Source organism: Crotalus tigris, unplaced genomic scaffold, assembly GCF_016545835.1.
Source record: "Crotalus tigris isolate CLP2741 ecotype Arizona unplaced genomic scaffold, ASM1654583v1 scf7180000018151.1857312, whole genome shotgun sequence".
NCBI classification, from domain to species: domain Eukaryota; kingdom Metazoa; phylum Chordata; class Lepidosauria; order Squamata; family Viperidae; genus Crotalus; species Crotalus tigris.
This window is the reverse complement of record NW_024096849.1, coordinates 842501-1059265: the sequence shown is the minus strand read 5'-3', so window position 1 is coordinate 1059265 and position 216765 is coordinate 842501. Positions and strand designations below refer to the sequence as shown.

The 216765-nt window shown below is 38.4% G+C and overlaps 2 protein-coding genes across 21 annotated transcripts; one reads left to right on the top strand and one right to left on the bottom strand.

Annotated features, from left to right (window-relative positions):
* The first annotated feature begins 440 nt into the window (after nucleotides 1–440).
* GALNT11 (polypeptide N-acetylgalactosaminyltransferase 11) lies at nucleotides 441–31723 on the top strand. Of its 8 annotated transcripts, none has more exons than XM_039348390.1 (12): nucleotides 462–1315; nucleotides 7454–7786; nucleotides 9058–9181; nucleotides 9303–9469; nucleotides 10415–10540; nucleotides 11996–12245; nucleotides 14246–14363; nucleotides 16145–16297; nucleotides 17549–17767; nucleotides 21623–21727; nucleotides 22410–22507; nucleotides 28031–28168. In XM_039348390.1, exons 2-12 carry the CDS (start codon nucleotides 7492–7494, stop codon nucleotides 28059–28061), a joined length of 1686 nt encoding a protein of 561 aa, XP_039204324.1. In that variant the 5' UTR covers nucleotides 462–1315; nucleotides 7454–7491; the 3' UTR covers nucleotides 28062–28168. The 8 variants fall into 8 exon arrangements, with proteins under 8 accessions (XP_039204326.1, XP_039204325.1, XP_039204324.1 ...); XM_039348384.1 differs by lacking the exon at nucleotides 22410–22507 and adding an exon at nucleotides 29968–31723 and having other exon boundaries at nucleotides 501–1315; XM_039348389.1 differs by lacking the exons at nucleotides 462–1315; nucleotides 22410–22507 and adding exons at nucleotides 1374–1391; nucleotides 29968–31723.
* A 732-nt stretch (nucleotides 31724–32455) lies between these two features.
* Nucleotides 32456–204697, bottom strand: KMT2C (lysine methyltransferase 2C). 13 transcript variants are annotated; one of them, XM_039348377.1, is made up of 60 exons: nucleotides 203811–204697; nucleotides 157895–157983; nucleotides 147916–148057; nucleotides 146554–146763; nucleotides 135842–135978; nucleotides 133907–134016; nucleotides 112163–112325; nucleotides 110984–111155; nucleotides 109697–109811; nucleotides 109080–109252; nucleotides 108395–108555; nucleotides 107869–108003; nucleotides 104834–105540; nucleotides 99883–100002; nucleotides 96884–97000; nucleotides 96298–96399; nucleotides 95062–95166; nucleotides 92998–93179; nucleotides 92075–92239; nucleotides 91032–91141; nucleotides 90158–90223; nucleotides 89365–89577; nucleotides 84519–84647; nucleotides 83134–83253; nucleotides 82038–82168; nucleotides 81090–81276; nucleotides 80761–80859; nucleotides 79663–79710; nucleotides 73752–73892; nucleotides 73562–73594; nucleotides 73322–73438; nucleotides 71626–71764; nucleotides 71000–71214; nucleotides 70752–70825; nucleotides 69403–69585; nucleotides 66689–68512; nucleotides 65473–65774; nucleotides 62501–64254; nucleotides 60435–60546; nucleotides 59875–59953; nucleotides 59465–59528; nucleotides 58266–58498; nucleotides 56368–58077; nucleotides 54734–54940; nucleotides 53379–53543; nucleotides 50513–50654; nucleotides 49290–49428; nucleotides 47579–47757; nucleotides 47240–47376; nucleotides 45928–46180; nucleotides 44974–45113; nucleotides 43413–43520; nucleotides 41356–42469; nucleotides 40306–40442; nucleotides 39497–39627; nucleotides 39049–39217; nucleotides 38126–38242; nucleotides 37392–37465; nucleotides 35774–35882; nucleotides 32456–34182 (listed from the first exon to the last, which is right to left on the bottom strand). In XM_039348377.1, the coding sequence occupies exons 1-60, from the start codon at nucleotides 203951–203953 to the stop codon at nucleotides 34090–34092; spliced, it is 14745 nt and encodes a 4914-aa protein (XP_039204311.1). In that variant the 5' UTR covers nucleotides 203954–204697; the 3' UTR covers nucleotides 32456–34089. The 13 variants fall into 13 exon arrangements, with proteins under 13 accessions (XP_039204311.1, XP_039204312.1, XP_039204310.1 ...); XM_039348378.1 differs by having other exon boundaries at nucleotides 39485–39627; nucleotides 53412–53543; nucleotides 203811–204696; XM_039348376.1 differs by having other exon boundaries at nucleotides 39485–39627; nucleotides 65473–65768; nucleotides 203811–204696.
* Between the last annotated feature and the right edge of the window lie 12068 nt (nucleotides 204698–216765).

The window sequence follows — 216765 nt, the reverse complement described above, 5'->3', positions numbered from 1 at the left end:
AAGTGCAGTTGTTAAGTGAATCATACGGTCATTAAGTGTATCTGGTTTTCCCCATCGATTTCACTTGTTGGAAGCTGGCTAGAAAGGTTGCAAATGATGATCTTGGGACAATGCAACTGTCATAAATACATGCCAGTTGCCAAACACCCAAATTTTGATCATGTGATCATGGGGATGTTGCAAGTCCACTCGTAAATCACTGTTTTCAATGCCATTGTAATTTTGAACGGTCGCTAAAAAAATGGTTGTAAGTCAAGGATTATCTATATTTTGACACCAAAAAATCTTAATGCAATTTCATTTTTTAAGAAAGATCCACTACTGCAAACAATGAAATACAGTAGAAACAAACTAGCTAAACCACGAAACATAGAGTAAGTGGTTGTAACCTCACAGTTTGAGGAACTATTTTTCTTGTTCCGATTTCAAACTATTGATTCAAGGTGGACTTTAGAGAGCGACTTTTCATAAAGGTGTGTGTGTGTCCAGTTGAGAAAACCTCCCCAATTGTATTGTGTTGATTCCAATGGAAAAAGTAGGTTTGCCCAGGTATCAATTAATTCTCAGTCCAACCCATCTCAGAGGACTGTTGCTGTGGGGAAAATGGAAGCAGGAGAATTAGGCATGTTCACTACTTTGAATTATATATAAAAAGGTGGATAAAAAAATCTAATAATACTGCATATTGACAAAATTTCCACCCATTAGTTACAAAAGACCACATTGCTTGCATCTACACATACTAGGCCAACGATTTTATCAGGATAACAACATTCTGAACTGTTGTACATTGTCCAATAATCTTCCGTGAAATAGGTAGCCATATAATTTTGATTAATAAATCAGTCCTAAGTTCTTGAGAAGATCTCAATGCATAAGAAAGCCAACATCAGTTAAAGTACTGTCAGTTGCGATTTCACATTGTTGTAGACATAATATCTATTTTAAGGTCTTTTTTTTTTTTAGCCCAAGGGGAATCAAAAGGCAATTGCCATAGGTTGCAACCCATAACTGGAAGGATTTTTTCCCTGGTTTTCTTTTCCACAAAAAAAGGTCCACACTTATTTAACCACACAGCATGATCTGGTCAACTAGGTAGAGTTAGTTTGACCCATTCGAAGATGGGTAGACTTCAACCCCCAGAATTCCTCAGGCCTCCGCACAAGCCACGCCCCCTGGCTCGCTGATTGTTTTTGGCTCACGCTCCCCCCTCCGTAGCAGCGAGGGGTCGTCGCGGCGCCGTGAGAGGCGCTCAGGATGCTTCTCGAGGCGCGCCGCCGCCTCCGCCGCCTTCCGCACCGACGTGGCCACACGGGTGAGTGCGAAGCAGAGACGGAGAAAGAGGAGTCGCGGCGTTCTCTCCGGAGACGGCGGCTCGGGGAAAAGCGGCGGTGAGGGCTGCGGAACCAGCTCGGGCCTGGGAGGGGGGAGGTGAAACAAATCCCCGCAGCGCCTCTTATTGGTGGGAGGACGAAACGACCTCCGCGGGTCACTTGGCCCAACGGCAGGGCCGGGCGAGGCTCGGAGGGGCTACTGGGGCCGGCCCGGACGGCTTCCCCTCTCCCTTGCCACGCCGCCTCTGCTCCTCCTCCTCCTCCGGAGGGAAGGGGGGAGGGAGGGAGAGAGGGCGCCGAGCCCCCCCCCGTCCTTGCCCCAGGTGAGCAGCTGATCTGCCTGGCCCTCCTCTCCCTCCCCGCACGGCAGACGGCCCGAGGGTCTCGGAGGCGGACGGCTGCTGGGCTCCCGGATCAGCAGGCCGTTCGGGTCTGGTCAGGCCAAAGGGGGGGAAACGGGTGGGCCGTGTCGGGGGAGGGGAGGGGGAACTCCTGGGAAACTTAGCAAAAGAGAGCTGCATTTCAAAAACCTGGTTTGTTTGTGGTGTGCATGCATGTGTGTGTGCATGCATGCATGCATGTGTGTGTCTGTGACTCAAAGTGTACTTCAAGAGACTATCCGGACTTACTATCTGTGTCCTTTTCATCATCTTCCTGCATACCGTCCGCGTGGATTGATTTAAGTGTGTGCCATCAAATCGGGGTTGACTTTGAGCAACCACATAAGTAGGTTTTTACCAGGAAGATTCGCCCCTAACCTGGTCTTTCAGGTCTTCTACTAATGCATCCATCGCTGCTGCAACTGAGTCCATTCAAATCCCTGATGGTCACTCCTTTCTGTTGGGCTCCCACCTTTCCCAGCATCAGAGCCTTTTCCAAAGAGCCGGGTCTTCTCATAATGCTTCTGAAAGAGAGGGACAAATTGCAGGCTTTTGGAAGCAGTCAGGGTTCTGTTTGCATTTGCACTTTGATATACAGAGCTGCGTTTCTGTTTAAACTGGAAAGAAGATGCCTTAGTCCTGTTTAAATGAAAATACCTGAAATGATTAGCCTTGCAAATGATTAGTTGACTAAATTTGTTTTGGAGGTAGGACTTGCGAGAGGATTTAAGAGTCTTAGGCGATCATCCGGTGAAATGTTATGAAAGAGTGATGCAGTGACTCAAAAAGCCAGTGCAGTATTTATTACAAGGCATTGGCAGAAGAATTGCATCCAGATCAGTGGAGGTAATGGTTTCATTATGCTCTGCGTTGGTTTCAGCTCAGGGCATATTGTTCGGGCATTGCTCTTTGAAAGGAACTGTTTCAGAGCACCCAGAGAGTTAAGGAGGCTGGAAGCCAGATTGTGTGAGGAATGGGTCAAGGATCTGAGTATGTTTCTGTTGCAGAAGAAAAGCCTCAGGGGAGAGATGTCTACAAAGATCTAAAAGGCTGGTGCCTGCAGAGTGCTTAAGTGAATGTGTTCTCTATTGAGACCGAAGAAAGGAGGAGAACTACTGGTAGCTGAAATTAAAAGAAAGATTGACAGCTGAATATTAGGCAGAAGTTGCTGTCGGTAAGAGCAGAACAGCCTTCTTTAAGTAATGCTGTTCTTTTTGCTGGAGATATTTAAATGGGGATTGAATGAGTAACCTGTTGTGGAACATGATGGATATATTATAAAATGAATACAACCAGTCAGGGACTGAATTGCTTTGAAGCTATTACCTGATTTTAGATATATTTTCTTTCCATTTGATTCATAACAAATTGATGTTTCGAAATCATGTTCCTCAAACAGCCATAAAAATTTCAAGTTTGTGAAATTGGTCGAAGTTGCATGAATGTGATAACAAGTTTAAAACTGTGGGATTAAATAACTTGTAGAATGGAAAATCCAGTCTTGGTGTGCTTGTCAGAACCAGCTTTAAGTTGGTTTACAAATATTTGACATAATTTTTTCCTTGAGTGAATGATATCGGTCTAGTTCCAGGAAAATAAGTCAAGTTAACAGCATAATAGAAAAATACAAGGTGATAGATTCATATGTCTTCATGGGAATATAAACTCGAGACTCATGTTCTTAGGTATATACATGCACTAAAGAATGTGCTGATATTATCAATAAACTACTTTTGATGGTTTTATCATACAGTAATTTCTTTGCAGTCTTCCATGAAATACACAAGAATTAATGCTTAAATGATCTTTGAGGAATAGCAAATCAATTCAAATTATTTCTGTTGTGGAGATTACAAATAAAAAGAATATGGAATGGTTAGGTTCCACAAAGGAAATACGTGTTAAATACAAGTCATAATCTATATACACTAAAACACTCCTTGTAGTCCTGTTTGTAATCTTCAATTGGGTGAGAATCAATGTATCTGTAATGGGCTAACAACTTACAGAATTCATCTGAATTTTGGAATCCATTATTATCATTATCCATTATTCCCGTGGGATTAAAATTTGGTGAAGTTATGGCCACTTGAGTGCTGCTACTTTCAATGTTCTCTGCTAGCTTCCCATAAGGAAAGTCAATGGAGAAGCTGGAAGTTACTCCTGCTTTTTTTCCCCTGTCAGTGTTATTCTGTGTTTTTGTTTAGGTAAGGAAATTCCTCTGAAACAATGACCCAGCAGGAACTGGTTAATAAATATATGTATGAATATGGTTTGAGTAGAGTAGGAACAGCTTAGCTATTTATTTGAGATTTTGATTAAAAAGACATTACTGAGAAATGTTGGCAGCTAAAGTAAGAGTCTAAGGTGCTAAAGGGTCAGCTGCTTAAACGCTGCTGAGTTGGGTTGATGTCTGGTGATTGTGTGGGAAGATATCTGATATTGGGACCCAACTTCAGAACAAAATCTGTAACTTTTCCAAGTGTATACTAGTGAGCTCCCTGATTCCATCCATCCAATCTATTGTCTTCCCCTGGTGCTGTTTCCTTCAAAAATGCCAAGCAAAATTGGCAAACTATATATCAAATGCCCAAGCTATGTGAGTTTCTTTATGCTGATTGTCATTTCAAAGATTAGAGGAGGGTAGGAGTTAAATATCCCACGGGATTTTTTTCCCCTGGAGCAGAAAGCTTTGCTGCCTCCTGTGGTTTCTGTGCTTTAGTAATTTCCACATTCTGTCTGAGCATTGACCTTTTTTCCTGTTGAAGTTCACTTAGAGAATGACAAAGCTTCATTAGATCATCTTCATCTCCTTTTGTGGCCTGACATTAGAATAGCATAGAATAACAGTGTTGGAAGGGATCTTGGAGGTCATCCAGTCCAACTCCCTGCTCGAGCAGACCTTAATACCATTTCAGACAAGTGGCTGTCCAGTCTCTTCTTGGAAGCCTCCAGCGATGGAGCACCCACAACCTCTGAAGGCAAGCTGTTCCACTGGTTGATTGTTCTCACTGTCAGGAAATGCCTCCTTAGTTCTAGGTTGTTTCTCTCCTTGAATAGTTTCCATCCATTGTTTCTTGTCCTGCCTTCAGGTGCTTCGTAAAATAGCTTTGCTTCCTCATCTTTGTAACAGTCCTTCAACATGGCAAACATGGCAACATGATATTGAGGTATGATAACTGGTTTGTTCCTCCAGGGAGGCTGGAGCCGATGGAAGAGCTACCAAATGCAGCTGGGCCCAGATCTGTCTGTCTGTCTATCATCTACCTACCTACCTACCTACCTACCTACCTACCTACCTACCTACCTACCTACCTAAAATAAAAAATAAAGAATGATTTGTGATTCCTAAATAGATTTGAGGAATGCGAACCATGAGACATCTTGTTTATAAAAGAGGGGTAAGATTAAGATATGTGAGAGAAGAAATCTAGCTACATAGCATTTTGAAAATGTGGGACCTCATTGGGAATTTGAACTTATTAATAAGTCAAATGGTCCAGGTACTTCCTCTGCAACTAAGGATTTTGCCAAACATGCAGATAATCAGGGTTTCTTCTGTATGAAGGAATAATATAAGCCTTTTTTATGGATCAGATTAAATGGGGATTCTTACAATTTTGAGAAATTTCACCATCCATTAATTGATGATTACTCTGCTGTAAATGACTTTTCTAGCTCGCTCCAAACAATATTAAAGTTTATGCCTTCTCACACAGAGATTGTTAAAGTTTTAGAACAGTAGGGCACCACAAATATAGTTGTGCACATTTTAAAATTGATTTGGAAGAAATACTCCAGAACATAAATAGGTGGTGCTTGACTGCATTGTAAAATTGAATGCGACTGACTTAAGAACGTAACAATGAAAATTCTGATCTCTATTGTGGTTATAAAAGTTGAAGACTACCTGCAAAAGCTTAGCAACAGAGTTGTGGCCAGCTGTGGTGCGTGAAGACTACCTGTGCTAAACAACACGTGAATTGTCTTGTGTTAGCACCAGCTTACTACATTGGTTCCAACTGCACTCAATAAGTGACACATCCATAGTTATTAGGCACAACATCATGTGACTGATTATGATTTCCCCATTTATTTATTTATTTGACTTATATACCGCTTTAAGTGCAAGCACTCTCTAAGCGGTGTACACCAGTAAACAATGTATATATATATATATTTACATTGCCCCCAACAATCTGGGTCCTCATTTTACCTACCCCGGAAGGATGGAAGGCTGAGTCAACCTTGAGCCGGTGAGATTTGAACCGCTGACCTGCTGAACACAGTCAGCTAAAGTGGCCTGCAGTACTGCACTCTAACTGCTGCGCCACCTCGCCACCCCATTGACTTTGATTTAGGAGTTGCATTAATTTTTGAAACTTTAAAGAGCTACATTTTTTAAGACTAACATGGAACGCTGAATAAAAGATCGGTGCTTCGGTGAATAGGAGCAAAGAGTTATACCAGCTGAGAACTATTTTTTCCAATATTTTTTAGAATGTTCCAGATCCTGCAGAGAAATGCTTCATAAGTTCTCTTCTCCCTGTCCTATGTTACAAGACCATTGAGTTCATTTTACATGAATCACAGATATTTAAGATTAGGAAAATGCATAATAATCTTTGAAGTATTCAGGGATTTTATATAGGCAAAGGTATTATTCAAGAACTGGGTCATATGACTGATTCAAAGAGGCTATTTTTGTGTATTTAAATATTCCCCCTGTGGGTTTGTTGTGTTTGATGCAGGACTAGTTATAGAAACTTTTAATGTAAAATGAATACTGATTGTGTGCTTTGAGTTTGAGAGAGAAAGTATTGTGAATTTCAAAAGAATAACTCACATGTATATAATTGCTAATGTTAGTAGAGATCTATAAACCGGTAAGAAAGAGGACATTGAATATAAATTATGTCAAGAGTTTAGAAAATTTTTGTTTGCAGTTTTAACCACTCTATAGATTATATAGATTTCACTCAAGTTTAATCTGATTTTTGAGACCCCTTTTCCCCACCTACAGTATTCTCCTACTGTATTTTGAGGACTTATTCCTATATTAGAATCTCATAATACACACTATGTGTATCTCAGGTTTTTATAAAGGAGAAGATAGAACTAACACTGTTGGTTTTAAGCTTTTGCTAAAAATATCTTTTCTGTTAAAAATTAGTTGTTACTTGACCTAAGTGACAAATACTTCAAGCAGTAAATCTTTAAACCTTCTAGTTATATTGGTTTTTAATATATTATGAATTAAACTTCCAGTAATCAATCATTTAAAAATACGGCGAATTATAGTCCAGCACAGTCTTGGAGTTGAAAAATGGGGGAAAAAATTAGATGAGAGCTTTTGATAAAATATGAGAATTCCTAATCTTTTAATTTACATCCTGCAATTTGCAGGGAAACATCATGAGTCTACGAGACCAAATGGAGATATTTACATACTTGATAAATTGAAAATGTAATCTTTATAGAATTCTACTTAACTCTAGATCATATTAAATGCCTCCCTTAGTGCCATATTAGTGTTATAGATTTTAAAGATATTATATAATTTACAATGTTTGCTGCTGGGGTTTTTTGGTTACATTTATGTGAAAAGAAAATGCAGCCTCACTTTGAGGTAATTATAATGTAAAATTAATCTGGAATTGTCTCAGAAAGGCCAACTGTTAATATACAATAGTAAAGAATCTCTGTACTTACTTTTTGTTCCTTTCGATTTTCTTCTAGGGGATTGAAAATGTGCCAACAACAATGCTAGGATTACAATGGGAAGTGTCACACTTCGCTATTTTTGCTATGGCTGTCTCTTTACGTCCGTAACCTGGACAGTTCTGCTGTTTGTTTATTTTAATTTCAGCGAAGAGACCCAGTCTTTTAAAAATGTGCCCATCAAGGGGCTTGAACCCCAGAAGCCCTTCTCCAGAAGATTCCATCCCCAGCTTGTGAATGGACCAGGACAAATGCAGGAATCTAAGCCCAGATATGGCAAGATCAGGAATCCCTTAGGAAATGCTGCTCAGGATCTCCTCAAGAGCGATGCAGAGTTTTCCCCTGAAATGGGTACGTTGGAGGGATAGAACGCTAAATAACTACATGTTATTTCCATATGGGGGAAGACCAGGCAGTTGAGTTTTGAATAGTTTGAAAGCCTGACAGAGGCCATTGGAGAGATGTTGACTGCCTAAATCAGGGGTGTCAAACTCAATTTCATTGACGGCCGCATCAGCATTGCGGTTGCCCTTGGGGCCGGGTGGGTGTGGCCAAGTTAGGTGCGTCCTATTGGGTGGACGTGGATGGAGTGGGTGTGCCCTACTGGGTGGGCATGGCCAGCTCTACATCGTTCGCGTCAAGGGTGCCTGTGGGGGCCTGGGCAGGAGTGGGGTAGATCTGACGGTCTCTGGCAGGAGGGGATTGGACCAGGGCAAGTGCCAAGGCATAGTCCACCGGAAGAGCCTCACTATTCTTCTCAGGCCATGCAGGGGGGTGGGGCTTATGGAACTAAGACTGAATTCTGTCCATTTGGTCCCAGCTGGCCTGGGCCAGGGCCCAGGCAGAGGGGGCTGTTCCCTCACTGTTTTCAGGATGGCTTTGCGGGCCACATGAAACCACTTTGTGGGTCGCATCCGGCCCCCGAGCCTTGTGTTTGACATGTCTGGGCTAAATGGTTCCTATGGATTCAGATATTGTAAGAGGAAGAATTTGGTTTAAGCTAATTTGATGAATTAGCAGCCATTTTAACACATTGGCACGAGAGCCAGTTTGATCTAATTAAGGCACCAGGCTAGAAAGCAAGAGACGGTGAGTTCAAGTTTTGCCATAGCCATGAAAGCCAGTAGGGTGACCTTGGGCCAGTCCCTCTTTCTCAGCTAACTCACCTCATGGGGTTCTGGTTGTGAGGACAATAGGAGGAGGAAGGTGTGTTGGATATGTTTGCAGTCACGAGTCATTTGTAAAAATAATGAAGATGGGCAATCAATCAATCCAATGATATATAAGTGGTAGGGTTCACACTTCGCATTAAGCCAGACCAAATTAAAGACAGACACATTACGGCTTTTAATGCAAAGAGTGAAAAATAGAGCTACAATATCATAATATTGTTACAGATATTATAGCATGATTGCTCATGCCAGGAATTTATGATGACCTCTGTGTGTTTACATATTTTACCTGCCGATTTTCTTGAGTTTCAAGACAGATTACCAAAACCATTGTAGGAAGAGTAGCTTGTTTGGGGAAACATCCTTAGTGGAATTTTTGAGATTAAGGGGATATTTTAGAAAATGATTATTGGCAGTATATTAACAGAATCAGTGGCTCCTCTGTTTCAGGTATGATTTTCAATGAACAGGATCAGGAAGTGAGAGATTTGGGCTATCAGAAGCATGCTTTCAATGTGCTCATCAGCAACCGATTGGGATATCACAGAGACGTGCCAGATACGAGGGACAGAAAGTAAGCTGTCCTAGATTCATCAAAAATTAAACATTTTGTTCCAAGAGCCAAATGACTTTATGGCGGATAGGGAAAGTGAAGTGAAAATAATACGATAATATAGGCCTTTTTCCTTCTCCAGGTGCAAAGAAAAAATATATCCTCATGACCTGCCCTCTGCTAGTATTATAATTTGCTTCTATAATGAAGCTTTCTCTGCCTTGCTTCGGACCGTTCATAGTGTTCTGGATCGAACACCATCGCATCTTCTCCATGAAATTATTTTGGTGGATGATAGAAGTGAATTAGGTAAGAGATTCTTAGATTTTGGGGTAGGGGTTTTTGGTTTGTGGCCCACATCATCTGAGTGTGGTCCCAAAAAGAAATATATTTTCCCAACCCACAAAACAGAGGGCTATCCACCTCCTTAGATAGTCATTTTGATGATGGCTTCACCATTCTTGGTGTATATGGCATGACCTCTATGCACAAGAAGATTGCCAATTCAGCTCTAGGACCAATTGGATTAAAATATGATTCTGCTGTAGGTTTTATTGCCTCAATCTCAGCTCTCTGGAATAAGTACCATGAGAACAATACTATTAAGTATTTCAAATTTTGAGCAGTGATTTGGTATTTGAAACAGGTTGTTCCAGCATTATTGGAAACATTTTGACAGGGTTCCAGCTATTATGGAAGTATTTTGAGCCCAGTAGATCTCTTTGAAACAGGTGTATTGAACACACAAGAGAAGCATTTTAAGTTCAAAACACTTGTGGAACGTTCACGGCAGCTGTTCCATTATGAACAGAGCATTTCAAACTTGACACAGCTTTTCAAGTGCAAAATGTCTCAAATGTTTTGCACACCACCCTATACTAGAGAATTCTTTTGCAGAGAAGGCCTTAAGGATACACACAGCATGGGTGACACAAGCTGCTTCCAGAAATGGAATTCTGTCCATTAAATGGTAGTCTGATTGATTCTCTGTTCCCTTGCATTTCTAATTATGCCCTGGATACCGACATACCCTTCTAAATTCCAGTCTTTATTAGAGAAGAGACGTGTCACTAGGATTAGTCGGCGATCCCATTTCCTTCCACAAGGAAGAACACTTAACAATTGCCACAGCTGTTGGGTTTCGTTTCAAGTTTGTTTTGCCAGCCTTTTAAAATAGAAGAAATGTGAGAAGTAGCTGGAAAGGTTTAGGATGACTAAAATATTTTTTAAAAACCTTTCCTTCTCCTGTTGTAGCTGATTTAAAAGAAGACTTGGACATATATTTAACAAAAGATCTTCCAAATAAGGTGAAACTAGTAAGAAATGAAAATCGCGAAGGGCTAATTCGAGGGAGAATGGTTGGAGCTTCCCATGCTACAGGTAACATCCAGCACTAATGCAGACAATGCACCAACCTTGTGGCTTTAAGGAGTAGTGTTATATCCTTGTGGTATGTATTTCAGCCCTTCCTAAATTGAATTATTGAGAATAGTGAGGTTTATCAATGCAGTAAATTGATGGTTGTTTACATAAACCTGTAGAAATATCATACAGGTAGTCCTTGATTTAGAACCACAATTGAGCCCAAAATTTCTGTGGCTAGTTGAAACACATAAGAGATTTTTGCCCCATATTATGACCTTTCTTGCCACAGTTGTTAAGTGAATCACTTCAGTTGTTAAGTCAGCAGCATTGTTCTTAAGTGAATCTTGTTTCCCCATTGGCTTGGCTTCTCAGAAGGTCACAAAAGGGGATCCTATGACCCTGGGGCACTGCGGCCGTCATTTAAATACTGTATGTTGAAATCACAGCAGTGATGTTAGTTTGGATCTAATAATTTCCACAAAAAGTAAAATATTTAGAAACACAGGCATACCTTGTTGTATTGGACTCACTGATAATGCATTTTTTATAAGACCTCCATCAACAAAAAGACTACTGAAGCTCAAATTTAGTTTTTAGCAATAAAGTATTTTTTAATTAAGCTATGTACCTTATTTTAGACATAATGATATTGCACACAATAAACTATAGTATAATATAAATACAACTTTTATATGCACTGGGAAACCCCAACCTCACTTTATTGCAGTATTCTGGAACCATACCCACAAGATCTCTTGTGTATGCTTTTCTACCTTTGAAAAACAAAACAAGTTCACTCAATACTTTCCAGTTAAATTTCCCATTAATTTTGAGGGGTTTTTTTCCTCCCGCTGTTCCTTTTCCTGTTAGTTACTCTCTGTGTTAATTCCCAATTTCTCTTACACTGAAACGTGCAGGTTATAAATGTCATAATGTAAATGAAGATTCTTGAGATAATGGTGTTCTTAGGAGAGCTTTGGGTTAGTCTCTTGTCTTCTTGTCTCTTGTTGAACAAGAAGCAAGGATGGAAACTCATCAAGGAGAGAGATAACCTAGAACTAAGGAGGAAGTCCCTATCAGAACAATTCAGCGGAACGACTTGCCTCCAGAAGTAGTGGGTGCTCCAACATTGGAATTTTTTAAGAAGAGATTGGACAACCACTTGTCTGGAATGGCATAGCTCAGGGGTAGGCAACCTTGGCCCTTTTATGACTCGTGGACTTTAACTCCCAGAATTTCTGAGCCAGCCATGCTGAGGGGAAAGGGAGAGGTTTCCAAGCTGAGCCATGCTGGCTCAGGAATTCTGGGAGTTGAAGTCCACGAGTCATAAAAGAGCCAAGGTGGTCTACCCCTGGTATAGGGTCTCCTGCTTGGGGTGGAGTTGGACTAGAAGACCTCCAAGGTCCCTTCCAACTTTTGTTATTCTGTTATTCTGTATCTCCTATGTCTCTTCTGCTTTCACTTTCTCAGGAAAAGTGCTTGTGTTTCTGGACAGCCATTGTGAAGTGAATGAGATGTGGTTGCAGCCCTTGCTGACACCCATCCAGGAATCCCGCAGGACAGTTGTGTGTCCCGTGATTGATATCATCAGCGCAGACACCCTGACTTACAGCTCTTCTCCCGTTGTCCGCGGAGGGTTCAACTGGGGCCTTCACTTTAAGTGGGATCTCGTTCCTTTGTTGGAGATGGAAGGACCCGAACAAGCCACTGCTCCCATCAAGTGAGACATCCCGGTTTCAAACGCCGCCCTCTAAAGGGGTGAACGGCTTCACTTAAAACCTGAAAAGGGGTTTTAGGGCTTCCTTCAACCAAAGGGGTTAGATTAAAAATACCGTAACTGTGTCATGCCAAACTGGAGACATTTAATCCTATATGGAATTTTAAAATGGAGTCTGGAGGGAAGACAAAGCCAGTACATTCAATATTTATTCATAAATACATATTCATTATTAATATCCACTTATAGCAGACATGTCAAACACAAGCCTGGGGCCGGATGCGGCCTGTGAAGTGGTTTCATGTGGCCCGCGAAGCTATCCTGGAAACAGTGAGGAAACGGCCCCCACTGCCTTGGCCCTGGCTCAGGCCGGCCAGGAGCCAATGTACAATTTTGTGGTGGCCATCTATGCTGAAACGCATTCAGTCTTAGCTCCATAAGCCCCCCACCCCCCGCATGGCCTGAGAGGAACAGTGAGGCTCTTCCAGTGGACCATGCCTTGGCACTTGCCCTGGTCCCACCCCCTTCTGCCAAAGACCCTCAGATCTGTCCCACTCCTGCCCGGGCCCCCACAGGCACCCTGGACGCGAATGATGTAGAGCTGGCCACACCCACCCAGTAGGCCACACCTACTCCATGCCCACCCAGTAGGCCACATCTACCTTGGCCACACCCACGCAGCTCCCTGAGGGCAACTGCAATGCTGATGCGGCCCTCAATGAAATTGAGTTTGACACCCCTGACTTATAGTACATTCTTAGGGAAACTGTTTCAGTTTAACTAAAGAGTTGAAGCCAGAGCTCTGGAATAATCCCTTAACGTGTTAAAGAACGGTCTTGTTCAGTAAATAATAGTTACGATAAACTTTGTTCTCTCTTGATTTGATTACAATCAACTGCTCCTTTCATTTCACCTGTTAGGTTTATAGGGCAACAAGACCTTGATCTCTGTTGCCATCCTAGAGGTAGCATTTAGAAGCGGGGGGGGGGGATTTTCCCACATGAGAATGGGACTGTCTTAGAGGGCCAAATCAATGGCTCCTGGCTGCGCTCTATCCATTCATCTGCAAAGCCGTGCTTGACTAAGTTCACCCTGGATGGCTGAGCCTGACCCCTTCATACAATGAACACAACTACCTCCTCAGGCTGCTCCAGGCAAGGGGCAAGTGCTGTGCAGAGGCAGAAAGTGTCTTTCCATGCCCTCCCACGACCGTTGGCCATCTGAAGGAGCACACACGGTGGCTGCGCAGAGCCAGACCCGACTTGGTTTCTTCTCCTGTCCCCTGCTGCATGCTTATTTACATTTCATTTTTAATTCCCTATTGGTCTCAAATGGGCTGGACAGGCACAACCAAAGGGCTGGATGTCCAGGGGCCATTAAATGTTCAGGTCCAATTGGGAGTGCAGGCAAAGTATGGGAGAACGCTGCTTTTCTTACTTGGTTAGATTTAAATATCTTCCCTTCCAATTCTTTATTATTATTATTAAAAGTTTTACAAGTTTATTACAATATAACCCGCCCACCCCTCAACCCTTCCCTCCCTCCACCACTTTCCAGAGCTGATTACAAGGTAACAAATAAACAAACATAATCTAATTAACATAAACCAACTATACTATCAATCAAAACCATAACACACTTTAACTCCTCAAATCAAATATTAACTAATTAAAACAAAAATAATAATATAATTAAAACTATTAATAATTATCTAAAATCTACTCAAAAGCAAGGTAGTACTTTTCAGTTTCATATTTCTTTTGAATATAATCAGTCCATCTTCTCCAAACCATAATGTATCTTTCTTGTGAATGGTCCTTCAAGTAGGCAGAGATTTTCGCCATTTCTGCTAAATTAGACACCTTAAGTATCCATTCTTCCAAAGTAGGCATTGAGTTTTTCTTCCAATATTGCCTTCCAATTCTTGTAGGTCTGTGTTTCCCCTTCGTTACTTCCACTTCTGTCAGGGCTTGCCTTTGATAAAGATTTCATTTTCATCTTAGGTCTCCCACAATGGCAGGAGGCTTGTTTGCGATGGACAGAGAATATTTCAATGCACTTGGACAGTATGACAGTGGCATGGACATCTGGGGAGGGGAAAATCTGGAAATATCATTTCGGGTATGTTCGTTTTGTGATTTACTAGTGGGCATTCTTTTTCGTTCTTGGAAGGTTGATTCAGGCCACTTCAGAATCAGGAGGTGTTTGCACATTATTGTTGGGTGGTCACTTTCTGCAGCTTTGAAGACAACAGCAATGTGAACTTGCTTATTTTAAATAGAAAGGATTCTGACAAGATGAAATTAGCTTCCCCCCCAAAAAAAATGCCCTCCAAAAAGGGCATTTATGCCCTCCTAATTCTAGAGTAGTAGTTTCTCTGAGATTACTTTATATGAAGTAAACATAGCAAAAAATTTGTCTAGCATACGTGAAATTATTGTAATTGAAATTGTTTAGCTCAAAGCAGGAAGAACTGTTATAAGCGATAACCCCCCTGTCTCTTGCTATCTTGCTATTTAGTTATCTAACTAGCTACCATCTGTTTTATGTATACTGCATATAAGATAAGATATAAATATATCTTATATTTAAAACAGTTATATATAACGGTTATAAAGAACTGGGAGACATATAGTTTGTGGGGGTTTTGTTACAAAAAGACAGGGCTTGAATTTAGATATTTAACATATTTGTGGAGTGAAAACAATTGGATGATGAATTCAGAAAACTTTGATTGCTTGCCGTGTTCCCAGACATATTGTGGATTATGTTACCCAGTGAAATTGAGCTGAAAAATAATTTGTAAAATCGTTATATAAAGCCTATTCTTAAATAAAATCAATTAGTGGGAAATAAGCAAATGTTGGGAGAACGTGCTACTCTAAAAAGAGATCCACCTGTCCTCTTGGTAATTTATTGTGGGATTTATTTATTTATTAAATTTATATGCCGCCCAACTGATGGTTTGAGGTGTCTCTGAACCGCTCACAACGTAATAAAACATACAGATATAAAAACAATTATAAATATAAAAAGAGATTAAAATTACAAAAGTTTAAAAGAAGCTGAAAACCATGGGAACGACGCAGGGCGGCGGTGTTGCCTTCTCTCTCTTAGTGCACAAACCACCTCCAGCCAATAGCTTCTCTTGTGAGGCGTCATGCCAGCTGGCATAACCAGGTTTTAAGGCTTTTCCTGAAGGCTAAAGGGGGGGGGCAGATCTTACCCCCTTTAGTAAGATGTTCCTTGGCTGATGGGGTTCACAGTAGGGCCCTTCTGCCAGCACGAGTGGGGCAGGCTAACCCAATTGGAGAAAGACGGCTCCTGAGACATCTTGGACCCATGCCATAGAGGGCTTTAACAATACAAGTAGTCCTTGACTTATGACCACAATTGAGCCCAAGATTTCTGTTGTTAAGTGAGATGTTTGTTAAGTGACTTTTGCCCCATTTTACAACCTTTTTTTTTGCCTCACTGCATTTCATAAGTTAGTAACCCGGTTGGTAAGTGACTGTGGCTTTCCCATTGACTTCGTTTGTCAGAAGGTTGCAAAAAGTCATGATCACACGACACAGCAACGGTTATAAATAATGAACCAGTTGTCAAGTGCCCAAATTTAGAGCACATGATCAAGGGGATGCTACAAATGTTGTAAGTCGAGGACTGTCTGTATAAGAGTGCTCAAAAACACCTTGCTTTCATTCTGTGTTATTGGAGGAGTTTGAGGCTGAACATTAAGCTTTTAAGACAGTTGTCATCCTGAATGAGATCATTCAGCTATTAATAAGGTCCAGGTGTACAGTTAATGCAAATAAGCAGACCTTTTTAGAAACTAGGTTTTGTGTCTAATATCACCTGCCTTCAATAAAAACATTTTACTAAGTCATTTTATTTCTGAACAGATTTGGATGTGTGGAGGCAAACTTGTCATCATCCCTTGCTCCAGAGTTGGGCACATCTTTCGCAAAAGGCGCCCTTATGGGTCTCCAGGCGGGCAGGACACAATGGCACACAATTCTCTACGCCTCGCACATGTGTGGATGGATGAATACAAGGCAAGGCTGCCACAACTATATATTACTGGGTGATGTGGGGGGGGGGAATATATCTCAGTGCGCCTGTGAAGGGGGCAAAAGAAGAATGCAGAAATAGTTCCCACCTTCCTGAAAAATTTGTTGATGTTATGCTGTTGGAGGAAATAAGCAATGTTGTATCTTCCATTTCCAGGATATTTGTGCTTTTGATTATTAGACTGTCTGGAAATTTGGATACATGTCACATGGGAAGGGCACAGAGGCATAATGTTGGAAACACAATATAAAGCTTAATTTTGTAATTTTTAGCTGGGGAAGAATTTGAATGTATAGCTCAGAGAAGTCGGTCGTCCCTGTCCCCCTCCCCCTCACACACTAATGCTATTGTTAACCGGTAGTCCTCATTTAATGACCACTCATTCAGCAACTGTTTGAAGTTACAACAGGGCTGAATGAGGAGACTTAAAACTGATCCTCTTATTTGTGGCCCCTGTAGCCTCCCCACAATCATAGAATCACGATTCAGGTGCTTGGCCATCAGTTTGCTGTTATAGTAATAATAATAATAATAGAATTGGAAGGGACCTTGGAGGTCATCTAGTCCAACCCCCTGCTCAGGCAGGAAACCCTATATCATTTTGGACAAATGGCTATCCAGTTTCTTCTTAAAAACTTCCAGTGTTGGAGCATTCACCGCTTTGGGGGGCAGGCTGTTCCACTGGTTAATTGTTCTAACTGTCAGGAAGTTTCTCCTTAGTTCTAGGTTGTTTCTCTCCTTGATTAGTTTCCCTCCGTTGCTTCTTGTCCTGCCTTCAGGCACTTTGGAGAACAGCTTGACTCCCTCTTCTTTGTGGCAGCCCCCTTAGATATCAGAACACTGCTATCATGTCCCCCCTCGTTCTTCTCTTCGTTAAACTAGACATACCCAATTGCATCAACCTTTCCTTATATGCTTTAGCCTCCAGTCCCTAAGTATTTGCAACGTCCAGCAGTCACACAATAAGCCTCTGCAACCTTCACTGCTGGCTTCTGACAAACAAAGTCAGTGAAAAGATACAAGAGGTTGCAAAGGGCAAGCACATAACACCAGAGACCATGCAGGATTCGCTTAAACTGAATTGCCGCGTAAGTTGCTGCGGTCACATGACATCAAACTTTACAACCACTTACTGAGCAACAGTGTTCAGTGAGGACTACCTGTCCTTAGACCTTAGTTTCACATAACAGGAATAATAATTCCTCTCTTTGCGATTTTTAATCCTTTTCAAACAGGAACAATATTTTGCCTTACGTCCAGAGCTACGAACAAGGAACTATGGAAATATTACTGACCGTGTGGAATTAAGAAAAAAATTAAACTGCAAATCATTTAAATGGTATTTAGACAATGTGTATCCAGAGATGCAGATCTCTGGGCCCAATGCCAAGGTACAGCCTCCAATCTTTTTCAATAAAGGACAGAAAAGACCAAAATTACTGCAACAAGGAAGGGTAAGATGCTGTTCTTCAGATTTGCTTAAATCCAAGCTCTTAAAAATGTGGACATTTAAAAGTGGCATTTGAAGAGAAAGGAAGTATATTAGAACAGTGCAGCAATTTAGCTCTGAAATAAGTAATACACCACAGTAATTGGAATAAAGATGTCTGTTGTGTAATTTAGTTTCTGTTTGGGCAAATAGTATTTAATCTTTCTGAATGTCTTCTATAGCTTGTACTAAAAACAGCAAGGGAGAAGTCCTACATCAGGGGTCTTCAAACTTGGCCCTTTTATGACTTGTGGACTTCAATTCCCAGAATTCCTCAGCCAGGCACGCTTTGAATCCAGGTTGTAAATAGACCCTAGTAGGTCTGTCATAACTTTGAATGGTTGCTAAACGACCAGTCGTAAGTGGATGACTACCTGTAACATCAGCCCAATGATATTGCTGACATAGAGAATTTTCTGACCTTATTCCATTAAAATTAGGCCCATGTATTTATTTTAATAACTACTTTCTTTTGTGTTTATTTGATTTAGATCTCAACTTTATTCCAAGGAGATAATGAAGACTTCCTTATAATTTCTGCGTATACAATACACACACACACAGACACACACACACACACACAGAGAGAGAGAAAGAGAGAGAGAGAATGTACACTTCTCACTCATTGATTGAACACAGTCATGTGACACATGTTTAACAGAAGTTGCAACAAGATCCTTTAACAAATAATCTCCATTAAACACTGATAACAGAAGACATTTATCGATTCATTTGATTTTTATCCCACCTTTATAAATGACTCGGGGGGGGGGGAACATTCACAATACTCCTTCTTCCTCTTCCTTTTTTTTAACATCAGGGGTCTTCAAACTTGGCCTTTTATGACTTGTGGACTTCAACTGCTGAGGAATTCTGGGAATTGAAGTCCACAAGTCATAAAAGGGCCAAATATGAAGACCCCTGCCCTACATCATAACTGGATGGTCAATGGTGATATTTTTTTTTAAATCTGGTTTTCACAGCGCGCGCGCGCACACATGCATACACACACACATAAAGGAGCTATGTAGAAATCAACAGAAATCAAAGTGGTTTATTTCTAGCAACATCTGGGCTCTAAAAGAGATGATTTTTTAATCTAAATTCTAGGCAGAGTATATTATGAAGTCCAGGAGCCTCCATCTTATTTTTAAAATGCCCATTTGTGGATTTCTGAAAATTATAGCCCTTCCTGTTTTCTTGTCTACTATCCATTCATATTTAGAAGCAGAGTTTCAAAATACAATAGTTGTATTTATGCAGCTATCCTAGCAGTCCTATGCCTGCCCTCCCTAAGCTTATTAAGTATCCATTTTAAATCAGTCAAGCTAATGGCTGTCATCTTGTAGGGAATTCTATATTATTAACGTGCCAAGTCTTTCAGGTAAAAGAATCTAAAAGTGTTTTCTAAATACCAGCTAATAGAAATCAAGCAAACAAAAATTATGCAAACAGAAAAGAGTAGCCCTTTTTCAGACTAGCAAATGTTATTGTAAGACATAACCTCTTTTGAACTGTGGTTCTGTTCATCAGAGGCACAAAAAGGTTAAGCTGAAGTAGGATTTATATTGGGATGAAGCAATAGTGGTTGGGGAGGTAGCAGGTTGTATGTGCAAGAGGTACCCCATCAGTTAGTAACTAACATGTTACAGACTCTAGTTGGTTAAGACCTTTTCAGATAGCCTGAAATCTTTTGTGCATGTGAATTCTGCAGTTCTCAACCTCCACAGAATAATTGTAACTGTACCTGTAAATAAGAATCCTGCACACAAGTTTGACCTCTGAATGAAGGACAAAATTATAGGAAAAACATTTTAACCACCAAGCACTTGATTATAAATAAAATTTGTTCGCGCCACCAGACTTTAGTTTTTGACTACCATTAGCTAACAAGGCTCTTTTCTTATCCTGCATGGCGCATTGAATCCCTTAGTCCTCTCGCTGATGGATGAGTTGGAACACAAAGGGTTTTTTTCTGTTTCCTTATTTAGGCTGAATTTGAATCAAAGTGGCCTTTTTTTCTGGACAAGGGAAAAAAGGGAAGGAAATCAAATTCCCTGTGACTGCTCATGGTTATCTCTAATTGAGTTCCTTATGTTTTTGGGAAAGCAAGAAACTTTGAAAGAGGATTGTTTTTCCTTAGTTTTGAATCTACTGTTCATAAAATAAATTGGATGGCTAATTCATGTTTAGCATAAAAATCAGATTTTTATGTATAATAATTCCTGTTTCATAGACTGTGTAAGACAATTTTTTGGCCTCATTAGCAAAGTCTTTAAAATGGCTTTAGGCTAAGAAGACATCATTAAATCATTTTGTGTTCTTGCTACACTGAGGTGGAAAAGCAGACGTGCTGTTGAGGAAGAAATCTCCAAGCATATACAGTAGTCCTTGACCACAATTGAGCCCTAAATTTCTGTTGTTAAGTGAGTTTTGCCCTATTTTACGATCCTTCTTGCCACAGTTAAGTGAATAAATGCAGCTGAGTTCGTAACACGGTTGCTAAATGAGCTTAGCTTCATATTTGATTTTGCTTGTCAGGTCACAAAAGATGGATCACATGACCCTGGGACACTGCAACTGTCATAAATACATGCCAATCACGTGGCCGGGTTATTGGAATGATTCTCAGTCACTTTTTTCAGTGCCATAATTTTGAATGGGCACTAAAGAAATGGTTGTAAGCTGAGGACTACTTGTAGTATATTAGGGGTCCCCAACCCCCGGTCCGTGGACCGGCATTGGGCCACGGCATGCCAGGAACTGGTCCGCACAAACAAGCAATGCCCCATCCGTGGGATGCAGGCAACACACGAAACCATGCACTCCCCGGTTCGTGGAAAATCCTTTCTCCATAGAACCGGTCCCTGGTGCCCAAAAGGTTGGGGACCTCTGGTCTAAGTTGATTCAGATCAGGTAATGTTGTTCCTCAGAAAAGGAATCCACCTGTTGATTAACTTCAATATTTGAAATGATGGAAGAAAATGCTGAATGCAAGAGTTGGATAAATAATAAAAATGGAGTTTCGGTTTTACTTTTTCGTAAACAAGTTGTACTGTATCAGAATCAGTTTTGGGTACTTAGCCCTATAAAAATGATGTTTGTATCAAGTCCCCATATATGTTTGTACTTTTTTTGTCAACAGATGTCTGTGTGCTGCTGATTATCCATCCCTGCATCCAAACAATCCTTTGGGATTGTGTAGCTTGTGTATAATTAACCATTTCATCCCATCTCCCTTCTTAATACTACTGATGATTTGTTATGTGGTTGTGTTAAATTTAATCCTATCTGTGCTGCACTATGACCGCTATACTTTCACTATAAAGTCCTTCTATAGAAATTGGCTTCTAGTACTTAATTTTTTAAAAAATGTCATTGTGCCAGTTAGTTTTGAAGCCACCCAATAGTAATATTTCTCGTAAGTTACACTGTCTCCACTTCTAGAAGTAATGTTTTTCATGGTGAAAGTTATGCAGTTGTAGCCACACAAGGTGGTTGGATAGCTTTTAGGGAGATATATCCCTGCATATCTTGTATAATTTTTACCAAGTTGATTCTTGGCACAGCAGGATAGTGGCAAATATAAATGATAGAATGATACAAATACTTCACAGTGATATATCACAGTGAAATAAAGCTGAAAATGTTGGATGATAATTTATTTTTGAAAAATCCCTACTCCTTCCTTGTAGTTAGTTACTCACTCTTTTGTTCTTAGAGAATATAATAGGAATCTAAGGAAGGGTGGTTGAGAATTTGACCTCTGTTCACATCGTATGTTCTCTTCTCAGTGTGTTTGTGTTTCTTTTCCTTGCAGTTGTATCACCTTCAAACTAATAAATGTCTGGTGGCGCAAAGCAACCCCAGTCAAAAAGGAGGACTTGTGGTGGTCAAAGAATGTGACTACAGTGATAAAAATCAGGCAAGTTCCCTCAGCCCTCTATTGTTTTGCTGATTTTGATCTCTCTGACATGTAGTGTTCCTATTTTCCCAGAGGGCTGCGTTACTTTAATCCACCGTTATCCAATCTTTTGGGCTGCATTGAATAAAGGGGAATTGTCTTGGGCTGCATATAAAATATATAATACAGTTAATGTATATAAATACCAACCTTCTTTGTTTTTTAAATATTTTTATTATCTTGTGGGACCACATTACTTGCTGCCCAGGGCTGCATGTGGCCTATAGGCCATGGGTTGGGCTTGCCTGCTTTAATCATTCACAGCAGAACTGTAGAAAAAACAAAAGATATGTCCTAGGATACCATGCCATAATTATTTGTTCATTTAATTTTTATATTTGACATATTTACCTGCCCATGCAATTTTTAAAGATGATCCCAAGTACAAGTAGCCCTTTACTTAACGGCCATAATTGGGACAAGAATTTCCATTGCTGAGCAGGGCAGTTAGTGGGAGAGCTGCACCCAATTTTGTGACATTTTTTTCCCATGGTTGTTAAACAAATCACTACAGTTCAATGCATCATGCAGTCATTAAGCGAATCTGACTTCCCCCATTGATTTTGCTTGAAGAATTTGGCTAGGAAAATCGCAAATTGGGATTACATGACCCTCAACTTACATAACCATTTATTTAGTGCAGATTTACAGTGTCATTGAAAAAAGTGACTTTTGGCTGTTCCGCCATTGCACCATCCCTGTGGTCATACAATCAAAATGGAGACGCTGGGCAACTGTCATGTATGTATGACAGCTTCGCTGTTTCTGGGAGTGGTGGTGATGAGGGGGTTCATGCGATCACAGTTTGTAACTTTCCCAAACAGCTTCTGACAAACAAAGACAGCAGAGCAAACCAAATTCCCTTAATGTCTACATTAACTTAACTGCTTAACAACCAAGGCAAAAAAATGTAATAAAATCTGATGGGACTCACTTAACAACTGCCTTGCTTAGCCATGGAAATTCTTGTCCCAATTAGGTCTGTAAGTTGAGGACATGCCAGGTGCCAAGCACCCAAATTTTTATCACATGACTAGAGATGCTGCAACTATTGCACGTATGAGATGAAGTTTAAGCCAGTTTTTTCAGTGCTGTTGTAACTTTGAACAGTTGCACAACGAATGGCTGTAAGTCAAGGACTATCCGTGTAGCCTGTTGCAAAAGTCTGTTTCTGACCCCCATTTGCTGATCAGTGATAGCTGTGGATCTAGCTGTGGATCCACAATCTGCTTCCCTTTCAGTTTTATTGCTGCAGTTCCGTCCTGAGTGCAGGCACCTTCCTCTGATTAGTTGTGTTCACTTTTTGTCTTCCCACTCTCATCGCTCCATTGCCTTTTCTGTTGCCTATATGTTCTGGAACCCCTCAGGAGTCCAGAGAAGCCACTGGGAATGGTATTCTCACCAGAGATGTTTCAAACCATGTGAGGCATGTGAGAACTGCCTGCCAGATTCCTGGGAATTCCTCAAGTATATCCTGAAAACCAGCTGCATCCACTCCACACTTGGGCTGAACCGTTCTGATTGGTCTTCTACCCTTGCTGACCATCCTAACTGAGTGATCTGGCTGTGGCAAAAGGGATGGGGTTCATTCTCCTCTGTGTTTGGATTGGATGCTGCCTCCTCCAAGGTCCAGCTGTTGAGTTCATTGGGGAGAGGACAGTGGAGACCCTGAACTCCTGAGGGAAGCTTTGGTTCCATCGATGGTTCTTGACTTATAGCCAGAATTGAGCCAGTCATAAATTGTGCCCTTTATTAACGGGCTCATCAAATGACTATGACTGATCTTTTTTTACAGTGGTTGTTAAGTGAACATGGGGGTTGTAAAATGAATGCCACCGTCATTAAACAAACCCATTGTTTTCAGTCGCCATTTTCACTGGGAACCAGAAGTAAATGCTGGTTTCTGGCAAAAAATGTAAATTGTATTGATTTTTGTGGGGTGCTGCAATTGGCCATAAACGTGGTATGGTTGTTGAGTTCCTGAAATGTGATCACATGACTCCGGGGTGGTGGTGGTTATACAGATTATAAGTACCTTATCGTAGTCCGTCTTAACTTCAGGTAGCTGCTAAATGACCAATCATAAATCAAGGACGACCTGTACTTAGATTCAATAAGCATATTCTTTCTTTAGCAGCTTTTGCAAATCTTTATTATCACTTTGACTTCTGCTTCAGAATTACCGATTAGAAGAGGCTTGATATATACCAGGCACATCTACTACAACAGTGGTTCTTAACCTTTTTGAACGAATCGCCCCCTTGAGCCAATAAGGAAGTTGTTATGGCCCCCCTCCCCCACATAACCTCTCAATCACAACATAGGAAATAATTCTTCAATTTATGCAAATACTTTTTTTGTTTTCTTTAAAATTGTCATCAGGACATATTGATGCAAATAATTTATTTCCAGTCTTTTTCCCATTATCTCAACTGTGTGAAAAATTTTGGTGCTACCCATCACTTTATTCCCAAACTTCATGATACATGTATTTCATTATTATCTTATTTATTCAAAACACTTAAATGTAATGACCACTGAAAACAAAATTCAATCCACTAATAGCGAGAGATCTGATGTTTTTGTACGACAGATATACAGCGATTCACTGTACGAAAAAGTCTCAAAAGTGTCCCCAAAACTTCTCGCTCCACCGCCCCCATATCGCTCCCTTTTTGTTCCTTCGCGCCCAAATCACCCCTTTTCGTTCCATCCCCCCTGAAAAATGAAATCGCCCCCTGGGGGGCAATATCGCCCAGGTTAAGAACCACTGTACTACAATGTCTTGAGGACTTGGTATTTTCTTAGATGTAAAGTTAACTTTAATTAGGTGGTAATTTCTCCCAACAACATAAAAAAGAGAGGATAAAAAGTCAGCGGTTCCCCCTTTCTACTACCCCTTTGTTCTGGGACAAGAAGTGTTGATATATGTGGCTTTCACAATTGTCAACAATTGTCAACAAAAAATAGTTTGTGAAGGAAAACCATGAGATTTGTATTAGAACTGCCCAGTAGTTACTGAGGAGAAGGTTGAAGGTCACCGCAGTCTCCACGCAGAAAACGGGAGCCACATTGACTAAGCCTTTCAGGATTAGCCTCTCAAGTTCTCCTAACTCCTGCTCAGAACAGCCCTGAATTCCCTCGAAAGGGAGATCCTATGAGTGAGCCATTCTTCCCCTCCGTCCTCTGCAAATACAGCTCAGAGCTTGGCCTTGTCCAGTAGGCGAAAGGCACTCAGACGTTTATCACACAAGCTTAAATTTGCATTTGAACATCATTCACCTCAAAATGCTGATGACTAGCTGATTTTATCTTGCCTTTAAAACTACTCCTAAATTGAAGGCTGCACCTAAGATTTGGTAGCAGAACCGCAATCTAAGAGCATGTTCTCTGACTGAGGTAACCAATTTAGATGCTGAATATCAATGTTCTAGGACGGGGGTAGGCAGCTTTGGCTCTTTTATGACTCGTGGACTTCAACTCCCACAATTCCTAACCCAGCCACACTGAGGGGAAAGGGAGAGGTTTCCAAGCTGAGCCATGCTGGCTCAGGAATTCTGGGAGTAGAAGTTCACGTGTCATAAAAGAGCTGAGGTTGCCTACCCCTGCTCTAGGATAAGCCTTATCCAGCTTGGATGTCTCTAGGCATGCTGGGCTGTAAATTCCACAATCCTCCAATAACAAAAGATAACAGAAGCCTGTTGGTCTAGGACAGAGGTAGGCAACCTTGGCTCTTTTATGACTCGTGGACTTCAACTCCCAGAATTCCTGAGCCAGCCATGCTGAGGGGAAAGGGAGAGGTTTCTAAGCTGAGCCATGCTGGCTCAGGAATTCTGGGAGTTGAAGTCCACCAGTCATAAAGCGGCCTAGGCCTAGGCCAGAGGTAGGCCACCTTGGCTCTTTTATGACTGATGGACTTCAACTCCCAGAATTCCTGAGCCAGCCATGCTGAGGGGAAAGGGAGAGGTTTCCAAGCTGAGCCATGCTGGCTCAGGAATTCTGGGAGTTGAAGTCCACGAGTCATAAAAGAGCCAAGGTTGCCTACCCCTGGTCTAGGAGCTATTTGTGTTATAATCTGGATTTTGTAGCTTTTCTAGAGGCATCAGGTGGGAAAAAATTATTCTGAATACTTTAGGGCCTTCTTAGGTCAAGTTCTTAGGACTTGCTGCTATTTGGATCAGCAATGTCTCTGAAAATTATACCTCAAAACAACAACATCTCTTCCCAGGGTTTGTGCATTAACTGTTACCACAGCTCAGCAAATTTCAGAAAAGTATCTGCAGCTTAAGCAGATTTCACCCCTTTGTTCACTGAATGCAGGCCATGTCTCTCCCCCTTCCTCCCCTTCACACATACACATGGATAAAATCGACCATCTATATTACATGCCATACGCTAAATAAATAAATACATCTAGAGTACAGTTTTGTATGAAAAAAACCTGTAATTTAGATTTATTACAGAAAAGTGCCAGCTTAGTAAACTAGCAAACCATGGTTAAAACTTGAAAATAATAATAATAATAAAAAAACGGACAGGAATGTTTCTAGTCAACTAATAGCTTCTCCTTTTGTCACTTTGAAATTAGAAGCTGAAGCTGGTAGGGAATTTTTCTGTGCTTTTTATGCTGTTAAAAATAATCTGGTGGGAAAAGAGGTGAGTCACAGTAAATAAGACCTATTGATTTTTTTTTCCAAGTGTTGAAATTATGTTTTTAGGTTGTAATTCACTATTCATCCGTGGACTATTGGTTAAGTGCAAATGTTTATTGCTGTTTATTGCTACAGCCAAACTTTCAAACTAGTCCCCAAAGTGCATTTTCAGAAGGCAAGTGGAATTTGTTTTTCCTTTCGCTTCTCATTCAAGAAGCTTCTTCAGTTCTGATTGAAGGGTGGATGATGGAAGGCTTTATCTTCCTTGTAGTCTGGTCTGGTTGTTAGCCCCCTTTCTGACTGTTGAGGCCATTTGGAAATTTATCTGTGCCGTCTGGGTCACCTGAATAATGCAAAAGGGGGTGGAACCTTCTTGGAACAGCCGAAAGGACTGATGGGTAATGTATCCCTCCCCTTTTGTTGAGAGAGGGCTGTTAATGTAGATGGCCTCTTTGTCCCCTCTTTCAAATCAGTGGGTCCTCTCTGTCCAGAATGTGGACTTTGCTGTCTTCAGAACAGTGACCATTGTCTTTCAAATGCAGCTGGAGTGCTGAATATACCGTATATGCCGGTGTATTAGGCGACCCGGCGTATAAGACGACCCCCGTCTTTGTCGCCGAGCCGCATTCCTAGAACATCATCTTATACGCCGGAAACTACCAGTATTTCCGGCGTTTAAGACGACTCGGCATATAAGACGACCCCCGTCTTTGGCGCCGAGTTTAGCGCTTCCGGAAGTCGTCTTATACGCCGGCATATATGGTATGTCCTGATGGGTTTGTTCTATGTTGTGCAATGCATTTATGAAGTGGTTGTTTACAACAGCAGTTCCAAGAAGGTTCCACACCCATCTGAACTATTCAGATGACACTGAAGGCACAGATGAATCTCCAAGTGGCCTCAATGACTTTCAGAAAGAGGGCTAACTACTAGATGACCGCAAGGCATATCCATCCTTCCATCCCCCACCATCCAGTCAGAACTGAAGAAGCTTCTTGGATGAGAAGCGAAACATCTTCAAGGAAAAGGAAGTCCAGTTGCCTTTTGAAAAAGCACCTTTGGGACAACCATGACCTGGATGACTGAGAATCTCCATAGACACTTACAAATTAGTTGACATTACTGGAAGACGAATTAAAAAAATCATAATCTATAGATTGATTTACATTTATGCCTAAACTGAACTACTCTATGGCAAGCGAGGAAATAAATAACATTAATTCATTTTTTTCTGAAATCTTTTCAATAGTTTTAGAAATCAGCCACTGTTTATTAAATATGGAGAGATGCCTTGGTTAAAATTGTTCTGCATGGTATCATGTTTCCAGATTGTTTTATTAGTTGCCTTTCAGATGTCCCAAAGATGCTTTTTTCATAAGGCAAGTCGACTTTCTTGTCTTCTTTGAAGACATTTGCTTCTCGTTCAAGAAGCTTCTTCACTTCTGACTGGTTGGTAGGGAATGGCGGAGCTGAAGAAGCTTCTTGGGTAAGAAACAAGCGTGAGATGAAAATGTGGTGAATTTATTGTCACCATGAAAGAGAAGCGTATATAGTTTTCTCAGCTTCGTGATTAAATTATCCTAGTGATCCTAAAATATTTGTAATTTCATAGATATGGATGTATAATGAGGATCACGAATTAATCTTAAATAACCTCCTGTGTTTGGATGTATCTGAAACACGCACATCCGATCCACCACGCCTTATGAAATGCCACGGCTCAGGAGGATCTCAGCAGTGGCTACTTGGGGTAAGTGAATTTGGACAGGATAAATTTCAGTGTAGTGTAAAGATTGTTAAAAGTTTATATAAGCTTGAGAATTGGTTCTCTTTGTGCATGGATGAGTTTCTGTTTACCCAGATTATTGTGAAAACTAGATATACCATCAAACATCCACATCTGCCTATCCCAGGTCCTGGGTAAGGACTTGATAGGTAGACAAAATGCCAAATCCAGTCTGAACATCTGGCTGATTGTGCGATGATCCATACTACTACTACTACTACTACTACTACTACTACTACTAATAATAATAATAATAATAATAATATGATGATGATGATGATGATGATGATGATGATGATGAAGTTGGAGAGGGACCTTGGAGGTCATCGAGTCCAACCCCCTGCTCAGGCAGGAAACCCTACACCATTTCGGACAAATGGCTGTCCAGTCTCTTCTTAAAAACTTCCAGTGTTGGAGCATTCACCACTTTGGGAGGCAGGTTGTTCCACTGGTTAATTGTTCTAACTATCAGGAAGTTTCTCCTTAGTTCTAGGTTGTTTCTCTCCTTGATTAGTTTCCATCCGTTGCTTCTTGTCCTGCCTTCAGGCACTTTGGAGAATAGCTTGACTCCCTCTTCTTTGTGGCAGCCCCTGAGATATTGGAAGGCTGCTATCATGTCCCCCCTCGTCCTTCTCTTCATTAAACTAGACACACCCAATTCTAGCAACCGTTCCTTATATGTTTTAGCCTCCAGTCCCCTAATCATCTTTGTTGCTTTTCTCTGTACTCTTTCATGAGAATGCTTAGCTTAAACTTACTGGCCGTGGATCTTTCACAAGGCAAGGCCCCCAATTAGGAACATGCCACATGGATAAAAAAGATTTTGTCTAGTTTGATGTTTTTGAAAGCTTAAATCCTTGCCTTTCAGCATGATATATTTGATTTTTATCCCACCTTTATTACTTTACAAGTAATTAATGGTGAATATCCCTAATACTTTTTTCTCCTTCTGTTTTCCCCACACAAATATCCTGTGAGGTGAGTTGGGCTGAGAAAGGATCTGGACCAAAATCAGCCAGCTGTCTTTCATGCCTAAGATGGGACTAGACCTCACCGTCTCCTGGTGTTTAGTCTGGTGCCCATTAATATCTATTAGGAGCAGAACAATGCCAAAATACCTAGCCTTCATTCACTAATAGAAGTGGTCATGGTCTACATCTGGAAATTGTGAAGTGGCAATTATCACATGGTATTTTAATTTTATTAGTAACTAATAAACTTATAGAAACAAAAATCTAGTTGAAGAATGAAAGTACTGTTAATCAAAACTGGCCTTTCAAGACCAAATGGGTAGGTTTACATGGGCATAGGGAAAAGCATGGAATATATGTCTCAGATAGTTTTTTTATGCTGACAGGATTATTTCAAAGTAATCTTTTTGATGAGCAGGTTATAGTTTATTAAGACTAATATGTGAAATTTATAGAGCCCTGGTAGTGCAGTGATTAGAATGCGGTATTGCAGGCTAACTCTGCCCGCAGCATAGTGTTGTATCCTGTGGGATTCAAGATTGACTCAGCTTCCATCCTAGATTGTTGGGGGCAATATTCAAATAACACATACATTGTAAGCTGTCCAGAGAGTGCTGTAAAGCACAATGGTGCAGTACATAAATCTAAGTTATTGCTGTTATTATTGCTATTAAAGGCAGAGCTGGCACAGGAGCCCCCCAAGTAACCCTATCAACTTGCCAAAAGGAATAACTTAGCTGCAAAAATAAGTTTGGAACCGTTTTATCTCACCTGCTTTGTTTCTCTCTGCAGAAAAACAATCGGCTGTATCAGGTATCTGTTGGGCAGTGCATGAAGGTGGTTGATCCACTTAATCTCAAAGGCTACGTCACCATGGCCATTTGCGATGGCTCTTCCCTTCAGCAGTGGCGCTTGGAGAACTGAGTGCTGCCTCAAGGAATGCCCACTTGCACAGGGACTCTTAGCTTAGTACACTATTTTCTAAGGCTGGCAATCCTTGCTGCTATTTCTAACCCTGAACACTTACAGGAAATTATTTTAATGGTTAAAATCACAATGGACGGCAATCTTTCAAGTGTGGAACAGAAGCGGGTGCATTTCTTGCCCCTTCTTTCTGCAGGAGTAGAAGTGCAATGACATTACTTGGAGTTCAACAGTATATGGAAGTACTCTGTGTCATAATTAGGACAATGTAATTTAATTAGTGGATGCATCTAATGAAGCTGGCCTAAATGGTCTGTCAGAAACCTACCGTGTTTTGCCAGTATTTCTTGCAGAATATTATGGTACTTTTTTCATTTGCATTTATGGCTGGAATTCTGGAAAAAAAAGTATGTTTTAGCTCTGCTTTTCTTGTAAATAATTTTATTAATTTTAGCCTACTTAAATGTCTCGTTTGTCATGTCCTGTAATATTTGAACCCGTTCAGGATGCCGTTTTGATGACTCCGAAGACCAAGTAGCACTTGCCTGCTTCAATGCAGCCCCCACCAAGGCTCCCATGTGTGCCAGGAAGCCCATAGGGTGACTGTGGGAGTTGTCTCAGAATTCCTCAGCTGGCATGTTGACGGGAATTCTGGGAGTTGAAGCGTAGACATCTTAAACTTGTTAAGGTTGAGAAATTCTGCATGAGAGGAGGAGGGGCAAAGGGCGGGTGGCATGACTTTTCTGTTCTTGTAAAGCAGTTTGGAATTACACAGTATAAAACAGCATTTTTAAAAAGTTTACAGATGGTCCTTGACGTGTGACTATAATAGAGACTGCCCATTATGGTTGTTACGTCGTAATAGTTGTAAAGCAATTTTATAACTTTTTTGCGGCAGTTGGTAAGCAAACCAGTGGTTCTCTACAGACACATTTTTGCTGAAAATTGGATGTAAATGTCAGTTTTTGGCAAAACCATCATAAAACATGGTCAATGATTGTGGGATGCTGCAGATGGCGGTAAATGGAGCCTTGTTGAAAAGTGCCCAAATTTTGGTGATGTGACTCTGGAGGAACCTCCATCAAAATTTGGAATCCAGGTCTTAAGTCCCCTTTTGGATCAGTTGTAACTTCAGATGGTTGATAAGTGGTGATTCTATGTTTAGGACTTACCTGTACATTGCTTGAGTTTTTACTATACTCAGTTCTACCCCCACTTGTTTGTGAAGAGGTAAAAAAAAAAACCAGATCTTTTTACATTTTAGAAGATATTGACACCCATAAGTATTTGTGAGAAGCTTGAATTTGATACTGTACTGAAAACTTTCATCGGGAATCCTGATCCTTAATTTATGGAGTGAAGGTTTAAGGCCCATATTAAAGATTGCAAATGGTAGTAGATTCTAGTTAAGGTTTTAGTATTCCTTTTTAAAACCAGGCAGCATATGAAGTATAGCTTAGAAAAATGTTTATGATTTATCTTTGCATTATCGTGGGGAGAGAACAAATATCCATTTTTATGTATGTTGTATTGCATTTTTATTATTAACACTAGGTGTTATTGACACTCATATTAGCAACTGTCCCTTTGGTCTCTAGTGTACATTAAATGCTTGAGAACCTTATGCCATTTATGATTTAACTTTTGTAACAGCACCTTTTATTTTAATTTAATGAAACCAGCCAGTCTGTGATAGAAAGCTCTTCCTAGTCCTCTGTTCATCAGGTTACCTAATTAAGTATGCAGAATCAGCTGTGCTCTATTCATATGACATAATCAAAGGCTTTGGGGGGGAGAGGGCTACGATCATCTTAAATAGGCTTTTAAAATTTTTAAATAAAGCAGGTTCTATAGCCAGTAAGGATGTCCAAAATGGGGGGGACTTAATTAGAACTACTAACATAACATATTAAATAATGTAAGTTTTGCTATGCATAAGACATACTCTGCGCAATTATGTTTTCTATACCTTTTTGTATATGCATCTGTTTTTGTAGAATTGGGATTTGGGTCATAGCATCGAGCTATATAAGGTATCATCCTGATGGCAAAAACAGCCTTTTCGGTGTGTCCCTGGAAATAACATTCAGGATGTGCTGCATCCTGACATAAAGGAAAATATTAAAGTATTTATAGATGTAAAATATTTTATTTGTAAATGCCGATTTTTCTAAATTTGTTTCCACAAATTTCAAAGCCCATAACACTCTGTATACTTCAAAAATTCATTTTTGCCAACATTAGATAACTATTATACAGAACAGAATAAAAACTTGTAAGACAAATACTGGTAGGATGTTGGAATATCGTACAAGAGAAGAAAAATATTCAAGAAACAAATTTCATACAGCTATTATCAAGAGAAAAATATATACAGTGATTTATTCTGTAAGATAAAAATACATCATGCCATGTACATTACAAGTTCAGAGCTGTATCACTGAATATACTACCAGTTTTACAGTCCACTTTAGCTGTGCACACAAAAAACTTCATTTTTTTAATATTTAGACTGTGAAGTGTCAGTACCAGAATTGAAAGTACAAAATAAAAAAGCTAACCTGGTTCAAAATGTTGATTAGGGTTCTACAAGCAAACACAAACAGTGTTTATTTTTTTTAAAGAAATGTAAACAAAAACAATTCATACAAACACATTTTAAATTACTTTTTTTCAAAATCCTATTGGCAGAGTCCTGCAGCTGAAAGCACAATTCCTATAATTTTTTTTCCTTGATTTTACTTTTCAAGAAGGCAGCTATTGACTTAAACTACACATTCCTAGTTTCATTACATAATTTTAGTGTAAGCTGAACAATTCATATAATCTCCACTATTTCTGTTGGAAAGAAAATCAGTGTTCAGCATCTAGTTTGGGTGGTTTTAGCAGTTATTCACAGTTATCACAAATTCTACACACAAAAAAAACCTGATTTAAGAAATAGGGATGTAACAATATAATACAAATAAAATAGATTAATCTAAATTTCCTCAAACATCTACAAAAAACACTGCTGTAATTTACATGCTCTCTAATCACTCTGAAGGGCTGTTTTAAAAAGTCAATACAGCATAACTGAGCCTGCTTTAAAGATTAAAAAAATAAAGTAAAATCTCTCTTAAAATGAGATTTTGGTTACCCACAACAATTGTAATGACATGTTTAATACATGAAATCATATTGTAACATCCCTATTAAGTTTAATAAGCACCCGAACTGCTGCAAGATCTGGTAGCATTTGGTCAACTCCTATTTTTTATACTGTACTTTTATACTCAAAATATTTACATTTTTGTACAAAGTAACAGGGTTTGTTAGTTCTGCAGGTAACAGCAGCAGCTTGGCTTCTAACTTTTCCTTTTAAAAATAGCTTCATTCACTTATTCAATAATAAATACAAAAAGTTTCTCTTATTTTACAGAAATCAAAACTACAATAAACTGACTCATGGAATCAAGTATTTTAAATGTATTTTAGTGCAAGTTATTTTTCCCTTAGCTCTATCCCTAAGGAAGTCATTTCAGTACATTCCTTGTTCAGTGGTGTCTACGTTTTTAATTTTTTTTTCCTGTTTTTAGAGGGCCTGCCCCTTTAATAAGTAAGGCGGTGGCCAGCACTTTGGATATCTCCCTTACCGCTGGTGATTTCAGTCTACATTCATTAGTGCCCCACTGCCCTTCAGCAGGTCAGCCACAGCTTCTCTGCCCGAATCTGATTTCTCTTTAGTGAAAAGAGATTTCTCTTTTAATGAAATCAAAAGTGCTGGACTGGTCTGGAGATAAGTTTCCTTTTTGGGTACCTGGAAGCCAGGCCTAACTCCATATTCTGCCAGCTGGCTTCTGGTGCTCACTTTACACTGGAGTAGAAGAGATAACTTGAGAGAAGTGATTGTTTTCATACACAAAACACATCCCCACCCTGCAAATGAACAGCATCAAAAATCACTTCTTCCTTGGGACACGCAGCCCTCAGAGGGAATAAGGAATGCATCTAGTTCATCCATTTTCGGCAGTTTACAGCCCCACAGTGACATGCAATCTTGTGCTGATCATCTTCAAAATCAAACTTGTAGTCGTAACACAGCTGAAATGAAAACGGCCAATTAGCTTTAATTATTATTTCAGAATTAAAAGAAGTGTGCATTTTCAACATTCTTATTGAACATCTGTATAAAAAATTAAAAGTACAAACCAGCTATTTTTATCCTGCCTTTTTATAAATATCCCATATTTAGCATATGGGATATCTAATAATCCTTTCTCTTTATTTTTCCAGAATAACAACCTTACGAGGTGGGCTGGGCTGAGAGATGGGGATTGTAATAGTGGCAAATATCTGTAGCTCAGGTGTCTTTTGAGGGTGAAGGTTCGTTCTCCAAGTTTGTGGGTTGGTTTCCAAACATTTTATTACCAGACTTAGGTAACCTCTTCAGCAGAGTTTAGGGGATGTCAGTGTCAGTGTTCTGTTTATAAGGTTTGGTGTGGTCAGTAGGTCTTCTAGGTCACTGACCACGCTACCACTCACCATGCTCATGAGTTCTTTGAAGCCTGGCACTCCACAACATTGACCTACAACCAGCCTACAAACCCCTCAGAATCTAAATTAACCGCACAGCCAACCAGAGACAGCACCGACCCTCAACCAACCCACGCAAGCCCCTCCAACCTGCACTTCACCTTCCAATGATCCTTGATGTAGCCTCATCACAAGACTCCCACTGATCACTCGTACCTGCCCATCACAAGACTCCCACTGATCACTCGTACCTGCCCATCACAAGACTCCCACTGATCACTCGTACCTGACCCATCATAAAACCCCCACCTGACACACCCACACCTGACCCATCATCACAAGACCTCCTGACCACACAAAGCCCTTATAAACAGAAGAACACTGACATCCCCTGAACTCTGCTGAAGAGGTTACCTAGTCTGGTAACGAAACATTCAGAAACCAATCCACAAGCTCGGAGAACGAATCTTCACCCTCATCAGAGAGGGACTAGCCCAAAGTCTCCCAGTTGGCTTTTATGCCTAAGGCAGGATTAGAACTCACCACATTTTTAGTCTGGAGTCTTAACCACTGGACCAAGCTGGTCTATAGACAGCACAGCCCTATAAGGGGCATCTTAACAACTCTCTTAAAAGACAAGAAGTCTCAAGGTAACCCTAGAATGTTGCTTTTAGGTCTGGAACTATTGGATATAATTCAGGTCCTTCCTTATTAATTCCTGGACAAAGTTTGCTTCTGAATTGTTTTTATCATATTATTTTATTAATATGTTATTTCAATCTCAGTTCATTGCCATAAAAGGGACATTCCCCCCCCCCCCAACAATACCTTTGGTCTGCATTTTAGCAAAGGGCAAATTGCTCCAGCTGCTAAAGGGTCTTATGCCAAAAAAAAATTCCCTCCAGATACTAAACATGCCAGCCTTCAATAGGGTGCATCCCAGGAAAAACAAAAAGGCATTTCTCATCTGTCAGATGGGAAACTGTTTCCCCTTAGATAGCATACTCTAAGGTTCTTACAGATCTTTACCTTTAGCCTAAAGAGCAGGACTCTTGTCTACCAGCCATCAATACCAAATATTTTATACTTTGCAAAAAGAAGCAGCAGAATATTCAGTATATGAATATATGTGTAGTGCCAAAAACCATATAAATCGTACCTCTTCCCCTTTCTGGATTCTCCGGCTAGAGCTAATTATGATTTTATGTCCCCGTTCAAAGGTTACCACCTCAGCCACACAGTTGGGTGCACAGGAATGGTTAATGTACCTATAAGGTAGGGGAGGGAAGAGAAGTGTAGATATTTTTATATATTGTAAAATAATTTTACTACATGATACTTTAAGCAACCAAAGATAAAATTATGTATTTAAAGTTAGGAAATGTGACAATAAGGCTGCAATAAAGTAGGAAGGTACTACTGGCGATAAAGACAATACCAAATAAGGCTGCTACTGGAAGAAGGTTTCAAGTAAAGGGTTTTTTTCAGAAGTACAAAGATCCTGGATGTCTTTTGCCCTTTTTGTCAGGAACCCAGGGTAGCATATACAGCACTCCTTCCTCCAATCTTTCCCACAATTTTCCCATGCAGATAATTGGCTGAGAGAATGCCTGACACAAAGGCACCCAGTGAGCTTCCAAGGTTGAATTTGACCCATTCTAATCTAACACTGGCTCATGATGGCTAAACCGTTAAAGACGCTGAGCTTGCCAGCTGGAGAACTGACAACCCGAGTTCAAGACCTGAGTTCAAGTGCAACAGGTTGAGTTCCCCTTTCTGCCCACCTAGCAGTTCGAAGGCATACAAATAAATGCGAGCAGATTAATTGGTACCACTTCGGTGGGAAGGTAACAGTGTTCCTGTTCTGACCCGGCTCCCCAAACACAACACACGCACCAATAAATCTCCAACATTCCTTTTATTCAGGAATGCCAGCAGTTTCACACAGCCGACGGTTAAAGTCTTTAGTTGCCTCCAAACAACGAAGCTCATTCACTTTTCCCCTGCAATGGTCTCCCAAAACCCAGAGTTAATCTTAATCTCTCACCATGTTTGTAGCAAGAGTCCTTCAGGCAAGCTGGCTCTTTTCTAACATAAGACACATGTACATGCTCAGAAGGCACTCTCACTCCCAGCACCACAGGATCTGAGGAAAACTCCAGCAAGTCAGGAGTTCCAACTAGAAGTGGCTGACCGGCAGGAAGACGAATAGTTGTCTGCCATACCTATTCATCCCCGCCCCTGCCTTTTATCCACAGCTGAGGGTGGGGCTCTGTTAGCAGCGGTGACTCTTCCACCCCGAAGACCAGCCCATAGCCTCTTGCTGTTCTCCCCAGCCTCCGTTGTGCCCATGCATCAATCCGTGGCCCCATGTGATTCTCCTCTCCAGAATCACTTGCCTCAAGGCATGGAGGTCTCAGTCTTTCCATCTGGGGACTGGCAGACAGCCCAGGCTCCGCCTCTGTCCCTGGCTGCGACAGCTCCATTCCTTTGTCCCCAATGGAGCTTTCAACTGGCCCTGATGCTAGGCCCGACACCCACTCCTATGCCTCCTCCTCTGAGACGGCTGCGGAGTCTCCGGCAGCAGACAGGCCACAACAGTTCCATGTGCCTTTGGCTTATAGCCATGCTGGCCACATGACCACAGAAAATGTCTTTGGACAATGCTCCCTTGCCCAAGAAATGGGGATGACCTTTACCCCCTAGAATCAGACATGACTGGACAGGGGAAACCTTTATCTTTAATCCAGCACTAGTTTCCTATAAGAACTACCCACCTTGCAGGACCTCCAGTCAATGTAGCATCAATGACATGATCGTTATCAATGCGGAACATGTATACTCCACGATTCTGCGGGGAGGAAATCAGAAAGGAGAAAAAAAAGGACTGAGCCAGTGTAACAATTATCAATATTCAAAGACATGATATGTAGCCATTCCTGAATTGTAGTTACAATCCAAAGACTATTAAAGCATCAGAAACTCTAATGTCTTTTCCCAAAACAGTAGCACTCTTGTTAGAATTTTGAGAATACAAACACCAAAAATGAAACTCCAAGGAAGGCTCAAACATAACTTAAGCATGGTCACACGTAGTCTCTACAACTGAAAGAATCAAATGTTGCTATGGTTGGTTCATAACAAATTTCCTTTATCTGAACACTTAAATACACACGCACACACATATACATACATACTCCACTGCTTCAAGTAATAGGTACAGAAACCATGATAGATAGATACAGACAGACAGATTGTGAGAGATATAGACTGACGGATGGATGGACGGACAGACGGAGAAGAGAGGGGGAGAGGGAGGGGGCACTTAGGATGATGTTATCAATAAAAATACAAATACTATTAAAATCTATATGAAAACCTGTATTTAAAATCCTGTAAAGTTGCAATTAGTGCCAAAGGCCTTAATGAAACCCATGGAGCTCTTATCCTCATTAGACCCTCCACGTCCCACAAAGCTTGAAACACAAATGCTTCTTGTCTTACGGAATACCTGAGATTCATAAAGCTTCTCCTTCCTGTTGGCTACTTCATTGCGGATGATGGTTCCAATATATTCAATTACCATAGTGTGCTTTTCAATGTCTCTAGCAGCATATAAACCCAGGCCCTGAAAAGACAGGAATGATTTGGTAACAAAGCACATCACTGGGCTCTTCTGCTGATTTAAATGGATCTCCAAATCTCAGCATGGCCACTTAAGATACTTTTAACAATCCTACAATTCTTTTCAAGTAGTGCTACAATGATTACAGGTAGTCCTTGACTTACGACAGTAATTGAACCTGGAATTATGGTTATACGTTGTGGCAGGTCACCACACAACTGTGCCAATTTTATGACATTTTGTGGCTGTCATTAAAAGAATGCCAAAGTCATAAGTGAGTGCCACAGCAAACCCATTGCACTCAAGGGGTGGGGTTTTTTCGCAGAAACAAGAAGTAAATGGTGGCTTATGAGAAAATAAATTAAACAGTGCTCCCTATTGACAGTGGGATGGTGCAAATGGCTGTCAATACCAAGGGCATGAAACGTGATCATGAGGGAGGGGGAACACAAGCCATCAGAACTTTGGAACCAGGACATAAATAGCTACAGGAAGGTCCTTCATAAATTCAAGTGGTTTGCTAAATGACCGGTCCTAAGTGGAGGACTACCGGTACTGAGAGAAAAGTCCCACTATGTTCAGTGGAGATTAATCAATGGAGCTGTTCAAGTAGGCAGCACACAGAGGCTAGTAATAAATAAACATAAACAAAGAGTGGGATTCAATGAAGGATAAATTAGCATGAATATGTAAATGAAATGAATATATAATAAATATAACATATGCTTATTAAATAAGTGTTATTTTTAAATACATCTAGTTATTTTCAACACAAAAATATAGTTAATACTTTCCTGGTCCAAACTGACCTGAATACGCGACCGTGCCAAATAGACATTGGACTTCCATTCGGTCTTCATTTTCCGATACTGAGAAGACTTCGAATGGACAAACTGTTTACTGTAAGGTGCATTTAGTTCTCCTGTAACTGTGCTCTGAAATGACTTTGAAGTGCTGGTGCTATTCAAGGTATGAGGCCTGTACCAAAGGGTCACAGAACAGAAGAAACAGAGAAGGAAAACTGAAGATCTCTCTGAAAGTTGTAACGTTTTGAATAATAAAAGAGCTCCTAGGTAAACAGACATTCAAAGCCACCTAGCAGAGACACTAAAGCAGCAGCCCCAACTTGGACAGGCCACATACACAGCCAAAGACAGCAGGGTTTGTAAGCAGCACACAGAAGCACAGGTATCCTACGTAGCCTATAAACCCTGGGCTGTACTATGTGAATTTAAAAGAAAATACCTTAACACAAACCTCTTGACATGGCTGCTCATTTTGGGCTCAGAACGAGCGCAGCCAGTGGGGTTGATGGCGAGAGGCAGCTCCATGAGGGGGTTTCGGCCATAACGGAAGGTGTAACGCTCACAGGCCTCAACCCCAGGGAGCTGAAACACAAAGAAATCCAGGTCAGTGAAACTGCAGAAGAGCCAAAGGAACAACTCTTGATACAAGAAAACAATCTTCTTCACAGTGATGAAAGAAGTACAAAGTGTGCTTTAAACCGATTCCTGTTTTTCTTGTATTTTCTTTAAGAATATAGAAGCACAAACAGGTAGCACCAAAACCAATTCTGATTTTTCTTCACCGGTTTACAGATTTCAGCTATAATGCAGAAGGAAGGAGTTTACTTCAGGTTAAAATGTTCCCGGGATGAGAAATATTTTAGGGCCGGTACATTCGGTGCTACTGGAGATTGTGAGAAGTATTATTTGTTTATTAAATATATATGCCATCATTGCTGAGCAACTCTGGCAGTTGGAAACTACACAGTTGGATTTATTTACATTCCCACTGCCACCACACCACCAACCAGGGAAAGCTCTGATTTATTTCCACGGGATAGAAAGAAAGAGTGTGTGTGTGTGTATATGTCTGTGTATCTTGTCTCTCTACATTTATTTGTTCTAAGAATGAATTTCAGCTCTCGTTAAATTCTGCTGTTCCAACTATAGCACTCTTCTCTAATGCATCCTATAAAAAAATTGCCACAAATGCCAAATTCTGATTATTACTAAGCAGGAATTGATGAAAATTTAGTCTGGCACCACTGTTCAAAGACTCACTGATTCAGCTATTCTAGCCACTGCAGAGACAGTCAGGCCAAAAAGATCTTCGCCCTTTAGATATGCAGGGAATAGCTGGAGCATTTCGGAGGTTTTCCGTATAGATGCGACAGGCTCTAGGATTTTATCCCAAACATCTGTATAGGGAAAAATACAATAAGCAATGGAAACAGAGAAAGAGAGCTTAATGCTCTGCTCAATTTATTACCCTATTAGGACATTGTTTACAGTTAGGGTAGGAAATCTATTATTAGAATTAGAGGTTCACCAAACTAGATTTTATATCTGCTTTGGACATAATTCTGGAATAGTGTAAAATACAGATGATTATATGCCTCCCCAAGCAGGTTTTAAAAGTGTGGTTATTTCCGCAAGAAAGGCTATATTCATTGTATTATTTATTTTGGTCAGATGTTCCAAATTAGAATGCGATCACAAGTGACAATGATAATTAACATTTTTCTAAAGCTATCATAGGAAATAGCCTTACATATTATTGGGATGAATTCTTCAATAATCTTACTTTCCAGGTTTAGGTACATTCCTAAGCTAGTATTAAATCAAGATCAGAATTCTCAAGCAAGCAATCTTCTCCTGGCTAGGTGGACAGTTCATGTTTTCTTAAAGGATCGAATGGGAACATTCCAAAGCAAAATAATCAAACCCTGGTGATGTGATTTCAGGCTGGTCTTGCTATCAGCTTCCAAAGTAAAACAGAAAATGCCACATGACTACAAACAGGTATAGTAATGTGAAAAAGAAAACACACCCATTTTGAGTTCTATGGTTTTATGCATCAGGACATTTTAAAAAATTATCTGGTCCTTAGCTATTCTTAAAATTAGGTAAATACAACCTCAGAGGAACAACAGCACATGACATATGACACCTTGTTTTGGCTTTCTTTTTGTAAAATAAAAAGATAGTCTAGAAAGACTATCTCAGAAATAGGCGAGCTGCTTTTCTCTGGGCATTATAGACATCAACGCCCATCAATTCAACCAGGTCACCCTGGCATAGCTCAGCAAGGATTCCCAGGTTTTAGTTTACCTTCTGGAGTCAGGCCAGTCAGAACCATGTCTTCATGTCCTTGCTCAATCACCCTGATCACAAACAAGGGGAAGCCATCCTTCTCTTCAATGGAACACAGGTAGCGGCAGCGGCGGTTGGTGTATCGTATGCTCCAATACAACCGGCTGGCCTCAAACCCCACTGGGTAGAGCACCTTTGAAGAGTGAAAGGCAACCATCTGGTGGGGCAGCAACTGACCGATGCTGTGGAAGATCAGGCTCCCTACCCGGAAGGTGTGCTCACGGTCTCCCCTCTGTACAATGCTAGCAATCTGTCGGACTTCGTCCCGCTGAACGTAGACTCGCCTGAAGACTGCAAAATAATTGAGTTCTTGCTCATGAGCACCCTTCGGTTTGTGCATTGGGCAAAGCATAGTTTTGTCTTTGAAAAACATGCATTGTGCTTTAATGGCACAGGTGAAGTGATAAATATTGGTGCATCTTAACCTGTGGCAGCCACTGGTAGCACCCATTTTGTGGCAGAACATGCATTTCATTTGCAAGCCTCTTCGCAGAGCTAGCTCGACATTGATTAAGGCACCAGCTTGTGTCTCATAGACCTCAGTAGACCAAAGAGCACAGTTCAAATGAACCCAGAGGTCTAAATCCAGATTCAGAAGCCTGGCTGGTCCATCAGTTAGCCCATCTCCCTCTTCATGGCACAAGCAGCATTTTCGGTAGTCTTTCAGGACAGGATCAGGTTTAAGGGTTGTGCCCAGTTTCTTGAAAAGGTCATCTATCTCCTCTTCACAAGGTTTGAACATTCCTTTAGGAATCACAATCTGTATATTCCATTTTTTCCATTTCATTCCTTTCCATCTCTTGTTTACTGGTCGACAGTCATCAAGGCTATTGGGAACGGTTCTTAAGCGGGGTTTCAATTTCACAGTTACCTTAAGTTCTTCTGGTTTGAGCTCCACTTTGGCTGCTTCGAAGGCAGGAGGAAAAGTAATAAGGGGTGATGAGGGGGGAGAATTTTTTTCCTGCAGTTGAGGGAGGCAGTGAACGTCAAATGTAGAGATGTTTGTACTGTACTGATGGAAACCTTTTGGAGGTTCTTTCATTGGAAATTGCATTTCAGGAGGGACGGATTCCTGAGAAATAATCAAAGCAGCAGATGAAGAGAGATTCACAGCAAAAGTTATGTGCATGCATTATTGGAACTAGATCACAGTCTTGTATCAAGTAACAATAGTTTGCATGGTTTTAATAATCACTTTGCAAGGCTGGCTGATTTTAAAAATTCAGAGCTGAGAGTATTAAAATAATGTTTGTAAATAGCTTCTTAATCAAAAGGATCTCGGTTTTGAAATTACACATAAAATCGTGATATAAAACATAAGCTTGTACCCCTATTTATCATTGTAAATTGGGATTTCAATTTATCCTGGACCAGGTTCAGAAAATGCAAAAGATATATGGATGGTTATGTATCACATTATATTCTTTCTTTGCCATGTACAGTCCAATCTACTGAAGATGTGAACTACTATTAGCATCAGCAGCATCTATTTTATTCGTAGAGGCAAATCTGAGTGTTCTTATTAAACACTGTGTGTGAGGTGGTAATCTGAAGTAATTTAATTTATTTATAATTTTAAACCCACTTTTATTGTTTAAATGAAATTCCGGTGTACCAGTTATATTTTCCCATTAGTGTGATAGATCCCAACATCAACTGAAAAATCTTGTAAGGTATAAGTGAGGAGCTCTGAGATTTACAGGTAAGTGTTTGAAGAGTTTTACTTTATATAAAATCTAGAATATAGTTAAAATAATTATATCCTAAAGAGTCCACATTTTCCCTTCAAAATTGATTTATATATAATTTGTTTTCACATTTAAGACACCTTAAAACATATATACAGGTACTATGTGAAAAAAGGTGAATTTTCATTGCAGATTAAAGCAAAAAGTGGAAAACCAATTAAATATATTTGTTGTTAAACAAACTGCATTGCTCTTGAACTTCTAAATAATTTTTATTAAAATGTTATATTAAAGCAGTGTCATTTCAAGTATGTGGTAAGTATTTACCTTGCTTTCTGAAATTTTTGCTTGCATGGATGCTGAATAAAGAACTAAGCAATTGTTACTACAGAAGACAATGTCTTTGTCCATTCTCTCAGACTTTTCTTTGGAATCCTAAAACAAAATAAAATGAGAGAAACATCAAGCTCTTCGTTATCTGTAGGAAGCTTATATTAAGAGATGGTTTTATTTGAGAAATTTCTTTTATGTTGGACTAGACAAATATTCAGCACTATTATTCTTAAGGATTTCGCTAATAACATACATTTATAACAAATAAACTTTGCTCTCCAACATACAGAATAATTAAATGTATTAATAAAAAAGAAATAAAATGTTGCTTTATGATTACATGCTTAACTGGTTGTTAACTAATGGTAAACATAATCTCAGGCCAAATAAAAATTAATAGTAAGAAACTGAAGACATGCCAATTATTTTGGAATATTCTGGTATTTATACTGAGAATACATAAAAATATTTCTATTTTTATGCCACTTAAATGGCAGAAACATAATCCAGATTAAAGGAAAATAAATAACAGTGCTGTATAATTCATTCCTGTACTATCTGAGACCATTTACTAGTAAAGGAACAAATTTTTACATTAAATAAAGTAAAACAGGCAGCAACAGTCATTTTCTCAATCTTGGCATTTTAAGATGCTTGGACTTTCACTCCCTGAATTCCCCATCCAGCATGTCTGAAAAAGAGTTCTAACACTTCAGGTGTGCAAAACTTTCTGAGCTCAAAATAGACATTCTCATCATTCTGTACTTGATCAAAAGGACGGCATTATCTTGAACAATCTGAAAAGTATTTTGAGCCCTGAAACATTCTTTTGTTTCATGGATTGTGACTGAGCTGTTTTTTCCCCCTTCCCCTTCCAAAATAAGTACTAATAAATGTAGCTGTGCCTCATCATGTTTTTATTGCTACTGCCTTAAAACAGGTAAAGTAACACTGTGTTAGAACCCTGGTTATAGCAATACTTTTATTAAAAGTGCATAATTTCAATTAGAGGTCACGTTGATGGACTACGTAGTGCCTTATTTTGCAAATGTATAGCTTATAATACAGACAGAAGAAGGTGGGTACACAAAAAACAACAAGACTTTCTTCCTATAAGTTCTTGAAATTTTTTTTGAAAATAATCCTCTTAGTCAATATCAACGCAAATTGGTCAGTGGGTAGTAATTAGCATAGCCTCCCCCTGCACCTGGTTTTATGGCCTTGGATTAAAAAACAAGGAGCTTGCTTTGACTATATATATATATATATATACATTGCTTACTGGTGTACACCGCTTAGAGAGTGCTTGCACTTAAAGCGGTATATAAGTCTCATAAATAAATAAATAAATAAATATTTTTTGTGCTGTATCCCTGGAATATTTAATACATTTCAAGTTTTATTCAGGTAGAATAGGCAGCATTCAACTGATTTCAAATTTTATCCACTGAACATACACAGCAAGTCAACAAGAAATGGAATACTCCCAACCCTCTTGTACCTTTAATACAATAAGGAAAAACACCATTAAAAATGGAGATCATTACAGATATACCTGTTTCAGGAAATGCAGTTCTTTGAAAGGTTTTCGTACTCCACTGCCCAGTACTACCACTTTACAATGAGAACACCACTGTGACCTTAATGTCGAGCCATCGGTAATAATTGGACTTTGTGCTTTATATCCTGCCAAAACTGAAGGTGGGAAGAATACAGATTCTTTTAACGTGTGCATCAATCTATTTTAAGTATTCTTATCCCTACACATGCCTGCTCCATTACCACTAATTAATTTAATTTATATGCTACCCATCTCACTATCAAGAGACTCTGGGCAACTCAAAATGTTATAAATAATTATATAAAACAGTTAAAACATCAAAAGATTAAAACATTGGACAGCAAAGTTAAAACATTAAGTTAACACAAAGTAAATAAAGCAACCAATGCACATACGGGGTGGAGGTGGGATCCTCCATTGGTCTACTAACCAGGTCCTAAATGAGATGCTTTATCAGGTGAGATGCCCTATCAGGGTGCCGAGCTAGTGGACAGAACTAGGTCTTCAGACCCTTTTAGAAGGCTAAAGGGGAGGGGGGCACATTTCACCTCAAGAGGAATAATGTTCCAAAGGGCAGGCACCATGGGAGAAAGTGGTCAGAGGCCACTCTTTTCAGTGATGTTGTAACTTCTAAGCAAAAGTTGTAAGTTGAGGACTACTTACCTATGCATTGTCCTTCTTGGTGTTCATTTTTTTCAGTACCTTCTGTAACAGTTTGGAACTAATCATGATTAATGACTGATATCAGATTAGTTGCCTTGGAAGCAGAATAACAACCAATCCTGCAAATCTTTTATCAGAATTCAATTTATATTACTGACAAAAATAAAGAAATATAATAAAGGGAACTTATTTACTCTTTATCTTGAAATCCTTTTTTTAAAATCTTCAATGCTGGGTTTAACTTTATTTATTAATAAAATATTAACAGGTCACAGACTGACTCACCATTTCCGCTTGATAAAAATGGGGCATTGTGTGGCTTGAGTCCATAAGGCCCTGTTAATCCAGGAGGGCCGACAGTTCCTGACTGAGGACCATGAAATAGTACATGTTGCCTGTACTCAAATGCTGGATTTGTTCTGTGTGGATTCATTATTCCGATAGATGACGGAACATCAGAGGCAGTGCTAATTTCATAGCTGTTTGGAATTCTGACATGTAGAAGATTGGAAAATGCAGCCACTACACTACCAATATTCTAGAGTGGAGAAAAATAAGTGTATGGTTTCTTTGTTGTTAATAAGATACGCATAGTCCTCACTTATCACCTGTAATTGGGACTAGGAACTTCATCCCTTAGCAAGGTGGTCATAAGGCGCACTGTCACATGACCACCCCAGCTTACAAAGGACATTCTGGCAGTCCTAATTACCACTGTTGCGTTGCAACATCCCATGATCACCATTTGCAACATCCTGTGGTTTCCTTCTTGACTTTATCAGAAGGTGTCAATGAAGGTCATAAATAATCGTGTGACTGTGGGGACTCTACAGCTGCCATAACAATAATTTGTCGTAAATTGGATAGAATTAAAAAAAATCCTCCCACAATTCCAAATTAAAGAATTGTGAGCAAACTCAGCTGAAAGGCAACAGAAGAATCAGCACTCCCATATACTGACAAGTGATTAAGAATCAGAAAAAAGATTAGGAATAAATGGGCAGTTTTAACACATAACATATACAAAAAGCTTTTCAAGACATCAGAGTTAGGGCTGGGGCTTTTCAATTTGGTTATAAATGATCAGGGGTTTAGCTAAGTAATAAGCAGCCATCTTTGCTGATCATACCAAATTGTTGAGAGCAGTAAAATCAAACTGGTTACATAGGTAACAAATTGGCAAATGCAATTAAAGGACAAGAATGTATAAAATAATAGATTTTAGTCCACAAAATCCTAACTTTAAATTAATGGGATCTGAACTGATCAGTTGACTATATGAAGAAAGGGATTTTAAAGTGCCAGTGGATAGCTTGAATTAAAACCCAATAAAAGAAACGAATTACAAAATTGGAATTATTAGGAATTGGAAATCGAATGGCCAATAGAATAATGTTCTTATCCAGCATATAGCAAAACTATTGAGTTAAGCCTTTATGACCCTGTTATATACAATTCACTGAAACCATACTGAAATTGCATAGTAGCGTTTACTACAACAATTGGCTGCAGTAGAAATAAAAATAACAACCAAGATATCAGTAGCATACTGAGGACTGCACCCAACATTGTCCACCTAGAGGTGTGGTATCTTTACCTCTGCAGCTGTAGGATGCAAAGTAATGGCAATGGACACAAGCCCGGATTCTGTGTTATTTGGGGCAAGTCCAAGCTGAGAACTGAAGAAAGTTGAACAAGGCTCCATTTTGATGAAATTTTGCTTTGCTTCTGAACCTTAGAGAAAAAATTAAAGTCACATTGGAATGTCGTTAGACTGCACTGTTTCCTAACCTCAGCAACTTTTAAGATGTGTGGACTTCAACTCCCAGAATCCCTCAGACAGCCATGCTAGCTAGAGAATTCTGAAGTCTACTCATCTCACCACTGGGTTAGAGAATATCAATACATATTTGTTCAGAATAAATGTTGGCTTTACCCTTTCCAGTACTGGATGGTAGAATTGGAATGACAGGAGATGGAACGGACTGTGGCATCTCTTCTTTTACTGCTGACAGATCTGGATACCTACTTATTTCCATGCCCATGACACTCTCAGGAGAAGAAGAAGGAACAAAGCTATCTGGAGATTCCCTATCATCACAAGGATCCTGAATCCTAAGACACACACAGCAAAACCAGGACATTTGTCAGAATGGTTCACATATATGAAGAGCAAACATGTGATTCAGGAACGTGACAGCAAAGGGAAGGCGCTTTCCATTTTTTTCAAAATCAAATTTGTTAGGTCTTTTTTTACAGCCAAAGTATGCTAACCGTGTAAAGAAGTGTGATGTAAAAAAACCCCTACAATAAATGTACCTATTGATAAGCACACTCAATTTCTTCAGCTGTTCGTTCCATTTTTTAATTCTCCAAAGATTCTACAATCCTGTGCTTACAAGTAATTTATGTGGAAAATAAAATAAAGAGCATTTCAAGAATAAGATCTCACTCTCTTCCTACACAAGCTATTATCTCCCTGATATTTATTTATTAAGAAATATTTTTAACTCTCAGACTCAGTTACTTGACTAGACCAGGAGTCTCCAACCCCCAGGCCACAGACCACTACCGGACTGCGGCCTGTTCGAAACTGGGCTGCAGGAGTCATTAGCAAGCGCATGTGCATGAAACTCCACTCGTGTGAGTGGAAGACACGTGTGCTTGTGCATGAAGCCCCACTGGCATGAGCAGAGGGCGCTTTTGCTCATATGCAAAGCTTCATTTATGCAAATGGAGCTTCATGTACTATAATAATAATAATAATAATAATAATAATAATAATAATAATAATAATAATAATAATAATAATAAAGTTGGAAGGGACCTTGGAGGTCATCAAGTCCAACTCCCTGCTCAGGCAGGAAATCCTATACCATTTTGGACAAATGTGCTAGTGCCCTCCACTCACATGAATGAAGTGTCACCCATGAGCACAAGCGCCCTCCACTCAAGTGTTCTCCACTCACGTGCGAGTTCAAGTGCCTGCCACTTCCGCAAATGGAGCTCAGCACATTAGCACTCTCCACTTGCAAGTGTGGAAAGCCTGCATGTGAGCAGAAGCACCCGCCACTCAAATGCCTTCTGCTCGTATGAATGGAGCTTTGCACACAAGCACAAATGCCTGCTATTTGCGAGAGTTGACCTCCGTGTGCGAGAATAGCGCCCTCCACTTGCACCTGAAGCTGCATGCACCCACCACTCTCATAATTAGAGCAGTTTGTTTGCCTGCGCCTGCCACTCACGTCCCCCACTGGACCAGGCTGCCAACCTAGAAATTTGCATTTTTCTTTTTCAGCAAATAAAGTTTGTTCAGTGACAGAAAAGAGTTCTAACTTTCATTTTTATGGGAGAAACAGATCACAACTGAAAACCAATTTGAAAGCTGGAAACTACATTACATGGACAAACTATAAAATAATAGGCTGAAGTAGACCAAAGCCCTTGAAAATTCCTAGCTTGTGTTGTAGATGGGGTAGCTTGCTGAGACATAAATTACAGATATTCCTTTGATTTATACATCAAAGAACTTAATAGCAAAAACATCATTATGGGAGAGCAAATTCTGCTCAGTATCAAAACACATGAGCAATAGTAAGCATAATATAATGTAAGCATACTATAATGCTTTAAAAAAAAACACCTACCTGAGCTCTTCATGATTGTTATGAGGCGGGGTTGGAAGAGAAGCAGGGACATCCACACTCTTAGGACCCTGCATTATGGCCCTGGCTAACAAATCGTCCTGTGGCCTGAAAGGCAGCTGAAACTGCGTTGGACCTAAAGCTTTGGCAACAGAAAGGATGCACAGATTAAACAAATGATTTTAAACATTTATCTGATTGGACTGGATTAATGAATGCTTACATGCATCTCTGAAGAGCCAGATAATGTTTTGCTAACATTTAGTAACATCCAGCATATTCTATGTGTAGGCCATTCCAGACTCAATTTGGAATAGGTCATACTTGGACCAAAATATGTTTCTTTTGCCTGAATTTGAACATGTGTTTGGAACAGGCATAGGGGTTCCATAGAGGTAGAAAACAGGAGGGAAAAAGTAAAGACAGCAATGATGGTGAAAGGTGAAGCAAGGAAGATGCTCGAGGCAACTGAGGGGAAGGGCAAGCAAGTCTGGGCCAGTTTGGATTATTTATATTTATTTCTTTAATATCCACTTTTTATTATTTTTATAAACAATTCAAGGCAGTGCACACACCTAATACTCCCTCCTCCTTCTATTTTCCCCACAACAAAAACCTTGTGAGGTGGATTGGGCTGAGAGAGAGTGACTGGCTCAAAATCATCCAGTCGGCTTTCATGCCTAAAGCGGGACTAGCACTCAGTCTCCTGATTTCTAGCCTGGACTGTGCTGGGTCCGAATTTAATTAGGGATATTGCACTAAAGGAAAGGGAAGTGAAGCTGATCAGTGGGAGCCTGGAGCAGAGGAAAAGGGCAGAGAAGAATGAGATACATCGTCCTATTTGACTTGCAAGACCCATGAAGAATCTTGCTTGGTTGAAACCTACAAGAATCAAAATAAGAACATCTTGGGGAAAAATAGCTCATAGTTTCCTCATTTTCCCTTAACCATAGTTTGCCCAGGAAATAAGAAAACCAAAGCTGGGAGATTTTCCATGATTGAGTCCATATTTATGAAATAGCTTTCCCCCTTGGAAGACAGATTAGCCCTGACTTTTTTGGCTTCCAAGGTGGAGGTCTTCCATTTTTTTAATTAGTTGAGAGAATTTAACAGCTATATTATTATACATCTCCGATTTTATTGATTATTGTCATTAAGTCATTATTGACCTTTAGCAACCACATAGGCAGACTTTCTACGTAGTGATGTGACAGCAAACATCTTACCATCAGGTCCTCCCATTATTCCAGCTTTGGTAGCAAGTTCTTCAGTTGTTGCAAATCCATTTACAATTTTTTGGCAAGTCACAGGTGGAGGTGTAGGAGGAAGGGATGCTGGAGGTGTGGGTGGGTTACTGAGATTATTTTGCTGCATGAGAGAAGATATTTTCAATTAATTTTCCAAAGGATTGTTGGGTAAACAAACATATTTAATAATAAAACTAACTACGAAGTAGCAATCAAAATGCATACATATTAACATAGTTCAGGCTGAACACCAAGCTATAGTTTCAGTACTATGATATGCAAATAAGGTAACAGGGCTTTCATGTTCTTATTTCCACTCTGTAACTAGTAACTATTAATAGTTATTAGAATAGTAAAGTAATTATTTTTTGAGTTTTCTATTACACCAAAGTTTACAATTACTTGCCAAACATATAAATTATGACTAGCACTAGTTGTAGGACAAATACAAATCATAATTTCCATGTTCTGTTTGCCATTCTGCATCAGGTAATCAAGAGCATATATCAAGAAAGGAAAGAAATTGATCATACTGTTTTTGTTTGAGAACTGGCTCCCCAGTTCTTACTGAGAATGAGGGATGAAAGCATCTTGTTCAAGAGCAGATTTTAAGGTAATCTTTTGCTAACAGTGGGGCACTGGTGAAAGTGAAGCTTTGTGCCAGTGAGTTAATAGGCATATATCAAAAACCACTATTTTAAAAACTAACCTAGAACTAGAATGGGAGATATTGAGTTGCTTAAAGTTTTCTCATTTGCCTTTTAGTACAATTCTATTTTGCTGGTTTTTACCCCCTCTGTTGATGTGGCTTTTTTTTTGTTAGTTTTCCCAGAAAAGATGTATTTAATGAACAAAACACCTATATTTAAATGTGGGTTTAAAGTAACACTCCCTCACATTGGTTGATTCTTATATTAATGGCATAAACTCTACAGAAAAGCATGCAAAAGCAAAGTAAAAGCCTCCTTAGAACAAGGAGTGTATTCTATCTGCAATAGTCAATTCTGTTCCCAGCAGGAGACGTTCAGGCAATGCTGCCATCTTTATTTTTTAGTTATGGATTTCATATCCTATCATTGAGTTAAATGGCTTTGACATCTCTAAAAGCAATATGTAAATTAACCAGTAACAAATAGAAGAATAAAAATAACAGTTGTCAAGGGAACAAGAGTAACATCAACTTCAGATATTTCAAAAAACTCCTTGAAGACTAGAGTGGCTTCGCTGGTTTCTGAAAGGGGCACGACAATAGATTCTGGGAAAAATCTCCTGGTCACCAATTACCACTTGCTGACCTCCAAAAGGAGACACTGTTACGGAAGGGCCTCTTGATGGCCTCTTAAATCTGCGCCAAACAGTCCTTTATTTTATTTATTTAGAAAATTTATATTGCTGCCTACTAAAGGCAGCTTACACAGATATAAAAACACCATATAAAAGGAATAAAAATAAGAAAAATAATAAAATAACCCACACACACACACATACACTGTCGACAACACACATTCAAACTAGCCATTAAATGGGCTCCATCCCGCTCTGGGTTCTGTCTGCTTCAACGCCTTCTGAAAGAGTCTTGAGTGGTGGGGGCAGTGTAATCTCTGTGGGGTTGATGTTCCAGAGAGAGGGAACCACCATGGAGAAGGCCATTTTTCTGGGTCTCACCAGATGTACCTCCTTGGGGGATGGGACCAGCAACATTCCTTGCCTCCCTGGTCTAGTGGGTCAGGTAGATGTGACCGGCAAGAGAGGGTCCCTCAGATAACCTGGTCCCAAGCCATGAAGGGATTTAAAGGTGGCAACCAGCTCCTTGAATTGTACCCGGAAGCAAACTGGCAACCAATGCAGCTCCCACAGGAGAGATGACACATGTGCTGCTACATTTTGCACATACTGGAGCTTCTGGATGCTCTTCAGGGGCAGCCCCATATAGAGCTCATTGCAATAGTCAAGACAGGAGGTGACTAAGGCATGAATGACCGTGAGTAGGGATTGTTGGTCCAGGAAAGGGCGTAACTGGCGCACAGCCTGCAGTTGTGCAAAAGCCCTCCTGGCCACAACTGTCACCAGCACTTTGAGCAGGAGTCACGAATCCAGTAGACCGCCCCAGATTACACACAGGGTCTGTTTGGGGCAGTGCCACTCCATCCAAGACCAAAGGTGACAATTCTCCATTGGCCAAAGAACCCCAACCCAGAGCCACTCTGTCTTGTCAGGGTTCAGTTTCAACACATTGCTCCTCATCCAGTTGCTAACAGCCTCCAGGCACAGCAAGAGGGCGGTAGAAGTCACAGCATCGCTTAACTCACCATTTTGTAGTTTTTTGCTTTCCTTTGACAGTAATCCAAAGTGGGTTTGTTAATATATGGAAAGTAGGATTATAACTTTAATATGTTTTTGAAACATATTAATAGATTATTGTTAAATATAGGCTTTATTTTTTTGCTTTTTCCTAATGTTTTCCTGCAGGTGCAGGGCACACTTTTTCTGGATCAATCAAGTATTGATGCAAAACTGACCAAACAGCTTGTTGTTGGACCCTGACATTGTAGGCTGAGAGAAAATGAGTGGCTCAAACTCACAGATGGCATTTATGTCTAAAAATGGGACTAGAACTCACAGTCTCCTGGTGGGTGATTGATCTAAAGTCACCCAGCCAGCTTTCATGCCTAAAATAGGACTAGCATTCATAATCTCTTGATTTCTAGCCTGGTGCTTTAACTACTAGAGCAAACTGGCCATAATTTTTCAGTTAGGGTCTCAAGAAATCCTGAAGTATATAAAATAATGAATCCCACTTTTATTTCTTATAAAATTTTGAGAATTGCATAGAAAAATAATACACCTTGTAGATTAGCTGAGAATAGTAATCAGATACCCCATCAAGCGTAGCACTACCGAAAGCTCCCACAAGCCGACTTTCACTACTCTGATGGCTGCTACCATACGGAAGAAAGTGGGTGAAGCTCACTCCAATCATTGGCTCCATTAAAGGCAGCAAGGAGAGTTGCTGGAGGAAAGATGCATAATTATGATTATTGTTCTTGTAAGCTGATCACAATTGATAAAATTACACTAAGAAGATTGCTACTTTTAAAAGCTTAAGCAATCCAGATACAAGCATTTCAAAATTTCCTTACACTAAGCAAAATCTACCAATATTGCACATCCTAACTTTTATACATTGTTCTTAAAAAATAAATAATTTTGCCAGGCATAAGGACTCCCAAGTGCAGCAACTGTTGGAGAAGCTTTAGTCTTAAAACTGTATTTTCAAGATACAAAAAATTGTTCACAATGAAAATGCATCTAATAAAAATTCTTTCATCATCATCATCATCATAATACTCATACTCATCATCATCATCATCATATCAAGACTGATCTCCAGATTGCAGTTTTGTTCTAAACTGTCAAGAGTTTCATAGCTGCTAATTTAAAAAAAAATTAAGCAATAACAAAATGTTGTTTTTAATCTTTTCTCCCAACAAACGTTTCCTTCACCAATATAGCCTTTATTCCATTCCTTCTTTGTGTCATATCTCTCAGCAGCAAGGACTTTTATTACAACAGTGATAGAGTGCACCACTTGGAAAAAATGATGGGCCAGGATAGGAGCAGATCATCCTGAAGAAGTTCTATTTCTATGTCGATGGAGATTCTCGGTCATCCAGGTCATGGTTGTCGCAAAGGTGCTTTTTCAAGAGGCAACCGGACTTTCTTTGTTTTTACCTGAAGACATTTCATTTCTCATCCAAGAAACATCACTGGTTCAGAACTGAAGAAGTTTCTTGGATGAGAAATGAAAAGTCTTCAAGGAAAACAAAGAAAGTCCAGTTGCCTCTTGAGAAAGCACCTTTGGTTTTCCATCTCTGTGGTCATTAAGAGTCAACATCAACTTGATTACGTGATGGCATGTAATCCATCAATCAATCCAATAAAAAGTGATCTATTAGAAGGGTAATCAAGAAAAAAATTATCTTCTAGAATATTTTATAATAAATGCAAGAAGCGGGTAAGCATCAAATGAAATCTAGGAATGCTCAAGCCTGTATTTCCACATATGTAATAGCTTTGAACAAGGAAACATGGTAAAAACAGAACACAGATACCTATACAACCAAATATAAGATGAAATTTTCAATGGCTTTCTACTTCTTCCAAAACTTTTCATAATGGATTGTTCTTTTCAGTGCTCACCTGTTTCAACTGCATGAAAGTTTCTGTGTTGGGAAAAACAGTGTGTTTTTCTTCCTCCTTTTTTTTCCTTTTAGGCCGAGATGTTGCTTTTTCACCTGTCCTCTGAGTTCGTTTGTTCCTCTGTTTCTTTATTTCATGTCCTAAATCTCCTCTCTGAACTTGGCTGTTACTACAACTAAATGAGCCTTGTAACAGATTCCCCAATGGCTGGTTAAGGAAAAAGCAAATATATCATATTACTTTAATAGAAATCCTAAATGTTCAAAACTCAGACCCTATAAACTGAACACTAAATTTGATAGACTATCTACCTCCCTACTTCCTGCCCAGGTCACCTAATGATTATCACAAAGATAAATATTGATGAACATACAGTTTACCCGCATCCTCATTTCCCTTAACCAAGTTCAAAATCAGATGTAAAAATTGAAAGAAGGAGAACCAACTACCTTCAATTTCCCAAAGGAATCAGAGTTGGATTGAGACTGAGCCTCAGAGGTCACAATAAATAGCACAAATCTTTCCCCATTACTATCATGATTGAAAGATGTTTTCCCATTGGCCAGAGACATTGGAATGTTGGGGAGGAAAGCACCTGTTTTGTTAAATGCAATAGTCCTCACTTAGTAACCCCAATTGAGACTTAAACTCAAGACATTGAGCAACATGGTTACTAAAGGAGACATCATACAACCAAGATGGATTTATGATATTACTTTCCATTTGACTGTTAAGCAAGTCATCCTGTGACCATGACCGATTTTACTGCTGGCTTCCCCACTGACTCTGCTTGCTGGAAGCCAATTGTGAAGCGTAGAAATGTTATATGACTATGAGATGCTATAAGGATTGTTCATAAAATGTGAGAATTGTTCATAAAATTTCTTTTCAGTGCTGTTGTAACTTCAAATGGTCATTAAACAGAGCAGACATTAAGCAAGTACTACCTCTACACACTGTTGAAAATAATCACTAAAGACCTGTTAATCCAGTGTTTCTCAACCTTGACAATTTTAAGGCATGTGGACTTCAACTCCCAGAATTCCACAGCCAGCATGGCTGGCTGTGGAATTCTGGAAGTTGAAGTCCACATGCCTTAAAATTGTCAAGGTTGAGAAACACTGTGTTAATCAAAGATGAAAGTTTTGTCTTCCATGTCTAAGCTAGGAGAGGAGTGGAATGTGGACAAAGGGAGGGTGATGGGAATTTAAAATCATGCCTCTGCATAACAAACCATGTTTTATAATGATATCTGAAATAGCTTAATAATCAAGAGAAAGTAAGATATCTGATGTAGCTTAATAACTAAGAAAAAGTAAAAAGTCCAAAGGAACAGTTGTATTCTCCTTCTACATTGTTGTAAATCTCATTAAATGATACCTTATTCAAAGGAAACTGTATAGCATTTAATTACTTTAGTAGTTTTTTAAAAAAATGTACTCAATTTTTGCAATCATGTTATATATGAAATTATAGATAGCAAAAATGGCAAAGCTGTGGTAAAAATCTGAATTGCTAAGAAAAATATATCTGTTATACCCAGCAACAAATGGTTGTGGACACCAACAAAGTACTTCCTACCATATATTTTCCAATATCCTAAAAGTCAAGCTGTTATTATAAAAAATGTTTACCATGCTGCTTTCAGCCAAGTCCTGTTTTTCAATTAACTTGTTCTCCTCGGCATTCTCTGGAAGGTGGAAGCTGCTATCTGGTTTCTGATTGATGTGACGGGTGGCTGTTTTGTTCTTAAGCAGGTGTTTGAGGAGTTCATTCCCTGACTCCACTTTTGCAGGTGGTGTGTTGACAGGTGATGCCAGCTTCTGGGTAGGAGGGGAATTCTGAATGGCAGCTTTATCATCTTCCATGTCAACATCCCTTTCCGTCTTTGTCTTAGACTCAGTTTGACTGGAGCACTGATCATCATCTGCCTTTTCTGGTCTGGTTTCCTGAAGGCTTGCAGAAATATCGGTCTTGATATCGGTTTCTGGGTTTAGACTTGATGGTTCAAGGAGTTGGTTTTGTGACAAATTGCTTTCAACAAGTTGACCTTTCGGTTCTAAGGAAGACTGACTCTCTGTAGCATTTGGTGTTGCTGCATCTGGCAGTTCTTCTTTTTCCGTTTCTCCCGAGTTGCGTGCAAGCTCACCAGAAGTGCTAAGAGTTGGGGTGGACACAGCATCCACAACCACTGGAGTTGGAGGAGCAGTTATATCCGAATGAGGTGTGGATGGTGTATTCACAGAGTCAGTGTCATCCTCTTTTTTCTTCTTTCTTGTTCTTTTCTTTTTGCCCTTCTCCTCAGGAATGATATCAGAATATAGCTGAATCAGAGATGGATTTGTCCCAGCAAAGTTTGTTTCAGGTGGCAGGCTCGAGTCCTGACCACAGACTGGACCACTGCTTGTTCCTGGAGAAACTGCAGGCACACCAGTGGCAAACTGAGGCCTAGGCAGGGACTGGGTAAAACTGACTCCAGAAATACTTCCATGGGACTGCTTAGCAGAATGGTAAGCAGAGCTTCCACCTGGAACTGGGACTGAATCAGATGCAAAAGGGGAAGATCCACTCTGCTGCTGCTCACTGCACGGTGGAAAAGGGGCCGTGGGAGGAGAGCTTAAGGGTCCTGATTGCAAAATTGATCCTATCTGCTGCTGCTGCTGTGATGGTGATGGTGGTGGTGGTTGCTGTGTAGACTGCTGAAGGGGCTGTGGTGGCCTCATAAAATCACCAGGTTGATCTGAACCGAGGTAAGATATTTGAGGGAAGGATGTTCTAGCATTTAATTCAGAGCCCACTGTGCCATGCTGTTCCATTTCTATCCTCTGTTGCAGTGCTCTCTGTCGATCCACTTCCTGCATAAGCTGGATTCGTTGCCTTTCCTGCTGCTCCCGCAAACGCTCTTTTCTCTCTCGTTCCTGGAAGCTTTCGCTAAATGGATTATTGTCCTCAAATTCCACACGAGGTGGGGGACCTGACTGCACAGTGGGGCTGGGGGCTAACACAGAAGCAGGTGTCCCAGGATTAACTGGCAGTTGGGGGATTGGAGGTGGCATTCTAGGCGCATTATGGGAGAAAAATACTGGAGTGTTTGGAGGTTGCCAGCCAGGCAAGCCTGGGATTCTAGATGGATTGGGTTGGCCAACAGTGTGCTGTGGATGCTGAAGCTGCTGGGATATCATTGGGAAATTCTGCTGACCCATGGCTGGTGAAGACCCTCCAGGGACCATGGGGGGCTGTGAAGCAAGGCCTGGCATCCCTGAATGGGGTCCCATTCCACACTGCTGCTGTTTGATCCGGTATTCTTCAATCAGCTCTGTGTGCTCCTTTTGTTGCTTTCGTATCTGCAAAATTCAATTCTTATTTAATTCTAGTATAATTTTTAATTATCTTTACCCTGCCTTTATTATTTTTATAAGTAACTCAAGGAAATAAACATACATAATACTCCTTCCTTCGCCTATTTTCCCTATAGCAAGGCTCACTATTGCAAGTTTCTTTTATGAATCACATAGAACCTAAGAGCTCTTACCTGTTCAAGCTGTTTTTGAACCATGCTCTGCTGCTCAGTGACATGTTTCAGCTGCTCTGCATCCTCCTCTGGGAACTCACGTCCAGCTTTCTTTGCTGTGCGCTGTTTTGCAGAGAGGGCTTTCTTTGATTTTCGGTGTGCTCCAATTTGCTCTTCAAGATACTTCTGCTGCATTTGAAGAAGCTGCTGGGTTTCCTGTAGCCATTCTTCATATTGCTTTCTATATGAATCATCTGGGGTTAAAAGATAACAAATCCCATGTTCCTTCTAAAGATTCAAGTGTTAAAGGGAGATCTTTATTTTTCAAGTGTGTGGTTGCTTTGGGTCATGTTGTTATTACGAAGAATTCTTCCACTGACCATCAGGCTATTACTAGCATCCATAAAACATGTTTTCAAGCAAGTTACAGAAAAGGGATCTGCACTTGCGATCTCCCAAGATATTTTATGTTCACCATACTATAGGTAGTTTCTACCATAATTGATCCTGGAATCATGGTCATAAACTGAGCAGGCCCTCAACACGTGATCATGTGACTGACCCGATGTTATTATTTTTTTTGCAATAGTTAAAAGAATGTGGAAGTTGTAAAGTGAATGCTGCAGCCAATAAGCAAACCCGTTGTTTGCAATTGGGAGTTTTTGATGGAAACCAGAAGTAAACCAATTTCCAGCCCAAAATATTATAAGTTGTGATACATGTGACCACGGGATCCTGCAAATAGCTTAAATGCTAGCTAACTGCCAAGTGTCCAAAATGCAATCATGTGACCACAGGTTGAGAGCAGCCATCAGAATTTCAATCACTAAGTGACTGGCCAATAAGAAGGACCATCTGTATTAACACTTAGTCTGAAACATATTTTCTTTTCAAAGTACGTTTTAAACAATGGAAAAAATATAAAATATTTTAAAGAAATGCCAAAGTAGCTTTTATAAAGCAGAAAAGGGTCATGTTTATCTTGACCTAACCAATGGTTCATTACTTTTTTTAAAATCAGTGATAAGGCTGAATACACAATATTAAGTCTGTAAAAAATTAAGCACATGAATGAATATCTAACTACTGATTAATAATCAAAGTTACTGGGATAAATTTCAGTAATTTATTGTATTTTAGATGTTGTATTATTCTTCAATTATGGCTGAGTTTAGAAACCAAGCCCCAAGAACATAGCGCATGAACAGAGTTATACTTACTTACAAATCCAGGACCAAAATTTGGAGGATTTGGTCTAGACATCTGAGGTGTTATGCTACCATCCTTAAAGGAGAGAGAAAAAGTTAAGAAAACTTCTTGAGATGATCTGAGCAACGACATGTGGAGTTTTGCAGCGCAGAAGCAGCCTCCATGCACAATGATGAATCAGCTATCTCTCTCCATTTCTAACCCTTCCCCCAATAAATAAAGCCACTATCACTGCAATCAGAAGCAACAATCACCTACAAGACAGGGAAAGGCAGTATTTCAGATTCAGCCAAACCCATCTATAAAGTCCTGTACAAGAACAGCTGGGGATTTGGTTCCTACTTTAACAACTAAACACACTGCCCTTAATAATTATTATTTTGAATGGCTTCACTACAGATCTCAGGAAATATTTTATTACCTGTGTAACAGCTTGTGGTATTAGATGCTGGCCTTCATTGCTCTGGGCTCCAGGTCCTGCCTGACCCATAAAGGCAAATCTAGTAATAGGTAAAGGAAAATAACCATTTGGTTTATTTGTTATTCAACTTGTATTAATGAAGAGATCATAATCTCAAACAATTCCATCATAATATATAAATCAGATGATATTTCTTCATCTGTACCTATCATTATTTTAAGTTTTCACAATCAAGATTGTTTCCTTTTCTGTCTTATAGTTCATCATTACCAGTCATTGTGTGCCTGCCTGCCTGCCTACCTGCCTGCCTACCTGCCTACCTGCTGCCTGCCTACCTGCCTGTCTGCCTGCCTACCTGCCTGCCTGCCTGCCTATCTATCTATCGTGCAGAACAGAAATAAGAAGGAAATAACATTCAATGATAGAATTTTATAAATTCATTAATATCTCCACAAGCAAGATCTGAACATATAATTAAGGAGAAAATCTGCACTTTCATATTGGTATCTAAAGAAAACAATACTGTATCATTTTAGGCAAAAGTATCATTTTTCACCAACCTGTTCATGACCAATGGTGGCATCCCCATATTGTTCTGTGCCATAACCTTATTGATCCCTTTCAAAGCTACCATTTTTGCCTTCATTATAGGATCAGTAATTGCATCAAAATCTAAGAAAACAGAATGTTAGAATATATTATGTTTACAAAATAATTCAAATCATGTTAATTACAATTCTGTTGAACTATAGTCTTTTCATATTTATATCTGCTAATCAATTCAGTGTTATTTTTGTTTTAAGAAAAAAGTTGTGAATTTGAAAAACTGTTTCCATGGATATATTGAATTTGTTTCAGACCACAAACTGAATCATTTTACACTCAAAGTTTACATGACCTTAGACTAAAATTGGATAGCCAACTGGTGATTCAGATAAATATTTTGGCAGAAGCAGAAACACTAAATTGTCAATTTTTCCCTTAATGTCTACACTGAATTACTGCCAGGAATTAAATGTAATTTGTTTTCAGAACGGAAGGGATGTAATCGTGTGTGTGTGTGTGTGTGTGTGTGTGTGTATGTATGTATGTGTGTGTGTATACATACATACATACATACATACATACAGTCAATATGAATACTCCCAAGAGTCGCATTTTTGTTTTTATTTCTTATCATACATACATACATATATATTTGCTCCTTGAAGTACGAAGCTGAAAACACCAGCCTGAAGATGACGAATGGGACTTCGTCGAAACATCGCCAAGACACTTCCAATTTTACGCGGGAGAAAACCCGAACAACCAAAGACCTACATACAAACACCTGCGAAAACCTCAGAAAACATGTGTGTGTGTGTGTGTGTGTGTGTGTGTGTGTGTGTGTGTGTGTGTGTGTGTTTTCTGAGGTTTTCGCGGGTGTTTGTATGTAGGTCTTTGGTTATTCGGGTTTTCTCCCACGTAAAATTGGAAATGTCTTGGCGACATTTTGACGAAGTCCCATTTGTCATCTTCAGGCTGGTGTTTTCGGCTTCGTGCTTCTAGGCTTCGTGCTCCTAGAAGCACAAAGCTGAAAACACCAGCTTGAAGATGACGAATGGGACTTCGTCGAAACGTCGCCAAGACACTTCCAATTTTACGTGGGAGAAAACCCGAATAACCAAAGACCTATGTATGTATGTATGTATGTATGTATGTATGTATATATGTATGTATGTATGTTTATATTTGCATTAGGGCAATTCTCAAAAGTTCCAACAAGTACATACAGTAAATCAAAGAACAAAAGCAACCAACTCTTTGCATAATCTTTACAATTTTTTTAGAAAGACTATTAAAAATTAATACAGGTAATCCTCACCTTACAACCATTTGTTTCCAAACCATTCAAAGTTACAACAGCATTGAAAAACATGGAATTATGATTGTTTTTCACATTTAGACAGTTGCAGTATCTCCATGGTCATATGATCAAAATTTGGACCCTTGACAACTGGCATGCATTTAAGACTGTTGCAGTGTCATGGAGCCATGTGATCGTCTTTTGCAGCCTTCTGATAAGGGCAAGCCAAGTTCACTTAACAATCATGTTAGTAACTTAACTGCAATGATTCACTTAACAACCATGGCAAGGAAGGTTATAAAATGGCCAAAATTCATTTAACAACTGTCTTGTTTATGGAAATTCTGAGCTCAATTATGGTCATAAAGCAAGGTCTACCTGCATCCAAATTTCGTCTTTATATTCAGCTTTTTGAAAGGCAACAAAAAACTGTGTTGTTGTATTTCTGGGGACTGAAATTGCTGGCTTACTCTTAGTTTTTCATTTTCGTGGTAATGGTTTTAATGTTTGCTTTAATTATTTTATTGTTTTTTGGTAATTATACCTAGAAACTAATGAACTGCAGGAAATAAAATCGGTGCCGTCAATCAACAACATGAATACATATCCTCAGAAATGCAAACTGTTTAACGATCATAAGTGCCTTAATTCATCTACACATCCCCAGAAATGGAGAGGTGTTAACATTCATGACAACTAGGAATGAGGTTTATTTGCTCATCTAGTTTGTATGCATACCCAGCCAACATTACCATGGTTGGAAAAGTAACAAAAACATACCGATGTTGGGGAAAAATGGCTCAGACCGCTGGCGAATCATGGCTTGCATCTGTCGTTGCTGCTGCTGCTCTTGCCTTTCTTGATCCAAAAGATCTTGCAGCAACAGAGGCTGCTCTTCCAAAAGCAGAGGTCTCTCCCGATTCTGCTGTTGGACCAATGTCTGAGGAAGTACCAGCTGCTGAGAACCAGGAATACTGCTAGGAGCAGACCTATTTCCAACAGGCCCTGTTTGACTTCCAGGCTGCCCTACCCCCAAACTGGGATTGAGGGGCTGGCCAGAGATAAAGGCTGAATTTACCGCAGTCCCTTGTGAAAAACTATGGCTTACTGCTGGAACCATGTTCACATCAGGTAACACATTTTCCATGTTTTGACTGGTGGATGTAATCAAAGTTACAGGATTTGTTTGGGCTGTCCGGAAGGAGTGAGAAGGAGAATCTAATAACCTCGTATCAGGGTTTTCTGAATTGCCATGAGTGAGTAAGCTGGTAAGAACTGGAGTAGATCCAGGGGTATTACAAGAATTTGTTGTATTTTGAATAGGCAACTGAACTGCATCTGGACTGGACACTGTGGTTTCCGCATTCATATCTGCTTTATCAGTTGCTTCCACATTACAAGACAAAACAGATTTAGTTTCTCTATCATGCTGAGCACTAGAAACTGCGACATTTTTGTCAATTTTTTCATGATTACATTTAGCTTCTTCAATTGCAGAAAGCACTTCTGTTTTAATCTCACTGTTCTCAGTAGCTTTTTTCTGAGGCGGAACAGACCCTTCAGGAACAGAAGTTTTATCATCTGGTTGTTTCTGCAGACTGTCTTCTCCCTTGCCATGTATATCATCTATGGGGACATTAAGATCCAGCTCTTCATTAAACATACCCTTTTTGTCACCCAAGTCATGGTCTGGATCAGTATATGCAATTATGTCAAATTCTCCTGATCTCAGAAGATCGTCAAGATGACGGTCATTAGTTTCAAGATTATCTAATGTGTCCAGTTCATCACCTTTATCTTCTGCATCTAAATTTAAATTTTCAAGATCTTCATCAACCAAATCCTTAACCTCAACACCATCAAGGTCTTTAACATCTAAATCTTTCACAGAGGGATCATCAGGATCGAGTTTTTCTTCTAAGATAGCAGTAGGCTGACTGGACATTTGCAAGCCGCTTGTTTCATCAGCAGGTCTTGTGATTGGCAAAGAGTCTCCTCGAAATGCATTATTTATTGATGGATGATTTAAGGAACACATGACTAGTGCAGGTGGATGACTTGGATTCATTTTATCCTGCTGGGATGGTGATAAATGCTCCAAACCTGTTGAAATCTGCAATGGATTATCTGAATTTTGAGAATTACATCTTGTGGGTTCTAGGTGTCTTGGCCCCTGACGATCCTGTCTAGGTAGAAGTTCAGTTTGTTGTTGATGCTCAGGAGCAGTGTTCATAACAGTAGTTGATGAAGAATTAAAAGGCACTCTTGGTCTGACTTCAGGTGCTCTATGACAAAGCTCAATAAATGCCTGCCCCATTATATTGTGCTGTTGAACCTGGATACCTTGCGGTGGGAAATGCTGTGACAAACCAATGGGATTATTCATTGGTGGTTTGTTAGGTAGTCTAGGCAAATCTATAGGCATAGATCTTCTAAACTGTGGTGGGACACCAGTATGTTGCATCTGTTGTGGTGGACCAAGAAAATGATCTTGACAAGGTAGAGGTCCATGGCCACCACTGGGAAAGCCAAATCTGAGAAAGAGAAAAACAAGCTTTTATTGAATTGAATTGAATGACCCACAGAATATTCCCTACATAATGAATAAATACAATAACTGTGTAGCTAATTTTCACATAAATAAAATTGATGACATCTCTGAGCTGATTTTCACATTATCCATTTACTACTAAAAATAGATGATCACTCTGTATATAATCCACTAAAAACCTTTTATGCATATTTTGAAGAACTACAGAATTAGTGTAAAAATATAGTTAAAAAGGCAACATATTGTGCTTTAAACCTTGATTAAATTGCCAGAGAAAAGATATAAATTAAGGCAAATTAATAAAATTATAATGAATTCTCAGGCTAATTAATATAATTAATATAAGGGCAGAAAGAAAATTCCTACACTCCAAAATACCTAGACATATATAGCAGCAAAGACAGTATTTTCCAGACATAATCATATTTATACATGACATGGAAAGTAAACATTTACGTACCTTAATTTACAGATTATAAAATTATAATTTAAACAAAAATAGTATATTCTAACATGCCAGAATGTTTTGGCCTCAAAAGTATTTTTGTGCTTAGTTCATTATTTTACAAAATAAAAAGAATATTTAATAAAATATGAATTCAAGTTTAAGTGACTGCATGTAATTTTTAATATGTTGGCTTGTATTACATTCAAGTACTATTATAAACCACATGCTATTTAAGGAGATTGTTAAAAGTAATGAAGGTTTGTTTTTAAACAGTTGTTCCTATTCCTAAACTCAACATATAACAGTAATGCCACCAACGGAAAAGTGGAAGAGAGGAAGTTATATCTGTTAGTCAATACGTGTTAATCACTACCTCATCACATTTTTTATGTTAAATTACTGTTGCAGAGTTGCATTTATTCTCCACTCTGTTTTATCTTTATTCCAAACCTATAGACCTTTTCTCGTTTACACATTCCAAATAATACTTGCTTTGCCAAGAGCCAAGCTTATTAGCAAATACCCTTTTAGGCCCATCAACAACTCCTATGAGATGCACTTTAGAGAAAATGGCCAAGCCCTCACTCAAGCTACTTTTTGCCTTTCCCATAAGCTCAGTCATATCATATCTATAGCACAATTTCTGCATTAAAATGAACATGCAATTTTTTCTTGGTCATTCTGAATGACAAACATGCTTGTATTTCTTTATAACTAGTCCAAATTTAGTAGAGTGATAAAATGTTTCTATACCTAATTCCATGAGGCCTCATCCCCATGCCACCAGCATCTCCTGGAAACTGAGGTCTATTCAGTTGCCCATCAACAGGAAAACCTGCCAGCCTTAGTCCACCTGGAGAAATGGTAGATGATCTAATGTTGCCTGGATACGGGGGTGGTGGTCGACTAAAAATCTGATTCAGATTTTCTTGCTGCCATGGTTGAATAAGTGCTGTTGGAGTTGCTGCAGCAGGCTCTAGTGGGGCTTTTTCTTGACGGATTGCGTTTTTCTTTTGTTGCTGCTGCTGAAGAATAATTTCACGTAACTTCTGGCGCTGACAAGAAACAAAAAAAAGTTATAATCTAATGTTAACTTAGAAACATTTTGCTTCTTTTAATAAAACATTGTTCCTTGTAATAGATCGCATCCCTATAGGCCACATATCTTTTTTATAAGCATTTGCTCAACTTTATTCATCCATCACACTTTAGATGGACTTAAAAAACATCTTACAAAATCTTAAAACATTAATCCTCTGGCTTAATATCAGTCTTTTGGCATTTGGTTTTGAATCTCTCTCTCTCTCCCTTCTTCTCTCTATCTCTGTCACATTTCTACATTGCCCATTTCATTTCAGTAACTCTGGGAAGTTTACAATAAAATCCTGCAGTTAAGAAAGGATGTGCTGAAATACAGTGCCCTCAATCCCCAAGTCCAGAATATTATTATGATAAAACAAAAGAGTGTTTACACAATTCTAAATTCTTTATAGAATCCTTTATTCACTAGACTAAGATAGGCTTGAAATTAGATTGAAATGGCTCTATGCAAAAGGTCTCAATTAATTTAGCTTTGAATTACACACAAGCATACTGCCCAATGCAAGAGTCTTAAGCATTAAATAATATTTTTTACAAATCTTGGAACAGCAGTTAACATAGATAAGTAAGTGCTTCTTGATTCTAACTATATAAGGTGGGGGAAATATATACCGATTTTAAAGCTCATTTCTACCTTCAGTTCTGGTTAAGAAAAGATGCTGGATAATATTCACGCAATAAATATTTAATAAAGATAGGTCAATGTTAGTCAGAAGTTAGTCAGTTGAACATTTGTATCCTTTAGCTTAGTAAAAGCAATGATTTATTGAGACTGGCAATCTCTTATGTTTCTAAAAGCTATTCTTATATCCTTTCAACTATGTCACCTCAATATGAATCAGCATAACATCAAACAAGATAAATTCACCTGTCTTAGTTTCTCTGCATCTGTATGAGACATTGTGCTGTTCTGTATTAATCCTGCACTTGGGCCTGGGACAGAACCTTGTGTAGTCTGTGAAAATAGTTTTCCTTGCAAATTCATGGGTGAGTTTACAGAAGAATTGAAATTTCCTTCTGACCCACTTCTAGATTGGACTTCTTGGGGGTGCTGAGCTGTTCCAAAGGTTTCTGGTTGAGATCTTGGTGTCACTGGAGGCTGATCAAAGGGATCACGTGAGGGATCATGGCTAAAAGAATCTGTCACCGTAGGCCCTGATAGCTTTGAAGACTGAGAAGGATCTGATGGCTTGACAAAAGTCCCAGATAAAGTCCTGCTCTGTGATGCTTGTAGATAAGGATCCCGATTTGACATGGGAATTGGTCTACTGAAAGTTTCCAAAATTCCAGACCTTTGAGTTGCTGGTGACTGAGAATATGGATCATTAGTAACTGGCATTGGTGTACCTGGAGGCTGGGCATACAGATCAGAATGTCTCTGATTACCTGAAACCTGAGCAAATAAGTCTGCAGTCTGTGGAGGTCTTGGTGTGAGTGGCTGATGCATATATGGGTCAACTGGAACAGGTCGAGCAGAGCCAGAGGGCTGGGCATAAGGATCTGAAGCAGGTCGAGGGGTACCAGGGGGCTGGGCATAAGGATCTGTGACGGGGCGAGGAGTGCTTGGGGGCTGGGCATATGGATCCTGAGCAATTGTTCTTGAAAGAGCTCCAGAATAATCACCCTGATTTCGCAATACTCTTTGTGGATGGGCAAAAGTATCCTTTATTGCTGAATGGGAAGCCAACTGAGACTGGCTGTAAGAATCATTAGATGGATTGTGTGCAAAACTATCTACAGGCTTTGGTGTCAGAAGAGGCCTTTCATAAGGATCCACAACTACTCTCCTTGAAGGAGGTGGCATTTTTGTGTAAGAATCTTGCGAAGATGGATTTGGGCATGCTGGTGTTTTAAACGGGCTGGAATGCCCTTCAATAACAGATGTTGAAGTCAATGAAGGCCGTGAACATGAATCAGTAGAAGAGATCCGGGGTCTCTGAAAAGTATCACCGCCTGTTCTTGGAGGTAGCTTAGCAAATTGGTCACTGCTTGCCGGTTGTTCTGATATTAAAGGTGATCTTGACATCCCCAAAGGTTTAGAGAACTGTTCTGTTCCAATTACAGGTCTTGGTGTATCTGGAGGTTTTGCATAAGGATCACTGGTGCCTGGAGACAAGGAACACGAATCTCTGGCTGGTGATGGCCTCCTTCCCATTGATTCAGAAACTTGAGTTGGCCTAGATATTGAAGGCAGTGGACAGATCTCTGCTGGCGTAGCAGAATTTCTCCTGACAAATTTTTGATTTTGGTTAACAGGTGGTGGCCTGGGAGTTCCCACCATCTTTGCATATGGGTCAATCGGAGAAGGTGGCTGAGAAGAGGGGGAAGAAGAGAATGTTTGTTGTGATGGAGTCTGACAATGACCATCTTGAGCAGGCATTCGATTAGCCGTCACAGGTGGAGGTGGGGCTTGGGGTTTTAGGAAAACATCAGAAGGAGCAGATGTGGAAGGACCAGGCAACGGTTTTGCATATAATCCTTGCTGTGCAGGAGACATATTTCCATTGCTGGCCTGAGGGGTTAAAGGACTTTGCATCCCATTGCTAGGGGTATCTGAGCCTGGCTGGTTTACAAGCTGCTGCGATCCTAGTTGTTGCTGCTGCAACTGCTGCTGCTGCTGCTCATTTTTCACTTGCTCAAGTTTCTGAGTTGCTTCAATTTTAGCTTGCTGTTTACTCTTTTGACGCATTTGCTGTTTTAGAAAATGAAAAAGTTAAAATTAAATAAAAACAAAGTAGTAAACCCACAGGTACATTTTAGTATTATTTTTACACATATACAGACATACCCAAAGCACAGACACCAATGGCAAAGTTTTAATTATTTTTTTTTCATAAAGTCTCAACTGAAGTTACTAAAAGTACATATCTTTGAAAACCAGAAGATTATATTAAAAGTGAGCATGACAGTTAAATGCTATTAAAAAATGTTTTCAAAAGCCCTATCTAAAGTTTCACCCAAGCCACCCAACACTTTCTGGAGATTTCCCATTCAAATCTTGCTTTATGTGCAATTTTTTTTTTTAAAAAAGGTGGATGCAAACATGACTGCAGGCATGCAACACTCCCTGACACCCCCAAAAAGATAAGTTCAGCTTCATCTGATTATTGTGAAGTTTGAACTCAATACTGTAAAACAAAATCAAACCCTCCCCTGAAGAGTTGCATCCTGTAAACCTCCCAATGGACTAGAAATTCTGCAATATGCAATTATAACAATATGGAAATAAACAATTCAGACAGCTTCTATTAACCTCTAAACTAGCCTGTGTTGTCAGCATCTGCCATATTCCTCTAACGCCTATCAAGTATAAAAACATTACATATTTCATTACTTCCTTCTGCAACTATAATGAATCTTTACTGAAGACAGATATATGAATTCTGAGTTACTCAACCTTACATGATATGGGATTTCTGTTTGGAAACATGAACTTGTTTCAATTTATTTAAAGTTCTATTTATGATACAAAAGCACATCACATTTAGGCAGCCCATACCTACTAAATGGGAGCATAAAAATAAAATTCTATACCCTGCAGCTCCTAGACAAGCAGGAGATCAAGCAGCAAATGCAACATACCTGCCTAAATTTCCATTCTTGCTCATGTTCGGATTCTCTCTGTTTTAATGGATCCTTGAAGAGTTCAGTTTCAATACGAGATCCAGGATCAATATTATCCTGCTGTTGCTGCCTCTTCATTGAATCATTGGACATCTGTACTTTGTTAATCCGTAAAGCAGCCCTATTATCTCTGGCTTTTTGCTATTTAAAAAACAAAAACAGAATTTACTTGGATACTGATTTATAAATAATTCATTTATTTATTAATCATTATCTCACAAATACTTAAACTGTATTTATCTGATTTAAAAATGTGTGCATGATTTAGTAAGTAACAAGGGAAATATTTATTTCACTAGACAAATACATAGTAGTTATATTTATGCAGACCCAGATGGAGGACAAAGTTGCCATCAACAAGAACAAATCAATAAATACTGAAATACTAAAGGAGTATTTTTAATCAAGCCACATTTGAAACAGAAAATGAAATTCAGGAAATGTGGCCCTGCTGCATTCTAAGCCACAAGCAGGTTTTTAATAATTTCCAAAAGTTTTAAGCACTTATTTCTGATTAAGATTATTCTAACTGCATCTCCAGATGATCAAATCAATCAGGCTGTTACCAAAAATTTATTTGTATATAAATTCCATATTAAATTATTTTATAAAATGTTGCACAAAGCATTCACAAAATATGAACAACAACAACAAACCTTGAATGGCCTAAAAAATAGGTTTGGGAAATCAAAAAGCAGTGAGTATTGAGGAAAGCAAGAAACCTTAGCTGTCACTGATTTATGTCCTTGAGGAATGAAAGAAGACAATGCTTATTCTTAGAATGTTTCTTCAAATTAATCTATCAACTTGGCACTTCCAAAGTTGGGAACATGTAATGGAGAGTGAGATTTGAATAAAAAGGGTCTTCAAGGGTTCAGGCACTTATGTGTTTCTTGTTCTGCCTCTTGGGCAATCAAAGGGTCTAAGAAGTATGGGTTATTCATGTATCAAATCTTATTGTTGTTAGTCACACGCCACTTTAAAGAAATCTAGACAGACTCATAAAGAAAGCCTTGCTCTCAGTCTGATCCAGTTGGACCTCTTGGATGGGAATGGATCAGAAAGAGAGAAAAAGCCTAAACAAAAAGAAAAAAAATCCATAAAATCAATTTAAATTCAGTGAATTATCATGGATCGTTGTGTAATCCACAGAGAAGTCTCAAAAAATGCCTATTGAATAAGTTGGTTTTGCTGCAGAAACAATATGCTTTTTAGCAATTCACAGTTTAAACTAATTTTTAGACTAATTAACAGAAGCTGTAAGTAATGGGAAAATGTGTTTTCATCAAAATGGAAAGGTTCATTACCACATATGGAGCTCTTTCTTGAGAGCTTGCTTTTCTCCAAAGCTTGGCAATCTGCTTGACTCTGGTTGTCCAATCTGAGAACATGGAGAAGAGAAAGGAGACAGATACATTCATTGGTACTAGATGTTTTAGTGACACATTTTGGAATATTATCTGAGTCATACGATATGTTAAAAAAATTAGAATACTCTGAAACAAAGAAAAGAGCCAACAGCCCTGCAAAAATTAAGTTCAAGTTAATAGTTTACCTGGAAACTCTTCTTTTAGGGTTGGAAAATTAATATTTGTGTATAAAACAGGTGCTACTGTTGCCATTTCACCAAGTGCTTCCTCTTTTTCCCATTTCAGAGTGCTCCTCTGTGCATTAGACATGGTATCATTTTCTCCTTCCAAAGGAGTTGCAGATGCAACCCAAGGATTGGTAGGATCATTTAACACTGCATTAAATACGGTGTTTTTATCTCTAAAATCATCACACAAAAACAAAGCATAGATATAAATTTTTGCATACAGACCTATACTGTCCCAAACCTTGTATTTTTTAAAATTACTAACAGTACTGGCACCCCTATGTTCTGGTTTCAGGGAGAAATTAAGGAGCCCAACTTTTTAATTTAATTCCATATTAATGTAACTTCTTGCTGGTTGTGATTTAAAAAAACGTATTTTACCCTGTCATTATTATTTTTATAAATAGTTCAGGGCAGTGAACATACATAATGCCCCTTCCTCCTCTTGTTTTCCCCACAACAGTCACCATGTGAAGTGGGTTGGGCTGAAAGAGAGGAACTAGTTCAAAGTCACCCAGGTAGCTTTCATACCTAAGGCTGGACCAGATTTTTTAAAAAATACCTGATCTTTTAAATTTACTAACCTAGTTTCAGCATAGGGTGCCTGTGTTATACTAGAGAAAGTTCCTAATCCACCTCCAGGCACTAAGGGTGTATGAGAGAGATGGGGAGTTTGTCCAATCAGGCCATTCATAAGTGGAACCCTTGAAAATGCATTCTCCCCTTGGAAGAAAAAAGTGGAAAAATAAAATTAATAACTACTTCAGGACCAATCTGTTGCTGGCAAGAAAACACAATTTAAGATATAATTACACCATTTAGCTATATTTCCTGTTTTAGAATATTTCACATCCATTAGGCTAGTAAACCTCTGGTTCATGATTTCATAGAATTAGACTAAAGATTTAAAGGAACTATATATCTATCTAAGGCATAGTAGCAACTACTTCTTCTTCTTCTTGTGCCATATCCGTTATCGGATGTTGGCGATCATGTTGGCGATCCTGCTTTTATCAGCAGCCGCATGAAAAAGTGCTGGTGAGTTTTGTCCAGACCAGTCCCTTAGATTTTGAAGCCATAATGTTCTTCTTCTGCCTGGACCTCGTTTGCCTTCAATCTTTCCCTGGAGGATTAAATGGAGTATGCCGTATTTTTCTGGGTATCACATCACATGTCCGAAATATTCTAACTTTCGTTTTTTAATTGTTTTGATGATTTCTCTTGGCTTTCCCAGGCGGCTTATCACCTCCTCATTTCTGATCTTAAAATATACAGTTTCAATTCTATTGTGAACAGTTTACAAAGATATATTCAGGGCCTGTGTTAACTAATGTTATCTTTAATAAAACACTATTTGTATAGGTAAGGGAACATGTAAAAGAACTCTTGTGAGACTGATTTGCACGCAGGTTTCAAGTAATCTCAACAATGTAATTAAAAACCAAATGAATTAAAAATGAATTAAAGGTCCTTACATCCCCTCTCAAAAGAGGAACTTTTACAAATTATAGTGAGCACACTATACATTAAAAGGTACATTAAAAATCCTTTAAAAAAACTTTTCCCGTATAGGTTGCCCTTGATTTAAGACCACCATAGGGATGGGAACCTCTGTTGCTAAGCAAGACAGTCATTGACTTAGGCCCAATTTTATAACCTTTTTTGCTATGGTCGTTAAGAAATCACTATGGTAATTAAGTGGTGGTTAAATGAATTTGGCTTCCTCCATTGACTTTGCTTTTATGAAGCCAGCTGATAAGGCTGCAAATGGTGATCACATGATGCCAAGACAGCATCAGGTTCATCGTGCCAAATGCCCAAAATTTGATCACGTGACTACAGGTCACGGTGACCATTGCAAGTGTGAGGAGTGGACATCAGTCATTTTTTGTAGTGAAACTACAGGCTGAAGGAGAGGGAGACCTTTTAGAAGGAGTAAAAACAACTTCCAACCTGCAGTCGATTCTTTCCTCAGGGAAGGAAACATCTGAGGTCAGGTTCTTAGGTCTAAATCTGATGTTTCCCATGTGTGGCAAGATTCTCGTAATATAGGTGGTTAGCAATAAAGTATCTGCTTGAGCCTATTCGCAGAGATGTTTTGGTTACTGGCACCTGACATTTTTTTCAGCACCATTGTAACTTCAAATGATGGTTAAATGAATATTTTAAGTTGAAGACTATATCTATGACCATGTATAAGGCACTGGCTATTGTTGAACTGCTCTCAATTGCCATATTGTTTGTTTAGGGTGAAACACTTTAAATTGATAAAAAGCAAACCTTGATTGTGCAAGTGCAGTAATTGTGGTGGTGGAGGTTGTGGCAAAGGAGCTGACTGAGTGGCTGCAGGACTCAGTACAGCAGTAAACAAGTCTTCCACATCCTTTCCTCCCAGTTCTATAAAACACAACAAGGGTGCATTAGAGCAGAAGCAGATAGATATAGATGTGGATGCACATATGTCTATAATATGTGTGTGAAATAAACTTTGCAGAAAGATATTAAAAATAGGTCACTTACCTGGAATCTTATATAATTTACCAAGAATTGCACCTGCATAAAGTAAAAGCAATGAATATTACCAATCACCAATCATGGCATTCAGATAATTGCAACACATTAATTTCAAGAATTTCTAGCATGACGTCAAAATATGTGGTAATATGTCAAAACAACAACAAGCTGGCTTGTTGTAAATATAACCATTTACCATCTGTGACCATCTTATCCAGTTCTGGACTCAAAATCCCCTCTAACTGTTCTTCACTCAGTGGCCGGGCACTCTGGCTGACATTCTGTAGAGGCAGCGAAGTGGAGGGATCATCAGAGATAGGCCCAATATCTAGTCCAGCTGAAGGAAAGAAAAGTATAATTTTGAATAACATTAATTGGCTTAAATGGTAGGAAAAAATCCTATAGTGCATAGACCTAAATGTAATAAACAGTATTTATTTTCATTTGAGCAGTTTAAGAAGTCAAGATTTTATTTTAGAAAATACCAGAAAAACAAACCCGATTATATATTGTGGCAAATTTTTTATTAGTGAAATGGTTCCTCTGCAATTGCAAACTTTCAGGTTTTCAAAATAATGACATATTACTTACTAACTTCTATCCCCTCAACCTGTTTCATAACCATCTCGTCTAATGAAGCCTATCAGTTACCGGTATTTTGTAAATTTTCAGTTAACCTAATGAAAGCATTGTCTCCATATGGATTTGAATCATGAAGCACAGATTAAAATCTTGATAACAATAAACCTACTGTAATATTTGACATATAATGCTCCAACACTGGAAGTTTTTAAGAGACTGGAAGCCATTTGTCCGAAATGGTGTAGGATTTCCTGCCTGAGGGGGGGGGGGTTGGACTCGATGACCTCCAAGGTCCCTTCCAACTTTATTATTATTATTGATCGAGTCCTTACCCAGGACCTGGGATAGGCAGATGTGGATGTTTGATGGTATTACAGATATCGTCGCAGGATGGAAGCAGTTCCTAATAAGGCCGCCTTTTGCAATTGACTAATAGCGAATTTGTCAATGCCAATGGTGTTCAAGTGGTGCTCCAGTTGTTTTGGGATTGCACCTAAAGAGCCTATGACTATTGGTACTACCCTTGCTTGCTTTTGCCACAGTCTTTCTATTTCTATTTGTAGGTCTTTGTATTTTGTTATCTTCTCCAGTTCTTTCTCTTCTATTCTGCTGTCTCCAGGCACTGCCACGTCCACTATCCAGACTTTTTTGTCTTTCTTATCGACAATTGTTAAGTCTGGGGTGTTATGTTGCAGGTGCTTGTCTGTTTGAATTCTGAAGTCCCAGAGCAGTTTAATTTTATCATTTTCTATGACTTTCTCTATTTTATGATCCCACCAGTTTTTGCTTACAGGCAAATGATATTTTTTGCAGATCTTCAAATGCACCATTGTTGCTACTTTGTCATGCCGCTGCTTGTAATCAGTCTGTGCAATCTTCTTGCAACAGCTTACCAAGTGGTCCACTGTTTCTTCAGCTTCTTTGCATAGGCGGCACTTACTGTCTGTTGCTGTCTTCTCAATTTTGACTTTGTATGCATTTGTCCTTAAGGCTTGGTCTTGTGCAGCCAGAATTAGTCCCTCGGTCTCTTTCTTCAATTTTCCTGCTCTTAGCCATTGCCAGGTTTTATTATTATCTGCTTTCCCAGCTATTTTTTTCATGTATTGGCCATGTAGTGCTTTGTCTTCCCATGCCTCTATTCTGTTCTTCATTTGGTCTTTCTTGTAGGCCAGTTTGGTCTCTCCAGTAGTTAGTAAGCCTTCCTGATATACTAATTTCAGTGCATCTTCATCATTGTTCTTCAGATATTCTTCCAAAGCCATTTTTTCTTCTTCAACCATCTGATGTACTTGTAGCATTCCACGCCCACCTATTTGCCTTGGTAGATAAAGTCTATCAATGTCACTGCGTGGATGAAGGGCATGATTCATTGTCATTATTTTTCTGGTCTGCCTATCCATTGCTTTTAGTTCTGCTTGAGTCCAGTCCACTATTCCAGCTGTGTACCTAATGACTGGAATTGCCCAGGTATTGATTGCCTTTATGGTATTTCCTCCATTGAGTTTGGACTTTGAGATTTTCTTCACTCTCTTGATGTATTCACCTCTAATCTTTTTCTTGACTTCAGTGTGCTTGATGTTGTCAGTTTGCAGGATACCCAAGTATTTATAGTACTCTTCCTCATCCAGACTCTGTTATTTTCGTGGGGCATCTTGATTCCTTCAGTTTTCACTATTTTTTTTTTTTATTATTATTATGGATCATTGCACAGTCAGCCAGATGTTCAGACTGGATTTGGCATTTTGTCTACCTATCGAATTCTTACCCAGGACCTGGGATAGGCAGATGTGGATGTTTGATGGTATTACAGGTATCATCGCAGGATGGAAGCAGTTCCTAGTAAGGCTGCTTTATTATTATTATTATTATTATTATTATTATTATTATTATTATTATTATTATTATTATTATTAAATAGATAAGGGTGTTTTACACTTAAGGGGATGTTTTTTCAAATAAATAAATCAACAAATGGAAACTGAGTTATGGACGCTGTGAAACCATGTCTGAAGTACTCAAAAGATTAAAAAAGGTCAGTATATTTAAATATGATTTAGACACAAATAGTGCATACAGTTTGATCAAAGGTGTTAGACCACAACTATGGACTATTGTTTATAACAAAATAACAGTTTATGTTTTTGAACAGATATGTATAGCATTAGTTCAAATTATTTACAGTAGTAGGCTAAGGAATGAATGTTTCCACTACCATTAGGAAGATTATAAACAGTTTACCTCTCTTCCAATTTACAGGTGTTGCAAAAGTCAGACATGAGGCAGTGGGATCTGTCATGATTTCTGCTTAGAAGCCACATTTTGGTGAAAAAAAAAACTTTTTACCTTGATCCCAAGTTTGGCTTACTACATTAATTTACTGCTCAGGCAAGCTTTTGTTCAGCTTGGCCTTTTGTCTGATAAAATTGCTAATTATTTCAAATACCAAACCACATGCTGGCTTAGATTGCTCCTGATTCTAGCTCATTGTGTATCTCATCCTGATTTTTTTCTGCCAATTTGTTTTTCCTTCCCTTTGCAGAAGGCTGTTTTACATTAGAATATTTCTGGCATCATTTATTCTGTAACTGACCTAATCCAGGTCTCCTCAAGCCTATGTGGCAATCATGTGTTTACTACCTCCCATTTAATTGATAACCAAAACAGACTTCTTTCTGTCAGCATTGGCACTGAATGGAACTCTCTTTTTTGTTAAATTGCCGAGTCAATGCTGGCAAATTGAAATTCCGTATGGTTCACTGTTTGAAACTATTTGGCTGAATTTTATTCAGCTGTCCTTGCAGCAGCCTACATAATATTGTATTTTATTTTTTTGTGTGTGTGTGTCTGTCTGTGTGTGTGTGTGTGTGTGTGTAGAAAGAGAGAAAACAGGCATGCCAGTGTTGAAAAAGAAATGCAACGTTAGGTAAATACAGGTAGTCTTCAATTTACAACCAGTCACTTAGCAACCATTCAAAGTGATGACAGATTCCACCCAAAAGGTCAATGCAGATTCTCAATCATCGAGGTACAGTTGTCCGAAGGTTGGCAGGAATAGCCAACACTCCAGAAGATAGGCTTGAGATATAAAAGGATCTTGACAGTCTTGAACATTGGGCGCTATCTAACAAAATGAAATTCAATGGTGAAAAAAGTAAGGTTCTACATTTAGGCAAGAAAAACCAAATGTACAGGTATAGTATAGGGGGTACCTTGCTCAATAGTAGTAACTGTGAGAGGGTTCTCAGAGTCCTAGTGGACAATCACTTAAATATAAGGCAGCAGTGTGCTGCAGCTGCCTAAAAAGCCAACACAGTGCTAGGCTACATTAACAGAGGGATATAATCAAGATCATGTGAAATAATTAATACAATTTTATAATGTCTTGGTAAGGCCACACTTGGAATACTGCATCCAGTTTTGTAAAAAAAAAAGATGTTAAGACTCTAGAAAGAGTACAGAGAAAAGCAACAAAGATGATCAGGAGACTGGAGGCTAAAACATATAAAGAACAATTGCTGGAATTGGGTATGTCTAGTTTAATGAAAAGAACAATTGGGGGTGACATGATAGCAGTGTTCCAGTATCTCAGGGGCTGCCACAAAGAAGAGGGAGTCAAGCTATTTTCCAAAGCACCTGAAGGCAGGACAAGAAGCAACGGGTGGAAACTGATCAAGGAGAGAAACAACCTAGAACTAAGGAGAAACTTCCAGACATTTAGAACAATTAACCAGTGGAACAACCTGCCTCCAGAAGCAGTGAATGCGCCAACACTGGAAGTTTTTAAGAAGAAACTGGACAGCCATTTGTCCGAAATGGTATAGGGTTTCCTGCCTGAGCAGGGGGTTGGATTAGAAGACCTCCAAGATCCCTTCCAACATTATTATTGTTGTTGTTGTTGTTTTCTAAAGGTTGACACATCGCAACTGGACTAAATTTTGTTGTTAGTTTGAGAGACGTTTCACTGCCCATCCAGGCAGCTTGCTCAGTCAAAACAAAGCAGTTAGGCAGAGAGTCGTTGGAATGTACCAACTCCTGCCTCACCAATCTCAGGGGTTTCTTCCCCGAAGTGCGTTGAAACTTCTCTCAAACTAACAAAAAAAAAAAATCAGTCCAGTTGCAATGATTCACCCTTCAGAAAACTTCAAACAACCTTCAGACAATTCTACCCGGATGATTGAGAATCTTCATCAACCTTTTGCAATACACTTTGGGGAAGAAACCCCTGAGGTTGGTGTGGCAGGAGATGGCACATTCCAACGACTCTCTTCCTAACTGCCTTACTCTGACTGAAGAAGCTGCTTAGATGGGCAGTGAAATGTCTCTCAAACTAACAACAATAAAATTAGTCCAGTTGTGATGATTCAGTCTGCAGATAACTTCAGACAACTTTCAGATATTTACAACCCAATTCCAAAGTTCTGACAATTGCCCACCACCTATGGCCACATGAATGTATTTCGGATGTTCAGCAACCATCCTGCATTTATGGCTGTTTGCGCCATCTGCAGTCATATGACTGTGATTTACAATATTTTTGCTGAATACCAGCATTTATTTCTGGTTTTCAGCAAAAATGACATGTAGCAAACAAAGAGTTTACTTAACAACTGTGGTGTTCATTTAATGACTGAGACATTCACTTAGCAACCATGGATTCACTTTACGATCATTCTGATTAACTTAACAACCACCACCACAAAAAAAAAAAGGATGTGAAATTGGGTCAGTCACATGATGACCCGCTGTACAACCATAACAACTTGCAAGCCCAGTGGGTAGGTTCCATTATGGTTATAAGTCAAAAACTATTTATATCCCCTTAACTCTGAGCTCTGGGAAGGAAAGGGGGATGAGAAAGAAACTCAAGATAATCCTGACATGATTGTCCTTATATAACAGGGAACACAGAGACAGAGACTTTCAAAATTCCAATGAAGTGTTTTTGTACTTTGTGCAGTACATGTTTTCCTGAGCTGGCCTATCTCAAAGGACTGACTTTTTATGTTTAAAAGCAGAACACTTACCAGAAATGAAAGTACTGTAGAATTTTAGAGCTCTTATAATACATTTTTTTCAAAAGTCACTCTTTTCTAAATATGAACTTTAGGTGTTATGTATGATATTACTTATATTTGCAATAACATTCCAAAACCAAATTAAAACATGGGATTTCCTCCCCCCCCATGTTTTTATATTCATTGAAGTAAATAAAAAGTCCACTACTCTGAACAGAAACAGGAAATACTTTAAGTTCAAGAGAAATGTGTTACTTGATATTGTGAAATGCACACATAGACAATTCTGTAGTTATTCACATTCTTTAAATAAAAAAATCAAGTTCTTCTAAGTGCACTACAAAGACAGGCATTTTACACTGTGAAGACCGCACAAAGGTAGTGAAAAATGAAAGAAAGTGAGGCAACAGAAAAGTTATTACACCATGCATGCATAAAAAAAAAATAGCTGAAACCACTAGGAAACAGAACTACTTCTAAACACTGATCATCCACTAAATATTTCCTTACCAAAAGGGAAAGAGGAGTTCTCAACCTGGAAAGTGCATAAATCAAGACCTACAGGATCCAAACCAGATAAAATGGATGATTATAACAAAAAAATAAAATAAAATAAAATAAAATGAAGCAAGCAAGCAAGAACAAATCAAAAGTATATAGCTGCATGCTGAAATAGTTCATGGATATGAGAAACACTGAAAGCTATCCCCAGAGTAATAAAGGACAATAACAAAAACAAAGGATAGATGTATTAAGCAAAGCAAGAGATAATAGCTTCGGCTAATAGAAGCATGTTTAAAAATTATGCGTATATACAAATATATAGTGCTTTTTTTGTAAAAAAAAAAAAGGGGGGGGGGGTCGGAACTCACACACGTCATACAACCTGCCTTGCCTACTCTATAAGGTTCCATCCAAAAAAGGTGCCGGAACTCCATTCTGGGTGTTCTATGACAAAAAAAAGCCCTGCAAATACATGTACAGATAGTCCTGAACTTACAGCACTTTGCTTAGTGAATGTTTGAAGTTATAATGGCACTGAAAAAAGTGGCTTCTAAAGTGGCATTTACAACTGTTGCAGCAGCTCTATGGTCACATGATTAAAATCTGGAGGCTTGACAATCGGCATGTTATTTAGAACAGTTGCAGCATCCCGAGGTCAGATGATCACCATTTGCAAGCTTCTAACAAGCAAAGTCATTGGGGGGAGCTGAATTTGCTTAATGATAATGTGATTTACTTAACACCTGTAGCATAAAAGATTGTAAAATCGGGCACAACGTGCTTAACAACCACCTTACATAGCAATGAAAATTATGATCCCAATTGTGGCCCTAAGCCCAGGACCACTCATACACGTTGAGGAGCTCTTAAGGCAGAAATACAAAAGTTCAAAAGCAAAATGATTTGCTTTTTGGCTTCTCAGACACCATGATGTGAATCAAAAAGAGCCCTAAGTGAATGTTTCAAGTGCTGAAGAAGCTTCTTGGATGAGAAGAGAAAGAAAAACAAGGAAGTCCAGTTGCCTCTTGAAAAAGCATCTCTGGGTTTCAAGTATAAGTAGCCAGTAATCATGAACTTCACAAAGAACAATTTTTCCAATCATACCTGAATGATCCCCAGGTTTCACTAAATCGTCTGAAAGAATTCCAAGGATGTCATCCTCAGTGTTCAGCACGAGAGCAGCTAATGGGTCATCCAGAGTACCTTTAGAAAATAGACAGCTCAGACGCAAACATAATAAAGATGGCACCAAGAATGGAACATTCAAAACTTAGTAAATAAAACGTTTCAGTTACCCAGGGTAGCAGATCAGTTAAAGAGTAACTGCAACATTAAAACAGGTGTTCCTTTTTACTAAAAGGCTCTTCTAACAAGGCCTCTTCTGCTCTGTGCCCAGGGCCACCCTGTGCCAAAATATCTTCAGATTTATGTACCTTGCGCACCAGATTTTGAGGGAGTGGAAGTGGAAGCTGAACTCAGAAGTGGATCTGAGGATGGGTCTAAGAAATTGGTGTTCAAACTTGCTTTGCAGGAAATGCTGAGGCTTTCACTGCATAAATTATCCAAACTTGGCTTTTTCTGCCTACTAGTGTCTAAAAGTTCTCTTCCAAAGAAAGCTTCCTAGAATTAAAACAAACGACAAACAATGAAAGCAAGCATTTAATTAAAATGTCTTTATAAGCCACAGGATTCCTATATTTGAATATGAATCTGAACAGAAACAGATTCAAATACTTATTGGTTAAGATCATAGTTAATAAATGTAGCTGCTCTTGTCATAAAACATACTCATATTTAACCGAATTATGATTCTATATGTAAAATTGCTGATGTTGTTCACTTCTGATTTAAAAGCAATCAAAATATTCAGTTTTATGTGATTTGTTTCTCTATCCTTTTCTGCTCTGTTTAGGGGGGCAACACCTACTCTCCAGAAAGGTATTTATCAGACAGGTTCCTCAGTCTATGACATTCCCTCCATTTATTTATCATAAAATTCAAGCAATTAATTTAGTTTCTTTAAATACTATATAAGGAAAATTTAAATAACCTTATTGCTTCTTGGCTAATTCAGTAACATGTACAAAAGTATGTTCATTCTAGAAACAGGACATTCTTTCAGCTAATTAGACTATAGTCAACTATTGATATATTAATATGTCTATATTAATGGATTTAAAACATAATGTATTATGTTTATATTAAAATAAATATTTTACTTTTCAGAAATACAATAAAATAATATCATTCACAGAACTAGGAAATTAACACTAGTGTTAACTGATTACAAATTATAAAGCAATTTCTTAAATTACAAATAGATTATCTACTACATGCAAATAATGCTCTTAGGGAAAATATTTTGCGTGCTGTGAGTGTACCTGCAAATATGCTGGGAAAATTTCTTCAAGCTTATTTTTCTTTTTCTTATAACGTTTTTTCATTTTGTCCATATTTTCAGAAACAGACATAGTTTCATCAACAAGTGTATCAGGCAGTTGTTCATTCCAACCTAGAAATATCAAACATGTACAATGTTACAATCCTATTTCAGTCTAGACTAGACTAGCTGAAATACAGGAGGAGGGTTACTGATTAATTCTTTTTCTGATTTAAAAATAGCATTAATTGAAATTGAAAATCTGATAAAAGTGATGTAAAGGCAATATGTGGCACTGGTATGCAAGACTCTAAAAACGTGGCACCATATTCTAAAGGAAGAGTCTTTAATGTCATCTGCAATCCTCTTGGAGAGCTAGCTTTCAGACTGACGGTTCAAAAAGTGCAGACCTTTTTAGAAATATACTCACATACAATGCTAAAATATTTTAGGTATATTTTAAAGGTATTATTTTATGATGGTCTTCCTTTGCCATTAGCTCTCTTTAGAATTTCAGCCACTGGTGTAATGGTTAAGGAATCAGGCTAGATCACAAATTCTAATCTTGCTTTAGTTACAAAGCCAGCTGAGTGGCCTTGGGCCAGTCACTTTCTTTCAGTCCCAGGAAGGAGGCAGTGGCAAACCACTTCTGAAAAATCTTGCCAAGAAAACTGTAGGAGCCTATCCAGGCAGTCACTAAGAGTCAAAATTACTTGCTTTTCCATTTATCATCTGTTTACTAAATTATGCATCTGTTCATAATATATTAGCTTTGCATAAATGAACTGCCACAAGGATGCTTTTTACCAGAAAGGTTGTTTCTAGTAAGAATGGTTAAGAAAGTTATAGAACTATGCTTTTATGTTCAGAGTAAATCTGACAGAATTTAATTTAAACTAGAAAATTGTCTCAAACTATAATACATAAATTTATACAAGGATGCAATCATGTAGTATCTTCAGGAATGACAATGAATTAAGCTTTGGGGGGAAAAACTGGGGTTAAAAAAAGTAACTAACTAATTAAAATATAATTATCTTGTGTTACAGGACATGGCAGTAACACAGAAGTATGAGAATAAATTGCTAGTTGCCTACTTTCATCTCTGTTGGGTATTTGTTCAGATACAGAACCAGAAGAATCTTTTCTAGAGAGAGATCTTTTCATTTTTCCTTGTCCTGTACGACTCCGCTGGCGTACCATGAATCCACCAATGCCTATAAAAAGTATGTTCACAGTATTTATTAAGCAAATTTAGATAGCCATTCCACACAGGCGACTATGTTACTTAAATTATATTGTAATTATTTAAATAAAGAGGAACATCCTGGAATGTGGATATTCTGTAAATAGCCATTTCTACATAATACATGTCATTCAAATATAATAATAAGCCACTAAAGGCAATTCTAGATATTAAAATATATTTAATTTTTGTAGTTGTTTTATTTCCACAAACACACACCTCCTTCCCTCTCACCAGTATCACTACACCAGCTGTCTCTCAGCACAACTTTTATAGTCTACATTGCTGTGCTGGCTGGGGAGAGGCTTAAAGAAGCAGGACAACAACAGCACAGGTGCTGGCCCTTTTCTACACCGCCTGCCTTCCTACAAAGACAATTCTTTCCTAGATTAAGCTAATAGGGAATCAACAAAAACTGAGTATCTATAATTTCTGCCTGATGATATAGCTCCCATCTATAAGAATTCAATATAATGCGTAAGAAATCCACCAGTTGCCCATATTAATCCAACAATGACCTTTATATTAATAGAAATATCAGCTGAAAAAACACTCACTTCTCTCTTGAACATCTCTTTGATGTTCTCTGTTAAACATCAAAATTTGCGATCACCAAACTGTGCTAAGTTTATACCTCTTTTACATGGAAGCTATCAAGATGTATCTATTTAATAATAATAATTCATAAAAAGTTACTCTGTTGTTTGGTAACTTGATATAGAGGCAGTATAGATAGTCCTTGACTTACGACCACAACTGAATCCAAAATTTCCATATTAAGCCAGGCAATTGTCAAGTGAGTTGCAACTCATTTTATGACCTTTCATGCCACAGTTGTTAACTGAATCTGGCTTTCCCCACTGACTTTTCTTGTCAGAAGCCAATTGGATAGGTAACAAATGGTGAACACATGACCATGGTGCCTGTTGCCAAGGGCCTGACATTTGATCCTGTGACCATGGGGATGTTGCAACAATTGTAAGTGTGAAAGCTGATCATAAATTCTTTTTTCAGTGATGTTGTAACTTTGAATTGTCACTAAATGAATGGTTGTAAGTCAAGGACTACCTGTATTTGAAAATGAAAACTACTGCCTGAAACTGCAGTATACACCAGATAGGGTAATTCTCAACAACACTTAACTAATCTCATTTCTAAATAAAATATTATGTATAAATACATAGTCAATACATATAAACCTAATAAATATGAAAACATCTGGATTATGTACTCTACCAGGTCTATATGGCTTTCTCTTTCTTTTTTTGATCCCTTCAGTTGCTTCCATTCCCTTAGGATCATCATCAATAGGTTCTCGTTCAGGACTTGTATCTGATTTTCCTTCACAATCCATAAGGTCTCCTTCTGAATTAAAACAAGTTAAAAGGTGAGGGAGAAAAATATTGGAGTTATTTATACACTTTTATTTAACTGCCCACATAAAAAACTCATCAGTTAACTAAAAACCATTGAAAATAGTCATAACAAAATCCCATTAAAATTGAATACTAATAACACTAAAACAGACAAAAATACTGTTACTAGGATTATTAAAAGGTAGAAAAGATTAAATGCTGTTATGTAGCATGTTTACCAATAGTAAAAGAGAGGGAACCCTATCACAGGGACATAAGTTAAAGAAGTCTTATTCTATACTCCATATTCTATTTGTGAGGCATCATGGTGTAGTGGTTAAGATACTGAACTGGGACCTGGGAAACTCAGGATTAAATTTATAACTCTCAGTTATAGAAGCCCCCTAAGTTATTTAAGGCCAGTAACTTTCTCTCAGCCCAACCTATCTCACAGGATTGCCACTGTACAAAGGCTGGCACATATGTAAAAATATTACTACCTCATTACATCCCAGAAAAGCCTTCAGAGATCCTAATGGATTAAATTAAAGCAAACTTAAATCAAGACCAAACTGATGTTCAAGTTAATTAGGGCTCTAAAGTCCCAAAACAGCATTGTTACTTGGCTCAAGATAATAACTAACACAGCTCTTTAAGTATTGGCTTGGCTTTTTCTCAAATGTATGTATGTATGTATGTATGTATGTATGTATGTATGTATGAATGATGTATGTATATGTATATACACCAGATTTTAATTTTGCTGCTTCATCTAAACCCAGTGAAATTTCCATCCAGTATTTAAAGACAGTTCCATATCAAATGTGCTCCAATAAAGTATGGAAGCTTGTTTGTTAAAGATAACTGAAGCCAACTTCCTGAAGAAGCATCGGAATGAATTCAGCAGGGGCAGCTGATAAACAAAGGCTGTAAGATACAACTGGGCATTGTAATATACTGGTTGTACAGGTATTAATAGGTATTTAAAATATTTAGGCACTATACTGATGAATGACAAATTAACAATATTCTTATATTAATGACTCTATAGGTCTTGCTGTGCCAGCTGATCTTTGCCATCTTCCTGTCTCACTGACGAGACGTAATCAAACTGGGTCTAAGCAAGACAGATTTATTTATTTATTTATAAAATTTATATAGCTGCCTACTTGCTCACAGCAACTATAGGCAGCTTACAAACAATAAAAACACAATCTAGAAAAAAATAAATAACCCCCAACAACCTTCTCCCGGCAACAGCACACCATTAAATAAGCCATTTGATGGGCTCGATCACACTATGGGTTCTCCAGGCCCACTGGCAAACTGTTTCTTCAGGGCCTTCCAAAAGACTGTCAAAGTGGGGCCCGTCTAATTACTACAGGGATGATGTTCCAAAGGGTGGAAGTCACCACAGAGAAGACCCTTTTTCTAGGTCCCACCAGATGTACCTTCTCAGGGGACGGGATCCACAACATTCCTTATCTCCCCACTCTAGTGAGTCGGGTGGATGCTGACTAGGCCAAGACTTCTTCCCAAGGATACTCCTGCCATTGCCCATTCTTACCAAACTTCACATGACTTTTGAAACTTTGCCTTCATTATCCAAATCATGTGCGCCATTCTTGTAAGGCTTCAAAAAGCCTTCAGAAACCTTCTGGAGACTCTGATGTATAGCGAAAATGGCACGTACACTGTTTGAAGAACAGTGTGAGTGGCTTCCAGAAAACATGGCACGACCAGCAGTTGGCACACGGCCACACCAAGGGCATCTTGTCAGCAGTGGAAAGATAACAAAGGTCAGATAGGTGTGACAGGATCTGAGGAATGCAGAGTGGCTGGGGCTTTGCATTGTGGCATTGGGTGGATGGCCAAGGTGCAGGCTTGAGGTGCCACTCCCCACTCTGGTCGATGGGCAGCAGAACTAAAGTAGTAGCTGCGGATGATGACAACTGGCTGGGACTACTGAAGGTCTTGGACCTCTATCTCAGTCTCAGTGCTGCTGCCATGGAGTGCCACTGTGCAGAGTGCCAAAAGGGCAGAGATGGACATAGGTGGGAGGGAGTTGAAATCCTGTTGTGTAGATGACCACCAAGCGCCTCAATGACTGTGAGGGTGTTGCATTAGCTGTAACTTCAGAGATCTTGAATAAACTACAAGTCATTCAGCACCACCTGGTGAATGGTTGCTGAATGAGTGGTTATTAAGTAAGGACTACATATACTTAATATTCAATGTCTACTATTATAATATTTATTAATGTATTACATGGGGAGTTATTCCTGATTATTTACCCCTAGACTTGCAAGTCTTCAGGGGATCTCACGTCTCTTTCTATTATATGATGTCACCACATAGAAATTCTGAAGTCATTCTGCACTAAGCAGACTGGAAATCCAAAAAGAGCTGAAATTTCTATTTCTAGACTGAAGGAAACACTAGTCCAGTGGTGGCGAACCTATGGCACGGGTGCCAGAGGTGGCACTCAGAGCCCTTTCTGTGGGCACACATGCCATTGTCCCAGTCCTAGACCTTCAGCTGGGTTTTATAAAACCTTTTCGCTTTAGGCCCCTGCTGCCGTGTGCAAAAAAAAAAAAAAAAAAAGTTCAATCAGTCAATTTCAACTTCTCGCGGAGAAAAAAAAGATCTTGCAAAGTTGGAATTGATTGATTGAACTTTTTAGTCCCACCCAGTCTGCCATCACTATTGCAGCCATGCCCATCCAATGGGCCACACCCAGCCAATGGGCCACACCCACCTGGCACCCAACGATGCATAAGTGGGTTTTGGGTTGCAGTTTGGGCACTCAGTCTCTAAAAAGTTTGCCATTACTGCACTAGTCAATGACTGAGAATACTATCTAACAGTGACAAGATATTGTTCTCACTGTCTTCCCATTCAGCTATGCTCACCATACCAATATTGCAATATTATGCTTTTCTATATTGTTTTATCATCTGATCTTGGATTAAAGTAAGATTCTGTTGGATAGACAATGCTTGGAATTGTACATGAGACCAAAGAACAAGGCATGCTGTGGTAACTATGTTTGTTTAAAACCTCATATAACATTTTGCTACCTCTATCACTTAACAATTTCATATTATAGCATGTTTGTTTAATGCTACAGAATGCATTATTTTTTTTAAAAAGTAAATTAATCTGTCATGAGAAAGTTAGCTCTTTGTAAACCAATAATTAGCATGCTTACTTTAAGATATGATATTAAATCAGCCATTTTTCTGATTTAGATTTATGGTAACATTAATAACTTACATACACTTAAACACATCATTGCACATTTGTAAACAAAATTTTTCTTTTCATTAAATGATATAGGATAGTAAAAAAATTATTTGCTGTGTAATACTGCTCAACTCATATATTTCAAAAAAGAATAATAATAAACACCAATGTATAAAATTGATCTACTGATATTATGAGGTTTAAATACTTGGGGTTTTTCAATGCATTCAATGTCATAAGTAGCTATCATGAGAAACTGGGACTTCCAACCTCCTGCTGGTTTTCCCATTGACTCTGCTTCTGGGAAACCAACTAGGAATATCAGAAATTACAGTTATGTGACTATGGCTTGCTGTGATGTCATAATGGCAAGCCAGGCACCCAAATCACAATCATCAAGTAGGGACACTACGACAGCCAGAATTCCAAGGACCCATCCTAAGTATCCCTAGTTTAGGGCTGTTGCAATTTGGAATGGTTGTTGAATGAGGGGTGGAAATCCTATATTCAGCCAAATAAAAATTATACAGTGACACTTACTGCTTCTCAGATCCACTGCCAACATAAGCACCATTTTGATCAAGTATATAGTCCAGTGGTTCTCAACCTGTGGGTCGGGACCCCATTTGGGGTCGAACGATCATTTCACAGGGGTCGCCAAACAAGGCTGTCTGCCATTTTTTTCCCCTTTTCTTTGGCCACGCCCCTGGCACCCAGTGATTGGGGGTCACCACAACATGGGGAACTGTATTATGGGGTCGCGGCATTAGAAAGGTTGAGAACCACTGATATAGTCTAAGTAGATAGTCTTTTCCTTCCTTTGGTCATGGTTCTGACAGATGAAACTCTTCAAAAGAACTTCAAGGCATTGTTTACGTAAAGAATCTTTTATTCAAGAAACAATGTTTCGGCACTACATAGTCAAAACCAAAAACTGATTTCCCCTCCCCTGGATACAAAGTAACAAAGCACAATTCCCTTCTCCAATAAACAGTCATAAATCACATTCCCCAATTAGCTTGAAGCCCGGGCTTTCTCCCCAGCTCTCTAGCCCTCCAAAACTCTTATCAATTTTGGGCTCAATGACCTTGGATTCCCACAGCTGAGTTATTATTGTTATAACTAGCTGGACTCTCATCCACATTCCCCCTCCCAGCATCAACTAACTCTAGAAGCAATAGAGAAAAATGGCTGCATTTCCATCTGTTGTCAAAGCAAGAACATCCGATGTTAGCAGTGTTGACACCTTTCCTCTCTTGGGCATTTGTTCATTTACCACCCTGATTTTTGGATGCTTCAACAAATCTTGAACTTTTCCCAGGTCAACTAATACAATTTTAAAGCCAGCTTTTGTTCCTGTTAGCAATTCCTTCTGCTTTGTGCTTTGGATTTGTTCCATGAATTCCTCCCTCTTCCACAGTGCATCATGAGACCCTCTAACAAATAGTTTAATAAAATGGAAGAGAGCATATAATAATTACCTCTACTGTCATCCATCTCACCATCTCTTGAATGTTCTGACTGGACATCAGGTGGTGTTTGAAGTACAGCAACACTATTCTGGTTTATAATTTTCAACTTAAGCTTTGGCTTTGCCCTTTTTCTTCTTGGTACAACAGCACTGAGGCTCTGTAACTGAGACATCCCTGTTTCGGTCAAACAGACACCATCCTGAGTGTACGTCTTCGGTGGGTCTATAAAATTGGCATGAACCACAACAGGAATTTACACTTTTAATAATTTTGTTTATAATCACAATATTTAAAAATATTGCAATTAATATACCATGGAAGACTATTTGTTCTAATATTAAGAGAGAAGACAGCAAAATTATTTCAAAGGAAAACAAACATTATAATTATAATATTTTACGAAGAGTCTATTCCATACATTATTTAACTCAACATATGTAAATGAAGTTACACAGATAATAATAAGTTCCACCATAAATAGATTGGGGAAAGATAAAGACTGAATAAATCACTCCAATTTTTCTCAAATTATGCATCTGCCTTTCAAAGAACATATCTAAAAGGGCAAGCAGAGAAAGGTCTGCCTTCATCTATTTGGGTAAAATCTTTTGCTCACTTAAGCAATTTAACTTCCATTAAGGAGGACTTGAACATTTATTCATGAAAGGTATCAGCTGGGTTTAAAAATGAACAAGGGAATAGCTAACAAAAACCATAATTTTAAGGCATAATTCTAGTTTCAACAGTGAATTATGAGTAGAAACAAAATTAGATGGAGAGAATGAAGAATTTTAATGGTTACCAAGTTCCTTTGCTTTTGATGGAATTTGAGCTGCAATAGATGATTCACAGAATTCAAAGGAAGGCACTAGAAAAAGAAAAAATAAATAGTGAAAATTATCATTTAATTAATGATAATTATGCAGTTGTCAATAGCATTATTTTAATACTGAAATCCTCATTAATCTATAGTTTTCACATGTCTGTTACTCCAAACAATTTATTTTTTACTTTATTTTTATTAACATTTTATTACAATTTTCACCTAATCCCTTTATCTTTAAGAAAACTGACAATCTAAAGGAACAGCAGATTTTTAATGTCATTTTTTATTACTGATCATACAGCATTAAGAAAATATCTAGACAAAAGAAAACACTGTCTCTTTTGTTAACTCAACATCTGTCAGAGAGAAGCTTTACAACAAATCCTACTGTACTTTTATTAGAATAGAATAGAGCTGGAAGGGACCTTGGAGGCCTTCTAGTCCAGCCCCCTGCTCAAGCAGGAGAACTTATACCATCTCAAACAAGTGACTGTTTAGCCTCTTTTTAAAAATCTCCAATGATGGAGCACCCACAATTTCTGGGGGCAAGCTATTCCACTGGTTAACTGTCCTCACTGTCAGGAATTTTCTCCTTAATTCCAGGTTGCTTCTCTCTTTGATCTCTGCTTCTCTTTCCAACCATTGTTTCTTGTCCTGCCCTCTGTTGCTTTGGTGAACAGCCTGACCCCCTCTTCTTTGTGGCAGCCCCTCAAATACTGGAACACTGCTGTCATGTTTCCCCTATTTCTTCTTTCTTTAGACTAGCCAAACCCAAGTCCTGCAGCCGTTCTTCATATGTTTTAGTCTCCAGACCTTTGATTATCATTAGATAAACAGCAGGTGAATTTACCATTTGTTGATGGTATATACGGTCTACACATGGTGCAGTCAAAACCATTATCTGCTGTGTTTTCCACTTCTTCCTCCGTGTTTAAATTTTGACAGACAGTGTGCATCCATCTGAAAGTTAAAGTATAGATGGCAAAGGAGTTGATTGAAATGAATGCAATTTTATTGTGCAATACAAATATTGTCCCTGAAGAGAAAAACCCAGAAGATGCTTATTAAAATTAGTTATTAAAATTCCTTTTGGGCCAGTTAGTTGAGCTGGGGATTGCTATAAAATTCCAGCATTCTCAAATATGTTTGAAAATGTATTTCAACCAAACTGTTTTGATAAGACAAACTTCTTTAGTTCAGGATCCAGTGGTGGATGATTTATATCAGGAAGCTTTTTTGAAACTTAATCTGAAGGAGCCAGTAGAGCTCAATTTTTGAGATTTAGTAGATGTACTGACATCCATGATTGCTTTGATAACAAGAGATTGAGGTCCCTGGGATTGGAATGAGGTCATTTAGTTCCATTTCTTGTCTACGTTGATAAGTTAGGAAGATTATGAAGAATGTTGCACATAAAAAAGATGAATCTAAGGGGGTCTTGCTAATTTTATAATTACTTCCTGAGTTATGGAAATATTTTAAATTAGTTGATTTCTTTGTTCAAGGGATTGCTGTTTATTCCATACATACTGCACCATTGGAAGACCTGAAGGACTAGATTTATGACACATCATGAACAAATCTATTTATGTGGCTGTGAAGAATCAATCAATAATTAATGGTTACTTAAACAATATTCTTCAAAATACCTTCAGGCTACCCAAGAATTTATAGAATATGCTCCTGTCATTGCTATAACCCCCATAATGTGACTCAGAAAGAAAACACTTTGATAAAAACTGAACTACTTTTTATAGATTAGGCAACAAAAACCAATATTAAGAATCATTTTGATTTTTAAAAAATCAAAATTCATCCCACAAATATAAGGGAATACAGTATGACCAAGCAAGTAAAAAAAATATTTGTTCCAAATGTAAAAGAAATTTTAACCTGTCACACTGCCTGCACTGCACGATAAGCTCTTCTTCTCTGTAACTGCAACAGCAGACTGGACAGGTAGATAAACTTGCACAAGGAGCACACTGTGTGTAATTATTTTGCCATTCACATCTTAAACCAGGAGAAGTAGCTCCACAGTGTCTGCACCACACACACCTTCAAAACACAAACACATGAATAACATTTAGTTTGCATTTGCTTACATTTCCATACTATCCAATGAACAAAACATTAATCCTTTCATTTAATAGTTAAAATTATGCAAAATGTCACCAACTAAAGAGATTCTATTTAAATTAATTTTAGAATATGATGTTCAATCTATAAGGAGTCCTTGGTGTTCTCTGATTTTCTTGCAAATTTTTCATTAATCTTTAGTGCATCTTCAGCGAAGATATTCCCTAAGTAATGAAAAGTCTCCAAGAAAATAACCAAACTCAAAGATTACCAAAGACTCTACAGTTGAATACTGAGCTACAAATATACTCTTTTATTAATGTACTATGCGGCTGCAAATGTGTGTGGTTGTCATAGCCAGCATGATATTCTAAGTCACCCCAGTTCCACTGGCCCAAATATATATGTTAAAAGGCAGGATACATCATCCTAGTCTTTAAGTTCCCTAATTCCAAAGCATTTGCAAATTAATTCCCAATTTAAGCTCCTAGTAACTCTGCTTGGGATTCTCAATTACTGGAGGGCATGTATGATTGTCCCACTGGTGTTATTTGAACGTTAATTAAAATATGATCATACTTTATGTACTACTATTAGGCATCCCCAATAGTTCACTGAAATGCATGTTTAAATTTCAGGCATAAACCATTCATGAATAAGCTGGTCTATAACCATGATAAAAGATTTGGTTTGAACCCATACAATATGCAGAATTAAAAAAAAATAGAGAAACACACCATTTGCACTTCCAACCTCCTTTGGGAACTGTCTGTAGTGGTGGATCCAGGCAGTAAGTGTGGTAGCTGATATCACAGTCATCACAAAGAAGTAGCCTTCCTGGATCCGTAGCTTTTCCGCAGGCTTCACAAACAGTGCACTCCAGACATCTCCAACCCTTGTGGAGTACCACTTTTGTAATCTATATAGGAAAAGGCAGCATACAATTAAAATTAATAAAACTTCAATTTGTCAGTTCAAACTGGTCAGTCCTAGAAGAGATCAAACCCGACTGCTCTTTAGAAGGCCAGATCCTGAGGTTGAAACTCAAGTACTTTGGCCACCTAATGAGAAGGAAGGATTCACTGGAGAAGAGCCTAATGCTGGGAAAGATTGAGGGCAATAGAAGAAGGGGACGACAGAGAATGAGATGGCTGGATGGAGTCACTGAAGCAGTAGGCGTGAATTTAAATGGACTCCAGAAGATGGTAGAGGACAGGAAGACCTGGAGGAACGTTGTCCATGGGGTCGCGATGGGTCGGACACGACTTCGCAATTAACAACAACAAAGGGATGTCAAATGTGTCCCAAATAGTTTTCCAAATAGACAGATTTTTTTTTAAAAAAAAGCCTAAAACTTGTTCAAATGTAATGGAGAAAGGGAATGCATTTACTTTTATCACCATTCATTGGATGATGATATCCTAGCATCCATCAGCATCATTCAAATAACATTATTTTTCTGAGGCAACTGGATGTTCACGGTGATATGCTAGTTGGGAATTCTGGGAATTGGAAGTCTACACATCTTTAAGTAACCAAGATTGAGAAACACTGGAGACAAAAGGTTTCCATGCTTACTATGTTGCCTATATTCAGGGACAGGAATCCCTTGTTTTATATAAAATTGCAAAATTTTAAAGTGCTTTAATCACTTCCTAACCTGACAATCAAGGACATTTTAAATGTTGAAAGCTTTCATGCTTAGCCAAATTATTTAGGTTAAAAAATTTTTTTTCAAAATATTTGTCATTACATTTGTTGAAATGTGTTTAAATCATTTTAACATGAATCATTCATGTTAGTTAATTGGGCTTTTCTGTTAGTTATTTGGGATTTTGCTTTCCAAAATCAATTAGAATATCTTTTACTGGCATTCCTTTACAAAGTGTTTCAAATTTATATTATTATAAAAAGGCAAATTCTTTTCACAAAATCTATGCAGATTTTAAGTTAAATGCTTGTTTATATGGAAAACTATTACTGTGAAAATAATACATTTGAAAAAAACAGCTTATAGCTTATACAATAGAAAATAACATATTATTTCTGCATAAATCTTTAATAATCTAGATTTAATTTCATAAATGTAAAACACTAAATAAATAAACCACTTACTGTTAATCCCAGCAAAAGGCTATTATGTACATTATATTTAACGTATAACATTGTGTAGCAAGATAATTATTAGAATTTATAGCTGCAAAATCACTTTTATAGTATGTATACAAAGTCACTAAAATATTTTGCAATACTTCTTTATGGAATATCATGCCCTAAGATAGATTTGCCTCCCCTCCCGTTGCTTTTTCAAAAGGTCATAAAAACATGGTTTTGTCAGCATGTTTAATCAGCACGATTTGATTAAGTGGTAGATTGGCTTGTATTGTGGCTACTATGGGTGGTGAGTAGTTGATTTTTAATGGGTTTTTATTATATGGTATATTTTTTAAATACTATAAGCTGCCTGGAATTACCTATGTGTAAGTTGGGTGACTATATAAATTCATTAAATAAATAAATTAATCAAGTTAAAATCTCAAAATTAAAAGTGAATTTATCTGGCTAATTATTAAAACAAGCTTATCAGGGAGTGATGTTTCTGGGGGGGGGGGGAAGCATTTCTCAGTTCAGCTAGCTGTGCATTCCAGAGACCTGGAGAAGCTACAAAAAGGGCTCAGTTCTAAATCACAGTGAAATGACTTCAATCAGGTAGGGTAGAATTATATAAAAGGGAATGTTCTCCCACACAGGGCTTTTAAGGATAAATAGGTAGACAAGCATGGGTATTTTAATACACTCACCTTAATACCTACACAGAATGGATGATAACACTGACCACACTGTGAGCAGGCAAGTAATTGGCCTTCTGCACCTTGTCCAAAACTCCCACAAACTACACACATATCCTGGAATATAAAATAGTTATCTTCACACAAGAGACAGCATTAGGCATACCAACCTCACCCATCCCCAAGAGCATCTGATTGCTATATACCCATATCTATCCTTTTTAAAATGTTCCTTATGTCCTTACAGAAATTCAGATGTACAGTGTTCACGTATTATCATAATCTATATATACATTACATACTCAATAGTAATATTGTAAAATTTTCACACTTTTGTGAAGGAAGCTGATTTTAGACCCAAGAAAATAACATTAAGACACTAAAGCCCCTTTCAATCTAATTATTTTCTTTAATATATAAAAGAACAATTGTTTAAATAGAAAGGCATATTGCCCCACTTGTTCCAAGGCCACTTTCGGCTGAGCCACATTACTTTCGTCAATGGTCTACCCACTCTCCCTTCCCCAGCCTCCAGCACTTCGCCTACCACTTTGGTGACTCTGTAGGCAGAACTGCAAAGTGAGGGGGGAACCTGCCCCACTTGTTCTGCAGTTTTCAGCTGAGCCGCATTGCTCTTGCCAATGGTATGGCCATGAGGCCGCGGAACAAGCCGGGTGGCGGTAGGGAACTGGTATAATGGCACGTGGCTCAGAACATGGGAGGATCCGCTAGGCCTCATGGCAGCACCATTGGGTGCAACATGCTAGGCAGCAAATGGCTGCGGCCAGCGGCAAACGGCCATGTCACGCCAAAAACCGCCATTTGCTGCCTCCTGCCCAAAGCCACTGCCATGAGGCTGCGGAACAAGCCGGGTGGCGGTAAGGATCCTTCCTTCCCCATCAGCTTCACCTTATCACAGGAAGGCCATCCCTGCAGGCCCTTAAGTAGGACTTACTTTTGGGAGGAGGGCTTATATTAGGCCCACCCCCCAAAAATCAGCTGGGGCTTACTTTTGGAGAAACATGGTAGATAGGTAGATAGATATATAGAGATAGATAGATAGATAGATAGATAGATAGATAGATAGATAGATAGATAGATAGATAGATAGATAGATAGATAGATAGATAGATAGATAGATAGATAGATAGACAGACCGACAGACAGATAGATGGACGGACGGACGGACAGACAGACAGACAGACAGATTTCCACAGAAAGTAACAAAGTACATCTAAGTATTCCAACCTGATGTAAAGTAAATTTGTCACTGCTAGAGAACAGGACAACAGTATTATGCATGGAGTTTTCTTCTTCCTCTTTGCTGGATGAGTTATCCACATCTGTGACCTGCAAAATGGAACAGAAGAATTAAAAGAATTAATTTAGTAACCATTTTTAACTGTTACACAATAGACCATAAATTATTTGAAATGTATACAAATAAGCCATGAGCATTTGAAATATTGCATCCTTCTTTCACTGAAGAAAACGAAATACTATATGCAGCCCTTCCACAATTTTATATACTAGACAGTTTATGGCCCGTGGCTTATCCTTCCAGAGATACTTCTTTCTTCTTCCTCAGTGCTTTCAACAATGATAGAGCTTTTAATGTACTGGTCTCAGTGGAAAAGTTGGGATACATTCAGAGATGTATCTGCCTTGAAAACAGCCCATGTTGAATTGCATAGCACAGTCAACCATCAGCACAGGAAATATTTTTATGACATTTTGTATTATGTCAAAAACTATTTTATGAAAAGTCAGCAATGACTTTTAGCACTCTTTGTTTGGGCTAATTAACTTAAGACGCTGTGTCATAGATTCTTACCCCTGGCGCAAGAATTGATCCAATTCCATTCTTCAATTTTGATCTCCCACGCCCACCTCTTCCAGAAAGTCCTGTGCCTCGTGGTCTCCGCTTCCCAGGAAATCCTGATCCACGACCCTATTTAAATATAGAACCACTGAATTAGTCCTTACAAATTAACATCTACCGTAATATACAGCTGATAGGCAGTAGTAATAATAATAATAATAATAATAATAATAATAGTAAAGTTGGAAGGGACCTTGGAGGTCATCTAGTCCAACCCCCTGCTCGGGCAGGAAACCCTACACCATTTCGGACAAATGGCTGTCCAGTCTCTTCTTAAAAACTTCCAGTGTTGGAGCATTTACTGCTTCTGGAGGCAAGCTGTTCCACTGATTAATTGTTCTCACTGTCAGGAAGTTTCTCCTTAGTTCTAGGTTGCTTCTCTCCTTGATTAGTTTCCACCCGTTGCTTCTTGTCCTGCCTTCAGGTGCTTTGGAAAATAGCTTAATTCCCTCTTCTTTATGGCAGCCCCTGAGATATTGGAATACTGCTATCATGTCCCCCCTTGTCCTTCTCTTCGTTAAACTAGACATACCCAATTCTCGCAACCGTTCCTTATATGTTTTAGCCTCCAGTCCCCTAATCATCTTTGTTGCTCTTCTCTGTACTCTTTCTAGAGTCTCAACATCTTTTTTACATCGTGGTGACCAAAACTGGATGCAGTATTCCAAGTGTGGCCTTACCAAGGCATTGAAGAGTGGTATTAATACTTCGCGTGATCTTGATTCTATCCCTCTGTTAATGCAGCCTAGTACTGTGTTGGCCTTTTTGGCAGCTGCCGCACACTGCTGGCTCATATTTAACTGATTGTCTACTAGGACTCCGAGGTCCCTCTCACAGTTACTACTATTGAGCATGGTGCCACCTATGCTGTACTTGTGCATTTGGTTTTTCTTGCCTAAATGTAGAACCTTGCTTTTTTCACCATTGAATTTCATTTTGTTAGTTAGTGCCCAGTGTTCAAGTCTGTCCAGATCCTTCTGTATCTGAAGCCTGTCTTCTGGAGTGTTGGCTATTCCTGCCAGCTTGGTGTCGTCTGCAAATTTGATGAGTTCCCCATCTATCCCTTCATCCAAATCGTTGATGAAGATGTTGAAGAGTACTGGGCCCAGAACAGAGCCCTGGGGCACCCCACTACACACTTCCCTCCATATAGATGCAGTTCCATTGAGGACCACTCGCTGAGTACGGCCGGTCAGCCAGCTACGGATCCATCTGGTGGTGGTTCTGTCTACCCCACATTTTTCTATCTTGTCAAGTAGTAGGTTGTGATCTACTTTATCAAATGCCTTACTGAAGTCCAAGTAAATTATGTCCACAGCATTCCTCTGATCCACTAATTTTGTCACTTGGTCAAAGAATGCAATAAGATTTGTCTGGCATGATCTATTTTTGACAAACCCATGTTGGCTTTTAGTAATGACTTTGTTTGCCTCTAGGTGTTCGTTGATTCGTTGTTTGATTATCTTTTCCAGGATCTTCCCAGGTATTGAGGTCAGGCTGATAGGTCTGTAATTTCCTGGATCCATTTTTTTTCCTTTTTTGAGGATGGGAACTACATCAGCTCTTTTCCAGTCCTCTGGTAGTTCCCCTGTGTTCCAGGATCTTTGAAAAATATAGTTCAGTGGCTCCGATATCACATCTGCCAGTTCCTTGAGAACTCTGGGGTGTAATCCATCTGGTCCTGGCGATTTGAACTCATCTAGGCTGGACAGGTGCTCCTAACCATTTTCTTGCCTATCTTAACTTGTGTTTCTGTTTTGTTTTTTATGGCACTATTTTTGATAGGTAGGTCTGTTTTTTCCCTTTGTGTAAAGACAGATGCAAAAAATGAGTTAAATAGTTCTGCTTTCTCCCTGTTGCTTGTCACCTTCTTGCCACTTCCACCCACTAATGGACCAATCATTTCCTTCACTTTTTTCTTGTTTTTTACATGTTGAAAGAAGCTTTTTTTGTTATTTTTGACTTTGGTCGCAAGCCTTAGTTCATTTTGAGCCTTGGCTTTCTTCACTTCATCTTTGCAGGCTCGGGCTATTTGCTGATATTCTGACTTAGTTATGTTCCCCTCTTTCCACTTTCTATACTTGTCCTTTTTATCTTTCAATTTGTCAGAGAGTTCTTTATGCAGCCATGCTGGTTTCTTTTGAGAGCTGTTATTTTTCCTCTTTGTTGGTATTGTGCTAGACTGTGCTTTTATTATCTCATTTTTCAAAATTTCCCAAGCTTCTTGAGTTGTTTTCCCCTTGAGGATTCTCATCCATGGAATCCTTCCCAAGCCCTCTCTAAGTTTATTGAAATTAGCTCTCTTGAAGTCCAAGACTCTAGTTTGACTGTGTTCTATTGGTTGTGCTTCTATAATGTTGAATTCTAATATTGCATGATCACTTCCTCCCAGGGTTCCTATGGCTTCAACACCGTCTATCATTTCATCTCTGTTAGTGAGAATTAGATCCAAAATGGCTAATCCCCTAGTTCCCTTCTCTACTTTTTGGGAGACAAAGTTGTCTGCTAGGTTTGCCAGGAACCTGTTTGATCTTCCACTTGGTGCGGAGTTTGTCTCCCAGTTGATGTCAGGGTAGTTAAAGTCCCCCATTACTATTGTGGTGTGCTTCCTACATACCTTAGTTAGCTGACTAGCAAAAAGTTCATCTATGACTAGCAAAAAGTTCATCTAGTTCACTACATGTAACTCAAACATTGACTTTGCTTGTCAGAAGTTCACAAAAAAGGTAATCACATGTCCTTAGGACACTGCAACTGTCAGAAATATATGTCAGTTGCCAAGCATTCAAATTTTGATCATCTACATGACCATGGGGATGCGGCCACAGTTTTATAAGTCACTTTTTTTCAGTGCCACTGTAACTCTGAACAGTCACTAAACAAATTGTTGTAAGTGAAGGACTACCTATTCTGGTGAATGACTGCAATAAAGTTAAGTGAAGATTAATTACCACTTTGATGGTCCAAATAGCACTTCCTGGTAGTTGTCTAGATTTAAATGTTTCTCGACCTTCTGAAATGTCGGGGGACCAAGAAGGTGGGCTTGCTGTATTATGGCTATTCCAAATACCCTAAATATGTAAGAGGAGAAAATAAATGTATACAGCATTTACATCTATAAATGAAGATCATGTTGCAATGAAGATAGAAATGTGGTTGAAGATAAAAATATAAAAACATTGATAGGAAAATAAAAAGCTATTGGACAATAAAAAGATGCAATTTATCTTTAGTTATAACTTTGATTTTTACAAGATGTTACAGTTTGGGGATATTTTGCCAATTGTTATATAAAGATCTTTAATATTCTTAAAATCAGACTGCAAATTGGAGACAGTAGATTAGATCACTTGAAACAAAATTATTAATCAGAAATATTAAGTACAACAGACAAAACAGCATTTAAAATAAAAGCTGCAATATGAACATAAAAGACAACAGATCAGTTTAGGTATCTCTGAGCAGTATGTGGTCTAAGCACTATTTTTAATATTATGTAACTAAGTTTATATATCAAATAAAATCGATAATCATATCTACTTTCTTACATATCTTAAAAGTAAGCAATATATTTTGTTACACACCACTCATAAATAAGGATTGCATTCACATATTTTCAAAACATTCATTCAATATCAATGTTTCTTGTACTCTATATAACTTTCATATGCAAGAATCCATCCTTCATATTAAGCTAGAAAGCCAAATTCAGAGTTGTCACAAGGAACACACAAACGTATTATCCCCTAACTCCAACTTTGGCAGAAATCTTCTTTAAAATAATTGTTTCTTACAAAAATTTATGAGACTTAATACAAGTTTGTGTGTGTGGAAGTAAACAGCAGCCAGCAGCCAGAAAGGGATGGTTTTCTCTTGCAGCACTCACAAGGAGGAGTAACAATAGCAGCTGTGGAGAAAAGTGGTGAGTAGTAAGTAACAGTTTGTGAGTATGTGAGTACTTGCATGTGTTGTCTAGGGTAGAGGTCCCCAACCTTTTGGGCACCAGGGACCGATTGCGTGGAGAGAGGTTTTTCCGTAGACTGGAGAGGGCGTGGTTTTGTGTGCTGCCTGCATCTCGTGAATGGGGCTTTGCTTGTTTGTGCAGACCGGTTGCTGGCATGCAACCCCTGGCCTAGGGACCTGTGTGGTTGTTGGCTTTTTTGCCCTCCTAGCCTATTTTTCTTCTCTGTTTCCCTCCAAAGCCGCTCTTCTTCGTCTTTTTTAATTAATCAAAGATTAATTACTGTTACTGTTGCTTCAATATTTCTATAATAATACTGGCCCAAGTACCCAAGCTTAGCTCCTTTTCTGGCTGTCTACCTTCTTCTTTGGCTTAGATACAAGCACAGGGTGGATACCTGTCTCTAGAATATAGCAATCTCTTCTATGTCTAAGGGAGAGCTGCCCCTTCCACCATTTCCATCATTGTTTGTTTGGTGTTGGCACTAGTGAGAGGTCTGGTTTCTGCAGCCAGGATGTTGGCTATTGCTGCAAAATCTGAGCTCTCTGAGGGAAAACTCCCTTTCTTTTGCAGCTAAGGTTTGCTTTCATTTCATATAGAAAATTTAATATGTTCCTTGATTCTGTGCTTTATACATAGCCAACACTATTATTCGGGCCTGATCAGGAGACGGATTCCACTCAGCCTTTAAGATTTTCAGAAAAGAGGACTTCCAGTTCCAGTTCGCGGCGTCGCTGGTTGTGCAGAGAGACTTCTCTCCTCGCCGGCTAGTTTTCCCTCCGTTGGTGGACCCTTATACAGGTCCAAAGTCGCCCTGGAGGGTGCGACTTTCCATCGAGGAGGCTGCTGTCCGGCTACGGAGGAGCGGAGGCTCCTCCAGCTGTCTGGATGAATCTCCGAGGGCCGACGGAGAAGAAGATCAGCCATTAAAATGGCCAAACGCCCTGCTGCTTCAGACCGTAAGTCAGAGAACATCTAAGTTGTGAGTGCCCCCATGGTGAGCCCGGGTGGGAACTTTATTTTCAACTCTCTCTTTTCTATTTTTCTTTTTTTTTCTGAGACCTGTAAGAGCTTTTGAAATTATTTCCCTGGCTTGGAAAGGCGGCTTCTGCATTTTTTGGGAAGAAAGGCGTTTTGTAAACATAGAAATAGACTATATTTTACTTTTATATTTTTCCCCCCTTTGGATACAAAAGAAAGAAAAAAGATGGAAAAGATCTTCTTTCTTCCCTCTTTGCATGAACTGTATTATTATTATTATTATTGTTGTTGTTGTTGTTGTTGTATATTATTATACTTTAAAAGACAGAAAAAAGGAATGGATTGTTGGAAACGACCTTATCTAATTCATTGAGGACATCTACTGGCAAATGTTTGATACTACAAGTTTGACTATTCTATTAAAGATTTTCAAAACACTGTGGAGGGAAAGATAAGATGTGCAGCTGTGGAAGGTGTGGAGGTGGATGTTGTTTGTACTAAATATAGCCTCCACAAAAAGAAAATGAGATCTTCTTTTAAGCATTAGTATCTAAAATGGAGACTCAGCTACAATTGAACTATGCACTTACATTGGAAAAGATCTATGAGGCCTCTGATGAAATATGTGCTACAATTAAAAACTGTACTTTAGAACCAAGATCTAGAGATTCTACTACATCTGTTCAAAGTGATCCCCAGGCTACATCTGATTATGGTATAAATCAAAATATACCAGAATCTCTAGAGATAGTAGAGGAACTTATTTTACTTGACAACTCCTTCTTCTGCAACTTAGAGAATCAGAAGAAGCAAAGACTAAGACTTCAAACTATAAAGCAGTGGTTCTCAACCTTTTTAATGCCGCGACCCCCAACCGATCGTAAGTCGAGGACTACTCAACCGGTCGTAAGTCGAGGACTGCTCAACTGATGCAGCACCATTTGCAGAATGGGACTTTTGGTGGGCTCAGCAGGGCAGAGACAGCCTGGACAATTCTTATTGGCTTTTGAAAGCCAATAGAATTAGACTCTATTCAAGAGAGTCTATTCTATTGGCTTTCAAAAGCCAATAGAATAAAAGGGAGTAGCACAGCTAAGGAAAAGGGGGGGAAATGGCGGACTACATTGTTTGGCGACCCCCGTGAAATGGTCGTTCGACCCCAAATGGGGTCCCGACCCACAGGTTGAGAACCACTGTTCTATAGTCTGATGAAATACCACCAAAATGAAAGAAGCAAGATTTTAATGTGGTAAATATTCTAAGCTTTATTTGGTACAATAATCTTGCTTGATAGACAATTCAGATATGTGTCTATATTAGGATAGTATCTGGCCTGGCATGGGATAAAAAGGAATTAAACTGCAATTCATAGACACTACAATAGACATATCTTAACGTTAAGAAATAATGAAGTAGTAACTTCTTTATAAAGTATAAGTAGGAAAAAACAGATAAGTATAGTTGAAGCATTATGTTATAACATATTTATAGTCATTTAGTTTAATTCCTGGAGCTCACTGACATCAAATTATAAAAATAACAAAATAAAATTTAGTAGAATGTAAAAGTATGAATAAATTCACCAAATTACTAGTGAAGTAATTTATCTTCACAAGCAAGGTGATGGATTTAAAGAAGCGAGTTAAATAAGATGTATTACATATCTTTGTGATCATAGCTCTCTACTATCTGCAAGAAATAAAGGTTTGCTCCATATACTGAAACAGCCTAAACAACAACAACAAAAAAAAATACTGAAAAATATGCTTTCTGTTGGGAAAAAAACCCATGCAAAAAAACCAATATAAAAAGCTTTTAGCAAAACCAGTAAATAATAATTATCCCTAATACACTAAGAGAAATAGCATTAGAAAAAAACGATGTGATTCATCTACTGTGTTTTCAGATCTGAATTAAAAGCAGTTTTTAATTTTGGTGATTAGACTTTTTCAAAATGCTATTAGCTTAGAGATTTTTTCCATTTGTTATTATAAATATTCCTTGATAATTATTGGTACAGTAACATACTCAAATGCCACAATCCCTCTTTCAAAGATAACCAACATCAATAATATCAATTTATTTTATTTTTATTCTTAAATTTATTTGCCGTCCATCCCTCCACAAGGCAAATGTGGGTGACTTGCAAAATTAAAAGCAATAAACAAAACAGAAATATATAGCAATGAAATTATAAGTCATAGTAAAAAGTTTGGGAGGCATAGTCAAAATAATGATTATTATAGGTCAGTGATGGCGAACCTTTTAGAGACCGAGTGCCCCAAAACTACCACCCCCACCCCCATTCCTGCTCCGCCCTGCCCGATGGGCCACCCACCATCTCCATGGCCTGCCACAGATCACACAGGCAACCCAGCAGTGCCATGGTGGCCATGCCCTCCACCGTGCCCTGCAGCATCATCTGCATGCAATGGGGCACAGGGATGGAGTTTTGTTCCCGCTGCCCGGTTACCATGTACTTGGCTACGCTGCTTTGCATGGGCCACGCCTGGGGCAACTCTCCTCTGAGGGCTGCTGGGGAGGAGGGGGCCATGGAAGGAGGTGGGGCTGGGACGACGGGTGCGTGTGCCCACAGAGAGGGCTCCGAGTGCTGCCTCTGGCATGTGTGCCATAGGTTCGCCACCACTGTTATAGGTAGTCCCTGACTTACGGTCACAATTGAGCCTTATTAAGTGAGTTTTGCTCTATTCTAACTTTGCTTGTTAGATCACAAAAGGTAATCACTTGACTCCAAGATACAGCAACCATCATAAATATGAACAAATTATCAAGTTTGAATTTTGATCACATGACTGCGGGGATACTGCAATAGCTGTAAATGTGAAAAACAGTCATAAGACATTTTTTTTCAGTACCGCTGTAACTTCGAACAGTCACTAAACGAAGTCAAGGACTACCTGTATTAGTTTTATGCAATGAGTTTTAGCAAACATGCTTACCTGTCTTGACCTTGGTCTGCCAGGAGAAAACTTTCTTTTGGTGATAGCAGGTTTCCCCATTCCAATTTTTGGAGTGAGTGATACAAATGTGGATGGAAGAACCGCAGCAGATTCTAATGATGACATATGACATCGCAACATCTCCTGGGATGCACTTGGCTCTAGCGAAGATGTTGGCAAAGAAGATACATCAATAGATTTGCTTATTTTAACAGATGATGGACATGGGGAAAATATCTCAGGTGATGATTCTGAAGATTTGCCTGCCAACTGGCAACTCTCAGTTGCACAACTTTCACTTTGAGGAAGAGATGACACTTCAGGAGAGTCTCTTCCATTTGTACTTTCTAGAACGACCACTGCTTCAGACTGTTCTTCCTTTGGACTGGAGATTGGTTCTTTACTGACCAAAATTAAAGTTTCAGGTATCTTGGATATATTCTCTGGTTCCATCTGAAGAAGCTGACATTCCTCTTGGGGCACTTCCACCAACTCAGTGCTTGCCTGTGATGGTTTTGTTTCTTCAGCTTGTTTATCCAATTCTTGCTGTGTTATTTCTGGAATATTTTCTGAAGTTTCCCTCTTTTTATCAGAGAGATTACTATCAGGTGCAGGAGTATTTTTAACAGATGTTTCCCCTTCTTCTGTATCAAAATGACTGGAAACCTGTGTCTCCAGTTCACATTTCTTTTCATCTAATGAGAGGCCTGATCAAATGAGGATATTGTATTTTAGTCTTATACAATGGTACTGCTATAGAAAGCAACATCGTTTCAAAAATACTTCCCCCCCTTTAAATCTTGAAAGTGCAAGCAGCTAAATGTCTACAGACTGTTTTTTAATTCTGAATTTTAGTTCTGTAACACAGTACAAAAAAATGGTCCCAGTTAGCATCCTGCTGCTAATTATTGATAAACCTATCCTTTCATATATTTATCTAACCCAACTAGAAATTAGCTTATTGCAACTTGAAATTAAAAATCCACAATCTAGATACCACATAAGAAATATCTTTTATTTTTAGGTACCAAATATATGTCCAATCAGTTAAACAGTCCAGAGTTTTACTATTATAAAAGGGGGAACATTTTCTATCGCATAAAATAATTATATATATTTATATCATGTCCACACCTTACTTATAAAGGTAGTTCTTGACTTACAATCACAGTTGAGCCCAAAATTCCTGTTGTAAACAAGACAGATGTTAAATGAGTTTTATACCATTTCATAACTTTGCCACAAGTATTAAGTAAATCACTGCAGGGGTTAAGTTGTAACATGGTTGTTAAATGAATCTGGCTTTGCCTATTAGAAGGTTGCAAAAGGGGATCATATGACCCTGGGACTCTGCAATCATCATAATTATGAGTCAGTTGTCAAGCATATGAACTTTGATCATGTAACCATGGAGATGTTGCAACAGTCATAACTGTTAAAACTGTCACCAGTCATTTTATAACTTCAAATAGTAATTAAATGAATGGCTGTAAGTCGAGAACTACCTGTATAAGAATATATGAATATATAAATAGAATAGAATAGAATAATAATAATAGAACAGAATAGAATAGAATAATATATGTCTTTGAGTTATTGCTGACTTGTAGTTTTCTTGGCAGGATTTCAGAAGTGGTTTTCCATTGCCTGCTTTTTAGGACTGATTGGTCCAAGTCACCCAGCTCGCTTTGTGCACAAGCTGGAATTAAAATCAAAATATCCTGGTTTCTAACCAGTGCCTTAACTGCTACAGCAAACTGGATCTCATAATATAAATATTATATTTTTATTCTTATTGGTCCAGAACACTTATAAAGTTAATATCAAATTTAGCAAAGTAGAAATTATATTTTTAAGAATATTTCATCTATGATTAGATAAATAGACAAGTGTTTTTTGTTTAAATTGTCACACTTGTATTAAGTCTGATGGATTTTTAAATTATCATGGTTTACAAAATAATTTATATATCATGACGAACAATTACCTGACATCCAAGGGGAGCCCTGGTAGTGCAGTGGTTAATGTGAAGTACTGCAGGCAAACTGTGCCCACAGCCAGGAGTTTGATCATGAAAAGACTAAAAACTGAGTCAGTCTTCCATTCTTTCAAGGTGGGTAAAATGAGGACCCAGATTGTTGGACCCCATATGCAAATAATGCTATACTGTAAACTGCCCAGAGAGGATTGTAAAATGCTATGGGCCAGTTAATAATTTAGCCACTAAATGCTATTGCTATTGCTATTGTTACTCAAGTGATCTTACAGAGTTTATAAGCTGAAACTCATACTTATAAAGTATTTATTTCAGTATTAGTTTATTTATTTATTAATTAATCTACCTTGCTCAGAAACAGATTTGGGCAAGAACCTATTTGTTTATTCGGACAGTTTTAACTAAATTGTGACCTTTCGGATTTGTATTACATAAACTGACATAATTTAAGAAATGCGAGTTTCTTAAAGGTCCTACTGAATTTTCTCTGTCTATAAAAATATTCTCACTTTTTAAAAGTTCTGCTTTAATTCTAATACTGAATAATTATTTTACAAAATTATGCAATGCTATTCATTCACATATACATATATCATTATTACAAAATCATTAAAATGATAATGTAAGATATTTTTAAATTATTCAACCAACCAAAAAATGAATAGTTTAGAAAACTACCATGTCCCCTAGATAATGAGTCTCTTATACAGTGAGAACGACAAACAGAAAAAATTCAATCTGAAGAAAAGAAGACCAGAAATAAGTTACTAACTCCACTGACTAAAAGCTGTCTGTTTTTCTGTTTTGTATTTCTTTCAGTTATACATTTTATCTTGGTCTTAGTAATAAAGAATTGTTGTTTTATTATATATTTCATCAGAAGATTGCAGGGTGAATATCTATACAGAACAGTTCTATAATCTTTAGGAATTATCTATTCTAAAACCCTTATTATTGTAAACACAAAATGCACTGCTCAAATGCATTTTGTTACATTTTCTAAATATTTTAGAGTACTGATTGCATTTTATATACATACATATATGATCTGCTGTCAAACAAAGGGCGTCCTTATCATTTGTAGAAGACTCAACCATCAATTCTTGATCAAGGCCACCTTCAGATACTAGCGGTTTCTTGTTTCCTATGTCTCCTGAACCTATATTTTCCATTTCTATTTCATGTGCATAGATATAAAAAAAGCAAAGACATTATCAAGCTTGTACATTTAATTATTTTTCTCATTCAACTCATAGGGAAAACCTTGGGTAACAAATACCATTCTACTTTGAATAGTATTTCTATATTAGGTTTGTACATTGTAAAGAGTTAGGAATGGTTCTTATTTGAGTTAAACGGCGGGAAGGAAAATGAAATACGAGATGCAGTCACACTAAAATTTGGAGGTCTTTCTGGAAAATTGTATCAAGCCATTTCAGCAATATAGATTTTAAAAAATAACTGTGCTTTATTGCAAGAATAATCTGGAAAAGGAAGAAATCGGCAGACTTCAGGTGAAGAAACAACAAGAGGCACAAAGAGATAAAAAAAGAGGTGGCCAGTACCTGTGTCAACTTCAGGCAAAAGTTGTTCAGTCTCCATCATGTCACACATTTGTGTATGTTCTTGATCTACGTCTGCATGTTTGCAAAGACTGCAGATATATTCTTTAAAATGAATATCCAATTCATTGTCAGGAGGCTTATCACATCCTATGTGTATCCATCTGCAGGGAATAATAGGTTTAGAATTCAGATTAACATGTTAATTTCTTCCACTAATATACATTTCCAGTGGGACAAAAAGGTCTTTTCAACATTTTGGACCATTTCAAGTTGGGCCTTTTAATATTTATTGTTTTACTTGGATAACTAGTGTAATATGCCATGCTCACTAATGAAGAAAAAAAGAGTATTGTGTACGCTTACATATAATTTCTTAACAAGAAATAAGTTCCATTATAAATGGTAACAAGCCGAACACACTTCTTAGTCAAACCTTTATAGGACATGATATATGATTCTACAGAAGTTGGTGAGAGAGTTTGAGAATTCAGTCTCAATTAGCCTCAATTCTTGTGCATATTACTATTCTGTGAGAAATTAAGCTAAATTTTCAGAAAGATCAGTAGTGGATACAACAGTTAAGTACCAAAGAAAAGTAATATTGATATATTCTTCTTGAAATGATTTGGAAACCATTAACAAGTAGAGGATTAAATTAAGGTAGAATAAAAAAAACACTTCTCACCTTTTACACATATGACAGTGCAACCTTTCTTTTTGCAAGTTTGGATAAGGGGATTTTTCACAGAAAGGACAAGGCAGGTTATCTTGTTGACGATAACAATTGTCACACATAAGGCAGTTGTAATGCCATTGGCTACTGATCCGTGTGCCACATTCTGCACATACCCTGCAATTCTGGAAGTCCAAAAAAATTGAGTTTTTTTTTTTAGCCACATTATTTTATGGTATCAAAACATCAGTTAACTCAGAAACTTCAATCAACTAACAATGCAGCTTATATAGAACAATTTTAAATTGCCCCCTGGTCAGCAATTTATATCTTTTAAATGATATCTTTATATTATTAAAGTTTATTTATACAACTAAGTACAGTATCTGCTACCTGCTCAAAAGATGCCTGGGCAGTTTGCAATACAATATAATGGTAGTAATAACAGCCAATAATTAAAAATGTAAATAAAATCCCATTCTGTCATTTGAGCAGCAGCAGTTCTCCAAAAAAAAAGGCCCTAAAGAAGAACATCACTCCTAACAGCCTTCTTGAATATTACTCTTAAAATCAACTTACACTTCAATTTCACACTAACTCTAAATTTAGGAAATTGAATTTAAACTTACTTTGCATTTCCACCCATTTGTTGGTACAGAATCCATAACTGGTTGTAAACAAAAAGTATGATACCCTTTGTCACATGTATCGCATACAAGCATTTTGTTGTCTTCTCCAGACTGCCTAAGGGATAGATCCATAATTTAAGTTAGATTGGATCAAAAGATAAAATTCTTTAAAGTCTGAAGCAAGACAGATGAATATAACAGCAAGAGCAGGCAAGTAGGTTAATGAAATGCTAAAGTCTCGCTGAAACACAATGTCTGTGATTAATGTCACAGTATCAACCCTTTTCTAATGGATATACCATTTCATCTTTAAGTATAAGAAACAGTGCACATCCCTAAAGCATATTATATTCATGATGCATGTGTATATGTGGCCTCACAAATATTAAGCAATTTTATGTTATCAGGTCTCCTTAGAACATAATAATATGAAACAAGATTTAAAAAGTAATAAAATCAACATGGTTAAAGAAATTGTGGAGTATTATATAGATTTGCCTTGATTCTGAAACTGACATGGACACAGTGAGTAGCAAACACAGTGTAAAAAGTTGGGGATGCATTTTGTTTTATATTATGTTCAGCATTTTATCTAAAACTACACTAGGGATTTCTAATTATTGAAAAACATGCCCAAAAGATTATTTTCTCCATTCTTCATAGGTCATAGACCTCATCTAGGGAAGATTGTTTTAGAAGAGACATCATCACAGGCAAGCAAAAATGGCGGAAGAATCAAAATTTCTAGGAGCAAACCTATTTAGGTTATGTAGTAAAGCAAATACAGTAAAGCAAGCGTCATTTGTTGACAATGTCATATCCACAACAAACTATCTTCTAATGAACCCAACAGAAAAAAAATTCATAGGTTTTACTTCATCTTTTCATAACACTACAGGCAAACCTCGCTTACCAACTGCCTTATTTAGTAATGGTTTGACGTTACAAGGGTGTAAAAAAATATGATCCTCACAACTTCCCATAATCACAAATGATTAGCATTTGTGTGCTTTCTAATTGATTAGCACTAATCAGAGTTCATGGAGAACACGGAAGTAAAATTGTAAGTCATGATCGTGTGGTATTCCACTTAATGATATAGTGATTCACTTAATGATAAAGCAGAAGTGATGAGGCTATCATGATCACAGTTTTCCACTTAGTGACTGCAGGACTTAGTTGAAGAGTTTCTAGTCCCAACTGTGGTCACTAAGAAGGACTACTTACACACAATAATTTAAAATGAGGTACCAGTGCTTTAGCACTTTATATTCTAGTTTTGCTTACTTGCAGTTCTGGCACACTTTACAATCAGGACACTGCCAACCTGCCCGTTTGATAGGGGTCACTTGTATATCCAGGCACATTCCATGATAATGCTGGCCACAGGTTGTACAAAAAAGTTGATCTAACAGGTCTCCAGGGCTGTCGCACACTGCACAGTTAGCTTCTTCCTTGGCTAAAAATTAATAGAAGAATTCTGTGTTATTTTATAGGGGAAATAACTTTCAAAAGATGAAACAGCTAGATATATTTTTTTTAATTCTATACATTTTATTCAAGTGTTAAATAAGGGTTATGCACGCAACATTATGAAAAAATGGACCCAGAAAATAAAGCATTTAATGTCCATATGAGTCTGTTATGATATACAGATTATAGTTTTTAAAATTAAAACAGGTGCTAGTGAGATTATTGCCATTACTAAAAAAGAAGAGTGCAGCAGGAACAGCCATTTATATTTCAAAAAAGATGTTGCAAGATGAGAGAGCAGACCAAATTAATCTCAAATTAGCTGATAATAAGGCAATCTGATTTCTGTTGTTTCTCAACATTTAATTTGAACTGCTACTAGATAGTAGAGAAGAAAAAATAATTTTGCGCCATCTCCTTGCCTATAATCCTTCATATTGGGCAGATTTATCTACTCCAATTCCTTTTATTTTTTAATTTATTCCTTTGATTTGTATAGCTGCCCATCGTGCAACCAATTACAACATTTTTTAAAAAAAAAAAATCAGTGATGGGAAAACAACAGCCAGGGAGCCAAACCAATCTGCACAAATAATATCCAATCAAATCCATAGAGATTTGAAATAACTAAATAAACATCTGATTAGGAAGTTCTTTTATAATAGTTTACTTCAGTGGTGAGATTCAGCCAGTTCGCACCACTTTGGCAGAACCGGTAGCTACCATATATGCCGGCGTATTAGGCGACCCTTTATCTTTATCGCCGAGTCGCCTTCCTAGAACGTCGTCTTATACGCCGGAAACTACCAGTATTTCTGGCGTATAAGACGACCCCCGTCTTTGGCGCCGAGTTTAGTGCTTCCGGAAGTCGTCTTATACACCGGCATATACGGTAATTTTTTGTTGCCCAGGCCCAGAATGGACATCCGGAAGTAGCATTCGCACAGGGAACCGGTTGTTCACATATTTGAATCCCACCACAGGGTTACTTACATCTTCGTGGAGCCTGGTCAATATGATCTGGACAAAGAAGGGAAAAGTTATTAAAGTCCTGAAATGCGCCTGCTCCAGCAGCACACGGGTAATGATATATGTGGGTGCATTCCTCTTCACAGCATTTGATAGTGGCTCCAAGGTGCTTGCAGTACGCACATCGCTGAAACACAAAAAACAGGGCCACCTCAGCACTGCTTCTCAGAATTTTAATACTTTGCTTTCTCCCCTAAATTAATTCCTTCTTTGAAATGACTGAAGACATAGAAATTTGTCTCAGATCTATCTAAAATTTATAGCTGGCTATCAGAATTTGGATTGCCTATTTTCAAATTCACTACTTATTATAGCAACTGGAATACACACTTTGTTCATATCATAAATTAGCCACCTAACAGGTACAAAAATAAACAAGTGAATGCCATATTCTAAAATTGTAATTATTTCAGTAAATGGATTGAATTCAACCTGTACACTAAATAAATAGAATATTCTTTTCCCCTTTTAATATCCTTCCTGTACCTTCAAATGTTTTCTATTTTGAAATTAAAATGTATGTTTTTCTCCCACTTAGAAACAACAAATGCTGATCCATCAATTAAACCATTGCAACACACTATTATTATCAGGCTTACAGCTCATTTCATTAACTAAATTTATTCTTACTGCCTTAGATCTAATCGCAGAGTAGATTTTCTGTGTATGTAGTTATATAATCATGTAAAAGAAAATACAGGAGTAGAATTTTTGTTGTGCCCTGACTAGTGCCAGGAAATTCTCTGTTGCAAGAATAATTTGATATTTTCCATTATGCTTTTTAAGTCATATGACAAGCCCTATACTTTGACTCTTAACAAAGAAAACTTTTAAAAATACATAAATAAAATGGGACTTCACTCATCTTAAAATTGCCAAGGTTGGAAGCACTAACGTCAAGCCATAGAGTACATTGGTATTTCAAAGCAAAGCATGGTAGTGCAGTGGTTAAAGTGCAGAATTGAAGGCAAACTCTGTCCACAGCCTGAAGTTTGATCCCAACAGGTCTTAAGGCTGACTCAGATTTCCATCCTTCCAAAGTCGGTAAAATGAGGACCCAGATTGTTGAGGGCAATATGCAAATAATGCTTCTATGTTGTAAACTGTGCCCAGAGAGTGCTATAATGCATCATGGGACAGTATATAAGCCTAAATGCTATTGCTATGCTATTGAAACCAGGTAATGACATCAGAACTAATGATGTAGGATAGATAAGAAATGGGGAGCTTGGGTTCAATTCCTCCTCTCACTACAGAAGCCTTTGGACCGATTAATCTCTTTTAGCTCCCGGACAAATTCCAGTTCCCCTCAGTCATGGAAGTTCCCTGGGGGAGTTTGGGGCAGTCCCTCTTAGCTCAAGAGCAAGTAAGTATAGTGGTTAAGGGGCTGGGTAAAGAATAGGAAGACTCATGTTCAGGTTCACCTCACAGCTTCAGTTGTTTACCGAGTGAGTTAAATATTAACTGAGTTAAATATTCATTCTCCTGTCCCATCTTTCTTGGAGGCATTTGATTAGCCGTGGTTGATTCTCTATTATCTGATCTACTAGAGCAGGGCTTTTCAACCAGTGGTACAGGTACCACCTGTGATACATTGGCACCTGGCAGGTGGTACGCAACCATCCTAGAAAAGTGGTAGCGGAGGAGGGGAATGAGCTGAACCAATGGCAGCACTGCACAAGCCTGAGCGAGAGATGGCTGGAGCTGCAGGGCTGTCAGGACTTATCAGTGCCGCTTTCCAGCCGATCAGCACTTCTTTAGGACTGTGAGGGCTCAGTGGAAGCGCCAGGATCAGCGCCAGGCTCCAGCTGGAGCTCGGCACTAATCCTGGTGCTTCTGCTGAGCCCTGAAGAAGCACCACTCAGCTGGAATGTTGCCTTATCTCCAGGGTCTTGTGATTTACATTCAGATGTGTGGCAACTGATTCATATTTATGACGGTTACAGAGTCCCAGGGTCATGTGAAGTGACCAAAACCTGTTGCAACCACCCAGCAGATGGGGGGAATAAAAACCAAACAGCCCCCACCCCCGCTGCCAATCCTCAACAGAAATATTTACAACAATGGAAACCTCAGACAGGAGGAAGAGCGCCACCAGGTAGGCAGGCAGGTGTCTTGCTCGGCTATGGCTTGGGGGGCATTTTTTTCAGTGCCATTGTAACTTCGAACAGTCACTAAGCGAACTGTTGTAAGTCAAGGATTACCTGTACTTCATCACTTTTTTCCTTTTGGGGGGGGGGTCATCAAGTTTTTGACACCTTGCTAGGCGACTGGTGATAACTCGGATATTGCCGTATCCGAAAAGTGGTACAATAGGTGAAAAGGTTGAAAAGCCCTGGACTAGAATTCCTCTTATAGTGCAAATATTTCAACATAGGTTTCAGTGCATTCTTATCAAATGATGAGCAAGCCTAATATTAAGAAGATAAAATCCTGACACAGTATGATTAAAGAAACCACAACAAATATGATAGAAAAATTAGGATATTGATGCTATTTTGACTTGTATTTTTCTTGCGTGTCAACCTTACCATTTTTCTGAGTTATTCATGATCTGGAATTTCAATCACTCCAATTACTCCAAACAAAAACAAAGTGGAGAATGGAGTAAAAAGCAGAGATGTTCACCCCGCTCTTTCTCCCCAAGCCTCAACCTTCATTCCCATCTAGCTATAAAGGTTGCTAGGAGATAACAGACTCCTTTCAGTAGACAAAACTCACTCATTTCCTAGAGTGGAAAGTCATATTGAGCAGAGCAGCATGATTATGTTTTAATTACTAAACGTGCTTCTGACACTGTAGCCACACATTATGATTTAAGCTCTCTATGTGGAACAGTCTAACCAGGGAAAATTTTCTTTGTCCTTCCACGATAACTTTCTTTCCTCGCTACTGAATTGTTCATTTGTGTGACTTTACCAATTTTCTCAGAACTTTAACATTCTACCTTTAAATAAGATTCCCCAGATGAATCATAGACTTTTATTGCTAAGCTATTTATACAGAACTAATTTTGTAGAAAATTAATAGTTGATGAAAAAGCAGTAGCTTAATTTCTACACCAACAAAAGCTGTATTAATATAACCTGTTGTTTCCTTTTGGATTGCTCAATTCGACTACATTAGTTGAATAATTTTTACGTTTTTCACAATATATTATTTCACAAGCATTTACTAAATGAGTTTAGAAGAAAAAATGTTTTCTTTCTTTCTCCATAACCACTTTCCACTATCTTTTAGTTCTACTGATTTCCTTTATTTGGCTATATAAAAATTTAAATATTTCAATTGGTCTCTGTGATTTGAACAATCAATAAAACTATCCTTACGGAACTATTTGGCAAAATGTTTTACAAAAATCCTGCAGAACATTATGTGAAGTTGTAATAATTAAATAAATTAAGTATTGTTATAGTTTGCCTTATATTATCCTTAACCCAGAAAAAAGCAAACTATAACAATGTTTACCACCTGTTTCTTAATTTTGCATTCAATTAATTTTACATTCCAAACTAATAGTTGTTTCTCTTGTAATACAGATTGTTCAATGGTAGTAATCATAGATGATCAATTTTAAGTGGTTTATATATAGAATGCTGCTCAGTTATGTTGCTACATCTACCAAATGGTTGTTCTTTTCCAAGAATCTTATCCTTTAACAGGGACAAATTCATACTTTTTGTTATTTATCATTTTTACTACCAATACCAGGTGATATCCACTAATGGTTCAAAAGAAATTTTGAGATTTCTTTAAGGCACTTTAATATAAATGCTCCTCCAATAAACTTTCAGTGTATTAAGTACATTTAATACATTATGATGTGTAATTTGCTTTGCTTCTATATATTTCAATTTTTGAAGTGAAAAAGAATAAACTACATTAAGAATATTCCATCCATCTATTCTGTGCACATCTAGTTTTTAAATTAAAAAAAAAAACCCTATACGTAGTCTTCATTTAATGAATGGTAATTTAGCAATTATTAAAAGTTACAACAGACCCAAAAGAAAGTACTTATGACTAATGATGTGAAGTTCATGACACCTACTCCCCTATTCCATGGTCATGTTTTGGCACTTTAGTGCTCAGCAACTGGTCCACATTTACGGCCATTTGCAGCAGTCTATCATCATGTGAACATCATTTTTGAAATTTTTGCCAGAAACCAATGCTTAATGGGCAAAAAACACCTATTGCAAACAATGGATTCATTTCACAACTGCAGTGGTTCATTTAAACAACTGCAGCATTCACTTTTCAACCACCGCATTCACTCAAAGACTGCTGCTGCAAAAAAAAATTGTCATACAATTAGGTTTTTCATGTAATGACGTATTTAACAAGCCCCATGACTTGTGGGCTTAATTGGAATCATAAGTTGAGTTTTTATAAAAATATTTTCTGTTATATGCACATCATTAAACAGTATATTGTACTAGGTAAGTGTAAAATTGTAAACAGCAGAAGATTCAGAGGGAGGGAGGTAAATGGTTAGGTACCGTAAGTCTTGGTTAATATAAGTTTTTAAATAGACATCTAATTTATAATGTGGATAGCTGTCAAAATGAAAATAAGGATGAAGCCGTCAGTACAGAACAATAACACGGGCATAATCAAATGAAAATAGACAATCTAATAGCATTTTTAAGTTTTAATGTTCATAACATATATTTTTTATTGAGCTTTGGAACAAAAAGATAAGCAGCACAATTCTTTCAACATGATGACATACAATATTAGACCATATAACCGGTAACTGTATTAACAAACCAGTGGACAAATTGGGGATATTTAGTACAATGGAACAGGTCAACAATCTAAAGTGTTTTATTATTGTAACAAGGCTAACTGTGGTGAAATCAAGCCCAAACAGGAACATTTGCAGCAAAGAAGCAAACTGTACTGGGGAATGGATTCTACTTAAAAATTCGTCTATTGAACCGGAAGGAAAAAAATAACTGAAGCTCTACATTCAAAATGAACAAAACAACTTGGAGTGGGGTGATTCAAGGGATGGAAATCAATTGGAAAATCCCTGTTCTGCCATTTTCAGTGATTAAGAAAATTAAGTACAATGTTTCTTTACTTAATGACAGATAAACTCTGAAATTTGGTGCATGGAGGTGGGATGATGACCACCAATTGAAATGATTTTAAAAGAGAATTACTGTAGAAGATTCACAGAGGACTGGGATATCCAGCAAGTGTCTTCTTATGTTCTTATAAAATTCAGGTCATTTTATCAAATGCTAATTTTTTATTTAAAAAATCTAGGCTTCATGATGCCAATAGCATGAGAGATGAAAGATGAATCATAAAAACTAAAGGAATAAAACATATAGTAATAAAGCAAAAGCAAAAGCAGAATACATAACACCTGTCATACTTGCATTATGGTTCTTAATTCTCAAAATTAAAACTAAAAAAAATTAATGCCTAGAAAAGAATGGTGTTTTCCTGGGACTAAAAAGATACAAATGTTCATGTCAGGAAATCTTTTTTGTAGAATATATTCTATACGCAGGAGTTAATTTACTGAATTTTGTGGGACATCTGGGCAAAGACCTTTAAGAAGACATATAGATCTCTTGAGGAAATACGTAAAAAAGTGAGTCCTGTTGTGTAAATCTTGAATATCAAATGGAGGGAATCTTTGACACTATAACTAAATTTAAAAACCAAGAAAAAGAAGTATTAGTTAGTAATTCATTATTAAATAGCTGTTTTTCCTATATTTTGAAAGACCAAAAAGGACAGAAACTTTGAACACTGCGATGAAATAAATTCCATCTAAAAGGTATTTGATAAAGTATTCAAGTTAAAGCACCCATGGTTATTTCCATGGCAAAGACTGAGAGGAGCACAACAGTTTGCCTCTTAAGGCTATTTTCCTTAATTATTTTAGACATAGAATACCAGATTCCATATACAATACCTATAACAGTAGCCGGCAATTTAATCCTACAGCCTATGATGAAAAGAGAAAGCGTTATTACATCTCTGAATTGTCCAATTAAAAACATGAACAAAGTAGATTGAATTACCACACCGAATTCAAGAAGTTTGACATTTTTGTAGCAGATAAAATAAATGAGCTGCCAATGTTAATTGCAGATCCAAATAAAATAAAAAAGTGGGATTTTGACCACCTTATGATGAAATGCAGAACCTGGTTTCCATCTCAATTTCATCTGCCTCTCAAGCATTTTATTCTTTTTGCTTTTCATGTAATAACTCTCAGACCTCATTATTATTATATTATATTATTATAAATATCAAACAGTAAAGAACAGTGATATTTTTAAGAATAGAAGAAATAATTTTTTCTTTGATGAAAGTGTCTTTGAAAATAGTAAATGTAATTAGACTAACAGATCAGACTCTGTGGGAAGGTGGACTGTTTTATATATAAAGACAATAGCTGTGGATTTTACAAAACAAGAGGCTGCAATAATATGGGTTAGACAATCTGATTGTGACCAAAGAGAGCCAAATTGGGACTAAAGAAGCCTGCCTTTTATTCTGACATAGTAACTGACATATTTTCACATTCTCACCATAGCAACCACAAGAAAAATTGCCAAGCTGGTAAAAACATGATTGCAACAGCTAAGAAGTGGAAGAAGTATTTGCAGAGATAAAAAAAATATCAAAAAGCAGTTAAGAAAATTTGGAGGATCTGTAGAACAAGAGGCTGCAGACTTACAACAAATTACAAAGTTTTGGAAAGTAAAACAGAAATTATAAATAGGGAGATATAGAAGGATTTGAACAATTTGGTATTATTGGAACTTGGAAGAAAAGAATTTTGTTTAAAATTTAGAGAAATTCCACAAGAACATGGAGAAGACGTTAAAGAAAAGTTGGTTAAGTCTCTGCCTGGATTTTTGAAATTGGGAGGAAGATTATATTGAGACAGACTGATACACCTATAGAATCAATGCAGGTTTTGTAAAATTAAAGAACATTCCAATGGATGTCTTTGTATACTTAAGTAACAAGACAAGTAATCAGATGAAGGAAATGACCAGGCTGAGCCTGAGGCAGAAGTCATCAATCTCAAGTCTCTTTGTGCCCACAAGAGATCTAGGTCCAGCCCACCTTGAATTCCATTGACTCTTATCTACCATCTATTTGCTTTGGTAGTTCAGGTTCTTATAAAGAGCATGAGCTTACAATAAATCTTTATGTTCATTTGAACTTCCTGGACTTCCCGATTTTCCTATGTTTGTCATCAAGTTCTATAACAGCATTTTAACACTATCTGAGGGGTTGCCACAAAGAAGAGGGAGTCAAGCTATTCTCCAAAATACCTGAGGGCAGGATAGGATTTGTATTATACTAATGGATGGAAACTAATCAAGGAGAGAAGCAACCTAGAACTAAGGAGAAATTCCCTGACAGTGAGAACAATTAATCAGTGAGAACAATTAATTTGCCTCCAGAAGTTGTGAATGCAACACTGGAAGTTTTTAGGAAGAGCCTAGACAACCATTTGTATGTAATGGTATAGGCTCTCCTGCCTGAGCAGCGGATTGGACTAGAAAACCTCCAAGGTCCCTTCCAACTTCTACTCTACTCTATACTCTACTCTACTCTACTCTACTCTACTCTGATAATACAGATGTAATTGTACCCAAAAAAATCCCAATTACAATATTACATAAAAGAGTACTTTTTTCTGACAAATTTAAATGAAAGAAATTTCATTAGGTAGAATAAGGGGTGATTTTTATTTTCAAATAACAGATTTAGGTTGAACTCTCTGTAGAAAGCAAGATTTTTTAAAAAAAACATAAAAAATTGGAGGAGACACAAAGAGAAGTGACAACGACAGGTAAGACTATGCAAATACCATGCAAGATGCAAGATCTTGAAGAAGATTCCATGATGGGAACAGAATCAGAAGTGGGAACCAATTGAAACTGGAAATATCAAATTAGAATTTTTACATAGTGATAAGTAAATGTTTAATTCAAGTGATAGATATGACAGAATAAAGTGGTAACAATACTAAAAAATAACATTGCTAAGTATTTGCTTGGCTATAAACCATCTATTATAATGACTAAATATTCAATAAGTATCAATTTTATGCAAGTATATATAAACCTACAAATTCATAATATAGGAAGATGTTGAGGAATTCTCTGACAAACTGCAGAAAGTGCTAGATGCAATGTCCAGAAACATAATCAGGGATAGTTAGAATGCAAAATCTAGGGGGGGGGAGCAGAATCACAGGAAGATATGGATTAGATGAATACAATAATTCAGGATACAAGATTAATAAGAGTTTTATGAATTCACTTCTTTCTTTACTGGCAACAGCTGTTTCAAGCAACATAACAGTATATTCTTCACATGGAGATTACTAATTGAACAATGTTGAAATTAACTAAGTTATATTCAACAATAACCATAGAACAGATTTAACGGTGACAAATGAAGTCAAAGAAAAATAGAAATACTGTACAGAAACCTTTTGCAAACTGAATTTAAAATGACAAGAAACATCTTGAGAGAGAGAATATATTCAGGAACTGACTGCACTACAAAGTGAAGTATGACAGGTGCTGGTGAAGTAGGTTACAAAAGAAGCAGCAGTTCTTAAGATTGCTTTATGTATTAAGATTGTATAGTCTAGAGACAGCAAAAATCATGTATATGTGGAAGAACGCAGGCATAAGAGAATCAGCAAATGACTGAACTACTGCACTAATTCTTCCATATTTTATTTAGAGTCATATATGAAAGAAAAACAGAATTCTACATGAAGAAAGAAATGCCAAATGAACAAGCGGGTTTTAAAAAAATTGGAAACACCAGATCAGATATCAAAATAAAAGAAGAGGATTTACCTTTGCTTTGCTGACTATTACCTCACTACTTTACTTCACTTGGTAGTGGATATTATATCTGAATGTTTAACACATAAAACGCTAATGAGTATACCAGAATACTGATTATTCCATCTGAGGAACTTTTGCAAGGAATAAGAAGCTACTGAAAGAAGACATTTGGAGAATCAACTTCATTCCAAAGAGGAAAGGTGTGAAATAGGGATGCATATTGTCCCTAAATGCGTTTTACTTCTTCAGCAAATACTATTTGCTGAAACAGGATTAAAAGTAATGAAGATTTGGATGCTGAAATATTAACAATTGAGATATGCAAACATCACTTTATTATCAGAATATTAAGATAACTCAGAAGAGCTCATTGTAAATTAAAATGAAAAATCCTGGTTATAGTTAAATATTAAGAAGGCAGAGATAACGTCAGCCAGCATGTGAGTGAACTTACAGCTGATGGTGAGGAAGTGAAGATGGTAGGCAGTTTTGTTTTCTTAGGTTTAATAAATAAAAATGGATGATAAAGAGAATAATCTTAGGAAGGCAATAATAAATTTAGACAAGATCATAAAGGATAAGGATATTTCCATCACAACAAAGATAAGAATAATGAAAGCAATATTCTAATGGTAATGTATAGCTTTTAAAGTTGGACACTGAGATAGAATAGAAAAATGATTTTGAATTATAAATTTGAAGATTGCTCTAAGTATTATATTGCAGTAAGAACCAATTAGCAGTCCAACCTCAACAAGACAGCAATCATATCTCTAGTAACCAAAAACTACATATTCTAGACAGATGATAAGAATAATTGATGGACTAGAAAATGCTCATTTTTGGTAAACTTGGGGAAGCAGAAAGGAAAAACATTGCCTGGAGCAATAGGATCAAAGAGATTACTAAACATATTTTGAAAGAGATATTAAGTATCATTAAAATTTGTTCATATAGTCACAAAAGTTGAACCCAACTCAATTTACACTTAACTAATTATAGTTGCTTCTGTACAGGTAATCTAATTTATTTTAGGCAAAATTGCAAAATAGAATTTCCTAATGAATTTTGGACAGAAAATGCTGGGGAAAAGTTTATTACCATTGACTAATCTATTCACAATTCAAATTTAAAACCCTGCTGTATCTTTCACACATTGTTTTCTCATTTTCTTGAAAAGTCATTTTTCAGAACAAGGATTCCATAAAGAAATATGTTTAAAAACTTCTGCCAACAATTTATTACATAAGTTCTTTATAACAATTATAACACTGAAATAAGGTTATTACTTAAAAACAATAATGAAACTAAGGCTATTTCTATTTCTCTTGCATATTATTAATCAATTGGCTATAATACTATGTGTATGTGTATATAAAGTGATAAAATTAGGATTTCATTTTGTTTTTAATTGTTTGCAAACATTCAAGTAAACTTTCTACTTCAAGCTATTTTACCCATTATTGTTGTATTTATATTAAAAACTATTTGTAACTAAGTAATTAAAGAAAATTAACTTCCCTCATACATGCTTCAGTATAAAGTGCATCTTTGTAGCTGATTTTATTGCTTATAACCCTCTGCAGTTGTTAATTCACATTTGCAAATTAATAAAACGAATTGTAATATATGTCACTCTCTGCATAATATCAGCAGGCAAAATAGATACATCCTTGACATTCTTTAAATATTTGTTTTTAAAATCCAAATTGCACCATTTACTATTTAAATTACTTGGGCACATCTTAATTTACAATTTGTAAATGAAGCAAGACATGCATTTATATGAAATCAATTATTTAAAATGACCTACCGTTACTAAGTCCATCTCAAAACTGCCCACAAAGTCTCATCTAAACAACAAATATATAGCCCTGCAGCTACCGGAGCTTCTTTTAAAGGAAAGCAAGAAAGATGTGATTGGTTGCTGTGGTGATGGATGTGACACAACTGTCTTAGTTCATCTTCTTGCCTGAATATATCCAGAGAAGAGAGCTCACCAATTTCTTCTATAATTGGTTCCACTGTCACTAATCACTCTTATTGTTAGGAAATGTTTCTAGCATTCAGCTGGAATCTGCATTCTTATAACTTAAGGTCATTATTTTGTTGGGTGCAGTTTAAAATTATAAAGAAGAGATCTTATTATCATCTTCTGAGTGACAGTCTTTCAAGCTTTAATGAAGTCCAATCATAGCCTAGCTGAATAGTTTTAAGGGAAAACACACCTAGTATTTTCAGTCTTTCCAGGTAAGATTTAGTTTCCAATTCCTCCTCAACCTTATTGCTTTTCCTTGCCCCAGTTTTAGTTTCTCTTAATTCTCATTAAATTGAAGTGCCTTGAATTTGACACTTTATTTAAGATAATGTCTCAGTAACACAAAATAAAATAAAATGCCCTCTTACCATTATTTGGAAAATATCCTTTTATATTGATGTATTTGAAAACTGCAGATTTAGCATTCACATCACGGTATTGACTTATATTTAGGTTGTGATTTATTGTAATTCCAAGATCTACTTTTCCTTCGTTTGTTTGTCTGTTTGTTTTTCACACTTCTTAACTGTCCTCTCTCAGAGATGGGCTCTGGGCAGTACAATTTAATCAATAAAATTAAGCATTAAAATGTGTGTGTGTGTTTGTGTGTGTGTGTGTTTGTGTGTGTGTGTATGGAAATAGTGAATAAATCTGTATTTATCTGTGCTAAGCCTCGTTTAATTATTTTTAATGGGCTTGTCTAATTTAATAAGAGTGTTTTCAGTTTTGTTTCTTCTAGAATATTAGCTATCTCACACAGTTTTCTGCAAATTCATAAGCATCCAATTCAAAACTTCATGAATCTGGTGAAAAGCACCATACTCAGGACTGACTTACATGGCATCCAATTGAAATATCTCTCCAGTTTGATATTAAACTACTACTAAGTGCTCTCTGGATATGATTTCAAACCAGGACAGAAGTTATACTTGGGTATTCAGATCAAAATATAAAGTGCTCTACAAACTGCTTAGGTAAAGTCAAGGTCCTCTTCATTCTAAAATTCCAATAAAAAATTGATATATTAATCAGATATGCCTTGCTCTTCACAAATTTGGGGGGGGAGCAGGAGGGTTTTTAGAAGTCTGAAGAAGGAAAACCTGTTTTTATCAATTCTGTTACATCTATGTACTCGTCCAGATCCAAGTCTGTATTTAAATGTTTCCTTATCAATTAATGAAAACAATTATATAAAAGTTCTATCATGATATATTAATTCTAGGAATTCACAAAATAGCTTTGATAGCATATAAAGGAAGGTTACAGTGGAATTCATCTGGAGTATAGATGATTTTATGAACCTTTGACAGGCCGGTCAGGCTTTTGTTTCTGTATTTCTGTGTGTTTTCTATCAGCTTCACTTGTGGGTAGCTTTGTCCACTCTGTCTTTTCTTTGAGCATTTAGGCTCAAAGCAAAGTATTCTATTTTTTATTTTATTTTATTCAGCATCAAAACTCTCTTTGAAAAGTTCTTTGTAGGGACAGCCTCTCTTCTTCCATTCTAGAACAGACGTACAAATGTAGAGTTCAAGAAAGGGTCTTTTTCTACTTCACTGAAAAACCAATGAAAGTCCTTCTAAGCCTTTCTTTGCTACCGTGCCAAGAGTGCACTGATATGGAATATTTCTAGCAGGATTTTCTTTTGATGCTTTATGGGAAACTAAGGGCAGCATTTCAGTCGGGGGAAAAAAGAGGTTTGCTAAAAAGAAAGTTATTTCTTAGTATATACTGCCAAGAAGGCTTTGCAATGAAAGTATTCCATATTGCTAGTGCCTCTAAAACAGGCTAACAAATATATGGCCATAGGATCAACCTTGGTATAATACAAATGTTCCAAAGATTGCAATGATAAATTTGTCACCTAAAATATTTCATCATTCATTGAGTGGTTAACATTAAAAAGTAAATGAAAGGCTTCTGGTTAGGTGTTGCAGTGTGACAGACACAGGAAGACGGGCCTCCATCTTCCATGTTCGATTTAGCCTCACTAGAAACCCTAAAAAGGGTCAAAAGTTGCCCCGAAGAGGTGATGAAGCAGGGGACCCTCGTTGATCGTGGAGGGGCGGTGGCCCTTCTGTTTGATCCATTTGTGTGGTCAGTCAGAAGCTGCTGACAACCGAAGAAAAAAAGCACTAATGAGCAACTTTTGAGCAATGTGGATGAAACTGGGTGAGACTTTATCCTCTCTTTATGAATTTAAGACTTTTTCCTGGAAAAAGACCACCCAAAGCAAAGAATTCCCCTTGATGAGAGAGGGAAGGGGAATTTCCGCCCCATTCCCTCAGGAAAAGAAAAGCAGTGAACTAATTGCTTGAAGGAAAACAGAGAAAATTACAAGATTAATTTGGAATCAATACAGATATGTAGCTTTGAAATTTGGGGACTAAAAGACTTTTTCAGAAAAGAGACTTGAAAAGCTTGCAATATAAGTTTGGATTTAAAAAGCTGGAAGGTGGCATCAATGACATCTAGTGGTGAATCATGGCACTACAATCTATTATGCTTAAAGGAAACTTGGCTTGAAGTCCAGATTCAGATAAAACTTTTGGTGTCCTTGGAAACTTTCACTTTTGAAGACTGCAGCTGGGAAAAGGTGGGAAAAACCTTTTGGGTTGATTATCTGTATGGCAGAGACAATAAAGCTATTTTGAAACAGACCTGCATTATATTACAAATACAAATACTATCTGATTTTCAGCTGTATCGTGGAGCTATTTCCCTGTATAAGAAACATGCATTACTGATTGAGATGATGAAATAGTTTGGATTATAAACCTTTTTGATGAACAACATTTAATTGCTTTTTTCTCTCTGGACAGAAAGGATATGTTTTTCATTGGACAGAAAAACTTGAATTTTGCTTATATTTGTTCAGGGAAGGCTTAAGGACAGACTGATAGGCTGGCTCTAGAATTTGAAGTTCAAATGACAATTGACTGAAACTTTTTAAATACCTAAATAGATTAGATTATAAAGACCACATACAAAAATAAAATGGATGTTCCATACTTAGCTTTAAATGGTAAAAAACCATCCCTAACACTTGTCTTTAAAGCCCCCAGCTTGACATACCAACAAGAAAATGTTGATGAATCTCAGAATTTTTTTCTAAGTTGAAATCAACATAAGAGACAATTGCCTTAGCTCATGATGAGACTAAAAATAATGCAAAGAAGATAAAAGAACAATTTTCTAATCTAAATCTACAAAATCAGAAAATGACTACAAAGAAGAAACTAGTAACCCAGAAAATAGAAGGAAAATTAGAGGAAGCGGATCCAAAGATGGAGAACCTGAAGGAAGAAATCAACAGACAGACTCAAACAAATGAAGAATTAGAGGACGTAGCGATAATACCGGAAATGGAAAAGATATCTTAGTTGTCAAGATCTCAGAACACACTTGAGGATAAAGAAGAAGAGCTGATCGACTGAAAGATAAAGCTGTTAGGAGAATTGTGGAAAATTGGAGAAGGAGGGAAGCTGTTTAATGAATATAAATAGGCTGAGCATTCTTCCAAAAATACTTTAATTAAATTGTCTTTTTTATTCCAAACAATATACAGAAAAATAGAGGAAGAACTACTTGATGATTTAAATGCATTGACTTGGAAAGTTAGTTGGTAAAGGAAGAAAGCTAGAGTAAGACTGAAGAAAGTAGAGATTTTGACCCAACATGGCTAAGAGAATAGATAATTAGAAATAAAAATATTATTATAACGAGAAAGATAAAATCTGCAACTAGAATATTATATTTTGGTATCAGAATGAGCTTGACAGTAGAATTACAGAACTATTTGTCATGTAATTTCTGAAGAAACACAGCCAGCTAGATTCTGGTAATTAGTTTCATGTATTATTCAATCTACTGCTCTTTAGAAGGCCAGATCCTGAAGTTGAAACTCAAATACTTTGGCCACCTAATGAGAAGGAAGGACTCACTGGAGAAGGGCCTAATGTTGGGAAAGATTGAGGGCAATAGAAGAATGGGATGACAGAGAATGAGATGGCTGGATGGAGTCACTGAAGCAGTAGGTGTGAACTTAAATGTACTCCAGAAGATGGTAGAGGACAGGAAGATCTGGAGGAACGTTGTCTATGGGGTCGCGATGGGTCGGACACGACTTCGCAATTAACAACAACAAAAAATTATTCAATCTAATGCATATACATTCTCTGCCTTTTTAACTGGATCCCTAATATAAAAACAGTGCTCAATTTTGACTTTGTCAGAAAGGGACTATAAGGGACTATAAGGCAAAACAGATAGCTAGTATGTGTTGGAATTCTTACAGAACCAAGTTATTTACAAAGTGCAAGTCATGTATTGCCACAGAAATATACTAAAAGCTAAAGAATTAGATGAAGTATTAATTTTCTTTATTAATATGTTTAAAATACACACATAATGTTTCATTAAGCATTTTTGAATGGCAAAAACATCTGCTAAATTCCTAGCATCGAGTGGTTGAAATATCTAAAAATTGTTGTAATTTGTAAACTTGTTCTGGGAGAAAAAAATCTAGGATACTCTATTGACATTTTAACACTAAATTGAAAATTACAATATTTTAAGTGATTTTGCAAATTCTCTCAAATCAGACAGCAATGGAATGACCAATTATTGTGGTTGGCACAGTATCTATCTCGAAAAAGTAGAGCATTCTGAAAAACTCCAGAGAAAACCCATAGTAAAACAATTCAATTCTAATTTTAAAACGTAATATAGGTAGTCTTTCAGTCCCATTATAATTTCAACTGGTCACAGAACAAATGGTTGTTAACCAAGGACCACCTGCAGTTGAACTTCTAAAGTGAGGATTGCAAACTCAAGTTGATGTGAGGGCTTCATGAAGATCATTTTGATAAGTTCAGGGGCTACAACAACGAAGACTTTTCATACTGCAAATTTACTCGCTTTTAATTATTATATTTTAATTAATTATTCTTGAACTGTATCTCCCAAACAACCTCAAACAGCCTGACCAAGAATGAAAGATGCAGCATCTTTAGAACTACATATTGCTTACTGAGGTCAGGTAGCATGTTAAAGGGAAGCTTCAGTTTCCAAGGAAGATATATTAATTCTTCCTCAAGTCCTGCTTTTATTGCCTCTAATCAAATTTCCAATCTTTTGCTACTACTGTAGAAGCAGAAATGCAACAAATGCAGAATTTATTTCCCACATCCATCCTTTGATGTGATTCTATGAAAGATTGCTACGACTCACATTTCCTATCTCCTTAATCTTAAAAGTAGCCCTAAAGAGAGCTCTTTCCAATTCTTGTACCTGCTCATTCGACCACTCCCTCCAAGCTAGATCAAAGTCCCTTTCTACCAAGATAGGGATCATCCCTGCTCACCCCTTCCATGGTCCCAGGGTGAGGAACAGCCACATATGAAAGTGCTGCATGTTTCAACCTGCTTGATCTTTTTTCTTCTCTTTTGAGGAAGAAAAGGGACTTTTCCACATGATGGCTTTGTTTTCTTAAAGGTCAAGTGTGAAACACATGAAGAGGGGAAACCAAAGAATGGAGTTCTTGGTCCCCTACTGTGCTCTCCTTCACAAGGAGAAGATGGAGAACAGCTTAAAAAAATCTCCAGCAACTTGGGCAACTTGGGTTATGTTGCTGCCAACTCAATACTTGAAAAAAAAAAGTGAAATGCTACTGTTGTGTTTCAAGGAGGCTTAATTTAGAAGAGTTCTGCATTTCGATGTAGGACAAATTCTTTGTGGAATACTTTGTCTTTCTAATTAATGTAGGCATAATAAAGGCAAGGTTTAACATGCAATGATGAATAATATTTAAGCATAAATAGAGGCATTCTTCAGTTGCTGAAGACCTTCTTCAAAGGCAATCTGACAGAATGCGGGGACAATAATATAAAAATAAGGCTATTAAGACATGTAAGATCCCAGAACATTCATAGCAATATAATCTGGCAAACCCTAAAACCACTGAAACCAAAGCAAGCTTTCAGTTATCTACAGCAGCTCAATTATTCAGAATAAAACTAATCCCAAAGAGTATAATGGTTATTCAAATACAGTTTTTGTGCATTTGACATAATGAACTTGGCTTCCTCATATGAAGCCAAGTGCAAATTCTTTTAATTTTCCCTCTAGGGAAATAAATATATTAGTTCTTACAAATTTCAACTTGTAATCAATTATCAATAGTTGCGGGGAGGGGGGATTTAGCCACAGTTTTTATTTTGGAGATGTTTTTATTTGTTGATTAATATTTTCTTTCATGTGAAAGAGAAAACTTGTATCTTTAGGATCTCAGAATTTTTGAAACATCAGAAGTGGGTTCTTTTGTTTCATCTATTGAGCCACTAAAATTGGCAGAGATGCTGTACCCAAGAAAGAACATTATGAGAAAGTGAAGAACGCCTGGTTCTCTGTGCTTTGCCAAGAAAAAAGCAATTGCAGGTAGCTTTATTTCCAGAAAGGGAAAAAAACCTCTCTGCTACCTTCCTTGGAATTGCAAAATTTAGAAGAAGCATTCCCAACTGTATTAAGAGATCTTTTAGAATCTGCTTACGCTATTATGTTTAGTACTGCTGAAAAACCTGAAAAAACCCTGCTATTAAAATTCCAAATTTATTAAAATATATATTTTAGATACATAAATTCATTAATATTAACAGAGGATATTGCTTCTTGCCTGCTTTACAAAAGTGGTCAGAAAATTAGAGGAATACTACCAAGAACCATCAACAGAAGCCCTCAAACAAGCTTTAGAGTTCAACTTTTCTTCTCTATCTCATTAAATTTCTTACAAAAACTTGAAGTCACTTTCAGCCTTATCTAATAAGCATAGAAACATACAGAACTGATGGCAGAAAAAGACGTATTGGTTCATAGTCAGCTTTTTGAGGATTTGAGGATAAACTTAATTAATTAATTTTAATTATTATTTTTATATTTTTTAATTTTTGTCAAATGATGGACATGTGTTTATTCCAAGCATGTTTAAACTCAGTTACTGATGACTGACCCACCTCTGCTGGACGTTGGTTCCAAATTTCCATTACTCCAACAGTCTCCAACGTTTCCAACTTGGCAGACTGGCGGGTGTGTGTGGGGGGGGGATGGTTCCATCCAAGCAGCAGGGGTACACACGCAACATTTCCACAAGCGATGGAAAGTGCACTTGCCGCTCACACAAATGGAGCTTTGGACAAAGCATGTGCATCCCCCACTTGCGCAAGTGGAGCTGCACATGCGTACTCGCCCAACATTTGCACGGCCCCAGTTCCGAATGGGATGTAGCCTGGTATCGATACCATAGCCCAGGGGTTGGGGACTTCTGCACTATTCTTTCTATGAAGTGATAGTTTTTAACATTACTTTTGAACTTCCCCTCTATCAGTTGTGGTTAATGCTTCCGTATTCTTGATTTTTGCTTAAGATTGAAAATACTTCTAGAACCTTTTTCACAACCTTAATATAAGGTTTCAATCATGTTCCCCCCCACACACATACACACATTTCCCTTTTGTCCTCCAGGCTGTACATATTCATTTTTTCCAATCTCTTCTGATACGTTTTTGTCCCTCAGACTTTGCACCTATTTTGTTGCCTGTCTCTGGACTCACTCAATCTTATCCATGTTTTTGTTTAAGTAAGATCTCCAGAACCAAACACAATATTCCAAAAAGGATCTAAATAAAGCCCTGTGCAGTGGGATTTGGACTTCTTTAAATAAATATGTAAGACCTTTTGGAAGTTTTCATATATCTTCCATATATTTTCAACTCAATGACCATATTTCCAATGACCATTTTCTAATCTATTATGAGCTTCCTTCCTTCCTTCCTTCCTTCCTTCCTTCCTTCCTTCCTTCCTTCCTTCCTTCCTTCCTTCCTTCCCTCCCTCCCTCCCCTCCCTTCCTCCATCCCTCTCTGAGTACACTATGAAATAAAGCATATACATATTTGTAAACATGATTTAATTTTTAAAGAACAAATTAAACATTACACTGTCATCTTTAAATCTTATTACTTGCAGAGAACATGTCCTTGTTAAAATAAAAATAATTATTTATCCCTGAAAAAAAATATTTTTAAGAAGTAAGAAAGCAGGTAGTATCAACTATCTCTTTTTTCTTATATATAAGCTATACCAATACGAAAGCACCAGAAATGTACAACAGTGCAAAAATAAACATGTTTGGGGGGGGGGGGAATGTAACTTTCTTCCAAAGAATGGGGGATACTACAGAAAAGGTCTATGTTTTTTCCCTATGATCCCAATAGCCTATTGCTAATGAGTTTGTCAACCTTAAGATCTTGCATCAGCAAGCTTGCCATGCTAAAAGCAGTGTCATACAAACATAAAATATAATCTAACTTGAAATCACCATCTTGCTCATAAACTAAGAATACCTCTACAAATGCAAGAATGACATAGGTTCGCATTTTTCAATTTCCAACTGCCACATGATAAACCAATCATCAATGACTTTCATAAGCAAGGCATAATTTAAAATGATGTTACATTTAGCCAATTCATTGACAAAGAAAATTACATACATTTAAACAGATTTTAAATTTTATACATAACAATAATCATTAGTTTAATTAAATTTTTAAAATTTTTAGTGAGACAGCTGACTTTTTTTTAAAGGTATGCTTTTTTAAAACAGATGTACATGTAAATGTAATCCTTGACTTAAGACAACTGGGACCAGAATTTCTATTACTAAGTAAGGAGGATATGTGGGTTGTACCCAATTTTGTGACCTTTTGTGCCACATTTTGTTAACTAAATCAGTGCAGTTGTTAAATGAATCATGTGATTGTTAGATGAATCAGGCTTCCTTCGCTGACTATGTTGGAAGACAACTAGAAATGTCACAAATGACTCCAGGATGCTGTAACCATCATAAATACATGCTGGTTGCCAACCATTCAAATTTTGATGCTGTGATGGTTATAAGCCAAGGACTGGTTGTAAATCACTTTTTGGGCGCCTTCCAGTAACTTTAAATGATTGCTAAATGAAGGGTTGTTAAGTCGAGGACTGCCTGTAGCTGGATCCAAAGCAGGGAAAGGTGCTTTGGTTCTGGCATGGCCTTATTTGTTGTAATTATCTCCTTAAAGAAAACATACTGAAAGCATACTGTATACTATTATTTACTTATTTATAAACTAGACTTTTTTTGCTACTGCTAAATATGCATGTTTCAACTAAACATGAAAAAGAATACTGTTTTATCCAGAGGATAAAACAAATTAGGGCATTCATCAAAACATATTTTCATGGATTTTTTTTCATGGGGTGGGATCTCTATTAATAAGACAGAACGGTTTATAAGTCAAGGGGTGGGTGGGAAATCTAAATTCTTAGAAAAATATAAAACAACATCCATTCATGACCCAGAAAAGCAACTTGAATAGAGAATAAATGTTGCTGTTATATGACATGAATTGTCTTCCTACCTTAGATATAAACATTAAATTGCATATAACGTTTGCAAGTTTTATACTGCATGTTCAATACTTCCATATCACATCTAATCCTTGCTAAATTTTTGTATAATTTATAAAACAGCTACTAACCATATCAGGAAATGAAAAATTAGTATCACATACCGTGTTTTCCCCAAACTAAGAACCGGTCTTTTTTTTTTTTTTTTGCCTCCAAAAGACGCACCAGGTCTTATTTTGGGGTGTGTCTTTTCACGGTCTCACAACACTGCCATGGCACCAATAGCCCTGCCCAGTTAGCCCACTTCTTCTGCGGCTGAAGGAAATGCCTCTGCAGCTGAGAATGGAGCTCCGGATTGATGTGCAGCTGAGAACCAAGCTATGGGTTGAATCTGTAGCTCAGTTCTCAGCTGCAGAGGCCTTTCCGGAAGGCCTCTGATGGCGAAATGCAGGCCAGAGGGAGGGACACCGCAGAAAAAGTGGGCCGGCGAGGCAGGTAAGTAAATAAGTAAGTAGGTAAATTTATGGGAGGCCTGGCTGCAACGGTAAAAGGGTATGGAGCATGTGGTGCAGTTCCACGCCCCTACTCCTGCCTTAGCTTGATTTTTAGGTGTGTGCCTCACCCCAAAACTAGGGCTTATTTTTGGGGTAGGGCTTATATTAGACCCACCCCCAAAAATCAAGCTAGGGGTTATTTTCGGGGTAAGGCTTACTTTCCGGAAAACATGGTAATTGCATTTTTAAAAAAACCATTCTCTTCCAGCCCCCCCCCAAACCTGAAGTCAATTAAAAAAGTATTTTCTGTATTCTAAACTAATTCATAAAACATCACTCCCATTAGTACCAATATAAAGTTACCATATACACTATTTAAATTTATTCTTAAAGTTATTTCATCCTCTCCAATTTCTCCAGCCTCAGTAAAACCTTTGTTATTTCACCAGAACATCATGTATACCTTAATTTATACATTTAAAAGAATACCTAAATCTATTTATTGCAACTATTTATTTACCTAAAATCAATGTATTTAAAATTGATTGGCTTACTGGGCCAAAATCTTTAAGGCAACTGTAAACATAGAAGATCTTGTTGTTTTTTTAAAAAGTACTCTTTATTTGCAAGGCTGGGTTGTGAGATAAAAATAATTATTTAGTTACCTGGAGGCTGACATTTTGCTAGTGAAATGTACCACCTCCCATTTTATTTTTACTGACCTAATAGAAATTAATAACTGAAAAATATATTTCATAAGTATTTTGAAGTAACATGCAAATATCATCACTGCATTCCGTAATATTTTCAGCATTCTATGACACAGGATTTAGATTTTCCTTTATTTTAGAAAATATATAATCTTAATTATTTTCAAACTCACTTTTGTGCTCCCTGAGACAACAGCTTTGTCCACGTTCGCTGGCAGCTGCTCTTCTGTCTGGCAAACTTCCAGTGACCATTCCGCACAGCGGTGATGAGCCCAACAATAGCCTAACACATATGATGTTTAGCAAATTAATCAATTAGGTTGACTGCTTTTGCCAAGTAATATCTAACTTTCAGCTTCAAAGGGAATAGATAAAAGCACCAGTGTATAACAGAAAGACAAATGGCATAACTTGATCCTATCAGATATTCAAATTAATATGAAATTTGGAATCTAATATTAGGGTCTTTTGAATTTCTATAAACTGAGATCTCAGAAAATTCGTAAGAAATCATACCCACATGTATTACTACCATATGACATGAAGATGTTTCTGAATAGTATAGCAGAAGGCCCCATTATGAACAAAGCTCTTTCCGCCTAATTAGTGTGTCATCCCTAATCTGAATTTGTTTTTAAACTGAATATTAAACTGAAATATTGCACCCATGTCTCTTTCTTAATATATTATCTTCACGCAAACTATGCTTACATTATTCTGCATATATTCTATAACTTTGTTTCTGGAATATTTTGTAAGATGATCATAAATAAAGAACAATTTTTACTGTTCTAGTCAAACTTTAATGATTACAATTTATCGTTTGAGTTGCTAGTGTAGCTCACATATTCTAAAAGTCAAATAAGTAAGTAGGTAAATTTTATTTCTAGTTGCCTTACTATCTATACCGATTCAGTTGTGAAATTGTGAGTTTTGTCACCTGCTTGGCTATCTCCACTCAAGAGCTGTGTCTTCTTCAAAGGTCTTGCTAGACTGTGGGACAATCACCTTCCAGAGAACTAAAATGTTTTGGCTAGTCTCATGCCTTTCTATTCACCTTCAATCCTGCAAAAAGGTCTAACTCTTCAGACTAATTACTTATTATTTCTTTGTCACTATGAAAAATGAATCTAAGAAGCTGTTGTTAAAGGCAACGGATATAAATTTTGTATTTCAATATGTAAATATTTATCTGTGGTATTAATCTTGGGTATCAAAGCTCAGTTCAACATATACCTGTTAAAAATTCTGGACTTCCAGCCCACATCCTCTATTAAAACGGGTAGCAGGATTTAAAAGATTCTTTTAAAGCTTAGGAGACTTGTCCAACTTGGACTAACGATAAAATATTTTTATACATACATACATCAGAAAAACTGTACCACAAATGAAACATTACAATGGGTTAAAACAGGGCAGTTTAAAATTTTAAATGGAAACTTTCACCTAAATATAGTTAGTCCTAGGCTTAAGACCACAGTTGGGACCAGAATTTTCATTGGTAAGCAAAGTGGTTCTTAAATAAGCGGTATATAAGTCTCATAAATAAATAATAAATAAATAAGTCATACCTGATTTTATGACTTTTTTTGCTATGGTTGTTAAGCGAATTACTGCAGTTGCTAAGAGAATTGCTCAGTTATTAAGTGAATCTGGATTTTCTTCGTTGACTCCTATTGTCAGACACCAGCTAGGAAGGTTGTCAATTGTGATCACATAACTATGGGACATTGCAACCTTTATAAATACACCCCAATTGCCAAGTGCCCGAATTCTGACCAAGGGATACTATGATAGTTGTCAAATGCAAGGACAAATTGTAAATCATTTTTTTTTCAGTACCACTGTAACTTTGAATGGTCACAAAACAAATGGTTGTAAGTCAAGGACTACCTATATTTCACAAGGTTCATTAGAATCAAAGATGGATATTGCAACATATACTCATATTGTATCCTTAAAGCCTCATATGGCTACAATTATAGCAGAATACTATTATTTTTTCTTTTAAAAGAGAATGAGATTGTCCCCCCCCTCAAAAAGCAGAAATAAATAAAAATGTTTTGAATGAGTTAAATGTTGTTCAATTAAGAATATGTGAAGAATACCTGTTGGTTCAAATAAGGCTTGAACATCAATATCATCTGGTAAGCCAACCATTCTAAGTTCATCCCAGACTTCAACTACCTGATCATCAGGAGTAGCTTCAATGCTTGTACAGGTACAGGTTGTTATATTCTGTTCTCTGCATAGAGTACAAGAAAATTTTATATAATTAAAGATAACACATAAGGGACATGTTTTACACATTAACGTAACAGTAAAAAGTTTCAGACAATAAAGAAATAATTATATGATTTAAAAAAATTCATTTGGTTAAAACATGATTGCACTTCTAATTAACTTGTTCCTTTATTGTGAATTACCAACTTGTTTTTTTCCTCCCCAAAAATGCAGGCTGGTTTATTCATAGGAGAGCTGTAATTTTTGTAATTTACTTGGTCTTTCATGAATGAACTGAACTTTATTCTGAACAAACAGTCTCCTCCGTGTATCTGTTAAAAGGATGATTTGGATGGAAGAAAAAGGGCAACAGCATGGAATAAAGAGGCAGAAAAGAAATTAGTGCTGAATTTTCCTGTCTTGGTGAACTAAATTATATTTCTGCTGCCCAGCAGGCAGCATGAAATGGTAACTTCACTTAGCAGAAATCAATTTCATGTAGAATAAAAGACAATTTAGAGCCCCAGAACTAGCAAGCGTGACCCCCCAACCTCATATTTGCGCAGAGAAGTGGTGCTGACTAAATTCTCCTAGGTCACATACTAACTTCAAGGGCAACTGCTCCTGCTTTAGGGAAATCAAGTTTTTTTTCATGGCTTCACTATGCCATGTTAAACCAGCATGACAAGATGACAGAGAGTGAACGGAACATTTTCTTTCAACATGAGTTGTTGTCAACTCTTTGAGGTAGACCAGACTAGGAAACCAAAGCTATGGATTTATTTATTTTTCATGTTTTTGAACTTCTCATCTCTCTCGGAAAGGGACTCTGGATGATATGCAATAAAATGTTAAAATATAAAAACAGCATATAAAACTTGAAAATCTAGAACTTAAAAGGAGACATCTGAAGGGATCTGTAACATACCTTCCTGCCTGACAAGGTGGGATTAGCTGATGTGACAGGGTGAAAACAGTTCCAAATGTAATCTGGCCCTGTCTAGGGCTTTATAGACCATAACCAAAACTATGAATTGGACCTGGAAGCAAACTGGCACCCCATGCAGTTAAAAGAGCAAGGGTGTTACATGCACCCATCTTTTCACACAGGTAGTCTTCAACTTACAACAGTCCATTTAGTGACCGTTCGAAGTTACAACGGCGCTGAAAAATGTGACTTAAGACCATTGCAGCATCCCCCTGGTCACGTGATCAAAATTCAGACATTTGATAACTGACTCCTATTTAGGATGATTGCAGTGTCCATCTGATCACTTTTGTAACATTTTGACAAACAAAGTCGAAAGGGAACAATTGTGGCATAAAATAGGGGCAGAACTCACTTAAACATCTCACTTAACAACAGAAAATTTGGACTCAATTGTGGTTGTTGAGGACTACCTGTATAGTTCGCCCAGCCACATTCTGCAGCTGAAGCTTCCAAATATTTTTCAAAGGTAGCTCCATGTAGAGTGTGTTGCAAATAGTCTGTAAGGATCCACCTCAGCTAACCACCCAAGAAAGCAGGACTCTTGAAACAGGCATTGTCTCAAAAGGATACTTTTATTAGGGGTCATGACAGTAGGGAAGTTAAGGCGAGATCTGGGGAAAAACCTGCACAAACGGTATGGTTAAGCTAGTAATATTCCTCCTCCCACCAAAGTCATAATGTCCATTTGAAATCCAGCCAATCCACAGGTGCCATGAAGTCTGGCTGGCTGGTAAAGTTGACGCGCATCTCACGGTCTTCTCCAGCTTTCGTTTCACTGTAACCATCTCCCTGAGAAGGGAGACACATTCCTTTCTCAAGACGATAGACGCAAGAGAGGGAAAGTAGAAAGCGGAAGTTATCCCGAGAGAAAGCATGCTCCCCTTCCCCCCAGCAGAATGGCAGGCCCCAAAAGTAGAATATATATATGCAGGGGAAACAATGAGTGTTTGGGAACCTGACATATAGCCCCCTCCCTAGGAACAGGGGTGTCAAACTCAATTTCATTGAGGGCCGCATCAGCATTGTGGTTGCCCTCGGAGGGTTGGGTGGGTGTGGTCAGGGTGGGCTGGCCTACTGCCAGCTCGACATTACTCACTTCAGGAGTGCCTGGGCAAATCTGAGGTCTCTGACAAAGGAAGATGGGACTGGGGTGAGCGCTGGGACATAGTCCCTCCCTCCCTCCCACTTTCCTTCCTCTGATCCTTTCTTCCTCCCTCCCATCCTCCATTCCTTCCTCCGTTTCTTCCTTCTTCCTTTCTTTCCTTCCTCTCACCCTCGGTTCCTCCCTTCCTTCCTCTCACCCTGTTCCTTCCTTCCTCCGTTCCTTCCTCCTTTACCCTCCCTCCCTCCATTCCTTTTTTCCTCCCTCCCACCCTTCATTCCTTCCTCCCTGTTCCTTCCTTCTTCCCTTCCTGTTCTTTCCTTCTTCCCACCCTCCGTTCCTTCCTCTATTCCCATTCCTTCCTTCCACCCTCCGTTGCTCCATTCCTTCCTCCCTCCCTCTATTCCTTCCTTCGCCTTATCTCTTTCCTTCCCCTGCGCTCAGGAAGGGGTGATGGGAGGGGGAGAGATTGCCAGCACTAACATGCTGCTGCCAGCCATTCCTATATCATGTGGGCAGGTGGGGGCAGTCCTGTTGAAAGGGATGCCTCGTGGCTGCAAAGCTGGAGGTGCTGGTGGGGGATGGTGGCGCTGATCTACAACCTAGTTGTATTCTTGAAAGCCAAAACACGCTCAGCCTAAGAGCCACTGGAACCAGCAAGGAGCTGCCTCACCACCTCTGCCCCGTCCCCCGGGTGTGCGCACAGGAGACAGCCAGCACCGGCATCCTGAGTGAAGTTAGACTGCAGGGCAAGGCAGACAGCAGGGATGCCAAACTCCACTTGCATGCGCACCCAGGAAATGGGACAGGACTGCCCCGTGGATTTAAGGATGAGCGCATTCTGGCTTTGATGGACACAATCAGGTTGTAAGATCAGCGCCGCCCCCCCTCCGCCCTCCCTCCCACCAGCACCAGAGATGAGAAGGACAGATGGAAGGAAGAAAGTGTAGCGGAGAGGGGAGTTGGGGAGCTTGTCTCTCCGGAAAAGAGAAAATAAAATCTTCTTCCCCCAGTCAATTCTCTTCCCCTTTAAAAATCCCTCCCCAAGAGCTCCGCCCTACCACCAGAGCTCACGACTTCTCTGCCGAATCCGCAGAGTTCTGGCAAAGCCTCCCAGCCAGCGCCAATCCCAGCCAGTGCCGATCCCCCCCAACTTCCCTCTCCGCTACACTTCCTTCTCTCCTTCTCATCTCTTTCCTTCCTCCACGCTCAGGAAGGGGCAATAGGAGGGGGAGAGATTGCCAGCACTGCCATGTTGCTGCCGGTCTTGCTTTCCTGCATGGGGGGGGTCTATCCAGGTGAAAGGAAAGCCTCATAGCTGCGAGGCTGGAGGTGCTAGTAGGGGTGGCTGACCGGGTGCTGATCTACAACCTGGTTGCATCCATCAAAGCCAGAACGCGCTCAGCCACTGAAACCAACAAGGAGCTGCCTTACCACCTCTGCCTGTCCCCCGGGTGTGCACACAGGAGACGGCCAGCGCCGGCGTCCTGGGTGAGGTCAGCCTGCGGGACAAAACAGCCAGCAGGGATGCTGGACTCAGCTTGCACGCGCACCCAGGGGGCGGGGTTGCCCTGTGGATTTAAGGCTAAGCGCGTTCCGGCTTTGATGGACGCAACCAGGTTGTAGATCAGCACCCGGTCAGCCTGGGCCGGGCCTAGGTGCGGCGAGCTGGTCCTTTGCTATTTCCAGAGCAGGCCCCTGGGCCAGATGGAACCACATATCGGGTGGGATCTGGCCCATGGGCCTTGTGTTTGACATGTCTGCCCTAGAACAGAAAATTCACCTGGAAAACAAAAAAGGTAAAGGGAACAACATAGACAAATCAATTACATTTCTCAGGGTATTTAGAATGGAAACATTGTAGAAGTTTAGGGGCTCTAACATGATTCTTGTATACCCACTCATTCTGGGCAACAGGGAGATTCTTCCAAGCTACTAGGTACTGTGTCATTCCATGGTGTGTTCGAGAGTCTAAAATGTCTTTAATTTCAAAATGTTGTTCTCCCTCAACCATGGTGAGTGTGGGCACTGGGGGTGCAGGAGGCCTGATGTTGGAAGTGATTTCTGGTTTGAGTAAGCTACAGTGGAAAACAGGGTGGATTTTCTGTAGATACTTTGGCAGGTCTAATTCAACCGTCACAGGGTTGATGATGGGAAAGGTCCTATAAATTTAGGCCCCCGTTTCTTGGAAGGCTGCAACGATTGTAAATACTTTGTGGACAGGAACACCCAGTCTCTGACTTTATACAGTTTCTGTTCTACCCTACGTTTGTCGGCTTGAGCTTTATAGGCCTCCCTGGATTCATCCAATGCTTTTCTGACCACCGGCAGGTGTTTTGCAATTGTTTAATTCACTCCTGCATGGAGGGGATTTCAGGCTCTTTGGTGGGGACTTCAGGCATGGCCACAAAGGTTTGACCATTTGCTACTTGAAATGGAGAGAAACCAGTAATGGAATGCACAGCATTATTATAGGTAACCTCAGCAAATGGTAGCAGATCTGACTAATTGTCTTGTTGGTAATTAATAAAACATCTCAGATATTGTTCTAGAGTTGAGTTAAGTCTTTCTGTCCCCCCATTTGTGTGAGGATGATGGGAAGAAGATAACTCTTGACTAGACCCCATCAAGTCTAGAAAAGCTTTTCAGAACTTAGAAGTGAACTGAACCCTTTGATCCGAAATTATATGTTGTGGGGGCCCATGAAATCGATATACATTTTGTAAAAAAAGTTTCGCCAAAGTTTTTGCAATTGGAATCTTGGGGTGTGAAATGAAATGAACTTGTCTGGAGAACAAGTCCGTTACAACCCAAATTACAGTGTTTACAACACTTTCAGGCAGTTTTACAATGAAATCCATAGAGATCTCTCTCCAGGGTGCTAACGGACTTGCTACCGGCTGCAGCAGTCCTGGGGATTTTCCTTGTCACCTCTTGGCTGCTATGCATGTGGGGCAGCTGGCCATATAGCTTTCTATGTCCTTTTTCAGGACAGGCCACCAAAATTGTCTCTTAATAAGATGTAAGGTTTTTACAAATTCAAAATGACCAGCAGTTTTCGAATCATGTCCTGTTTGCATCATTTTAAGTCTCAAGGCTGCTGAGACATAGTTTCTCTCCAATCCACACCAATCCCCAGATTTCAGTTCCTCCTTTTCTTCGTCTTTTTCAGGAGGGGAAGGTTCTGGATTCTTTTTCGTTGCCTTCTTTTTTCCTCCACCTTGGGTCAGGATAACTTTTGGAGCTTTTTCTTCTCATCTTTCCTTCTTACTGACTCCAAGTGACCATCTGGCTCAATCTTCTTCACCAGAAGGTCCAACTTCTTCCAATTCCCTGGAGAGACTTTCATCAGCTTTTAGGCAGAGGAGATCTTGGAATCATTTCTCTGCCTGGAACTGCTCCATGTAGAAATCAGTTGCAACTCCCCTGGTAGGGCAGCAGCTTCTCTGGGTTGAGTACTATTCAGATCTCGCCTTATGTAAGGACCCACCTCAGCTAACCACCCAAGAAAGCAGAACTCTTGAAACAGGTATTGTCTCAAAAGGAAAGTTTTATTAGAGGTTAGTGACAGTAGGGAAGTCAAGGCAAGATCTCAGGAAAATCCTGCTTGAACAGTATAATTAAACCAGCAATATTCCTCCTCCCACCAAAGTCATAATGTCCATTTGAAATCCAGCCAATCCACAGGTGGCACGAAATCTAGCTGGCTGGTACAGTTGGCGCGCATCTTATGGTCTTTGCCAGCTTTCGTTTTACTGTAACCATCTCCCTGAGAAGGGAGACACATTCCTTTCTCAAGATGATAGAAGCAAGAGAGGGAAAGTAAAAAGCGGAAGTTATCCCAAGCAAAAGCATGCTCCCCCTCCCCCCAGCAAAATAGGAGGCCCCAAAAGTAGAATATATATATGCAGGGGAAACAATGAGGGTTTGGGAACCTGACATAGTGCACACAAGAGGTGGCCAGGACATGAATGATTGAATGGAGAGTCATCCTATCCAGGAAAGAGCATAACTGGCACACAATATGAAGTTGAGCAAAAGCCCTTCTATGGCTGTAACCCGTTCTTTGAGCAGGAACTATGAGTCCAAGAGACCTCCAAGTTATGAACTGGGTCTTTTTGGGGTAGTGCAGACCAAAGATGATAAACTCTAGGATACAGAGGGACTGCCCTATAGCCATCCCATGTTACTAAGGTTCAGCTGAGGTCTGTTGTTACCCATCCAGGTCTCCACAGCCTCCAAGGACCACAAAAGAATGCCCATAGCATAATTCTCTTCACTTGGGATGGAGATATATAATTGGGTATCATTAGTGTACTTATGATTCCTCATCCCATGGTGACAAATGATCTCACCCAGTAGTTTCATGTAGATATTAAAAAGGAGCAGAGGAAGCACCAAGCCCTAGCATCCCACAAAGCAGGGTCCATGTTAGAGTATCCTATCAACACTGCTTGGGCCCAGAATCGAAGAAAGAAATGAACCAGCACAAAACTGTGTCATCTCCACCCCACCCCACCCCCAGCTCTCTCAGTTGGTCTAAAAACACACCATGGCCAATGGTACTGAATGCTGGTACTAGTTTTATTATAGGTAATGCTTAGCATATTACTATACCCTATTAGATTTGTAAGTCATGATGGTCATAAAGTGGGCCACTGTGTAACTGGATCCATTTTATAACATTTTGTAGCAGTTATTAAGTGAATTCTGTGCTTGTTAAGCGAACACATTATTTGCTAATTTTTTTGTCAGAAATCAGAAATAAATGCCAGTTTGCAGCGAAACCATTGTAAACTGTGGTCGTGTTACTCCAGAAGACTACAAATATCATAAATACTAGTTACTAAGTGCCCAAAATGCATTCATATGATTGCAGGGGAGGGGGAGCGATGTGGGAATTTCAAAACTGGATCATAAATATTTTGTGGAGGTCTGTCATAATCCTGAATGGTCACTAAGTGACCAGTTGTAAGTCAAGAATTACTTGTATAAGTTTCTAGTAACAGACCCTTTCCAGTCTGATTATTCTTTCTCCCCCCCTTCCCTTTATATTTGCAAGAACTTGGAATGGTCAAGTCTGAGATGTTTTCTCAGGTTACAGTTCTATCCTGGACTCAGGTTATTTTTACTTGACCATTGTCTTGGTTGCTGCTTTTCCTCCTGTTCCTCAAGATTATTCCTACTGTCCATTATTGCTCTCTACAACTCTTTTGCTTTAACTGTAACTTGCAAAGAACAAGTAAAAAGAGTGAGTATCTTTCAGACATATCAGACTTTGTAGATAGTACCAAATATTGTGTATTCTTCAAATTATTTCAATTTTGGAAAAGAAAATGCATAACTTTTCCATGCTAATCCAACTATAGCTTCAGGGATTTTTATATCTGTATGTTTCATAGAGCCCATCTTCCAAATCACTCTATTTATCCTAGATCAGATTGGCTCCATCCCTAGCCTTTCATCAAAGGTCCCTCACTGGAGACCTTCATGTGCTTCAGGACCTGAGATCAAATGGCCTTTTGCCAGCTCATCAATTATTTTGTTGGATTTATCCTTGGTGACTTTTTTGGCTTTTTACTCTTTGCCAATATTGTTTTTGTTGCTTTAACATGTTGTTAGCCACCTTTGTCAGATTATCCATTTGAATCAATTACATGAATACAATTTTTAATCATAAATTATTCTGATTTTAATAGTTGATTTTATTGACTGCATTGTACATTGACCAGAGCTCCTTTATACGGGAGATGGGTGGTTAAGAAATAAGAAGTGCAAATAAATAAAAATAAAGTCTAGCACAAAAACTTAAATACACCTATAATTAAAAATGCTTTCCTTATATATTGGCAGAAAGCTACATAGAAAGTAAGAATTCCAATTTAAATGAAAACCCAGAACCCAAATACACAACAAATACACTATTGTTCAATGTGAAGCAAACAAGTTGGATTATCAAGAGTTGCATAAACATTTCTAGAATCATCCCTGTGGAACAACTGCATAAGCAAAAAAAACGTTAGGACTGGAATAAATTTATGAAGACTTTTAACTACTGTTGTAGAGAATAAAGACAATAACCTTGACAGAAATATGCAAGCACCATTAGATAAGGAGAGAGGGCTGAAACATTCTTAAACAATTAGCAAGTCCCAAGCAGATAGTTTTTGGAAATGATCCAGGTAGATCCTTCTTGATTTATTGGGATATAAGGAGGAAGGATGGTAAAGCACCATTGGGTTTGCAAGATTGATGCCAATCCCAACAGATAGACCAAAACAAAACAAAAAATCCATTCTATGTGAAAATTAGAACTACAAATAGCCACAACTGAGCTCAACATTTTTGTTGCTAAACTTGCCAATTTTAAAACTTTTCTTGCCACAGTTAAGTGAATCATCCAGTTGTTAAGCTAGTAACACAGTTGTTTAAGTGAATCTGGCTTACCCACCAATTTTAACAGAATAACAGAATTGGAAGGAACTTTGGAGGTTCCCTAGTCCAACCCCTAATATAGGCAGGAGATCCTATACTAATTCAGACAAATGGTTGTCCAAAATTTCTGTTGCTAAGCAAGGTAGTTATTAAGTGAATTTTGCCTAATTTTACAACATCTCCTGCCATAGTTGTTAAATGAATCTCTGCAGTTGTTAAGTTATTAACAAGGTTGTTAAATGAATCTGGCTTCCCCATTGATTTTGCTTGTCAGAATGTCGCAAAAGTGGGTCACATGACCCTGGGATACTGCAGCTGTCATAAGTATGAGTCAGTTGCCACATGGCCAAATTTTGATCACATGACCATCGAGATGCTGCAACAGTTATTAAGTGGGATAAACGGTGATAAGTCACTTTTTTCAGTGGTGCTGTAACTTCAAACTTCAAATGAATTGTTAAGTGGAAGAATACCTTATACCAGGGATGTCAAACTGCCGGCCCATGGGCCGGACATGTCACGTGGAAGTCACACCCATTCCATTGCCAGCAATGGCAAAACAGTCCCGATATATCGTGGGATGTCACATGATGTTGCGAGTTTGACACGTCTGCTTTATACCTTTGTGAGATAGGCTCTGCTAACAGGACCTTGTAAATCTGATAGTGCTTTATCTCCCATCTTTCTAATATATAATAGTTCTTGTCTAGTTCTGTCAAGGTAATCTCCATTATTTTCTACAGTGAATATTATTTCACTAAATTAATTATTGACTGGATATAAATTTCATGTGACTAGATATAAATAATTTGCATTTCAATTTAAGAAAAAACTTCAGCACAAATTACATATATAAAAAAAACAAAAATGTACCTTGATCTGCAACACCACAAGAGTGACAAACTGTTAATACTGATCAGGAATATGCCTAATTACATTTCAGGTTATTGTAAATTTCACCTCTCTACATTCAAAACATTTGAGATTCTTAAAATACCTGTTATTGGTTTGTTGACATGTAACTGAACACACATTCAACCGGTTAATTCTATGTAAAATAAATTAATTTTTTACTTTAAAAGTTTCTATACTTAAGATGAAGCAAAAAAGGGGAAAACAAATTACAGATATTCAAATAAGAAGTTAGAATACTTTCAATATGTTAAAATATTGTAATCTAGACTTTCCTTAAAAATGATCCACTTTAAATTGGTCCAAAATACTTATTTTGCAGTTTTTGTTTCATTTCCTACTTTGCTGCTTTTGTTTGACTGGCACCAGCCCAGAAATCACCACCAATAAGGAAACTCTAACAAACAATCCCTTTAGTAGCAAAACTTGGAGACCAGCCAGGATGGCACTAGGGTATGATTGCATCATCCTCCTCAGGGACAGAGATGGTTAGTTGTTCCAAGTAAAGTAATTTTGTACTTTCCCATAAGCTACAAAAACTTTGATTAATCAGCTCAAGTCTCTTTAAGTAATTTTTTTCAATGTATAAGTGCATCATTCAAGCTCTCAAAAAACAGCTGCTATAAAATGCTCCTTAGGCACAGATAATATGAAATAAATGCAAAAACGAAGAGAAGGAAATGGGATTAAAAAGGAAGTCCCAGTTTCAGATGTTATTACAGCTGTGCTTACTAATATGTATCCTTCTCCTTCCACAGATTATAGAAGAGTAACCATACAACGGTCCTGTGATATGAATGTTTCTCAGTTTAGTTTGCATGTTTATTCTGCAATATCACAGCCTCTTTGTCTAAATTCTGCTTCAGTTTGGCTTATCACTCTTGTTTCTAGCCACCCTTGCTCCAGGATTGTGTATGTGTTTGTATGTTCATCTCTATTTTATTCTTTGACCTTTTCTGCCAACCGGTGTATTCCTATATTCTGTAAGAAACTTCTGCTTTTGATTCTCAGTTCCCACTTAGGAAACACTTTGGATGTATCTTATGCTAACAACTAACATTTGTTTTATTAAACAAACAGATAAGCTCAATATATTATGCTTAGAAAGAAAATATCAGATAAAATAGGTTTATTTTGTAACAGATAGAAATGCTTACTTTTTTTGTCCTCTTGCTTTGTGGAGGACTGGGTTCTGCCTTGGAATATTCTCATCAATGGTATCTTTGCTGTCAACAGTTTCATTGATATTTAAGGGCTGGTTGTTCCATGGAGCAATAAACCCTGGAGTTGGACTGAATTGTTTAAGCTCGCCTTGTCCTAATGAGCTGCGTTCCCCACAGTAACAAAAAGCGCAGACCTGCTCACTGCTACAACAAGTGGACCAAAAATAAAAAAGACCAGAAAGGCAAAAGGGAAAGTTCAAATGGTATTTTAAAATGCAAATTTTTAAAAAAATTGAAACAGAAATTTTGCCATCCAATTACATTAAATACAGTCAATAAATTGTTAATATTTAAATTAGATCTAACTTCACCTATAAATGTTTTCAAATAGTTATCCTGGATGAATAAAAAAAAATCCAATGCTAAGCATTCTTGGATTGCCTGTACTATGGGGTGCAACTCTTTTCAGGCTGAAGGTACAAGACTCTGAGTAGCACTTCAAGAGCTGGACTGTAAAAGTTAGCACAGCCAGGATGAAACACTAAATTTAATCATGAATATAATTACATTTAAAAAATAGTATTAATTTAAAATTAAATACTTAAATACTGACATTAAGCACAATGTATTTAGCAGATTTTCTGTTAGATTAAAATTATAATTTGGCACAATTCTCTGAGAAGCCAACCTAAAGCTTGAGAAAAACCATATTGCCCTAGGACAGGAATTTTTCTTCCCTTGTCTATGTTTGCTAAAAACTGACAGCTTGGAAATTTAGTAACTCATTTTCACTGAATTTGTGAGTCAGTTTGTTCAAATGGTTAAGGCACCAGGCTAGAAACCAGGAGACTGAGTTCTAGTATTGCCTTAGATATGAAAGCCAGCTGGGGGACCTTGGACAGTCACTTTCTCTTAACCCAATCCTCCTCACAGGATTTTTATGAGGAAAACAGGAGGAGGTGGAAGAGTTTTATTTGGTATGTTCGCTGTCAAAGGTGAGATATAAATAAATAAATTTACTAAAATATTCTTGTGAAGCATAAAAATAAATCCAAACTGGTTCACAGCTATTTTCAGTGCTTTTTCTTTAAAAAGAAAGCAGAATAAATCTATTTTAAAATTTAGTTAATAAAGTGACTGATTCCTGATTTCTATTTCATCCGAACCACTATTATAACCGCTATTATTGATGTAGCGTTACAGAAAAGTTATAAACATGCATCTATTTCTCTTGGTTAGGAATGAATAGAATAAACACAATTAAACCACTTATAGACAAATCATCTAAAAAAAGTAGCAGGTGACAATTAAAAGTCTCAGCCATCCTCTCACTCATTCTGAAACTGCCTTGCTAACCTGCTTTTTGCTTCAACACCAACCGAATAATTGGTGTTGGCAGAGTCCACAGCGACTGAGCACTGGAGATCTGGTGTTAGCTTCTTGTCATTGTCCACTTCAGTTTGGGCATCCTCCTCTGTAAATTGTTCCCTGGTATCTGCTTAGCAAGGAGAGTGTAAGTTGATTATAGATTTCATTTTAAAGTGTTTAAACAAAACAAGCCATTCTGTTCTAAGCCACTTTTTCCATTTTCAAACCAAGAGCAGTTATACCACTTTCCTGGGTGGCTCCAACTGAAAGTCAAAACAATCTATAAAATAATATTAAAATTATAAAACTAAATAGATTAAAACATTAAAATGTTAACGAAGACCTGGCACTAAATCAAACTTTTACTTGTCCAATCTTCTCTAAACACTTGGGGGCGGGGGGGGGGGGAAATCAGATCTTCAATCTTTATGGAAGGCTAAGAGGATAGAGGTTTGCCAAACTTTAGGGGAGGGAGTGTGCCATAGAGTAGGGACTGCCATAGAAAGAGCAGGCTTCCCATCAGATGGTGATGTTGAGGGGAAGCAGCTAGGAGCAAGCCCATCCTATTTCATCTGGTCGGAAGAGTGGTCCTTAGGGAAAGATAGTCCCACAGATAACCAGGCCCTGTGCCATTTAGAGTTTTAAAGGTAATGATTGGCATGTTGAATTGCACCCAGAAAGAAGCTGAAAGACCCTGTTGCTCAAGCAACAAGGACCTTTCATGGGCAAACCTAGGGACCCCCCATTACTGTGCATGCTACTGCATTCTGGACCAGTTTAAATTTCTGGATAATCTTCAAGGATAGCCCCATGTAGAATGCATTGCAATAATCCAAACAGGAAATGACCAAGTCATGAGTGACCATGAGCACGGCCTCAAAATTTAATTATTACTGTTGCCTCTTGCAGGAATGTAAACAATGTGGTGGATGTAGATTTAGGCTGTACAATTGAACAAGCAGAGACTGATTTGTGACTGTCTTCACAGCAGCCCTACTAGTCATTGATAAATGCTATAGAAGGTGTGGGGAAGAACTACAGTATGGTAGTTGGAAGTTGCTTTCCAATTTCCGTAGAACTTCATTAGCTTTAACGCTTTCTAACTCTTGTCAGTCTCACTCCTTTCAATAGATCTGCTTCACTCTTACTGTAACATTTTTAGTAGGACACCAAAATTGTTATGGGGTAAAGGACATTTGGAAAGTCCACTTCTACCACACTAGGAGGAGAGTTAAATCTAAATCCATCACAGATTATGGAAATATAATATTAATAAATGTATTAAAAAAGGACCCGAGGTTAACTGACGTACAAAGCAAAGGGTAATGAAATGGCATGTCAATGTCCAAACTGAAATGTGAGAAATAAAATATAAAAATGCAAAAATAAAAAACACCTTAAAAGATATTGAGGGGGGAGGGAGGGAGGGAGAGGGGGAGGGAGAGGGAGAGAGAGAGAAAGAAAGAAAGAGAGAGAGAGAGAATATACTTATTTTTTAAAACTTTTTCAAAACAATTACTAGGTACTGTGAATTTATTGTGACATAAAATTAGAATTAATGAGTATCCCAAACAATCTTTAGAGCAAATGAACAGAATTAAGCATGAATTGTTATTTATCTACCCATCATAATCCAAAGAGAGTCAGAGGCTTACATAGATTGCTAAAAACAAAGTAAAACATTAACAGTATATAATAGCCATCATAATAATAATAAAAGAACATAACCTAAACATAAAACTATAAATAATTAAAAAAGAAATAAAGGTGGTTCCAGAAGACGCTTCTGGAACGCTTTTGAAATATTAAGGAGTGGGCTAGCTTAATCTCAGCTATTACAGAGCATTAGTCCTGCCCGGAAAACCAGCACCCTGTTGCTCCACCTGAAAATGTGAGATCAGTCACAGCTCTTTGTTTGATTTAATTGTTTGGCTGATATTGGTTGAAGGCTATAATAGGTTATAATACATTTTTTTTAAAAATGTGTCCCTCCTTAGCTCCAGATAAAAATCAAGGTACTATGAAATTAAGCTATGTACTTACATAAGAATAGCTGATCACAGTAGTCAAAACTAGAGAATTCTTAAAAATAATAGAAACAATATTCAGCTATAGTGAAAGAAAAATATTTCCTGTTAGAATTCTTAATGCGGCAGAATGATGGAGACTGATCAATTTTTTCCATTAATCTGGCTATTGTTTGTGGGATGGAGAGAGCTAAGTAACAGCCAGCATATGGAGGCTGATCCAATAGTATCTATGATAGGAATAGAAACAGTCTCGGATACAGCAACATTCTAGCCAATGTAACAGGAAGACCGAGACTGACATGTTCATACAAGCCATATTGGACCCCGAGCCATAGTATCGTGAAATATGCAACATAATACCGCTTGTTTAGTCTGCCTACTTTGTTTTTTGCCCAGCATAAAATGTAAAATTGATAATACAAAACTTATCCATAATTTTGTATTTATAACAGTGTTAATAAATTTTTATGTTTACCACAAAATACCTGTAAATTTGAATATAAAATTATAATTAAACACTATGTATGAGTCTAGAATGGAACATTTTTATTATAGCTTCATAATAGCTTTTATAAAATTCAGATGGAAAAACAAACATTTCTGATTAAATTAGGTAAGAATAAAGTAAAGCAATAAAATATAAGTACTACAAGTTTAAAAATTTAAATACTAAAGATTAAATCAATAAATTACAAGAGTACTTTGCAAAAGTATAAAATAATATTGTCAGTTATAAAATAACGTAATATAAAATAACCCTTACATAAAATTTTAGATAGAATTGCTAAATCACATCTTTTGTTCATGGTCAGACCGAATAATAATTCTCATATTTCACTGTCTGTTACCTAATGATACAAGCTCTGAAAAATGGTAACTATAAAGATTAATCTCACCATTATGATCTGAAAGAAATGAAATGCAAAATTTTTCTGGTCTACCAACGATACCAACAAACCTCTTTAGAAGTAGATTTAGATGTAGGTGATAAATGTCATTATAGAAACAGCAAAACATGCCCTACAGTTTCAATCGTAAGTAATTTTTTATTTATAACTATAACTGAACTTGGAATTACGGTCCTACGTTTTTGCAGTTGGTAAGCAGGTGACCATGTGATTGCACCTGATTTTATGATCTTTTTGCTAAGCAAACATGGCGGTCATTAAAGGATTCAATTTTACACAATGTTTTTTTTTTGGCCAGAACTCAGAGGTAAATACCAGAAAAGTCAAAAATCATAGTCATATGACCATAGGACATTGCAAACAGCAGTAAAGTTACCATGCATCCAAAATGTGATCAAGTGACTACAGGGCTGCAGCCACTGTAACTTCAAAATCAGGTTGCAAATAGATTTTGGAGTCTCCGCCCTAACTTCGGCCATTAAACGACCATTTGTTAAATTGAGGACTACCTGCATTCCTGAATGGCAGTGGGCAAGTCTAAAAATTATACGTTGTTATAAATGTTATAACACTAAAGGTAAAATCAATAGAATTAAGAGCTGCACATGAATACAGTTCAAATAATCTTGGCAGTAGCTATAACTCTAACTCTTGAAAAGGGTTTAATCATGTTAAAATAATTATTGTATTATTTAAGTTTTAAGATAGGGTCCCCAAACTTGGCAACTTATTCCCCATGGCTGGTGAATTTGGGGAGTTGAAGTCAACAAGTCTTAAAGTTGCCACATTTGGAGACCCCCACCTTAAAACATAAATAATACAATAATTATTAAGGTAGAAATATAAATATAACACATTTCTGCCTCAAGTAATACTATAAATTCCTGTTGTATTTTATATGTGGTTGCACAGAATTTTATTAGATTATAAATAATTGGAAAATCATTATCCAAAAGAAATAATTGGATATAATAATAATGATGATGATGATGATGATGATGATGGAAGGGAATAGGGAAATGACTGAATGGTGAATATCTATAAATGTCCTATTTATAATGAAGAAGATCACATCCCATAGCTTCCTCACTATTATTACTTCATGGATACAGGTGGCCAAAAAAGACTCCTCCTGTATTTTCCTTCTCGTGCAGCTGGCAAGCACATACAAAGATATAAGCCATTTTATATTTCGGCATTTGTAGCTGAATTAGATAGGGAGCAGATAGATCTGAAACTTTCATAAATAGGAAGATTTAACTAAGTCAGACCTTGGCAGGAGACTAGAAAATGGAAGACAATCCCAATACAGAGAATTTCTTTAAGACTTTTATCTCCATTCAGATTGGAAACTTTCCATAATTTAAGGGAGCTAATCCTGATTAGAGAAGAGATAACCTTAATCAAGAATATCAGTGTGAGTATCAGCGTGACTGGCTGGAGAATTCTGGGAGTAAAAGTCCACATATCTTAAAGTTGCTGGGAAATACTGATCTATACCCTAGGTTCCATCTATCTACTTCTCAGCTGCAGTATTTAAAAGGCAGGAGGCTGCAATGCTTAGAAATGTTGATCATCATTCCAAAGAGATAAAACAATCAGAAGAACCTAGCTCCATATAAATCTTGTGCCTTTGGTTAAGAAAAGTTTAAGACTGCAGGTATGTAGCAGTCACCTTTATTCTGAAAAAAAACAAAAAAACAAAACCCAAGTGGCAGCAGTTGTACACTAAGAACTCTGTGTCACATTTGTTAGATAAATTTTTCTGGAGCCAGACGTATGATAAACTACCTCCAGGTATTTAAACATGCTATTTCCATTGGTCCACTAGGAATATATCCTTAGTTCCCTGGGAAAAAAACGTTTATTTAGCAATTTATTTCCAGCAAAGATGATTTTCTTTGCTGTACTAATAAGAGACCCCTTATTATTAAAATGTTATTTTATCTAGATTAGAAAATACCTCCTTTCCATCTTATAAATATGAGAGTCTGTTTGGTGCACCAGACTAGAAGTCAGGAGATTGTGAGTTCTAATTCCACTTTAGCCATGAAGCCAGTTGGATGACTTTGGGTCAGTTTAAGGCAATGGTTAAACATTTCTAGAATCTTGCCAAGAAAATGCAGGGATTTGTGTCACCAGAAGTCAATGATGACTCAAAAGCACCAAAAAACAAAACAACACAAAAGTTGTAACTGTAATAAAGGCTGAGCTCCTCAAGATACCAAAACTCACATTCTCTTGAGTGACCAAGTGATCACCCAGATGCCACGCATGGAAAACTGTAATTTATGCAGTTTATGAGAGGCTAAAAAAAAAAATTGCTGATCAAAATTGAAAATAAATGCAGACGGTGAGGCAGCAGCTAGCCTTCCAGCAGTGCTTAGGGCAGGCAATGTATACAACATTTTGTCAATCATCCTAACTGGCTGCCTAACAAGAAGGAATTTAATCAGCAAGATCCTATTTCCTGCAGCCCTGTCTGGTAAAGGACATCTCCCCTGACCCTGCCAGCTCACTTGACTGATTTATCTTGATTTATCTCATCCAACTTCAGAACAGAATAAGTAACAAAACTTCAGAGCGGGCAAACAAGACAAGTTAGAAGGTACTGCAGTTGAGAGAGAATTGTCATAATGCAATAATATCTATCAGAGCCCATTAATAAACTCACTCGATTAGTTTCAGTTTGTTTTGCAAGGCCTAATAACTCAATGTAACAGTCTACCTAAGGGCCACCAAAGTATTGAATAACTAACACAAAGCTATCTCTGCCATGGAAGAGGCCTATTTCGTTCATAAATCACAGTTGATAAAAGACATTCATAGAAATCTAAGCTTCCTGGGCTTCCAGAACAATCCTGGCTCCTACAGCATACCTAAGTTATCAATCTGATTCTTGAACTAAGTCCCATCTAAAGCCATTGTTCATCACTTCACTGTGCAAATCACAAAAACTGGGCAGATGAACCATACACTAGCAACATTTCTGTCTTCTTTGGATTAGGTTCTAGCTCATTCTATTTATCACAAATCCCATTCAGAAATTCAAAATGTTCAAGGGTTCCAACATGCATTAAAGAAACTGGGGTATCTCCAATTTCTAATTATTCTGTTCCCCATTTCTGGGTAAATTTCATACAGTTTCACATATATGCTAAACAATATGGAAGTTAAAACAGAACTGTTTTGAACACATCTTAATTGCTACAGAGCAGAACAATAATCCCAAAGCATCACTTTTGGGAAACAACCATCCAAGAGCAAAAACACAGAAATTTATTATAATATACCTCCAAAACCAAATTACACAATCAATCCATGGTTAATATTACAAAGGCTACTAAGAGAACTACAAACAGGATTTTATTTCTTACCCTCCATTACTTTGTAAAATTCATCTTTTTTCCCAATCAAAATAAATCTAAAAATAAGTTTAACTCAACCGTCCTTTGAGCTTTGTTAGTAACAATCTATAAATTATGGACAGACTGAATGTTGTTTGATACTGGTCTATAACTGATAATGGTCAGCTTTTATCAAAAGCAACCCAATCACTATTTCAAAAGAGAGGAAAAAAAATGAGAAGAAACTGGCATCACATACAGTAGCTATTCTTCTAGATGTAATAGATGGTTAATAATAATAATGATAAAGTTGGAAGGGACCTTGGAAATCATCTAGTCCAACCTCCTGCTCAGGCAGGAAACCCTATACCATTTCGGACAAATGGCTGTCCAGTCTCTTCTTAAAAACTTCCAGTGTTGAGCATTCACCGCTTCTGGAGGCAGGTTGTTCCATTGGTTAATTGTTCTAGCTGTCAGGAAATTTCTCTTTAGTTCTAGGTTGCTTCTCTCCTTGATCAGTTTCCATCCGTTGCTTCTTGTCCTGCCTTCAGGCACCTTGGAAAATAGCTTGACTCCCTCTTCTTTGTGGAAGCCCCTGAGATATTGGAACACTGCTATCATGTCCCCCCTCATCCTTCTCTTTGTTAAACTAGACATACCCAATTCCAGCAGCCTTTCCTTATATGTTTTAGCCTCCAGTCCCCTAATCATCATTGTTGCTCTTCTCTGTACTCTTTCTAGAATCTCAACATCTTTTTTACATCGTGGTGACCAAAACTGGACGCAGTATTCCAAGTGTGGCCTTACCAAGGCATTGCAAAGTGGTATTAATACTTCATGTGATCTTGATTCTATCCCTCTGTTAATGCAGCCTAGCACTGTGTTGGCTTTTTTGGCAGCTGCAGCACACTGCTGGCTCATATTTAAGTGATTGTCCACTAGGATTCCGAGATCCCTCTCACAGTTACTACTATTGAGCAAGGTACCCCCTATACTATGCCTGTACATTTCGTTTTTCTTGCCTAAATGTAGAACCTTACTTTTTTCACCATTGAATTTCATTTTGTTAGATAGAGCCCAGTGTTCAAATCTGTCCAGATCCTCCTGTATCCTAAGCCTGTCTTCTGGAGTGTTGGCTATTCCTGCCAGCTTGGTGTCATCTGCAAATTTGATGAGTTCCCCATCTATTCTCTCGTCCAGATCATTGATGAAGATGTTGAAGAGCACTGGGCCCAGAACAGAGCCCTGGGGCAGCCCACTATACACTTCCCTCCATGTAGATGCGGTTCCATTGAGGACCACATGCTGAGTACAGCCGGTCAGCCAGCTATGGATCCATCTGGAGGTGATAGATCAAACCTGCATTTTTCTATCTTATCGAGTAGTAGGTTGTGATCTATTTTATCAAATGCCTTACTGAAGCCCAAGTAAATTATATCAACAGCATTCCTCTGGTTCACTAATTTTGTCACTTGGTCAAAGAATGCAATAAGATTTTTCTGGCATGATCTGTTTTTGACAAACCCGTGTTGGCTTTTAGTAATGACTTTGTTGCTTGTAGGTGTTTGCTGATTCGTTGTTTGATTATCTTTTCCAGAATCTTCCCAGGTATTGAGGTCAGGCTGATAGGTCTGTAATTTCCTGGGTCCTTTTTTTTTTTTTTTCATTTTTTGAAGATGGGAACTACATCAGCTCTTTTCCAGTCCTCTGGTAGTTCCCCAGTGCTCCAGGATCTTTGAAAAATATAGTTCAGTGGTTCTGAGATCACATCTGCCAGTTCCTTGAGAACCTTGGGGTGTAATCCATCTGGTCCTGGTGATTTGAACTTGTCTAGGCTGGACAGCTGTTCACTTACCATTTTCTTGCCTATCTTAACTTGTATTTCTATTTTGTTTTTTATAATTAACACCGTCCAAGGAAACTATTCCATAACCAAAAGGCCATTATGGAAGCATATTAAAGTGAAGTCCAGGCCATATCAGAAATAAGTAAATGTTTAAAGGCACATCATAAACAAAGCATGCAGGCATTACTTGTTTGAGATCAAGCGGATAGATGATAACTCTCACACAAAGGCAGGGTTCACCCAATACAAATGAGTATTTTTGTATAACATTCAATACAGGTAGCCCTTGACTTAAGACAGGTCGCTTAGCAAACCATTCAAAGTTACATCAGATTCCCCAAAAACTACTTGCAACCCAGTTTCAAAGTTACAATGACTACAGTAACCCCACAGTCATTTGCTCTTACAATCCTGCTGGGTCCCTACAGCCACTTATCCACCCATTGGAGATCAGGCAGCTGTAGCAGGCATGAATCAGCTGGCGCTGGCAAGCTCTGTTTCCTTCTTACCCAGCAAGGAAGGTGAGGTCAAGGCAGCCAGAGCTTCCAAATTCCAACTGGTCTGATCTTCCCTTGCCTGCCGGATGGGAAGAAAGCTGAACGATTGTCAAGAAGTGGAGTATAGGGTGCCTCAAGTGGTTGGGGTGGTCTGGGCAGGCATTCCTGGGCCTATGTAGGCCTCTCAGAGCCTCCCCTACATCCAGGGCACCATACGCTCTTTGAAGGATTCCCTTATTTATTTAATGTTGGCATCAGAGAAAGCAAGGAGTGGGGTTGGTAAGTGAGGCTGTTTTGCTTAACAACTGTTGTGACATGTGACCATAATGGGTAGGCACCATTAGGGTCATATCTGTACTCCAGGGGTGTCAAACTGCCGGCCCCTGGGCCGGATGCATCATAGTGAAACCGCGCCCACTCCATTGCTGGCAATGGCAAAAAAAAAGTCGTGATACGTCGTGACACGTCACGTGACATTGCAAGTTGGACACCCCTGCTGTACTCAAATAAATGATGTATGGTTTGACATCATGTCCTGATTCATACAACTAAAAGAGTCACAAATGCATGACACAACACAAGAGAACAATCCCATCAGGACAGGATTCAGGAGTCCATCTGCATCTGAAAGAGAAAGTTCATTCTTTTGAAGACATCAAAGTTCACATTCTGGACAGAAAAGACCACTGGTTTGAAAGAGAAGTCGAAGAGGCCATTTATGTCAAAATTGAATAGCTTCCCTCAACAGAGGGGGAAAATACGACACCATCTGTCAGCAATCCCAAAAAGGGTCCATACCGGTTTACACTCAGATTCAGACAACTCTGAAGTTACAAATAACCCTCAAGTGGCCTCAACGACTCTCAAAGTGCTAACAACCGAATGACTGCAAAGAATATAAATCCTTTCATTCCTCACCTGTCGGTTAGAACTGAAGAAGCTTCTTGGATGAGAAGCAAAAGGTTTTCAAAAGGAAAAAAACAAGGAGGTCCAGTAGTCTTTTGGAAAAAGCACCTTTGGAATAGAATTGCTAGGTTCACACACAGAACACTGAACCCAAGTTGCCTAACAGGATTGGCAGCCCTTACAAGGACTCCCAATTCCAACTGGGATTCGATACCAAAATGGTACTTCAAAGTGCAGCTACCCTACTGTCTCATGGCTGCTTTCAGAGTGGCTGACAGATGTAATGTTCCTGGCCTAGCAACTCTAAAGTTCTCTTTTGTGCCTAAAACTAAAATGCTATAACCCTGCTATCATTTTAGCCTATTCCAATGTGTAAATTCAATTTAGACAGTTGCTAAATCTGTCTGTATCAGTCCTAGTCTATTTGCCTTACCAATTTCCACAGTGTTTTCCGTTTCTGTTGTCTCCAATCCATCCATGCTGTCTTCATCCTCCACCGTAGGTTTTCCTCTATTTCGAGGCCTATAAGAGGAAAGAAAAACACAATTTATAATATTAGAAAAAAAAAGCACAAAATTACCCGGGAAATTGTTTTGCTCATTATAGTAATAAATTTTCTTAAACATAAAAAATTAAATCTTACCAAGACTAATGGGAGAAATGTACAATACAGAGAAATGTTGAGGTATACCTTTTTGTATTTGCTCCTAATGTAACATCAGAAGCAAATAAACTATTAGTCATCCTTGACATACGACCATAACGGAGCCCAAAATGTCTGTTGCAAAGTGAGACAGTTAAGTGACTTTTGCCCCATTTTATGACCTTTCATGCCGCCGTTAAGTGAATCACTACAGTCATTCAGTTAGTAAACACGGTCGTTAAATGAATCTGGCTTCCCCATTGACTTTGCTTGTCAGAAGGTTGCAAAAGGGGATCACATGACCCAGGGACACTGTGACCGTCATAAATATGAGCCAGTTGCCAAGCGTCTGAATTTTTATCACCTGACCAGTGAAAACTGGTCATGTCACTTTTTTCAGTGCCGTTATAGCTATGAATGGTCACTAAATGAACTGTTGTAAATTGAGGATTACCTGTACTTTAATAAAAGAATCTGGTTCCTAAAGGGGATCCCCTCCTTTAAATAGTAATAAGCAAATCTTTTTAACAGATCTCTCCATTTTAAATAACGTTGTGATCTAAACTAAGTATTTATCTTTGGATCTTGGCCATATTTTAAACTTCAAAATAAGACTGCAATAATTTTATTTGATGAATAAAATATAAAATCTTTGGGTCAATTATTAACAATACCAAGTAATCCAGCAATAGCGCAACACCCAGTCACTTCTCAGAGATTTGCAGCTACTATATATAAATTTGATTAATAAATAAAAGTAGAATCTGTAGAATTTATTTTGATACAAACATAAGATAGCACTTTGTGCATATGCAGCATATTTACTTTTATTTATAGATTATAAACATGAAAAGATTAAAAAGATTATAAATTTGAAAAGCTTTCAACTGATAAAAGTAGGTCTAAAATCTGTAACTTTGCAAAATTACTGGAGACTGTAGGAAAAGTGGTGGGGTAAACATCAAAATCAAAAGGGCAAAAACAGAAAAGACACACAAATATACTTTCCATTATTTAGATTAATTCAACAATTATCTGATATTTTCACTGGTATATTAATTTTATAATAATTCTGCAGATAAAATATTGATGTCAATTATTTGTGACAGTAATAGAATGAAAATGATCATTACAATGCTTGGTATTTGATGTGCCTTCATCTGTAGCTGATTTTCATTTTTATTTTTAAGCAATATACACTCATGAAGCGGGTATGATGATGAAAGTAAGTTCCTTTAACATAAAGTATTTAACAATCAACCTTTTAAAAATAATCTCTGAGAGGTCTAGTAAACATGACAAAAAATCTTTTGGTGGATGTGTCATCTTAATATAAAAATCCATATGCTCATTTCCCATTATGGTTCCTTTCTTTTCTTTTTAAATTTCACGATTTTGTCTTTATAAATTACTTTATATCATGTTAGTGGAGTGCAGTAGCTCACATTGCTGGGATGCTGGGGTGAAAATTGGCAGGCTTGCTATGTGGGGGGGGGGGTAAACTCCCATCACTTGTTCCAACTCCTGCTGAAGCAGCAGTTCGATAGCAGGCGACCGCAAGTAGATAGATAGGTACCACTTTGGTGGGTAGCTTAATGGGGACATGAAAGGAATCCCCAACTAGGTGCCCCTCGGGCAATAATAATGTCACCAGCTAATTCTTTCAATCTGGAAGCACTTTGGTGCTCCCAATACGACTGTAGAATCATGCACTGTATGGGAACATACTCTAAAGCACGGGTGTCAAACTTGCAATGTCATGTGATGTGTCACGACATATCTTGACTTTTTTCCATTGCCGGCAATGGGATGGGTGCGGTTTTGGCATGACACATCCAGCCCGTGGGCTGGCAGTTTGACACCCCTGCTCTAGAGGATAGACATGAAAAAAACTTAATTTGAATTTAATTTGCTTTTAATTTCAACTAAAGTTTATTTAATTTTATCTCTCTAGGAAAATATTTAATGATTTTTCCCTTCTATTGCGTTTAAAATTACAAATGGATAGCATTTTTGGATTTCTCAGTTGTCTATAGGCTTTTAGATTTGGAAAATTATTCTATTAAAATGACTATTTGTTTTCAGTCTAAGAATCCATAATATTAAATCTATATGACATGTAAATGCTATTGGGGGAAAATAATACAAATATTTAAGGCTTATGCAGTACATTATATGAAAATTGTACAGTGGTATACTGCATATTAAAATATGTTTCTTAATGCTTCTATCAATTTATCTAGAACAAAATTAAACTATCATGGTCTATTTACACATGCTTTATGGTTGATGTGACCTTTTATATATATTTTTTCTCCTCTATCTTGCTAGTTTTGATCAGGGGAAAAATTTTTATTACATAGTCTGCAGTTAACAGTTGTATGTATTTGAAAAAAACCTTATGTAGCACTCTTATAAAAGAGCCTTTCACTTGAGGCCTTTGAAGTAAATTCCTTTGTGTTCAGTACAATTTATTAAGGTAGGTGTGATGCTTGTAACCCTTCATGCTCTAAACACAGGATCCAATGTAAATACATTTTTCTTGTTTTAAGCAGTAGAGAAATCTGTGCAACACCAATAGATAGTTCCAGAGTTACAAGATTTTTGCAATCATGAAAGATAATAAAATCATGAGAGAATATTAGATCATTATTGCTGTGAACATTATTCAAATCCAGGAAAATATTGCTATTTTAAGAATCAAATCAATAGATTCAACTTAATTCTTCCGGTAAACTTAATAATCAATCTTGATTCAGAGAAAAGTGAAAATTATATTCATATGAGAAGGAAGAAAGAAGATATATTCCAAAAGTTACAATCATATCCTGTACCTTGGGGATAATATGTCAAGATACATAACTGAAAATATTCAGTCAAAATTATGAAGACCACACTGATGTGTCTCCTATTTTTCTATTTCCTCATTGTAAAAATTTACACCATGGTAGTAATTGGCAGGGACAAAATTATATAGCAATTAGGGCATGACAGCAAAAGCAAACAAGTACTGAAGGTAACAAGCAGGTAATTATCACAGCAGCTTGAAAGGGGCATAATCAAATCAAGTGACATCATTCCACCTACATAATAAATGTGAAGTCCCTTTATGTCCAATGCAACTTTTACACATAGCTGGTAGTGGAACCAGTCTACTTTCCATGTATAACTCCTTTGACATATCCTTGTGTTAAGCTCAGAGAACTTTTCTGATATCAATGTTTCAAATATAAAATAATAGATTTAATAGAAATACAGGTTTACAGATTGATATTTATTATTTGCATTAAATATTAAAATACTGTATTTCTATATTTTTATCACATTAAAAGGTAACTACAAGGATTTTAAGGTACCGTATATTCCGGCGTATAGGGCGACCCGGCGTATAAGACGACCCCCGAGGTCGCAAGACGATCACGCCAAGTCGCAAGATGATCGATGCCGAGTCGCATATAAGATGACTTTCTAGGCATGCGACTTGGCATCGATTGTCTTATACGCCGGAAATAACGTTATTTCCGGCGTATAAGACGACTTTCTAGGCATGCGACTCGGCGTCGATCATCTTATACGCCGGAAATAACGTTATTTCCGGCGCATAAGATGATCGACGCCGAGTCGCATGCCTAGAAAGTCGTCTTATACGCCAGAAACTACCTTATTTCCGGCGTATAAGACGACTCGGCGTATAAGACGACCCCCGAGTTCGGAGGCTGTTTCATCGCTCTCAAAAGTCGTCTTATACGCCGGAATATACGGTAGCTACTGATCATATTTTAATACTACATCCACTTCTTTTAATAGGCAGTGCATGAAAACAGTTCAATTGACTTTTTCCTCATTTTAATGTCTAAGAATACATTTATATCTAATGAAAATTGTTCCAACTTCTCTGAAGAGTTGTTATATTGTGGTGTATAGCTTATTCACAAAGGATTTTTCAAAACCCCTGTGAGATATAATTATACAGTCCTTTTACAATTTTAAGCACAAGACGTTCCTACAATACCTATACTGTATCCTGTTTCCATTATAGAATAAAGTCCTTATTCCCAAGTACTGCTGTTGGCCAATTTTTGCTAAATACCATGTTTCCCCAAAAGTAAGACCTACCCCAAAAATAAGCCCTAGCTTGATTTTTGGGAGGTGGGCCTAATATAAGCCCCACCCCAAAAATAAGCCCTAGTTTGGGGGCAAGGTACATACCTAAAAATAAAGCTAGGGTGTGGGGAGCTGCCCTATGTGCCGCAACCACTTACCTTGCAGCCAGATCTCCCCTCGCTGGTCCACTTCTTCTCAGGCATCCACAGGCCTGCATTCTGCAGTCAGGCCTTTATGGAAGGCCACTGCAGCTGAGAACCGAGCTATGGATTGAATCCATTGCTTGGTTCTTGGCTGCAGGCCTGAGCTCCATTCTGTGAAATGCAGGCCTGAGCTCCATTCTGAACTGCAGAATGAAGCTTCTCCTTCGGCCGCAGAAAAAATGTCCGTCTGGGCAGGACTATCGGTGCTGGAGGTGAGTGAAAAAGCTACCCACCAAAAATAAGATCTGGTGCCTCTTTTGGAGGCCAAAAAAATAAAAAAAAAAGACCCCGGTCTTATTTCCGGGGAAACACGGTATGTCGAAACTGCAGTAAACAGTAGACAATCTAAAGAAATTCTTTTTTAAGCAAAATGCTAGCTTCAGCTCAAAAGTTTCTTGTTAAGATAGCTGAAAGAAGTTTTTTTATTTCTTTTTCCTAGGTACTTGGAGCAAGTCACAACTTACAATGTTGCTTAGTCACAAAGAGAACCAATAAGTCCTATTTTAATCTTGGGCTTTGAACACCAGCCTAAGCAATTTATTCGAAATACGAGCAAGCTACTTGAAAACTCTCATCTGCAGTGTGGGTGCATATTCTGCCTTCAGACCTGATACATCCATCCTTTCAGTTTAATAGTTCTGATATTCTTTCACCTCAGACTCCCATTTTTCCCACATGTTCTGGAAAAAAGTCATCTAATCCCTTGAAAGTGGGGATATATTATTAGTTTTATTTTGTTCTGTTCTGTCAAAGACATATTTATGGAAGATTCTAAGCAAGACTTGAAGCTCTTCTAAATTATTGGTTTAACATTTTAAAAAATACATTTTACAGATACTGTATTTAACTACACAGTGACCCAAAATATATCTCCAGTCAACCATAAAGGATTTGGAATGGAATATACAGTAGCGATTATGTGCCGTTATATTTGAATATTCATCAAATCTATGGAAGGACACCAAACGTGCAGCATATGTAGCAAAACCTAAAAATATTTTGAACTAGAAAAGTTCTGTAAGGAAAAGTGGGGGGGGGGAGATCCAAAAGTAATTCTATATTATAGGAAACATTTGGATGGTATTATTTCTGCTCCTTGAGGTTACTGTAAAAGGTACTTGACTGACAAGGTGTCCAAACATTTGCACACATTGCGGGTTATTTTGAAACTGTATACAACTATACATACCTAGTAACCAAATATTCAAATTATCAGAATTTTTTTTAACTTTGTATCATTTCAAGATAATTTCAACTTCTTTTCATTCAGGATTCCACTGAAACATACAATTTAAGGACACCTACATTTTTATTTATAAATTCAATATAATAAAGTCTATGATTTCTAAATCCTCCATGGATAGTAGTAGTTACCTATTTGGTTGACAACACTTGGATACAGTATTCAGTTGGCATATTTATAAATCATTCAATTAACTCTGTTTCCCTTTTTTTTTTCCACTATAGATTTTAAAATGAGAATTCTACCTTCCTGGAAACATAATTACTGAGAGCTAATTCACACAGTCTTGAAAGCCAGTACACATTAGAGTGAAAAGGTTACCCCTTAAAAACTAATTTTCAATTTTTTTTAAAATACAAGCTATGATTTTAAGGTATCATGACAAAGCTGATGAAAACTACTACAGTGGAAGTTAACTTATTATTCCTTTTAGTATGGTTTGGGTTCAACTATTTTTTTAATAATATTTATCATTCTTAAAATAACAACTGAAAAAAGCAAATGAAATAAAACACATATATACATACATAAAAAATACATAATGTTCTCTAAACAAGTCAAAAAACAGAAAAATAAAAGAAATATAAAGTATAATATGTTATGGTGAACAGCTGCAAACCCATATATAATTATCTAATGAAAACCTATGCAAATATATCCTAATAATCAAATCTATTATATTCTGTGTAAATGAATCCTTTATTTCATTGTAATTATCCATACAAAGTTTACCTCTATAAGCAATCCACCCATGAACAGCATGTGTAACCAACTCTTCAATCTATTGAGTAAATGGGGCCACACATTTATCTTTGCAGTCAGTCTTTCAGCTATAGTAAGGGCATAGAGAATCTATGTCTGGTATGGATTCAATGACAACAAATTTTGAGTTAACTGTGGGTTAAACAAACAAAGAAGGATAATAACTGTTTTGGTAAACATAAATAGAACTAGATAATGCTGTAAACTCTAATGCTGATTTATACTATGTAACAGTCTTCATTACAATTATTTACATAAACTAAAAAAACCTGCATCACAAAGAATTAATGAATTTATTATTACATAAAATTGTGTAGTCTGAAAACCATTAAAGTTTTGGAGTCTTTCAAAGTTATACTTCATTGACTATTTAATATACAAATTGTAACATGTTAAATTATTGTAAAATAGGGTTCCTCCAAATGAAGATTATGTGCCAGATTAAAATTATCTTTGGACCTCTCTGAAAAAACCTGAGAGTAGGTCCATTCAAATTCTGGAGTGCCCCAGGGCTCTGTTCTGGGCCCAGTGCTCTTCAACATCTTCATCAACGATTTGGACGAGGGGATAGATGGGGAACTCATCAAATTTGCAGAGACACAAAGCTGGCAAGAATAGCCAACACTCCAGAAGACAGGCTTAAGATACAGGAGGATCTGGACAGACTTGAACACTGGGCACTATCCAACAAAATGAAATTCAATGGCGAAAAAAGTAAGGTTCTACATTTAGGCAAGAAAAACCAAATGTATAGGTATAGTATAGGTGCCACCTTGCTCAATAGTAGTAACTGTGAGAGGGATCTTGGAGTCCTAGTGGACAATCACTTAAATATGAGCCAGCAGTGTGCTGCAGCTGCCAAAAAAGCCAAAACAGTGCTAGGCTGCATTAACAGAGGGATAGAATCAAGATCACGTGAAATGTTAATTTGTTGTTGTTAATTGCGAAGTCGTGTCCGACCCATCGCGACCTCATGGACAACATTCCTCCAGGTCTTCCTGTCCTCTACCATCTTCTGGAGTCCATTTAAATTCACACCTACTGCTTCAGTGACTCCATCCAGCCATCTCATTCTCTGTCGTCCCCTTCTTCTATTGCCCTCAATCTTTCCCAGCATTAGGCTCTTCTCCAGTGAATCCTTCCTTCTCATTAGGTGGCCAAAGTACTTGAGTTTCAACTTCAGGATCTGGCCTTCTAAAGAGCAGTCGGGGTTGATCTCTTCTAGGACTGACCGGTTTGAACGCCTTGCAGTCCAAGGGACTCGCAGGAGTCTTCTCCAGCACCATAGTTCAAAGGCCTCAATTCTTTTGCGCTCAGCCTTTCTTATGGTCCAACTTTCACAGCCATACATTGCAACTGGGAAAACCATGGCCTGGACTATACGCACTTTTGTTGGCAGGGTGATGTCTCTGCTTTTTAGTATACTGTCTAGATTTGCCATAGCTTTCCTCCCCAGGAGCAAGCGTCTTTTAATTTCTTGGCTGCAGTCCCCATCTGAGGTGATCTTGGAGCCCAGAAAAATAAAATCTGTCACTACCTCCATTTCTTCCCCATCTATTTGCCAGGAATTGAGAGGGCCGGATGCCATGATTTTGGTTTTCTTAATGTTGAGTTTCAAGCCAACTTTTGCACTCTCCTTCTTCACCCGCATCAAGAGGCTCTTTAGTTCCTCTTCACTTTCTGCCATTAGAGTGGTATCATCTGCATATCTTAGGTTGTTGATATTTCTCCCGGCAATCTTAATTCCAACTTTTGATTCATCTAGCCCTGCCTTTCTCATGATGTGCTCTGCATATAAGTTAAATAGGCAGGGCGACAGTATACAGCCTTGCCGGACTCCTTTTCCAATTTTGAACCAATCAGTGGTTCCGTGTCCAGTTCTCACTGTTGCTTCTTGACCCGCATATAGGTTTCTCAAGAGACAAATGAGATGGTCTGGTACTCCCATCTCTTTAAGAACTTGCCACAATTTGTTGTGATCCACACAATCAAAAGCTTTTGCATAGTCAATGAAGCAGAAGTAGATGTTTTTCTGGAACTCCCTAGCTTTCTCCATGATCCAGCGTATGTTGGCAATTTGATCTCTAGTTCCTCTGCCTCTTCAAAATCCTGCCTGTACTTCTGGTAGTTCTCGATCCACATACTGCTGGAGTCTAGCTTGTAGGATTTTAAGCATAACTTTACTAGCATGTGAAATGAGTGCAATGGTGCGATAGTTTGAACATTCTTTGGCATTGCCTTTCTTTGGAATTGGAATGTAAACTGACCTTTTCCAATCCTGTGGCCACTGTTGAGTTTTCCAAATTTGCTGGCAAATTGAGTGTAGCACTTTTACTGCATCGTCTTTTAAGATTTTGAATAGCTCAGCTGGAATACTGTCACCTCCACTAGCTTTGTTGTTGCTCAGATTTTCTAAGGCCCATTTCACTTCACATTCTAGGATGTCTGGTTCGAGGTCAGTGACCATCTCATTGTGGTTATCTGGGATGTTAAGCTCATTCTTGTATAGTTCTTCTGTGTAGTTTTGCCATCTCTTCTTAATCTCTTCTGCCTCTGTTAGGTCTCTGCCATTTTGGTCCTTTATCATGCCCATCTTTGCATGAAACGTTCCCTTCATATCTCCAATTTTCTTGAAGAGATCTCTGGTCCTCCCTGTTCTGTTGTTTTCTTCTATTTCTTTGCACTGTTCATTTAAGAAGGCATTCTTATCTCTTCTAGCTACTCTCTGGAATTCTGCATTCAATTGGGTGTATCTTTCTCTTTCTCCTTTGCCTTTCGCTTCCCTTCTTTCCTCAGCTATTTGCAAAGCTTCCTCAGACAGCCATTTTGCTTTCTTGCATTTCTTTTTCTTTGGGATGGTTTTAGTTGCTACCTCTTGTACAATGTTGCGAACTTCCATCCATAGTTCTTCAGGCACTCTGTCTATCAGATCCAGTTCCTTAAATCTATTTGTCACCTCTACTGTATATTCATCAGGAATATGATTTAGTTCATACCTGAGTGGCCTAGTGCTTTTCCCTACTTTTTTCAATTTAAGCCTAAATTTTGCAACAAGAAGCTCATGATCTGAGCCACAGTCAGCTCCTGGTCTTGTTTTTACTGACTGTATAGAGCTTCTCCATCTTTGGCTGCAGAGTACATAGTCAATCTGATTTCTATGTTGACTGTCTGGTGATGTCCATGTGTAGAGCCGTCTCTTGGGTTGTTGGAAAAGAGTGTTTGTTATGACCATCGTATTCTCTTGACAAAATTCTATTAGCCTGTGCCCTGCTTCATTTTGTTCTCCAAGGCCAAACTTGCCTGTTATTCCGGTTATCTTTTGGCTTCCTACCTTAGCATTCCAGTCCCCCATGATGATAAGGACATCATTTTTTGGTGTTAATTCTATAAGGTGCTGTAGGGCTTCATAGAACCGGTCAATTTCATCCTCTTCAGCACCAGTGGTTGGGGCATAGATTTGGACTACTGTGATATTGAATGGTTTGCCTTGGATTCGAATTGAGATCATTCTGTCATTTTGGGGATTGTATCCCAGTATTGCTTTTCCTATTCTTTTATTGACTATGAAGGCTACTCCATTTCTTCTGAGGGATTCTTGCCCACAGTAGTATACCTGATGGTCATCTGAGTTAAATTCACCCATTCCTGTCCATTTTAGTTCGCTGATTCCTAAGATGTCGATGTTCATTCTTGTCATCTCTTTTTTGACTACGTCTAGCTTGCCTTGATTCATGGATCTTACATTCCAGGTTCCTATGGAGAAAAAATCTTTACAGCATCGGACTTTCCTTTCACCACCAGATATATCCACAGCTGAGCGTCCTTTCGGCTTTGGCCCAGTCGCTTCATTCTTTCTGGCGCTACTAGTACTAGCCCTCTGCTCTTCCCCAGTAGCATATTGGACACCTTCCGACCTGAGGGGCTCATCTTCCAACGTCATATCTTTTTTCCTTTTAGTACTGTCCATGGGGTTTTCATGGCAAAGATACTGAAGTGGTTTGCCATTTCCTTCTCCAGTGGATCACATTTTGTCAGAACTCTCTGCTATAACCTGTCCGTCTTGGGTGGCCCTGCACGGCATAGCTTATAGCTTCATTGAGTTACGCAAGCCCCTTCGCCACGACAAGGCAGTAATCCATAAAGAGGTAAATGTTATTACCACTTTACAATGCCTTGGTAAGGCCACACTTGGAATACTGCATCCAGTTTTGGTCACCATGATGTAAAAAAAGATGTTGATACTCTAGAAAGAGTACAGAGAAGAGCAACAAAGATGATTCAGGGACTGGAGGCTAAAACATATAAAGAACAGTTGCTGGAATTGGGTATGTCTAGTTTAATCAAAAGAAGGACGAGGAGTGATTTCATAGCAGTGTGCCAATATCTCAGAGGTTGCCACAAAAAAGAGGGAGTCAAGCTATTCTCTAAAGCACCTGAAGGCAAGACAAGAAGCAACGGAGGGAAACTAATCAAGGAGAAAAGCAGCCCAGAACTAAGGAGAAATTTCCTTACAGTTAGAACAATTAATCAGTGGAACAACCTGCCTCCCGAAGCTGTGAATGCTTGAACACTGGAAGTGTTTAAGAAAAGACTGGACAGCCATTTGTCTGAAATGGTATAGGGTTTCCTGCCTGAGCAGGGGGTTGGACTAGATGACCTCCAAGGTCCCTCCAACTTTATTATTATTGATCATTGCACAGCCAGATGTTCAGACTGGATTTGGCATTTTGTCTACCTATCGAGTCCTTACCCAGGACCTGGGATAGGCAGATGTGGATGTTTGATGGTATTACAGATATCGTCGCAGGATGGAAGCAGTTCCTAGTAAGGCCACTTTTGCAATTGACTAATAGCAAATTTGTCAATGCCAATGGTGTTCAAGTGGTGCTCCAGTTGTTTTTGGATTGCACCCAAGGCGCCTATCACTATTGGTACTACCCTTGCATGCTTTTGCCACAGTCTTTCTATTTCTATTTGTAGGTCTTTGTATTTTGTTATCTTCTCCAGTTCTTTCTCGTCTATTCTGCTGTCTCCAGGCACTGCCACGTCCACTATCCAGACTTTTTTGTCTTTCTTATCGACAATTGTTAAGTCTGGGGTGTTATGTTGCAGGTGCTTGTCTGTTTGAATTCTGAAGTCCCAGAGCAGTTTAATTTTATCATTTTCTATGACTTTCTCTATTTTATGATCCCACCAGTTTTTGCTTACAGGCAAATGATATTTTTTGCAGATCTTCCAATGCACCATTGTTGCTACTTTGTCATGCCGCTGCTTGTAAGTCAGTCTGTGCAATCTTCTTGCAACAGCTTACCAGGTGGTCCACTGTTTCTTCAGCTTCTTTGCATAGGCGGCACTTACTGTCTGTTGCTGTCTTCTCAATTTTGACTTTGTATGCATTTGTCCTTAAGGCTTGGTCTTGTGCAGCCAGAATTAGTCCCTCGGTCTCTTTCTTCAATTTTCCTGCTCTTAGCCATTGCCAGGTCTTGTTATTATCTGCTTTCCCAGCTATTTTTTTAATGTATTGGCCATGTAGTGATTTGTCTTCCCATGCCTCTATTCTGTTCTTCATTTGGTCTTTCTTGTAGGCCAGTTTGGTCTCTCCAGTAGTCAGTAAGCCTTCCTGATATACTAATTTCAGTGCATCTTCATCATTGTTCTTCAGATATTCTTCCAAAGCCATTTTTTCTTCTTCAACCATCTGATGTACTTGTAGCATTCCACGCCCACCTATTTGCCTTGGTAGATAAAGTCTATCAATGTCACTGCGTGGATGAAGGGCATGATTCATTGTCATTATTTTTCTGGTCTGCCTATCCATTGCTTTTAGTTCTGCTTGAGTCCAGTCCACTATTCCAGCTGTGTACCTAATGACTGGGATTGCCCAGGTGTTGATTGCCTTTATGGTATTTCCTCCATTGAGTTTGGACTTTAAGATCTTCTTCACTCTCTTGATGTATTCACCTCTAATCTTTTTCTTGACTTCAGTGTGCTTGATGTTGTCAGCTTGAAGGATACCCAAGTATTTGTAGTAATCTTCCCCATCCAGACTCTTAATGTTATTTTCGTGGGGCATCTTGATTCCTTCAGTTTTCACTATTTTTCCTTGTTTGATAGTAAGTGTGGCACATTTGTCCAAGCCAAACTCCATTACAATATCTTGGCTATATATACGGACAGTGTTGAGCAGCGATTCTATTTCAGATGATGTTTTTCCATACAGCTTCAGATCATCCATGTAAAGGAGGTGGGATAGTCTGGCAGATGTTTTTGATGTTTGATAGCCATGTCCTGAGTTATTCAGTATTGTTGACAGAGGAAACAGTGCAATAACAAATAGTAATGGTGATAATGAATCTCCTTGAAATATTCCTCTCTTGATATTAACCTCTCCCAGTCTCTCACCATTGATCTGCAACTGTGTCTTCCATTGTGCCATCGATCTTTGCACAAATTTTCTGATGTTTCTACTGACTCCTGTTATTTCTAGGCACTTGATTATCCAGTCATGTGGCAGAGAGTCAAATGCCTTTTTGTAGTCAATCCATGCCACATTCAGGTTGGTCTTCTCTTGCAGTTTTCCAAGATCATTTTGTCTATTAGGAGTTGATCTTTTGTTCCTCTGCTATTGGGGCGGTTTCCTTTCTGCTCAGGTGGAAAGAGATTGTTTTCAACTAGATGCTGTTGTACTGCAACAACTACCACACCAGTTAGTAATTTGAAAGTTGTTGGTAAGCAGGTAATTGGCCTGTAAAAGTTGCCTGGTGTTGCCCCTTTTGCTGGATTTTTCATTATTAGGTAGGTTTTCCCAGTTGTTAGCCACTTTTCAATTTCTCTTCCTTGCAGTATATTGTTGAACTGCTTGGCAATGAGTGGGTGTATAACAATTAGATGTTTCAACCAAAACCCATGCAGCTCATCTTCACCTGGTGCTGACCAATTTTTGATTTTCCTTGCCCTTTTTTCTACCGTTTTGGTTGTTATTACTAGTTCTTTCATTTCAACTTCTGTTTTATTTGCATCCACCTCTTTTAACTTATTATTATTATCCCCCAGTGAGGCACTACCTTGACGTGGTTGTGGGGCTTGTGTACTCTGAGGAAGATGAGAGCTATGCCAGAGGTTCAACCATACTGGACAGGTCTCATCAGAGGAGTCAGACAAAGAGTGTCTCTCCCATAAAAAATATGGCGAGACGTAAATTTCAGAATGCCATACCGGCTCGGACGTCGCCCGGGTTAACAAGGTCCGCACTAGATATTGGAGTTCCTGGATATCTGGTGAAAAATGGGTTACAGGACTCAGGACTGTTGGCTGAGCAACCAGGGCCAGCAGCTGCAGAACTACTGGAAGAAAAGGTGTTTACCCGTCGCAGATACACAGTGATGGAAAACAAAGAAATAATGATCTGTTACTACAGATCAAGTCCAACAAGAAGAGGATATCTAAAACGAATGCACCAGTTCTGGAAAGAACAACATCCAGAATCAGAAATAACAGAACAGAGACTAGCAGATCAACGCCGATTTATAACACGAAATAAAGTATTCACAGAAACAGAATTGGACGAACTGCAAAGGTTTACCCAGGGCAAAGAAATCAAAGCCTTACCAGAAGTAATTCAGAATGTAGAGGCAAACCAGGGGGAGTTGGCAGTGAAGGAATCCAGCAGAGATATACAACTGTTCTCATTTGGAAACCAGGCACCTCTTCCTCAGGAAGAACAAAACCCTCTAACTAAAGAAATAAAAGAATTGAAACAAAGAATAACTGAGCATCTAGAACAGCACAAAAACAACAGAATAAGGCTACCTGCATTGAAGCTTGTTCCAAAGAAACAGCTAGCACAAGCATTAAAAGATGCAAATACTGCAATATCAAGTATAAGCACCAATTCACTGCAAGAAACAAACCAACTAATGTACAGCACAGCTGCAGTTATAACAGAATACCTGGGATGCAAAATCAACAAAGAAGAAAAACAAACAAACAGTGCACCAGAAAAATGGAAGGTTAGACTAGAAAATAAGATCAGCAAGTTAAGATCACATGCAAGCAAGCTAGAACAGATGAAAGAAAAGAAGCTGAAGAACAAGAAGACCAAAGAATACCTAATCAAGAAATACCACTTAGAAACAAGGAAGATCAAGGAAGCACTGGAAATAATAAAGCAACAAATAACAGCTATAGCCAGGAAAATCAGTAGATATGAAGCTCGAATTGCAAACTATAGGCAGAACCTCCAATTTCAATCCAATCAGAAACGTTTCTACCAATCCATCAATGGAGAAACTGCAAGGAATCAGTCAGTACCTGACAAGGAAGAAACAGTGCAGTTCTGGAAGCAGATATGGGATAACCCAAAGAAATACAACAAGGATGCGGCTTGGTTAAAAGAGGTGGATGCAAATAAAACAGAAGTTGAAATGAAAGAACTAGTAATAACAACAAAAATGGTAGAAAAAAGAGCAAGGAAAATCAAAAATTGGTCAGCACCAGGTGAAGATGAACTGCATGGGTTTTGGTTGAAACATCTAACTGTTATACACCCACTCATTGCCAAGCAGTTCAACAATATACTACAAGGAGGAGAAATTGAAAAGTGGCTAACAACTGGGAAAACCTACCTAATAATGAAAAATCCAGCAAAAGGGGCAACACCAGGTAACTACAGGCCAATTACCTGCTTACCAACAACTTTCAAATTACTAACTGGTGTGGTAGCTGATGCAGTACAACAGCATCTAGTTGAAAACAATCTCTTTCCACCTGAGCAGAAAGGAAACCGCCCCAATAGCAGAGGAACAAAAGATCAACTCCTAATAGACAAAATGATCTTGGAAAACTGCAAGAGAAGGAAGACCAACCTGAATGTGGCATGGATTGACTACAAAAAGGCATTTGACTCTCTGCCACATGATTGGATAATAAAGTGCCTAGAAATAACAGGAGTCAGTAGAAACATCAGAAAATTTGTGCAAAGATCGATGGCACAATGGAAGACACAGTTGCAGATCAATGGTGAGAGGCTGGGAGAGGTTAATATCAAGAGAGGAATATTTCAAGGAGATTCATTATCACCATTACTATTTGTTATTGCACTGTTTCCTCTGTCAACAATACTGAATAACTCAGGACATGGCTATCAAACATCAAAAACATCTGCCAGACTATCCCATCTCCTTTTTCTTGAAGGCCAGTTTGGTCTCTCCAGTAGTTAGTAAGCCTTCCTGATATACTAATTTCAGTGCATCTTCATCATTGTTCTTCAGATATTCTTCCAAAGCCATTTTTTCTTCTTCAACCATCTGATGTACTTGTAGCATTCCACGCCCACCTATTTGCCTTGGTAGATAAAGTCTATCAATGTCACTGCGTGGATGAAGGGCATGATTCATTGTCATTATTTTTCTGGTCTGCCTATCCATTGCTTTTAGTTCTGCTTGAGTCCAGTCCACTATTCCAGCTGTGTACCTAATGACTGGGATTGCCCAGGTGTTGATTGCCTTTATGGTATTTCCTCCATTGAGTTTGGATTTTAAGATCTTCTTCACTCTCTTGATGTATTCACCTCTAATCTTTTTCTTGACTTCAGTGTGCTTGATGTTGTCAGCTTGAAGGATACCCAAGTATTTAGTTCTTTCATTTCAACTTCTGTTTTATTTGCATCCACCTCTTTTAACTTATTATTATTATTATTATATTCAACTGCTCACTTCAGTTGACTATTATAGATACTGGAAGAGTTGATGATACAAGGTATCGAACAATATTCCAGTCACATCTTTACATATCTATGGGTTTGCATACTTCCTTTGAATTTATCTCCAATTTGAAACTGTTACCTTAATTTTAAAAAAAGATCTGCAAGATTATATATGGTTTTATTTCTTTCACCATTTGAGATAACACATTAGTGACTGAACAATACAAGTTAATACAACATATCCTCCAGCCTTCAGAATTATTTTCCGCCAAAGGATTTTTCATTTACTATCTTGGCGACATTCACCATTACAGAATACTTCTAAAATACAAATACAGGTAGTCCTCGACTTATGATCACAACTGAGCCCAAAATGTGTGTTACTAAGTTACTAAGTGAGATAGTTGTTAAGTAAGTTGTGCCCGATTTTATGTCCTTTCTTGCCACAACTGTTAAAGGAATCAATACAGTTCTTAAGTTAGTAACATAATTGTTAAGCGAATCTGGCTTCCCCATTGACTTTGCTTGTCAGAAGGTCACAAAATGTGATCACATGACCCCTGCAATCGTCATAAATATGATCCAGTTGCCAAATGTCTGAATTTTGATCATGTGACCATGGGGATGCTGCAATAGTCATAACTGTGAAAAATGGTCGTAAACAGTGGTGGGATTCAAATATGTGAACAACCGGTTCTCTGTGTAGATGCCACTTCCGGAAGTCCATTCTGGGCCTGGGCAACACAAAATTAGCTCCCGGTTCTGCCGAACTGGTGCAAACTGGCTGAATTCCACCATTGGTCATAAGTCACTTTTTTCAGTGCCATTATATTTTGAACAGTCACTAAATGAATTGTTATAACTCAAAGACTACCTGTGTAGCCTCTACTTATTCCCAAATAATATCTCTGTATTGAGTATGGCTAACTAATATGTTAATCAAGTCTGTGTTAGAAAATATGGATTTTCCATTGAGTATATTCCTACTTAGCTTTTAGGAACTTTCTAGTATAAAGACATTTCAAATCCGTTTAAGAAAGAAGTATCCAGCATCTTTACACCTTTCTGTCTTCATCAAACAGATTCCACCCCAGGATACTACTGAAAGATTCCTTAAAGGCACAGCTAAAGAAAACTATCTCGTGTGCTAAACTAAGCATTTCACAAAAACACGAGCTATAAAATTTTGGATTTTTTTCTGATGGTCTGTATACAATGTAGAAAGTAGTTTCATTAATATGAGATCATGGAGAGAGAAGAGGCCTACAAAATCATCTATATGACAACAGATTCAAAGAAAAGTAAAATTCAGGAAAAGTATTGGTTAGAAACAACTGACAAGTAGTTGATTTAAAAAAAAATTAACAATGTGAGAAAACAAATATCACATAAATTCATTTAACAAAGAAATGTCTTCATAAAGGAACATATAGTAATTTTGGGGCCTCATTTCCATAGCAGTACATTCCAGTGCAACAGATAATCATTAACTAGAACACAAGGATATAAAAATAGTGTGATGTTTATTTGGGTTTTGATATACAGTCTTGTATGAACCTTTTGATTTGTAAACCATGGTCAATGGCTTATTAACCCTCACTCTCCCTCTACCCAGCCCACTTCATGCTCATTTTTCTCTGCTTTAAATCATTAAGGATACATGTAGAATCAAATGAAACTGTCGTACATCCGGTTAAACTATTAACCACTCTTGTCTACTTTGATCATATACAAATATACAACAACAGGCACATTAAAGGAGCCATCTTGGGTGTTCCTGGGCAACAGTGATGTCACCAGCTAATCCTTCATCCCAGAAGTGCTTGGTAGGTGCTTCTGACATGAATGCAGAAGCATATACAATATTATCACAGAAAGAACAAAGCACAATATATATTTTGTATATTGTATATATCTTTTGTATATATCTGACCATCCTAACTGGAAGTTAAATTATCACAAAGATCACTGTTAGGCTTTATATCAGAGTTTATACCCTTCAGATACTTAAACACTATTATTCAACACCTAGCTTACTTTAGTTTAAGTCTCTCAGAATTAATCTGCTAGTTTAAAAACTGCACACAAGACATGATGGAAGCCTTAAACACAACCACTGACTGTTCACTGTCCATGGCAAAGCCTTTACATGCATATAGAGTATACAAACACACAGAGAGTTTGTACTCCAAGTATTCTCCTGCTACCCTCCCAAGATACTTGGTTGGTCTCTTGATAGTCTTGAAAAGCAATTATGTTTATATAATGTAGTTTTCTCCAGTCTGAGTTCTATTCTGACTTATAGATATTTTAGAGCAGGCATGTCTAGTCCACAGCCCTAGACAGGTAGTAATCTGGCCCCACAAGATTATAAACCTTTAATATTATTGTGTGTGTATATGTGGTGTGTGTGTACACACATATACACACTATATATTTTGTATGTGGCTCAGGACAATTCATCTTCATTCAATGCAGCCTAGGCAAACCAAAAGGTTAGATGCTTACTTCAGAGTGTTTAGGACAGGGGTAGGCTGTGCTGGCTCAGGAATTCTGGGGGTTGAAGTCCACGAGTCATAAAAGAGCCAAGGTTGCCTACCCCTGGTTTAGGAGCACAAAAATAGCACCTGGTAATACATCTTCAGACAGCTAAGATTTTCTCACAATTACACAGTTGTTTTATAGTGTTGCCAACAAGTAGTATGTTTGCACTTTCATGAGTTTTGAAGCACTTTTTGGAGATCCAAGCATTGCACATCCTGGAAGGACTAGCAGTTGCTACCTTTGACATTCAGAATGCATGCTGTCACTGAACTATGTTACCCTTCCTTGCATTGATACATGTGGAAAGAGCAATTAAAGTCATAGTTTTGCTGTACACAATGTCATTTCTTGATTCTCTCAACTTCCTAATGTGTCTTATAAAACTACCACTTTTAAGTGAAACAAACATTCATACAATTAAACTTCATTATTTTTGCTTCTTTCCCCCCAAAAAAGTATCAGTCATATAACGTCTCTACTAATCAAATGATTCGAAGCTTATTTGCTTTAGACAATGATTTATTTGTGCAATGATTTTTAGACTGCCAATTTTATAAGGGCACTTTATAATACTATTCTATAAAAACAACACAGAGCAATCTAGCTTAAAATAACTAGACAGGCAATCCAAGTTATCTGTCTATATCAGACAAAAGATCAAATTACAGATCACCTAATCAAAAGGGAAGTTTCTAGAAAAATCAAACTACAGCATTCAATTTTCAAAATATATATATTTAAATATATCTATTATCTATTATATTCATAACAGTTAATCAAGCAAACATGTCTCTACAGCAATGTCTGACCAATTGATACTAATACCTGGAAATAACAAGCTAAGTATTTCTAAATCTTAACATTATTTTTACCATAGGCTTTTACAGATCCATCCTTCCTCTTTCTTCTACAAAGACTTCATAGAAGATTTTCTTCATAAAAATCCAATAATAGTTAACAAATCCCTGCCCACTAAAAGCTGCTAAATATGCAGAACATCTTTGTCTAACAGTCTTGACTTTTTTGGACAATAAGATCTGACTTTATAGATATTTAATTGAATCACAGCTGTTTTGTCAGTGTACCACAAATCCTGTTACCTCACAACTGAGTTATAAAACACCTGCAATTTTAAATCTCACTGGTGAAATTTCATCTAAGCAGTGCCAAAATTTTTATTACAATTTCTCTAATTCTGCAGCCAAGCTTTATATTAGAGATGAACAATCTCTTCTGACAATTTTCCAAACTCAAGGTTGTCTGCCTGTCAAAAGTTTCCAGTCAACTGCCATTTTCGTATTGCCTTAGGTATAGTTTGATATCTCAAAAATAATCTGTAAATCTCTATCAATAAACATTTTCATAAAAAGCATTTTGTGCCATTCTGTAGGTAGCAACTGCTGTAAATATAATGTCTATTTTGAATTTTATATTCATTTTACTTTCACCACTTTTTCTTTTAACTGAAAGTTCCTCTGAGCAGAGAATGGATGCAGCTGTTTGGAAAAAATCCAACACATCAAATGTCAAACTGGCATAGATGGCAACATTTTTTCATTCTGCAATATAGTAATATAGAAGAATTAGCATTAAAATGTGAACAAGCAATAACTAACTTTCCAATAGGGATGTGTTTGATATATAAACTGAATATAAAGCATCAGAACATATAAACTGGGACTGCACCATGCAACACCACAATTAATGTGTTCCCACAAGAGTCTATGCCAAAACTAAATGAATATTGCTTAGTGCAATGTGTAAGTTCTATAACAGAGGTGGCGAACCTATGGCACGGGTGCCAGAGGTGGCACTCGGAGCCCTCTCTGTGGGCACACGTGCCGTTGCCCCAACCTTGCCTCCCCGTGGCCCCCTCCTCACCAGTAGCCCTCCTGGAGAAGAGTTGCCCCCAAGCATGGCCTACTAGGAGCAGTGCAATCAAGGACATAGCAGCCAGGCAGTGTAGACAAGACACTGCCCTCATGCCCCATCGCGCACAGTTGATGCTTCGGGGCACAGGCAGAGGGTGTAGCTGCCATGGCGCTGCTGGGCGATCTGCGGTGAGCACTATAGACTGTGAGAGGCCCTGCAGGCAACGGTGTGGGAGCAGAGTGGGGGTGGGGCAGGGGGTGGATCAGGGCGGGGCCAGTTTTTGGGCACTCAGTCTCTAAAAGGTTCACCATCACTGTTCTATAATATTCATTTTTTTCCTCTAGACAAGAATGCAACATATTAGAATAAATAAACCTATTTGTTTATGATTAGCTATTCACTCACTGAATCTATATTCACAAAGAACCTTTCCTAAATATTAAATAAAACATCTTAGGAAGATTTTACTTTAAGAATAAATATTAATTTATTCTTAAAATCTTGTCCTCAATTACCTAACATCTTCCAAACTCTAACAGTGTTTTCTCTTTATGTTATTGAATACATAATTGTGCGACAAAATATATGTAATTTGCTACATTTACAATAAGTCTATCAGTAAATCAAAAAGAAAATGTCATACAATATCAAAATAATATACTTGCTTTATACTCATTTTTTTCTTAAAGAAAATTAAGCAGCAATGAATTGGCCACAGTAAGAAAAGCTAACTAATAGTATCTACTATTTAAACTACAAAAGGTTGGTGCCATGTTGACTTTATGTAATGGCTAAGGATTAGATTAGATTTTTTTTTTGTAAACTCATAAACTACCACAGTTCTACTGTTCCACAGTATAAAAGCAAAACAAAAGTAACACCAATAAGTCTAAGGGAAAAAAACAGTATTTGAAACTCATACTTTAAAGAATAAACTGACTAGATGTCAAGGTAATGTCATTTCTTCAACTGCTGTCCTATAATCTGGAAATAAGTTCTGCTGAATGACATGGTGTTGACTTTTGAAAATACCATGTAGAATTATCACATAAAATCCAAATAATAATTGTACAGTGTTTATTAATTACATTTTTTATTGTAAAAATAACTGTGTAAACACAACCACTTATACTGCTTTTTTTTTCAACAGGAAGGGGGCAAATATAAACACAGGAAGTTTCTATGTGCCAAGCTGAAAACAGAAAATATCACCTGATACTGAATATTTTACATAAATCGTATTTTAAAAAATCACTAAGCTGTGATGCCAAATTTTTAAACAAAAATAAATTGTCCTAGGCTGCTGTATTAAAGATACGTAGCAAGTGTTTTTGCTCTATTAGAAAACTATTATATAATCACTTTAGCGGGACATCAATACAGCTGTAATAACTACTGCTGACTGAATAATATCTATATTCATTTAAAAAGTATTGAAAATAAAAATATTTTCAACAGTATCCCACTTTTCATTAATAGAATTCATCTTATTTTGCATTAAAATAATATAATACCTAGACAACTGCAAATGCAATACTTAGCATTTTAATTTAGGCACATATTTTTTCACCTTTTTTTCCACACTGTATTGTGAAAATGTTTTGCCTTGCAACGTTCACAAAGATCCACCTGTTCCAATATAACTCAAGTGGACAGAATTATATTGGAGAAATTAAAAAAATCTCCAAAATATTCAAAAAATAAAACAAAATTAAGAGGTTTAAGTTATATTGACATGTAAACTTGGTTATCAAAATATGTGTTATCTTTTGAAGGACTTGCAATGAACAGTTTGATAAAGTTACTGGAGAAATTAACTGTGCGCACATTATGCAAAATTAATTGAATTTGTATTACATGTTGGATGGAATTTTCCTTTTCCTGACTATTAAGTTCACTGAAACAAAAGTTATATAACCAATTTTTTTCAGGGATGACTTATTCCTAAAGAAAACTTACTATAATTTTAAAATGGCTTCAACTCGACCCTGGCCTATTCATCAATATAGCAGGTAAGACTGATGAACAGCATAAAAGAGTTTTTCAGCATTCCAGATAGGTGGACAGCGGACTTTTACACATTTTTGACATCTTTTCTTTTCACTTGACTGGAAGGAATTCACTAAAGAATGCTGAACGGATATTGTTGTAACTATTCCCACGATCAGCAGAGACAACAAACAGCTTTGCAATATCAAAGGTTTGATCTAATCCTTCTGATAACTTTCCAGGGCAGGGTAGATCCTACTGGATTTCTTTCTTTCATTTAAAACCTACCACCGTACCCAGGGCACTATAACACGGCCTGCCATACAGAGCCCGAGGCTCCTGTCATATTCAGCCCTCCAATACAAAGAAGTTAATGACAAGGATACTCACCGACGTCCAATTCAGTCTGCCTAACATTATGCACAGCCTGGATCTTCTCACCAAAACCCTCTGGAAGAACAAAGAGGCTGACACCCGTGCCCAAAGCTAACAATCCGACAGAAGTTATTTATACATATTAGAATCCAAACTCGGCGTCGTACGGAGAAAAACAAATTGCTCCACACTCCACTGGATCAGCCATATTACTCTTCCAAATCAAGCAGCGCTCCACTTTTCCGGCTACTTCGCTAAGCAGCCTCAGCGAAGCCAAGCAGTCGGCGCTCCTCTGTCTAGTTTAAACCCCCATAACAGCGCTGATCGCGGAAGGGGTCTGCAAGCCCCCGAACCGCCTCCGAACTTTGGCTCTTACGGCGGCCCCCTCAAACCACAGACTAAAGCTGTCGGAGGAGGAGGAGGGGGAGGAGGAGAAAGGGGGGAGGGATGAGAGAGAGAGAGCGAGAGAGAGCAAGTGTGTGTGTGCGTGTGTGCGTGTGTGTGGGGGGTGGTGATGGGGGGGGGAGAATGGGGAAAGTAGATCCGACTCTTCCGAGCAATGCAAAAGCACGGACTGGATTCACTCAAGCAACCGGAATAGCCAGCCAGTCTCAGAGACACTTATGGTCTCTGCCTTAACTCTTTACCGGCCGGTTGAAAACATGAGGAAGGAGCCAACTGGCCTTATATTAGCCAATCATTTCCACTAAGAACTCCTCAGATACAGCGAAAGAGAAATGTGGGAAGGCATAAAAAGGAGGATGGGACGTCCAGGCCCTCCTCTTACTTGAACTTCCTAAAGGTTGCTAATAATCTCATCCTTGGGAAGAAAATGTCTCCTCAGTTCCATAAATTTCAACGGCAAATTATTCTATAAAGGTGTATTTTTGTAAATAGTTATGGAGGGAGGCAAGAAGGAACTTATTCTCCCTTCCTAGGTAATACTTCTCTAAGAAAACAAAACATTTCCAACATCAGGCAATAGCTCCCTTGCTTACAGCGTAGGTTATTATAACAGAAAGCTACATACAGTTTTAAACTAAACAGTTTCCATTCAACCATATACTCCACAGTTGATACCATTTCCTTCTTTTTTGTTCCTTTTCCAGCCCCTTCACTGGCTTTGGCCAAAACAACGTTCAGCTGAACAGAAACAAAAGAAGCATTATGTAACTCACTTTACATGAGTTTGTCTTCTAAAAATAACAGGTCCTCATCCAAATACATCATTAAAAACTAACCAGGTTAGCTCCTTACGCCACAAACTAAACTGGGGACTCTCCTTTTCCCTGTTTCAACTGATGTCTACCAAATTAGAAAACAGCTTCCTATATTCTATAGGAATTGAGAGGAATGGTTATTCTATAGGAATAGGGATAGATAGGGAACTCATCAAATTTGCAGAGGACACCAAACTGGCAGGAATAGCCAACACGCCAGAAGACAAGCTTAGGATACAGGAGGATCTGGACAGACTTGAACATTGGGCGCTATCTAACAAAATGAAATTCAATGGTGAAAAAAGTAAGGTTCTACATTTAGGCAAGAAAAACCAAATGTACAGGTATAGTATAGGGGGTACCTTGCTCAATAGTAGTAACTGTGAGAGGGATATTGGAGTCCTAGTGGACAATCACTTAAATATGAGCCAGCAGTGTGCTGCAGCTGCCAAAAAGGCCAACACAGTGCTGGGCTGCATTGACAGAGAGATAGAATCAAGATCACGTGAAGTATTAATACCACTTTACAATGCCTTGGTAAGGCCACACTTGGAATACTGCATCCAGTTTTGATCACTGCAATGCAAAAAAGATGTCGAGACTCTAGAAAGAGTACAGAGAAGAGCAACAAAGATGATTAGGGGACTGGAGGCTAAAACATATAAGGAACGGTTGCTGGAATTGGGTATGTCTAGTTTAACAAAGAGAAGGACGAAGGTGTGACCTGATGGCAGTGTTCCAATATCTCAGGGGCTGCCACAAAGAAGAGGGAGTCAAGCTATTCTCCAAAGCGCCAGAAGGCAGGACAAGAAGCAATGGATGGAAACTAATCAAAGAGAGAAGCAATCTAGAACTAAGGAGGAATTTCCTGACAATTAGAACAATTAATCAGTGGAACAACCTGCCTCCAGAAGTTGTAAATGCGCCAACACTATAAGTTAAGAGACTGGACAACCATTTGTCTGAAACAGTATAAGGTTTCCTGCCTGAGCGATGGGTTGGATTAGATAACCTCCAAGGTCTTTTCCAACTATATCATCATCATCATTTTCTTTTTAAATGAGAAGCTACATTGTCATCCAAAAATCTTCACTGGTTCCCCTCCCCTACTCATGACTTAACATAAATACAACTATGTCTCATATTTTCTCCCACCAAATTTGATACAATTTACTTAGTCATTTTGAAATAAGCTTCTTTTTAGAAACTGAACTGCATATACATTTCAGAACAAATAAATACAAATAAAATAAGTGAGAACTGTGTAACTATGAAAATGAATACACTCAGAAAGATGTGTTGGACATACCATAGAAATAACAGGTAAATTTTTCTGTACTTCATATATACAAAGCTTCTGTGACAATTTTCATAGTGTCACCATTACTTATAATTACACCATTTGTCTAATGTGACATTATGCCAAAAACATTTTTATAGGAAAAAAAGATGAGCAACTGCTGAGTAATTGATGCCATCCCATACCGTGCACTGGTACCATATTCTAATTTGGCTCATGACATGAAGGTCACAATCTGGTGTTGTTTTATTACACTTGTGCAACTGTCATTGAACTCAATTTTAAAAGTTATTACTAGAGCAGCAATCCAAAGAACCAGTAGATCTGAACAAATCAAACATGTTTATCTTAAAAAGCAAGACTCTGAAAGAGAAGTAAGAATATTGAAATAAAATGAATAAAATTAAAGTAAAACCTTTGTGGTATAAAATGCTCTGCTATTAATATTTTTAAATTGTGACAATGGGATAACAATGATAGATTGGTATAATGGAAGATTTGCCTCAAATATCTCAAGCTCATTTAATTCTATCATTGACCCCAAATGAATTTTAGAGCCTAGGACTGCATTACTGGACCCAAGGGGATTAATAAAACAAAGCAGAATGATTTTCAAAAAGAAATAAGGGGAAGAAAAAATTAAAAAGAAAATTTCAGAGATAAAAAACGGAATTGATATAGCTAGAAACTTCTAAACCTCACAGTAATTACTGCAGTAGTAAGTTTCAGACTTCAAAACAAGATTTCCCTTAACAAGTTGAAAACATTTCTGGACATTCACATATTTTTTACTATTTTTAAGATAAGAAACTAAGACAAGGATCCACAGCAAACACAACCAGATATTACCCTTGATAATATTAGTCTTGCTTATATACTGAATAGAGATCTTAATATTATAGTATTGTAGTGAAGAACAAGGCCGAGATTGTAAAAGTTGTAATTGTGAAAGCTTTTAATAAAAACTATTAATCTGAAAAGGTGGTACCAGACTTGATCTGACTCTTGTTACCATAAGCTAACACAGTTCTACACAGCTTCCAATCTAGTGGATCCAATCTCTGTCTAGATAGTGAGATAGCTGGCAACTGTAGTTTTACATTCCTGCTGCTGCTGCTGTATTATTAAGTCTGACTACGGGTGGGGGCGGGGAATCACAATGTTAATTATGGAACAATAAACATATCCAACAAATCTTTCTGCACCTAGTTGGATGAAGCAAGGATGTCTTTTTTAGAGAAATTATCCCATTTTTAAGGTCCTGCAGCAATTTCAGTGGTAAGCCTGAACAGGGAAGTAGGGACAAATATTGATTTTTAAAAACATCTTATTTGTGACAGGAACCCTGTTTGGGAAAAAATAATAGCGCCTAAGAGTCTAAAACAACTTTCAGCTGCAGCTTACGTGATATAAAGATCTTAAAAATATTCTAATTGTACGTATACTGGGTAACTCTGACTAGTTTCACTTAAAATATTTGCTTTCAGATTCAAACGATTCCATTTCCAAATATAGTATGAGCAATTTTTGTTATAGATAGGAATGCAGAGATTTTGTTTGATTGATTTGTTTTAGTCAGTAAATTTTGGTTTTATGTAAGGTGCTTTATGGGGTGGTCACTGACCACATTAAAAATTCTTTTTCATCATCAGAGGAAGGGCCAGTCTAATCTTTTCTGGCAGACTGTTCCAGAGAACTGGTGTTACTATTAAAAAGCAGCATCTCCTTCCCTTGATTTCCAAAGGTGGGAAACTAGTAGCTTCTCCTGAGACATTGGTCCAATTCTAATCAGAGTATGCAGCCCTAGAGACATTCAGGTGCCAAGCCATGAAGAATGCAACTGCCTGAATGTTACATGGACTGAAGAGACAGGCTGGGTGGACTGGTTGCCCCACTGACCAGGCGGATCACTTCTTGAGTTCCTTGAACTATTTCGGGATTGATCTGGAGTCCACGTTAGATGAATCTTCCACTCCTAGAAATTCAGCTGGAGAAGGCGGGAGAATTCATGATCTCCATAGAATGGCTTGCTCAGGTAATCTCTGGCTGACATAAACAGATATATTCTGGACTGAGTAATTAATTTGTAATTAGAACATGGGAGACATTACTGCTAGTCTTTGCTGTGCTCTGATCACTTCCTAGTCCAATTGTAATTGATTGCTAATGGAATCTACAAGGCTTTCAGGGTTATTAGTATCATTTGCCACAATGTCTGCTGGTTGGGGATGGGAGGGACAGTCTGGAAGGCACCTGGGGAATTTTCCAGATTATGGCACCCAGTTTGACAGCTGGTGGTTTAAAAGATTCCAAGGTTCTGTTCAGAAGACCTCCAAAGTTCTATTCTATTCTATTCTATTCTATTCTATTCTATTCTATTCTATTCTATTCTATTCTATTCTATTCTATTCTATTCCTATTCCTATTCCTATTCCTATTCCTATTCTACCTGTAGATTCAATCCATGTTTCCCTGGTTCCTGAATAAAGCTAGGAAAAAACTGGATCTGGGAAAATGGGACTTGAAGGAACTGTATATTAAGTCCTTTGTAGCAGCTTAAAGGGAAGATTCAGAGCAGGCAAATTTGTAGACAGAAAGAGTTACATTAGAGAATCTTATAAACTGCATATCTGTACCCTGTTTCTTATTTTCAATTATAGATGGTATTCAACTTGCAACCAACTGTTTAATGACAGTTTGCTAAGCCAGCTAAGCATTTCTAGCCATCATAAAATGTCACACGCCCCACCCTCCCATAGGGTTACATGACAGCATTGTGGGTGTTTGGCAACCAGCTCATATTTACAACTGGTTCCAGTGTCCTGCAGTCACGTGAACATGATATACAACTTTTTTGAGATCAAAATTTAAGGGTTCTGGCAAAAAAAGTCCATTCAAAAAAATGGATTCGAACTTACGACCTCATGATCAACAACCATGAGATATGATCTCACAACCATGTGATACAATTAATAATTGCTGTAAAAATTGTAAAATTGGGTTTGGTCACATGGCTGCTTCTGATCTCAATGTGCTTGTAAGTGGAAGACTACCTGTAATTCATTAAAACAGTGAATTACAGGTAGATAAAAGGCAATAAGAGGCCCTAAATGGTTTAAAGGAGAAGATGCTAATCTTTTATCTGAATCCACAAAGATGGTCTATTGTCCTAGTTTTACAGTATTTTGAAAACTTCCACTTACATTCCCAGAATCAGGGAATACCATCATACCAGAGAATGTCACTTTTGTTTCGAACTTTCCCTCAATGTGCCCACTTTGCCCAGTGTCCCAATATTCCATTTCAGCCATATGATACACTGGCAAAAGGAATTATCTGGACTCTTCAGTCAGGGCGTGGACAAGGAACTTAAGTTACTTGATTAGTTTGATGATCTTTTTTCAGAACATGGCTGAGGTCCTGGTCCTTCCTATTAGATCTCTCAGTGGCTTTAAAGCCATTGACCATGGTACAGTTTCTGGACTGGCTGAAAAGGCTGGGGTTTCATTCCCTCTTGATTCTAAGTCAATAATTGAGGACAGGAGATGTACAGCTCAATCTCTTCTCCAGTTTAACACACATGAAGTAACTGGAAAAGTCATCTTGTGGATTGGGATGAGATATCATCATATACTTATGATAATCAATTCTATATCAGAACTCTTGGCATAGCAATCTTGCCCCCTGGCTGGAAATTATTAAGTCCAGCTAGGGTAAAATAACCTTGAGTGAACTGAAGATGGGTTTACAATTGGATCACTGGAGTCCCATTAGCTCCAATGCTGTCACTTTATGGGAAAGTTCTCCCCAACCCCAATGAGAAACTTTACAATTCAGGGATCCTCTTGGATTCATGCTAATGCTGGAAGGGCAGCTGAGGTCATGGCCAGCAGGTCTTTTGCCAAGGTTTGACATTTAAATTTATAAATCAAATAATTTATTTGATGTGTCTATAGATACATTTTGCCTAGACTACTGCAAAGTGTTCTATGTGGAACTTTCTTTGAAGACTATTCAGAAATGTAATTAGTTGAGAAAGCAGCAGTCTACTTTTTCCTTGCATTATTCATCAATTTTATGAGCCCCCCACATTCATACCAACAGGTTCCCAGCTGCAATGGAAAAAATCTAATATTACTCTAAAAGTTTTTATGATTTGGTACCACTTTCTCCAAGCAGACTGAACTCATCTTGACTGATTTTCATTGAAGAAGCTGCTGGTAGTGTTCTAGAAGTTAGTTAAGCCTAAATATTACACAGGGGTTTCAGTATTGATATGAGGGTAACCCTGATAATCAGAGTTATGAGGAGTCTTTGGTGTTCTCTGAGCTTGGTAAGATCATTGGAGCTTGGTAGCACCTAGCAGTGCTAGGACTAGCACTGATGATGTTACATAGTTTGGGTAATGAAATGTCTGCAAGAAAACTACAAGGCTCAGAAGGCACCAAGAATCTCTCACTTCGGGACTTCCAGTCCTGCGCGGTAGCGACTGGTCACAGGTGTGCGGACTGCCGCACCCTTGCGGCTTACTTTCGTCCTGCCTGGAGACCCTAATGGGTCCAAGCTGCCCCGGAGAGGTAGCAAAGAAAAAAGGGTGCCCCGGCGACTCTGGAATGATGGCTGTCATTCTGTTCATCTTGGGGAAAGCCTTCTAACCTGACAGGAGAAAAGCTGTATTTCAACAATCAGCCCAAGTTACTTGCAACCAGAGCCCAAAAGAATTAATCAGCACTACAGTAAACAGCGTGCTTGAAACTGGGTAAGGAATCTGATTTTCCCTTTTCTATCCTACACTTAATTTCCCAGAAAAGATCCCCAAGAAGCAAAATACCTCCGAAAGTGAAGGAGGGGGACTTCCGCCCCATCCTTATACTAACAGAAGTGGCAAATTAAAATTTCTATGGAAGATCAAAATATATGGTAGTGAAATAAATTTAGAAACTTGAAAGCTAAAATTTAACTTTGGACAAGTTTAAGGTTGTTGAATGATTAAAACTCTCATTTTAAAGACTATTGTTCATATTGAAAACTAAATAGATGTTGACACCTAATGGTGGATGAAGATTATGACAGCTATGACTTCCATAGAGAACTTGCCAAAACCTGGGAAAAGCTAATCTGTGTTTGTGACCTTCAAATAATAATAAAAAACAGCTGTGACAAAAAAAGACAATAATCTGGGCTGCAGACAAAGAGAGAATTATAAACTTTAGGGGGGGAAATCTCTTTTGAATTCTTTGGATTACAAATATCGATTTAACCGGGATTCTAAAACTATTTGCAGATAAGAAAAAAAACTTCAACTTTTGGCCATCATGGATCAGAGACATATAGACAAAACACACCAAGAAATCATAAATACCTCTCAGGAGGAGATATATAGTATATTGCAATTATTTCAAATAACACTGAGTTCAAATCACAAAGAAATCCCAAATAACTTTGAAAATACAAATCAATCTATCTCTAAGTTAACTTTACAACAAAAAAACTTCCAGAAAACAACAACAGAGAAAGAGCAGACAAAACAAATAAGTGGACATAAAATTGAAATTAGAGACTCAAAGATGGAACTTAACAAAAGCAAGAAAACATGACTTAATCCTAGTGGGGGAAAATTTACAAGAAATGGAAAAAAACAACTCATCCCTTAAGACTACAAAATAAATCTGAGGACAAAAGAACAGATTGGATAAAATGGAATGTAGAGATGTTGAAAACACCAGAGAGAAAAGAAGTGATAAGAGAAGCAAAGAAGAAGAAAGAGAAAAAGATTTTCAAGAAACATGGAAAGGCAAAAGCCTCACATAAAGACACTTTATTCAATTTACTTCTTAAACCTACAGCAACAGTCATGAATGTATGGAAAAACTTTTTGATTCAGCAAAACACATTGATCAAGAAAGATACTGGTCAAAGAAAAAAGATCAAAGTAAGAAAATAGATGATGGGATCTACCAGAGAGAATATTTAAAAAAGAAACATTTGTGTGACTATGGTTAAAGAAATAGAAAAGATTCTGAATACATATGTCATTCTAAGACAGTGGTGGCGAACCTATGGCAAGGGTGCCAGAGGTGGCACTCAGAGCCCTCTCTGTGGGCATACGTGCCCTCGCCCCAGTCCTAGGCCTTCAGCTGGGTTTTATAAAACTTTTTTGCTTTAGGCCTCTGCCGCCATGTGCAAAAAAAAAAAGGTTCAATCAATCAGTCAATTTCAACATGCGGGGAAAAAAAGATCTTGCAAAGTTGGAATTGATTGATTGAACTTTTCAGTCCCACCCAGTCTGCCGCTACAACCGCAGCTACACCCATCCAATGGGCCACACCCACCCAATTGGCCATACCTAGCCAATGGGCCATACCCAGCCAATGGGCCACATCCACCCAGCACCCAACGATGCATAAGTGGGTTTTGGGTTGCAGTTTGGGGACTCGGCCTCTAAAAGGTTCGCCATCACTGTTCTAAGAGAATTCCTTAAATGATACTGTATGCTTTTTTTCCCCTTTCTTATTTTATTTCTTGATATAAGTAATATAATACTGCTGAAATGGCCTAGATGAAGGAAATGATTTAGATAATTAAATGTGTCTGAATTTAAGGAAATTATAATGTATAAAAAAGAAAAAAAAATGTTTTGAATAAGAGTTAAAGGATTAGATGACTAGACATATTAAATGGAATATTTAAAGATTAAATATATCTTTAATCATGGTTAAAAAGAATAAGAAATCTTGGGAATGAATATATATTAGCTTAGGAGGAATATATATTTTAAGTAGTATTTTACTTTTTATGTTTCTTTACTCTTGCTGTTTTTTCCTTTTCTTTACCGTTTTTTAACTTATTCTTTAAGAAATGTAAAAGTGTTGAGATGGTTTATATGGGAAAAATGGATTTAAATCTTTAAACGTAATTATCTGTTGAGAAAATCTTAACCAGCAAGAATATTTCAAACTTTATGGGAGAAACAAATCTAAATAAGGACTGTAACAGTATATAAGATGAGGCAACCAGAATGATTAGATAGAAAAGAAATATTATATTGATGTGATCATTATTTCTAGGAATATTGGGAAAAAATCATATATGTAACTGTTATTTATCAAATAATAAGAACTATTATTTCAAGGTTTGCAAAGAAGACATTTTGGGGAAAAAGGGAAATCAACTAAATGTACTATATGGATTATGGATTATAGAAACCAATTGTTAATTATTTTTCTTTACAAATGTAAACCCAGCAAACACACTGTTTACCAACTATTAAGTGATTTATGTTTTTAAAAAATCAATAAAATATATGGGGGAAAAAGAATCTCTCACTTCAACTTTGAGCTACAAATATTCTCCTTTCTTAGTCAGGGTGATGTTATCATCTGATTCTAATTAGTTTGTTCATTAATTTATTTATATTTTTCTACAAAGATTTTTACTTTAATCACAAAAAGCTGCAAGATGCACTGGTATATTTAATACATAAAAAGGAGTAATTAAAATAATAGTTTTATTATTGCAAATAGATATGACTCTCTCCTTCTCTCCCCCCAAAAACACACTGACAAGATTTCAAAGTGAGTTAGACAGCCTTATTTAACTGAGACCATATGAACAAAGGCAAAAATAAATTATAAAGATACACTTGGCTATACATTCATAAACCAACTATTTCTAGAAATAAACCATTTTGGACTCTCAATGGGACTACCTCCCACAGATAGAGCTGGTTTACAATCTGGGGCTTTTCTTGAATTCACAGCTTCTGCTTGAACTATAGGTGTAGGTTGTTGTCAGGTTTTCATGCACTTAAATCCTGTGCACTATTTACAGCCATCTCTGGAACTGAGAGCTTTGCTCTTGATCTTTAATGGCCTTATTATCTCCTATTGTTGCAATTCATTCTATGCTGAGCTACCCGTGAAGATCATTCTGGAAGCTTCAGGTAGTTCAGCATGCAGCAGCATGCAGTAACCTGAGTAATTATGGGAATATCTAGGTTCGCCTCTGTAACTACTACTGAAAATTTTGTTGCCACATCATGGCTTTCTTGATTTTAAGGTTTATCTTTATGTTCTTATTTGGAATCCATTCACCGACTTTGAAAATGGAACAGCATGTAAGATGAAGTAATAACTAAACCCACAAAGATCTAGAATTTAGAGATAAAGGGTAAGGAAATAATGACTTCATTGACCACAGTTTGTGTAACCCAAGATTGGAAATAATATTGTCCTAATATATGTCACAATGTCATAATTCAAGTGTTCTCAAAGTATAGGTTGGGGAACTCTAGTCACTGTAAGAAACAGGGGTCTTAATTTTGCTTTAATCATAATCTGATACACAAGCAGAATAGGAATGCATCTAACTTGCTTCAGGCTTTTCTCCTCACCTTTGTCAGTGCATGCCCCAGTGGGCAGTTGGGTATCACCAAACATGAGAGTCCTTGTAAAATACAGATTAACATTTAATCACTGACATGGAATTATTAAAAGTGATGTATGTATTTCTTGACCAACCCTAACCCCAGTGAAATCATTTATTTTAATAATGGGAAGAGGTCTACACAAATTTATTATTTCAGGAATTCTGGTACTATAAAATTTTAGAATCACTCTTATAGTCCCTATCAACTCATGGAGCACCTGATACACTTCAGGTTTATATCTGTTTATGACATAACTATGGACAAACTGTCTTTTTTTCATAATAAATCACATTCTACATTAATTTTATAATTTTAAAAATTAATATACAAGTTGACTCAGTACAGGTAGTCCTTGATTTACAACCATTGATTTGGTGACCATTCAAAGTTATAATGGCACTGAAAAAAGTGAATTATGACTGTTTTCACACTTGCAACCGTTGCAGCACCCTAATGGTCACGTGATCAAAATTAACTGATGTTTATGACAGTGGCAGTGTCCTGGGGGTCATGTGATCACTTTTTGCAACTTTCTGTTGCAAAGATCAATGGGGAAGCCAGATTCACTTTAGAAACATTTTACAAACAATTGCAGTGATTCACTTAACAACTGTTGCATGAAAGATCACAAAACAGGGCAAAACTCACTTAACAACAAAAATTCTGGGCTTAATTGTGTTCAAAAGTCAAAGGCTATCTATATTCAATAACTTTCTGAAGCATTATTGTGCCAATACATACATTCTAAAAGGAGAATATCACACTGCAGGTAGTTTTTCTTTAAGAGAAGCTTTGAAGTAATTTTCTGTATCATTGAAAATTCATATAGTGAAATGCATATATTTACATTCTAATTTTTAAACCCAAGTATTTGTTTATGAAAACCTTTCCCATGTATGCCATGCACAGCTCCTCAGCAATAAATAGCATTCTCCAAGTTGTGCAACCTCATCACACTGCGACTATCCTCCCAAGCAACTGTGTTTGCATTTCCCACACTACACTATGTTAAATTATTCCATTTATTACATGACTACATCATATTACAGGAGGCATAGGGGACACCTGTAGTTTATAGAAGCAGATTCAATCAGATGGAATAAAACATAAAATCAGCCCTAGAGATAACCTGTAATTAATAATTAGATTACTTTATAGAATACCAATAAAATATCTGCTTGATATGGGAGTGAGCAGGCAAAGTTCCCCACAGAATCTTTTCTACAAGTAAGAAAACCATAACTTGGAAGTTTCTTCCTTCAACTGCTCCAGGTAGGAATTCAAAGACAAGCCAGAGAATAAAAATAGTGATAGGGTTTTTCCACCATTCTAAGCCTAATGTGGCTTATTTAAGTCTGGCTTAGTGTAGTTTGTCATTGTAGCTATTAACTCCAAACCATACTGTATGACATTGTCTTGTGCAAGCCAAATCAGTTGTGAGCTTTTCAGTAAACTATAGTTAATCAGAAATGGGTTAACCCAAACATTTTTTAATCCAGGCATTTATTCTATGAATTATGATACAGTCAAACGTGGCTAGTTATCAGTCTACTTAGAGCTTTATAGTGTAAACAGATACAGTTTAAAATTTAAAAACTTGTATTCCATATTCCACATTTTTTTCAGTAGCAATTTGGCCACTGCATTTTATAGTATCTGAAATATCCAAAAACCCTTCAAAGCTATTATCTACTTACAACTATCTTGTAAGCTGCCCAGTATCACTCTACAGTGAAATGGGCGACAAAAAAATTAAATAAATAAACACAACCTTTAGACTGGATTCATAAACCAACTTAACCGTGGTTTATTGATCAAACTACAGTTATCTGGATTTGATGTGACAGTAAATGAGTAAGCAAGCTTCTTAATCTATGTATCTTAACCAATATATTGATTTTAATTCCCAGAATTCTCCAGGCAGCATGCTCATTAATTAAAATTCTGGGAGTTGATGTTTACAAATCTTGAGGGTGCCCAAATTAGGGGGTTGCTATAAACTATAGCTTTCAAAGAATAACTTGGATTAAAAAAACATACTACCGGTAAGCCTAAATTACACACACACACTTACACACACACACACACACACAGCTAGAAGGCATCATGGCTGGCATAACTAGCATGAGTTGAGAAAAGATATTCTGTGGCAGAAAAGAAGCCTTGGGCTGCAATGATATTCCCTGATGCAGAAGCACACCCAGCTACAAATCTGATCCTTGAGGGAGGGTATTTCTACTACCCTGTTAATCAAATGACTCAACAAACAACAGGATCTCCATGCTCCGTAAGTTCAGTTTGTTGTCTGTCATTCAGGTTATTGCTAAATTTTCATATTGATTTCAACCTTCCCACAACAAAACCCAATAAAAAGAAGTAAGTTTGGAAATTTTCAGTAAACCGACAACACTTCATTCTAATTTTGTGAATGACCTGACTCATTTCTATATAAACACTAAAAAATGGACAAAATGAAACCTGTAGACCCAAGATCCCAAGCAGCAAGGCCAGATAATTGTTTTCTGGCAGGACATTCTGTAAACTTCTACTGAAAAATGCAGAGACTGGAAGATAGAGTTCCTTACAAGTCATAGTTTAGGTTTCAACCAAGATCAGTACTTTTTGAAAGTACTGAGTGGCGCAGGATATAAATGGTGGTATTTCCGTCTTTCAGAACAGGATTTATCACAGCAACAAAAATATATTCTATGCAACAAATAAGGGCAGAAAAAAATTGAAGGTTTTCACACTCCTGCGAATATGTTTGAATATGTTCCACCATTTAAAACATTTTACCTAGGAAGGGAACTAGATATTATTATATAATTGTATTTTAAAGACACAAATTCACCATCAAAACACTCACGATCATTTGTCTCAAAGGTGTTTTTTCAAAAGGCAACTGGGTTGTTTTTTCCTTGAGGACATTTCCCTTCTCATCCAAGAAGCTTTATCAGTTGTGATAGCTGGAGAATGTACTGACAGTTGAAACTGGCTGGTGGGGAGATGGAACCTATCCTTCCATCCTTCCATTCTCCCCACCATCTCAACTGTCAGTAGCTATCTTTCCCTCTCCTCACCATCACAACAGATGAAGATTTTGGAGTGACAAGCGAAACATCTTCTTCTTCCTCAAGGAAAAACAGTCCAGTTGCCTTTTGAAAAAACACCTGAGATAATTATGATCTGGATGACTGAAAATCTCCACAGACATCATAATCATTTATTTTCATGAACAAACAACGGCCACCTGTACGACTTGGCTAGAACATGCAGGACATCATAAAGCATGATGGCATGGGATCAACTCTTTACCCACACATATACATCTGGACTACTGCAATACAATCTACTCAGGGCTGCCTTTGAAGATCACATAAAATGCAGAAGATGTCTTATTGATAAATGAAAACTTCCTCATTCATATAACACTTGTCCTTTGGGCTCTCCAATTGGCTTAGCTGCCAACAGAATTCTAGCTGTAGTTCAAAGTACTGACTTTAATCCATGAAAGTTGTCCATGATTTGGCTCTCAGGTATCTCCAGAGCATCATATCTAAGTATAATTGATCCACCTGGAATATTTTATTTGAAATAAATTATAGGAGGAGGATCATAATAAAAGTATCTCTTACTTCTGGCCCAATTTATGAGATAAATACAGCCCTGAGGATAGATCAGCAATCACATTGATGATTTCCTAGAAATTCATCAGAACTGAATTCTAGCAGAAAATGTTTGATGGAGAAGGACAGGATTTCATGTCATGACACAATTCAAATGTAAGGGGGATTCTCAAAATCAGAATATTTTTTAGCTGTATTCCCAAGCTACACACAGAGAAGTACCCTTCTCTGCCACACGTTAACATAATGACAGATGATACTTGAAAGTTAGGGTTGTTTTTTTTTTTTTTTAATATGGTTCATACATGGGTCTAACACTCTAGAGATTTAGGAAGTACACTAGCACTGACGATGTTAGCTAGTTTGGATAATGAAATGTCTGCAAGAAAATAAGCAAGCTCAGAAAGCACCAAGGACCCCTCATTGCAGGATTTATAACAAACATTAAACATCACAGGGCAGAAGATGATAACCTGTAGAATACATAGGTCAATAGCTTAGGGATTATATAGCAGCCTCCAGACCCCTTTTCTGTGTTCCTAGTACAAAATAACTTGAATTACCATAAAATAATATCCCCAAGAATTAATCCATTAGAATATCCAGAAGGATATTAGTGATTTTTAAATATTATTGTCAATTCTGGTTGTTGTTAATTTTAATATTATTTTTATATCTAATATTACAATTACCCTTATATTTACCTTTACCTTTATATTTATCTGCTGGAAACTACTACAGTGTACTTCTTAGTGTCTGGTGGCAATATACAAGTAATCACAGGCCAGAAGGAAGAGGATAATTTTTAAAACATTAGTTATGAGAGGATTATTTAACTAAATTACTATTTATTTCAAAGTTTTTGAAACTATCCTCTGTGGAATGTCCACAGTATTTTAAAAAACCAAAATATAATTGAACAACAAAAATAAAATTACATATATAAATGATAAATAAAACTACATATATAAAAATAAAAACTACAAACAGACATTTTAATCCCAATATCAATAATTCTTTTTGTGCTATAGAGGCTAATAAAGATAGCTATTTTTCCAAGATATAAGGCATTCTAATAAACAGAAGAAATCTACTGAACATTCTCTACTTTTTATACCTGCAAAGATTTAAGGACTTAATATGTATTGCTAACAAGGAACCTACAGTTTCATACTCATTTTACTATTCGTAGCTCTATCGCCCATCTCATCATTTGGTGGCTTTCTTTAATTTTAGGACTGTGAAACATTAAGATATGGGTGGGATAGAATATAACTGCTAATGAAAGCATTAAATATTGCTTACATGGCTTTTTATCTCTTTCTGGACCTCTCGGTGAATTTACATATACATAGCCTTTCCACAACTGAAACTGTAGGTATGCATATATAAGACTTATATGGCCACCTATCTCGTACCTGTTCCCCCAGGCACCAAAACAAACAAGCTCTCAACTCAATCCCCATCACAGCCTATAATACTCTGAGGAAAGAGCCAGATCTTCAAGGCCCGGCCTTCCAGAAAGCTAAAAGGGTAGCCTTGGATCTCAAGTGGGAGACTATTCTAAAGGACTGGAGTGCCCACTGAAACATCAAGTAACAAGATTTAAGGGAAGGGACCTGGAGCTTGCTCACCTTATCTAACTTAATAGAATGGGCAGATAAACTTTGGGGGGAGGGTGTCCCACATTTACATTCACTTCATAATTAGATGAGTCTGAAAAGCAGTGTTATAAGCAGGCTTGCATTCATTTCCAATTATGAATATACACACCAGCCTGTTGATTATATTTGTGGGAAAACAAACATAATGGAGGGGATTCTGAACTTTTGTTGAAATGAGGAACTAAGATGACATACAATCAAAGAATATAAATTCTAGGGTAGTGGTGGCAAACCTATGGCACGAGTGCCAGAGGCGACACTCAGAGCCCTCTCGGTGGGCATGCCCCACCTCCCCCCATGGCCCCCTCCTCACCAGCAGCCCCCCCAGAGGAGAGTCACCCTCGAGCATGGCCCGTGCGGATCAGTGCAGCCAAGGACATGGCAGCAGGAACATGACACCCCCCTTGCTCTCTGTCGCGCGCAGTTGATGCTGCGGGGCACAGATGGAAGGCATGGCTGCCATAACACTGCTAGGCCGCCTGGGTGATCTGCTGCAGGCCACAGAGGCGGTGGATGGCCCTGCAGGTGGGGGCAGAGCTGGGGCAGAGCGGGCAGGGGTGGGGGCGTAGCAGGGCCGGGCAGGGGTGGTGGGGAGGGGCCGGGTTTTGGGCACTTAATCTCTAAAAGGTTCGCCATCACTGTTCTAGGGGATTCTGGAGAATACTGGAGTATTTTCTAATCATCAGAGCGGTAAATCTACCAAAGCTCTGGCTGAGGACTGAATGGGAACTGATCACGGTGTTGAATAAAGGTTTCCAAAAGCCCAAAGGCCTTAAGTTTTCTGAAATACTACTAGCTGGAATGAAATGCTTAAACAGACTTAAGAGCATCAATGGAGGAAAATATACACAAAAATTCATTTAAGACTAATTATAGGAGAGATTTAAAAAGGGGTATTTTTTATTATTTGATTTAGTCACAAAATATTATTTACTGGGATTGTTTTAAAATAAAATGTGATTCTTATATTTTGGACAGACTAGCAAATAGAATCTTAAGTAATCTAATTGTTGTTTTCTATGTCTTTTAAAATTACACAACCAAAGTAAAGAGGTATAAACATCCAGATTTTCAAGTATCCTTTTCTTTACAAACTTTTCTTTAGTAGCTTGTTATTATTTCATTATTATTTCATTTCAAAGTTAAGGTTTATGACATTAAAATTACCATATGTAATATATGTAAACATTTTCCAGGATATAAAAATAGGTTACCTTAATTCTAACTCTACCTTAATTCTTAAATTAATTCATGGTGAATCACATAAAATTAGAAAAGTCTTTTCAAAAGAATCACTTTTTTTAGTTAGATTCTAAACAAATGGTATTCAGAATGGCAACAGTTTTAGAATGCAAAACGTAAAATATAATTGTTGTATAAAATTTAATATTGCAAGCATAGTTTCAAAATATACTTGTATGGATACAGAAATAACAAGATTTTATATATTTTAAATGTATAATTATCTCTAAGATATGAAATTGGAAATTAGAAGATAACAGCTGCATATATTTAATACTCTTTTAATCCTAAAGGATTGCCATGGTTACCAAAGTTGTTTATTTATCGCATATGGCTTTCATAAACCATAGAAGAAACTAACAAATTGGGTTCTGTGTCCCCTGATCATTCAGGCACTAATGAAAAAAATAGTCCTGGGATCATGAGATCTGGAGGTAATGGCAGCAATCAGCAGCTATTTTTTCTTTAAAGAAGGCTGCAATTCCTGCCAGATCCAGCCAGGCCATGTATCATTCATGATTTTACTATATCAAAAGTAGAAAACTGTAATTTTACTTAGATAGTAAATGTATTTGGTGTGAACTATGAACTAATCTTCCTGACAGAAAGCCAAACTATTTAACAATATGGAATATAAACAAACCAGAGTTAACATATAATTTATACATCACATGTCTCCAAAGACTTATATTCTTCATATACACTGGGTTTAACAATGCAACCAAAGACATTGGTTTTGAATTGTAAGCCATTAAATAGTTAGAACTAGCATATTGGGACAAATCATTTTCTACACCTTCTACAATATCTTTTAATGTACAGATAGGATTGAAAAAGATAAAGAGGTGTATAGTGGCTTGCAAGTATCTTCTTGAAAACTGACAAATATCCAACAACACAATATATGTGATACATTTGTGTCCATATAACACAATTCAGATAAAAGTTTGATGGTCAGGGATAAACAGGGATTTTGTTTTAAAAGCCAATTATTGCCTTTTTAGTTTTAGATAAATGCTGTAAACCTTTTTTTTTTTTAACCTTACCCCAGCATTTATTGCAGTATTGCAAAAATATTTGCTGAATATTTGCTATGTACAGCCATTGAGGCAGGATGAGACCTGGGATTTCCATTTTTTTTATTGCAGTGTTTTTATTAGCTTATACCAGGGCTAGGCCACCTTGGCTCTTTTATGACTCGTGGACTTCAACTCCCAGAATTCCTGAGCCAGCCATGCTGAGGGGAAAGGGAGAGGTTTCCAAGCTGAGCCATGCTGGCTCAGGAATTCTGGGAGTTGAAGTCCACGAGTCATAAAAGAGCCAAGGTGGCCTACCCCTGGCTTATACTATAAAGTAAGAAATACAAACACAAAACAAGGTTTTTTTATAAAGTTGCCTCCATGGGTGTTTCCCCAAGAAGCTTTTTTCATAAAAGAAATGTAGTGAAGCTGGACTGGTGGACTTATGGTAAAATAATATCTTTTAATTTCAGCGACCCTACTTTCAGGTCTAAGGAAAAGTTAGCATCAGAAGATCATGTCTGCCATTAGTTTACATACTTACAAATGAAAGAAGGATTTAAACTAGATAAAAAGAGTTATGGTTTGATTTTGTTAAAAATGAATTGGAAAATTTACTATGTGATAGTGATGAACATATTATTACTAAGGTTTACAAAATGTCATTGAAATTAAATTTGGAAAGTGAACATGTAAAACATTGTATGATTCAGTGGGCAAGGAACTTTGGGTATAATGTGATGCCTGAACAATGGGAGAATATGTAGACGAAAAGCTTAAAATTCACATTAAATTATAATGTAAAAGAAAACTTTTATAAAATGATGTATGGTTGGTATTTAAAGATATCTCAAATGAAATATTGGAAATGTAAATGTAAAGAAGGGACTATTTATCATTTATGGTGAATGTGTAATAAAGCAAAGAAATATTGGAGTAGGATTCATATTCCAATACAGAAAATTCTTAAAGTGAATATAAAGATAAAACGAGAAACCTTTCTTTTGGGCCTAATGTAAAAAGACTTGGAAACAAAATTGGGAATTCTGATTTTATATATGTTGACAGCAGCAGGACTACTTTACACACAAAAATGGAAGGATGTTTCAATTCCTACCATGGATGAATGTTACAAAAATTGATGGAGTTAACAGAGATGGCTAAATTGATAAAAGAAAAGAATATAAGTACTTTTGTTTCTACTTGGAGACCGCTTCTGGACTTTGTGCTTAAGGTGGAAAAACATGATACTTTGATTTTGAATTTTACTGATTAGACTGATTTGTTATTACAGAAATGGCTAGTTTATACCACTATAGAAATGTAAAAGTTGATACCTTATTTTATTGCAACAGAGGGAGTCGGAAGTCAACGCTTTTTTTTCCCTTTTCCTCCTCTATTCCACACTTCTCTTTTTTCCTTCCCCTTATCTTTGTTCCCTACTATTTGCTTTTGTATTTTTGTAGATAAATGCAGTAAACCTTCTGAAGTACATTTTTAAAACGGCAAACAGCAACATAACATCCATTCATTTATCTACCAACTGAAGCATTTTACAAAACTGACTATGGAAATCTTGGAAATAATCTTACTGATTTCAATAGATAGATAAACTTTTATAGTCATTTTTTACTATGAGCACACTGGCCCACATTAGAAATGAAATTCTGTTGAGATATGTGTGTATGTGTGTGTGTGTGTATATCCTATACATATATATATATATATATATATATATATATATATATATATATATATACACATATAAATATTAATCACTGTCCATTTTGAATACATAGCACAGTGGTTCTCAACCTTTCTAATGCTGCGACCCCATAATACAGTTCCCCATGTTGTGGTGACCCCCAACTACTTATACATCACCAGGTGCCAGGGGCGTGGCCAAAGAAAAGGGGGGGAAATGGTTGTTCGACCCCAAATGGGGTCCCGACCCACAGGTTGAGAACCACTGACATAGCAGATACAATAGGAATACAGTAGGACTTATTTTATGATGAAAAGGTCACTGATAGGTATCATTCAATAAAATGTATAACCCACATGTCGAACCAAATAAAAACAGCTGTATTATCAAAGGGAGTGGCAAGCAATCATAAAAAGTAAGCAATAGTTCAAACAGCAAGTAGAAATGCATACGTTGTACTAGCCAAAATACCTTATCTGGATCTATTTTGAAAACCTGGTAGAAACAGAGGGAAAGACAACTTGTTATTGCCAAAAGATACTATCAATATAATAATTATTATGATCCTGTTCTGAATTTAAATTTTCACTAAAATACAATTGTTTTTCCAATTCTTGCTGTTGTAAGAATACTTGAAAACCTATGGCCACTTTCTAAAAAATATTAGCTCTTAAGAAAAAAGATCAATATGATACATGCAACTAATAATGCAAAGAGAGAAATGCAAGTTACAACTAATTTCATATACAATTTAATCCAAAAAGAAAAGCATTTTAGCAAAATACTTAATAAGAAATTAAAACTATGAATATGCATAATGGTAATGTAGTCGACATGAATGCATTATGAAATTTTATACACATTTTAATTTAAAATACAGACCTGCTGAAGAATTGTCTTATGCAGCACCTTCCATAGTTTTTTTATGCATACTATATACATACAAGCAATTTCACAGTCATAGAAGGATACTTCTCTCTTGTATCATGGTCTTAACTGTCTAGCAGATGAGATATTATAAACTTTAGTGGTCAAATACCCAGTTATAGAAAAGTTTATCCAGTCTGTTCTCCATATCTGCTGGAACCATGGTTTCTACAACTTCTAGCCATGATTCTGAAGAACTCTAGACAGAGAAAGACTTAATGGTATTCTGGTGTTTTTAAAATCAATTGACAGATTAGATCAGGGGTAGGAAACCTTGGTTCTTTTATGACTCGTGGACTTCAACTCCCAGAATTCCTGAGCCAGCCATGCTGAGGGGAAAGGGAGAGGTTTCCAAGCTGAGCCATGCTGGCTCAGGAATTCTGGGAGTTGAAGTCTACGAGTCATAAAAGAGCCATGGTTGCCTACCTCTGGACTAGATGCCTACCTTAACCAAAAATACATTGTCTTCTAAACATTTTGTAATATACTGGAAGCAGGGAAGGTAAAAAAAAATGACATGAAAAATACCTAAATCTGAATTTTGCTTGAGGATAAAACTTTGTTTTACTCAGTATCGCATGAACTGAATAGATTATTAAACAGCAATATAAACAGCAACATTATGTAAAGAAGTACAAAAATGGTTTATAGGGTTTCCTATGTAGCTTTTCCATTTATGAACTTTTGAAAAAAAGTACAGCACACTGGTTTTTTGGGGGGGGGGGAATAAAAATCTAAAATAGTTATTTTCAAAAGTTTGCTAGTCGTCATAAGAAAAGCATTGCTCTTATGGAATAGTGTAGAGGGTGCTAGCAGGTTGCACTCTTCCAAAATGAACACAAAAAGCATATTAATCCGGGAATTATGTGAGCCCAAATTAACATTATAGAGGAATATTAAAGCAGTCCTGAACCTTTATACAAAATATATTTGTATTTTCTATTTCTTGGCAAACCGAAACTACTTGATTGACTGCCAAATACAAAGTACAGGATGCTCCACACTTATATCAACTAGTGTTGCAAGAATGAGACAAAAGTTTGGTTTCAGCACATTAAAGAATTCTATTAACTCTTGGGATTCAGGTAGAAAAATATGGCAGAATCCAGAAACAAAGCCCAAACAACCTAGTTTTTCCACCAGCCATTCTCTGCTAGTTGTGCATACCCCTTGCTGTGGCTTTTGACAGCTCCTGGGGAGGAGCTTCCCATTACACAATTATATGCCTAAGGTTGGTGGACTTGCAATGTACACCACAAAAAGGGTGGAAGGGAAGTAATCCACTTCTGGGAGAATCACTTGAAAATTATTTTTTTTAAAAAAAGAGATGATTAGGAATTTTAAAAATGGGGATGTGTGCGTGTGTGAAGCTAGAAGTAATTTAAAAAAGGAAAGATCTAGATTAAAATTGGGTGACAAATAAAGAAGTTATGGAGAAAAAAAGGATAGTGTTAAAGAAGAAGGAGAGAAAGGGGAATGGAAGTTGAAAGCAAGGAGGACATGAAGGTGGGGAGGACGGTGGGGAAAAAGAGAAGGAAGTAGAAGGGAAAGGTGAGACGGGCCATTCCCAATATGGCACTGTGACTGGGGCAAGGAAAGGACAAAAACAAAAGAAGCGGGGCAGGGCAAAGGGCACAGGTGAGGAGGCGGCAGAAGAGCCGGGGGGGGGGGCGACGACACGGCAACCGGAGTAGCCGAGGAGAGGGCGGACGCCCCGGCGCGGCTGACAGCGCTCCTCCGCGCTTCCTCTGGCCCGCAGCGACGCCAGCACGGAACTTACTTCTTCCTGACTCTCTGGAAAGGGGAAGCGCCATCTTTACGAGGCCGGCCCCTCGGTCTTTTGTCTGTCGTGGCGGCCGCGGCCGTGGGGGAAGCCCCCGGCTCGCGGAGTGGCAGCGTCGGCGGTGGCTGCTCGGTTGACATCCTAGTCAGCCGGACGGGGGAGAAGCATGGAGGGCGGCGAGCGGGGACGAGAGTGCGGGAGGACGAGAGCGATCCCGACGCTCCTCCTGCTCCAACGGCCACGGCGGCTGCTGCTGCTGCGGTTCCCCTTCTCCTGCGGGTCCTCGGCCACCACGACCGCCTCCTCCTCCGCCTCCTCTACCTCCGCCTCGCATTGCTGGCCTCAGCCGCGGCGGACCAGCGCGCAGGTAGCCGCATGGGGAGGAGGAGGAGGGCCCGCCTCAGTCGTACGCAATTAGACCCCCGGCGGGGCTGGACGGAGGGGGGCCGGGGGGGCCCGCGGAGGCCCTAGCGCACGGCCGACGCCTTCTCCTCTGGGGCGCGCTGGCGGGCAGGCGGGTGGCAGACGCGGCCTTCGAGAGACGGCGGCGCTCCGGCTGAGGAGTCCGTCGCTTCCTTGTACGTTGGCCCGGCGCCCTTCCCCCGCCCTGGGGGGAAGTGGAGGCGGCGGCCCGGGCGGGCGGAGGGCGGTGGAGATGAAGTTTTGACAGCTCCTCCAGCTGCTGCTGCCGCCGCTGCGGAAAGACTGAGCGAGCGAGAACGCAGGACGGACGGACAGGCGCGCGCGGGGGTTTAGGGTTCTATGTGCGTGTGTGTGCGAGCGAGCGCCCCCGCGTGTGGCATACATGTGCGTCTGTAGTGTCACGGGAGGGGGAAGGAGGAGGAGGAGGACCTGGGGCTGCTCTCCCTCCTCTTGGTCCCCTCAGGGCCGGCCGCGAGCCAGGAAGTTGGAGTGGGGGGGGGAAGGGGAGAGGTAGCGTCGGCTCTGCCTTAGAGGGTGTTGCACGTGACTGACGGCCCGGCTGACTGACGGGCTGCCCGGCCCAGCCCCTCCCCCCGCCCGAGGTGGCGGTTGCTGAGCAGCCACCACCGACGTCGCGAACGCCGCAAGGCGAGCTGCGCGTCGACCTAAGAGGCGGCGTGCCCCCTCGCTTGCCCCACACAAACAAGAGTTGAGGAGCGGGCGGATATTTCCTCCTCAACGCCTCTTTTGGAGGAGGAGGGGAGGACGGTGGCGGCGCTCGATCTGCGCCCCGCCCTCTCCCTCCCTCCCTCCCTCAGCAGGGCCCCACACTGCGCCTGCCCGAGCCACCCGCCCACCGGCCACCCCTTTTCTCAGCCCAGACAGCTCATTCGACGCGCCGCCGTCGCTGACCTCACGGGCTCTGCTGGCGACGGTTGGGCAAGAAACCTGGAAGCCCGGAGCGGAGGCACGAACGGAGCGGAGTTGGGAGAGCCCAGGAAGGCCCCGGGGAGCAGAGCGCGCGCGCGCTCCTCTGTGTGTTTGTGTGTGTGTGTGTGTTTGCGTGTGAGTTGTCAGCTGTGCTAAACAAACCGCCGCACGCGGCCCTGCAAGGCGCCTCAACCCAGCCTGCAGGTGTTTAAGTGCCAAAGCGTCAGGCGTGCCTACTCTCCGCAACGGAGGCGCCCTTTTCGAAGCTGGTTTGGGAACAAGATAGTCTTTGGCATCTGGCTCCCCCCCCCCCAAGACCTTTAAACTTTTTTGTTACCGCTTTCCATCCCCTCAAGAATTTGAGCTATTGTGAATTTATTTATCCCATCATGAATAAAACTTTTTCCCCCTGGCTGAGAAGTGTACTCAATCGAATCTGCTTAACTGTAGTTTACTGAAGAAACTACAATTATTTGGGGTCATCCAACTTTATTTTCTGAACTTGCACAATTTGCAACCTATCCTGAACATAAAGCATTAGTTCCTATCAGTCCATTTGACAACCCTTCCAGCTTTGCCATTGTTGAGCCCTTATTTATTTAAATTTCATATTTCAATTTATATGACTGTCCATCTCAAATTCATGACTTTGATTTTATTATATATTATAGATTTCTACGACAATTATATTGCTCAGACAATGAAGCAAGCCCTCTCTTATTCAAAAAAATTATTCTCTGAAGCCTTTTAAGACCACTGTCTTAGCTTTTCTGTTTTCCATCTCTATTATTAATAGTAGTACATATTAGTGATATTGTACTTAATAACCCACAAAAAAACATTAGAAGAATGGATGGTATAGAAATAAATAGCTAAATTATAATGCAGTTCAGCTGCTTTTGTTTTAGTATTTTGAGTAAATACAAAATTTCATTTGAACACTTTCCTGGATATATAGTCAGGGTGGTTTTATCTCTTGATACATTAAATAACACACAAAGTCTTTGCTTGTTAAAACAAGGAAGTTAAGGAAATGTATCAATGTTTACAGTTAGTGTTAATTTCAGCCTGGGTGCCAACTGTATAATATAATATAATTTATTGTAATGATTTGGCTACTGGCTGGGAATTCTGGGAATTGAAGTCTACACCTTTAAAGTTGCCAAGTTTGGGAAACGTTGGCTTAGTTCTTTAGTCATACAGCAACCCACAAGTCTTGGGTAGACATATTTGAATTTGTTCCAGTTGTTCATGAAAGAACTGGGAAGGAGAGTTATAAAATAGAAATGCAATTTTAATATAAATGTTGAATCAAATTATGATTGCTACAATGGAAGTGCTATTCTTCAGAACCAGAAAGCTGGCTGCAATATTGTACTATTCACCAGACATCATCCTCTTGATGTCTCTCAGAAATGTTGGCTGTTGGACTCTGCTGGCTACAAATAAAAAGAGCTGGTCCAATATTTTGGACAGCGTCAGACTGGGAAAGGCTGCTTCACTATCTTTTCCAGCCTGAACGCAGCCGACTCACTTCTTGGCTGGATTCAGACGAATTGGTCCGTGAAATTCAGCGGGACCGACTCCCCCTGCTTCGGATGCGGCCAACTGACATCGCTGGTTGGCTTAGAAGACTCTCTCCAGACCTAGCTCGCTTGGAGAGCGCCTGGAGAATTACCGGCAAAACGCTGAGCAAATATGCACACGTGGCCTTCGTGACAACAACTGTAATTTTCACCTCGACCTCTCCCCAGCCTTCGAGTCTTCAGAAAGACAGGCGGAGCTTCATCAGACCGATTGTTCCCACAGTGAGGTTAGCGGAGGCCGGACTGGAACAGGGAAAGGCGCAGACTGACCAGGTGGACGTGGGAGAGAGATGTAGGCGAGGAGCGTTCAAGCCGCGCCGCAAAGGTGGCCATCGTGGGCGTGTGTTACCTGTACGCACACAGAGGGCGTTGCCGATACTCGAGTGTTTCCTCTAGCGCTGACTGGAGGCGCTTGGCTCCAGACCAAAGACCCGAGCCAGCGTAACCGAAGCCTCGGGGAACTGAAATTGGCACAGAGTGTGTGAGAGAAAAGGAGCGAGGGAGAGCGCCTAAGGAGAGGGTTGGTTTCCAGCAATTTTGGCTGCAACAGCTGCTGATTCTGCCACTCCTCCGGGGATGGGGGAGGGATGGAGAAGGGGATGGTGCTTGTGCTAATCCTGCTCCCCGCTCCCCAGGGATAGGGGCCTAGCTGGTTGGCCCCCTGCCCAGATTCTCTGAGGCTCAGTGCGGGGGTTAAGCCTCATTACATGGGATTTAACTTGTCCAGCCAAGTACAGAATACAGCCCAAACTCTACTGGCAGAGAGCTTTTTGAGGAAGGGTATGCAGTTTTGTATCCCAGAATCAAGATTTTAGGGGGTGGTGGTGATGATGGATTATAGTAGAGAGTCGATAGTATTTCCATTTTCATTCAAGTGCTCAAAAAGTATTTGCCTTTCCTGCCCCCCCTCCATTTCCCTGTTTTATGCCAAATTTAGAAGTTTAATTTTCCAATATTTTGTCTTCCATATAACTAGAAGGAACCTCATTGCACATTTCTGGCATCATGTAATAATTCATTTGACGTGTTATGCAAGAAGCTTATTTTGCTTCTGATCATCATCCTTCCCAATCTTTTTAAAATATTTATTTCTTTTGTCAGAAAGTTTTAGATTGAACTATCATCTTTTAATTGAGTCTGCTTACCGTAGAGTCATGTAACCTGTTAAGAGTAACAGCAAAATTACTATAAAGACCTTTGAACATATCATGGATAAACCTTACAATCTCCTGAGTGTGCATTTAAAACAACCATATCTATCTTTTTGGTAAAAAGGCTTATTTTCAAAAAGGGACATTATCTCTAAGGCCATAACTTAGAAGTAACATTATTGAAAACACCAGTATTTGGAAGGGCAGCAGAGAGAAATTGGGATACATTATTTATTTATTTATTCCATTCCCACATATTTTGCAAAACACTGGATTGAAAAAAAAATCATGAAATTTAGAGCTAGGAAATGAATTAGGTCAATGGGCATGCATAATGGGCATGCACAGTTTAATAGCTGCAAAATCTGGAATATGTGTGTTTGGCATTTGGATATGTTCTTCTTATAATAATCTGTCTTTGCCAATACTTCTGAATAGTTGCTGGTTAGTATGAATAAATTGCTCACATTCTTGTAATACCACCACCAGCAGCAGAAAGTGGTATCTGAAAGTGGGCTTTCGTTATGGTGGGATCAAAATCTGTTTGGATGTTGTTTATTTTGAGTTGTTTATTGTTTGCTGTGATTGAGAGTTGTGATAACTCTTAGGTCAATATATGTGGTCAGGAATGACCCACAGGGCATTTGCCAGCACACTTTCTGACATGTGTAAGATTCCTGGGAGGTCTTGAAGGTGTAGTGACCCTGGATATTTATGTGAGCAATGATGGAGACATGAAGAATTATGGCAGGAGGCCGATGCTGGGTTGAAGAGACCCCTGCAGTTTGATGGAGTGCAGCTTCCCTGCTGGCTGGACATAAAATGGCTGGTGGTTAGCAGGCCTTGGCTCCAATTGAGGTCCAGCTGCACACCACCTGAGCTATTTGTATACTCTTCAGCAGCTGCCCAGAGTAAAGGTTGGACATTTCCCATAGACCTGGAGATGGCCTAGATCTCTGGGTTCTCTGTAACTTCATAACTACTTCTGTGGTGATCTTTATCCCTGGATAGGAAAGGGGGGAGGGGCTATGGTTCTACAGGATGCATGATAGAACCTGGCATTCTGACAAATCAGTTGTCAATGAATACATAGATATACATCCAATTTTATGTACTATTTAAAAGATGCAAACAAACACTAAGAAAGAAGCAAACAATCTACAACACATCCCAAGCTCTTTGCTTAGATCTTTTGCAAAGGGTGACTGACACCTCTTTCTTCTTTTGTCTTTCCTTCAATGTTTTTGTTTTGTTTTTCAATTGTTGTTGTGTTGTGTTTTGTGTGTGTGTGCACGCGCAATTTCTATATTGATTTCTGCATATTTTTAACCACTGTAAACCACCCGGAATTGCTGGGAGTCAAATAGCATATACATTTAATAAAGTATTAATATTTTAATATTAAAGGGGGGAGGAAAAAGGCATCCTACCAACCTACTCAGCACATATACGCAGGATTATGGATAAAGAACATTCGCACTCAAAACACAGGGATTCCTCCGTGAGGACTGAACATAGGGAATCAGTGTTAGTGGAAACTGTGATTACCAATGGTAGATCAAATGGCAGGATACCACTGATAGGATAAGAGTAGGGAACATTAAAAAAAGGGACAAAGAAAGAGGTGTTGGCTTGAATGACAGGCAAACAGGTGCCGCTCACGTAAAAAGAGAGAAGAAGGTAGAAGACACGGAGCAGAGAGAAACACCCAATTTACAATCCAAGGGGGTGGGGGGAATTAATTGGAGCCTGAATGGAGTATATGGTAGGGATAAGGGAAGATTGAGTGGCTTGCACCCCAAGACCCCCAGCGAGAAGAACAAAGAGGGTGAGGGGAGCACAGAGGCAATGATCACCCAAAAAAGGAGAGGGAGGATCCCACTTAGCCTGAGAACTAGTGACGAGGGAGTGAATGAGAGTATACGGAGGAGAAACAGGAAAGGGTTGGATGCTAATGTCAAGGATCAGCCAAGAATACAGCCTAATCAAAAGAGACCAATGACGCGGTCCAGAAGCCGGATGCAAGCGCTGGGTAATCTTATATAGGTTGCTCCCATTAACTAGCTTTAAGAACCCTGACAATGTCAGAAGTTTCCTATGAAAGCTTGGTTTTATTAAAAAAATTTCTAGCGACGTTTCGACGAAGCCCCATTCGTCATCTTCAGGCTGGTGTTTTCAGCTTCTTGCTCCTAGAAGCACGAAGCCGAAAACACCGGCCTGAAGATGACGAATGGGACTGTCGAAACGTCACCAAGACACTTCCAATTTGACACGGGAGAAAACCCGAATAACCAAAGACCTACACACACACACACACACACACACACACACACATATAAACTATTGTTATTCCACACTCCAGCAGACAACACCAAGTAAGCAGGAAACAACACAAGAAAAACAGGAAAAAAAAGAAAACAGCATAATAAAGGAGCCATTAAGGAAGAAACTACAACCTACTTATGGGTGTTAGGACAAGGGACTATGTGTTAACAACCAGGAAACTCCATTGTCCCTTACACTGATAGTGTAACAAAATATCTACATAACATAATACCATCTTTCCCCAAAAATAAGACCTGGTCTTATATTTTTTGGCCTTCAAAAGAGGCACTACGTCTTATTTTTGGGAGGATGTCTTATTATTTTCATGTACAGAAGATGAAGAATGCAGGGCTAAAAAAAAAAGTTCAATAGAGACCTTCCAATTTGTCACACACAAAAAAAGATCTTGAAAAGTTGGAAGATCTGATTGAACTTTGTTTGTTTCCCTGCACGCCCCCCCCCCAATCTGGCTGACGATCCTACCATAGCTGGGGCTTATTTTGGGGGTAGTGCTTATATTAGGCCCAACCCCCAAAAAATCAAGCTAGGGCATAGTTTCGGGGTAGGTTTCGTTTTCGGGGAAACATGGTAGTAGCAAAACCACTGCAGGAAAACAACTAAGCTCAAAGAGCACCAAGAGCACAACAGTTCAAACCCTGAACTACAGACATTTTTTTCCATTGGATAGTAGAATTTGCCACAGAATATAGACCCATACAGGCTGTTGGTGTATGAGGGCAGGAGTGTCCAGGTGGTGTCCCTGATGCTCCTATGAGACGCTAGATCAGGGGTGTCAACCTGCCAGCCCGCGGGCCGGTTTCATCATACCCAAGCCGTGCCCACCCCATTGCCAGCAATGCAGAGTTGCGATGCGTCGTGACACGTCACGTGACGTGGCAGGTTTGACACCTATAGTGCTAGATTGACTATGGCTAATAGTTGTTAGAAATATGAGTATTTTCACCTGGGCAGGGGGAACTGGAGACGGGAGGAAATTAATGGGGGCAAAAGATGGCAAGCAGGAACACTGAGGTTGTGACGGATATGAGAGTATGATGGCTCAAGGCCATAGGGCCATTATTATTTGAGAACAGTCTTGACATTCAGTAATCACTTTATATATACTGACTCCTTAATAGCATGTTATGATACCCAACAACTCTGGAGGTTGGTCCTGAACATTAGGTTACTCTGTAATAAATCTGTCTTCATTCACAATTCCATCATGGATGAAGTGGCTGGTCTCGCTTGTATTACCAAGACCTGCGTGCTTAGGTGGAGTTCCCCTCTTAGAAACATTTCCCACTTGAATCCCAGGCTTGGCACCAGCTGGAAGACAGGAAAATTGGGGAGGGAGAAAAGATTTGCTGTCATCTGTATGACTCTGGTCATCTGCTTGAGGTTGGGCTGTAGAAAACAGCAGGCAGTTATAGGCCTGTTCAAGTCATAAAGGCCCCAAAGCATTACAGTGGTTACACTCTGGAAGCTATTTTTGCCTAAGAGTAACTGCAACACGGCTGAATAGTGGAAGGCATTAATATGAGTCCATTAACGGGGTCAGATGGCTTTCTGATTGCCCTTTGCCTTACTGATGTGACCTTACCTTACAGCAGCGGTTCTCAACCTATGGGTCGCGACCCCATTTGGGGTCGATCGACCATTTCACGGGGGTCGCCAAGCAAGGCTGTCCGCCATTTTTTTCCCCTTTTCTGGCGGGTGCCTTACCTCCCTTGGGCTGGGCCAGCTGGTGGCCCAGCCGGTGGTCGGCCTGCTCCGTCTCTGCCGCTTGCCAGCTATGCCTCGGCCAGTGCAGGGAGCGGCACCACGCATGCACGGCGCTCCCAGGCAGGGAAAGTCCTCGACTTACGACCGGTTGGGTAGTCCTCGACGTACGACCGGTTTAGTCCTTGACTTACGACCGGTTTAGTCCTCGACTTACAACCGGTTGGGGGTCGCGGCATTAAAAAGGTTGAGAACCACTGCCTTTCAGGGAGAGGGAGCCTGTTGGGTTATTTCACAAAGAACCAGGTACGCAATTTATCTGAGACTTTAGTTGCAACCTATACTGGATAACGGAAGAGTCCTTGGACCCCATTATTCCTCTGTGGCCTTTCCCTGTGTGTCAATTTTGGATCCATTTTGTTTTTTCGAGGAGCTCCAGAAAAAGGAGTGCCAGAAGGGAGCCTTGAGTAATAAGCAAGCATAATTAAAGCCCCATATTCAGAATGACATTGTGGCGACGAAAGTGACAACGTGGCGTTGTTTTTCTTTATTGTAAATTCCAGTAGCCACCAGTTTAGTTCTCTTTAGGATGACTCAGTTTTTGCTGGGGTGGGATAAGCCACAGGAACATCTGCAGAGCCACTGTGAGGAATATTTGGTGAATTATTCATTCAAATCCACTCTCGTTGAGAAAGTTGAGGCCCCTGGGGCATGGTTCTGTATAAACACAAAAATGGGTTTGAACTGGAATTCCTAAAGAAGTGATCATGTCCCTTCAGAATGTGAGCTTAGCCATTTATAGATTCAGGCTCTCCTGGGTTAAGGAGTGGGTCTGTGGGTTGGGTCCATGTCCTGGTATCAGCTTCCTTGAAAGCGGTTTTTCTTCTGGCTTTGAAAGAGGAAGTAGTGGCATGCCCCCTCTTTAAGAAGCTGTAGCCAATGATCCTGGACTATTTTTGACCAGTCTCCTCCGACTTTTCCTTTTAAGGGAAGGTTGTTGAGAAGTGATCAAGCAACAGCTCCAAACAATCCTGGAACAAAGATATTACCTCCACTCATTTCAGTGAGGTTTTGAGCCAAGGTACAGTATGGACATGGCGTTGGTCACACTTGCTGATGTATGGGATGGATTGGAGAAGTGTATCCATCTTTGTGCTCTTTGATCTTCTTAGTGATTCCGAAACTTCTAGACTGGAGGCAAGGGCTGGGAGTGGGAAATACTGTAATAGGGTGGCACACCTCCTTTGTGATCTGTTCCAGTTAGTGCAGGGTATGTAGGGGGAGATCATTTGTGGAGTGCCTCAGGATTCTCCTTGTATTTAAAATCTACATGAAACTGCTGAGTGGAGGTCATCCATTGGATGAGGGCCTGGAATCATCAGCAGGCTATAATATCCAATAATATATCTCAAGGCTGGACTGTCCAAATCATTCATGAATGCATGCATTCATTTATTCATTCCCTCCCTCCCACAACCAGCACTCAGATAAGCAGGGATTAATACCAACAAACAATCAGGAAAACCACAGTCCCACCAACACAGGGCAAATTACCATATATAAAGAGGGAACAAACTCCACATTCACTAGTGCTGAAAAGCACCAAAGGCTCCACAGTTCATTCCTGAACTACAGAAATTTTCTTCTGGAAATTAATATATTTTTCACTAGAACAAAAATCTTTGCTTGGCCTACTGGCTGTTTTTGTGGTATTGCTCAATTTTGCAGGATTATCTGTTAATGGCAGGGAGTTTTCACAGAGGGCTGAGGAACAAACGTTACACAACAGTTCTTGCACACCAGCTTGTTCTTCAGGCTTGAAGACTGAAGCCTTTAAAGCCAACAGACAAATATACATTGTTCCCATTTTAGTCTGAATTCTAAGCCACAGTTCTTGCATTGGCTTACCATATCTTGTTAATGCAGCCATTATGTTTGTCCACCAAGGCTTGTATTGTGCAACGCAGCCACTTATGGCTTAGCCAATAAACCACATGGCTCAGACCAAGCTTTGGCATGATTTCCTAACCCTGACTTTATCAATGATTTGGACAACACAATATACTTCACCATATTTAGGTTTGGCTTAGTACATGAGGCAAACTAGCCACCTGTATCAGAGCTAGCTGCCTATGCTCCAAAAGAGATGGAAACAGATTTAGCTTTCATCTTGAACCACTTTTAGCCCAAAATTTCCTCACTCTAGTTATTACCCTTATTGTAAGTATTGACTGCAAGTCTATAATTAAATATTTGCTTGAAGTTTAAAATGACAGTGGAGTGAACCTGACTATTATAAACCCATTTTGAGAGCTGCAGGCACTTGTTTTCCCAAAAGCGGTTTGTTTATGGTTGTTTTTACCTATGGTCAATGGTGTCTTTTTGTCAGATACAGCACGGAAATGAGTGCCCCAGCAGCATATACCACTCCCCACTAATAACTCAGTAGGAATAATTTGGTTTTCCTTCATCCTCATCCGACTTACCCCCCCCCCCAGAAAAAACTTTGTTCTGCTCTATAGGAAGCATCCTTGGGACATGCCCAGAGTTGATTGAAATATGAATGGCTTGCATAAATGTTTTAAATAAGTGAAAAATAAGTTCGCTTCTGCTAGTAGTGGAAGTGTAAAACTATAAATGTAGAAGCTAAAACTGGCGATGGGGAGGCTCTCCAACCAAATCGTCTGGGCTTCGGAGGGACGTTTCTCCTTCCCCCAAACCCCTGGTCCTTCGCCAGATTCGGATCGAGGCCTACGGTTCCCACGGCCTGTGCGAGGAGATGGGCGAGCTTTTTTGGGAAAACGGTCCGTCCGGCGAAGAACAGCGAGCGAGCAACATCCTTCGGAGCTGGAAAGCGCTCTGGGCGGGGACTGCTCGGGCAGCGCAGAACTTCCGAGGGCTCTTCGGCGAACTCCGCGAGAGGGGGCAGCCGGGTAGGGCCGGCGGCCAACCTGTCAACGTCACTTTCTTTCGAAGGTGAGGCTCTTCTCGAGCCCAGAGCAGCAGTCAGCCACCGAGGAGGCCCCGCTCTCTACCGACGCGCCACGCGCGGGCGTGGAGAAAGTTCCCCTGCGTCGCTTATGCCTTCCCCAAGGCGAGCGTGTTCCTTCTCTAGTGTCTTTCTCCCCCCCCACACACACAACTCTCCTCCGCCCCTTGCGTGTGCCTAGACTTATTCTTAAACACTTGGTGTCCCACCCACCCAGATCACGGCGCGTGGGTTTGCCGGGGTGCATTTGTCGGTGAAGAAAAGTGGGCGGCAGCAACAACCGAAGGATTCCCTCCTTGGTCTAGTGGGGGAGATGTTCCGCCGGCCACTTTCGCCGCTCGTGGAGACATCCAAAGAGCGGGGCTGCCGTTCGTGGGATCCTGCGGACTAGCGCTTTCAAATTGACGTTGGCAAGGGCGCTCGCGCCTGGGATGCCTTGCTCATCTGGCCTCCAGCAATATTAGCTGCCCCGCCTGGCCTGTTGGATGCTGCTGCCCAGCGGTCGGTCCTTCCCTCGGAGGAGTCCTTCCGCCTCTCCCTCCCTTAGAAGCAAGCGCCTTCCCTCCGCGCCCTGTTCTTGGCCTAGGGAAGAATGGCTAAGGCCCTACTTTTCGGTGTGTGCGGAAGGATCTCAGGCTAAAGTAAGCTTGCAACAAGACTGATGGGACTCCCGCCGGGGAGGGAGTGTGAAGGCTTTGAAGGCGAGTTTTTCGGCACGAAACGGCAATTAGAGCAAGAACAGTTGCAGAGTGCGTGCGTCTGCGCGTATATAAACTCTTGACTTAAAGAAGGCAAGGTATACTGAGGCCCTCATATTGTGGGGATGAAAGCCATGAGCTGTAACCTTTTCTCCCTCTGCATGCGAATAGAATAGAATAGAATAGAAGGGACCTTGGAGGTCTTCTAGTCCAGCCCCCCACTCAAGCAGGAGAACCTATAGGATTTCAGACAAGTGACTGTCCAGTCTCTTTTTAAAAACCTCCAGTGATGGAGCTCCCACTATTTCTGAAAGCAGGCTGTTCCACTGGTTGTCTTCACTGTTTCTCCTTAATTTCTTCTTAATTTCAGTTTGCTTCTCTCTTTGATTAGTTTCCAACTATTGTTTCTTGTCCTGCCCTCTGGAGAATAATTTGATCCCCTCTTTGTGGCAACCCCTGAAATACTGGAATATTGCTATCATGTCACACCTGTTTCTTATTTTTTTTAGACTAGCCAAACCCAAGTCCGTATATTTTAGTCTCCAGGCCTTTGATCATCTTAGTTGCTCTTCTCTGAACTTTTCCAAGGTCTCAACATCTTTTTTGTAGTATGGTGACCAAAATTGGTTGCAGTATTCCAGGTGTGGTCTCACTAGGTTTTGTACTTATATCTTTGATTTTTCCGGCCTAAATGTCAAATTTTTGCTTTTTTCCACATTAAAGCTCATTTTGTTGGATAGGGCCCATTGTTCAAGTTTGTCAAGATCTTTTTGGATCCTGAGCTGGTCTTTGACCCGGGGTGTTGGCTATTCCTGCTAGATTAGTGTCATTTGCAAATTTGATGAGTTCTCCTTTAATTCCTCATGTAAGTCGTTGATGAAGATATTGAAGAGTACTGGGCATAAGACGGAGCCTTGTGATACCCCACTGTGTACTTCTCTCCATGTGGATGTAGTGGTATTGAGGACTATGCATTGAGTATGGTTTGTCAGCCAGCTATAAATCCATCTGGTGGTGATGTTGTCTATTCCACTTTTTTCTAGCTTACTAAATAGCAGGATGTGGTCTACTTGTCAAATGCCTTACTGAAGTCTAAGTATACTATGTCCACAGCGTCTACTAATTTGA

What these genes read in the sequence shown, in the direction of transcription:
- GALNT11 (XM_039348384.1), top strand. Translation starts at nt 7,492, where the DNA reads ATGGGAAGTGTCACACTTCGCTATTTTTGCTATGGCTGTCTCTTTACG. An exon ending in CCAGATACGAGGGACAGAAA is followed by an intron (nt 9,182 to 9,302) that starts GTAAGCTGTCCT and finishes TTCCTTCTCCAG; the next exon opens with GTGCAAAGAAAAAATATATC. An exon ending in CAAGCCACTGCTCCCATCAA is followed by an intron (nt 12,246 to 14,245) that starts GTGAGACATCCC and finishes TTTTCATCTTAG; the next exon opens with GTCTCCCACAATGGCAGGAG.
- KMT2C (XM_039348370.1), bottom strand. Translation starts at nt 203,953, where the DNA reads ATGTCAACCGAGCAGCCACCGCCGACGCTGCCACTCCGCGAGCCGGGG. An exon ending in GGAGGTTGGAAGTGCAAATG is followed by an intron (nt 92,240 to 92,997) that starts GTGTGTTTCTCT and finishes TGTGTTTTGAAG; the next exon opens with GTGTGTGTGGTGCAGACACT. An exon ending in AATACCCAACAGAGATGAAA is followed by an intron (nt 82,169 to 83,133) that starts GTAGGCAACTAG and finishes TGATATTTCTAG; the next exon opens with GTTGGAATGAACAACTGCCT.